Source organism: Sebastes umbrosus, chromosome 17, assembly GCF_015220745.1.
Source record: "Sebastes umbrosus isolate fSebUmb1 chromosome 17, fSebUmb1.pri, whole genome shotgun sequence".
NCBI lineage: Eukaryota > Metazoa > Chordata > Actinopteri > Perciformes > Sebastidae > Sebastes > Sebastes umbrosus.
In genome coordinates, this window is record NC_051285.1 from 5,209,106 (window position 1) to 5,485,016 (window position 275,911).

A 275,911-nucleotide genomic window follows, 5' to 3' on the forward strand; every position below is an offset into this window, starting at 1 on the left:
ATTAAATTTTCCTAAATTTGTCTAATTATAATTATTATTATTTAGAATTATTCTAACTATAATTATTACCTTTAATCAGTGTCATACAGAAATATAAATGAATTACTGATATAATTATCCTTATCAAAATATAAATTCAGTTGAATAAATGTGTCTATCTATCTATCTATCTATCTATCTATCTATCTATCTTAACGTCACAGCTCTTAAAAAGGTGTAGTGGAGTAAAGAGCACAATACTTCCCTCTGAAATGTGTTTATGCTAAAATAGCATAAAAGGAAATATTTATTTATTAATTATTATATAAATCAAATACCTCAAAATTGTACTATAATACAGAACTTTTGCAGTTTAATGCAGTTTTCATTCCATCACTCATTCTCATCAGCACCAGAAGCAAGTTTGTCTGCGCCGTGCTGACGTCATTGAGCTTTCTTTCTTTTTTTGACCAATCAGAGAGCACGGAGGGCGGGGCTAGACAGCACGAGGTTAGATTGACTTAGTCAGAAGGTGAAGTTGATAAAACGTGGTTGGTAGTCTGGTGTGATTCCGACAAACATGAACTTGGAGAGTTTTCCCACACTTGTCATGACTGAAGAAGAAAAAGAAAACGTATGTACACTTATGTATTATTTGTACTGTATCAGAATAGAGCTTGTTCTTGCGTTACGGTTGTTTGTAGTTTCGGGAAGTCGAATGAATGAGTGTAGAACACAGCGCACCAGACTGCGTTGAAAAAAGCGACAATTTAATATTGCTTTGGTTGTTGCCAGTCGTTCATACCTATTTAGACAAAATTAAACCTATAGTATGAATTAAGAAGGGCTATATTAAAATTCGGCATATATCAAATCTTGTAAGTATCATAGTTGAACATTTCCAAAACATGCTTACCTGTCCACTAATAGCACCAAATCAAGTCTGTAAATCAGCACACCAAACTGCGTTGAAAAAAGAGACAGTTTAATATTGATGTGCTTTTTACCAGTCATTCATACCTATTTAGACATAATTAAACACATATTACGAATTATTAGGGTCTACTTTCTAATTCGGCATTTGTTTAAGCTTGCAAGTATGGCTATTATAGTTGAACATTTCCTAAAACGTGCTCACCTGTCCACTAATAGCACCAACGCCTCTAATGTAAACCCAGGCTGTAAATCAGATAATGTTAAATACAGTGCTGTGTAGACTATGCCGAATTGTCCAGCCTAGAAATAAAGCAAAACAGGTTGTCCAGTTTGGACACTATTTTGTCCTATTTATTGTGGAGCATGAGTTTAGTGATAATCATATGATGAGCCCTAATCAGTCACATGAGGTGCATTACATTCCTGTGGAGATTTGGCACCATGTGAGTCTGATGAAGACAGTGAGCCTTAAAGACACTAATTCCCCCCTAAAGGTTTTTTAATATATTTTTTTTTTTTCTTAATTTCTAGGTTTAGCTCTCAGAGTCATGGAGGGGCATGCAGAGGAGAGACTGTGTGGGAAATGGAGGGTTACCTGTGGTTTGTACAGTTACAACTTGAGGGATGTCTTCACATGGTGAGTACTGATGCAGCTGACTAGTAAAACTGACATTTTCACAAAAGACATTTTGACATGTCACAGAAGGAAAAGCACAGGTGTAATAAAAAATAATGATTGCTGCAGTCAGTTACAGGGTCCTGGTATTGTGCATGCTGGCTCACCACCATGCTGCCATGGCTTAACTTATAATAAATAAACAGATTTATTGTTAATGTTATTAGTAACACTTGTGCTTTCCGTACTGTGATAAAGTAATGTCTGCTGAGAAAACAGCACAGAGTCAAGTGACCTACACACACCATGTATTCATTATGCTGCACTTATGTTCATTACTTTGGTATTTTACATTCACTACATTTCCAAACTGTTTTGCTCAGCCCGTAATTATCTTTTAAAAGTATAAACAATGTGAATAATGTAAAAGGAAAAAAGGTACCACTTTATAATATCCATAATTTATAATTGGTAAATTAATTGTTGGTTATTTTACTGTTAACAAACAATGACATGATAATTAATAATGCCTAATAATTATTAGTAATGCTATAATTTGTTATTTTATCATTAGTTTGTGTATATATGTATATTGTATATTATATCATAGCTGATAAGATAACTCCACACAATTTGAGATGTTTTACACAAAGGCAGATGAAGATTGTCAGCCTGTCTGGTTGGGTAATTGAGAGTTGTTAACAAAATAATATCTACATATATCCTTATATCTCGCCTTAAAGACAAATGTAAAGGTTTGAAGAATGTTGATGTCAAATATAGTCAATAACTGCAATTTAAAAAAAAAAAGTGGTGCACTTGGTATAACAGCATTCGAAAAAGTTGAGAATCTAATAAACTATTTCTGTCGCAGCAATATTTTGTTCAGATAAGTTGGAAAAGTATGTTAAATATGGATAAATTAAACTATAATATAATGTTAACAGACATATATAATGTGCAAAACCTCTTATTTTTCTCAGAATCCCAAGAGATGGGAGTGATAAAAAGAGATATCCAAACTTCCCTCTGTAAAAACCTTTGGCTCTAATATGTCAACAAAATGAAACAAGAAATTTGAACCTGGCTTTATCCAATGTTCACATTTATGTTCTGGAAATGTATGCAAAATTAGCCCATATTTAATAAGATAATGCCTCATTTGCATATTTCATCATAACATTTCAGTAAACTTGTAATACAAAAAAGAATTGTCTTAATGTCAGTAATCAACTGGGGAAGTTTCATGGTGATATCATTAGTTACATTTTTTTTACCCTATCCACCTGTAGTGTCTCCCCTTAACACTTTGAGTGCCCTCTAGTGGTTTAACTTGTCCCCTTGTAGAAGTGTACTCCCGGATGTGTCGGTACACCGTGACATCATTGTTGGGTGTGATTACAGGTGAGAGAGTTTTGTCACCAGGCTCCCTCCTCCCTTACCTCACCGTCACGAGTCCAACAGGTGGGGCTGTTGTGTTGCATTATTATACATACACAGGTGTTGACCCATGATGCTCTCCCCGACCCTCCAGGCGTCTTCTGAAGACCATCCTCATGGGGCAGCTCTTGTCCCTGCTGATCTGTGGGACGGCGGTGAGCTGTCAGTACCTTGCCAACGCCGGGGTGGAGACGCCGATGCTGCAGAGCTTCCTCAACTACGCCCTGCTGCTGCTCGTCTACACGACCATCCTCATCACCCGCAAAGGTCAGCACTTGATTCAAAAGCTCAGTTTCTGAATACAGGCTGTGTGTATTTCTCTGTGGATTAAGTGTTTCAATTCTTTCGCAGTATTTATATAGAACTTAAACCTGCTTTATAATATAAAAGCCATGAAAATGTCACTTCTTACAATATGGGACCTTTAATTAAACTCTGTGTTTCTACAGGTGACAGGAACATCCTCCAGATTTTAAAAACTAAGTGGTGGAAGTATTTGGTGATGGGTCTGGCAGATGTGGAGGCAAACTATGCAGTTGTGAAGGCCTACCAGTTCACCACCCTGACCAGTATACAGGTAAGAGGAAACCATCATGATTCACCAGTTCATTCTTTGATTTTTGGGTTGCTGGAAAAAATTAAATAAATAATGCCTGACAATGATACTGATATATTTGACTTCAGGACATCTCTGACTACATACATGCTGAAAATCAAACATTTTTACTGTATTCATTTAGATATTTTCCAAAGTAAAAGTCCCTAGAAGTGAATGATTCAACTTTTTCCCATGGTCTAGTGTTAAAAAAGTTAACAAAAACATCCCAGCCCTAGTCCATATACAGTTATTTACTCTGTTGTTACTGTGTGTTCCAGCTGCTGGACTGCTTCGTGATCCCGGTGCTGATGGTTCTGTCCTGGTTCTTCCTGAAGACCCGCTACAGGCTGGTCCACTTTGTAGCCGTGACGGTGTGTTTGTTGGGGGTGGGGGCCATGGTGGGAGCCGACATCCTGGCCGGAAGAGACCAGGGATCCAGTAAGTGACTCTTTATTTCATTGTTTATATATGTATATAAAGTTCTGAAACTTAATGTGAAGCGTAAACACAGTTTGTTGAGTGGTATCTAATTAATGAAAATATAAAAAAGGTGAGTTATTGTGTGAACTTTGTAGCACAAAATGACCATAATGTCCGTGGAGGTTGATGGGAATGTTGATCAATACCTGATTATTCTGTTAGAAGACTTTAAAACTAAACGTCAGGATGTTTCCAATCCACCATCACGGCTCAAATACCACTTATTTATTGTCGTCCACTTAAAAGGTAAAAAGTAAACGTAAAACTGTCTCATCTCCAGTATAACTGCCCCTCTTTTCTGTCTCTCTGTGTGCAGCCAGGGACGTGGTGCTGGGAGACGGACTGGTCCTGCTCAGTGCCGTCCTCTACGCCGTGTCCAACGTGTGCCAGGAGTACACGGTGAAGAACCTGAGCCGGGTCGAGTTCCTGGGCATGATGGGCCTCTTCGGGACCGTCATCAGCGGCTTACAGCTGTGGGTTACTGTTTAAATCCCTCATATATTCTCATTTATGACTTATTACATTACATGAGTGTAAAACATGGAGTTAACAATGCTGCATCAGCTACATTTATGGATGTGATTTTGAGCTCCTAATGCTGATTTGAGCTTTGGCAGCTATTTTAGATTTAGTCTTTGTCTTAAGACGAAAATACTTTTTAGTTTTGTCACATTTTTGTCATTTTTATCCTTAATAGTGCTAACTTTGCACTGCTTGTTATCACAGAGCTGTACTGGAAACTCGAGCGGTAGCGGCGATAAAATGGGACGTTCACATTTGTAAGTTAACTTTCTCGTCTTGTTAAATTAGAGTGTAATGATGACTGTATCTTACTAAAGTGTGTTTGTTGTGTTTTGCAGCCGTGTGGTTTGCAGTCTACGTCCTGTGTATGTACACTCTGTACAGCTTCATGCCCGTAGTGGTGAAGATGACCAGCGCCACGGCGGTCAACCTCTCGCTGCTCACCGCCGACCTCTTCAGCCTCTTCTGTGGCCTCTTCCTCTTCCACTACACAGTGAGTGGGATCAGAAAATGATGCTGTCAGGATATTAATTTCACATTTAATGGGATTGATGAGCCTGTTGTTGCTCTGAAACCTGTTTAAAAACCTTGTTTTAATGTTGTGAGCCTTTGAGGAAATATGCATTCTTATGTCATTCCTGGAGAAGTTTATGCAGCTCTGTTTTCGTCTCACAGCAGCAGGACGTTTCCTTGACTTTCTAATAAAATAAACAATAAAAAATGTCACTAACGTGTGTATCTGGTGTCTCATCCTCAGTTTTCAACGCTGTACATCATCTCGTTTGTCGTCATCACCGTGGGTTTCATCATGTTCAACGCCGTTCCCACGTACTCGGCTTTACCGGAGTCCGGCTCCAATGAGGACGACGACCCCGGCGACGTGATCGCAGAGCGCACAGCCGAGAGCTCCTCGGACCGTTTACTGTCTGCAGGCAGAGACGCCGAGACGCCGGTTGCTGTGGCTGCGCTCTGACTCAAGATTGAAGAAGGTAGCTGGATAGACTGCAACACTCAGAGGTGTGTTTTTACTCCGTTACAGGTCACTTTGAAGAGGACTCTCGTTTTAACTTTGACATTGTTACACAAGAACACGTTTTCCTGGCACTTTGCATTTTGAAGGAAAATGCAGTTGTTACTGTTTCTGACATCTCGTTGATTGGCACATTTTTCATTCCTATTAATGTTACGTCATTTTTTTAAAGAAGATATTTCTTTATTAACAGTGATCAAATATGTTACTGCACGTCGACAATGCACTGCTATTTATTGTGCCAAAACTGAGATTAATATATTTGATATTTTACAAAATACATCATCCACCACGCTCATTGTTTTGATTTTGAACACAATCACTAAGTTGTATTATTGTTACGCTATGGTGCTGTTACATTGGGTGATCTATCTACCAGATAAACTGTAAGTCACATGGCTTTCTTTGCCGTGTGTAACGCAGGTTAACGTGCAGCAGGAGTTTCACTTTTTTACTATTAAATTAATTTTTATATTGTCTTGAGTCTGCATCATTTTTTCAATTTACATTTTTAATGTGTCTGTTTGGTTGTTCTACGTCAGTAAGTGAAAGGTAGAGCGGTCCCGAATACCACTTTTTGGGCTTCGAAGCTTCGGTGAGAAATATTCGAAGTAATAACTAATAATAATTCATGTTGAATATGAATAATGTTGTGGGATTATTACTTATTTCATGGGCTATTTTGGGATTTATACTTTATTTTTACATATATATATATATAAAAAACAAACAAAAACAAAGCATTTGAATACTGATTTGGAGGTCAGTTACCACGGCAACGGTTGAAGCATTTGGGTCAGCCCTAGTGACAAGTAAAATGTGTTTAATTTTTATTATGTTTTCTGGTTGTCCATTCGTTCGTCCAATCCATTCTTGTCAACGCGATATCTCAGGATCGCCTTGAGGGAATTTCTTCAAATTTGGCACAAAAGTCCACTTGGCATTGAAAGTATTTTTATCTACAAAAGGGGCCCTGCAGAAAAGGTCTGGGAACCACTGAATTGGTCAATCAACTGAAAATGATTCCGTAATTATATTTGATACTCTGAAATTCACTGGTTCTGGTAACTCAAATGTGAGTATTTGTTGGTTTTCTTATTTTTCTGTGATATTAAACTTAATATTTTTTGGTTTCTGGAACCTGTGATAGACATTTATTACTATTTTCTGCCATTTTATGGACGAAACGATCAATATTAAAATAATTGTTAGCTGTGGCCAAATGCACCAAAGAGTTTTTTTATGATAAGATGGAAACACAGTTGGAAAAAACTCTTTCATACTCTTTTATATCTTCATTAATGACCCTTGTTATTGGTTATACATAATTTTAATGACAATAGTTAATCCAAATTTCTACGTAGACATGTAGAAATTACATTACTGATATTATAATATTTTTTAGATTGATCTATTATTATACCAATGTATTATATATATATTTATAATATATATATTTTATATATATATTATAGATATTTATTATATATAACATATAATATATATATCTATATTATAGATATATATATTATATATAACATATAAATAAATATATATATTATATATATATATATATGAATATATATATATATAAATATATATATGTTATATATTATATATATAACATATATATATATGTTATATATTATATATATAACATATATATATGAATATACATATATGTTATATATAAAATATATTATATATAACATAAATATACATATGTTATATATAAAATGTATTATACATGACATATATATATATATTTATATATAATTTTGTAGATGACACATTCAATTTGTTTAGCTCAATCCTTAGAGGATGATTTTTTACCACTGAAATAATAATAATATAAAATAATAAAGTCTGTATTTGTATTTTTGCATTTGTGGTGGGAGTAGCTTGCTTCTGTATGTTTTATTTGATGTATTTTCTGTTTATTTGTGTTGAGGACCTTCTTGAAAACAAGATGACTCATCTAATAAACATCTATATATTTATATATTTATTATCCTTATACAGGGTATAATAATAACCACACACCATGATGTGAAGAAACACATGCAGTATTAAACTGCTAGGTGGTTTAGACCCTGCTGTTGCTGTGCTGCTGCTGCTGCTGTAGCTTTTAGAGCCTCACCTCCTCCTCCTCCTCCTCCTCATCCATCCAGTCACTGACTGTCATCATGGAGGAGACGCAGACTGGAGCCCAGTGAAGAGCACAAAACCACCACCAGCATCCACATCTCTAGATTCACCTCTTTTATTCTTATTATTTCAGCTCGGTAAGATCAACATATTATGTGCATATAGATATATATATATATATATATTATTGCATGTATTTGTATGCTTGCATTGCGGTGCATGAGGCGCATGTCTGTTGCTATACAGGATTATGTGCTCAGTGTTTGTGCGCTGGGTCGCTAATCAGCTGCTTTTTGCAGGATTATGACTCTCTAGAAGGGTTGAATAGATAGAAGAGGTTCTGATGTGTGTTTCTGGTTCATTATAGCCGAACAGAACCGCTGCGTGTTAAAGCATTGATGGTTCAGCACCTTGGACAGCTCCGGAGCTGCTGCGGCCTCATCATCCACATTAAACCTCCTCTCTTCTCTCTTCACAGGTAGATCCATCAATAGAAAACAACACTGAACACACCTGAGCCAAGATGAAGCATTTCCTGAGGTAAAGAGACTCCATTAATGCAAAAAAATGCATTTTATTTTTGTTAAAAATGTGAAGGAATTCTTTCTTCCTCATGTTTATCTATGATCTTGTTTATACCAATTATACTGCAAATATTTATTCATGATTAATTGCAAAAATGTACCTTAAAGGGAGATTTGTTAAGTATTTAATACTCTTATCAACATGGGAGTGGGCAAATATGCTGCTTTATGCAAATGCATGAATATATTTATTATTGGAGATCAATTAACAACACAAAAAAATGACACATATTGTCCAGAAACCCTCACAGGTACTGCATTTAGCATAAAAAATCTGCTCAAATCATAACAAATACAAAATTTATTATTATTTTATTATTTTATTATTTATTATTTATTATTATTATTTATTATTATTATTATTAATAATTATAATAATAATAATAATAATAATAATAATAATAATAATAATATAATTTCAGTGGTAAAAAATCCTCCTCTAAGGATCTATCTAAAATTAAATTTGAGTCTGTTGAAATGCCTCAAGTGTCATCTACAAAATTGTATATATTATATATTATATACAATATATAATATATATCCCTCTCTCTACCGCTTGTATAGAATAGCATTTATTTTTTTATACCTGATATATTATTACTGCTATAATATATAATATATATTATATGTTATATATATGTTATATATTATATATTATATATATATAATATATTAATATTTTAATCGATTATGACTTGCCCCAAACTGAAGACACCTGAGCCAAGATGAAGCATTTCCTGAGGTAAAGAGACTCCATTAATGCAAATGATGCATTTTATTTTTGTTAAAACGTGAAGGAATGCATCCTTCCTCATGTTTATCATGTGTTAAAACCAACTATACTGTAGACTGTGTATTCCCAGTTCTCCCATTCAAGCCCAATTGATTATGATATTGTGTGGCCAGTATAAGTGTCTGTGCTGTAAAACTGGTTTGAGTGGGTCGTTGATGGAGGAGGCCTCTTAATTATGGAGTAAACCAAGTGGTGTCTCTATTAATAGATCTGTTGCTTTCTGTGTATTTCTGATTATGATTAATCGATTAGTCGTCAATAGGGCTGTTAATCGATTCAAATATTTAATCATGATTAATTGCAAATGAAACGCACATTTTTCATCAGTTCAAAATGTACCTTTAAAGGGAGATTTGTCAAGAATTTAATACTCTTATCAACATGGGAGTGGGTAAATATGCTGCTTTATGTAAATGTATGTATATATTTATTATTGTAAATCAATTAACAACACAAAACAATGACAAATATTGTCCAGAAACCCTCACAGGTACTGCATTTAGCATAAAACAATATGCTCAAATCACAACATGGCAAACTGCAGCCCAACAGGCAACAACAGCTGTCAGTGTGTCAGTGTGCTGACTTGACTATGACTTGCCCCAAACTGCATGTGATTATCATAAAGTGGGCATGTCTGTAAAGGGGAGACTCGTGGGTACCCATAGAACCCATTTACATTCACATATCTTGAGGTCAGAGGTCAAGGGACCCCTTTGAAAATGGCAATGACAGTTTTTCCTCACCAAAATTTAGCATTTGGAGCGTTATTTAACCTCCTTCGCGACAAACTAGTATGACATGGTTGGTACCAACGGATTCATCAGGTTTTCTAGTTTCATATGATGCCAGCTACAACCTAAAAATTGTAATTTGTGTTAATGTGTTACGATATAATTAACACGTATATTTGACTTCAGGACATCTCTGACTACATAAATGCTGAAAAATCAAGTATTTTCACTGTATTAATTTAGATATTTTCCAAAGTAAAGGTCCCTAGAAGTGAATGATTCAACGTTTTCCCCATGGTCTAGTGTTAAAAAAGTTAACAAAAATACATATCATATCATATCGAATCAGTACCCAAGTATCGTGATAGTATCTAATTCGGAGATGTGTGTATTGTCCCAGCCCTAATATTTAGATCATTAGCCTGTGCAGCACTTAACGCCAACTGCTGCTCGCATGAGATCGGGATTTGAATTCCTCCCTGACTCGTAGAGACGACAAATTGTTTGGAATTAAGTCCTCTAAATGTATATAAGATATAGAGCTCATATCACTCTGACAAGACTTTCAATTATCCTGAGCAACGTTGGCTCAGTTGTGGGAGTATTTGTGTTTAACGACGGGATGGCCTCATTAATCTTAAGTGTGTCCCAGTGAGCTCTGATAAACCTTTACACACTCGGGGGGGACTGTATCAGGCAGCTACCGGAAATACACAAGTCACACAAGTGGGCACTTGAGTACTCGCAAATACTGTAAAGTGTGGGGGTACTAGTCTGGGACGGACCTCCAGTGTCTTCTGTGGGTCTGGAGGAGCTCAGGAACGGTCAGATTGGAGTTTAAGACTACAAATTAAAACAGGAAGCCTGCGTTACAAATGTGGCGTTTCAAAGATGTGGACTAAAAGTCGGGGTATTTCCACCTCTGCTGCTGAGATGTTTTTGTGTATTTAATTAGTCTTTTGCAGCACTGAAGCCTCTATAAATCCTTCTCAATACTCCGATCAGCCAGAAACCATTAAAAGTTGGACCGTGAATCACTCTTACATCAGTAAACTATTACCACAATCATTTACACACATTAGTATAATTACTGTAAACAAACTGCGAAAGCCATCAGTAAAGCACAGTTGGCAGCCGCTCAGCCGTTCATTAACGGGAATTGGAGCTAAATATCTTTGAGGCCAAAAGGAGTAAAACGTTTTTATTATCTTAAACAACGAGATTAATGGGGAAATGTTGGTCTGAATTGGAAGCACTGGTGCGAGAAAACATCCATTTATTTATATTGCTGCCATTTGTCAACGGTGACTAAACAATAAAATAAAGGATTTTACAATATGTTGATGTCTGAAAATGAGTAACTCTGTGTTGACTAAACACCGAGAGTTTGATTTCCATTGATAAATATATACATACATTTGCATAAAGCAAGCATTGCTCACTCCCATGTTGATAAGAGTATTAAATACAAATCTCCCTTTGAACAGATAAAAATGTGCGTTTGATTTGCGATTAATCACGATTAACTATGGACAATCATGTGATTAATCTCCATTAAAGGGACTGTTTGTAACTTCTTACACGTATAAATCAATCTGGGTCGGTGTCACATGCGCGTTTACGTGTGGCTACGCTGTTCAGACTCAGACTCCAACACAAACTACACGGAAGCACCAAAACCGTAAAGTTCTATCTAGTGAAGCTCGACTTGCTAAACAGTGTTGGCCGCGGTCGGAGGGCGAGGGGGAGACCGTAGCTTTGGCCCCAGGGCCGGAGTCTCTGCTCCTCTGCTCCTCTGCCTGCTTACCTTCACTCACACATCGCGCTCTTTCACTCTACTCACACGTGCATGTGTGCACATTACACACTCCACACTGCAGAAGAGTTAGTTTAGCTCTGAGAATATCTAGTGATGTTCAGTGGACATTTGTGCAGAAATAACTGCTGCAGCTCTTCCAGACCAACAGAGGTTTCCCGTGTCTTGTGAAGTGACGGGGCACCGCTTAGAGAAACATTATCGTCTCCGACCAAAACTCTGGTGTCTCCCCTGTTCCCTCTGGCCGCGGTCGGGAGGCTGAGGCAGGAAAAGCCAACACTAGTATCAGCAGGGATTCATGGAGAGACCTTCGTCTGGTCAGCTAACATTACTGCCAAGCAGCTGAAATATAGAGTGATGTTGTGGTTTTAGCTGACGTGTGTCTCCTCACTGTTTTGAGCGATGCTCGTTCATGTCTATGTAGAGCGAGCACAAGCGCGAGCCTGACGCTGACTTTCGTTGACTTAACGGCCACAGGTGTTGCTGTTAACAAGCATTTCTGATTCTTACAAACAGTCCCTTTAAATATTTTAACCGATTGACGGCTCTTATTATTTTTCATAGGTGTAGCTACGAGCGGTGTATGAGAACAGCCTGCACCATTAACTGTTGCGCAAAACATGCATGTTTAAAATAGTCATTTTGTCCCACTGAGCTCTGATAAACTGTTTTGACCGACTCTGAGCACTGAGGAAGTTACCCGAAATACATCACACAAGTAGGCACATGACTACTCGCAAATACTGCAAGTGTGGGTGTTTGGACCGACTCGTTGTGTTTAGAATCGGTGGATTGTCCCTCTAAAATGAGGTTCCTTTGTGTCAGTCCTCTCTCTCCTCCGTCAGCCGTTGTTGGAGCTCACTTCTTCCTTGAAGGTGAAGAGAGTGACAGAGCGTCTATATGAGCTGTTTAACATGCCGGTCTCATCCACGGCTCCAGCAGGAGGAATTAATCCTCCAGGACTGTATATTTACCTTCTTTTTATGTCGACATGGCAGATGATGTGATGCTGTGATCCGTCGGCATCAGGAGGATTTATTTCTGCCTGAATAGGTTGTAAACGCTGTTCCACAAAAACCAAACAAAGAGGGGGAGTGAGGCTCTGCTAGTGTGCCTCACAGAGGGAGCTTTCTAGGTTTATTTTTCTCTGATTCATTGCCAATTTTAGCCCTGATAGTAGATGGGAAAAACCTGGCTTTCACATTAAAATCACAAGACATGCTTCCTTTTTTCTTTCCTAATGTTCAGCGCAGAGTGAAGCAGGCGAAGGCCGGAAATCATTTAGTCTCTTAATGGGTCGCTGTGCATTTCCCGAGACACACACCTCCATTTTCATTCTAAGAGTCACCTGTAAAAATAGAACACTTTGATCTGCTGCAAGTCTAACCTGGTAGACAAGAAGTACAACAGCGTTTTATGACTCTGTTTGCTTTATTTCTTCCTCCCTGCTCCTCTTTATTGTCTTTATTCTGCAAAATGATGGGATTTTTTTACTATGAATCCACAATATACTGAGCTACAGACCCTGTAAAATACTCTTCTTTGCAAGAAATTACAATTAGAGCAAATTTGAGAAGAAATGTATTAGGGCTGCGACTAGCTATTAGGTCTGTAAGACATCAAAAAATAGTGAAAAATGCTCGTCACAACATCCTGGAGCGCAAACTAACATCATTAAATGTGTTGTTTTTTCCGACAAACAGTCCAAAACCCCAAAAATATTCAATTTACTCTCATAGAAGACCAAAAAAAGCAAGCAAATGCTGTCATTTGAGAACTTAAATGTTTGAAAAATTACTTAATCGATTATCAAAATAGCTGACAATTGATTTTCTTGTCATCAAATAATTGACTAATCTTTGCAGCTCTAAAACATGTTGTGTTAAATCAAGAATAAGAGCAATAATATGCTATTTTCATGGTATTATGGGTTAAAACTTTTACAATTTAATAATAATAACTTCATATACAGTTGCACTTTTCAAAAACAAGTTACACAGTGTTTCACAAAAGACATAAAACCAAAATATGCTAAGATAAGGAGCAATTTAACTGATTAAATTAATAGAAATGTGTAAATGCAATAAAAGCATAAATACCTTTAACAATAACAAAAAACAATTTAGAAAATTAAATAAAAAAAAAGGTATTATGTAGTATATAGCACATCATTTATACAGCTGGGGAAAAAACCTGTGACTCAGTGCTGGATACTAAAGCACATATTTAACATCTCACCCGTCCCGTCTTCTCCTCTCCAGAGCGGTGACCCAGTTCTTCGTCTTCCTCTACTGTAAATGTCTGTGGCGAGGCCTCAAGTTCGTCGCCAGGAAGTTTACGGGGCGCTGCGAGCTGCAGCGAATCGTCTACAACAACAAGCACGGAGCCCGCAGGACCCTCAAGATAGGTAGACCCACACACTGCCTGACATCTCTTTTAAATTCATGTTTATTATTTAGTTAATTTATGTATAAAACCAGTTCAAACCAAATCATTTTAAAGTCCGGTGCGTAACATTTAGGGGGATCTATTAGCAGAAATAAAGTATGCTTTCTTTAGTGTATAATCACCTGAAACTGAGAATCGTTGTGTTTTCGTTAGCTTAGAATGAACCGTTTATATCTACATAGAGAGTGAGTCCTCTTCACAGAGTCCGCCATGTTTCTACAGTAGCCCAGAACAAACAAACCAAACACTGACTCTAGAGAGAGACATTCACGTTTTTGCATCGTAGTTCTCCTACACGCTTGGCACATTGGAGAAGTTTAAGTTGGTTGCAATCTGTAACCTCACCACTCTCCTACACACTACACCTTTAAAACAGCTTTGCACTGATTGACAGTGCCATTTTCATCTGGAAAATGTATTACGTTTTTTTTTTCACGTCACTTTAAATGTATTTATTATTTTATTTACTCATTTATTTATTTTTATTTTTTAGTATTATTCTTATTTGTATTTCTATTTTTTATTTTTGTCTTTATTTTTACTTTTACTTTTATTTGTATTTATTTATTTATTTATTTTTAATTTGTGATTCATTTGATCAAAGTATAAAGTAAAATATTCCCTTGGATAATGGTTGTCTTGATGATTTATATAATTTAAGTTGAACCTGGATGTTTTTTCTTTGCTTGCTTGCTTGTTTGTTTCTTTCCTGTAAGCTCTTGGTTTTGTTGTGATGTATAATTAAAGGTGTTAGATAAAGTATTTGTAATTTTCTTCTGTAAATCCTCTGGCTGCCAATAAAAAACAAAAAACAAATTCAAAATTTAAACCCACTACATAAATGTTCATATCTGCCTTGAACCATATTCAAAATATACTGTATTTTTTAAGCTACTATAATTATAATAACGTTATGTAAATGTATGCAGTTGTCTTACTCTTTGTAACTGTTTCTTTCCAGAATCATCTCTGAAGTACTCCAAAAATGAGGTACGGCTCTCTAAATCTGTGAAAATGCAGCATGAATATGGTGTTGAAGCTTCAGTCTCTTTAAATCTATTCCCACCTTCTTCAATTTGGTCTTTTCTGCTTGTATCCCGTGTAGCTTCTCCAGTCTGCCCTCAGCGTCCATCCTGATAAAGTGGAGAAAACCATTGAAGACATCATGGCGCTGAAGAAAATCAACCCTGACACCAACCCACAGTGAGACATTAACATTAACACGTCTGTTACTTCATCAGGGTGCTGTGGTGAATTAGTGTCAACACTTTGAATCCTCAGACTAGCTGTGAAAGTGAATTAATAACACTGAGCAAGGCGCTGACCCCCCTCCCTCTCCCCTGTGTGTGTGTCCCCCAGGCTGGGCATCTCTCTCCAGGCCAGCCTGCTGCAGATTGTGGGCTACAGGAGCCTGGTGACGGAGGTGGAGAAGCTGCGCCGTGAGCCTTATGACTGTGAAAACCCCGAGCACGAGGAGATGCTGATGAAGGTACACAGCTCTCTGTGGCTACTGGAAGTGTAAAAATAATCATCTTTCTTTGTGTTGAACCTCCTGTGGTGACTTTTATCTACCTCTGACTATAGAGGAGTACCTCATACAAACCCACTTCAAAACACTCAAACTATCCCTTTAAGTCAGTATTTAAATATGCACATACTCAGAAAGCTCCTCTATATAAGGTATAATGTTAGAATAAACATCATTGTAACATGAACCACCATTCATCGTTCACTAATGTCATTTCTTGTCAAGAGAGGAAATGATTTACCTCTACTAAGCTGTATTGTGTGTGTTGCAGCTGTGGAAGGAGCTGCGTCCTGACACCCCGCTCACCGGACGCATCTCTAAACAGTGGTGTGAAATCGGTTTCCAAGGCAGCGATCCCAAGACTGATTTCAGAGGCATGGGCCTGCTGGGCTTGCAGAACCTGCTGTGAGCTCACTCTGATCATAATCCAAAGACTACGTTACACTTTAATGGGACAGAAGACATTTGCATTTGGACTTTTACATACACAAGTCCTTAAATTATTCATACAAAACTCATCTACATATGCACACATATGAAGTGTCTCATTAATTCCCTCTTTGTGAATCTTCTCTCGTCTCTCGCTGCAGATATTTTGCAGAACATGATAAAGCCACCGCTCTGCAGATGCTCCACGACTCCCTGCAACCAAAGCACAAGTAGGGCTGCCATCCTTTTTCCTCAACTTTTACCCAAAGCATGTTAAAAATTAAAGGAATACACCGAGTGTTTTGGTAGAAAGTCTCTCTGGTTGACTGTAGTGTTCTCAGGAGATCAGCGACTAAAAGGTAATGCTGTAGATATCCAGAACTGAAGCAGATTTAAAGCTACTTAAGAAACTTGAGGCTGGTAAAATGTACTTTGTAACATCACTTAATGCAGCTTTAATGTCTTTCTACCTGACACGTGGTGCATCTCTTCAACGTTAAACTGCACTCAGTCATCCATAACGTTCTGCTTGATTCTATTCATTCTTACAGCTTGATGTCACTCACTGCGTCTTCTTTTATCGACTGCTGCTGCTTCTATTGTTTGTCATCTCAGTGAGTCGTCTCATTTCACAAATGAAGATTCTTCTTCTTTCTCTTCTCCACCTCCACCTTCACCTCAACCTCTGTGCCCATGCCTCCTTTTCTGACTCTCACATGCACTGTTGTAGGAGCACACACAAAAAGCCAAGGTACTTGATTTCACTTTCATTCTGTATTCACTGCACTCATAGCTTTTTTCTCTTTTGGGTTTCATGCATTTAAAGCTGCACCGATGCACGATTTACGTATATGTTGTTTGTACTTGGTCATCTCATCAACACCACAGGCCCATGCAGATTTCATATTTAACACAGTCTCTGGATAGTATGATATATTGATGGGTGTGCCGCCACGTTTAAATTAATAAAAGAAAAAAATAGTAATAATAGTTTTAGTAAATGCAAAAGACATTAACTTTTAGAACACATACCTGTTATATGTGTGTATATTATTTTGAAACTGATTAAATAAGTTAAAGAGTAACTTTCTATTAGTCATTTAGACACAAAAACATGAGAAAATAGGGTTTAAAGTTTCAAGTCATTGTTCTAAATGAACTGAAACTCATTTCAGAGTTGACATATTTTAACTTGACCTCAAGATTAAAACCTCTGGGACTCAACTTTCACTCAATATTTGAGGACACTTCTCAACTGTAACTCTATAATGTTGACCTTATGTTATACAGACCATCACAGAATATTATTAACCCATGTAAAGAAATCAAGTGACATGTATGAGTTTACACTAAATGCATCGGTTTAAGAAGCAAGCTCATAAAATGTCACTTCATTGTAAGGTTTCTCAGAAGGTTTTTGGTGCGTTCATTGTTGTTTCACATGTAGACAGTAAGACTCAAGTGTTGTGTGTCCTCCACAGTGAGATAAACAAGCCTGAATGGGAACAGAAGAACCTGGACAAAGCGATTGGGTAAGTGTCTGCTGCACATGTGCTTTGTGATGGGATGCAGCAGTATGTGTGTGTGGAGGAGGCAGAACTGGGCTACCGCTGCTGGAGCCGTGTGAGTTTTGGCCTCAATACAGAGCAGTTTTAGCAGCGGAGGGGCTCAGTGGGAGTGTGTGTATATACAGGAAGTGTTTTACTGCTGTGTGTCCTCCTGCCTCCAGTCTGCTTCAGCTCTGATAAGCACCGAGGGCTGACTCTAAAAACACACATTTACACAAAATCCTCCTACAAGCCCCACAAAGTCTTGTGAGGACGCTCCAGCAGAGCAGCAAGCTGTAAAGTCATCTAAAGGGTCCAAACGGTCCACCACAAGTTTTCATCCACCTAAACTACCGTCTCTATTTGTATCCCCTCCCTCCAGATACTCGTTTGCCATCGTGGGCATCAACATCACAGACCTGGCCTACTCTCTGCTGGTGAGTGGAGCTCTGAAGACCCACCTGTACAACGTGGCCCCGGAGATGCCCAGCCTGGTGCACTTCCAGCAGACCTTCTGTGAGTTCACTTCTCCTGCAACATCAGATATTAAAGGAACAGTGTGTAGCATTTAGAGGCATCTATTTGCAGAAATGGAATATAATATTCATGTTTTCATTAGTGTATAATCACCTGAAACTAAGAATCGTTGACTGTATCCAAAACTTCATACTATACTAGTATGGGAACGTTTTTAGAAGTTCTTGGGAAAATAGCATTTTGACGCTAAAACATAACATTTGACCAAAATTTGAATGTTCGAATTTGAATACATCAAAGGCTACAGAATGATATAAAAACCTAAAAAAATAAAATAATGGACCCGCCCTTTAAAGGATAATTTGTTTCCTCCTCTTCCTGTCAGGCTACCTGATGCAGGAGTTCCACCAATTCTGGGTCAAGGAGGATCCCAGCGACATCATGGAGTTCAACCGGGTCCGCTCCAAGTTCCACCGGAGGATCCTGCGACAGCTGAAGAACCCGGACATGGCTCTGCTCCCCCACTTCCCCGCCTCCGACCTGGTCATCCTCTAAACACACACACACCCTTGACCTGTGACCCCCCACCCTCTCTGAACCCTTCATACCCCCCACAGAGGTCTCCCCTGGATGTCCGGTAGGCCAACTAAAAAAAAAAATCTGACAACCCTTTACCCTCACACAGCTGGACACATCTGGGGAGACTCTCTTCCTCCTCCGCTCAGTCGTCCCAGCTAACGTCATGTCGCGTCACTGCCAAAAGCTCACTCACACACACACATGTACACGCATACACACACACACACACACTGCCTCTGCGCCCTCACTGCAGCGTTACACCACCAGCATCAGAGACGACCATAGCGATTGTAGCTGTGCATGAGGAGGCTGCACCACACCGCTCATCAGTATCTCTTACTGTTTATTGATTCATGACGATTGTATCACAGCCGTTACACCTCAGTTCTTCTTCTTCATAACAAACCAAATTTACTTTCTCAGCCAAAAAAAAAATCCCTTTTTTAGATTGCGACGTTGTGCTCATGAGTTCAGAATATTTTGGCAATTAGCTAGTCGGGCTTTCAGACACGAAAACCAATATTTTGTAATGAAGAGCTATAGATATATAAGATTAAATGAAGCATAAAAGAAATGATGCTGGCGCTGATTCAATCAAAAGCTGTTAAACAATGTAGGGCCAGTTCATCTCTTAGCTTTGTCTGTATTAGCTAATCGATATATATATATATATATAGATTGTACTGTAATTTTTATGTCAACGTGACATTAACACCTAAGACGTCTCCTTGCCAAAATATCGAATGTGGAGAACTTAAAATCACAGCAGTAGTTTGTTTCTTGTGAGCTCAAATGCACGTTTTGTAAACCTGCAAAATGATGTTCAGAAATATTTTAAACAGGCAGCACAGCTCCTAGTTTGCATATAAGAGCTCCTACTTTATTTCCTCACACATATTTCAAAACAAAAATGCAACAAAACGACTTGGTTAGGTTTAGTACGAAAAAACATCATAGTCAGGCTTAAAATCACTATGTATTTTTACGTTATTAACCTCCTCCCTAACCAGACTTCTGCAGACTATCATCATGATTTGTGACACGTCAAAAACAAACAAAATCCGCAACAAAATGCGTTCCCTCGAAACCTGATTCACAAAGCAATTTCATTGTACAGGAATCAAATTTTTAGGAGACAGGGCTAAATTACATTCAGAAAAATAATAAAAAATATTTCATGAACATCAGTTTTTTCCAGGTTTGCAAAAAGTGTTTGCCTTTGCTTTGAGATTCTGTTATGAATGTTTTTCACACGCTCACATTCACGATTGTTTGATTTTTTTATTCATTGAATGTAACACTGTGTCCACTGTTGTATCAGCCAAAGCAATAATTTACATTCATTTCACTGCACGTTTTATTTTAAATGTGTATTGATTTGCACCATGCGTGCCTAAAGTGTTTGTTTTATCTTCTAACTCAGAGCTGGAATGCTAATCAATCCATCGCTGCTGCATGTAGCGTCTAATAGAGGTCAATTATCACCACGTCAATTTGAAGACACTAGTTTAAGATAATTAGTGGCAGTCGCTGCGCTGCATTTTATAACGTCCGAATTTTGGGGGAAATCTGCTGAATTGCTTTATAGAATTAAAAACATGTTTGTCCTTTTCAGTGAAGCCAAAGACACGGAGGACTGACAGGAAGTAGTAGGGAACATGAATGTGCTCTCACCTCTTCTCCACCATCATCTCTTTTTCTTACAGTAAAGTATTGACTTGGCAAAGATTTATTAATGTTCATAAAGTGCTCCACATAGAAGCTTTAACAAGCATCTGCAACAACCAGAGAAATAAGACATTAACTGTAGAGTTGCTCCGTAGAGAATGAATTAGGTGATTCATACTGATACAGCAGAGAGCTGATGGTGAAAATGTGAAAATGCTAAAGATGGAGGCGTTGACCGGCCAGTCAACGCAGGAAAAGAAATAACTGTTTTAGTAACACTGTGTTCTTAGATGTCACTGTCAGCTCCCTGCTGTGGACATTATTTAATTTCTTTATTTTACCCAAAAAGCCCCGCTAACATTAGAAATCTCTTTTTCAGGAGTGTCCTGACCAACCTCAGAAAAGAAAGTTGCTGTGTATAACAGACCGTTGCTATGGGCGCAGTTCTGATGTCAAATTATTGATTTCTTCAGTAAGTAGCCGTGTAATAAGCGGGATAATGTACAGCTAGCAGGTCATTGTTGTGAAATAAACCCCTTCAGGGCGATGCTGGACCCCGACGCGAACTGCATCGCCCTGAGGGGGTTCATTTCACATCAAAGACCAGATTCATGACCTGCTTTAATCTTCTTTTCAACGTTTACTTGTTGACTCCATCCTTCTGGTTATCACTACAGTTAATGTTTTGACCGCTTGCTCCACAAGGAGCAAAGTTATAACCACCTGCTCCTGCGGGATCCCAATCCTAATGGCGTCCTCTAAAGCAGAGCGCTGCAGTTGCATATCGACGCAACTTACAGCTCGTATTAAAACGCTGTGTTTCTTAGAGTGTCTGTATTAATAAAACGATATGCCGTAGTATCGTTATACTGTGCAACACTATTTCGTGAGAAAAAAAAGCAAGGATTAGAGGAAAGACTGAAATAAGAAACATAATTTGGTGCTGCAGAAATGTGTTTTTTTTTCTACTTTCAGATCTCGTTAATCATCTCGTGACCATTTAGATTTGCCTTGCGACTTCTTTTGGGTTTCACGACCCTCAGTTTGGAACCACTGCAGTAAAATGACACCCCATCAGCATCAGTTTGATTGTTATCTCAGCTCTGAGTCTTACTTCATCTGACACGTGTACTTCCTCACGGCCATATTTGCAACCACTGTATTTAACATTCATGAGCATTTGCATCACGTGTGTGACAGCTCCGACTAATGTACGACATCACTTTACTGCCATGCTTGCACTGTTGATTGTGTTTTAATAGTACTGAGTATCTTCGTCCCATTGAAGTGAACGTCGATGCTTCTTTCTGTCGGTATTATGCAGCTCTTTACTTCAGTGAATGTGCTTTCATCTCCTGCTTGTTTTGCTTTGCTATGGTCAGCTTTGCACTAATTGTAAAAAATAATAAAAATGCAGTTTCCTTTATGATAATAAACTTTGTGGTATTAGGAGTATACGATACTGTAGATGAAGTTAGGTACACACTGCTGTATATTCTGCTTTAAAACTGCCTATAAAAGACCACAATCTGCATGATGGTATTTTCATTGCCGCTGATACGGCGTTCTGTATTCTTAAGTAAAGAACTAATAGATATTGTAATTGTGTGCTTCATTTGTCTGTGCTGTACTTTTTGAGACCACAATAAAGACTAAATGTCAGTTAAAATTACGGTTAGCTGTTTATCTTTGTGATCGTTTACACCTTTACTTTAGTAGAAATAGTCCAAAAATACTCCATTACAAGTAGAAGTTCTGCACTGCTCTCATACATTTCACAACATTAATGTTGCCATCTTTTTTTGTCCGACTTTTTTTGTCCGACATTTTTTAGATCTTTTTTTTCTGACATTTTTTCTGACATTTTTCAGACTTTTTTTTCAGACTTTTTTTTCAGACTTTTTTTTCAGACTTTTTTTCAAAAATTTTTTCAGACTTTTTTTTCGGACATTTTTTCAGACTTTTTTTTCAGATATTTTTTTTCTGACTTTTTTTTCTGACTTTTTTTCAGACTTTTTTTTCAGACTTTTTTTTTTCAGATATTTTTTTCTGACTTTTTTTCTGACTTTTTTTTCTGACTTTTTTTTCTGACTTTTTTTCAGACTTTTTTTTCAGATATTTTTTTCAGACTTTTTTTTCAGACTTTTTTTCAGACTTTTTTTTTGGAATTTTTTTTCGGACATTTTTTCAGACTTTTTTTTCAGACTTTTTTTTCAGATATTTTTTTTCAAATCTTTTTTTTCAAATCTTTTTTTTCAGACTTTTTTTCAGACTTTTTTTTCAGACTTTTTTTCTGACTTTTTTTCTGACTTTTTTTTCAGACTTTTTTTTCAGATTTATTTTCAGACTTTTGTTCGGACATTTTTTCAGACTTTTTTTTCAGACTTTTTTTCAGACTTTTTTTTTCAGATATTTTTTTCAGACTTTTTTTTCAGACTTTTTTTTCTGACTTTTTTTCTGACTTTTTTTCAGATATTTTTTTCAGAAAGCAGCTAAAATCAATATTTTTTATGTTAAGAAGGATCACTCTACTATGTGTACCACTACTAAACGAACCCACAGTGAAATGTAACCCACTTCTGCAGTTCCCTTTGCAGTGTCTTTAACTCATTATTTTGTTTTTCCGGCCTGCAATATGTCAAATTATGACTTTATGGATGAACAGCAGAGGGCAGTAAGCTCACACATCACATGAGACAGACTGACAGTTGATATGAACTGAGACAGGTTGCAAAAAAACATGTATAATGCTGTATATTAGGTTTAAAATGTTGATATTTGACAGGAGAAATGTATCCAAAATGAGATCATGGGTGTTTGTTTCATAACTGGATGACGTATGGAAGTTGTATTCGTGTTCGTTTTACACACCAGCACACGGGGATGGGGTTAAATGTGATGCTTTAAGTGATCCCTGTTAAGGCACTTGACGCATTGCAGCAGCAAAATGATTATAGATAAGAATAAAGCACAAGAACAGACAAGAGACGAGCCACTGTTCCCTTTTAAAGCTGGTTAAAATCATCTTATTCCACTCTGTCTGAAGATGCTTGTGCATAATATCTGATTTGCATTACAAAAGTAATAGTTCAATTATATTCACCCAGCAAAAAAAAGATGAAAAAGCCATTAAAAACAAAACAAAAGAATAATATTAATAGGGATTGTAACCTTGAGGAAACATCAGCGGACTCCTCGGCGTCTCTTATCGTTCTGTAATTGATGACAAGAAGAAAACAAACAGTCCTGAACACGTGTTTGTTGCTCTGTGTTTGCAGAGAAGATTAATAGACGTTATGATGTACAGTGTGTGTTACATTATCTCCTGAAACAAACAAGACATGGTGCGGGGAAGATTGTTGAGACTGTACTGTGTTGCGTCTCTTTGTGGTCGTTTTGTGTTTCTTTGTGGTCGTTTTATGTCTCTTTGTGGTCATTTTATGTCTGTTTGTGGTCGTATTGTATCTCTTTGTGGTCATTTTGCATCTCTTTGTGGTAGATTTGTGTCTCTTTGTGGTCGTTTTGTATCTCTTTGTGGTAATTTTACGTGTCTTTGTGGCCATTTTGTGTCTCTTTGTGGTCATTTTGTGTTTCTGTGGTCGTTTTGTGTCTATTTGTGGTCATTTTGTGTCTCTTTGTGCTCGTTGTATGTCTCTTTGTGATAAGAACACCTTCTGGGTTGCCAGGTTGTAGAAATTCCCATTTCTTAGCTTTTCATTTCAGCTCTTTAGCTCATCTGTAAGACAGCTCCAATGGACCGTTTCAGCACTTCTGGAAAAGTGCTGCAGAACATCTGGACCAGAATCTATTATTAACAACTCATTAACATTTACATCTGCAGACTTGATGGGTTATCATAAACCCCTTTATTAATAATGAATGATTGACATTTATAATTACAGATGACTTTACTAACTGTCGTTGCTGTCATATTAGAAAAGTGAGAAAACTGCAACCCTTGATCACTTTATTAATATTTGTAACAGTGGTTGATGGTTTATTTGACAAATTACCCTTTATTAATGACTTACTGACATTAAAGATGACACACTTGATGGTTTATAGTGACAAACTTTGTGGTCATTTTGTGTCTCTTTGCGGTAGTTTTATGTCTTTGTTGTCGTTTTGTCGCTGTAGTCATTTTATGTCTGTTTGTGGTCGTTTCATGTCTCTTTGTGGTCGTTTTGTGTCTCTTTGTGGTTGTTTTGTGTGTCTTTGTGGTCGTTTTATGTGTATTTGTGGTCGTTTTGCATCTCTTTGTGATCGTTTATGAACGTTTCACACTGGAGTTATGAGCACAACCTGTTTCTCTCATACACTGAGAATCTTTTTTAATCAGAACAGATGATTACACATCAAATTTAAATTTTTTTCCCCACAAGCTCAAGCTCCAATTCTGAATTAAAAGTGACATTGTAACTGCATCCTCAGGACAAACTTGGCTCTAAGAAAAGCAGAATCAGCAGTATGTTTCTGCTGTGGAGTATAATGAACGTTTCAGCCTTGTCAATAAAGCTTTAGACTCTTAAAAACTCACAAATACACTAACACTCTTGTCAGAGGGATGTTTTGCCTAATTCGGGAGTGTGTGCAGTTTGTTTCCTAACATCAGAGAGCGAGTGGAGGCTACAGTGTGTAATGATAAAGCGAGTGGAGATACATGCACACATCACATCAAAGCGGTGGATTAGTGCGGATCAGCTGCAGACAAACTCGGTGGTAATGAGAGCTAAAGTCAAAAACTGCAGGGCAACTGTTAGAGCTCCACACATTAGCGTCAGCGTTGGCAATCCTCACTTGAGTCAGCACTTCTTCTTAAGCTTTACGCCTGCAGGAACGACATGTGACCGATTCAGACAACAAGAACGTGTTAGCAAGAGAAACATCTAGTGACATTATAGAGCAATAACTTTATTTATATATCTCTCAAAGTGATGCTCTTAAAGGCTCTTGTCAGGGCCCTGAGGGTGTGTTTGGACAAATTACACCTTTACTAAGTACATTTACTCAAGTACTGTGCTTAAGTCCAATTTTGAGGTACTTGAGTATTTCCATTTCATGTTACTTTAAACTGCTACTAGATTTCAAATGTTTAGCGTCTCTTAGCTTTGGAGCTTTGTAGCCGTTTTACGCTTCTTTGTGGTCATTTTGCGTCTTTTTGTGGTCATATTGTGTCTCTTTGTGGTTGTTTTGTGACTCTTTGGGATAATTGTGCGTCTCTTTGTGGTCATATTGTGTTTCTTTGTGGTCACATTGTGTTTCTTTGTGGTTGTTTTGCATCTAATTTTGTGTCTCTCTGTAGACATGTTGTGTCTCTTTGTAGTTATTTTGCGTCTCTAGTCATTTTGCATCTCTTTTTAGTAATTTCATGTCTCTTTGTAGTTGTTTTGCATCTCTTAGTAGTCGTTTTGCATATCTTTGTAGTCATTTTGCATCTCTTTGTGGTCATTGTATGTTTCTTTGTGGTCACTTTGTGTCTCTTTGTAGTCATTGTGTGTTTCTTTGTGGTCATTTTGTGTCTCTTTGTGGTCATTGTATGTTTCTTTGTGGTCACTTTGTGTCTCTTTGTGGTCATTGTATGTTTCTTTGTGGTCACTTTGTGTCTCTTTGTGGTCATCTTTTGTCTCTTTGTGAGTGTTTTGTGTCTCTTTGTAGTCATTGTATGTTTCTTTGTGGTCATTTTGTATCTCTTTGTAATTGTTTTGTGTCTCTGGTTGTTTTGTGTCTCTTTGTAGTCATTGTGTGTTTCTTTGTGGTCATTTTGAGTCTCTTTGTGGTCGGTACGTGCCTCTTTCAGTGACATTCTGTAGCTGAGGGCCCCTGATCTTTGTATTTTGACACTTTTTATTCACCACAGCCAACGAAAAGCTTGAGACAAAAGCCGCATTTCACCCTCAAAAATCCATTAACAGAGTCACCGCTTTGGACAGATATTCAATATGGAATTTCACCACGGGGAGACTATCAGACTGCCACTGCAGTTAAACAGTACCTTAAAACGTCCATGTGAAGGTGCTAGTGGGCAACATGACTTCATTCCTTCACCTTCAGACGACTGCAGCAGCCTGCTGTATAACATGCAGCACATCCACATAATGCAAAGTGTCAGAAAATATGGGTCTGCTGTCCAACACTTTTACACACTGTTTGTCTTGACACTGCTATTCTCTATCAGTATTTAACTCGACACGTGCACACACATAAGAATGGTAATGTGATTGTTTTTAACGGCCTCCTCAGAATGCAGAGAAGTGCTTTGTTTTCCATGAAGTGTCTTGTTTTCCCAAGAAAATCGATTCTCTTGTTTTCCAAGGCAGCCAATTTAATGCCACGTAGCAGGAAAATGCCGCCACGGATTTCATATTTGCAGCTCTAATTATGTTAAATTCACCAACGCTGCCTTATTGATTAAGCACAGGCGGCTGCAGCCGTTCCAAGCACTCTAGGGCTCTCATGCAGATATAATGTTATACGGCAGCACCAGGCAGCAAATTCATGAATCAAGCTGTTTGTATCAGCAGCACAGCGGGCTGATTTATACATCAATATACAAGTCCAAATGGGTTGATCTGTGAGTCGGGGGCCCTGCCATGATTTTATAAATACAGCAGATAGTATACATGACTGATGTTCGGTACTCTGAGGCATGCACATGTTTTCTACTTTGTCCACAGAGTTGATCTGGACAATAAACTGAATATCTGCAAATGTAATCCTCACTTTTAAAGTCATTTTCAATGAATAGATAGTCTGAATCCCATGCATTTAAACTAAGGACAGCCTCAACAATCGGTGACGTCATCTACACAGAAATTCAGTCGACTTGTGCTGAAACAATTAATTGTGAATCAAGCAAAGCTACTCTAGTGGATTAAAATATAGAGCTGGAAATGAAGCATAATAGATCCCCTTTAAATCAATTAGTCGGTTGACAGACCATTTTGATAATTGAATAATCATTTAAGTCTGTTGTTTATGCTTTTATGTGTGAAACTTTTAGGCTGCCTTCTTGCCCAGATCTTCAGTCTCAATGGGAATTTCCAAGAAAAATAAAAGATAAACAAAAAATAAAACAAAAAAGAGTAATTTATCAACGAAAAATACAGTACGTGTTGGTTCAACCTTCTCAGGTGAGAGTATTTTCTGCTCTTCTGTCTTTTATATGAAAAAAAATAGGGCTTTCAAAGTTAACGCGACAATAACGCATTCACAATCATCTGTATCTTCTGTATGTAAAGTTCCTGTCATTTCAGACATGCCCTTCCTCTCCTGCCCACCAGACGTCCTCAGTGAGTTCACACCTGTTGCCGGTCCACCAACTCTGCACCTGCCTGCACACCTGCACCTCATTACTCCATTAGCTCTAGTGTGAACCTGCCCTTTACTTCTCTAGCAGAGAGTTCTACTAAATCTGTCTGGTGAGTCTGCTTCTCTTGTCTCTTTGTGGTCGTTTTGCGTCTCTTTGTAATTGTTTTGTGTCTCTTTGTAATGGTTTTGTGTCTCACTGTGGGCTTTTTTTGTCTCTTTGTGGTCGTTTTGTCTCTTTGTAATTGTTTTGTGTCTCTTTGTGGTCGTTTTGTGTCTCTTTGAAGTCACCTCACTCCTGCTCACCTTACTCCCCAATTACCCCCAGTCAGTATACCAGCACCTGTTCCCCGGTTGGTTGCCTGATTGTCGCTGTTGCTTCGTGCCACCTGAACCCTGGAACATGGACCCTAATCCAAGGACCTGGACCTATACAGGTATCTGTACCTCTTATCTATTCCTGTCCACCTGTGAATTCTCAATTACTTCTGTTCCGACTTGCTGTCCATGTCAGGAAGCTTCTGTATCTTCACTTTTGTCAATATAGACCATTTCACAGTTGCAAACGTAAACACTCCAAATATATCCCAGTTTATTTCCTGTTGCAAAATATGTGAACGACATCAGCTGACAGGAAGTAAACATGGACTCAAGCTGTTGCCTAGCAATGCAAATTCAGTTGAAATGGTCTATCCACCTTATTCCAAGAGCCCCCATGATGCCTTTGCGTGAATTATGGGCACATCTTCTGGCTCGTCGTGTCACTGAACCAGAACTTTTCCATGGTAACGGTAGGCTAATCCTCTCTCCTAGAGCGACTGCATTAAAAACTACTAATACTGTACCTCTGCCTTCTACTATGGAGGGATGGGAGGACGACCTGAAGAAGTGGCTTCAGATAATGTACACTAGCATATTTAGTTAAATGACTCTCGTTAAATATGCTCTCATATTTTCAAATTAAAAGAAGTATACTAATAGCACACTTGAATAAACTTGTTTTTGGTAAGGGCAATAATCCCTTATGATGCTGTATGATTCAATGTGGAGCTGCTTTGAAGATTCAGCACTATATGTTGCTCTCTGTGTGTGTGTTTGTTGTTGTTGCTGATACATTCAGAACAACTTCATAACATCAGTGCTAACATATTGTACATACAACAGCAGCACCTGCAGTGTTGCTATTGATCTGCCCTTAAGGCAGATGTGCTCCCGCTCCTGCTGCTCCAGTGAATATCAGGTGTGGTGGTTTGGCAGGAAAAAGGATCCGTGTTCACAGTGTTCCAGCGTTTCTGCCATAAAAATTCTCTTTGATCCTCGTTGTGTTGCTGTTCTTCTCCCCCTCCCCGTTCACAAACACACACTCCTATCCTCCGCTCTGCATCTCTTAGTCCCGTCAGCTCTTCCTCACCTCCTCAACTTCCCCTCTTTTCTCATTCTGTCACCATCTTATACCTTTTTTTTTTTTTTTACCCACCTCTCCTTCCTCTCCTTCTCTGTCTCTGATTAAACTTGCTGGTGCATTAATAAAGTGCACCTCCCCTCCTCCCCTACACATTCCCGCCCTCCTCCAGTGGGATTAGGCAGAGCACTAATTCCATCTCCAGTCCTGGAAGCTTTGAAGTCGACTGCCATGCAGGGAAACCGCCAGCTTCTTCAATTTGCCATTTGCATAATCCCACCACTGCACTCATACATGCTCATCAGAGTGGAGGATGAGCTAATATGCTGGATGGAGCTGCATATTGGCATTATAATAATCCAGTAGCATCGCTTTCTTCATCAGCATAGCCATCAGGGATCAATGGATCGCTGTCGTTATCGCCGTCATCACTGTTACGACCCCACTTCCTCATCGCTCTTGCTTCATTTTACCCGTCCTTATCATAATTAGCAATTAGCATGTGCAAATGCTAATTTTTGCTCATTGGCGGCGGCTGATTGTATTTGCGTAGCATTATCTGCCCGAGCAGCACGGCGTGGGTAATTCCCACGTCTGCGGCGAAGCGCCGCAGCGATCCAAGAGGAGTGTCTGTGTGCTCTCAAACATCACAGCAGAACTAATGTGTGAAAACAGAGCGGCTGTAAATGTATGAATAATCATTTTAGGAGCCTTCGCTGTGAGGAAGATGAGGGGAAAAAACAAGTTTCCATAAAAAGGGATTGGCTCTGTGTTTTCCTAATCCATGAGTCAGCAACCTATGGTCAGCAACCATGACGGGAATTCAGAGGCAGTAAGCATATCCTATTAGTTTTTCAAACTGCGTATGGTTAATGAAGTGTTGGCTTGTTGTGATTTGAAATACCATGTTTCATCAAACAGCGTCACAATAGTCCTGTATGAACTAGCACAGAGGTCGACAACCTGTTTTCCTCTGAGAGCTAGTTTGACAAAATGAAAGCGACCAAGTTGTACATCGCTGATAGCCTCTGTCTTACTTTTATGGTCCTTTAACAACATTTCAGCCGCCGCAGTCGTCACCTCGTTTACAGTCCCGCCATAGGCGAAGGGCTTTTTGTGTTTCGTTGGGATGTGCGCCACTAAACAAAGCCTACGTTGGCGTTCTTTGTCAGTTTGGTAAACCAGCCCGTTTGCACAAAAAGGTGTATAAATGCCACAATAATGCGCAAAGCGTTTAGCGTGCAATAACTACGCCTTTCTTGATTTTTGCGTGTCTTTTGTACGCCATGTGTCCTGTACACCACCTCTCATCTATATTAGTACTGCCAACTTAATGTTTGTGGTCTTTTAGGCTCAAACGACCATCAACACCATCTTTGCCCACAGATGGAGAGTCACGTGATTTGCGGTGAGCTTTGCTCCCCTGATATTAACACATAATAGGTTTTTTACAAGCAGGAAGTACTGCAGGCAACTCCATCATGTTTAGCTTCAGGAACAGGACTCCCATTTGTTCTGACTGCCCTCCCTTAACGCGCTCGGCACTGAGAGTTAAAGAGCAGCCTGGACGCAATCAAAAGCTAATTTCTTCTGACTCAACTCCCTCTGAGTCTACACACTGAACACTTAACTCTTTCCCTGCGTTACCAATAAAGTGAAATTTGCTTTGGGAGTCCTGGACACGATGTCAAGAAGCTGACAGCTGCTCTGTGTGAGTTATTGCTTTGAGCGCTCTAGTGCAGGTCGGTTTTACACCAAAACACTACAGAAATGCGCATAATAAGAATACCATGCAGAAGAGGAACCTCTTGTTTATGTATTTAGTCACTATTATCCCTCTCAGATGGGTGATTGACTTGCAATTTTGTTGTCTTGTGTGCAAAACACATATTTTGTCCTGAGGATATTTATTTCCGTCCTTTCTGTGAGTGATTAGACACCTTTAGCCCAAAACACTTCAGTGACAACAGCAAAGAATATTGCAGTAATTTAAAAGATGAATATAAAAGGCACTCTGTTAAAAAAAAGAAAAAGAGGACAAAGGACCAGCATGTTATTGATTTTAATTCAATTTTTTTTCTTTGCTTTTAATAACTCACAGCAGGTCAAGTCCTGCATTACATTATGACTGAAGCAGCCAATCAAATTATGTTTAAGTAGGCCCTCAGGGGGCATTTTTAACTCAATTATTACTCTTTCTGTTGAGGCTATTTCTGGTGTTTTCTCACATATATAGGCTACACTTTCCTCTTGCAGGATTTCAGCTCCAAAATGGTCTTCTGTTCATTTCAAATTTCTGCGAAAGACATGTCTTAAAACTGGATCTGTTTTTCTTGTGCAACGTTTCGATCTAACAGAGATCATCAATTCGCCATCACAAAGAAGAGCAAACAATATAGACACAAAACACATTCATCACTCAGGTGATTGTGACCATGGATGTATTAAGAGAACGGGATATAGCGTTGGAGGCGGGGCCCCGTTCATTAAACCTGCTCAGTGGCGCATGAAGCCAAAATGGCTCGACTTCCGACTGGAAAAGTACCTGGATCTTCCAGCGATCTTCTGCATCCATTGGGCCCATGGAGCAGGCGCAGTAGCGTTCGCTCGGTCACATGGCTCGGTCACGCGGTCGCAGTCGTCACGGCTTTCTAACTCCGCCTCCCAGCCCTTGCTCCAGCCTCGGTCTTGGCCTCATTCACATGAACGGAGGAAGGGAAGTTGAGTTACAGACGTCTCTTTCCCAATGTAAGTCTATGGGAAAAAGTATTTTTGGGCCAAATGGCATCACGTGTCGGACACGGATGTTGTAGTACCGCCGTTTGGCCACTACAAAAATTGTGATCAATGACCGCCGCTCTTCCTGGGGGCTTGCTCGGAGGTGATTTGTGTTCGCCTCCAGTCTTTCCTTTGTTTTGCCTCCAGCTAACACCATGATGTAATCATGACGTCGGCTGTAAGAGGCTCTATATCTCCCACATACACACACACGCCACCATGAACTGCTTTCATTTCAGTTATTGAAGTTCTACCATTAACTGCCTATCCTTGGCTCCGTGCTCGATTAAAGCTTGTTCTCCGTCTCCTGAATGCTAATGTGTCCCGACCAGCCAGCTGCTCCCTGTTTTATTTAAAGCCCTTTTGTCAAGGTCCAAATTAAAAATCCAGTGCATCAATTATATTTTCCAGTGTGGAAAAGAGTCTTTGAAAGCTGCCTCGGGAGGGTCTGAAAAGATTTAGATTTTGACATTTTTATAGTTAGCTTCATTGTCCCTCAGCCCCAAATCTCATTATTGGGATGTCCCTCACTTTCAGGCCTTATACTGTATCCCTCTGACAAGACGTCGTATACTTTCTACCAAAGGATTTGATCATCTTTAAACCAAAAATGAATCTTCTGATTTCATGTTGAACCTGCAACGTTGCATTGAGATATGTCTCAAAACCACCTAATGTTTACCACCTTCACCAATCCAATAGTTGTTGAGATATTTCAGTCTCAAACAGACAGACATTGTCATCACTTGAGCCATGCTGCAGCTAAAACCATTTGGCTTATCAGACCACCTCTTTCTGCAACCCCTCATCCAGCACATCTTTAACCTTTGCCCTCCACCATCACGTCCTCCGCTTGGAGTCAGATGCTGCTCGGCCACCTGACGGTTTAGACATCATCATAATGTCTGCGGTCACTGCTGCGGCTTCTACTAACCCTCACCTGCCAGGCATTGTTGACTCAGCTGACTCAGCTGTTGCTTTGATGAAAGCAGTGCTTCGCTGGTTGTTGGGATTATAGTATTTTTTTATGTGACGCCTCAGCAGTAAAGCCTCCTGTACTGTACCTGGTTGTGGCTCTTCTGATATAGCGCCCTTTTCTTCCTGCAGCTTTCAGGCAAGGTTTTCTTTTCTTAAGGGCATGAAGGCTACTCCACCGTACCAAAAGACAAGGCTTTTACACTAAAACATAGTGACCCAAGGGTTATCTGTGGGTACACAATGCCCCTCCTCCATGCTGAGTATGAGCCTCCTAAATATATGCACCCAAAATCTTATCAGATCTCTCATTAATAATTTCCACAGCCGCCTCATTAAGGTGGATTTATGCTTGTGTGTCCTGGTGTACAGATACCTCCAGCACAGATTTTGCAGCTTGTGATTGCATCACCAACATTCAATGCCAATAATGCACTGAAATGAGTCGCTGTAGAGCGCGTCCTCCACTCATCACAAGGTCGGCGTTTGGGCAATACACTGAACGGCTCCAGGCCAGCACCTTGCATGAGAGAGGCTGTGTAAATGACGTCCGGTTACCAACGCAGATGCCATTTATGTAGCGAAGGGGACGGCCGTATTGCCACACGGGTAAATTGTTGGCAGTTGTAGGTAAAAACTTTGGCAGACAGGGAAAACGCACACTGTAAACAATTGCTGTTAATTTACAGCAGAATTTCAACAGTATTAACCTGTTATTGCTAAAAACAGTGCTTTACTGTTAATACAAAAGAAAATCTGTTAAATTATGCTCATAGGCCGTTTTTTAACTGAACTATAATGTATTCTTAAAAAACAGCACTTTACTGCTGATCAACTGTCTAAAGTATCATGAATAACAGTTTGATGCAGTATTTTTTGAATTCTGGGAAGAGCAATTTCACCTGATCTGCACATGTGAGGCTGGATCCGTTCTTTTCTTCATCCATTCCCATCTTACTGATTATTTGGTAAGTAGTAATTTTATTTAATTAATAAATCTGTGCAAAGGTTATCAGTGATGTTTCCAGTTAGTTTGCATTACTGAATATGTGCATGTCATGATAGAGGGATTCAACAGCTAGCTAGAATTTCACAGATGATTGCATATTAATCGGACAACACAAGGAGCTCATTTTAATATCTATGTATTCAAGTTAATATCTAAGTTAATGTGCTGACACATGTATTTTGCCAGTGAATTCATGCATAACGACGGTGTATACATTTTACAGTCTATGGAAGTCCCTTCAACATTTAAAGTAACATTAAGACTTCAGTGCACGTTGGTTATTGGGTGGTAATTCAGCAGAGCAGATACAAAATTGAAGGCAAGGTTATTTACTAGCTAACTAGTGTTTTTGAATGATATCTGAAAACCACATGTTCTATAGATCAGATGGTCAGAATATTCATAATTGATCAAAAAACGGTTTCTCAACCAGTAATGCACACCACTCAACACAATTCATTTAAAACATTGACTAAAAATCCATGAAGTTGACTGAGGAAATTTCTTTCTAAGTTTCAGGTGAAACAGCAGGAAGCTATTGGCGCTGGATGGTCAGCCTTGAGGGCCACTTCATATGTGAGGGGATCCAGCCCACCTTCTTGATGGGGCTTGCTGCATTATTTTCCACCTTCTACACCTGCACGCTCAAATTAATCTCAAGGTTAGATACTTTCAGTAAAACCTGTATTTTTATTGTGGCATTAATCTAAGTGATTCACACAACTTGATTTTTACACAGTACCTGAAGAAACACTATCATTTTTCAGGTGCACCGTAGGAATAAACCCTGAGAGAGGCACCAAGGATGGACAGGGCAAAGTCTTCTCAAAGAAAACTGGCAAATTCACGAGCTACAAGACAAGACAACAACCGTATATCCACATGTATCCACTCTGCTGATGGGACTCATGGACTTGAGTGGGACTTCATTTAAAATGGTGAGTTTACATTACATACATGATAAGAGGAAATGAGGGGTACACACGCTGATTTTGTATGTGAGAAGTTATAATGAAAGTTGTGTTGGAACTCATATATCTCTCTCTCACACAGTCAGCGGGCTACCAAGGCTGGATTGAGAGAACTGGTGTCTTTGAGTGGGCCATAAGTCATTCACTAACTCACTCCCCGACCATCGCCCAATACTTGGACTTCCACACTAATCCATGTGCCTTGTTAGAGCCTGAATATTCATACTTGGACATGATGTCACATGTCTGGTGGTGTTGGTGCTCATTATGATGTAAGGCAAAATATTACTTGAGAGTTTTGTTTTAACTCTATGATATAGCTCAACTGTCTGTAACTGTTCCACAAAGTAAGGTTAGTAAGATTGACAGATGTCTTCAGAAATGCTATTTCTTCTGAAATTTGGTTTGTTATCTGTGTCAGGTTTTTGTTGGCGCTGTGTTGAACTTCATATGAAAATAAAAAGTAAAGTGCAATAAGATAAGCTGTAGATTTTCTTTTCTCACACATTGTACATGATTGTAAAAGCAGTGAATTAGCTCTGTTCTTCACTCACATGTTTTTATGGTTTGCATTCTGTGCTTGTAGCCATATAGACAGACATTTTGGGCATCATAGCCTTAATTATAGCCTTTTTCTTAACAAGTGCCTTTAATTGTATTTAGTGTGACTATTCCTTTGTCTGTAACCTGCTAAGTCTATTCATATAGGCAAAAAATAATGTTTATTAAAATGTATGTAAAAAATACAACCTAAATAGTGCATTAAAACAAATCAGTAAGATAATGTAAAAGAAAGGGGAAAAACAGCTATATAATGTATCTTTAAACAGTAAATTAACTATAAAATACTGTGAAATTAATCAAAAAACCTGTATATACTGTATTTTTCATTAACAGTACAAAGCTGTAAATTTCAGCGACAGTATAATAATGTTAATTTTACAGTAGAATAATGGCAACCCTGCTTCCAGCTCTTTACTGTTATTTTACTGGGAAATTCTTAACAGTGCACAATAGAAGGACGTCAGGTTAGCAAGTGGATAGAGCTACACCTTTGAAAGTCACTCGCAACAGCTAAAGGAACGCTATTGGCCGTAGAACCTTGTTCGTTTTGATTGAAGTTCAGAGTTACTGTACAACCCCGTTTCCTACAAAATTACGCTCCCATACAACTACACTGTATTCTCTGTAATGTTTAAAGGGAAACATATTTTCTCCTGGATTACGGTCGCAGTTTTAAACAGTGTTAACATTGTAAACTTAAACAAAACAAAAAATGCAACACTACTTGGATGAGAGACAAAAAACAACACAATACTAAAAAGTTAATTTCATCTATATCTAATCTATAGCTTGAAAACAACTGTAACCCAAACCGAGTTGTATTGATTGCCTGTAACGATGTTACTGAAAGGAAGGTGGGGTTTTTGCAGAAATCAGAGTTAATAAAAAGCTAATAAAAATGTAGAATTGCATCATCATGAACTGAATTAAAGGTAACATGGTGTTAGAAAAAGACGGACAGATCTTTCAGTTTATTTAGAGCTATATAAGTGCTGCCATGTGTTGCCCTTTTCTCCCATATGCTGCTTGCTGTCAGGATCTATGCGGCTCCTATATACCGTCTGTAGGGCTTTACAGGAGAGCAGGAGAGAAGCAAAGTGCCAGCTGGTCTGAAAGTTGGAGGAGAATTCGTGCACATGTGGTGTTTTCATTTTCTCTTAACCTTTCCCGACAGATTTCTCTGGGTTGATGTTTTGTCATGCAGTCAGGGTCACACAGGTGAGCTTGTCCTTCCAGCAAAGCCACTTTTCTAAAAAAATTACCTCCTTTTGAAATGGGTTTCCTTTATAAGGGAAAATATACAGCTGCTGCTTTTTTTTTATCTGCAGCTTCTGTCGACGACGTTTTCTCTGTTCCTGCACCCCCGGACCCCGTTACTGTAGAGCCTGATTGTTTCTGAAGAGAAAGAATAAATTGCATTGTGCAACTACAGTAGCTGAAAGGCTCAAGAGGGAAACATTCATGTAACCTCGTAGAAACAAAACAGACATCTTTTGATACGCAAGTGCGCATAATTTCATCAAAATATAAATGAGCCTTATGCACAAAGTCTTTGAGGTTTTGATATCATCGTCTGTCCCCAGTCATTTCATTTTAAAGGAGATGCTGACAGTGATTAATATGGTTGCAGAAAAGACGGGTGAACGGCAACACTTTCCTGGCATCAGTTTCACACCTTTCATCTGATTAAGCGCCCAGCTCTCCCTGCTGGTGCTGGCTGTCTTGTTGACAAGCTCTGTTGGAGGGCACAACGCAGAGAAACACCAGCACTGCTGATATTTCTGGACTAGAGATGCCAGCAGCCGGTATCTGATGCTTATATAGTCAATATCCTTCAAGTTCACTAAAGAATACAAGGAAAGTTTTCAGCATTAATGTTCTTCATGAAGTTGGAAGTCCTGTCGTCCTTCAAAATGTCTCATTAAGTTTAATAATAAACCTATTCTGGGATGTCAGGAAATACACATTTTAGCGTTTTTGCATGTCATCTGTATGCCACGTAAACGTCCGCATTTAGGTTCAGGCAACAAAACCACTTGGTTAGGGTAAGGGAAAACGTCATGGTGGGGTTTAAAATAAGTAAACTAAGTAAAACACGTACGGAAACAACAACAGAAAACACGTCACAAGCTTCTCAAACACGGGTCTTCTGATTAAAAGTCTGGTGTTTATTGGGCCCATCCACCTCACCACTCGCCCACTATATGTGGTCTTTCTCACTTTTTATACTACGACACTAACTCTTACCCTAGCATTTATACGTGGATGTGTTTACATTGCAGTCAGTACAGGATACATGGCGTACAAAAGACACGCGAAAATCAAGAAAGGTGTACAAGAGGAGAGGTGTTGGTGCCTTTTGCATGTCTGTGCTTCATTGTCTCATAATCTACCCATGCCTACATCTACGACTTGAATAAACTGTGTGATATTACAACCCAGTCGCACAGCAGTTCATGAAATAGTCACGAAATGGTATGTATTGATTCGTGCACATAGACACAAATTTCTATTTTTTTTTCGTGATGGTCAACACGAAATCAAATCGTATGTAATCCATGTAATTGTGAACCAGGGAGTATAGAGAGCAGCAAGCTGCGTAGGGAGGTGGTTGGTGGTGGATGGGTTAAAAAACACAGGACTTTCACCCAGGAGACAGGTGTTTGTGTCAAAGTTGAATTATTTGCCACGTAACTTCCGTACTTAATTTACAGCAGTTCCTGAGCTATTACAACCCAAACCACCATCTTATCCTAAAGCTGTTGCCTAAGCCTAATCAAGACGATCTTTTCCTAAACCTAATTAGTTTTATTTTGAAAAGACCGGAGCGGAGAGTGACATGTACATCACGTTTTGTTGAAAGTGGTGCTGGGCGTCACGAAAAAAAAGGGAAATTCATGTCTATGTACAATCAAATAGATTCAATTTCACGAACTTCCATGAGATTGTGTTGGATATTATTTTCCCGTTACCAACCAAGCTCACGAGCCTCTGATTGTTAGCAAGCGAGCTAACTTGGAGAACTCTTGTTTTTACATCCTCCACAACTCTATTAAATGAAATGATGTAGAACAAAATGCTAGGTGGGAGTAAACAGCACAGTATAAAGAGAATGACGGCGGCTCTGAGAACATAGTTTTGCAGGAGACAGGGATGTCTGTCTGTGTGTTGCGTGATGGTGTGTGTTGTGTGTATGTCAGTGCGTCTGCTGACAGCAGTGCAGCGTGTGGACAGGTTGCAGGCCCTGGCACATCTCCTCCTGCTGCCCTCCTGGATGATGTTTTCTCAGAGATGTGAGAGCTGTCAGAGCTTCACTGCTTGCTGTACCGGAGGCATACATCATCTACGAGCAGCCTCTCTGCTCCCACCCAATCATTCTTTACCTTTTGGTCTGTTAACGTCTGTGCTCTCCTTTTCCCTCTGAAACTGCTTCGTAATGATCCCCCATGGGGGACTACTTCCAGAGAGGAAACAGTTAAGGTTAGGGTAGGTCATCAGGCAGTGAGTCTTGCAAGAGGTTTTGCAGATCTCAGATCAGATTTTGCAATTTTGCGGTTTGCCTTGTAGACACGACCGTGAGAAGTGTTGCGTACCACACTCAACGTTTTGACCGTTTTGAGTGCAACATCTGTGTACTTAGAGTGCAGCTGGATTTTGCCATACTGCTCAGTGTCAGCCCACTTATGTATTCAAATTGCAAATTGAGAAAATCGTCTCTTCCTGGTTCCTCTTCCTTAAGAGATTAGAGGCTTTTCTAAATTAAAGAAGAATCAAATTTGGGGGAAACCACTGAATCTCCCCAACCCGGGAATAAAAACAAAACAAAACCCTACTCATCAACCTATAGAGAATAATGCAGCGGCAGTTTACAATTATGTGTGTGCAGTCCATAATTTAACTCCTCCCCACATCTGTGTCTGACTATACCATAATATAAGAGTTTGTTCTAGCACGTTTGGAAGCAAGACCTAGTGTACTACAAACTCCCATCTTTCCTGTGTACACAGGGGACTGATGTGTACTTTTGTTTCATGCTGCACCAAAGACTTCATCTGCCATCACAACCTCCGTTGATTTGCTGCCAATCGCTGTCTAGTTAGCCCCCGCTCTGAACTCTGTCAGGAGATGTCACCGAGTTTGCCTTTGGAGTCTCCTTTTCATGCAGAAGCTGAGGCTTTTCAAAGGCCCTCTGAAGAGATAAGCGTAGCCTGCCAACCTGACTCTGGAATACAAATGCCCTTTTTAGCATAGGGAGGTGAAAAGGGAAAGATAACAGAGGAAAATGTGTCAGAGAGGAGGGAGCGTGCACGGGTGTAGACCTTATGGCGAGGCTGGGTAAGGAAGGACGGATAGAGGAAAAGACAAATATGAGGAGAGAGGAAGGTTGCTGTGATAGATGGGTTTGCCGGAATACGGTATTGATTTAGGCATTTTCGTTAGATAGAAAATTCCAGCCGGTATTATCTGCAAAGTGGAAATGTAAAGAAGGTTCTTTCATGATCAAAATTGTACATTTTCTTTGGTTACAGTGCGATTGGTAGCTGTTTGCAGGCACAATCATAAATTACATTACATTTTTTCCGCTCTGTAAATCTCACTTTCTGGTTTCTTTATAGTGTTAGAAGGACGACCTTTAAAATAAAAGTTTGTACTAACCAGGGGGAACCAAAACGCCACACTGACGACTTTACTTATCAAGTATTGATACGTATCCGTCTATTCCTGCGTACTTTTCTTTACCTATCCCTAATTGTAAGGTGTTTCTGTTGCCGTTAAAAGCTGCATAGTTTATTTATATCATCTGTTGTTCTGATGTTTGTTTGAGTAAATCATTTTGACGTTACTAGGCAATATTTTCTTATATTTTAAGCATTCTATACCGTCATGGTTTGTTGGATCAATCCACCCTTCATAAGTGTTCTTTCTTGCTTTTTATACTACGTCTCTAACTCTTACCGTAGCATTTATACGGGGATGTTTTTACATTGCAGCTAGTACAGGATACATGGTGTACAACAGACACGCAGAAATCAAGAAAGGCGTCCTTATTGCACGCTAAGCACCTTGTGCATTATCGTGGCATTTATACGCCATGGGTGACCAGGTGTCCCACTTTCCGAAAGACTGCACAGCATTTTTATCCCTTGTCCCACGTCCCACATATTGAGACGATGTCCCACATTTTCATTGGCTCTAGTTTTCAAAAGTCAAACCACTGCAGGACAGACGCTTTTTTAAAATCTGGCTTTGATCCAATGGCTGTGAAGAAAGCAAACTGAGAACACGTGGGTCAAGTGCAGGTTAACATGTCACCGTCTTTGCTACGCCCAACGGAGAATAATTATGAGTCACTTCACTTCATTTATAAGCCGGTGGAAGGAGATTCTCAGAGGATTTTGTGAAATTTGCCAGTTATTTTTCAGTTTCACTCGGGGGGGAATACGACATGAAGCGACACAGTTCACGTGAGTCTCACAAGAAACGTGCGGATCAAAAGGAGATGTGCCGATCTATGGATGCATTTGGGCAAAGCGTAGAGATGTTACAAGATACGGGCATAATAGAAATGTTTATTATTTAAGTTAGATAGACATTACATCAAAATTTGTAGACTACCTCTCAGCCTTGGTAACAAACAGACCCACAGACCGTCGGACCATCATTGCCATTCATAGAGCCATGCCGCTAGCTCAGGTAAAAAAATGAAAGAGAAGAAGAAAGTGAGAGAGAAACAGCATAAGGGGCAAAAATGACAAAAGAGGAGTACAGAGTCATCAGCCTGAGGGCAAAAGCATCAGTTAGCTCTTCAGAAGTTCAACTCCATACAGCACAGAGCTTTTCTCTGAGTCCCTCTCTCACATGTTCACTCACCAATCCTGTAATGCATATCAAATCGCCGGGTGAATAATGAAGCCAATCTCACATAAATTAGAGAGACACGCTGAATTCCCCCCCGGTCCAATCACCATGAATATTAAAGCAAACTCACAAGGTTACAGGGAGAAATGGTGGACGGGGGGAACAAGCAGAGGATGGATGAAGAAATATGAAGAATGAAGAGAGATAAAAAGGAGAGCTCCCGGCGAGAAGGGAAGGCAGTCGTTCTAAATTTATATCAGCGATGACCATGTAATCATTTTGCTCACATCTGAAAACAAGGTTAGACAATGAGGTAATTAAATCGGCAGTGCTGCATGGCATGTCACTGATGGATGTGCAAGGTTATTCTTTAAAGCTATACGTCCTGTAATAAGATAAATGCACTGTTGTGTAAGCTGCTTAAAGGAAAACATACTCTGAGGATTGCATGGACACACAGTCTGCGCTGATGGAATGTGTAGTATAAATAGCCTACCTGTGCCATATAATGAAAATACTCCACTACAAGTAAAAGTCCTGCATTCAAAAGCAATTTTTAGGTTGTAGCGTGCTCAGTTTTAAAGCTAGAGTGAAGATACTGGTATCATATGAAACTAGAAAACATAAGGAATCCATTGGTACCAACCATGTCATACTACAGTAGCTTGTCGTGAAGGAGGTTAAATAACACTCCAAACCTGCACTCATTTTTGGCATTTGTTGGGCATTTTTCAGACATTTTTCGGACATTATTCTGACATTTTGTGGATATTTTCGGAATTTTTTTGGAAATGTTTTGCACATTTTTTTCTGAGATAATTTTTCTAATATTTTTCAGATTTTTTGGGGATATTTTTGACATTTTTCTGAATTTTTCCAATAATAAATATAGACATATATTTGCATAAAGCAGCATATTTGCCCACTCCCATGTTGATATGAGTATTAAATACTTGACAAATCTTCCTTTTTAGGTACATTTTGAACAGATATAAAAATGTGATTAATTTACGATCAATCGCGATTAAATATTTTAATCGATTCACAGCCCAAATTTACAAACTGTTGTTACGTTTCGTCAGTTTTTGTCTCTGCAGGAACAACTGAGACAGTCTTACAGACTGAATATTAAGTGGAAGCACTGAAAAGGACGGATTTAGTTGCAATTCCTGCCAAAATGCCGCCTTCAACTGCAGTTGAACGTAACAGAATTACATGTTGCACACACGAGTAAACAAAGGCAGGTGGGATTTGCTGTGATGTATAAGGGCAGAGGAAATGGACACTGTTTCAGTGGTTATTTTTAATCACATTTTTCTATACACTGTGATGAGCTGGCTGAAACATCATTTCATCAATGAGCAGCTAAAGATTATTTTCAGAATCACACAAAGGGGTCAAAACCCTCCTGATGCTACCAGAAAAAAAAGCCAAAGTGAAATTTCTTGCATGTTATCTGATGGCATTAGTCCGTCTTGTTATTGTACTGTGAGAATCATACTTCTCTTTCCCAGAATGCACCAGGGGGGAGACGTGAACAAGTGGAAGTGGACTGGCACTAAATGACTGAAAGATCAAGGGGATTTCTGGAGCAGCCGAGGGAAGCGTACAGCAGATTACTGATCGGAATAAGACATTCACGTTTTCAAATAGATATTTCTCCCCGCTTGAGTGAAGTTTCCAATTTTAGCCGTCGGTTCAGTTCAGAGGACGTTATCTGAAGTGTGTAAATACGATTGGAAGGGATGGAAGTGGAGCTTTGTCAGTGTGTGTGTGTGGTTGTCTTTGACCTGAGCAGCAGTCAGCAACCCTAAAACTCTGCATTCAGAAATACCGTTTAGACATGGATTATAGGGTCATATCCATGGCAACAATCTGGATTCAGCCATTATGTCATATATATATACCAGTTTTCTCCACCAGGTCGTCTATAGACCTTTTTCACAGCAGACATTTTGTTCGTACTATTATGAGAAATAAAGTTGGCTGCTGATCTGTAACTGACATCAGACTTCATTCGTACAGTTACACATTATTCACTACAATAATAATCTGCTCTCCTCTAACATTATTTATGAATATGAATCGTCTCAAGAAACCCAACTCCTCCTCAGCTCAGCAGCACCACTTCATTATTAAACTCTAAATGTTTGAGGAGATTTACACCGAATTATTCCTGTGAATAAATAGCCGAGGTCTCCGTCAGTGATCCGTGCTCGCTGCAACAACACAACTGTGTTTCCCCCGCTTAGAATCAAATCAATCATTAAAAAAAAAAAATAGCGTTGCACAATTTTCAGGTCATTGTTTTCATAATTACAGGTTTTAATTTAATATAATGTGAAATCTCTAGCTGCGTGGCCCCTCGCTACAATGGAGTAATCCATCCACCCACCAGCTCATTCACGGCTCTGACAGAAAGCGGTGGTTTCCCGGCCCACCAGCCTGTGGAGAATCGATCGGCTCCGGCTGGGGAGAGAAAAGAAGATCACGCTGACGGATTTGCAACAGGCAACATACTCGCACTTACACACACACAAACACACACAGGAAAACAGTCATGTTATTATGGCATAGAGTCAGAAATATAGATGCGTCTTTTGGTGCAAAACAGCCCCTCTGATCTTTGGAGTTGAGGCCATTTGAGCAGATAACTGACGAGTAAAACCTCCAGTCAGCCCAACCTGATCTCATTGGAAGGCGTATAAATAGTACGCCATTTTAAGGACATTCTACATCATGAAAACACATTTTAAGCGTGTCATTTGAAGCCACGTTGTTACCATGAAACGGTCACGGTTATGTTTAAGCAAAAAGAACAGCTGCAGTTAGGTTTATGCAACAAAACCACTTAGTTAAGGTTAGAGAAAAACATCATGGTGGGCTTAAAATAAGTAAACTAAGTAAAATATGTACGGAAACAACATAAGTACGGAAAAAACGTCACCAACCTCACTAACGTCACTAACGTCACTAACGTAACTGTAACTAACGTAACTGTAACTAACGTAAACTAACTGTAACTAACGTAACTGCAACTAACGTAAACTAACTGTAACTGTAACTAACGTAACCGTAACTAACGTAACCATAACTAATGTAACTATAACTAAGGTAACTGTAACTAACTTAAATATAATTAACGTAACTAACGTAACTGTAACTAACGTAAACTAACTGTAACTAACGTAGCTGTAACTAACGTAAACTAACTGTAACTGTAACTAACATAACTATAACTAACGTAACTACAACTAACGTAACTGTAATTAACTTAAATATAACTAACGTAACTAATGTAACGTAACTAACGTAGCGTAACTAACGTAACTAACGTAAAGTAACTGTAACTAAGGCATCTAACGCAATGTAACTAACGCAACGTAACTGTAACTAACGTAACTAACGTAACTAACGTAACTATAACTAACGTAACTAACATAACTATAACTAACGTAACTAACGTAACTAACGTAACTGTAACTAACATAACTGTAACTAACGTAACTGTAACTACCATAATCAATGTTATTCACTTCACCTCTCGTAATTGTTATGGCTGATCGGTGTATATATGAACTACATACAAAAGACTCTGCTACAAAGTAACTGGTGACTACAGAAAGTAAATAAGGAGTGAAAGGAACAATATGTCACTAGCTGTGTCAATGTTAGCCGTGCCAAGTTTGGAAATATCTGAAAGGGTTGATGAGGTAAAATTACTGTTTTTGTAAATGGAGTCTGGTGGCTTTGAAGAGAGTGATTCAACGTCTGAATGTTAGGCTTGTTTGTCTCATTACTGCTACTTCTCTGTTTCCATTTGCTCTGGACATGTGGTCTTCTATATTTAAAAGCAGTGGAGTGGAGGACTGTGAATTTCTCGGCAAACCTCCAGCTACAAACAGCCATCTATCCCGCGTGTCAGTCACCGTGTGCTTTCACTCAATTTGCACAACCTTGTCTGGTAATATTTCCTCTGAGCTGCAGGCCCTGCACAGCGCTGCCTCTCCCCAGAGCAACCATAACAACTCCAGATTCCACCTAAAGTTATATTTCATGCTAATGAATTAATGCACCCTTTCCCCATTTTCAGCCTGAAAATGTGCCTCCGCTGCCACGCCGAAATGAAAAAAATCAAATTAGTCTTGTCATTTGCAGCTGATTTGTTCGGGTCCCCGCTCACTCTCCCTTCTTTTCCCTCGGCATGGCTGATGAGACAGCACAGCTGTGTTCCTGTTAGTGATTCCGATAACACCAAATTAAATGCCGTCTGAGAGAGTTGGGCCATTAATATGGAATCACAAACGTCAAGCTGACTCAGATCAATATATTAAACACTGTATAAATTCACCAGCCACCCTCATCTCGCTGCCACATTACGAATGAAGAGCCTCGACCGACTTTAAACAGGAAATTCAGTTGTGATGCTCAGAGAAACGTCACTGCTGCTGTTATAGACCCTTGAATAACAAAATTACTGCTATTATTGAAGTGTATTATGTGGGAGCAGGAGCATGCTGGTGATCTGAAAACAACAGGAAGTTGTTACTGATCAACACAATCAGTAGCTGCAAGCAGGTTGTGACACAAAACAGCCGGAGACAATTACTATAAAATCCTTATTGTCCAGTCGACACAGTTTTCCTTCTCTGAGTCAGAACTCCCCTCACGAAAAAGTAGCATACTTCAAGTTCATTTTTATGAAGTCAAATTAAGTAGTTCAAGGATATTTCCCAAGTATACTTTATGTAGTAAGTATACTAATATCAGTATACCATATAGTTACGTTAGTTATAGTTACGTTAGTTATAGTTGCGTTAGTTACATTTACATTAGTTACGTTAGTTACAATTACGTTAGTTATAGTTACGTTAGATACGTTAGTTATAGTTATGTTAGTTGCGTTAGTTATAGTTATTTTAGTTATGTTAGTTACAGTTACGTTAATTATAGTTACGTTAATTACGTTAGTTATAGTTATGTTAGTTGCGTTAGTTATAGTTATTTTAGTTACATTAGTTATAGTTACGTTAGTTACAGTTACGTTAGTTATAGTTACGTTAGATACGTTAGTTATAGTTATGTTAGTTGCGTTAGTTATAGTTATTTTAGTTACGTTAGTTACAGTTACGTTAATTATAGTTACGTTAGTTATAGTTATGTTAGTTGCGTTAGTTATAGTTATTTTAGTTACATTAGTTATAGTTACGTTAGTTACAGTTACGTTAGTTATAGTTACGTTAGATACGTTAGTTATAGTTATGCTAGTTGCGTTAGTTATAGTTATTTTAGTTACGTTAGTTACAGTTACGTTAATTATAGTTACGTTAGTTACGTTAGTTATAGTTATGTTAGTTGCGTTAGTTATAGTTATTTTAGTTACATTAGTTATAGTTACGTTAGTTACAGTTACGTTAGTTACGTGATTATCTCGTTACAATGACACCTGGCAGTGGGTGGGATATATTAGACAGCAAGTGAAGATTTTGAACTTTGAACTTTGTGTTGGAAGCAGAGAAAATTGTCAACGTAAGGATGCATCTCCTTGGAGCATTGAACATTTTGTAGCATCTCCAGAACTGCAGCTCTTGTGGGCTGTTCCCGGTCTGCAGCGCTCAGGACCTACCAAAAGTGGTCCAAGGAAGGAAAACCGGTGAACCGGCGACAGGGTCAGACCGGAGGCTCATTGATGCACGTGGGGAGCGAAGGCTGGCCCGTGTTGTCCGATCCAATAGAAGAGCTACTGGAGCTCAAATTGCTGAAAAAGTTAATGCTGGTTCTGATAGAAAGGTGTCAGAACACACAGTGCATTGCAGTTTGGTGCGTATGGGGCTGCGTAGCTGCAGACTGGTCAGGGTGCCCATGCTGACCTAATGTTATGGCTGATCGGTGTATATACCACAGTTCAAATGCACCATATGTTCACTAGCTAATTCACTACTTTTTCTGTCTGTTGCTTGGTGCTGAGTAGGCAGCGTACAGTGAGTTTATCAGAGCTTCTTTTTTTGCTGGAAACAGCTGCCTGCTGCTGGAAGTGACTCTAGTGAGTAAAGTGAGAGTAAAATCAAAACAGTAAAGCCATAAAAAAACAGAACAATCAGCTGAAAGACACTAAAAAAGCTGTGGGAGGTTTTGTCACTACAGTGGCCCCGTTCGTTTCATTCATACAAATATCCATCATGTTGTATTTTGAACGTGGTTGCCGGGACGGCCGTTTTGTTTACATTTGGTGCCTTCAGTGGATTTTGATCACTGATAACTTTTCACCAAAGTTAGTTTTCTGCAGGATATTCACAGATACCAACGATCAATCATGGACAAAAATCTTGACACAATAATAACGCGTAAGTTGAAATTTAACATTTAATATTTAACGCATGGTTCTGTCTCTGTGTATGGAGCAGATGTCTGTAGAGATGAATAATAATTGCACTGCTGCTGCTGCACCTGTTTTCAACATCTATTAATGTGATTAATGCCTTTTATTCATGGCTCGATGGAAGCATTAGACTTATCTTGTCCTTTAGTAAAAAAAAAAGAAGTAATATTGAAATGCTTATGCTTTTATTATTTGTCATATTTGCCGCCTAATTCTTCATTCTTTTATTTTTCTTTCCTGTTTTACTCTCAGACTTTATTTTTGTCTTGAATTTATCTCCTGGAAGCCAGTGTTTTTGTACTTAAGGGGACATATCATGCTCATTTCCAGGTTCATACTTTTGTGTTTCTACTAGAACATGTTTACATGCTTTAGGCCCTGCTGTTGCACTGCTGAGTGCGTTTTTTTTTTTACTCTATTGGTGTCTTCAAATGGGGTCCTGTTTATGAGAAGAGAAAATGTTGATATTCCCAACGGCCTCATCTTTTTCCTCTGTCATTATACCTTTGCATGTTTTGCATTATGTTACTCACTTGCTAAATTGTTGGCCTCTGTGGCTTCTAGATTGGTTAATATTGCCGTTGCTTAGCAGCAGTGTTCTCATGACTCAAACACTTAACGCCAAGCATATCGTGTACACGACTTCCCATGTTGTAAACACAAGTTCCCGAGTTTCATTTGAAGGCACCAGTAAACTGTAGCCTACTATTATCTATTAGATAGAGTACAGTTCATGGTTTGTGTTAAGGTAATGTTAGTACTCATTCAGTGGTTGCCTAGCAAAGGCCTAAATCTTAAAAAAACCCATTATTTTTCTGATACTGTCTGTCTGAAACGCTCCGTTTTAGCACCTGTCTCTTTAAGAAGCCCAGTCTGCTCTGATTGGCTTGTGAGAAAAATATGGTGCACCTTTGCAAAGGTAGTTCTCAAGCTGTGGTCGGTATATTCTAACGATGCTGCATGTGACATAGGAAGGGGAGACAAATCTGAATGACTTGTTGAATCACATGTTTTCTGATCTAGACAGCCCACAAATAACTGACAGGGTTGTCTTATTTCCCAGTTCCAGATACCCAAATGTACTGTATGTGCACAAGTACTGAAAAAGTGCATGATATGTCCCCCTTAAAAAGTGCATTGATATTATTATACGAGCAATATCTTACTGTGTTTGTGCTATCATTTTGCAGTTCCTGCATCAACAAAAAAATACGTGCTGTATAAGATGCCAGCAGACTGGGATACTCTGCCGGTGTATTCTGGTGTTGATGCTACCATACGACGTGACAGCTTCGCAGTTTACACAAAGAATAGAGGAGGCAGAAGCCTCGTCTACGAGGGCTACGTTCGGCCGCCTACTCCTGAGGAGCTGTCCATGTCGACGGTGCTGCGACCACCGAGGCAGGAGAGGTTCACGAAGAAGTATAAAACACTGCTGCAGAAGATCAGAGCCGATGAGGCCGAGGCTGAAGCTCAGGAACATATCACCTTAGAGTATGAAAGGGGCAGCGTGGCAGGTTTTGCAGCAAGCAGTGACCCAAGGGAAGGTGTTGTTGTCAGGGCAGAGCCGAGGACCACGCCAGGCGTTGAGGAGACAGCTGATGGATCAGAACAGCAGATAGAAACGGAGAAACGTAACAAAGCAGAAAATCCAAATGTGTCTCTGCAGAGGACGCAGTCCAACACCGATTACTCACTTCCAATGGACATCATCGACAGAAGAGAGAGTTTACACCCAGCACCACCTGGAGGAGGGACAGGAGAGGTTTTATCTTTTACATCTTGGGACACAGAGTACAAAGAGCTCTTGAACTTGTTGTATCCTGATCCAGATCCTTCCCAGAACAGTTCGGCTCCACCAGTCACGGCTGAGGATGGAGGGTCCTCCCCTAAAATCTACTCGGACCTGTGAAGGCTGAGAATCTTAACATATACTGTGAATAAATATTTTGAGCAGTGATTAAATTGTGCTTTTCTGATGTACTTTGGATGTTCAAACTAGGGCTGTCAATCCATTAAAATATTGAATCGCGATTAATCACACATTTTATGTGTTCAAAATGTACCTTAAAGGGAGATTTGTCAAGTATTTAATACTCTTATCAACATGGGAGTGGGCAAATATGCTGCTTTATGCAAATGTATGTATATATTTATTATTGGAAATCCATTTGCAACACAAAACAATGACAAATATTGTCCAGAAACCCTCACAGGTACTGCTTTCAAATCATAACATGGCAAACTGCAGCCCAACAGGCAACAACAGCTGTCAGTGTGTCAGTGTGCTGACTTGACTATGACTTGCCCCAAACTGCATGTGATTATCATAAAGTGGGCATGTCTGTAAAGGGGAGACTCATGGGTACCCATAGAACCCATTTTCATTCACATATCTTGAGGTCAGAGGTCAAGGGACCCCTTTGAAAATGACCATGACAGTTTTTCCACACCAAAATTTAGTTTGAAGCGGCAACAAGATGTCGAAAAATGTTGAACTCAAAGCTTGACTGACGTTGATCAGCCAAGTTAACGTCAACCACAATCTTTACCTAACCCTAACAAAGTAGTTTTGTTTCCTTAACCTAAACTTCCTGTGAAAGCACAGAAAAAGACACAGCTGACGCGTCCTAAACTGATGCCAGAGGGGAATCTAGAGCATCATAGTTTGAAGCATAGGGCCACTGACCAAGTGGCGGTATTTGACGAGTTGTGAGTGGGAATGTGTTGGTGTTATCAGATGTGAAGACTGTGAAGGTGAGAACTAAGTGGTTGGTTTGGCAGATGCACATCGGGTTAGATTTCCCAGCTATATTAAAGTGCAGGACACAGCTGCTTCCTTAAGCTTAAGCATCTGCTTCCAGTAGAAAAGCTCATCCAAAGCGTGTCCCACATGAGTTAATTATCAGTTTTCATGGCATGACTTAAGATTAAAGGTCAGGTCATAAGTGCCAAAACAACATATTGTCTCTGAGATTTCTGCCTCCACACCAGCGCAATTTATACAGTAGTGTTCACTGCATTGAAAATGTACATTACAAAAACACACCTTTCCACAAATAGTGTTTTATCTACACATACAGTCCACATAGTTTTGGATTAAACCTCATAAACTCTTACAAAATGCTGCTGCGTCACAACAACACGAACACGGAGCAGAATTGTTTTGCTTCCCTGCCTCCTGCACTATTTTTTCGGTGCCTCTTAATGGGTATCGATTTCCTCCATACAGGTCTGATTGATTTTGGTCGTCCTTACTGAATCAGGAGGCCAGAGATTAAAGTCCTGACCCTCTCACACAACAAGAACACACACGACTGATTCACTTGGGATGCCAAACCACGACTGTAATCAGTCTGTAAAGGTCACACAGTGAGTCCCAAGGACTAATAATACCTGTGGGGGCGAAGATCTCGCTGCTGTGGTTCTCTCTCTCTCCAATCACTAATGATGAGTTTGTTGCAACTCATCAGTTTCTCGTCCTTTCTCTCCCTGCAAACTAAAGACGTTGTGTTTCCATTTTGTCTTGGCAATTAGTGAATGCTGACGTAGTGTAAAACGCTTTGAGTGATCGGACGACTAGAAAGGCGCAATATAAGTCCATTTACACTGTTTTTTCCACAGACCTCTTGTCATTGTGTCCCATATATTGTTTTAGCCATGTAGGCTATGTACGTACAGTATGTTTTTAGCCATGCTAGCAGCATCAGCTCTAGGGATGCCAATAGCTGTGTTTCCATTTAATTGTCAAGTGAATTTTAAGCAAACTCTTGCAAAAAAGAAATGTCAATTAGGCGCGTTTACATCAACTGGTTTGGAACAAATAAACTCAGCTACAGTGTAGTTTGGTCCAAAGTTGGCGCTGTAGGCTACACTTGGCTGTAATCCACTAGTAAACAGAGTAGAAGGAGAAGTAGAGGTTGCAAACCAGAGACAAAACAAAAGTCGGCTTGTCCATCAAATCATTTACGAGAGAAAAATGGAGAGAGGTCTTGAGGAATTTGTTTAAATTGGGCAAGCTTTAATTGTTCTTTTATGTCAGATAGTATTGGCCATGTTTCAACAACTATTGGATGGATTTCCATGAACTTCTGTTAAGACATTCATGCTCCCCAGAGGATGAATCGTAATAGCTCTGCTGACTTTTCCTCTATAGCGCTGCCATGAGGCTGCTGTTGTTTTCTGTCTCTGTGTTTCTTCTTCAGGCTGAATCAGACGGTAAAGAACTTGTCTGTGTCCCGCCCCAAGGTCAAAGATAATAACTTAGTAAGTGGATAACTGGATTACAGGCATTCATGTTTGCTTGGTCATTCATCCCCCCAACACACACACACACACACACACACACACACACAGGCACACACACATATGTGAAGTGTGATATACACAAACTTCGTTATTGCCAGAAATTATCTTTTGCACAATCTTTTTCTGAGCACTTTATTCCTACAAAGTCAAGCTGCAGTTTATGTGATTCATTCCTCTCTAATAGCCTAACTCCAATATTAATAAGTTTCCTCAGCCATGTCGTAATCCCTGCACAAAAAAAACATTATCAAGGAATTACATATGCTGCAAACAAACCTTTTTTTTTTTTTAAATAAATAAATAAATGACTTTATAATCCATCAGAGGAATACAAATGTCATTTCACAAGACAGACAGAAGACGAGGCGAGAACAGACCTCTGACTTATTTCCCCAGCTGTCAAGTCTCAGACACTAAATCCATCTCTATGCTAGCCAGAGCTCTTATGCAAAGTCTTAGCAGTAGATTGGTATGAATGGCTGCATACTGTTTAGATGCCCTGCAGAGTTTCGCTGATGAAGTGCTCTGACATTGCAGTCACAGTGCTGTATCACCACTCGTGTGTTTATGTGGTGCATGTTGAAGGTGCCTTACTGTGGAATTTAAATACTGCAAAAAAGAAGGTTTTAGGGAGATGATTAAAATGATAGGAAAGCAGAAAGTAGACCAAGAGTGTGCAGTCATGCTAGCACCTCTGTGAGGCTGCACGGTGGAGTGCCTGTTCTCACTTCCAACTTGTCAAGGAGACACCCTTTAGTAACACTAGGTGATGAATATCAATGTACTAGTAGTATACTTGTAAGTGTACTACTTCAATACTTCTTGGGACCAAGTTGGCAAACTTTTTAGTTCATAAAAGTATACTTTTAAGTGTACTTTTAGTGTAAGAACAGTAAACTTTGAGTGCACAACTACATCTAAGTTGTATTTTGTAAAGCATGCTATACTATGAAGTGAACTATACTACAAGTGAACTTACATTTAGTTCACTAGTGTAGCCCACATTTTAGTTTATGAAAGCACACTCGTTTAATAGTTTTTACTGCAAGTGTACTTGTAAGTTTTCTTTCACTTAGTACTTAGCAAATGATTTACGTATTACATAAAGAGACTTTTGCTATTTGACTTGATATTATGTGATGAAAATTTGTTTTTCTCGCATGCCTCCACGGTGAATGGAGAATGGAAAAACGTAGAAAATTCTTGATGAAATGAAGTTAATTCATATCAAAACATACATTTACAAACTACTCTATCACAAAATAAGCATAAGCAAAATATACTTTTCTATATACTTGTCAGTATAAGCCAAGTATACTTAAGTATATCTCTGATAAGTACATAAAAAGTAAACTGAAAGCACACTCTTTTATTTAAAGTTTAGAAGAAGTAAACTAATGGCACGCTTGAATAAACTTATTTTTGGTAAGGGCAGTCGCGTGAGTCACGTTAGTCACCAGTCAGTGAAGTTAACGTCAACCACGACCATTTCTTAACACTAAGTCAGTGTGTTGCCTAAACCTAACTTCCTGTGAAAAACGAAGTTTATTTTGAAAGGACACTATGCATGTAATGAGCGTATATTGACACGCCGTCACCGGTCCGTCCAATAGTAATGCTAGAGGTCTCTGATGCTGTCGGTCTCTGATCCTGAGGGGCTCTGACCAAGCGGCGGTATTTGACGATTTGGGCGTGAGAATGTGTTACAATGACAATGCTAATATGCTGATGTTTAGCAGGTATAATGTTTACTATGGTAACCACCTTAAAAAAACAAACCAAAAAAACGGGGAACTTCCTTATATAGTCACGAAAATTTACTATTTTTGCACACCGACGTAGTGGTCAAGTTCCCCCTTAGCACCAGGTGAGAAAAGGTCCTGTTGCCGACCATGCTGCTGACACTAAGCAATGTTGTCCATGCTGTACCAAAAAACTGTTGACCTTAAAGTGAAGTGAACCCCACCTCCTCCAGGCCACATCAACTCCATCCTCCCTCCATGGTTCCCCACCTGGATCCCCACCCTCCATCTACCACCTCCCTTTGCCTGCACAGAGCCTCCCCTGCATTATTCACCACCAACTCTGTCACATCGGACAGACGCTGTGTGTGTGTTGTCATGTCACACTGCAAAGATAGAAGGAAAAACCCCAAACTGTTCATGCTCAGAAGGGCTACCCTCATCAAACCAGCAGCTGTCTCACTGACGGTGCACGTCTCTTTCCACTAGCTGCACATGTTTTGGTCAGGACAGCCCTGCTGACATCTAAGCCCGCTCTGCGAGAGGCTTGTCATCCTCGACAGCTCCGCTCACAGAAATGTCGCCGGAGGACATTAGCGCCTCTGCGCCCCTCCATTTTTTTTAATCGGTGAGACGACGACTCATTCACTGTTGAATGTGTTTAGTGATGTTTGATGTTATTTTTTATAGCCTTGGTTGGCAATTCCCACCACACTTTCCAGAGCGCCTTGAGGCTGTGATGCATTATGGATATTGTGACGCATGCACACGCTCTCTCATCTTAATCACCTTTGTGCAACTGTTTAGCACCATTACAATATGTAACTATCATTATGGCTTCATCTCCCCTATGATTTATTGAGTGTTATTTATGCGTCATGTGTATTCTGACGCATGGTTAACCCACTTTGCTGATCTGATTGGAGGTGCTACATACATAAACCATCATATCTCCTCTCAGTCCCAACGGGGGGGGAACGAGCTCTCAGCATGAACGCTGGCGTGTTTTATACCCGTATCATGACTGTCGCTCCACTAACCCACTCAGGGGGTTGTGACTCCGTTGTTCCTTCTCTTTAGAGGGTTGCTGTTTAATATTTATATGCAGTAGGCAATTTGAGGGGGGATGAGGGGGAGATGCCAACCCCCTAGTTAGCAAAATGACCAAAATGCATGACCCTTGTTAAACTGCCATCCCAGGGGCAGAGGGGTCGTTTAGTTGAATATGTTAGTCGGCTTGACTCATTAATCCTTCATCTGACTGAGGTTTGTGCAAGTTAAAATGTATGGCCCCGACCATGGCTCTGAAATATCAGTGAGTTAGAACCATGGCTCTGTCCAAACTAAAAAAATAAAATAAAAATAAATAATAATAATAATAATATTATTAATAATAATAATAATAATAATAATAATAATAATAATAATAATAATAAATAAAAAAATAAAAACTTCACAACTTTAAAAATATAGATTTTTTTATTTAAATTTGTATATTATAATTTTTACAATTGTATTTATTTATTAAACATGAATACAAATGTAAGTAGACAATTTGTGAGTACCCTACCTTTATGTGAATTCTATGGACTTCTGGTTCGTAGCACCGTAAAGAATTTAAAGATATATATAATATAAATATAACAAATATCTCGTCTTCTACACAAGTTGTAGCAGCCTGAGGTCTGTATTTGACCTGTAAGGACCTTAAAACGTTTACTTTTTTACTTACCTGTATATGTGCATAAATGATAGACACCAGCGCAATAAATAACAATATGAATGAAAACGTCCCTGAATTATATCCTTCTGTATGAATTATCATGGATGTCCCAAAATGAGTGTGTAAAACATTAATGCCTTTGGTCTCCCAGCTACTTTAACATTTAAATTTGTCAGACAGCTATGCTGTATTACGTCTCTGCGATTCTCTCGTAGTGAGTGGATACTTAATACGGTGGAAAAGCCTCTTTCCTCTTGGGAGATGTCACTCTCATCGGTACCTTTTTTATTAAGCTGTAGAAATGGTTGTAGCAGCTTTGTCTGCGTTCTCAGTCGGACTGAATTTGCAGGTATTAGTCTGAAAAAAAGGTCAAGTGTAAAGTGACTAATAGGATGAACTGGCGTTGGTACATAAGCGAGGGTAAGAGGTTGGTTGTAAATTGGGATGAAGTCAAACTAGTTCCTGGAGAGAGCAGGAAAGTAGGTAAATAAAAGTATTGCATATGAGAAATCTGTGTATATTACCCATCCGTTACAATTTATTGGCCAAAACCATCTCATTGTAGAGCTGCGTTTTCATTCGTATGGACTAATGAAGGGTTGGCAGTGCTAAAGCAATCAGCTGAAATATGTCATTTTTATGAAAAGGGAATTATTCTAATGCGTATTATGGGTGAGTCACCACTCCGAGGCCACATTTGCAAATGCTATCTCCCCACTGTTAATTAAGATAGGTGAACTGAAGAGCCTGGGAACTGGATTTCTCTCTGAATTAAACATACAAATGTGAATTGGCCGGTAGTAAAGCGACATTTTATTGTTCTTTAAACAGCGCTTTATATTGCAGAGGGAGGAGAGAGGAGTTTAGTACCCAGGGCCCCAACATGGGGAGGACCCTCCAAAAGCCTGAAACTAAAACTAGTAGTGGAAAAGTACAGCTGAAGCTGATGAAAATGTCATAAGTTTTGCCGGTATTTGGTCATAAACCAAAGTATTGGACACATTAAGGCCTGATGATGGTGCTATGAAGAGTTAAGGAATCACCAAAGTTATTAGAGTTCATCATGAGGGGAACATGACTGTCTGGACCAAATTTGGTGGCATTTTGGCAGTCGTCATCTTAGTTTTTGGCCGTCGCTATCTTGGTTTTCGGTTGTCGGCATCTTGGTTTTTGGCCGTCGCCATCTTCGTTCTTTGCAACCACAAGTGACACGAGCGGGTGGAGCAAAGTACAACCGAACACTGAATAAGACATTTTTAGGCGACCAAAATGTTAATATTAACTTTGATGAACTGAAAACACACTGTGAAAGGGTTAAAGTTGTTAGACCAAAGCACGGACAACGCCGTGTTAGCGACCTGTCAATCACAAGGTAGCCCCGCCCTTATGGTCTATTTGACTCTAAATAGGACCATAATTTACTAAATGAACATCATGCTGTATTGAAGAAGACTTGAAACTAGCGATTGAGACTATAAACTCATGTTTACAATGTTTACTGAGATAATAAATCCAGTGAGAAGTAGGCTCATTTTCTCATAGACTTCTATACAATCAGACTTCTTTTAGCAACCAGAGGAGTCGCCCCCTGCTGGCTGTTAGAAAGAATGCAAGATCAAGGCACTTCAGCATTGGCTTCACTTTTCAGACCTGGAGGTAGCCCACTGATGTTGACATACTGTACTATTACAAGGCCCAGAGTCAATAAGAGGAATTAAGAGGCAGCAGAGTTTAAAATCACCTGACGTGGCTGTGATGATGCTGACAGAGTCGCTGATGAGTGACAGGAACGATGACATCAGCTGCCACTCCGCTGTCTGTTGATGGCGTGCAGCTACAACATGGACACGAATGAATGAGAGCGCTGTCCTTGCACCAACTACAGAACACTTCACCCAATCACAGAGTCCCACTGGGGGGAGGAGAGCGCCTGCAGTACTTAGACTACACAAAGAAGCCAAACACTGAGGCACACTTAATGTATGCATGCTGCATGTACAGGCATGAATACAAAGTGTAATATGTTCATTAAAATGCATGTTTTGCTAATGCAGAGAGAGAGGTGGTGTGAATTTGCAGTCAGTGTTTCACATGCAGTCAAAGCAAAGATTTGACAGATTTTAGGGGGTTAAAAAGGTGACACCAGATGTACAACCACCATTCTTCACAATCTTTGTTCAGAGCTCAGGTCAGCTAAAGGACATCCGTCATTCTGCCAACCGGCATCACATGTCAAGGCCGAGGCTTTCAGTGTCACTTCATGCTTCAAAAATCAATTCCGCTGTGTAAAATAATGCACTAAAATAGCCTCAAACACTGGCAACAGCCAGGTATTTCAGGATTTTGGATTATAAAAAGACGGGACAGTCTAGTGCCTTTTTGATGCTACCACTGGAGGGCACCAAAGTTGTACATTTTCTAATTCTACAAACAGTGTCTTTAATTCATTAAAAATTAATAAAACCTCTAATTCCAACCACGAATGAGACAAATAATATATCAAACAAAAATTAGAGCAGGCAGATCTAAGAAAGGTTGTGATGGGGCAACTTGATCACACAGGAAAGCGTATAAATAGCACGACATTACACTGAGTTTCCGCATGTCATGAGGACTCATTTTAGGCTTTTGCTGTGTCATTTGTACACCACGCAAAAGAACTATGGTAACGTTCGCAGTTAAGGCAATAAAACCACTTAGTTAGGTTTAGGAAAAACATCATGGTTGGGCTTATGATAAGTACAGAAACCATACTTGCCAACCCTCACGATTTTCCCGGGAGACTCCTTAAACTGTTTCTGGCGCTGTACAGCGTGTCTAAGCTCTACTGTTTCCAGCTGGACGGCAATACAGCTAAGAACCGAGGTACTAACACCGAGAACGGCCGGTGTTAGCACCACCAAAATGTCCCGAAACTGCATTTCAAACGGTGCATGTTTCAATCTGCAACATATCTATCCGTCCTCCGGTGTGCTGTGGCCGGCGCGCGGCGGTGCGGCTCCTGCAGCAGACAGATGGCCGCCTCGCCAGGAGGAGACGGTAAAGAAGAGAGCTAGTAAGAGAGAGTCGGTATGCGTTAATTCTTGTCTCATTAGTGGTCTGATAAACAGTAAATTCATCTAAACTGTGTTGAAAAACGATGCCATCTGGTTGCCATGGTAATGAATAACGCCTGACTATTAACCATACCCCCATTATCTGTTTGAGAAAGAACGTTAACCAAAAAAACAGGAAGTAAAACTGGCTGGAGGGGGGCTTTAGAGAAAGTGTGTCTGTGCCGAACACTTAGTGTCTGATACGATAGATGGGAAAGAGAGGGATGACCGGTTGTGTCGATATATCGATATGCATTCCGTATACGTTCTCAGACAGCCTTTCTGCTCTGTGTATTCCCGGTGAACAAACAGGAGGGATGTTCAGCATGCTAACACCTGCTGCGTTGCTCTTTTGCCTCCTGCCAGTGAGAAGAATAGCTGTGACAAGGTGACTGGCTCCGGAGAGACAAACTCAGATGAAACCTCTTGAGCCCCGCTCGACAGGCTCGTCCAGATGACAAAGGACCAAATGGCAGGCTTTTCATGAAAAAGCCACAAACCGTCAGCATTGTCACCTTTTGTCATTTATTTATGTCTTTTTCAGAGATTTATTCAGCATAAGGTCAAAGATTTTCAGATTATAGCAGCAGGCCTGAAGTGAACTCTGAGGAGAGATGCAGACGTACTTCAACACTGAGTCAGTTTATCCAACTCTCATATCGTCATCCACTTAGGAAAATATTTAATTTCAAACAAATTTGTTTTGCGGCGTGGAAAGATTGTAATTAACAGGTTCCACCTTGAACAACCTGCAAAAGAGAGTCAGGCAGCAACATTTAATTGCAGTTTTAAAAGCCTCGAAAACAGCTTTAACACCATCCTGGGACTCTAAAGGTCCGTATTGCTGAGCAGAATAATGAAATACTTTAAGACTCTGGTGTTAAAGCCTACAGGGCAGTAAAGGAGACATCTCCTTCCTAACTCCAAGTGAGGTTGAAATGTAGCTCTGATCCTGATGGGCTGGGATGCCAATCTCTCAGAACCAGGACATTTCTGTGACACCACGTCTCTTATAGCGTTAATTACTGGAAGAAATGTAGTAAATGAAAACTCATTGGATGGTGGGAAATCTTCTCATCAACTTATATGGGAAGAATGACACCAGACAGGTGCAAAGTGATAATGACGCCAAATTCACACCAGAATAGTGACGAAGTGCGGCCTGCGGTGAGCTGCCATGCAAAGTCTATGGCAAAGTGCAGCTGAACTGACGCTACAGGTCCGGCGAGGACACTAGGGGATGCGCTTGGTCCAAGTTTCGTGAGCCAGACGCGTTGTGCTGGATGGGCTCAGCGAGCAGGAGTTGGGAGAGGTGCGATCAGTAAACAGAGTCCTGTTACACCGTGACATATTGACCTTTGTTACAACAAATGTATTACCGTCTGAAACACATGAACACGCCTGGTGGCAGCAGAAAAATCGGATTATTGTGGGGAGCCTCATTTTGCTGCTGCCTCGTGTGAATTTGGTGTAAAATGTCTCTTCCAATATATTCAATACAAACCATGGAAAATCAGCAGTGATTTTTAAAAGGATCTGATTCTATGTCCAGTATGCATCCACAGTTCTCTGAGGTTCTCTGTGATGTGCAAAATGCTTCCAGTAACAGGAAGTGAAGAGAAACACGCTGCAACTGAGCTGCTGATCAAGAACAGAATCTGTCAAAGAAAGAGAGAAAAAAAAATCAATACTCATTTAAACTACAGTAAAACACAAACTGGAATCTGTCCAATCAGCCATATCAGTCTGACACCACTGCTGCACGGCTCCTTTGAAAATCATCTCAACATGCAGCACGGACCGATTTCCCAGCAGCCACTTCTTCGGCTCTCCCTCTCATGTTCCTCTTCCTCACAGTCACATCACACGGCGGTCAGCCTCACTTTGACAAGCGCATCCTGACATGCACCGCTGCAACGGCGACGCACCGTGCATAATGATTGTTGGCATGTATCGATGATGCTAACTTGTGTGAGCACCACGACGATTGTCTGATCTTCTTCTCTGACTCCAGTGTCTCGTGGGAATGCAGCAGACGAGGAAAAGCTGTGTGAGCACAATGACTTTAACAGGCCTCCCAGCATTCACACAAACAGCCTTCAGAGTCATTACAAACGCACTGACTCAAATTAAATTGCAGGAATATGTGCAGCAGATCCTGATCTCTTGGTTTTATCATTCGCTGCTTGCAGCGTCCCTCCTTCCTCTCACCTCTGTCTCTCAAAGTTATTCCAGCAGTGTGCTCCTCTCCCTCTGCTCTGCTCAGATAACAAGCAGCTACACTCATCTGCTGACTCCTCTTCACCCAAAGCAACGCTTATCGTCCTTAAACACACCACTCCTGTGAAACTAATTATTGCGCTGGCTTTCTGCCGCTTTGTCGCCGGACCAGTAACGTAAAGAAGAGAGTGAGGATTTTCACCCAAGCCGGTCTCTTCTTGTCCTTTTGACTTCTCTCTCTCTGTGAATCCCACTTCAGATGTTTCGATGTTAATCTGAACCCCGTGCATGTTTTCTCTCCTTCTAACAGTAAATATTAACACCGACAGTGAAGTGTTTAACTCAGGCAACACTGCCAAACATCTCTAGTAGTAACAGCAATTGCATCCAAACTTCCCTCCCACACATTACAAGTGAGATATTTACACGTTTGGTTTGCACTTGACCATATGTTTGAAAATAGAAATTGGTGTTTCTTTTCACAGGATACATTTTATTTTGTACTGCCCCTATTGAACTTTGCTGTGAGTACTTTATATACCACGTGGCCTCTCAGCCCGTTCTCATTTTCAGAGCGTAAATTACAGACTCTTTGTCACGGCCATCGGCGTTGTAGCATTACTGGGAGTAATTCATAAAAAAGATGCAGAAAGAGAAACAGGACTCTTCTGTCGTTGAGTGGAAGAATCCTTTTGAGTTGAGTGGCCTCACGTCGTCTTCATCTTGGCCAAAAAGTTGCACTCGAACACACCACAAAGACTACAGCCGACGGCCAGTTAGCACGTACGTTCTGCGCCTGTGTGAGATGAAATAACTCTCCACGCCAGCAGACAGCGGTAGTCTGAAGTCATCATTCAAAAAGGGAAACAGGAAGACCGAGGACTGAGGATATACAAGCTGTTGTTATGATACGTACATGAAACAAAGCGGCGTTTGCCGACCATTTTCCCACCCCTCTCACTCACCGCTTAGCTTCATTCCAGATGTCGCTGTGAAAACATCTGTTTGTTGGATCGATCAGATGAGATGAAGATGAAAAATGAGAAGAGCCTTCTGTGTGTGTCCTCTTGACTTTACTCGTTGGCTTGCTTTACTCACGTCCGTTTCTCTTCTCGTGCACTGAAGCTGAACCACCAATCACCGTCGAGCTCTGCCGGCTCTGCCCATGTTGGAAAAACTTCCAACACGGGCAGATAAGAGCTGACGGTGCGGGACACAGCACAAAAACTCGGCCGACAGACGCTCACCGACGGCCCCAAACTGTCCGGCGGCCGACCGTCGGCTTGCAGTGTCAGGACCATTACAGGGTCTCTGGAAAGGAGCTGAAAGACCAAGACGTTCTCATCCCAACTCATCACACACCGCCGCTTTGTCACGCCCCTTGGCGTCACGCCCCTTTTTGGCGTCATTAGGATTAGGCAACAAAACCACTATAGTTAGGTTTAGGAAAGAACAACATGGTTGGGCTTAAAACTTCTAACATTGTGAACACGGGACACGAACGAACAGCTGACTGTAACATGACGCACGGGACATGAACAGCAGTCTCCTGGATGAAAGCCTTGGACCCATCCACCCACCTGGTGCATCTCTTTAAACTACGTCACCACACTCCTGGCACACTTACTCGGAGCGTTTACTGTTGCTTTGGATTACATTGTAGTTAATGGAACGCCTGGTGTGTTTCATAAAAGGTACCTTGTACGGCGGTAACGAACGCCGACGGCCCAAACAAAGCTTTTGTATTTGACGCCCTGGGAATGAGAACGGGCTGGAAAGACAGATGGACAAAAAGTTCTTCCATCCTGTTTGTCTTTTCAGTAAAGCCTGAAACACCAGGGAGGGATAAATGTTAATTTAGCCGTAATAACACCACTAATGTCAGCACATCTGCAGCAAACTGATTTGATTGCGATACATTGCCTCCACATTCTACACGACATCTTAATTCAAGACAAAAACACAGATGATAGATTGTGTGCATCTCCACCACACGAGCTGTCGTACATACATTGATTGATAGATTAACGCTGCCTGCTGGTCACAGAAGCTGGACTGTGCATACATCAGTATTTCGCAGAGATAGGTTGGGCTTCTGGCTTGCTGCGCCAAGAAGGGCTGATTGAAATCTGATGGATAATTTATGTTGTGGAGGTGAGCCTGTAATTTCCAGGGGAGCAGTAGTCTATGTGCTTGGCTGGCCACCATGAATGATTAATACATAAACATTATTCATAACTTTCCCTCATAAATTTAGCTGGTCATTAAATCTGCCAGCCTCCACACAGGTGGAGAGAGAGAGGATGAGAGTGTGAGCAGACTGGAGAAATCTCAGGAATGTGATTCTTATCGTCCCTCGTTCAGTTCAGCCTTACAAACTTTCTGTTGTTTTTTGGAACAGCAGCGTAATGTGGTGGTTAAACAGGCTGTTAACATTTTCAGTCCAGCGGTTTGAACTAATTAGCAGCTAATTAGGCTGCGTATGCATCGTCCCTCTGAGAGATGTTTCTCCAGAAAGCTACTGATCACCAGTAGGTGACAGAAAGAACTGTAGATTGATTGACTTCTTCGCTAATGAGTGCTGGAAATACACTCAGACAAAGAGAAATGTCTTAATACACCAGCAAGGACTAGATACCTTTTAAATAAATGTGATCCTGCATTTACCAGCTGTTATCTGAGGAGTTATTGTGGTGGTTTGGTGAAGCCAGGTGCATAGAAGACATCTACATCCACAGGTCTGTTGGTTTGTCATTAGCTTAGCTGCAGTTAAAGAGGACATATACTGAAAAACTGACCTTTTGTGTATCTGAGGCCTGCACTACGAAGCAGGATCTGGAGTTCAGGGTGATGCAAGAGTGTTTTTTCCTCCTGTCAACCCTCAGAGGACTGTTTCATAAAGGTGTCTCTTATTGTGAAAAGCCTGTCTTGAATGAGCTGAACTGAACCAGGATCGGGCGTCAGTCCACCAGTGAGTGATAGCAAAATTATACTCAGACAAAAGAGGAATTTGACTCTAAATGGGACCATAATTTACTAAATGAACATCATGCTGTATTGAAGAAGACTTGAAACTAGCGATTGAGACCATAAACTCATGTTTAAAATGTTTACTGAGGTAATAAATCAAGTGAGAAGTAGGCTCATTTTTTATAAACCTCTATATTCTCTCTGTCACCAGAGTCTCCGCCCCCTGCTGGCCGGTTGAAAGAATGCACCTCAGCATTGGCTCCTCCAGGTGAACCCTCTGATCTCTGGACTGACAGGTAAGGCTGCTACATGGTTAATTATTATGGCATACTGCTGTATAAATGTGCTGGTATTTGGTTGCAGTTTAATGTTGGCCTTTTGGCTTCTATAAGCTATGTGAGAATCTTTTTATTTTTTTTATTTGGAAGCCTTCTGTGTGTCTAAAGCAGGGGTCAGCAACCTGCAGCTCTTTAGCCCCTCTCTAGTGGCTCCCTGTGGATTTATAAAAATGGAAATGAATAACTGTTTTTTTGTTTACTTTTTTCATTTTTATTTATCGTTGTTGTAGGTCTATGGTACGACGGAGTATTAGGGCCACATTGAGGAAAAAAAAATCAATCTGAGCTTTCAAGAATAAAGTCATAATATCACGAGTATAAAGTCATAATATTACAAGAATGAAGTCATAATATTACAAGAATGAAGTCATAATATTACAAGAATGAAGTCATAATATTACAAGAATGAAGTCATAGGTTTACAAGAAAAAAAGTAATAATATTATGAAAATAAAGTCAGAAGTTTAAGAGAAAAAAAGTTGTATTATTATGAGAATAAAGTCATAATATGAAGTAGTAATTTTACGTGTTATTTTCTTTTTTTTCTCGTTAAGTTAAGACTTAATTCTTGTAATATTACGACTTTTTTTTCTCGTTAAGTTATGACTTTATTCTCGTAATATAAGGACTTTTTCTCTTTAAGTTATGACTTTAATCCCATAATATTACGAATTTTTTTCTCCTAAAGTTATGACTTTATTCTCGTAATATTACGACTTTTTTTCACGTAATATTATGACTTTATTCTTGAAATCTCATAATTGTGTTAAAGGCTTGGTCCTTGTCTCAGTTTCAAGGCCTTGCAGACGTCTGGTTGTAGCACTGGACTCTGTGATTCAGTATATATATATATATATATATATATATATAAATCCTGTATAGACCTGGACCAGGACTCAGCTCACAGTTCAGTATATCATGACCTTTTATAGACTCTGTTCATCAAGACACTTTTAATTATTGGAAATATATATATCTGTCAGTTATGACTTTTACTAATCAATCACTGTAGGCCCGGGAGTGGAAACCTATTGCAGGATTAAATTGCACTCACTTTTATGGTGCAGTTATGTTATTTATTTGAAGTGGTAGCAAATTAGGGTTCATCAGGTTCTACATGATAACCAGCCGAAACACAGACAGCGCAGTTAAATTTAGATTCCTTAACCAATTTGCAGATTTGTTGATCATGATTGCACGTGTGGTGGTTAGTTTTTAAGGTTAGTGAAAGATTGTTGTTGGTCTGCCCCCTCCTCGACTAATAGTGTCATTGTGGTCTCTCTTGAAAAAGATTTTCAAAAGGTGCTCGCTCACCCCTGAAACAAAGAGTTGACTTTTTGGTCTTTTCTGTCTTTTTGACACTTTATTCTCCGTTTGAAGATTTCCCATCAGTTCCCACATCGATGACAGCAGACTTTAATTGAGGCAGACATGAATTTAGAGGGTCTCAGTTGGAGCATATGGGACTCTCTTCACTGTCGCAGCCCTGCTCTGTGATTCAGGCTGTTAGAGTTAAAGTCCTGCCTCGATCAGCTTTAACTACAGTACATGTGAATCGATCAGTTTGTCTCTGAAAAGCTGTTTGTTTTTCCCCAAAACCTGCGTCTTTCAACCACAAGGTGTTCCCCTGCTGCCACCAACCTTAAATAACCATGATGCATTTCTTCTGATTTGTTGGTGAAAGCCACGACAGATTGTTTCAATGTCAACTTGCTTATTTGCATTGTATGAAATCACCCTCAAATACACACACATGGTGAGACGCCAACAGGCCCTTTTTCATTGGCTGATCATTAATGCAGGAGCTTGTGTTTCCCCTGGCTTGGAATCAATAAAGGTTTAGACACATGCAGCGCTTAAGTTGGATAGTCTATAAATAGCCCAGCTTGGGGTTTAGCCCACGACTGGGTGGGATGATGGATGGCAGAGGGGTGACGGCGTTTTTTCGATAGTGGAAGTGATATAAAAGCTTCAAAAGACCAACTCTCCAGGGCGTCTGGGAAAGGTTAGGGCGTTTTGACCAGAAGGTGCATTATCTCACCTTCAGCGGCTGCCAAAGTGCTCCTCTTCTTCCTCTTTTTATTTGCTGGACCTGACTTCAGATCAGCTTCAGAGCCAACACATCATTACCCGGGAAAAGAAAAGTTCCTCCTTTCGGCACAAAACAGCAAAATGAGCCTCCTGCCACTCATTTGAAGTTGTCAAAGTTTCCCCTAAACAACATTGATTGACTTTTAACTGACTTTGCGCCGGGCTTGTTATCAGCGTGGATGTGCTGACTCCGGCTCACATCCCTCATGTAGCATCTCAACCCGGGCCTCGCCGCTTCCGCATTAGCACTTTAAAGCACATCTGTTGGCTGCCAGGGCAATTACTGCCACAGATACGATGATTTCACATGAAGATTTTTTCCCAATCGTAGACGGAAAATGAGGCTGGAATTTAAAAATGAAGGAACTAATGATGGAGCTGGAAAGATGTTTAGGAATGGAGGGAAAAAACTCAAGATTTCAGAGGAGGAATATATCAGGCGTTATGAATCTTACGTGCTGCTCTCCTCAACGTTGTACTTGTTTTTGTGCTGACCCACATTTCCTGTTGGTTTGCCTCGGAGGACTTGGCTTTGTTTTCAGGGTTGCATCTCTCCGTCTGGCCATTTCAAACAAAAAAGGCATTTTCTAAACAAAGCCATATGCTGCGCTGCAGTCCTCTCTCTCTCCATCACTCAGAAACACACTCTGACTTTTGCAGCTTTCACACTGAAGAGCCACGTTTCAAATGGTAATTTTGACCGAATTTGTCAGTTTTTGAGACAGTTTGTGCATTTTGTATCAACTATTTAATGAAATATACAACGCAAATAATCAAAATGACTATAAAAGAGTCAAAGATCCAGCCGGAATTGATGACTGGCTTAAAGGATAATTATTTAGAGTATAGGAGAATAGTTGTTCGCAATTAATTGCAAATTATGACATTTTTTTTCTGTTCAAAATGTACCTTTTAAAGGGAGATTTGTCAAGTATTTAATACTCTTATCAACATGGGAGTGGGCAAATATGCTGCTTTATGCAAATGTATGTATATATTTATTATTGGAAATTAATTAACAACACAAAACAATGACTAATATTGTCCAGAAACCCTCACAGGTACTGCATTTAGCGTAAAGAATACGCTCAAATCATAACATGGCAAACTGCAGCCCAACAGGCAACAACAGCTGTCAGTGTGTCAGTGTGCTGACTTGACTATGACTTGCCCCAAAACTGCATGTGATTATCATAAAGTGGGCATGTCTGTAAAGGGGAGACTCGTGGGTACCCATAGAACCCATTTTCATTCACATATCTGGAGGTCAGAGGTCAAGGGACCCCTTTGGAAATGGCCATGACAGTTTTTCCTTGTCAAAATTTAGTGTTAAGTTTGGAGCGTTATGTAACCTCCTTCATGACAAGATAGTATGACATGTTTGGTACCAATAGATTCTTTAGGTTTTCTAGTTTCATGTGATGCCACTTCACTCTAGCTTTAAAACTGAGCCCGCCTACAACCTGTGAAACTTTGATTGCGTTACTGCGTTAAAGAAATTAGTGGCGTTAAACAAATGTGCGTGACCAGGAGCGATTTTGTTTAAAAGAACAAACGTAGGAAGATAAGTGCATCTCCAGTCTGATCTGGAGCGCACAGCTGATAGGTAACCTACGTGGTTTGTTTACATGACGTAACAGAAGTGCATATAACGGATGCAGTATGGACACAGTGAAGGTGATTTCTGGGCCTCGGTGTGCCGCACCGGTTGCACCATCGTTATTTACGCACTGCACGTGTTCTGCGAGGTAAAATTACAGCTCTTTTCAATGGAGTGTGGTGGCTGGAGAGCATAGATAACGGCTTCAGTTCCCTGCCAGAAAGGGCTGTCTGACGGCGAGTAAAGCGGTGAAAATATTCTAAATATAGCGTACACTTAAACTGATATTGATTTTTTTTTTTAGGTGTCTAAAATACAAAGTCCCTGAGTGTGGACAGTGGGATTGGGCCAAGCAGTACCGTCTGGAGTGCTGAGATCACAAATGGGTCCGGCTCCGATCTTGTCCTTTTTGTTCCTGCATCCATTGTTGTTACTCAGCTGTCGAGTGTTTCTTGCTGCTGGCTGACTGCTGACACAGTTTAAGTGGTTTCTCCGCTCTTATCGCGACATAATCGGCGGCGTATAGCAGCAGTTTTGGAGTGCACCCAGGTATCACAATGACGGCCCGCCCTCTGCTCAGTGCACAGTCAGTGCTATCTCACCGTCTCTGAGCCTTGTTGTGTGGGAGATTTACATGAATGAATACAGATTTATATTTCACTTCCACTAAAAACACACAGATGCTTTTATAAACAGTCTGTCTTAAATGCTTTAATTGGTTTTTGGGGAAAATCTGCAGAAAATCATCTCAGGAAGAATCTAATTGGCTTAAGTCATTCAGCGACCTGGACAGACGTTTAAGCCCAGATCGTAAATTAGAAACCGTTCTCACATCCCAGAACACATTAATATTAAACTTCCTCCGGTCATTAAGAAACCCATAAGCTGTAAGTCCAAGCTCTGTTTTGCATCTGGAGCAATGAAAATTAAAACCAAACAATTACACAGAATTATTGTTCATTGCATATGCTGATAGAGAAATTAGACTTTTTAATTGGCACTATTCATGCGCTTCAGTTTGGATCCTCATTCAAATGAATTCAAAGTTTCTGTTCAGTAATTCCACTGCTGTTATTGTTCAACTGTTTTCCCCATTTATTAATATGTTTTGAGAAGTACCAAACTTCAGGAAAACTTTTATATATAATGAAATCTCCTTTTTTTAGATGGAGTGAGTTAGCCCCGAAGTTAGTGACAACTTTGGCTCCGGTTCTAACGTGGACCAGATACTTTTAGTGACAAGTTGCCCCTCCTCATCTACCGTCAAGTACCATATAGAGAGCTGAAGTCCCGCCCCTTCCGGTGGACCACCATGGGACCTTATTTAGGAAAGAATATGAACGGTAGTCACCGGAGAGAGACAAATAATTCTTTGATCCTGTTTGAATCACGTCATGAATCACACATATGATGTTTGTCAGTTTTAGTAAAGAAAGTCTCAGTTTATTGTAAAACTGTTGAAGTATCAGACTGTGAAAATACGTAATTAGAAAGACGACACGTAGTCACGTAGTGACGTCTCTCTCTCTCTAAAGCTACGATGCCTGTGTGTTTCCTGCTGGGATGAACTCACACCAGCAACGAGTCTGACTCGTTCTTTCTCTTCCCGGCTGATAAAAAGACCAGGACTCGCTGGATAAAACACATCAGGACAGATAACGTTTCGTCTCTGCGTGGAACATCGCTAAGTTACCTAGCTAGTGTTGGTGACGTTTATTGTGCGAGACGAGAGATGTAGTTCACTGAGCGGTTTCACATAAAAAAACTAAATGATACAACCACAAACTGAGACTTTCTTGACTTGAAAAATTATCTTTTAAACTGACAAACATCATATGTGTGATTCATGGCTCAATTTAAACAGGATCAAAAATATTCATCCCTCTCCGTTGACTACCGTTCCTATTTTTTCCGAAATAAGGTCCCATGAGGTCCACCGGAAGCGGCAGGACTTCGGCTCTTTATCCCTCTGTTGCTCCGGCCGTGAGCTTTGCAGCACCCCTCACCCAGACCTCACCGCTTCCAGGGGCCGTGGTGCTCGCTTCGCCCTCTCTCCCTGCAGGGAGGGACGGGGCTCCCGGCACGATTTTCAACCTAGGCGGACTGTCCTCAGTGGGAGGGGTCTGCAGTGACGTCGACAAACCAACTGACTCGTTTTGAAACACGGACCCTGTCTTGTTTAGCTAGTTTTGACTTTCTTGCTGTGTCATGTCATATCTATACAACTAATGTGTTTATGATTAGTTTGTTTACAAGAGCACAAAGTTCTTCATAGATTTAAGTCGACTGATGAGTCACTGATGATGATTCAAGTCATTAACTTTCAGGGGGCAGCCCTACTGGCACATTTCTGCACCCAAGTGGCCAAAAATGAATTGATTCAGCTTTAAGTAGGACTTAACTTTGTTATTATTTAACATACTGGAAGGTTAAAACACACAGATGTTGATAGGAGAACTAACATTACACAATAGCTTTTAAAAGAAGATGGGACGAGGTTTGTTGATAGCTCGGTTTGCTTGTCAACAGCAAAGTAAAAAAAAAACAAAAGCGCTCTGCGTAACAGATGCACGTAACAGATCTGGGTGTCATTGAGAACTTGGCAGCGAGGCCGGCTTTGCATCGTAATTTCAAACAAGCCTCCCGAGTCTTCAGAGCACCGGAGGAGACAGCTGCCAATTCAGACTGCCTCGCCTCTCCGCTGTGATGGATGAGCCTGCCTCCTTCTCTCATCTTGCTCGTGTAATTGAGGCTTCAGCTGTTGTCACGCCACGCGGTCGTGGTCATAACGGAGAAGGTAAAGAACACTGCCCTGCACTCAAAGTGAAAACGGAAAGTTTGGCTGGATCTATTTTTTGGTCATGATATCTTGTTGAAAAATGTGTTCAGTCAACATGATTGAGCCACCTCCAGCAGACGGGTGAAGTAGTTTATAGGCATACTGCAGTTTTTAGACCTCTTCCCTTGGCGTCCTTCCAGGAAGTAAGTGAAAAATCACCCTTGGCGTGTGGTTATGGTGGAGTTTTCACAGGTAATCAAATTTGTTTGATTTAGTTTAGTGTCAGAGGGCAGAACAGAATTATGTAAATGAATCCAACCAAGAAGTCTGATGACTTTGCTATCAGCGCGGCTTGAAGGATGGCAATGTCAGTGTATCAGTCGGTTGGTCCACCGCTTTGGTCCAGACTCAGATATCTCAGGAACTATTAAATACATTGCCATGAAATTTTGTAAAGACATTCATTGATCCCAGAGGATGAATCCTACTGACTCTGGTGATTCGCTGACTTTAACTCTACCGCCACCAGCCAACCCAATCTCCCTCCCAACTTGTTAAATACCGCCGCTTGGTCAGTGCCCCTCAGTGTCCGATAACAACGCACCCTTTAGTGACTGTATGCGACGCACCGGGCTTTCAACTAACTCCAATGTAAACCCATCTGCGTCATTATTAGACGCTTAGAACAACAGATGTAGTATATTGTGAAAAGCCGCTCTGGGTGGGTGGAAGGGGAGGATGGATAGGTCAAACAAACACTGGATCTTGTTACGTAACTTACGCATTACGCCAGTAACATAACAAGCGCAGTTATTTTACGTAAGAAACGTACTTATTTCATCCCCTACCACAAATTTTTCCTAAGCCTAACCAAGTAGTTTTGTTGCGTAAAAAAACCTAAAACCTAAGTAAACTTACGATGTGTTTTGAAAAGAGATTTTATGCATGTAACTAGCAGAAACTGTATGTGTCCTGTGAACACGGAATTTTATTTTGAAAAGACACTATCCATGTAATGAGCAGAAACTGATACGCTGTCCCTGACGAGTCCAAAACAGACGCTACTGTAGAGGGGTACCTAGAGCGTCATAGTTTGAAGCGTAGGGCCACTGACCAAGCTGCCATATTTGACGAGTTGGGAGTGAGAACGTGTTGCACCTGCAGGTTTGGGATTTTATTTTGACGATTTATTCGATGGATTCAGTGGCGTGAGGTAGTTGCGATGAGCCCCAGTGCACAAACTTTTGAGGACTTTTGAAAACCCTGATGTTGCCTTGCACATAAAAGAATGAGCCCAGTCACTGCCACACAGCGAGGCATATAGCTGATTACGTAAACTCTGGTATCGGATCAGTACTCGGTATCGGCTGATGCCCAAAGTGCAGGTATTGCTATCGGTATCGGCACTAAAAAAAGTCAGATCTGTGCATCCCTAAAAATAGATAATAGAGAGGGAATTATGACCTGTTTAACTTCCTTAGAAAAAACGGTATGCAAATGGTAATAAAGGAGTGGATGTTGAAGTACATGGGATTTATTGTTTGACTTTAACTACTACTGACATCCCTAATTTGTTAGTGCCCAAAGGAACTATGAAAAGCAAAGATGACTATAAAAGGGATTCACTCGCCAAGTGAAGTGAACCATCTCCTCCCTGACTAATGATCCCTCCTCTCCTTGTGTCATATCTTTGGAGGCATCGTCCTCTCTAGTGTCATCAGAGCACACATGCTGTGCAGCACTTGTGGCCTTTCAAAGGTTTCAAAATGGATCTTTTAATGATAACGCCTCCGTCGAGCCAATCCGTTTAATGTTCTCTGAACAGTGCAGCGCCAGTATGGATCATCCCAAAATGAATCAACCATTTATAAGTGGTGTCGGTCGAGTCGTAGCTCGACCTTCATCCACTGAAAATATCTAAGAGGCTTTTGCCAAGAGGCCAGATGAGCTTCATAAACACAGCTGATGGGTGATAATGTTCTCAGATATTCTGCCCTCTATATCTGTCCATCTGCCTGCTAATGCAATCAGCTCGAGCTCCGATATCCGTGTTTGCTGTATATCATTAAGCTGAGTGATTCAAATGAAGTTTGAAGGCTCAAAGTATGTCTGCCTGGGTCGAACACATCTCGCCTGATAGCTGAATGCTTAATATTTAATATATAACACGGCCTAGCGATCTGTGAACACAAACTGTAATATACATGAGCAAACACGCAGCGAGTGAGCGATGGTAGCTGCTCCGTGAAGCGGAGGACGTTTGGTCGGATAAGGAGCTGAGCGTGAGGACCACTTGACACCAGCAGACTCCATATATCTGTCGCTTGGCTTCCCTTCAGGGTTCGGGTGGAGATGACTGGGAGAGTCTGTGTGGTGGAGATGAAGTGTTCATGTTGTGACAGTGGAGCATTGAGAAACCAGTCATGCTTCAGCCTGTTTCTCTGTATTAATGGCTAGTTTTGGTTTTTATAGCTGCAGAATCAGAGCACTCGTATGTATGTATGTATGACAGTAGAGCCAACCGTCTGTCAACTGGAGGCTTTATTCATAGAAGCTACTATTCTAAGAAAGATATTTCAATTCTAAACCTCTCCCTGTTTATGCATCAAAAGAGCTGCTTAAATATCCATCCTGTTTACTCATGATAGCATTTCCTTTTGGAGATTTTACTTTTATATATTTAGGCAAACTCGCTTGGGTGTGACCAACAGTAATTTCATTACCACAGGCACTGGTGTATTTACGTAGAATTTAATCATTTCAAAAAACTAATTAATCTGCTGTTGAAATGAGTTACCTGATTTGCTAAAGACACGTGATTTGTGATTTAAAAACAAGCTTATTATGCGTTACATTTGTCCTTTAACATAGTAGTTCCCAAACCCAGAGGGGAAAAAGGTGGAAATAAATTAAATGTACCAGATGAACAGATGACGGCGTATTAGGGCCATTGTAGGTAAAAAAAATATAATAATTACGGAGCCTCAGGAAGGGGATTATATTTCGAGGAAAAACTCAGAATGTTCGAAATTAAAGTCATAAATGAACGAGAAAAAAACTTGAATATCCTCTGAGATTAAAGTGGCAAATTTACGGAAAAAAATTGGATATTCTCTGAGAATTAAAGTGGCAAATTTATGAGAAACAAATCGGATATTCTCTGAGATTAAAGTGGCTAATTTACGAGAAAAAAATCTACATCCTCTGAGATTAAAGTCGAAGAATTTACAAGAAAAAAACTCAGATATTCTCTGAGATTAAAGTGGTAAATTTACGAAAAATAAATCTAATATTCTCTGAGATTAAAGTGGCAAATTCACAAAAAAATTCTGATATTCTGTGATTAAAGGCAAATTTACGAGAAACAAAATGGAAAAATTGAGGGAGGCGAAGGTCCTGAAAGATACATATACACATTTTCTTTTATGTTCTTAATGTGTTCTTTTATTAACATTAGTACTAATATTAAAGAAGTTACAGTAAGGTAGGGAAGAACAACTTTTGTCTTTAACTACACAAAGGCGCGTGTCTTTTATTTCAGCACAGCTAACACTAAAATCCAACTGTTGAGAAGACGTTACTCTGAACACACTGCGTTACCATAGTTACACACTGACGCTTTTAACTGTCACTGTGTCAGTGTGAAGGGAAAACAACACAGAAAAGGCACATAACATAACTGCTTGTGTTTTAACCACATGGTGAATTATGTCCTTGGAGTTGCTGAGAGAGGTACGATGGCTGTAATACTCCATCGTACTGACAGGGAAGAAAATAAAAACACAGGTGATGCTCATTGGGTTAGTAGTGTGACTTCTGATTGCATTTTTTTAAAGGATAATATACTTTATTGCTAACAAGTCCTGGTGAATCATCTTTACCACCCTCTTATAAGCGCTGCTCTGCCCACTCAGACAGGACTGTTCAAACCGTCCAGACAGGCCTCTCCAAAAAGAGAGATGTGAGAGATGTGGAGTGAATATGTAGCTCCTCATATATTCATTTATTTATGACACCTGCATATGCTGCCAAAGATGAATACAGTCACACAGAATTTGCATTAGTTGTAATTAAAAACATCACCATTGTGCATTGGTGTGTATTAACCGTTGTTTCAGAGGACAGTGATTCACATAAACGCATCTGCAGTTCATTTTTTTTTGGCTGTAATTGTTTTTTTTGAACAGCATTAATACATAGACTGCAGTCAATTAATCCACCCTGCATAATAATACCATTAATATGATGGAAGTCTGTGGCAATTAAAATGCACTGCTTCAGGCGTCATTTTTTTCATTTGATTTTTTTATGTAGCCCAAAATCACAAATTTGCCTCAAAGGGCTTTATGATCTGTACAGTGTAGAATAATATCCTCACACAGAAAACCTTTAATGGGAACAAAGGAGCAACAGATAAAGAATCCCTCTTTCAGGATGGACAGACATGGATGTCGTATGTACAGCGTAGACATGAATCAGTATGTGCCCCCCACAAAATGTGATTGTTTCAGGTGAATCACCTAAATCTGCAGTTTCCCCTCGGCTTTACGGAGCTTTATAGCGAGCACCAGCTCTGTAACCGTGTTTCCATCAATGGATTTGAAGAAAAGCTTTAGAAAAGCTGTATGGAATCGGCAAAATTAGATAAAACTTGTGCAAAAAAAGTTTTTACGCTCGCTTGAGGTGGTTTTTGCTACCTTGATGTGCTAAATGGATTATGGAAACACCTTTGCTGAATGAATTCAGACATAGCGAACATTTAACTCACATAACTGATCAGCTGTTTCTGCTGTCGGCGTCTTCCCAGATACATTTTTTATATTGTCTTTGTCTCCGGACGTCATGAAACATGACCAATACTCACAAGACCTCTCTCCTTTTTTCTCTCGTAGATGGTTTGATGGCCAAGATGACTTGTTTTGTTTCTGGTTTGCAACCTCTACTTCTTCTTTTCCTCCGTTTACTGGTGGATTACAGCCATGCGTAGCCTATAGCGCCAACTACTGACCAAACTACACTGTAGCTGAGTTTATTCGCTCCAAACTAGTTGTTTTCTTTTTGCAACTTTTGCTTAAAATTGGCTTGACAATTGAATGGAAACAGGACTATTGAGGGAATCATAGCTCTCATAGTGTCGTTTTCAGCCACTGCAGGCAGCAATTCAAGACATAACATGATGTGAAGAGACATCTTTGACTGATGGACATGATTTCAGTGTGATATATTATAAAATTTGTACATGCATTTACATAAATTGTATGGTTATTTTCATATTCCAGTCATTACAGATACTTTAGAGAAGCGTGTGTCGTGTTAATATGATTCCTCCTCAAGCTTTGTACATGAGCAGGTCTCAAACTTCTCCTGAGTCAGCAAGATAATCTGGCATATGTTTAAAGATATATTTCCAAAACGTTATTGATGTGACATTGTTTACATCTCTTTATACCGACTCGAATCAAATATGCAATCTGTGTGAAGACGGTCGATTAAGCCCAGTTCAGCCTTCAGTCTGTCTGCTGTTAAATAGTGGATCTAATTGTGTGTACACACGCACATTATCTCTCCTGTCACAGTACGCACAAAATCAAACAGCTTTAAGGCAGGTGCACGTCGGAGGACACCCAAACAGCTCAAGCGGTTCAGCTTCACAGAGACAAATGCGATGAATTCAGCCACACGGACATCGTGTCGTAGGAAGCAGAGAGCTCGGGCCACATGCCACACTCCATACAGGCTCTATTCAACCGCTGTTGTCGCCGAGGATCAAAGCGTTCACCATGGCGCTCCCTTCCAGTGAAATTTCAGTGCTGTGCAACTCTCAGCTCAGCTGAGGGATTAGGCCAGCCTTGAATTTAAAGGGGTGGGGGTGAATTTTAGCCTACAGGGGGTGGCATGTTTCTATTTATGGCTCGAGCTGCATAAACTCAAGCTTGGTGTCTTGCAGGCATTCACTGGAGTCTTGGCCCTGATTTGAAAGAAATACTGCGGCACAATTATGGTTCGTTTATTCAGCATTATGAAGGAAAAAAAGGATATTTTTTTCACGGATACTGATATGACTTTTACATACTAAGCATTTTTTTTTTTCCCTAGTTAGATTGCTAAAACTATTTTTAGGTGTATGAGAGCGTATCTTGGTTGCATTGATAGTAAGAGTTTTCTTCTCCATGCGTATCCAAGCGTAACCTTTTATAATTAATAGGAACCATGCTGTTTTTGTCGTCTTGTGTGAAACGCAGGTGTCACTAGATCATCGGGGGCCCGCGGCCTGGTGTCACATCCTCCAATCATACCAGAGCTGAGCGCATGTCGACCAATTACACACCAGCTGTGTGAGAGGCGGGCGTGGGTGGGGGGGCAGTAGAAGAGGATGCACATGACGGAGAGACAGAAATCTGAACAGAGCCGTTTTGACAGGAATGGCATGTTTCCTATTTTCTATTAATAGTTGAATATTTGTCGTTGAGTGAATAATCTCCTTTTCAGCTGGTTGCTGCTTTCCACTCTGTCAGCTTCAACACTGTGATATAAAAAGACATATTCACTCTTTCCCTCAAAACTTTGTTCATGTCAAAGAGCCACTGAAGCTATTCACTACTGAAGCAGACTTTGAACTTCTCCCACTACCACTAATGTTAATAATATTCATGCATACTTGTATGAAACCTGATCACAACGTCTTATTTCAGTCCGGTCAGGTGAAGGGCTTCCTGTAGATATCCAGCATAGAACTGCTCTGTTATCTACCTCATATCAGAGGTGGCCATGTTGATACATGTCAACGTATCCTCATTCAACAGTTCATACGATATCTTATTTTTGTGCGTTCTCTTGTCCAGCAACACGTGTCAGTTTCTGCTCGCTACATGGATACAGTCTTTTCAAAATAAACTTCCGTCTTCACAGGAACCTACTGTGGAGTAGTTCATGGTTTGCGTTCAAACAACTACGGGAGTGGCGTTACTTAAGTACGGTAGTTACAAACTACAGATCATGTTGGAATAGAATCACACCAGCCGCGACGGCAGATCGGACCAGGGGTGTAAAGTGTGGGACGCCTTCCGCACTTCCTACCCTCCTACTTCTGGCGCTGTTACTTAAGTCGGACCACACGTATCTTTGAACTCTACCTTCATTTTGATCTTTAACTACACACCTGTAAAGTTTTGTGACTGCATCTTGTACGGTTGTGATGCTAATAGAGTTGCAGCGAATAATCGATTGGTTGTCAACTATTGAATTAATCGCAAACTATTTTGATCGATAAATCGGTTTGTCATTTTTTAAGAAAAAAAGTGTAAAAGATTCTCAGATTCCAGCTTCTTAAATGTGAAAATGTTCTGGTTTCTTTCCTCCTCTATGACAGTAAACTGAATATCTTTGAGTTGTTGGACAAACCAAGACATTTGAGGACGTCATCCTTAAAATCTGGTACACACTTTCATAATCTCCTAACTTTTCATGTAGTGCCATCAACGGGTCAACATTTAAACTTGTTCAATACTTTGGTTTATGACCAAACACCAATACCAAATATAGATATTGTTGTTAAGCAGCCATTATCACCATGGAAAGAAATATCTCTGGGAAAACTTCCATTCCTACAGTCCTGTAGCAAGTCCTATTTAAAAATTCATGCAGTTGCCTCTCCTCCACTCAATAAATAAGCTCTTAATAAAATGCTAATTAATATTTAATTGTGTCTTTGTGCATTATTAAAACCATAATGGGCCAGTTAAGCATTCCTCATTGATTGTTTGCTAATTAACCGTGTTGATTTAGACTTGGAGATATGTCTTTATTCGTTCACTTTATGTACTTCTCCTGGCTGAGACGTGGCTCCGAGAGCAGCAGAGACCAACAATACAGAAGAAAGAGAGAAACGTACACTGGTGCAAAAATAATTTGAAAAGGATTGATAATGTCCATTTCATTCCATGCCAGTTTTTAATACTTTCATCTTTTAAACTCATATTTATCCCCTCTCTGATGCAACACTAAATAAGCATAATTACTCTGGATATAAAGCAATTAATTAGGCTAATTAATTTCCAATCCGACTGTGATGTAAGGGTTAATCAGCCCACGCAGTCCCGTTTGTCTACAGATGAAGAGCAGACGTATAGCTGTGATGATTTGGCTGTCCTCTCTCTCACAGCAGTGTAAAAGTCCAGTGAAGGAGCTTTTAAAAAGGCTTATGCTCAACAGTGGTTCAAATGATATGAACGAGATGCTTCCATTGGGCTGTGTTGCCAGGCTTCTTCCACCGAGCCGTGGCGTCTCATTTTGGCCTGCTCGTGATGCGTTTAGGGCTTCTCTCAGAACTTAGAGGAGCCCCGTATTTTACCAGATTATGCTGAAATCTCAAGCCTTTAAAAAGGTTCAAACGTTGACACTGCCTCTGATAGGTGGGTGTCTGAGTTCAATCATTTTGAACCGTGTAGCTGTTGAGTGGTGGATTCTTCCAGACTGTCTGATGTGATTAGGACTCTCCCTGACTCCTTTTGTGAGAGCGTTAGCTCTGATCTGCATGTGTCAGCTCTGCTGCCCATCACAGGGCAGGTTTTTTTTACTGTATCTAGATGACCTGCTGTGCAGCGGTCTGCACTCAATCAGTCTTGTGTCACAGCGTTGGTGGAGCTGGGTGGCTTGTTTTGCAGGCTGTACTGTTGCACAGCTTCGTGTTATGTTGTGTCACAGCAGGGGGTGCAGTTATCAGCATTCACCCCCCGTAAAGCCTGTATGCTGCTAATAGTAACTCCCATCTACAGTATGGCTCCTATCACATCCAAAGCTGTGTGATTTGCCTTTAAATGGCATCTCCCCATGTTTCCCCCATCGTTTCACATTATGTGCATATTATGTTCTTTTGTACATTTAGTCTGTTAAACCCAGTGAGACACAATACATACTAGTGCTGGGACGATACATCTATCTCCCAATTCAATACTATCACGATACGTTGGTGCCGATTCGATATGTGTTGCGATTTTTAAGTATTGTGATTCGATATTATGATTTATTGCGATTTATGTTAACTTTTTTTAACACTAGAACATGGGAAAAAGTTGAATCATACACTTCTGGGGACTTTTACTTTGGAAAATATCTAAATTAATATAGTAAAAATGTTTGATTTTCAGCATGTATGTAGTCAGAGATGGTCTGAAGTCAAATATATCAGGAACATTGTCAGGAATTATTTATTAAATTTTTTTTCCAGCAACCCAAAAATCAAAGAATTTCCCTCACAAATTAGTGATATTTTCATTTTAATGTATAAGGGACATGTAATGTTGTATACTTCTGGTGAATATAATCCAATCAATCGTATTTCCATATATGTATTTTGTATATACAGTTCCCTTTGTTAACACCTTATTTTGAAAACCGGACGTAGTCACATGTGTATACTTCCTCTAACTTCTCCAAGTGCTCCGTTCTCTTTATACTTCCATGGTCAGCTCCATCGGGGCCGTTTCAATGCATTTAACATAAATATCAGTATATGGGTGCTCTACTGTTGTAGCGTTGGCTGATTTGACCACGGAGATGAAAGCGCCGGCCGGCTTGACTCGCACCGCAAGGTTGAAAGGATTAATAAAGTTTGTCGTCTTGGTTCAAACTATACAGAGCCTCTGTGTTGTTGTTTTGTAAATATAGATGCAGCTCAACCTGTTCTGCACAACTTGATTGTTTGATGCCTGAAAAAAGTGTCAATATATAAATAATAAAATAATAATGAAAAGTACACCCTTAATATTCCCGTTCTGTGTGAAAATATTCATGATGTGCGAATTAAACGCCCCCAGTTTAGAGACTGAAGTTGTTTGTTTGAGACCATTTTTTTGATTGCGTTAACTTTGAATGCATTCATTGTGAGTGAAGACTTACTTCCGCAGGTGAGAAGTAGCATTAATTGTGTCATATAGTACAAATCTTCACTGTGCAGATGCACAAAGATGGGTGTCTGAGCCTGTAGCACCCAGTTATTAGCTCAACCAATACGATATTTACTGCTGTTGTTTGTGACCATTACTGTTTACGGCTTAATCACAGAGCTGTCTCAGCTGTAGACGGGGAGATGGTGGGGCTAAATGTGAGACCTGTGATTTAGAAAAGCTGCTCTTACATAGACCTTTAATTCGATAATTACATTGCTTGAAAATCGCCTGTCGGCTGCTGATATTAGTACACACACTGCTGCAGTAAATAAATCATTTAAAATGTTCACTTTATAGGTGTCAAATGGGCCGTTTGCTGGACATCCCTTAACACAGCCCTCGGGGAGCACCAAAATAACCCGCCGACCCCCCACTCAGGCGAGGACTAGAAACCCAAAGGTGCTCTGGGAACACGACCACAAGCTGCAGTCTAACAGCACATATTTCCCTCTTGTATTCTGAAAAGTGCCATTCGTCAAAATTAATCAGCAAGACAAACACAAATAGTTAAAACTGCATTTGAATAATTAAATAAAAACATTATTTTCGTCTCCATTTGGAATCCGGTGGCGGTGTGCGGCTGTTTGTGCAGCTCAGCTCTGTGTAATGGGACTAACAACTCCGATAAACCTAAACTGGAAATGTAATGAGAAACAATTCATCATGCAATACAACCGGCCTGTCGTACACTGTAATCTATTGACCGCAGCGGCGTCGTATCTCATTCTTTTAGGAAACATATTGCCTTCCTTGTAAGAATAATGATACCTGCTTCTGTGTTTATGCAGAACTGGCAGATATGCTTCATATTATTTTACTGTGAAATAGATGTATTCAGTGATGTAGTGGAGAGTAAGCTCTGTTTAAGGTGGTAAAGATATGTATGGTGTCACAGTGTAACCTACATTATAGTGCAGCAATCCTTCAACATGATTGGGAGCTTTGCTCATTTACATCACTGTAGTGTAGTATAGCATCCACTACAACAAACACCATCTTTATTAAGTTCTAATGTTTTTGTTGAGGTTGTTAGAAAATGTGTTATTTCAACACATTACGATCAAGTCTTATTCGTGGTGTTGACTGTCAACTTACGGATGTTTCTGTTATTATATCCACTCCTGTTTCAGGGCTCCAGACTAACGTTTTATATCGGTTTGCAACAGCACAAAATTTAGGTGCATGCAAAATTTCACTACAGCTTTTGGCGCCGCAATAATACATTTTAAGGGTTACACATTGGTAATTTATTAACACATTTATGTAAATGATTGTTAACAGGAAAAAAAGGTGCACATAAATGTCTTTTGGGTCAGATGAAGTCGGGATGTGATGGTGACAACACCGGTGTATTTGATGACTTTAGACTCGACTTTAACACCAGTGACTCGTGACTTCACTTGGACTTGAGCCTTTTGACTTGAAAATACTTGATACCTTCCCGCCAAGCACAAAAATGAAAAAGTATTTTATTTAAAAAGCGTGTACACGATAGACAATTAACTGCCTGGTACCAGAGGTAACTCCAACAGTGTCGGAGATGTTGGGTTTATTTACTTTTTGAGAAATCCTTTATTGATTGGTTTGAGAAGATTGGGGGAAAACAACTGAACTGTACAAACTGAATTTCTAAAGGGGTGATTTTGTTGAACTCTGGACTCTTTATTTTTGGTGAATATTATTGGGACATTATTATCTCACACTCAACTCCCCAGATCCACTTTGTTTGAAACAATCCGACAGCATCCAATCAAGTTGCAGGAGAAAACCATGAAGAACTAGACTGGCACTCGGAGAGCACAGACCTCCGCCAAGCTGCCCGAGTACGATTGCCCCCCTTCTCCGTTCAGCTTGCGCCATCATCCAAATGTATTTTTGTTTATGTTGAGATCAGCTATACGCAGCGGAGCAGCGTAAAACACTTCATTCAAACTGGACAGAAACAAATAAAACTCACCTAAAGTGTTGTCGTTACTCTTTGCCGAATCTACAGGTGTCCCCCCCTCCCTCCAGCCCACGCTCTCTCTCTGTCCCTCTCTCTGCTGGCAGAAGGAAAGTTGCAGGGTGACACGTCATGAACGCGTCATCAGTTACACTGCGCATGTCTTAAAGCCTGTTGTGGTAATGCACAGGCTAAGCGGAGTTATTAAAAAAATAGTTCATGAAGCCGGATCATGATCCAGATCGCCACCAAAATCTAATGGATTGTTCATTGTGCCACACACCACCCCTCCAAAAAATGTCATTCAAATCCATGTCAGACTTTTGGAGTAATCGTCCAAACGGACAAACAAACCAACAAACCAACAAACAAACCAACGCCGGTGAAAACATAACCTCCTTCCTAGGCCTTCGACCTTGGAAGAGCCAGTTGGCTCCAGTTACTCTGCTGTTAAAATGACATCACATTTGGTGAAGATGCCATTATGACTTGTTTAGGACTTGAAACTCAAAGTTTAGGACTTGGGACTTGAGTGCAAAGACTTGAGACGTACTTGTGACGTGCAAAGCAATGACTTGGCCCCACCTCTGTCTGTTGGAGTTGTACGATTTTTGTGCGACACCCTCAGAGTAGGAATAAACTGGAACTGTCTTTTAAAACGGTCCTGTTGTACAAATCAGATACGAAAGTATAGTCTTGGCCATCCACCCTGATCGACACATCTCATAACCTTAGTTGCTCTCCCTTCAGCTCACATCACGGCTGTTGCCAGTTTCTGTCCTCTTCAGGTCCTCCATGTTGTCCTGGAGTCTCCCGTGATTTAGCTGCGTGACTGTAGAGCTGAGAAATTAGAAAAGAGCCGAGCAGAAAGAGCGGGGGAGAGAGGCCTCTGATGAAAACCCGGTGACAGCAGCTTTAATCACAAGAGCGCAGGCATTTGTTCTGTCAGCAGAAAAGAAAAGCGTCACAGGGGAAAGTGTGTGTTCAGAAACGGGGCTGATATGAGTGTTTCCTGCCTCGGTGGACGCCGGCATGTATTAAGGTGAGAAAAACACTGCAATGAATGGCAGCACCTGGAGATATGTGAGGCTTTGTCTCATCATTGTCTCAGTGGATGAACCCACACAGGGGGAGTCCTGCCTCTCCTCTTCACCTCCTCTCCTCATCCTCCCATCCTTCTCCTCCCTGCTTGTAGTGATTTTGGCACAATTGTTGGCTATCATTCACACCCGGTGGAAGATACTGATGGATGCAGGTCGACCTCTTGGGCTCCCTGGCGCTCTCAAACACAGAGAGAGGAAGACGAGTGGGGCCTTGTCCTCTGTCGTAATATATATCTCTGCAGGCCTTTAAATCACGGAGGCTGGCTTTGATTCAGCTGTAAAGATTAAGTTATGTTGGAGGTCAGAGTCATATATATCTGTTTGCTGATGGGTGTTGGCTTTAAAGAGTTATTGGGTATAAAAAAGTTATGGAACAAGAGTTACGCTGGCGTTTCACAAGGCAAAGGAGAAACAGCTGAAGTGTTTGTATTTACTGTTGTCGTATTTTGTCAGAAATATAGATTCATTTTTTAAATAATGAGACTCAAAATACACTAATTTGAATGTACTTTTGATATTAAATCAATCAGTTTTGCAAAGGCTCCTCACTAAGATTAGAGCTGAGGTCTAATGTAGATATAGTTGAAACGATATTTGCATTAAAACAGGGTTCTGTTCATGTTCATCCAGCTGCCAGACTCCCTTTAGAAAACCTCTGATTTTACCGCAGCAGGGTCTGACAGTCTGCCCCGCTCAGTCCTGGTTTTGGTTCTCTCATGCTGATCCCTTCCCTCCAGCGGGACCAGCAATACGGCCTGGTGGCTTATGTTGGTAATTGTGATTTTCATGCTGGTTTATAGTTTTAACCACAAGTGCAGTACAGCTTTATTTTCCTACATGTGCACACAAGCGGGTGGGGATCGATCCTGCTTTTGATTTCGCTGGTCGAGATTGGAAGGTAATTTCGGTCGACCTCCGATTTAGAATCGAAATCGTGACACCCCTAACGCAGGCGCAGAACGTACGTGGTAGTTGGCCGTTGGCTGTAGTCTTTGCTGTGTGTTCGAGTGCAACTTTTTGGCCAAGACACGGTCAACGTGAGGCGACACAACAGCCTTTATCGCCGCTAGTTGTCTGATGTTGGTCGTTCATATTCATCGTCTGGAATCCAGGAATATCTGTACTAAGTTTTGAGGTAATCCATCCAGTAGCTGTTGAGATATTTCGATCCAGACCAAAGAAGGAGACCGACCAGACTTTTTCATCTCTATAGCTACTCTGCTGGCGTGCTCAGATTTAAAGATGATGAGCATCATCAACAGATGTAACCTTGGGGTGTAAGTTCAGCACAGAGGCAGTTGTGTTGCATATGACTCTGGGGACGTGGGGGAAAGGTGGCAGCATACTAATAGGTCAACCTATTTACAAAAGTCCCTAGTTTTTATAGGTCAAAGTCTTAACCGCACATAATGAGTCATGCTCTGTGAGTCACACAGCAACAACAGCTGATAATGGTGGCTTTCTTTGTTCCCAGCCCACCTCAGCCACTCGCACAGTTCAGAAAAGGAGCTTAGAGAGGAGTTCATAGCTGTGGATTATTCTCACTAATGGTTAAGACCTTCTGCAGTGGCGGCAACCAAGCGCATTGCGGGGACTCCATATTTTATATTCATGAGATGAGCAAAAAAAAAAAAAGAAGGCAAGAAGGAACGAGCAGAAACGACTCAAGCCCCCGATTCATGCTTCAAGGAGCCTCCAGTAGAAAGGGAAGTGTATCAGCATAGGGTGGGGGTGCAGATCAATGAACCAGTAGATCAGTGAAGAGCTGTCAAATCCTATGTATCTGAAGGCAGAGCTCGGGGGCTTTGGTGACAGGAGGTTTCTTGGGTATGTCCCTAAACAAAAGCTGCGTTCGTGTTTTGGAAATAGAGGCTTAATTGCTTGTCCTGAAACTCATTTTAATGACTTAAATGTTTCTGTAGACGTTGGTCGCCTCGGGTTGTTTACATCTACCACACATCGAGGTTAAGAGGGGAACATCTAGATCGGGCTGGAACGATTATTTGGAGTAATTTGAGGAATAAAAACTCAAATATTCTGCCTCAAAATGTTGTTTAATAATGGGACTGTCATACAGCAGGCGAGATCACATAAACAGTGGGAACATAGCGGGGGAAAAGGGGGAGAGAGCGAGCGCCAAGAATCCCAGAAACTATCTAAGCTTTGGAAGAACTTCAAGTTGAAAGCACTCATGATGCTGTGCTAGTTGTATTTATTTCCACCGAGTAGTTCTACTACTTTTCAAGGAACTAAAAAAGGTTCCTTCAGCTCACTGTTGTCTGCGTTTCCACCGTGGCTACCTTGTGATTGACAGATCGCTACCACGGCGTTGTCCGGTCTGGGAGTTGTCTGTGTTTTTGTCTTAGAACTTTAATCCTTTCACAGTGTGTTTTCAGTTCATCAAAGTTAATTATATCAGTTTTGGTCTTATGTCTTATTCAGGGTTCGGTTGTACTTAGCTCCACTCTCTTGTGTCACTTCTGGTTGCAAAAAAAACCAAGATCGTGACGGCCAAAATGTCAAAGTCGAGGCTTCAAAACCATAGTTCACAAACCAGTAAGTGACGTCACGGTGGCTAAGTGCACTTCTTATATACAGTTTACATCGACGCTTTGGCTTTTGTGTGTATTCAAACAAACAAGTGTCAATATAACACGCCATCACCAACGCATCCCTTTGCCTTTTATGTTTTTTTACTCTTTTTTTTTGGCATAAATACGGTCTAAATAAATAAAAAGCCTCCGGTAGCCGAGTATGTGCTGCTTGATGAGAGAACCGGCTGCAGCGCCGTGGGAAACAAAATGAATTTCACCGCAGCAAATGTCATGTGTGTGAGATCAGTAAGGAGGCCAACCTGGTGGAGAGCTAACTGTGTGTTTGTGTAATGGTTGGCGGCAAGAAAAGGGTATTTATCATAAAACACCAGGACTGTTTCCTACTTACAACACAGAGCAATTCAGCCCGGAGCAGCTCACCAAGATTACAAATAACACACAGCAGCACGCAGGCATTCAGCTTCACTCATTCACATACACACATGTGCACTTGAACAAATATATATATATATATAAATATATATATGTATATACACCATCCCGGGGGAATGAAAGGTGGAGTGCTGTTGCAATGGATTCCACTTGGCCTTCACAAGAAGAGACGGCTGGTGGCTGTAGGAGCTAAAGAAACATACAGATGTGGCTAATACAGCTGCAGTGCAGCTATGATGTATATTCTCTTCTGTGCATGAATTGATTTTGGTTCTTGCTGTGTGGCCTGCAGGCGGTAAACAGATTCAGTCTGCCTGTGGATACACTAGATCAATGTTTTTTATTAGGATTACTATATTACTCACCTTCCTCCAGCAAGTTAACCCATCTTCAGTGACACCACTAATGCCGACCTTACACCAAACGACTTCCACTGTGGAATAAAATCACAAGAGTTTTTGCTAGAGTTATGGCGCGCTCCCGTGATCTCGATCGTCTTGTGTAAAGTGGTCATAAAACTCAGTCCAAGCTGTTTTAAGTCTTGACGTTCCGATAAAATCAAACAGGTTTAATCTTACTTGCCAATATTAAGACCTCAAAAATAGGGAGAATTTCAAACCAAAGCGGGGGGTCTGGTCGTCCTCCCTCAGAAAAATCTGAGTTTCAGAGGCCTACTTTTAATTTGACTCAATAACTCAATAAGTTGCCCCTCTGAAATGAACTTGTGTGAATCTCTGGTATAAACTAATATTCATCAGTTTTCATTCATTCATTCATTTTTTGCCCTGCTTGAGTATTTCTTTCTCTTAGGACTCTCCATTTCTCTCTCCGTCTCTCACTGACTGAAGGTCCTTTCAGTCACAACGTGACAACGGCCTCATTGTGTTCTCAAACCCGTTATTTCCAATGGTTTGCGCCATGCCACGATGGCTTTGCTGTGATGTGAAGCGAGCGCAGCTCTCCTCCACCGGGTAAAGACATTTGGTGTAGCTGTATTGTCGTCCGGGAGGAAACAGTAGAGTTATAAACGCTGTACAGAGCCAGAAACAGATTAAGATAACAAAAAGGACAAAAAGATGTGGAAATATTGCCATAAATCAGAAGAAATGCGGGAGAAGTGTGACCCCGGGAGGAAACCGGGAGAGGGCAATGCAAAACGAGAGTCTCCCGGGAAAATCGGGAGGTTGGCAAGTATGAGTTTAATATCATCATAAACAACAGTTATTCTTCTTGTAAATTCCCACCAGGAGCAGGATGTGACATCATCTCTAAAGGAATCTAGTTGTAGTCTTGTAAATAGTGACCCTGAAAGATCCCCAGTCTTCGCAAAATATTATAGTCTGTGACTTAAGACACATTGTCTTTAGATGTGAGCGGGTGTCAGACTTCAGTCTTTTAAACGTTTTCTAGTGTTTGGTAGGCATCAGTATAAGCCAAGGAGTTAATGGTACCTGAGGAGGTGCATGTTAAATCGTTTCAGCAGAGTAAAGAGAACCATCTCCATTAATACTGTTTAATGTACACCTCTGAAGGTATTCTCCCGTGTAAACCACTTGTTTAGACAATTTAAATCAGAGTGCTTATTCATCTTTTCCGAGAGCATAATGATGCTTTTTTCCCTGCTTACTTGAAGGCAGATAGTCCCTTTGCAACGCACTGCTTGACAAGCAGAACGCACCTGAACTGCAGCTGCCGTGTTAAAGTTCGACTGCAGCACTTTGGAGGAATTCCCAAATCAAATAAAGGTGGTGGCGATAAGCTCCGTGCTGATTTGCAGTCTTGTAACTAAGCTAGTCGAGGGAGGAAGTGTCTCGTCTTGTATTATTAATGCCAAAGGAAAGCCACGTCAGTTTGACTGAGTCCAACACTTTGCTCAAAACTAAATCAGACAAAATAATCTTAATTCAAGTTCCACTTACTGGCTTTTTTTCCAGCGCTTTCAGCCAGAACTAAGATTTACTAGACTTTATATTTGCAGATGAATACTGTGAGATGTGATTGAAAGCTCCAGCAAAAGGCTAGTCCAACTGCTATTCCCAAAGTCAAGAACATAGACTGTACATAAGTGGACGTAGTCAGTGAAAGATTAGAGAAAAAAATACATTTAATTAAATTTTATGAATGTCCATAAATTAAATAAAAATAATAGATTAAAATAAGTAAATTAAAATAAGTAAATTAAAAGAAAAATAAATACATAAATAAATATAACGTAAATATTTAAATATAATAAATAAAAAACCTGATGTCAAATATCTTTAAATTAGAAAATTATCTCATAATCAATCAGCAACATGCGATGAATGACACCCCCTTCCCCAGAGTGATAATAATAATAATAATAATAATAATAAGGCAACAATTTAAAAAAATTATAATGAAATGATATAAATCTAAATAAATAAAATAATAAATACATTAAAATAAATAAATTAAAATAACATAAAAGATGGAAAAATAAAAGATAATTAAAAAACCTGATGTCAAATATCTTTAAATTACAAAATTATCTCATAATCGAATCGGCAGAATGCCATGACATGTGCTGATCTAAGGGAATGAAGCCTTTTAATCTTAACAGTCTTATGATCTTCAATCTAGTACCACTCTCAGAAAAAAACATTACATTTATCATTCCTGACTTGTGAGGCTCTAAAGCCGAACAGTATATATGTTGTCAGTTCTGTCCAACACTTATCATTATATGGGTTATATAGTGTAACATTGCAGCTCCATGCACCGTTCATGGGAATCAGACTATTAGTCTTGTTTTCATCCAGAGACTTTTTATTGCAAAATATGAAAATAAAAATAAATGCTTGATGCCCACATTACAAGATAATAAATGGTACTAAAGAAAAGAAAGGTGCCTCTCTGTGTAAAACCATGCGGGTTGTGTTTTCTGGGGTTGTAATATCCGTGTACAGATTCCCTTAAGGGCAGCTTTATTCATTAGCCTTTATTGTCAACATATTCAAATTGCATTGTGGGAATTCTTAAATGGAATAAACAAAGCACCCATACACAAAAAAACTGTTTTCGGGTGTTGTTGTGAATCTTTGCAAAAGAATAATGCTGCACTCACATGATGGAAATAACTGCCTAAGTGAGTAAATGCTTGGAGAGGACAAACCTTGAAAGTGAATCCACGTTTAAAGTATTTTGAAGCCGTCCTGGTGACAGATGTCGTGTCAGGGTGTCCTCGGTGAGCAGCGAGGGGCTCGGCGGGTTGCATGTGGATGTATATTATGAGCGGCTGTCTACGATGTTCTGTAGGTTTATGGAGGATGAAGGACGTTTGCTGCGGTCGCATCCTTCCTTTATCCCACAGTGGATACGACAGCACAGTGATTTACTGACGATTTGCTCATTTTAATCCCAGGTTTTATGCTCTTTTGAACCATTTTCATTGTGGAATAACAAGTAGTGATCACTTATACATGCACATCCGTGTAGTACTGTACTGTTTTATTTAACCTCTTTTACCCGACGGACCTGGTACCATGTTCGGCTGAGCTATGTGTTAAAACACCTTTAAAACTCTGAATTGTTTCTAAAAGACGAGGCTTTAACGCTACTAAAACAACACTCCAAGTGTATTTTATCCAAACAATGTTTGTTTGGCAATGATTTCAATATTTTAGTTACAAAATCACACTCGAGAAATTTTATTTTTACTTTATAATATTGAATTTTGAAGGTACATACTTGACTTTGGATTATTTTTCGTTATCTTATTTACATTGTTATTGATCTTATTTGTTATTATCTAAGTTTTACTTGATTATATTTCATTATTATAATAAAACTACTCTATTTGGAGTCAAAATTATCCTATTTAGTTATTTTTTATTGATTTTATACTGTGCACAATGGTAGAATGTGATGATGCACAGGGTAAATGGCATGGCCAAAGGCTCCATTGTGTTCACATAGCCTCCTGTAGTGGATATCAGTAGTATTTTAGAGCCAGATTCCCTTTCAAGAGGTAGAAAACCCATTTGGCACACTTTGGGTATCCAAGTGGCCAAATGGAGAGTCCGCCTGGTCCTATCCTCACTAAAACCTTTGTAAAATCTATGTGCTTTGTGTTATTTATATCTGCTTTGGCACAGTTGTAGTCAAGGAGTTGCTGAATGAATTCATTGGCATTTCTGTGCATGGCATCATTGCTATAATGTTGTTATCCACTGTCTGATCTAGAAAACACTTTAGGCGAGGATAAAAAATGTAAATATTTCCTTTGGTTCATCACAATTTACTCAGGCATAGTAACAGTCACAATGTTACTGACATTGGGGATAAATCCTCTGAGGTCTTACCTATCCATAGAGACCTAGATCATGCATATAGACCTGGTAGTTGTGGAGCTATTCTTGATTTATTTTGGGTATGTCTGTCTAGGCGAACCACACCTTCCAGCACCCTAGGGCTTAAGAGGTTAAATAACAAAACAGTTATCATCTCTATTTTTTCGCAGGAGGTGCAATATTTGTTAAAGGCAAAATATGTGTCCAAATAACATCTTAAATTAAATGTTGTGATGCTGCAGAGATGTCCTGACTTACACATCATATTGTACACACTTACGAAAACATCTTTGTTTGGTGCAGATCCCCACAAAAATTCACACTATAATGAGTATAATAATGAAAATGAGCATAATGATGTAAAAATGATCATTCCCTCGTTCAGCCCTAGAATGAACTGAGCTGCTCCACAGTCTTTCCACATAAATACCCCCGGGTGACTGCAGATTAAGTACCCTCTGGGGTACGAGTACAAACCAAAAATCCAGCAATCGATAGTGTATTAGAGCTGTGATGACAAACCACCATGCCTGGAAGAGAAAGCCGAGGCAGTCTGGGGTAAAATATATTTTAAAAATCTGAGCACATAAAAAGGGTTTATTTGGGAGCCACCACAGGCTCTTAGTTAATGTCCACTAAAGGGAAAAACCTGGATACACAAATGAAATGTCTTGCCCTGAGGGCTTCCCCAAGTAGTCACAGAATTATTTTTGTGATGAAAACCATTCAGGTGATTTTATGTGAGATGAATACGCTGTTCCTGCCTGCAGGTATGACCCCAGAATTGAGGATAATTGAGGATAAATGTGACTCGTCTATGAACACCGTGTTCCCGGCTTGTAACCTGAACGCTCAGGCCAACAGTATTTCTTGTAATATTTACCAACTGAAGGTTGATCTGCCTCTTCCAGAGATGTGGGAAATGTGTATTTTGGTAGTGGTGGGGAACACTGAATCAGATTGATTCACCTCTGAATCACAATTTCTTTTTTTTACTATTTTGAAATAGATTTTTTAATGCCAGAATCGATATATTTGCTTCATTTGAGTCTATGTGGAGGTAGAAGGAAGTTTTTATTGTTGTAATCTGAGTAACGTGACGTCATATTCGTGTTGTTTCTGTCACCAAAACAAACCACGGCGAGCCGAAACAAGAGAGTAGAAAACAGCGGAGGGTCTGCATGGATACGACCTGCACCCTCACATGTTAAATCCAGCGTGGTAAACACTACACATACAGTAAAGGATGGAAACACTTTGCAGGAAAAGCAGAACTAGACATCTTGGCTAAAGCTGCATGGTAATATTTTCCAAAGTGAAAGTCCCTAGAAGTGTATGATTCAACTTTTTCCCATGGTTTAGCGTTAAAAAAGTTAACAAAAATTGCAATAAATCTTAATATCGAATCGCAATACATATAAAATCGGCACCCGGTATCGTGATAGTATCGAATCAGGAGACAGGTGTACCGTCCCAGCCCTAGTGTTTTGGAGGACTTGTTGCACACCTGTGATATAGATGTTGATTTGTAAATGTGGGATGAAACGAGGAGACTCTGACCGGAGGTGACCGACCGTCTGCCGGCTCTGACATGGAAGTAGAAATGGTGAAGCATCCTGTGAGTCAGACCTTTGCCTCAGTGAGCTTTTCTCAGGGGTTGCTGCAGGGCTTCCTATCCTCTCTGTCTTTTCTTGTCTCTTTCTATTTCCTTCATTTTCGCTCCTCCCTCCCTCCCTCCGTCGTGCCTCTCTCTGATGCTGCTTATTGTCTTGGTCTAGCTCAGTCAAATCACCCTCCATCCTTAACTCTTTTCCCCCCATTTACCGGCTGGCTGTGGAAATCAATAACGCGCCTTCTCCAGACCTCAGCCATTTAATTTGACATTTGATCCAGTCGTGGGTTATTTATGTGGAGGAGATACAAATGAATTCCTTCTCCCTCACCTCCACCTCCACCTCCACCCCTCTATTCAGCTCTTTGTCTCCCCCTTTTACTCCGGAGAGGGAGTGTGCTTATGTAAGCCTCCTTGATACACCATGTAATGCCCACAGGACCCCATTTACAGCGATTGGTGACGCTACAGAGTCGTCGCCTGTGGTCGAGATCCCCATTCCAGTTTGCATGACTAATATCTTGCATGACTAGTCACATGCGTCCCGCTCTATATACAAAGTAAGGCAATTGGCAATTTAGATGAGGCCTCACGCAGCTCTGGTGTCTCCGTTAGTTAGAATTAAGTCGCCACCATTTTGTAATCTGGATGACTCGCCCGGGGTTACGACGGTGTCAGATTGTGCGTGCTCGTGGGCTGTGATATTTAATATAGCAGAGGGACAAGGTGAATTATATTAGATCAGACCTTTTTGTTTCTTTCTTCCCAACATGACGTAACAATGACATGATCCGAGCAAGAACTCTGGGGCACAAATTAGATTATGTGCCGTTAAACATAAATTGGATTATATGACAAATGTGTACGTGGTGTTTTCACATGAAAACATTCAGGTTAGAGGAAGGTTGGGGTTAAGGGGTTTTCATGCACTATTTTGCTTCCATAACATGTCTTCTTTCAGACTAGTGGAAAGAAAACATCCAAAATACACATTTAGGTGTTTATTTTACTACTTTGTCCGTTTGCATCTGTAGATTTCTCCTAAAGTCACCAAAAGTTATCATTTTTTATCTGTTCAAAATGCACCTTAAAGGGAGATTTGTCAAGTATTTAATACTCTTATCACCATGGGAGTGGGCAAATATGCTGCTTTATGCAAATATATATATATTTATTATTGGAAATCAATTAACAACACAAAACAATAATAGATATTGTCCAGAAACCCTCACAGGTACTGCATTTAGCATAAAAAATATGCTCAAATCATAACGCGGCAAACTGCAACCCAACAGGCAACAACAGCTGTCAGTGTGTCAGTGTGCTGACTTGACTATGACTTGCCCCAAACTGCATGTGATTATCATAAAGTGGGCATGTCTGTAAAGGGGAGACTCGTGGGTACCCAGAGAACCCATTTTCATTCGCAATATCTTGAGGTCAGAGGTCAAGGGACCCCTTTGAAAATGGTTGGTAACAATGGATTCATTAGGTTTTTTAGAGTCATATGATACCAGTATCTTCACTCTAGCATTAAAACTGAGCCCGCTACAACCTAAAAATCGCAAGTTGTGTTAATGCGTTAAAGAAATTAGTGGCGTTAAAACAAATTTGCACGTTAACTTTGACAGCCCTAAATTAACCCTAAATAAAGTTGTTGTTAGCATGACTCCTTGGAGGGAATCTGAGATGTTTGATAAATATGACGTCTGTTTCCTGATACCTGGAGATACCTCTGACAAATAATACACCTCTAAAACTCTTCATTGAGTAATGTGGTGGATCCATAATGTAACGACAGAGATTAAGTAGTCAGAAATGATTGAAAATCTTCTAATTAGAATATAAACTAAAGGACTTTTTAAATGTTTTTCAGTCACAGTGGAATGATTAAGCAGAAAAGGTCAGTAAAATATCGCTACACACAAACAACAAATATATGTGATTCAAAACTCTCAACTCGATGGGAAAACACTGTGGCAGTGTGTTTGTGTCAGCCTAATGAGCAGATGCCAGAAGAAGAACTTCATAATCAGTCAAATTTTTTTTATTATTTATCCCAAGATACAAATCTAAAGTAAATTTGGTCAAAGCAATCAAAGGAGTGGATTAGATGCATTTTAATGACAGTTCCTCAAATTGAAGTTCATGCAGTGATTTATCACTACTGCTGCTGTACACAGTTGGCTACAAACAATGGTTTGTTTTGTATGGACGACATAACATGCCAAAATAAATAATAAATTAATAAATGACTTGATAAATAAATAAATATTTCATTAAATGTAGCAAAAAAATATGAAATATAAATGTAGCTATTAATTAATTGATAAAATGTGACATAATTTATATTTATTTTTTAAATGTGCTTCTTTATTTATTTATCTTTGTATTAATTCCCCTTATTTATTTACTCCTCTGTTTAATTTCCCCTTTTATTTATTTATTTATTTATTTATGTATTTATTTTGTATTAATTTTTAAATGTATTTATTAATTTTTGCATTTATTTTTTATTTATGCATTTATTTTTGCATTTATATTTTATTTCTTCATTTATTTTGCACTTTTTTTTAATCTATTTTATATTTACTTTTAAATGTACGTATTTATGTATTTATGCATTTATTTATTTATCCACTATTTTCCCTTTGTATTTTACCCCTTATTTGTTTCCCCAAACTTATTTATTTCTGTTCTTTTCTTTTCACATTTCTTTATGCATTTCTGCTTCATTATGCAAATTAGGGGGCTGTCAATAAATGCATGGATACATAAATAAATACGTTGATTTAAAAATAAATATAAAAATTACATGCAAAAATAAATAATAATAAAACAAATAAAAATTATTTATTTGTTTATCTATCGTTTTGTTTATTTATCCATTTATTTTTTTATTTGGCAGGTTCCGTCCTCCATAGACTTTAAGGAGTGTACATGTCCACTTCTCATACACAGTCTATGCTCTGATCACAGTTTAAAGTTAACATGTTGATTATATCCTCTTGTCACTGTACTGAAGATGTTGTACTACACATGGTTCAACTGAACGCTTTAATACAAAGTGAAGTTACATTCAGACTTGGTATATGGTTTTGTTGAAAAGATACTTCACAATGGAGAAGAGAGACTTTTTTTTACTCTACAAACCTTTTCTTTTGCTGTCTTTGCCGTTTTTCCACTCGGCAGTCCTGGAAATTGTTAAAAGCATTTTTTTTTTATACTTCTCAATCCAGCTCAGAAAGACTGGATGTCAAGAGCTGGAAATTGAATTCTCAAGTTCACTGAAAGGAGGGGGGATGAATCCTGTTGAGCAAACACACACACCTAGGGACATGCACACACATGCACAGGTAGAGAACGACAGTGTGTGTGTGTGTGTGGGATTCCCCAACAGCGGTTGAACAACAGTCTCCATCACCAACGGTGTGAGCAGGAAAAACCTACTGCAGGCTTCCCATCTGTTCAACTCCAGAGTTATGGCAGAGATCCATCTCACACACACACACACACACACACACACACACACACACACGCCTCATTCATAAAGTCGGTCAAATTCAGACCCTGGTCCACTGGGAGCTGAGTGTTCAGGAGAGGAGCTCCTCCTGAAGTCTACTTTTAACATACTGAACCACTTACAGCTTCAGCGAACAGATAAAGCGACGTGTCACTTGTTTGAACAAACACTCGCCATGGTTCTATTTAGGCGAAGTTTCGCGCAACTCCAACCTATTTTCACTGGTCAAAATCCACGCTGACAGTAACTGACAATTGTATATTGACAACTGTCATTTGTATGCTGCTTTTTGCTTGTCATTTGTACGCCACTCTTGTGGGTCATTTTTACACTGCGCACTTTAGGCCTACAACAATGATTAATGAAAGTTAAAATGTTAAGAAATAACCATTATTCATTTCTATATCATTTTTTGTCAAAGCCACCGGGAGCCACTGGAGAGGGGCTAAAGAGCCGCAGGTTGCAGACCCCTGGGATAAGGGGGGTAAAATAAGTTAATAAACTAAGTAAATAAACTAAGTTAATAAACTAAGTAAAACGCGTACGGAAACAACGTAACACAACTACAGAGAACAAATCACAAACGTAACTTACAAAACATAACACCGGTGTTGAACACGGGTCTCCTGGTTAAAAGTCTGATGTTTGTCTTTGTCTTTAATAGATGTGATGTAAACACATGCTGTAAGGTACAGTTCTGATAAAAAGAGATCCTCCACAGTGTCGTGCTGTTGCTCAAGTACACATGAAACACTAATTTTACTGTACATGTCACATTACTGCCGTCCATTATCCAAAGCAAGCCAGCAAAACGTCTTTCAGTCCTTTCGGAGCAGTATGAAAATCTACTTGTAGAGACTTGAATCACATCTGGAACAGGTTCAGATCATAATGCCTTTTTTAAAGTTATATTATTAAGGCTTTTAAATCAGTGCAGACCTTCAAAATCTGCACTGACAACCACATTACCACTTCACCAGAAAGATCCATTTGAAACCAAAAAAAAGAAAAGCAGACAAGTTTCAAACCTTAAAGGAAATTGTTGCAAGGCCTTCATCTCTGTGAGTTTCCTTTTTTCATCAACATGGATATAAGTTGTTCTTGATCACTACGTCCTCGGTTTCAGTACCTTTTCTTCTTGCAAGCACTCGAAAACATTTTGACTGCCTAATTTGCACTTGAAAGATTTCTTGTTTCAGGGGAGCACTAGAGAATCCCAACATTTAATACAATGCGTTGTTGCCTTGAGGCGTTTCCATTCATTATACATAATGTCAATAGCGTCTACAGCCTCTGTGCCTTTTGGCTGCATTTGAATATAACCTGAGGCAGAGCCGGACCTTGTAAACCTTCAGGGCTCAGCCCAAAACTTTTTTTTTTTTCCCATTTACAGCAGCTTTATGTTGAGATAATAGAATGCCTAAAAACTGGACATTATTTGGGAAAAACATGATCGTAATATCCTACTTTGTATCTAATTGATCTCGAACTGTCGTCGTCATTCTGAAACCATAACACAACACAAATGTTGAGGATGACTAATTTTCACTCCTGCCACCTAAAAAGGGGAAAAAATTGTTACTATTTTAAAGTTACATAACATACTGTATGTAGTTAGGGTAGGAATTTGGCGTAAACAGCATCACTAATCTTGAAACATATTTTTGTTGTACTAAGTTGTAGGGATGTCACGATACTTTGGTACCAAGTCGATGCCAAAATTCTGGAAACATGACGGTACTCGTCAGGGCTTGAGACTAACAGCATCCTGTGAATTTCAACGGGGTAGGGTCATCCCAAATCGAATACTCTACGTCGCACTTACCGGAAATGACGATTGCAACATTTCACCGCGGCTCGCTACTCGCCGGAATATCTTCTTCTTCTTCGGGGTTTTACGGCAGCTGGCATCCTTTGTGTTGCATTGCTGCTTTCTTCAGGTTTTACCCGTCCACTACCCGCCAAAATATCTGCCTGCTTTGTTGATCAAGAATACACAGAAAATGAAAGCAAAGTGGAAATTACGTTTCCAACGTCGTCGCCTACGCCTACGATGTGTCCTCCTGTTGGCTGAAAATGCACCGGTATGTTTACGTATTGTTTTATTCTGTTATCTACGTAGCCCATAGACATCTATAAGGTTCATTGTTCAGCACCGCAAAAGCTCCCGCATCATCTGCTGCCATTTTCACACGTTTGAATAGTGGTCGTGGTCCCGCCCCTTCTGCTGCGTAGCCAAGATGGCGACAATTGAGTGTGAAAAGTGTCCACATTCAACGATTTGACCGTTTTGAGTACAACATCCGGGTAATTCGAGTGCACTGCATTTTGCCATACTACACAGTTTGAATGCACTTGTGCACTCAAAATAGTAAGTGTAAGAACGGAAGTACGCGGATTGGAACACACTGCTAGTTAACGTTAGCTGTTAGCTCCGTGCAGGAATATGTTGCTTTAATTTACACTATGATATGCTCAGGCTCTATTCAGTAAAAGTGAGTATTGGGTGAAGGTAAATTCTAACGTTATCATGATGTGTTCAAACGTAATCTTGTAAAATGTAGTTTTGGGTGAGATACTTGAATAAATCCAGTTGTTTGAAGGAGATGTTTTCACAGCAATATAAAATAGATAATAGAGAGGGAATAATGATCAGTTTAACTTCCTAACAAAATTACATCTGTCATCAAGCTCACCACTAGATGCCGCCAGATCGTACACACCGGACCTTTAAAACATCCATCTAGCCTCTCAAACCCAGAGATGCTCACATGCCATTTTTTGCTATAGTCTCAAGTCACTGTGTTCGATTTAAGTGCGACTTGAATCAAAGTCCCTGTCTCTTGTGCTTTTTGTTCATCATCCTTAAGTGCTAAAGTACCAAAGTAAATGTACGTACAGTGTGACGCAAATACCAAGAACTACAATTAGGCAGCGAGTGATCTGCCTAACAGTCCGTGGAGGACGATTGCTTTCTGCAGATTTGTTGCACAGCGAGAGACTTTCTCCTTCATAGCAACAACACTTACAGAAAAGCTCGACAAACAGTGTGTGGTGATCATTTTAGTATTTTCATTTGCCTATATGCTGGAGACTTACATTAATAATGGCTTGGTGATAACGTATTGACAGACTGATGAGTGTATTCACTGGAATCAAATCAGTTTCTCCAAACGTAAGCAGCATTTTCTCAATAAATAAAATGAATCTTTATTGATCTCTGTGGGGAAATCAGACCTTTGCAGCTGAAAAAATATAATAAGATACAGACAAAAACAGCATAGGAGTTTATTCTTGACTTTGGGAACTGTATATGCAAAACATAGTCTCAGCTCAAAGGTCCGCTTTCAGATGCCTCGCATGGCCTTCATCGGTGAAAGGAACTAGCTGGAGGACGTCGGTCGCTGGCAGGAATGTAATTTTTTGGTAAATGAGTTTGATGGGAACATTGTCTATAAGTGCAACCTGCTTTAGAAAGTCAACCCACAGAGAGCAGAGTTTCCTGCTCTTTGTGAATCACGGGTTGAATTATTAAACATCAATATGGTTTTCTGTGGCAAGGTTTCTTTTAATTAGATTGGGAGTTCGAGCTTTCATTGCTGTTATTAGAGGTGGCAGCTTGTCTTTTAGAGTCACAGGATGAATGTCTAAAACTTTTTTCTCTCAAGGAGGAATGTGTGCTGATCCTCCTTTGAGCAGAAGTTGTGTTTTTCGTATCTCCAGCGAGATGGTTAAATGATGCCACACAGCCTTTCTCATGTCCACAAAAGCAAAATCAACTTCCTGCGCTGCTTCCAACAGTGTCTCACACATAATGGCTCATTTTCAAGCAGGTCTACCTGAGGCAACTATCAAAATCAGCCAAACTGCAGCTTCACTATCTCCCGCGGTTCCTACTTTAACTGCATCGCCTCAAGGAGACCAGCCTACACTTCCTTAATGTCTCATAACTCTGCTTTTCACTTCTCCTTAGAGCACGCTCACAGAAAGATACTTTATCTTAATTAAATTTGTGAAGCGATGCTGCTGACTGAAATAATGCGATAGTTGCTCAAAGTGACAAAGTTTTAGTTTACCCAGGCGGCAACCTCTGGGTCTGAGAAGTGAAGTCAATGCTGAAGTGCCTTAAACTTGCTTTCTTTCTAATAGCCAGCAGGGGGCGACTCCTCTGGTTGCTAAAAGAAGTCTGATTGTATAAAAGTCTATGAGAAAAAGGAGCCTACTTCTCTCTTGATTTATTACCTCAGTAAACATTGTAAACATGAGTTTATGGTCTCAATTGCTAGTTTCAAGTCTTCTTCAATACAGCATGATGTTCATTTAGTGAATTATGGTCCCATTTAGAGTCAAATAGACCATAAAGCAGGGGATGCTGTAGGGCATGGCTACATTGTGATTGACAGGTCGCTACCACGGCGTTGTCTGGTGGTCTGTGTTTTCATCTTATACCTTTAACCCTTTCCCAGTGTGTTTTCAGTTCATTAAAGTTAATTGTAACATTTTGGTCACTTAAAGCTGAAGGAGGCAAGATTGGAGCAAATATGATTAAAAAAAAGTTATTTTTATAAAACGGTCGCTATATCGTGACAGTAGTACATGAAACAGATAACCTGAAAAACGCATGTGCATCTGTGTCCTCCGGTGCTCCTAACAGCATCTGCAAGATTTCACAGACCGGAGGAGACCCGTGTCTTGTGAAGTGACGGGGCTCCGCAGCGAGAAACGTTATCGTCTCCGACCGGGTGTCGGTGTCTCCCTGCGGGCGCAGTCGGAGACAATAACATTTCTCTTTCTGCTTCAGCCTCAGCACCGACCCGAGGCTAAAGCCAACACTAGGATTCATGGAGAGACCTTCGTTTGGTCAGCTAACATTACTGCCAAGCAAGTGAAATATAGAGTGATATTGTGGTTTTAGCTGACGTGAGCGATGCTCGTTCATGTCTATGTAGAGCGAGCACAAGCGCGAGCCCGACGCTGACTTTCATTGACTTAGTGGCCACAGGTGTCGCTGTTAACAAGCATTTCTGATTCTTACAAACAGTCCCTTTAAGAGGGTGCATGTCTTTGCTAAAGAAATATAGTATTGACTGAGTTCATCTTTTCATGTTAACTATTGAATAAAAATCGATACTGTGAATCACAAAACATAATATTGCTATATTCGATTTGTTTTCTCGATATTTTCTTACACCCATTGTGCATTTTAAACAGCACCTTTAAAAGGCTGTGAGCATGAAGAGGACAGTTTAGAGTTAACAATGTTGTCCTGCTATAAAGAGCTGTGTGTAATAACGTGTCAGCCATCAGTCCTCTGCAGACATCCGCTGTGTATTTTTTGCATCAGCAGCTTCTGGAAGTTTTTGGAGAGATGATGAGCTGCAGGGACTTTTGCACTGATTGACTGACTGCCTGTCCTCCTGTCTCCATCCTGTCTCCTGCACAGGTCGCTCTGGTAAAAAGGCGCATGTGTGTTGTTGCTGTGATCTGTGATGTGAGTTGATCCTCATCCAGACTCTCTGGCCGCCTCTGGCTGATGCTCCCCCCTCCTCTCCTCCTCCTCCTCCTCCATCATCTCTCTCTACCACCTCATCCTGGTGGTGGTGTGTTTGTGTTGTGCGCAAAATCTCCAGCGCCGGACGGACGGAGACGCAGTTCTGTCGGTACTAACGCTTGGCACTGCGGGAGGATATATACATCCAAGAAACAAGAACAAGCCAAGCAGACATGGAGATTTAAACGCCTCTTTTTATTTTATCTTTTTTTTATATATATATATATATATATATATATATATATAACCCTGTGATGTTGCTGCTCCTGGGGTGTTTATTAATTAAAACCTGCTCGATGTCTCTCATCAGTTTATAACCGAAACAAAATGAGGATTTCTTCTCTTCGCTGCTGGTTTCTGTTGATATTCTCTGGCTTCTTCTTCTTTTGGGGACTGGCGATGGGTGCTTTCCCGAGCAGCGTGCAGATCGGTGAGTGTGTGACACCAAAAAAATAAATGATGATGCATGTGAATGGACGTCCTGTCCTGCTATTTAACAAAGTGGTTGCTGCAGTTTTCCTCTCTAAAACATCCCAGACATGGGTGCTTTCCATGTGCATGACAGATTCCTCCCCTATGCATGTTTAACACACCTAATGCACTGTGTATCTGCAGGCTGGAGAGTGTGTAATATCCCAATGCACTCACCACTGCAGCAGATCAGAGCAGCAAAGTGTGTGTGCGTGTGTGTGTGTGTGTGTATTCCCTATGCAGACTGCCTGTGTGCATTGACTGCTGTTAACATTCTGCAATAAACCTCTGCTCCTGCACGCTCCCAAAGGCCTGCCACTGTTATTATTACTAAACATCTGCATGTAAACATCTGCATGTTTGCATTTATCAACTTAACAGATGTGGGAGGAGATTAATTTGAAAAGGCACCTTTAAAGGTCATATATCGTGCTAATTTTCATGTTCATACTTGTATTTTGTGTTTCTACTAGAACATGTTTACATGCTTTAATGTTCAAGAACCCTTTATTTTCCCTCATATACTGTAGACCTGAATATACCTGTATTTACCGTCTGTCTGAAACGCTCCGTTTTAGTGCATTTTGATGGAATTGCCACAGAATTGCATTAACGTTGCGAGTTAACAGTTTGGGTCCATGTGTACTTCCTGTCAGCTGATGACATTCACATACACTGCAACCAGGAATAAACTGGGACACATTTATAAGGTTTTATGTTTAAAATTGTGTGTGTGTGTGTGTGTGTGTGTGTGTGTGTGTGTGCATTCCCTATGCAGGCTGCCTGTGTGCATTGACTGCTGTTAACACTCTGCAATAAACCTCTTGCTCCTGTATTCTCCCATAGGCCTGCCACTGTTATTATTACTAAACATCTGCATGTTTGCATTTAACAACTTAACAGATGTGGGAGGAGATAAGAGGTGGTGATGGATTCATGGGGGTTTCATTCCACCAGCAGCAGCAGGCAGATTGACTCGGTTGATTTAAAGGCATTGGGTATGAAAGGAAGGGCAAACTGTGACCTCCAGTTCATCACAAAAAAAAAAAATCAATTATCAGAGAAGCAGTTTTTTCTTCTCTATATATGAAGGTGTTAAAAACTGACTTTTTTTTTGGTGGCTTCACCCTCCACTGGCTGCTCGTAGCGGAGTCGAGGCACATCGTGAGCACTGAGGCTGATGAAAAATGACAAGCTGCTCAAATGATTCTCCTTGTCCTTTTATATCAACGTGATACTCGAATCCCCACCCCACCCCACCCCCGGCCCCTCCAGGGGAGGTCAGAGGTCACGGTCTGTTACAGAACAGCACCCCTGGAACCGAGGACACTTGAGCCGGGTGGGGGTTATTTAAACCTGTGAGGAACTGCTGTGCCATCATGCTGAAACTAATGTTTGCTGCTGATTTAAGCACAACTACATGCTGTGTGTGTGGATTTTCTGCTCACATTGTTTTCAGACACATTTTTTTTTTATATTATAAGCACTTCTCGTTATCGTTTGGCCAACCAATGATAGCAGATGTTGCTGATGTAATACCAGTGTCGTCATATTGCCCCTCTCAGCCCTGTAATTGACCTCTGGGAGTGTAAAAATCCACTATGTGCCACTATGTGTTTCCTCGCACACCAGACTTCATTAACCCTTTACCCAGTTTTGAGCAGCCACCACAGAGAGGGGCACACATCTCTCCAATCCTTCTGTAGGAGCCAAAGTGTGTATTGAGCCTGTGTCATTTATTATTATTATTATTATTTGTTTAGGCCATTCTTTTGGTTCGTATCATTTCTGGTAATGGGCACATGGGGTGTGGTTTTCACTTTATTTACCTGTGCACTTGGACAGGAGGGATTTAGAGAACGAGGGAGAGTTAGGCTCGGACATCGTCTGTTGACCGTTACACATCATGTCACTTTAGTTTTTCCAATTAGCCTCCATCATTGTTTGTGATTCTTTTCATTTAATAAACATCATAACACGCATCGGGACTAAGTATGGATTTGTTTTAGATCCTACTTTAGCCTCTCAGCTTTTATGATTGATAGTAGTTGCCACTCCCTCGTCAGCTTCAAATAATTGTGAACACTTCTTAGCAGCTCCCTGTCCACATGCCTGCAACACAGAAACAAGTGCACAAATACAGTCATGCTTCACAACATTCAGACACCATGTGATACGTGTTGCTGTAGTGTCTTTTTTTTGGAGTGTCATGGTAGGGCTGCAGCCTGTCCCAGCATGCATTTCTCATAGAGGGCAGAGGGGGGGTGGGGACATCCGTGACAGGAAGTCAGTCCGTCGTATCCAGAAAAATATACTCTTAGAATAATGATTACATTGATATTCCAAGCAACACTAAAAGGTCCTTCAGAGATCTAGGATTTACAGATTCTGTTTTAAGGATCCTGAAGCTCTCATCACTACTGAAGAAGATCTTAATGTCGTTTGAGTAGCGTGGCTGTTTGTGTGCATGGAAACGACTCTCTAGAGTAAATTTACTGGTGTTGCTAAATTCTGAGACCTAATGAGACCAGTCACAATTACTTGCCAACCCTCTTGATTTATCCAGGAGACTCCGTTTTTCATTGTCCTCTCCCAGTCTCCTCCCTGGGTCACAATTCTCCCGTATTTCTCCCGATTTATGGCAAGTTTTCACACTTAACCCAGGAATATATACAGGGATATCTGGAAAGATAATCTTTAGAACCATCAAAAAATCGGTGCTTTGCTGACGATTGTCAGGAGGGAGGAATCTCTTGTAGTGTGTGCCCAGAGTTACGTACAGAAGTAACGACGGTTACTTAACAAATATAGTTATTTTAACCCAAACCACAACCTTTTCCTAAGCTAACCAAGTAGTTTTGTTGTGCAAGTAAACCCCAAAAACTCAGTAAACCTACTTTGGAAGTTTATTTTGAAAATAGACTATATGCATGTAAGAGTGGAAACTGACACGCTGTCCCTGACACGTCCAAAACTGACCCTAGAGGGGTAGCTAGAGCGTCATAGTTTGAAGCGTAGGCAAAGAACAAGACCATATATTGCCTATAGTGTTTGTTCCATTGCAACATCAGCGCCCAGCAGCAGCGCTACGCTTCCGCTATTTTGGACTGAAAGCGACTACCGGACACCAGTAAAACATCCGCCGTACAAAAATAAAACAAAATTATTTCTATTCTGTTATCTCATTCTACCAAAATTTGCCTGTGTTGAACAATAAAATATCATAAATATAATGAGCGTTTTCACTCCAGAATGGCAGCAGCGGCTGTTGTCATAAAAACACTGAAGTTTCATCTCTTTGCTTCCATGCTCTTTGGCGTTGAGCCACGATTTGACGAGTTGGCAGTGAGAATGTGTTGATATAAAATATGTAAAGGGCATTCCTACTGATCGGTTGCCAAGATGATCAAATTGTTCACACCATTTTTTTTTTTATTCACACCTTCTGTGAGCAATGTGTGAGTCAATGAGACATGAAGCCATCTCAGTGGAAATTATATGAAATTCAGAGCAGCGCTGGTGCTTTTTCCTAACCATTACTAGAGTTATGCAAAAAGATGGAGGGGATTTACATGAGTGGGCATCATAAAGGAGTAAAATATTCTAAAGTTTACCTTTTAAAGAGGTCAGCCATAAAAAGAACACGCTGGCATTTTGCTTTAAATGACATTTCTACGACTCATCCCGAGAAATATAGCCTTAAGTTAGGTTTCTAAATGTGAAGCAAACTGCTTCAAACCTAAAACACCGCTGACATTTGCACAACCATGAACAGCAAGATCTCCGTAGATGAAGAAGGCCTTAATGTAAAAAAAAAAAGAAAAGAAGAAGAAAGAAACCAAGAGTCTTATCTCTGATGCCAAACTGATTCTTGACACTGGAGCTGCTCATGCGTAACAAAACTGAATGAAAATCTGTGTTGATCCATGAAGGATATTCTGTGAATAATATATCACTTTTTCTGCTTGCATTGATATGAAACAGAGGTGATTTACATGCCAATCGGACTGTATCTTAGAAAGAGTTGCTGTAGTGTAGGATTAACACTGAATTGTCAGCGATAGTGATTTACCAAAACCAATACTGGCCTTTTATTACATTTCATCTATTGTCCAGTCAGCTGTGTCCACCTCTAATATGAGTGAGGTTCCTCTCTGACCACAGCTAGCAGCTAAAACAGTCTGAGAAACACTAATACACATTTGGTAAAAGCTTTTAAACCCCATGTTGAGGTTGTGCTCACTAATGTTTGTTTAAATGTGTAATACAAGGACCTTGTTTTCCTGTAACCATGATCAATGTGGTCGTTCCCTAACCTTAACCAATCAGTTCTCTTTTTAACCATAAAGGTGAAGGTTTCTTGACCTTAAATCATGGCTTTCAATCTATTGATATATTAAATCGCAATTAATCGCATGATTGTCCATAGTTAACGGTGATTAATCACAATTTTGTTTAATCAAAATGTACCTTAAAGGGAGATTTGGCAAGTATTTAATACTCTTATCAACATGGGAGTGGGCAAATATGCTGCTTTATGCAAATGTATGTATATATTTATAATTGGAAATCCATTAACAAAACAAAACAATGACAAATATTGTCCAGAAACCCTCACAGGTACTGCATTTATCATAAAAAATATGCTCAAATCATAACATGACAAACTGCAGCCCAACAGGCAACAACAGCTGTCAGTGTGTCAGTGTGCTGACTTGACTATGACTTGACCCAAACTGCATGTGATTATCATAAAGTGGGCATGTCTGTAAAGGGGAGACTCGTGGGTACCCAGAGAACCAATTTACATTCACATAAGTTTGCAGCGTTGTTTGACTTCCTTCGCGACAAGCTAGTATGACATGGTTGGTACCAATGGATTCATTGGTTTTCTAGTTTCATTTGATGCCAGTATCTTCACTCTAGCTTTAAAGCTGAGCCCTTCACTAACGCAAGTTGCGTTAATGCGTTAATGAAATTATTGGCCTTAAAATGAGTTTGCATTAACGTATTATTATCATGTTAACTTTGACAGCCCTAATACAAATCTGATTGTTTCATTCTCTGAAACTGACATCTTCTAGTGTACAGTGAAGATGGGTCAATACTAACTAAACAATAACTATTAAACCCACATGGGCAGTTAAAAAGGAGACTCAATCTGATCAAATAAGGGTGTGTGGCGCTTAAAACCTCATTTGCATTCAAACTAGTGAATATCTGCAGATAACGGTGAGATTGTTTTTGTAGTTTCTTGCCGTCATTTCACTTGTTTCATGTCAGAAATAGTTGAACTGTGTCTTCTCTCCGTTCTGTTCAGGCGGCCTGTTCATCAGAAACACTGATCAGGAGTACACCGCCTTTCGTTTGGCAATCTTCCTGCACAACACCAGCCCGAACGCCTCGGAAGCCCCGTTCAACCTGGTGCCTCACGTGGACAACATCGAGACGGCCAACAGCTTCGCCGTCACCAACGCCTGTAAGTCGCTCTCATTGTTTCGTGTTGTGTTCGTGCTCTGTGGGGATTTGATCGGGGAAAATGAGGCTTCCTGTGTGTGAGGAGACAGCAAACTCAAGCAGTTTAGATAACTAGTTAGTTAGTTTTGGCTTGTTTGCTGTTAAACTGAAGTCTGGTTTATCTGTGGACACATTTTGATCCCAAAAACCAAGTTATATACCGAACCGTGAACATTGTGTACCGTTCCACCCTATAATATAATGGGTGTCATCCCAAGTGGAAATGTTCTAACTGACACATATTTAGATTGGGTGTTTCCATCCTTCCAATAAAACCGCTTGGTGTGTGTTTGAGTTTGATGCCGCATGAGTGTACATAATATGTGTGCGTGTGATGATGTGGCAGTACAGCTGTGTGTCTATGAGTGTCTGCTAGTTCACATCTGATCTGAGCAAAAGCTGCACACACACTGAAGAGGAGGACAGCAGCTGTAAACACACACACAGCCGCCATGGTTAGATCTCCTAACAGTACTAGGCAGTGATTTTTTTAGTGATGATCCCTGGGGAAACGTCCTCTTTCTGTGCTTCTTTCTATATGAGCGTGAGTGAGTGTGTGTGTGTGTGCGTGTGTGTGTGTGCAGGGAGTGGTGGGGGTTCCCACAGAGACCATAAAACACTGCAGCCTGATGTCTTCTACTATCTGCGGTGCGATCTGGTGTTAGAAAAATCAATGGCTAAATTAAGCAGAGAATGAAGTGCTGTTATGTTTGCTTGGTAATCGAGGGGGTGTAGTGTGTGTGTGTGTGCGTGTGTGTGATGACCAGAGACAGATGTTCTCATTGTGTGATCAGACTAGGAGAGCAAGTAGTTTGAAAACCCTTGACGTATATACTCCTACTTTTTAATTTAATGTCACCTTTTAGAGCAGGGGTCTCCAACCTTTTTTCCTCCGAGAGCCAATTTGACAAAATGAAAGTGACTGAGAGCGGCTCGTAGCTGTACATTGCCAATAGCAGACATCATTTCTGTCTCACTTTTATGGTCCTTTAATAACATTTCAGCCACAGCAGTCATCACCTCTATTACAATCCTGAAGGGCTTCTATTGTTTAGTTGGGATGTGCTCCACTAAACGAAGCCTCTGTTACTGCGTCGGTTTTCTTCATCAAATTCGATTTAACGCCTCTAATTTTTTTAACGCATTAACGCAATCGATCTTTCAGAGTCTCAGTTTTAAAGCTTGAGTGAAGATACTGGTATCATATGAAACTAAAACAACCTAAGGAATCCATTGGTACCGACCATATCATACTAGCTTGTCACGAAGAACGCTAAATAACGCTCCAAACTCACGCTATATTTTGGGGAGGAAATACTGTCATGGCCATTTTCAAAGGGGTCCTTTGACCTCTGACCTCCAGATATGTGAATGTAAATGGGTTCTATGGGTACGCACGAGTCTCGCCTTTACAGATATGCCCACTTTATGATAATCACATGCAGTTTGGGGGCAAGTCATAGTCAAGTCAGCAAACTGACACACTGACAGCTGTTGTTGCAGCAGTTCCTGTTTTCATTGCACTCATTAATATACGGACAACTATCACTGGATTACTATGATACTGAAGAAAACATAAAAACGTGAGGATTCTCAGTCAAGTTGTGCTTTAAGGAGTTAAAAGGAGCACCTTTTTATCTTTGATTTCTAAACAGATTTATGGATGTCTGGCTGGAAATAATGATATCCTCAGAAAGTGTAAGTCACGCTAAAACTAAAAACACGTGCATCATGTGTGTGTGTTCACATTTGACTGAGTTATGACAATTTTGTTGCACCTGTCCGTTTCAGCTCATGCAGTATATCTTTACCTCTGCACCATTGCAGCAAACAAAAAGTCTAGTTTTCTTCTGCAACATTAAATCGGCTTTTCTCTGGTGGGATTATGGGGAACCTTGAAACCGCGCTGACGTAAGCATGCAGTTCTTTTATAACTAAATGTATCTGTAAGGTTGTTTTTGCCTATTAATGACCTCTAAGATGAAATTACAGTACATGAAGCTGTATTGATCTCTGAGGGGAAATGAGCAGAAGATAATAATGCAGGGAGGAAATAGAAAAGTGGGTTATGAGCACAATATTAGAATATATGTTGAGCAATTAAAACAATTGCAGGGTGATATATATACTGTATATATGCACACATAAGTGTATTTAAAGTGGACTGTGGGAAACAGCATGAATATTAATGTGGCCTCATATTAAAAATACTTAAATATACCGTGTGTTTGATTATTTAAAAGAAACCTATACTTAATAATCTAGATCTAATGTGCTTGAGTATCTTTTTAAAATATTCTTAATACTTTGCAAAAGAGACCAGCATCTGAAACATCTTTATATCAATAATCCTTTTTTATATTTGCTTGTATTTTACTTGCAAGGTTACACCGTCCTCGCAGCATTTTGTGTTCACACGGTCAATACGGACGCTGAAGACAGGAAACGGCGGTTAGAGGAGCTCTCAATGACTGACGCAATGAGAGCAGAGCAGCGGTTGTTCTGCAGCAGAGGCGTGAGTGGGTGTAAACGGTATATTTTCCAGGAACAGAAGAAAACTATGGGATTTTTCACCTCTGGTCTAATGGCTGCACAGTCACAGGAAGCGAGTCTGCAGCGCATTGATTGGCTGAGCCAAATCAGAGCAGAATTACATGAGCCAATCAATGGCTCTGATAGCTCAGGGCCAGCGGGGAATCTGAGATCGAACCACATCGCTTGCTTTCCCCCGCCCTCCACCTCCACCGTTTTACATTTCCCAGTGTCTTTATTCCTTCTTGGCGCCGGTTTCGCTCCATTATCAGAAGCCCTGAGATAATGGTTATGAATAGGCAGCGCTGCCGTGTGACGTTTAAGGGCATCACGTACATTTGGGAAGGGGAGATGAGAGACGGAGCTCATTTGTGAAGAGAGATTAGGCCATTCAGCGGCTCGCCGTTGTGCTGTCAGGACGGCTGATGGGGACAATTGCTGGGAGGACGGGGACAAATGTTGTTGTATGTTCCCCATTGTCATTGATAATCATGGAGTAGACCAGACACTGATAAATCCTGTTTGATTAACTCTATAGGCTCCATATTACTCACTGCGGGTTTACTGGTGATGTAAAGCTACTAATAACATTTTTCTATATCTCATAACTTAAATTAGTATTTCACACAGCAGTATAATTTATCAGTATCAAGTTAATTGTGACACTTTGGTATAATTACCATTAACAAATGAGACAATGGTCAGGACATTTAATATCTCCCAAAGGCTGAAAGTGTATTTGTGGTGTTCCTTATTAAAATCCAAACATTCACATTTTGATCAAATGTTTTAGCGTCAAGATATTATTTTCCCTTCAAGCCCTTCTAAAAACTCTTCCCCCACGTGACATGACGTAGATTTCAACATGATGACGCTGCTACATGTACAGTATATATACATCCTTATAGTCAGTGTATTTACGATACATACAGTAACTTAGCAGACAGGAGTACCGGCACGGAAGCGAAGCAATGTACTGCTGTTGACGCCACGTTAGGCTGTGACCATGTGACTGAGCCATGTGACCGAGCGGATGCTACTGCGCCTGCTCCATGGGCCCAATGGATGCGGCAGATCGCCGGAAGATCCGGGTACTATTCCAGTCGGAAGTTGAGCCATTTTGTCTTCATGCGCTACGGAGCAACTTTCATAGGAATGAACGGGGCCCCGCCTCCAACGCTGTATCCAGTTCTCTTTATAAATCCATGGGGTAGTCCTGCTGCACTAAAATGATTAACTTCTCCTCCATATATTTACCGTACACTGATATTTACGGAAGAAAGAAAAATCTGGCGCCGCGCATACCGGCTGTGACCGCTCCGTCCTCCTCGCGGCGATTACCTCATTAACGTTATCGTTCTCTTATAGCATTGGGTTTAAATCTGAAATATTGCCGAATAGGCGCGTTTGCTTTTCGCTTTGACACCAAATCCTCCACCATCTCTTGGTCTGTCAACTCTCTCTCGTACTGTGTGTGAAATGTGACTCCTGCTACTCTGAGCTGTCAGTTTGTAGCGTCCGTCATCTGGCTATCTATTGACTTTGTATTGATAACACGCCACTGATATGCCAAAATGAACTAAATGGGTTTTATTTCTGTAAAAAAAAGCAAAATGACAGTGGGGGTGGTCGGTACGTAATGTTATCGATGTGTGCCCAACCACCGTGTAGTACCGGTAACACCGAATACCGCGACAAGCCTAATAAGCGCTTGGAAACGCTTGCGCGCCACGACAACGTTGCTTTCGCTTCTTAGCTCGGCCCCTAATGCATCGTTGGTTTTGGTCTTCTAATGGGATTTGATGAGAATAAGAAAAGTATAGAATAACAACAGCCTTATCCTTTAAAGCAAGAAGACTATATGAGCACTAAAATTCAAGTGTGCACCAGAGGACTCCAGATTTAATAAGATGCATATAGTTAAAGGTAAATGTGTGTATCTGCTACCTGTTTCTTAATTTAAAGGTAGTTCTGGTGAGGAGGGGGGTGTAATTGGTCTCTGAGCCTCCATTTGGTTTCATGTCATTGAATTTATTTGTCTGCACACAATGTCTCAGACACGATGATCAGATTTTGTGATAACGGGAAAAGCTGCAACTCACTGCTGCATTTTATTTTGGAAAGAGGTCAAAACAGTGACACAGTTGTTACTGACTGGCCTGGAGCTACATCAGCTGTGTTTAATGTTGCCTTATGTCACCTACACATGCTGCATGATGAGGCATGAGGCATGCACACTGCAGATTTGATCTGTCTGTGCTGTTTCTGTTGGTATTTAGACAGAGAATCCCTCGTCTCTCACATGTGTGGAAGAGCTGGAAGTAAGATGCCAAAACAACAGACTGCCTGTTTTATTATGAAACAGTGAGGCAGCGTGCCGATCATTTCATGGATCTCTGCCTGGCTGTCAAGGTGCCATTGCTGGTAATGTGCTCCAGTTTGGGACAGTCGGAGTCGGAGTGACTGTCGGAGTCCTTGAACCTGAATGTCGCCTCAACCATTTGTCTCTTTGGACGTGAGGATGTCTCCTCTGGGAGTTAACACTGAAAGTCAGTGAGAACATCCAAAGGTGTTTCTGACAGTAAACAAACGAGTCATCAGCATCAGCAGTGAAATATCTTTGAGAAAAAAAGTAAAAAACAGACAGAGAATCGCTGCACTGAGACGTGGTACTCGTGTTATACTTAAGAAGTTGGGATATCCCGTCTATTTTCAGTACAAGGCGGCTGATACACTTGAGAATAATACCTCACCTCAACGATACTTTGCAGGATAATTCTCTAAGCTGACATTTTCCACGTTGAAGTGGAATGAAAATGAGGAGCATATGTGAAGGAAATAATTGAAAGGAGAAATCTTGTTTCTTGGTAACAGATTGAGACTGCAGTGAAACTCCACCCGCTGGATTTGACTTAAAGGTGCAATGTGTTGGACCTGGACACATGGTCCAAACAAGTAGGGGTCAGCATTTCACCTCTACTACTGGGTCCGTACAATCTAAATTTACAGCCAACTGCGAACTAACAGCAGGGCAAGAATACCCGTACTTGCCAACCTTGAGACCTCAAAAATAGGGAGGATTTCGAAACCAAAGTCTCCCCCAGAAGTTTTTGAGTTTGTTTCCTGCATTCTGGTGACTTTTAAAGACTGAAATAGCAAAATAATAAGTAGCTACACTGCAACTAAACCTTAAATACTTTTAATTCTCAGGAAAGAATACAGAATAATTCACCCCTTTAGCGTGAACTTGCATGAATCTCTGTATTTTATCGTTTTTTGCCCCTGCTAGAGTATTTCTTTCTCTTTGTTCTCTCCATTTCTCTCTCCGTCTCTCACTCACTGAAGGTCCTTTCAGAACTTCGTGACAAGGCACCACTGACAACTTTTCGCTGCGTTGAGCAAAGACCAACTTTGGGTGTGCAAATGTCTTGTTTTGTCAGTCCAAAATCAAAAAGATATTCACTTCAATATGATATAAAACAGAAAAAAACAGGAAATCTCCATATTTGAGAGGCTGAAAACAGCATTTAAACATTACTTTACATTACTTTAACGATTAATCCATTCATCAAAATAGTTGCCAATCAGTCGTTTATTATTCGACTAATGGTTGCAGGTTTAAATCTGATCAGGAGATTTTACAGTGGTGTTGCCACCGAGTATTCGAGCCAAGGATCTACGGGTTACTTTTAAAATTACTTTATAGGGTATGTTGTTGACAAAAAACATGTGTACTCCATCCATACGTTTGGTAAACACAATGTGAGGATGATTTGATAGAAGAGTTGAGGAGGAAAGGTGAGAAAATCTTCATGTTGCAAACAGCAGAAAGATTTGAGTTAAAAATAATATATTAAATAATTTAACCTCTAATGAAAATGATTTTTTACAGAGTCTGGGTGAAAAAAACCCTATAAATTAAATGAAAATTTGGACACTCTAACCTCCATCATGTATAAAATTAAATAAAATATGTTTGGGAGCAGCTGCAGAGTCCTCAGCAGCATTTCATCTGCAGCTGAACCTCCTCGTCGTGGTTACCTCTTAACCACGCAGCCACACAAAGGTTTTCTAAGAGGCGTGTGGGGGTAGAAGGGGTTAATTTGACCTCCTACATACTGCCCCTGCCTTCGCCTTCATTGAAACAGTGACATCTTAATCTGCATTGAGTCATTTATATTCAGCATGGCGCTCTGACTCACTCCAGATCCAGAGAGCGAGCAGCCGGTGCTCCTATATGCACTCATGCAGCATCGGAGAGCGTCGCTGCACTTCCTCTGCTGCTGCTGCTGCTGCTCGCACGTCAACACATGCCTTCCTCGTCTGTCCTCCAGTATTTAAAAAAAAAAAAAGCTCTCCCATTTGTGTTTTATGTGTGTCTGCAGGCTGTGTAGCATCTATCCAGGTCTATTATCTCGGCCTCCATGGGCTCCATTCAGAGGGACTCTGTGCTCTGGGGTGCTGCCCTTTAAATGGCGGCCGGTGCCCCTCATTTGTCTGAGGATCCTTCAGATGCACGGGTGAAGATACGCAGGCCTTTCGGCGATGTATACCTGTGTGTGTGTGTGTGTGATGGCTTGTGTTAGGGGAAAGAAAGGGTGGAGAGGAAGAGGGGGAGGGGGCTGCTAATGAGAGATTAATGTGGCGAAGCAGGGAGGAAGAGGGAGGATGGAGTAGTGAGGAGATGTGGGATTTTTACAAGCAGGGGATTCATTAGCCCGGTAGGTAAAAGGTAAGATGTAAGCATGATGATGTAAGTAACCCGACTCACTGAGCTACTTTGTACAATAGTAAAAGACAGAAAACAGAGCGATGATGAGGTGCAGAAGTCTAGTTATCTCTCAGAACACTTGAACTACAATATGCTGAAAGGTTATTATGGAATCTTTGCCCAATGATGCCAAACATACTGAAGCTTTAATTGATAAAAGTATTGAAATTGTGTTATAAATAAAAAAAAATCTGACATGTTTTTTCCTAAAATGTTATTAAATAACCACAAAACATTGATCAAAAAGATTACTAAATATAGAAACATGAATAGTTCTGCACGTAACGAGCGAACAACGTGATGATGCGAAAGACGAAAGCTGAATACCTTTCTGCTGCAGAAAAAAATGATGCTCTAAAGTTTTCAATCTGAACAGGATCATCATGCAAATAACGATCTCCCGTGGCCGCCTGCGGGAAGTCCGCTTCTAAGTGGTTAATGGGATTTGATGGGAATAAGAAAAATAAAGAGGAACAAAAGATTTATCCTTTAAAGGAAGAAGACTCTATGCAACACAATCTGAATTCATGAGCACTGAAATCCAACTGTGCACCAGAGGACTTCAGATTTAATAAGATGCATATAGTGAACGGTAAATGTGTTTATCTACCACCTGTATTTTATTTAACTTTCAGCCGTATTAGCATTTCTCATCTGTTCCCCAGAAATGTGTGACGGTACAATTTGATGAAAAGTGCCCCCTGTATCACCGCAAGGGCAAAACGCAAGGGCGTCCAACGGAAGAGTTGACTTTGCAGTCAGGAGGAACAACACCGTCCTGTTCCCTTTGCATAACAGTCTGCAACCCTGCTAGCCTGCCAAAGTACACCGAGGTTAATCTATTTATTTTAAGTTTTAATTGACGCACAACACAAGCTTTGTGTGATGGTATTCAGATGTCAGGTTTCTACTAGTAGAAGTAAAGAAGTGCAGAATATCAGAACTGATTTGATCATTTTGGCGTGTTCTTTTCAATAAAAAAGAAATGTAATGAAGTAAAAAGTACCTAATTTCCCTCCGAAGTGTAGTGGAGTAGAAGTAAATTTCTATTTAAATACAGTAGTTAAAGTATATATGTACATTCCACCACTACCAACACCACTTAGTTCAGTGTTTTGCACCAAAATAATAAACTTGTCAGAAAGGAAAAGATGCTCAAACGGCATTTAGTTAAATATATATAGTTAAAAAGGTGCATTTTATTTCTTATGAATTAAACTTTTTCTTTGTAGGAAGACAGGATGTGTTATTCCTTCCATCTCTTGCTTTAATTTGAAGTTCCCCTGACAGTTATTGAGCCGTCGTGTGGGAGGAAATCTTGGTCCTATTGTCAGATATTTGTAAAAATAAACATCAGAAACTCAACCAGAAGATGAATATTGAGATATGGAGGGGTTTTATACAACGTTATTGTAAACAGAATGGTTTTCAATCTGCCACGACACAAACAGAAAGTAATTTAGCACCACGTGTTGAGGTTGTATTGTTAATCTCCTCGTCTATATGATGTCATGCCGGACGCAACGCAGAGAATACGTTTAATGTCCTCCGTCATTTAGAGAGAATCAGTGAACATTTCGAGCCATCGGGGGTGAGAAGCAGATGCAGCCTCATCACCTTCTGACTCAATTAGAAAATCTATTTCTGGATATGAGGATGTTCGGATGGATTCGCTCCAAACTAGGACAGGAAGTCATGCCAGTTGCTTTCTGTTAATCATTTAGAGATTTCTCTTCCAACTTTTAGCATCTTTGAGCTCCCGTTTGATTTTTTAAGGCGTCACTTTGGATACAGAGAGAAATAAAGAAGCCGCAGAATTGGATTAGCGAGTGCATAATTAGCCGTAAATGAAGCCAGGGTGGCCTTGAATCACTTCACTCTGTGACACACCTACGCTTCATCAGTTATTTTTTGTCAGACTGTCCAATGGGGAATTTATTTATGTATTTTGCTTCATGGTTATAAAAGAGTTGAACCAGACTTTGTTGAAGTGTAGTTTGTGCTGTAATCTACAGTAAGACTTGCTTCATGGGTTGTTGGGCATTCTTGTGGTCACACCCTCACCTTCGCCTGAAGAAGACCATTTGTGGTCGAAACATCATCACATCCATGTAGAATAAAAGTAGCATCAGGAACGAGACAGCAGTCCTGTTGATGATTGCCTGGGCGCTCTTATATACGACATATTGATCTCATGTGAAGGCGTATAAATAGCACAACATTTTAAGGACAATCTGCGTGTCATGATAACGCATTTTAAACTTTGACAGTAATGTAACTTCTGTACTTAAAGCTGAAGTAGGTGAGATTGGAGCAAATTTGATTAAAGAAAGTTATTTTTATAAAACGGTCGCTATATCCTGACAGTAGTACATGAGACAGGTAACCTGACAAAAATCACGTGCCTTTGTGTCCTCCGGTGCTCCTAACGGCATCTGCAAGATTTCCCAGACTGGAGGAAAACAAGCAGTAAGAGCTGATCTGAGGTCTGCTGTCCATCTGCCGTCTATGAGAGCCGGCTGTCAATCACTCGCAAACTCCAACCAAACGTTCAAACTAGGCAGCGCTGATGAAATATGAATCAATATTCTGTTACGTTAATGCCTATTTCTCTCCTCAAATGTTTTCAGAATCATCTTGTAGTGCACGGTTTAGCTGTAAAATGAGAAAGTTTGTGACGCCGCCGCCATTGTGAAATCTGGTGAAGGAACGCCAAGTTCTGATCACATGACCGGAGCACAGCCAATAGGAACGCTCTCTCAATGAAATGACCTGTGATTGGTCAAAGTTTAGATTTTTAAAGCCTAAAAACAGAGCCATGAGGAGGAGCAGAAGTCTAGTTATCTCTCAGAACACTTTAATTACAATATGCTGAAATGATGCCAAAAACATACTGCCTACTGACACTTTAAGTAACACTCACCATGAAAAGCATTGCAAATAGAGAAAACACAAGCAAACAGAAATGCTGTAGGACGTGCAAACACAAAACGATACAAGTGTCCAGGGGACACTAAAAACTGATGAACACGCTGGTAATTAGTGAAACACTAGCACTACTTGTAGCAGCAATATCAGTCATGCAATCACAATGTAAAAACAGAAAAACATTGTTAGCTCTGTGCATGTTTGATCCATTGTTAATATCAAAATATTGAGCATTAGTAGTTGTTTTGGCCTTTTTGTTGATTAACTAGAGCTGCATTGAAACGATCAATGGAGTCTAATTTGATTACTTTCATTGTCCTCCTTAATTAGGTTCATTCTGAAATGAAGAATTTTTAATTCTTTACAGTACAAATGATGGCTAATAACAGGGTGAATGTGTAAATGCTGAGTTACAAGCTATGATGGGAGTGTGTGACAGCTGACGATGGAGATGCAAACATGGAAACATGATGACTTACTGCAGCTGTTTGTCAAAGCTGTTCAAAGCTTTGGAGAGAAAAGACGTCTTTCTAACTCAAGAAACCAAAAATTAAACCCACACGGACACCATCATCAAAAGTCCTTAAACACTTAGGCTGTACAGTATTCCAATGTATTTAGTAGTATGCTAGGATTTAGCCTTTAAACCAGCTCTTAAAGCACTGGAAAAAAAAAATAACTCGTACCACTATTGCAATATTATCGAAAAATACAACTTAAATTTTTTTGTTTGTGTTGTGTTTGTTTACCTTATAAGATACTGCAGGTGTGAATAATTTATTCTAACAGCTCATAGTGAAGTGAGACAAACAGGATCATCAACGACGGGAGACAGGAAATATAAAACATTGATAAAATGATAAACAAAATTTACTCTAAATTGCTTTTTCAGTTACAGAAACTAAACAGTGGACTGATCTGGTCATGGTCAGTGATCATGTTATCTCAGCAGGTATCTCTCTGCCCCGTCAGAGGCAGCTCTTTCCCTCTCCACTTCCCTCGCCAGTCTGCTGCTGTGTCGCCAGTCTGCTGCTGTGTCGCCGCTCTGTGAGCGTCAGTGCCCGGCTGGTGAGCGAGCTACGCCCGCGGGTGATTGTTGAGCTTTTCAACTCCAAAAAGGCAGATAAGAACAAGTTCCTGTTAATTCATAATTGGCATTTGTGTTGTGATATTTAAACGAACTATCCGTCAACAAGGAAATAAAAGCCTCTTGTCTACGAGACCGGTTTGTGGAGCTTCTAAACTCTGAAAAACGGTGGAGCAAATGATCGATTCGCCATCTAATACTGTAAAACTGTCAATATTCAAAATCTACACACTTGATTTCTCGCCTCAAATTTTTCAGAAGTGAATTTAGTGATGAAATGGCTACGAAAAATGTAAAAAACAAGCAGTTGTTGTTGTTGTACCGTAGCCTGTACCGTTCCAGCACTTTGCATTAAGGGATACAGTTGGTGAGGTAGACTGATCCGACCCATACTGGAGATTTTTTCTAAATCAGTATGATATCCAGGTATTTTTTGGCATACTGTAGATTTAGCTTTTGTTCAGGTACTAATACATACTACATTTTGGCCTAATCAGTATGTACTACTAGTATAGTATGCGGTTTAGAATACAGCCTTAGTGTTAGATTTTGATCCGACTCTGATTGAACATTTAATGTAATAGTCTGATTATGAAGCTTAAACAATGTTTATTGGTCATAACCTGGCATCTCTAAACCACATTATTGGAGTATTACATTTAAAAATGATCAAGAGAAACAGATTTGGCCCGCTTCCATATTTTGTCTTTCCTAGTGAGGAAGGGTTAAAGGTCAAGAGGTCACAGCTGTCGGCCAGGGAAAGCCAGGTCACGACTCATTCCCTCCTGAGGCCGTCCAGCGGGAGTTTGACCGTTTGACCCCCAACTAATGAACAAAGTCCTCGAAGGGTTTCTCCATTAAAGCACGTAATCAGCTCACACTGTAAATCTAATGACCATTAAACCAGAACTGAGCTAATAGTTTGGACACACCTACTTGTTTAACTAACGGATATCAGTTTGTCTGTTGAGGTTCCTCATATTCTCATCACATCTCATCTGTCTGTTTGTCCATCAGAGCTGCTTGTGTAAATTTGAAAGTAATTTAGGCTCATAATGGTGAATTACCTCGTTAACAGCAAGTGAAAAACGTATTACCGTCATCTCATTATCTGCTATGATTAACTTTTTTTTAGAGCCTCCAGTGTAGGAAAGGAAAGTTGTAGACATTTTGGTCAATATTGAGAATAATAACCTCTTTTATATTACAGATACTATTTTACAGACAAAGCCTAAAGGATAATACCATATTCAATTCCCTTTCAGTTGGTTGCATAAAAGGTTGCATTATTTGATTTTTCTTTCTTTCTGTGTGTCTTTATATTTAATGGAACAAGCCGAAAAACACAACATCTTGTCAGCTTATACATTTTTTATTAGCAAAGCAAATAATTGCTTCACACATCCAGCACTTACAAAGCAAGATAATCATTCATTTGGAGTCGTGTTCACCTGATGAATGTAAGTCTGATATTCACCCTCTCTTTTTGTTCTTTTTTGGTCTCCACCAATTGTTGAGAGACAATATCCTCTTTAGCTGCTAAATGCTCAACTAACCAGTTTTTTTTCTGTTTGCATACGCACCACCAATAGGAACGCTGGAGTGATCTCCAGGTGGGAGATCAGCGAGCTCGGTCATTCCTATGAGAGTTGCTCAGTGGCGCGTGAAGCCTAAATGGCTCGACTTCCGTCTGGAAAAGTATCTGGATCTTGGTGGAGTAGCGTCCGCTCGGTCACATGATTTGGTCACGGGGTCCTTTCGTCACGCCGTCGTCACGGCTTGCGCTCCAGCCTCGGTCTGAGTCTCACTCACATGAACGGAGGAAGGGAAGTAACTCTGAATTCAGCTATTAGTGCGTTTTACAACTTTAAAAACTTAATTTTTGAAATAAGGGCTATTTAAGTGTTCGTACTGGGAAATTGATTCACCTCAAAAAAATGATCCGCTGAGTTACGGACGTCTCTTTCCCAATGTAAGTCTATGGGGAAAAGTATTTTTGGGCCCAGTGCATCACGTGACGGACACGGATGTTGCAGTACTGCCGTTTGGGCACTACGAAAGTCGACCGGCGCTCTTCCTGTTTGTTTGTTTTTGAAATTGTGGTTGCTGGTGCTGCATTGGCTCATGTGTTCGACCAATCAATGTACACTTACGTCAATCACGGTTCCTCTTGGGCTGGGAGAGTACCTACTCTGAAATAGCAGCAAAACCCTTGAGTGCTTTGAATTGGTGCGTTTTCCATCTTGTGGATTCAACTTTTCATCTGTAGAGAATGAATATAGACATATTTCTGCTTTCAAAAGTTGCATAGTCTCACTTTAGATGTAAGAAATAACCTCTTCAGAATAAGATGAAGATGAGAATGCAGAGATGTAGACAGGTAACAAAATGCTCTTTTCACAACATAATCTTTAGAGATGCTATATGTATTTTTCTTGATTTCAGCGTCCTTTCAGTCCTTTTATCAGGATGATTTTTACGATTGAACATGATCTCCTCTGTGTTGTCCTTTCTACTTGATCTACATACCAAAGGAATCTCTTGAAATCTGCGTTGATGCAGCTACTTCCTGTCATTTAACAAAATGTGCTAGCTGCCTCATGCGTGCAGAACGTATGAGTATGTGTGTGAGCTGTAACAGCATCCTCCAGTGTGCGAGAACAACTCCCCTGGCCAGAGTGTGTTCCTGTTAAAAACCCATCTGTGAATTCACACGAGTCATTCGCTGTGATCCGAGAGCAGACCTGCTGCTATCTCCCTCCCACTCCCCTCTCTCCGTCTCCGTCACTCTCTTAAAATACTCTGGGCGTCTCTGTCTCGCAAAGCAATTCACTTCAATCCGTTAGGCTTTCATTAGCGCTAATGTTGCATGAACAATGTTGATATTAGCAGCTGACTGATGCGGTTGTTTGAAGGTCGAGGTGGACTGCAAAAGTTTTCCATTGAGGATTTTGTTATGTGCACTTTTTACATTTTTGTGTGAAAAAAATAAGTGTTTAAAATGTAACTGTGTTAAGCTCGGGGTAGAAAAAAACTATAACACAACATTCTGCGTGTCATGAGAACGCATTTTAGCCTTTTTGTCATTTGTACGCCTCTTTTCGTGTGGCTCATTTTTACGCCATGCAACAAAACTATGATAACGGACGCAGTTATGTACTTGTGCCACTGGGTTAGCCATTGTGCCACTGGGTTAGCCTTTGTGCCACTGGGTTAGCCTTTGTGCCGCGGGGTTAACCTTTATGCTACACATTTCCCTATAGCACTACCGTTTAAAACAACCAGCTATTCAGAAACACGTCTGTGACCGCGGTGCAACACATTTTAACCAGCCATGTTATATCAGCCAGCATTGATTCAGTGAAACAGTGGGACAACCAGCTTACACTCCACTGCACTCTGCACTGTCTGATGCCCACGTTAAAGTCTCTATAGGCAGACATACAGTCAGTGATGACACACACACACACACACACACACACACACACACACACAGACCTCTCACCCGATGCTACTACAGCTCCATCCCGATGATGAGACTATTATTAGAGCGGATCATTACTAGTTATCAGTTCTCTGCCAGCCATTCACCCTCTGTGCATCAGTGTGTGTGTGTGTGTGTGTGTGTGTGTGTGTGTGCATCACGGTGTGTGCTTGACAAAGCTGTTGTTGGATGGTCTCACCATTTTAACCCACTCTCCCAGTGAAGAGCCCCTGATTGCAACATGATTGGCCAATTATTGCGCTTTTATCCTGCCAGATCCACCCCCTCATTGGTCGGTGGACAGAGGGAGGGAGTGGATGAGCTGATGAGAACAAGTTGGGCATTTTTACTGCCGTGTGTGGTGGCTTAATAACTCCATAGGAAATCACTGAAATGATTGGGTTGATGGCTGTGATTGAGGTCAGGATGCTCGCCGTACAAGAAAGGAAACAGAAGCTGCTGTTTGAAATAAACAAAGACATCTTTGTGGTAAAATATCAATCCTAAAAATCTAACATATAACTCTTCTAACCATGTTCATTACACAATGAAGTGTCTCTAACCTTCCACCGCTAATCAGAAAAAGAATTGTCTGGGATTGTGAAGACAAACTACTTATCAATCCACTCCTTTACTTCAGCAGCCAACAGTCAATACATAACAGACCAGGCTGGTATCAGAAACTGTTTGTACTTATACTTGCTTATATATGCGTTAACACAAATTTGTTTTAATGCCACTAATTTCTTTAATGCATTAACAGTCAATCTTTCGGAGGTTGTAGTGGACTCAGTTTTAAAGCTAGAGTAAAGATGCTGGTATCATATGAAACTACGAAAACCTAAAGAATCCATTGGTACCAACCATGGCATACTAGTTTGTCGAGAAGGAGGTTAAATAACGCTCCAAACTTACGCTAAATTTTGGCGAGGAAAAACTTGCATGGCCATTTTCAAAGGGGTCCCTTGACCTCTGACCTCAAGATATGTGAATGAAAATGGGTTATTTAGGGTACCCACGAAGTCTCCCCTATATGCAGTTTGGGGCAAGTCATAGTCAAGTCAGCACGTTGACACACTGGCAGCTGTTGGGCTGCAGTTTAACATGTTATGATTTGAGCATATTTTTTATGCTAAATGCAGTACCTGTGAGGGTTTCTGGACAATATTTGTCATTGTTTTGTGTTGTTAATTGATTTCCAATAATAAATATATACATTCATTTGCATAAAGCAGCATATTTGTCCACTCCCATGTTGATAAGAGTATTAAATACTTGACAAATCTCCATTTAAGGTACATTTTGAACAGATAAAAAATTTGCAATTAATGTGTGATTAATCACGATCAACTACGAACAATCGTGATTAAATATTTTAAGCGATTGACAGCCCTAGTTACATTACTTTATTAAATTTTTTACAGGGTAACTACTAATCGTTAACCTATTGCATTTCAAAGGTAACCTTCCCAACACTGTTCTTCAATGTAAACTGATCGGCAGTGGTTGTAGCAGGAGTAGCAGTACAAGTGTTTTATCCAGCAGTAACGTTGCTTTTGGTTATAGATACTGTGTAAAGATAAAATAAAAGTCATACGATACTGATTATGTTTTCAGCGAGGCCCTTATTCATGCTGTTTTCTGTCTCTGTACACACAGATGCACATTCACACAGCTGACGTAAGGGCTTATTTCCTGAGACAGCTTGCAGTGGATTTGGAGAGCAAGCAGGGAAGCGGCTTGTTTATTCGATGCCCTTGACATTTCCCGGCTCCTCACTTTAGCTCAGTCAGAGAATCAAAACGCATTATTATTGAACCGCGGTCCTACAGCACACCACTACATCCAAAACCCCCCCCCCCAATCCACGTGCCATGCCGCACCCTGGCGGTGATAATGAATTGTCCTTGAATCCTGACTGGGGATCTTAAACCCCCTCCTCTCCTCTTGCTGTAAATCCGCTGACTTGCCCGATCCTGTGGGAATTCAGACTGCATGATGATGCACATTAATGGCTCAGGGAGAAAATACTTTTTCCCTCCGACGCCGCATGACTGGGACTGAGGAGATGAAGAGAAACAAAACAAAGGAGGAGATGGAGGTGAAGGACGGAGGGAGGAGAAGGAGTGGGTGGGAGAAACGAAACGCATGTTTGACTTTGATTCATCATATTATCAGCTTTAACGGTTGCAGATAGAAAGAGACAATGAGGAAACAAATATTCTCGACATGCCGGGTTAACATGCAGGAATACCTGGTTCCTACTGTACTGCTGCTGTGTTATATCGCCGGGAGCAGCTGTTTGGAAAATTCATACTTTGTTGTCAGCTGTCAGGAACTCATTTTGTTATGCAACGCTAAGATGTAAAATTTTCAAGAAGAAAGTGCCAAAAGATGCCACTGCAGTGCAGACAGGTGGATTTAGATTTTTAATGAGAGCTTTCACAGAAGATCAAGTCTTTCTGCAGGAGCCGGTGCAGGTACTAAATAATGAAAATATACTACACTTCTTCTGCTGTGCGCTAGGTGTTAGCTTGTTTACTGATTTAACTTAAAACTAGAGCTGAAACAATTAATCGAATATTAATTGTGATCACGATTTTGGCTTCCCACAATTAAATGAACATGATCGACTGCGATGTTGGCGTTAAACGGTGTGCTCTGTTTTGGCTTCACTTTTGGGGAGCCGTCATGCCCATAGACTGTACATAAGAAGTAGACGTAGTCACCGTGACATCACCGTGACATCATCGTGACGTCACCCATTGGTTTGTGAACTGCCGTTTTAAAGCGTCAAGTTCAGCATTTTGACCGCCGCTCTCTTGGTTTTTGACCGTCCCCATTTTTGCTTTTGACCACCGCTCTCTTGGTTTTTGGACATCTCCATCTTTGCTTTTGACCGCCGCTCTCTTGGTTTTAGGCGGAATGAATAATGAAGCTCTTGTATATGTACTCACAGTGTTGTGTAACGTCACTTTTAGATACCAAACCTGGTGTTATCTTTCAAATCACATAATAACTAAAGAATACAACCTGCAGTAACTGTTCGGTCTCTCTCATCTTCTTGCTCCCGCCCGTCATCACTTTTCATTTCTCCCTGAGCTCCTTTGCCCCATTTTTTTTATCTGCACACACACACTCAGCCATCATTCATACCACTGCATGGATCCAGCCCTCCTCCCAGTGTTATTTCCTGTCTCCGTGGGGAGCAGAGGGTGGGTTAATGAGGCAGACAGGCCAGATGATGCTCCTCCTGGTGAAGAACATCCAAAGTTCCTTAAACCTGCATTATGCAACATCCCTGTCTCACAGAAAAAAAGCATGAGACAAAAACAGTTTGAAAAAAGCCTGTCTGTGCCTTTTTCAGCTTATAATACTTGTTTAGGAATGTCCTCCCCGTATACATCTAAGCAAACTTAAAGGGAAATTTGGTTATTTTTCAACCCGGAGGCTATTGTCATATTTATGTTCACTATAATGACACTTCTATGTGTTTTCAAAACATTAAATTTAGCGGAAATCATCTCAAACATTGAGTCTTAGGGCGCTTTCACAAGCCAACATTTAGTCCGTTATAATCAAACTCTGGTGCAGTTCGTTTAGGCAGTTGTGAACGCAGTAATCGTACTCTGGTGCGGACCAAAACAACCAGTCCGAGACCGCTTGTGAGAAACGGTAAGGGTGATGTTTCCATGGTTACCAAATTTCATGACAAATCTTTGCATAGCTGTTGAGACATTTCACTCAAACTTATATTATGTCAAGCTCATCGGGCAGTAGAGGAGGGGAAAACCAAATTAATTGGGATTCATCCTCAGGGGTATAAGAGTGTTTGTACAAAACTTTACAGTTAATCCACTCAATGATCGTTGAGATATTTCAGTCTGACTAACTGGCGTTGCAGCCACGGAGCCAGTGTTCCTCCCGGGATACTGCCCTCCACATTTGTCATAGTTCATAACTATCTTGTGTGTGAGCCGGAGTATGTTTGTGTTTGATATGTCAGTCTTGCAAACTAAACCCTGATGATGTGCATCCTTGTTAGATGGTTCAGATAGAGGTTGGTGTCTGTTGTGGCGACTGATGGGACTGAAAGATAATAGGCACAGAAACAGAGAGGGAGTATAAGATGGAAGCGTGCTCGGGGGATAGTGGAGATATGGAGGAGAGGTTTTCTGATGTGGTTTGACACCAGCCTAATATAAAATGTAAACACACACACACACACACATACAGGGCTTCTCATTAACGTGGATAGGTAGCACTGGGGGAATAGTGTTGTGTTGCTACTGCACAAAACTAGAGAGCTGCATGTTGGACCAAATCCAGACGGGTGTCGTCTTTCTCACAGTTTCTGTTTATTACAAGACCTTAAGAAGAATGAAGAAACTTTAATTATCTCTGCGGGGAAATCGGTTGTTAAAGCAGCAAAAGAAAAACAAGACACAGCATGTATAAAAAAATCTGAGACAATGAAAGCAAATGCTTTTAACCTCATAAACCCCATCTCCTCGCTGGCAGGATGGGTTACGGGTTCAGGCCTTTACATACCGGGGGCGTGACGAGTAGAAAATAAGTTGTAGTTTTGTTGCGTAAACCTAAAGAAGTTGTAGTTTTGTTGCCTAAACCTAAAGAAGTTGTAGTTTTGTTGCTTAAACCTAAAGAAGTTGTAGTTTTTTACCTAAACCTAAAGAAGTTGTATAGTTGTGTTGCCTAAACCTAAAGGAGGAGTTGTATAGTTTTGTTGCCTAAACCTAAAGGGGTTGTACAGTTTTGTTGCCTAAACCTAAAGAAGTTGTATAGTTTTCTTACCTAAACCTAAAGAAGTTGTATAGTTTTGTTGCCAAAACCTAAAGAAGTTGTATAGTTTTGTTGCCAAAACCTAAAGAAGTTGTAGTTTTTTTGCCTAAAGCGTTTTTGTTTGTGTTCAAAATGTGACATGTCATGTTCAACGTGTTGCTTTTAAATTTCACTTTCAGTTTTACAACGTAGTAGGGGTAGTAGGCTCCTAATGACCCACATCTATGGTGGTTGTAGCGACTGATAACGCCTATTTAAAGGCCTGATAACAGTAGAATCGGGTGCTAAATTGATCTGTTTCAGTAAAACCCTGATCCCTTTCCAATCCCATGTTTGCTGTTGTTACCCCAGGTACACCAACTGTTGAACCACATTGCAAGTTGGTGAACAGCAGAGCTGAACAAATAAGTAAACAGCAGCCAGCAGTTTTTAATTAAAGATACCAACACTGACAGCGAGCTCACCTGCTGACTCTCACAACAGACTCTTTGTCTGGATTTTGGTCACAGTTTGCAGGTGCATCACACCTCTATAGGGCTGCTGTTAAACTCCACCTGTGATTTGTTCACACTGGAGATGAAGAAATGTTTTCCAAACCCTTCCGGCCACAACAGATCCACATAGTCAGTCTGCTGTAAACTGTATCCTTTCAATTTGGATTCAGTCTTCAGACATTAGATGTGCTTTCAAAAACACTCGAGGGTCACAAAAAATAACAAATCTTTATTTTCTTTATTGAGAAAGACCCATTATCATCTCCTCTGTGTTCATTATTATCCCTGAGCTGTAGCTCTGCAGGGAAAGCACGCTGGGAGGTTTTCTACAAACTACACAAGGCTTTGATCTGGATTTTAGAATCCTTTTGTAAAATCAAAATGCAGCCGATAACATTAAGTAAGAAGTCAAGAAGAAAACATCAAGTCAAAACAGTTTTATTGTAATGTCTTGACTTTAATCTTAAGCAATATAAGGAGACAGACGGACCAAAACAAACTCATTTTTTATATATTAAATGTCTTTACATTTTTAAGATGATTTTTATTTTGAATTGTCCATTAATGCAATTGAATGCATGTCAAAATTATCATAGAAAATGTATGAAAGCAGACATATTGAACAAATGAGAAAGCTATGGAGCTCTTGTTCAGGCATAATTAATGGTTTACTCACAAATTGTGAAATTACAGCCAGTTAAATCATAGTGACACAATAATACAGTGTAGAAACCCGAGGTTAATAGCAGGCCTTCAGATATATTGGTGTCAGAGACACTAAATACTGTAGGTTAGTTCGGCTGTGATGTGCTCTCCTGCTTGCCTTTATTTCCATTTGTAGTTTAATTCTTAGATTAGACAGCATTGAGCCTATGGAGGATGGAGCCTGCCAAAATAAAAAAAGAAAAGAATAAATGAATAAATGACTCAATAAATAAATAAATATATCATTAAATGTAGCAAAAATTATATTTAAAATAGATGTAGCCATTAATTTACACATATTTAAAAATAATTATAAAATTAATAAAAAATAAATGCAAAAATAAAAAAATAAATGACTCAATAAATAAATAAATATGTTATTAAATGTAGCAACAATTATATTAAAATATATTTAGCCATTAGTTTACACACATTTAAAAATAAATATAAAATACATACAAAATAAATGCAAAAATAAATGAATGACTCAATAAATAAATATTTCATTAAATGTAGCAAAATAAATAAAAAATAAATGCAAAACTAAACAAATAAATGTCACAAACCAATTGTTTTGACAGCCACAAGTAATTCTCTGCACTCAAGTCCTAAGTCAAGTCCGGTAATTTTCGGCCTGCGCATTTTGCATACTGCAATTTGTTTTTTGTTGGCCGCTGCATAGTTTTGTATGCAAAAGAAATGATCTTTTACATTATTTGTTCTAACTGGCGCTCAGTAACGTAACGTTAGCTCTTCATGGTTTTCTCCTGCAACTTGATTAGATCTGGGGAATTAATTAAGTGTCAACTTGCTGGGAATGAATAGCGTTAACTTAAGTTGATTCGGGAAATGAATTGACTCGTGGCACTCTTTTTAAATAACACACTTTTTAATCTTTGGTCAAGTCTTTTTAGATATTGTCAAGTCGAGTCTAAAGTCATCAAATTTGTGGCTCGAATCCACATCTCTACTAGACACAAAGTACAGCTGAGACTGATGGGAATCTGATTAGTTTAGCTTTGGCGAAGTCCTAGAATCACCAGAATCATTAGGATTCATCCTCTGGGAACCATGAATGTCTATACAAAATTTCATTGCAATAAATCCAATAGTTTTTGAGATAATTCAGTCCGCATCAGAGGACATTGACGACATTTTCGGCATGAAATTGCTTTTTAAACTGTAATGAATATCAGCATAGATATGAGCTACTGGCAGACTTTTGTTTTTCATAACACCTCATGAGTCTTAACTTAACGTTGCAGTGAAAACAAGCTCTTCAGCCCACCAGTTTCAACGCTGTGTGAGCTTCTTCTGTTCCGCTGTGTGGCAAAAGGAGCAAGGGAGTAGCACTGGGGAAGATGAGAGGATAAATCCTGAGACCAAATGGTGTTGATAACGCTTGTTACCAGCCGTAATGAGGTCAGAGTCGCCGCTGTCTGCCTCAGATGGAGATTTATACAGAAACAAAGAGGTCCAGCTGTCTCCCACAGCACATACCAATAAAGATAGATCTACTTGAGTAGCTTGGAGCATGAAGGGGTGACCGGCATGATGGAGAATGCCGTTGGTCTGATACAGAGGTGAGACAAACAAGCTGGGGCATTTCACATTGCAGAGGCTTAAATTGGGTACAATGAACCGTATTCACATTGTTTTTGATGATTGGCCATCCCACACCAAACTGTGCTTTCACATTGTGAACAATTTAGATAATGTGTCGCTCTTTTCTGACCAACAGTGGGTGGTCGGAGATGCTTGATTGCATCCATGTTGGAGTCTGTAGCTACACATCTTTAACACAGTTTTGACTGTTTTGGTCATTTCTTTCATAACAGCGTATTGAGTGTGGACTTCAGTCAGACTTGAGTTATGAAAAATACTCATTTAACTGTATCAGTAGTCGGGTTAAAAAAGGTCAAAAGCCAAAATGTTGAATATCAAGATGGAATCACCAAAACCAAAAAGGTTCTTTTTCAGTAAGGTGTTCAACAAAAGTCTTGATAATGAGCCTGTTTTCCTACAAATGTCCAGCAACACGTGTCCATTTCTGCAAGTTACATGCATACAATCTTTTCAAGGAAATCTCTTCACAGGAAACAACTTAGTTAGGTTTAGGCAACAAAACTGCTCAGTTAGGTCAGAGACAGTTCAGAAAGGAGACGGTACACTGAGAGTCAGTTTCCTGTTTCTGTGTCACGTGGGTTTCTTTAGGAGACTACAGCAGGTCCTGAGTCTATTAACTCCAATGGGAGAAGTGAACGCAGATTATGACCGATTCTTTCTCCCCATAGTCACCAAAGTAAATATTGGACCCATTTGTCAAAAGCCACATATCTTCAGAACATTCTGATAATAAAATTACATTTTTCATTCGGACAAATTAGGAGAAAATTAACTTTGTTGGAGACCTTTCTCTGTCTCAGCAACACACTCTTGAGATCTGGCAACTGATGTTTTTTGTAATGCTAAATATGGCTGTTAGCTGTGTAAATATCTAATGTTAGCAAAATATAAATACATTATGCCAATATAACCCAATCTGCTTTCATTCATCCACACAACGTTCACAGCACTTCCAAACGAGGCAATGACCACACCCGCTTAGGACTGTATTCCATTTCAAACCATTGGCAAAGCTTAAAATACGTCATCCTTGTTATAGAGCATCTCTGGTTGGGTTTAGGAAAAGATTGTGGTATGGGTTAAAATAACTACAGAAGCGGCGTTACTTGACTTCTGGTTTCACACGGGACACTAACAGCAGTCTCCTGGGTGAAAGTCCAGATTTTTTAGACCCACCCATCCAACCCGACCTCCTCCCTACGTGGCGTTTGTTATTCTTTATACTTCCTGGTTCATGGTTCAATTCAATGCATTAATTTTCGTAGGTATACCTCTGAAAGATGTATGAGACCTGCCTGAAGGGCGACATGTCTTGTGTTAAAGTGGACATTTTTGTCCTGATGGTGATGGTGACGCCACAAACATCTAACGTACTGACTATACAGAGTAGCTGCTAGCTAATAACACAGTGTATGTGTTTGTCTGACAGCTCAGACTGATTTAAAACTTAGCAGGAACTCCAGTTAATTATGCATTTTTATTCTCTTTTCTCTGCTTTTTCTTCTCTTGTTTCTGTGCATTCATTAGTTGGAACATTTTCTAAGTCATGCAGATGAATCTCTGCCTTAATTTGCACCACCTTGACCTGTCCATATTATTTACATCTGGACACTACAGTAGGTGGGTCATATTGGATAGTCGTTAACTGGTTACCCTTTGGTTACTGGGCATCAGTTCAGGGTCATCAAGTGCAGAATCTTGTCCCAGGTGAAATACTACAGGAGGACTTTACGAGTCTCACCCCAATCATGTGATGTATGAGTTTCTGTGTCTGGGCCAGCAGGGAGCTTCTTGGAAGTGGAAAGCAATTAAACACACCGGCTGAAGGGCTTCACCGTACCGAGCGTTACTGAAGTGTAACCGCAGCAGAAGGAGCACAGAGAGAGAGAGAGAGAGAGAGAGAGAGACCAAAGGACCAGAGTTTACCCACCACCATGTCATCTCTTCTCCACGGCGAGAAAGAGACTGCATTAGCTGCAGAACAAATAGCGAGCAGAGAAAGGAATGACTGCTGGGAACGGACACATTTACTGAGAGGAGAGAGAGAGAGCTGGGGAAAGACAAAGAAGAGAAAACACCGGGGATAACAGATGGAAGTGTAGAGCTACAGTGTCTGGTTTGGACCTGAGCCGAATGTTCCCACGAGGATAGGAGGTGACGGTTTACCAGATACCTCTTTCACAGGTACAAAGTAAAGGGATCTGTGAGATGGTCCAGTTGGAAGTAGTAAAGTTATCCAAACTTTATCTCACCCGATGGGATCCTCGACTCTGCTGGGTCTCTGCAGTACTACTGTGTAGAGCTAAAACTGATCCTGCAGCGGATCAATGCAACTTCTACAACATTGAAAACATCCTGATCCTCGAAATATTTGAATCTAGACCAGTTAAAACCCACAGATGATGTTGTATTAACACTAAGAAAAGCAATGATGTAACGGTGTCACCGCCCGTCATCTTCAAGGTGAGAGCTCAGCCTTTGATTGTGCAATTTGGATTCAGGAAACAATCCGTGTTGTATCATGAGGCGTGTAAATCCAACATGGGGTCTGGATTATTCATGGTCTGAGTTTTAATAATACATCGTGTTTAAACTTTACATCTATATTTCACAACAATAACAGTGGGAGTGAGATGATGATGAGAAACCCTCGGGAAGGAAAAGTCTTCCCTCGTTCAACAATTACCCTTAAATACCTGGTATCGTGTGAGATTGGGTGTCCACGCTCCTCTGAGCACCCAGATGGTGTTTGCCAGTGACGCCGTTTTTAGCTTCAACCTTCAATCCTTCATCACATACTGTAAAAACCCTCCACACACACACACACACACACACACACACACACACTCCGTTGGGTCTTTCAGTGCTCCCTGTTGGCGCCGCCCAACACCGCGGCGTCGTGTTCAGGCATGACTCTCTCCTCATTAACCCTCCCATCTGGTTGCAAGTTTGTGGCCGTGTTTAAATGGAGGCATGCTTTCCAACCGCCGTCACTCAATCACCACTCTCTCTCTCTCTCTCTCTCTCTCTCTCTTTCTCTCTTTCTCTCTCTCTCTCTCTCACTCTCTCTCTCTCTCTCATGTGGTTTGTTGTCTCGGTGTCTCTGTGGTTTCCCTTTAACCTCTCGGCTTTGTTCATCTCAACGGGTCAGACTGATAATTGAAGCTGATTGTTGATGTTTCATTCAAAATCAGACGGTTCAATCTTCCATCTCTGAAATGATAGATGCACAATCATGAGTTATCATTAGCATCAATAAAACGAAATGCATTACCAGTTTTTTCTGTCTTGTATGAGTTAAAGCTCTTTAACTTTTAGCCACGCTGGCAGTGTGACTCTAGGAATGTCAGTAGAGGTGCAGTGATTAATCGATTAGTTATCAACTATTAAATTGATCGCAACTATTTTTGATAAGGTTTGAGTATTTTTTTTAGAAAAAAAAGTCGAAATTGTCTGATTCCAGCTTCTTAAATGTGACTATTTTCTGGTTTCTTTCCTCCTCTATGACAGTAAACTGAATATCTTTGAGTTGTGGACAAAACAAGACATTTGAGGACGTCATCTTGGGCTTTGGGAAACACACCGAACCACATTTTTCACCATTTTCTGACGTTTTATAGATCAAACAACTAATCGATTAATCGAAAAAATAATCAGCAGATTAATCAACGTATCGTTATTTGCAGCCCTAAATGCGACATCCTTCTAAATTTGTTTTATATTATTTTTAATTTGACCTGACGAATTAAGCAATTTGGGAATCTGGGAATTTCCTATCGGCATTTTTTACAATTTTCTGTCATTTTATGGGCGTTTTTTTTTCATTTTCTCGATTAATCGATTAGTTGTTTGGTCTATAAAATGTAACATTACCTACTAAACATCATCATGCAAACATTTTCATTGTGCTTTTTTTTTTATAATGACCACTTTCCTTCAGGTTTGTGTGTATTTTTAGTCCATTCGTTGCAGGTGAAGCAGCTTTTTATATTTCCTGCTTCCACCCATCTTTCTCATAATGTCTCTGCGTTTAAGCTCTCTGTCTCTTCCATTAGTTTTAATGTGGGTATATATACTGTATGTGTGTGTGTGTGTACGCTGGTAAGCCTGAAGGTCATTGTTGGTTGACGTCTTTTTCATCCACTCTGTGACCTTCTGTGTTCATCACCCACGGGTGAAAGCATCTCATTACTAAATTAATCACTTTTTGCACACATTCACTTCACTCTTTTTTTTAATAAATGTATGTGCATGTTCATGGAAGTGGTATTGTTGTATAGAGATTTATAATATAAACAGATATTTCTCCTATTTAGATATATTGGGCTTCTAAAACGCCGGAGTAGTGTGAACGCTGGGTGTAAACGTAGCAAAAGTTATGCGTTTTAAAACATATTATAGCCTTAATCTTATGGGCCCATTTTCCTGCAGAGGGACTGAGTGGTAATCAAACATTTAATACCAGTTTTCACAGTTTGTTTGACATAAACTGATATAAAAATAGCAAATGGGAAACGATAGGATTGCAGCACTCCGCTATCAGACCGTTATTGTCGTCATTGAGACGACGACCTTGTTACCGGAATGTATCGGCGCTCTCGTCTTATTGCTTATAGCTTGTTATTGTGGCTGTAATGTAAATCCATAAGCACCCTCCGCAGATTTATATACCTGAAATATACACAATTTACATAAAGCCGTTGCAGCGTTTTCTCCTCTTTTTTTTCTCTGGTGTTGATAAAAGGCAGCAGAGAGATGGGAGCTCCTCCTGGCGTTTCCCGACGATCAGAGTTGACGCTTACTTTAAGATCTAAATTACTCTCCTCCTCCTCCTCCTCCTCCTCTTCTTCCTCCCTCCCGTCTCTTTGCTGGGTAACTCTGAAAATATATAATGTGCTTTTTGATATTTTCTGCTTGTCTGAGCTGCTTTCAGCGCTTTCTAAAAATAGGACAAATATCTCTACAGTGGTTAGTGCAAGGTAGCGGCAGGACAGAACATGTGAGCTGTGTGACAGCGCTGATGGGACTGGACCACGTTCACATCACAGGAGATGAAACACTTTGTTTTTCTCTGAATAACAGTGTTTTCAGGGATGCACAATTTGGACTTTTTTCTACCGATAACCGATAATTACCTGTTTATCATGGCCAATACCAATAAAATTACAGATAATTTCACATTTTTTTATTTTAAAAATAAGTTTATAACCTATAGGTTATGCACACCTGAAGGTAAAGGCTAAGATGTAGTGAGTAAAGATGGATGATTTCATATTCTGTAGCTCTGACCAACTCTAACTGACATAACTACTGTTAACACAACAAAAACAAAAACCTGCTCTGACTCTTCAAATGTTAAATTATTTTTTTTCTAGTCAAGTAAAAACTTGCTATTCTTCTTCTTCTTCTTCTTTTTCTTCTTCTTCTTCTTCTTCTTCTTCTTCTTCTTCTTCTTCTTCTTCTTCTTCTTCTTCTTATAAAATGCAGAATTTAACTGCACAACAACAACGCCTGTAATTCGTTATCCATGTTGAGAGTAGGGCTGTGTATTCGCAAGAATTTGGGAATACGATACGTATCCTGATACAGGAGTAATGATTCAATATATTGTGATACTGTAAGCAAGGAGATATACTGCAATTTTTAAAATCTAATTTTAGGAAAACTGTCAAATGCAGCATTTTTAAAATATAGGCAAAAATAACACATTTGTACTGCATGCAAAAAACTACATGGTTTGTGCCCCAAACTGCATGTGATTATCATAAAATGGGCATGTCTGTAAAGGGGAGACTTGTGGGCAACCCATAGAACCCATTTTCATTCACTGATCTTGAGGTCAGAGGTCAAGGGACCCCTTTGAAAATGGCCACGCCAGTTATTCCTCGCCAAAATTTTGCGTAAGTTTGGAGCGTTATTTAGCCTCTTTTGCGACAAGCTAGAATGACATGGTTGGTACTGATGGATTCTTTAGGTTTTGGCGTTTCATATGATACCAGTATCTTCACTCTAGCTTTAAAACTGAGCCACAAGTTACATTATTAAAGAAATTAGTGGCGTTAAAAACAAATTTGTGTTATTATCGCATTCACTTTGACAGCCCTAATAAAAATCCATTCATCACAACAATCCTACTCTTTTCTTGCTATCTGAGATGAAAGCATCTTTAATTCTTAAAAAAAAAAAGAAGGAGCTTCCTGTGAGGATTAACACGACTAATACCGTCATGAATGGAAGTGTGACGTTAGTGAAATATAGAGAGGAAGGTTGATCCGTGGAAGGGGAGGAGGGAGCTGAACAGTGCTCTGTCTGGACTCTGCTGTGTTGTGGCTACTGAGATATCACTGTCTGTACTGGCCTCTCGTTATGTCCTCTCTGTGCCCTGAACCTCTTCATGCTCTCGTCCCTCCTCTTCCTGACTCATCGCTGTGATTTACCTCCCCTCACCCCCCCACAAACACAAACACACGCCATGAATATTCATCTGTTTGTTTGCCTAAATCCTATTCTCTCATTGTTTACTCCGCTGCTCTTAAGACAGAGCTTGAGTAAGGCCCAGTGTGTGTGTTGTGTGTGTGTGTGTCTGTGTGTGTGTGTGTGTGTGTGTGTGTGTTCCCAGCATGCACCTCTGAGGATGAGCGGATCTGACAGCATCAGCCGAAAAAGAACTGTTGTCCTCAGACCAAGAATCTCCCAGCTCTGTTAGTGTGTATATGTGTGCATGCATGTTGGCGTGTGCGTTAGTCTGTCTGTGTTAATGTGTGTGTGTTTGTGCGTCAGTGTGTGTGTAAGTGTGGGAGGATATGCTGTCTCAAAAATCAGTGAAGCAGAGTGTTTCTTCAACCAGTGCGCTTCCTCTTCCTGAATGCCCTTTTCCCCCATGATGTCTCAGTGTGCGTCCGCTTGTGTGTGCACATCTATGACCTAAAACAGATCCTATTAGAGATAATATTAGCTAGTCGGGGGGCCCTGCGGCGCAGCTCCGAGCTGGGGCCCCCTGGGCTGACAGCAGACCAGCAGCCACCTGACTGAGCTGAGCAGGTGGAGGCCTCGTGGTGCAGCTCTCCCCCCAGGCCCAGGCTGTGCTTTCTGACCACGCAGTGAGTCATAAACTATTAGCTAGCATGCTAACAGAGCCCCAGTCTTTAATATGACATTAGTTCACATTATATATGGCAACATTAGAGTGCTGCAGGAATGAGTCCTAAAACCTGGAAATGAGTTAACATTTTATCACTTCCTGTTCCCTCATCTGGAAGTCAATGGGTTTTTAGTTAGATGCCTGAAATAAGGTCTGTGGTTAACACAAGCTGAAGAGATTTTAACATTTTGTTCTACGATATAAAATACGTCAATAAATATCAGAAACGTTTGTTTGCCACAGAGCTTATTTTCTGCAATAATCCAAAACCCAATGGAACAATCCCTTTGGCTTTTTGCGGAGGGAACCAGGGTGATGCTAACTTCCTAGTTGGCCTACAAAAATACATCATCCCTGCACCACTATACTGTAGCTCACTAGAGCCTCGGATCACAGTTTGTCGTCTCAAAGGACTTTGCAAGTTTGCAAAGAAAACAGGATGGTAGTTCTCATAATTGCTGCTATAAAATGGCACTGTGCGATACCGGTGATTGTTAGCAATGCTCGTTCATTGGTTACACCTACAAACGTTGGTTAACTATACGTGGCATGTTAGCAAAAGTGCAGGCACTCCTGGTCCAGCAGGCAAAGGATTTTGAGGAAGTTTCTTGGCAGTGTAGCAAAGATAAATGTGTTTGGACCTACTGAGCACAAAAGGGAATACTTGATAGTACAACTATCTCTGGATTACTCCGATGTGAAGTGAAGAAAACAATGTGATTCTGGAGCTATAAGAAGCTTTTTCTCTCTATGATTTCTATGTGAATTTATAGACATTTATTAGGGATAGATGGAGATAATGATACCCGCGGGAAGTGTAAGTCACTCTGAATCTAAAAATATGTGTAACATGTCTGTGTGTTGGGACTTGACTGAGTTACGACAGAGTTATGACTCAGAGAGGAAGTACACATTTGGATGCAAATTGCTCCTCGCAGTTTGAAAACCTCTGGACTAGATGTGACATAAAGAGCAATTTAGTCTTGGTTATTTCTGTAACTGCTGACATTTCATGGAGTGTAGAAAAGATGCCGTTATGTTTTAATACCAACAAGTACTTCAACTATTTTCTCTCTTTGCTTTGTGCAAAACAGTGCATTTCTTTTTTTTCATTTCACTGGTTAACAATATTTATTTAAAAAATGACTAAACATAAGTAGGTACCTGTAGCGACGTCAGGAAACAAACTAAAAGCCGCTGAGAGGCTGAGGTCGGTCCCGGTTTGCTTGTCCAACACACTAACAAAGTAGAGATCTGAAAATACGTTGAACAAAATCTTATTTAATGACAATGATCAATTTATTATAACGTGCACAAAGTCAGGATAATCAACAGCGATCGAACAAAAAATACGGCGACCCTTTCTCCTCCCTCTGGCACTCCAGTAAACAGCTGATTATATTAACTATGAATGCCACCCACATCCATGAGACCCAAATCTCTCAATTCATCACGATCATATAGTAGTGCACCCCATTCATAGTTCTGAGAGAATAAGGAATTATTTCCCCTTGTATTAATGATGCTTGTATGTGCAGTAGAGTGTACAGCAGCTGTCGGGTGACACTGGTGATGTCTGTATTGGAAGAACCACGACTACATTGGCCAAGTCACCTGTGGAGAAGAGAAACGTCGAGCAGCTGCTGTAAATCAGGCCGCACAGATATGAAGCAGCAGCAGCGGCAGCAGAGGTGATCGTCAGGGGGGTCGTACTGCAGCTTATTGGTTTTCTCACTGCATGTGTGTGGATGTGTGCGTCTGAATGTGAGGGTTGGACCCATTTAGGGCCGATAAAGCATCACGGTTAAAAGCGTGAGAACATTGGGTCTGTACTCGTAGAGGCCGGGGAGGAAAAAGGAGGTCTTCAGGTGACGCCGTAAATAAGGAACACTTCTCCTATAGTTTTATTCTTTACTGTTGTTATATGAGAAAGGGAAAGAAGAACTAATGAAATATATAAATTGGGAAGGAAAAACTTCACTGCTTAAAACAATAAGATGGCCTTTAGTGATGGATGAACCCTCCAATGGGCAGAATAGCTGTTGAAATGGCAATACCCCTAAAAATAAATGACCTTTCCTCAATGATCCCAACACAAATAAGAAGAGAATTCCTCTTCATAGACAAAACTGATAGAATGGCTGCTCTCCCAAAAAACATAACACATAAAGTAATATGTACATATGATAATAGATAGTAACTGTAAATTCAAAAACAAAGCAGGAGAAAAAATGGAAATGAAATAAATAAATACATACAGACAAATAATAAATAGTAATAATAATAATAAAAGAAATATCAATAACACCTAAGTTATAATAAACAAGAATTCCTCTTTATGCAAATTTGATAAAAATGGCAACTTTCCCAACAACAAGGGAGGAAGAAAAATGGAAATAATAATAAAATACATAAATACATAATAAGAATAAAAATAACAATAATACAATTAAATAAAATTAAAGAAAATTATAAAATAATTTAAATAGATGAAATAAATAAAATAAATACAAATATAAGAAATAAAAAATACAATAAATAAAAATGAAATAATAATAATAATAATAAGAAATATAAATAAGACCCAAATTATAATAAATGAAAATTTATAAAATGGCCATTTTCCCCAAAAAACATAACATATAATAATATATACATATGATAACAGATAGTAAGTTTAGATTGAAAAACTAAATATTCCAAAACAAGGGAAGAGGAAAAATAAAATAATAACATTACAATAAATACATACATACATAAAAATAGTAATAATGATAATAAAATTAAAATAAATAAATAAATGAGAAATTTAAAATAAAAATACAATAAATAAAAATAATAATAAATAATAATAAATAAATAAATTTGTATGATTAATTCACACACCAGATTCCCAGCACCTACTTATATCTGTGTGGTCCACGTTAATTCACCCGCACAGGAAAGATATAGACTGCATACTCTGTGTTTAAGGCACGTTTACAAAAGAATAAATTAAACTGAATATTGCTGCTTGAATAAAGGGACAAAAAAAAAAAAACAGGTCACAACCTTTACATTTGAAAATATCTCTAAAGAACACCCTCTAATGTGCAATCAATGCACATCTTGGCGCACACAGTGATGTTAATTCACTTTAATGGAGTTCATTTGGTGCTTTAGCTGAACCTTGTGATATGTATTTAATATGAATGTTCCTGAGCTGAGATAATAATGTGTGTGTGAGTGTCTCTGAGGGACACCAGCTCACGGCGCAGCAGTTCATAATAGTCTGTTTTTCACACTTTGTCAATATTTGGCAGCCATCTGTCTATCAAATTCTCCTCTGCTGAAATGTGGTTTCCTTAAAAACAAAATCTGTCTGACATCTCCTCAACTCCATCAACTGTGGTCCTCCGTCCAGAATAAGGATGGTTCCTTAAAGCGGCTGTAATCGATATTTTCATGACAATGGGGGAAAAAAAATGTGAAGGTTGCTCGTAGAGATGAACCTACAGAGAATTATCATCTGAATCTGCAGCTCTCCAGAGCTTTATAGTGGGCTTGTTGTTTAGCTGTCCGACCGTTAACTTAACTGTTCCTTAACAGTGCGCCACGGGGTGAAGGTGGCTAGCGGCTCCGACTGTGAGCTTTGCAGCACCACTCGCCGCTTCCCGGGCCGTGGTGCTCGCTTCGCCCTCTCTCCCTGCAGGAAGGGACGGGGCTCCCGGCGTGACTGTCAACCGGGGCGGACTGTCCTCAGTGCGAGGGGTCTGTGGCGATGTTGGCAAACCACCCGACCCTCATTGAAACACGGACCCCGTCTTGTTTACCAAGCTTTGTGTGACTTTTTTGCTGTGTCATCACCATTCATATCTACACAACCAATGTGTTTATGATTAGTTTGTTTACAAGAGCACAATGTTCTTCATTGATCTAGCCGCTAAGTCAACTGAGGGGTCAGTGATGATGATTCGAGTCATCGACTTTCAGGAGCTAGCCCTAGAGAAATGCTCTATTCTCGTCCTAAAGAGGTCCTAAACTGAAACTAGAGTACTTCCTTGCTTTATGAATGAAGCGGTAGACGAGTTGAAGCAGCAGTGCTGTGTGTATTTCACAAATCAGCGACGGTCATCCTTGCAAACTCCACCCCGAATGTTCCTGTGCTTTCAGAAAGTACTACCCCCTCGGGCCATTAATTTAGACCCTGGACCTTGCAGTCGAAACAGGAAAGGAGTTCCTCAAAAGGTTCATAGTTCTGGGAGAAAGTTCCTGCAGTCAAAAAGGTCTTTAGAGACGAGCTGGTGAAAATAGCTAGCCAGCAAGTTAGCTGAACTTACGTAGAAGAGAAAATGAAAGTGGATGGTAAAATGATCACCCAAACTCGTCGGATTGACTTCATTACATTAGCAACAGTGGGACTGACCTCGTCCTTTTTATGTGCTGTATATGAAATAAGCAGCTGTGGAACGGACTCCACACGAGAAGTGGTGCTGATAATACCGTTATTGATTTTCCTTCACGTTTACAAGAACATGATATACAAGTCCATCCGCTAATACTGAGTCCAGGCCAGGGCACTGACTGCTGGGCTGCCACAAGCCAGTCGCTGGCTCCAAACGCCGTCCAGTGCTCCGGACCACTTTGTAGTTTTTTTTAGTTTGCTCCACTGTGAGCACTGTGATCCTTTATGTCGCTATACTTTCAGCTTTTAACCCTCTGAGACCCACAATAGACCTGTTTTTGTCTTTCTATATGGGAGTACAGGGGGTCTTTAGGAGGAGATAGCAGGTCATCAGTAGATGTCACATAGAAGTGGTGTACATCATCTGAAAGCTGAGAACCTGAAGATTAATTTGAGATGCAGCTCAGCACTGTGTGTCAAATTCTTCTGGTCATAAATCAGAAATAAACAAACAAAATAAATTGTGAATTGTGTATAAGGGTTTAGAACATTATGATAGAAGTATGTGATGGACACCCCCATGCTCTATTATGCCTCATAAGTTGTTAGGGTTAAAATTTAACCATTTTTTTCCATTCGATAATTGATAAAAATGACCAATAATCCCTCCAAATTACCACATTAAGACACAAATACCTTGAGGAACACCAGAGAAAAAGACATGCTGTGATTTGGTTTCAAAAACTTTTGACATTTGGAGATTTCTGCAAGAATTGCATTTCTTGTCGATTGGGTGGCGAGCACTTCTGTTGTGTAAACTACTCAGAAACCCCCTTATTGTCAATCTAGATAGGAAAGCCATCCATCCTCTGAATGCTCTAGGTCTCTAGTTTGTGGCTGTAAAGTTTCACGAGGCTGTGATTACCCTAGAGGTCACCACAGGTCATTTTATACAGTGATCTCAGGGGCTTCATCTTATCCCTGGACTGTTTTGTTGCCTTTCTGACACACGTTGTGTTTGTTGCTCGCAGCCGTCCTTGTTGTGATGAAACATCTGCTTGACCAATCTCGATCAGCAGCGCCGCCGGCCGCCCCTGAAAGTACCAGGAGCTTTAGTATTTAGGATTTAGTTTCACCCACTGAGCAGCGCTGGCGTTTCGTTCCAGGAAGTTGTCATAGTGGGAGAAGTAAAGGTGTTACTAATAACATTAACGATGGCTCTGTTCTGTTAAAGGAAGTCGTGACAGCGTGACGGCGAGCCGGCGAGCACAAAACCGTGAAACTGAAGCAACCAAATGGAATTCAGCCGTCATTAATTGTGTTATTTACACCTGTGTGCTTTATGTCACAAAAAGGCTTTATGTTATGGGGCTATAATGTCATTTAGTGTCCATTTCATCCTCCACAACCTCACTTCCACCGTCACTTCTTCCTCTACGAGAGCAGAAATCTTAGCAGGAAGCCCGGCCAGCTTGATTGGCTGTTATCCATTATTTCCCAATAACTTTTCCCCTCTCCCTCTCTTCCTCTCTTCCTCTCTCTCCCCCCCTGGTTAGCTCATGTTTTATGGATGCTAAGTGGTAAAGGATTTACGAGGCGTTTAGCTCACTCATCCCTTGGTGGTTGCACTTAAAATATTGCATAGTTTGGAGCGTTTTGTGCCCCTTGCTGATCTCTCTGAGGATCTCTGCTCCATTATGAGCTGTTATATTTGTTGTTTTTTGGACTTGGAGATCTAATATGTGTTTTCCCCGCTCCTTCCATAGAAGTATAGCTGGTATATATAGAGGGCCATTAGCGGAGCTGGTGGCTGCTGTATATGGCTGACTTACGGTCATAGCTGTATTTGACCCATCTGTCATATGCTGTTTTTCCCCACAGGGGCAGCAGTATATGAAGCACTTAATGTAATTGTGTAGCTCCAGTTCACTTTCTGATTGTGAGATTTCATGCGTGTCACCAACATTTTGCCGATATCTTTGGCCGGTAGCTTCTGATATGATTGATATGATGCAGTTTGTTTGATTACATTTATTTACTGCAGGGTTTGTAATGAGGCTTTCTGAATAGATTTTAGAGGTTTGAGATTTTATAGAGGTTCTAGTGGGCTCAGGTTTAAAGCTAGAGTGATACTGGTATCATATGACACTAGAAAACCTAAACAATTCATTGGTATTAATCGGTCCTACTAGCTTGTAGTGAAGGACGTTAAATAACGCTCTGAACTTATGCTAAATTTTGGCGAGGAAAAACTGTCATGTTCATTTTCAAAGGGGTCGCTTGACCTCTGACCTCCAGGTATGTGAATGAAAATGAGTTCTATGGGTACCCATGAGTCTCCCCTTTACAGTCATGCCCACTTTATGATAATCACATGCAGTTTGGGGCAAGTCATAGTCAAGTCAGCACACTGACACACTGACAGCTGTTGTTGCCTGTTGGGCTGCAGTTTGCCATGTTATGATTTGCACATATTTTTTTATGCTAAATGCAGTACCTGTGAGGGTTTCTGGACAATATTTGTCATTGTTTTGTGTTGTTAATTGATTTCCAATAATAGATATATACATACATTTGCATAAAGCAGCATATTTGCCCACTCCCATGTTGATAAGAGTATTAAATACTTGACAAATCTCCCTTTAAGGTGCATTTTAAACAGATACAAAATGTGATTAATATGCGATTAATCGCGATTAACTATGGACTATCATGCAATTAATCTCAATTAAATGTTTTAATCGATTGACAGCCCTAATTGTAACAATTTATTCGCCTGAAAATGTCTTATTCAGAGTTCGGTTGTACTTAGCTCCACCCTCTTGTGTCACATCTGGTTGTAAAAAACCAAGAAGGCGACGGCCAAGATGCCAAATTCGAAGCTTCAAAACGACAGTCCACAAACCAACGGGTGACGTCACGGTGACTACATCCACTTCTTATATACAGTCCGTGGTTTTATCTGAATATAGGAGGTTGTTTCCGCAGGATAATGAGAATATTTGAAGTTGTTTGATGAGATTTGGTGAAAGAAGTGTTTTAAGGCTCTTACCATACTGTAGTTGTGACACCGTGGGTTTTAACCAGCTTCCTCCTTGTACGTGTGCACAAGGCTACCTCTAGTTCTCTTAGGATTCAACCTCAGGCTGCTTGATTTTATGACCAAGTGGAGGGAAATGGTGGAGGAGGAGGAGGAGGAGGAGGAGTGTAAATGATGTGCAGAGCTTCATCTTCCCTCACGCCCTGCACCACCACCACCAACACTCTTTAACCCAGGGCATGGTGGGAGACAAAGTCAAGCAGACAGAATATAGCGCTGCTGCACACAGCGCATGTGTGTGTTCATGTGTACATGTATGTGCATGTGTGTGTGTAGTGAGACGTGGTCTGTCAGTGGCACTCATGCATTATGTGGAAATGTGCTGCGATGATGTCCAGTGGGACTCTCTCTCTCTCTCTCTCTCTCTCTCTCTCTCTCTCTCTGTGCTTTGTGTGTTTGGTGCCAAAGGAAAAGTCATGTGCACAAATGCGTACATGCATGCAACATGCACTTGAATGCACACGAGCACGTGGCACAAAGGCCTTATTCAATCTGACACACACACACACACACACACACACACACACACACACACACAGACACACACAGGAAATGAAGGAGGCAGTACAGACACTATGTGTACGTCTCACACAGAGTTGTACTTTGTCATTTTCAGAGACGCGTCGGTGTTACCTGCTGGTGTAACACAACACTGATTCAGTCTGCAGCCGTTGAATGAAAGATGCTCCAGTTTCTCTTCTGTGTTTGTCTGCAAACGAGGTTGTTTTCTGTCCCACTGGTTTGTTTGTTTTTTTGTTTGTTTGTAAGTAGGATATTTGAGGGAAAGTCACGCAATAGACCAGGAAATAAGATCACATTTTGTTGCAGATATTGGATTTTTTTAAATAGGATTTCTTAACATTGCAAAGCATTATTGATTATTGTTGGTATTTTCTTTATTAAAGGTTCTCTATACGATATCCAGAGCATTAATGTAGCATCAAACAACTATTGTCTATGTAAAGATATAGAGGAGTAATGTCTACCTGAGCAGAGAATGAAGTCTCTCTCCCTCTGTGTGTGTTGTAATAAGAGCTTCTCCGTGCTTTGTTAGTCAGGCCTGCTGCCTGTGCATGCTTTTAGTGCATGTTCTTGCATGTGAGCGTGCCCGACTGGCTATAACTCATGGCTGCCACTCTGCACTGCAGGCTGTTCTCATACAACGTTCGTAGCGATACCTACGGAAAGTAATGCACTGTAATTCATATATATCCCACAAAATGAATTTCCCAATCTCGCATTTAGCACCTTTAAATCATGTATAAGTGACCTTTTTGACAGGTGGATTTTCACATTCTGAATTGCTCCTTGTTGTAGGAGTCATGTACAGTCGTTAACTCAGTGTTAACCCTGGACACCACCAGTTTAAAGGTTTAATTGCCATGATTTAAGCGTTAAGAGGCTGTATAACTGTTATGGGTCAGACAGCTACAGTGATGATGACTCTGTTGTCCAGCCGACACAGTGGGAACCCGTTCAACCCGAGTAATTAATCCTTTAAATAAAGGGAATATGAGCTTCATTGAAGCCGTTATATTGTGTCTGACAGTGTCAATAGAGGTGTTGAATTGAGCGATGGCTTGCCGCTGTGTTCAAAATGGCTGCCTGCCCGGCGTGAGCGACGTTTACGGTCGGTAAAATACTGATGGTTTCTTTTCATCTGGGCCGCTCAGACAAGAGGTCCGTATGGATTTTTACCTCGTTGAAACTATTACGGACACAAAGGGGCTTCATCCTCGCCCCTTTCCATCCTTTTTTCATAAAAGACCTCCGCTCATGGTGCTCGCCTCTTTCTGTGAGTCGATGAAGATGTCTTACAACTATTTGACACACTTCAAGAGCGGCTGATGATACAAAATACCGTCATAAACGGCCTTATTACAGTAATTCCAGTCACCGGATATCACTGGAAAAGTTTCCTACACACAATGTATTTGTGTTGGAAAATATTCTTTTGTGAAAATCTAAAACATTTCATCCTCATTGTTTTTTTAAGAAACTATTGCTGGGATTACTCATAACTTTAAACTGATTATGATGCAGTGTCTAAATTGTTTTTCCACCATCACAAATAAAGCAGCCGGTTAGACTGTTATCAGCTTATTAAATGGGTGTTATCAGTGGTTATCAGCCTCATAAATGTGGGTCACAAGGGGCCTGCTACACCCACTAGTTGGTTTTTATCATCTATTCACATGCTAGATCACCGAAAGAAGGAATAAAAGAACACAACAGCGACCTCTAGTGACCGCAGTAATTATGACCCGAGCAAAAACGGAAGTGAGGCGCTGAGGTCAGGGGCGAGACTGGGGTTTGCATCTTGTGTGAAACCAACAACGTGCAGTATCACTTTCACTTTTCAAACATAGTTATTTTAAAGCCAAAACACCATGTTTTCCCTTGTTTTTCGTATCCTAAACATAAAGAAGTTGTTTTGTTTGTGTTCAAAACGTAACATTTCATTCGGTTTGACAACGTGTTAGAACGTTTTGCTTTTAGCTTTCACGTTTACAACGCAGTAGGTGTAGCAGGCCTCTACTGACCCACATCTATGAGGCTTATAACGACTGATAACGCACATTTAATGAGCTGATAACAGTCCAATCGGAAGCACCAAATAAGAGAATCTGTGCAGCATCCATCCAAAAGAATGCATTAAACACATTCATACTGTAGTATGAATGATGAATCAGGCAAATATGTGATAAATATGGTACACACTTTATAGTTAATCTTTAAATGTATTATATTATTATTTGAATTATTATTAGTATTTAAACGTATATATCTTTGTAGTTTTAAAGTTTTAACTTTTTAAAAGTCTGTGAAATAAACCCCGCATGTAGACGTAATCACTGATTGATTTTTAGGAATTTTATCTTTTTTTTTTGCCATTTTTAAAACCACCTTTAGTGACAGCTTTTCCGTGCATGTGGCTGTTTTGTTAATAGTACTAGCATGTTGATGCACTGTCCACTGTGTAGTACTTCAGTTCAAGTCAAATCTGATCTTGTGGACTTTATTATTGCAAAATAAATAAAATAGGTAAATATCCTGTAGGTATTGCACAGCGAGGTTTGAAACGTTGATGGATCTTGGAGAGTTACTGGAGGAGAACTCCAGGACGCCATAAATAATACAGGCTAAATAGACGCATATATTCATCAGCCACTATTCCACTTTCCCCTGAACTGTAATTGATTAAAACAGATTTGAATATCTCAAATGATTTGCAAAGAATTCGCCATAACTCAAAACTCCCCGGCAGAGAGCATTGGATGTTTTTTGCTCTAAAACAAGTGGTGAATAATGGAGGTTTGTTCTGTGCAGCTGGGATCGATGATATATTGACGGGGGCAGAGGTCGGGGGCAGCCATCGTCAAACCGCCACGCGCTGTGGGCGGGGCCTGACACCTGGGGGACCGAGGGGAAAGTGTGTCACTGGACCTTATCCAACCCGCCACGGATTTACACAGATGACGAAGCAGTTTAAGTCCTGCTCATCGATAGGACCAGATTGGTAAAGTTTATCTCACCTTATAGCTTAGCGTAGTTTAGTGTAGCTCAGAGTAGCTTAGCTCGGCTTTGTTAAGTTTCCGATGATCCCCGACACTTCACCCACATGAGGTTTATTTTACTAGAAGAGATGTCGGTTGGTTTCAGACGAGTGTTATGTAAAATGACAGCAGAGCTTCTGTTGCTCTGTTAGTGTGTCACACGCACTATGTCTGGCCCATTGATCCCAGCGAGCTGCAGTGAGTGTGTGTGTGCTCTGACCTGTTTGTGCAGTGGAGTGTGAGGCCAGCGGATGCTGTTTCAGGGTCAGCGCTGGTGTGGGACTAAATGGACCAGTCCAGGAGGCCGGGCCGGCCCACTCACTGTCAGTACTACTGCTGTCACATCACTACCAGGTCATACAGAGCAAACTCTTTGATACAGCTTGACTCTGATGGATCGCTGCTATCGGACGCTGCGGTCTGTTTGCTCTGGAGCAATCCTTCGCCATGTGTCACACACTTGTCACATCTCAGACTGACTTCAAGACGCTTCGATTTTTTCTGAAATTGAATTCCTTTTTTTGTGTTGTCATAAAAATGGGTTGTCCTGTTTTGCTGTAAACGTCATTAATAGGCAGATTGCAGGCAATACCGACCAACTTTACTGTCTTTCAGATGCTGTAGTAGGTTCAGTTTTAGAAGTAGAGTGAAGATCCAGATATCACATGAAACTAGAAAAACTAAGCATGTCATACTAGCTTTTTGGAAAGGAGGCTAAAGTTATGCTCAATTTTAGCGAGGAAAAATTGGCATAGCCATTTTCAAAGGAGTCCCTTGACCTCTGACGTCAAGATATGTGAATGAAAATGGGTTCTATGGCTACCCACGAGTCTCCCCTTTACAGACATGCACACTTTATGACAATCACATGCAGTTTGGGGACAAAAAACTGTAAAGCTGAGACTCTTGTGGATCCAATGAGTCCAACTGTATTCATGTATGATGATGTTAGTCCCCATAGTAGCCATTTCATTGTATTGAGAAAAACATTTTTAAATGTGACCTCACTGTATAAAATGACCTGTGGTGACCTCTAGGATAATCACAGCCTCATGAAACTTTACAGCCACAAACTAGAGACCTAGAGCATTCAGAGGATGGATGGCTTTCCTAGCTAGATTGACAATAAGGGGGTTTCTGTGCAGTTTACACAACAGAAAGTGCTCGCCATCCAATCGTCAAAAAATGCAATTCCTGCAGAAATCTGCTCGTAGTGACGGCGGCTGTGTCCTCGTAAAAGCCTTTAATTTTGCTTTGTTCAATTTTAAATACATCTGTGTTTATAATCTACTCCAACCAGTTATGTAAGTTACTACAAGCAACCACGGACGCATTCAGCTGAAAGTAGAGTCACTACGACTTGCCACCGCTGTAACGATGGCGGAACACACAACGTGGTTGCCGGATTCGTCTAGGATCTTTGGTTTTTCTATCCCCCATAAAGGGGAAGTATCCGTATGTGTCCGGTCTGGTCTATAGCATAAGCAGACTTTGTCATTGTTTCTTAACCTAGCTAGTTCACATCTTAATATTGGTCAATTAATTATAAGTCATCATTACAAGACGAATGACCGAATGGAAATCCAGAAGTGATCCTCATGTTTGTCATCGGGGGAAAGATGCTGAACAAAGTGACTGGTGAAGAGGCGTTGGCCGAGCTGTTAGCTGTTTATGGTTTTGATGGATTCCTCCTTCGTTGCCGAGGCAATCTATTTTAATGAAATGGATAACACTCATCATCTGCCATTTGGCACACAGCTCCGTCCTGTACCGTCCAGTCTGCCAGAGCTTCTCTGAGCAGAACCGTCTCGTTGGCTGCTCCTCCTGCATGTGTGGAGATGTGACCTTGAAGGGATCCTTTGTAATGTTCAGAGTTGGACCGATGGTGAAAAACTTAATGGAATATTGCAGCATCGGAGGCGCCAATCAGACAGCTGCTGCAGGGTTTCCAAAACGCTGATGTTTTTCATGATGCTTTTAACACGTTTTTGTGGCAAGAAGATTCGCTGAAAATACAGTTTTGAGATACTTGTATTGTCCATTTTCTGCTACTTTATACTTCTGCTGATCTACTGATTAGAGAGAGTGAGAGTGCAGCAGTTAAAATAAAATAACATCTTTTGTAGTGGTAGTATTGTTTTATGTGTTATCAGTTTCAGGAGTCCTTGGTATGAATGAGGCAGTAATTAGAGACAAACACAGCAGAGGGAGACAAAGTTTGATCAGGTTTTCATCTCAGACCGGCGGCTGTCCTCACATGTTGATGTGTTGTTATTCAGTCCGGTATTTCTGCATGTACAGTAGCATCTAGAGAGACGGTGGGGGTGGGTTGACATATTTAGGGATGTGTGTGCTTTTATGTCATCTTGTCCCTTGAGGGGACATCAGTGGGCTGTGTGGATTTACCAACCTCTGGATTGCTTTCTTGCTTGAGTGGACGCTCTCTCTACCACGAATCCTGCGAGCCTCCATCACTCGATATGGACACACACACACACACACACCCTCAGAGTAAATGTTAGTCACTGTGGTCCTCAGGGAGAAGGTGTGTCCATATGTGCAGTAACTGCAGTATTTTTTTTGTTGCTCCAGCATTCAGATCTTCTCTGTAAATTACCTGTTCTCTCTTTTGAGATGAAAAAACAAAACAGTACCCAACATACAGAGAAATGCATGTTATATATTCTCAGTTTTCATGACGGCACCCCCTATCTGTGCAATAATCAGTCAGAATGCTGTTGTTTCTTTTACATACATAGACTGCTGCATATAGCCAATCAATAAAAGTTATTTAATGACTGACTAGTGCTCAATAAATACTCTGACGTTGGGTCTTGGGTCTCCAAGAACGTTAGAAATCCACCCAGATCTTATCAAACTCTCTAGTTGGTGTGCTAATTTTAACCGATGTATTATATATTATTAACCGCCAACATTAGTGCGTCTCATGCAGCGGTGCACCAGCTGCAGTGTGTGAGCACAACAGACAACTTAGTCCCCAGTTCACCCGTCCGGGAGCGTTACTGACGCTGCGTGTAGTGTCGAGGACACATGCAGCCACTTTCCCAGTAAAAGTCTCCACCGCACATTTAGTTTAGTTTAGCAGGTTGTCATCTGTGTGTCTGCCAGGCGCAGTGTCCGACAGACCGTGTGTGTGTTTGTGCTACGTTAGCAGCTGTAAAATGGTGCGTAAATTTAATCTTCCTGACCAGTTTTACTGCCATTTCCGCATCACCTTACTGTATATTATCTTGAATAGGAAAACCAGCCACTACGAAGAGATTTGATAAATCAAATAAATGTATTTAGGCAGAGTTAACAGGCTCTGTTTTTTTCCCTCTCATCAGTAAAACAAGCAGAATGTACGCTAGCCTTTCATGTTAGATTCAATGTTATAAATCAGCCCGGTTGCACAAAAAGGCGTGTGAATGACACGATATTACTCAAGGCAAAAGTGTGCAATAAGAACCCCATTCTTGCTTTAGGCGTGTCATTTTCACGCCATGTAGTCTGTACTCACTGCAATGTAATGACGTAAAAAAGGGGAGAAAGACCGCTATTTCAGGTGGATGGGTCCAACAAACACAGGCCTTTCAACCAGGAGACTGGTGTTGTGTTTTGTAGGGTACGTTAGTGACATTTGCCACACGTTTTCTGTAGTGATGTTACATTGTTGCCGTACATATTTTACTTTGGGTACGTACTTATTTTAAGGCCAACCATGACGTTTATCTTAACCTAACTAGGTGGTTTTGTTGCCTATTCCTAAGTCAATGGCTTTGTCGCCTCCTGCTCAATACAGCGTATCTGCGAGGCAAAACGTGACACTGACACGCTATCCTCTGGTGGACAGGCGGGTCTGTTGCACACTTTGGCGTGAAATGGGGTTGTAATATTCACCGCAAACAAAGGGACATCTTTCAGGTTTCAGGTTTCAGTTTGACTTGAAAGTCGACAGGTTCATCATCTGAGATGAGGTATCACAGGTCTAGTCAGGTACAATTCTTCAGATCTATGAAGATAAATATTTATAGTAACATCTCCCCGGCCGACACTGACACTGACTTTAAATGAGTCATGACACGAGGAAGAGCAAACTTTCAGCTCTGATGTTACAACAAACTCCACCACCGTGTGTTTTTTCCTGTAGTTCCCGGCACCTCCATGTACTTTAATTGTGTGTACAACCGTCTCTCTGACTGTTTGTCTCAGTGAGGCAGGAAGCTGCTCTCTGTCTCTACAGTAGAGTTCGTCTCTCCGTATGGAAACAATGGCTTTGTCAGTAAAGCAGCTCTCTTGTTTGCTTCCCCTCCTCCCCCTCCCCCCATTTTCCTCTAACAACGGGAACATCTTGAGCTCTTCCTCCAGTTTTTACCGCTCGCTCTGATTTCTCCTCGTACCCGGAAACTGGCAGAGGATGCTCATTATCTTCCCTTTCTGTTGTTGTGTGTAAAAAGTGTGCAATTATGGCGCGCCTCTTGTAGACAGCCAAACCTTTCTATAATGAGGAGATCTCCTTAAGCGGGCGACACTGTGCATGTGTGCACAGCTTTATGGAAACATGGAGTTTTAATTCAAAGTCTGACCAATAAAACACGACAGACGCGGGTTCATTTTGTGTTGTTTTGAAGTCGTGAAGCAGCGTGAATGTGTTATGTTAACTGGGAAGACGTCCTCCTGAATATATCTACACAACAGCGAGGGGAATGATTCAACACGCCACGAGGAGATGTCGCTACTGTTGTTGGTGTTTAAATGAGATGAAAGCTTCAGAGGAAACGGATGCGTTTTGGTTTGATCTGTGTTTACTGCATTCAGCGGTTCCCTTGAAAGGATTTAAAGTGGTAATCAGTGGGATAATGGTTTGTTGTTTTGTCTCCAGTCGTGGCGCCAAGCATTCATTGCTGTGGTGATTTCTGCATGTCCCAGCCATCAGTTGTCATTCAGAACAGCGTGCCTTCTTTTGTCTTCATCATCTGCTCAGGTGCGTTTGTCCAATAAGATGGATATCATGTCGTAGTTCTTTCTATTCATTCAAAGGAAACTGGAAACTTCCTCTCTGCTGGTATTAGCTTGCTGGCGTTGCGCCGAGATTTGTATCATTTAAAAAAAAAGAAGAAGCTGTGTTTGTCTCTGGAGATGAGCCCTCATTGTGTGTGTTGTTGATTCGCTGCTACACAATGAAATTATCACGGGGGGGAAATGTGCTTAATAAAAGATAAGTGAACTGATTCACAGCCTGACAGCGTGCTCGTTGTATAAACTGTGTGGATGCTTCATTTGAGGATAATAGATGGAATAACAATTAGCTTTTTATTCAAACAGGAGAGGCCGATAAGGAAATGTAAATATATTACAAATGTATTATGTTTAAAGCTGCATTAATCTTTTATTTATGTAGATTTTGGATCAAATGACAGCTCTACAAAGACTTTTAGCCTCCTTTAGCGCATTGTTTTGGTTTCCAGTTTGTCTTCATTTGGCTGCTTTCATTTTATGTAAATCCCTTGACATGTTTTAGAGTATTTCTACTCTGTTTTATTGCTACTTTTACTAAAAGTTAATCTAAGGAACTTTCATTTTGCGTTGATTTTGGCCCCTTTGAACAAAAGCTGTCTTTAGAAAACCTCTCATTTGACTTCAGCAGGGTCTGACAGTCTGACAACTCCATCTTCTTATTTATTAATAGTTTTTTTTCCTCTCTTCCCCAGTTTGCTCCCAGTATTCCCGCGGTGTCTTCGCCATCTTCGGCCTGTACGACAAGCGCTCGGTCCACACGTTGACGTCCTTCTGCAGCGCCCTGCACATCTCCCTCATCACGCCCAGCTTCCCCACCGAGGGCGAGAGCCAGTTCACCCTGCAGCTCCGGCCGTCCATCCGGGGGGCGCTGCTGTCCCTCCTCGACCACTACGACTGGAACAAGTTCGTCTTCCTGTACGACACCGACCGGGGTGAGTGATGACGATGGACTGCTTTTGTCCTTCCTCTTGAAGTTTATATACAAGTCAGACACGTGCAGCGTCAGCGTGTTCTAACTAACAACCTTTTAAAGCACCGAGTGAACTGATTCTTCCACTCTGGTGACTTTATTGTGTTACACAGTAAAATAAACCCATCGTCCATGGATCGTTTCAAAAACTAAAAAAATAAACTCCTCTGTCGTTATGCCTTTTGCATTTCCTGCATCATGTTACCAACTTGCTAGCTTGCTAAATCGTTATCCTCTGTGGCTTCTAGACGCCAACAGAAACGTTAATATAGCCGTTGCCTAGCAGCGGTGTTTTCACGACTTGAACACCAAGCATATCGTGTACACGACTTACCATGTTGTAAACACGAGCTCACGAGTTAAATATAGGTATATTTAATTCAAAATGATTGGATTTAATTGCACTAAATGTGTCAGCAGCAGCAGGCGGGTTTGTGGTGTGTCTTTGCCCTCGTGCCCCCTACATGGCGAGCACAGAGGTGTGAATGGATGTGGCGCTAAAATAATGGCTGTTTTTAAGCCACGACATGTCTTGGGGCCACCGAGTGATCAATATTGCTGTGCAGCTGCTGTTAGAAGTGTTGTGGATGGTGTTGGACCTCTCTCTCCATCTGTCTCTGGCTCCGTTCCCCTCCTGACGACCAGGACACAGTATTTCTCTCATTCTCTCTCTGTGGATTTTTTCATTTTTTCTCCTCTTCTCTCACCACATACACACACTCTCAGAGTCAATAGGTTTGTACTTACTCACCCCCCCGTGTCACATTTCCATTACAAGACAGAATGGATACGGGCTACTGCTTGGATCACATCTCCACATCTCGCTTTCATACATTTTCCACCAGGTAGTGGTGGGGGGGTTTCATTCTGTCTCTGCTGCGGAGGAGACTGCAGTGAGTGTCTGAGCAGATTGGCTCTATAGGAGCTACAGAGTATCAGGACCGCCTCCCTTCAGAACAACTCATTCCCTGCCTTCTTTTCTCTTATCTCAGGTTGTACACGCTTCACTGGGTAAAAAGCCTCCTCTCCTCTCAACAAAACCCACTAGTATCTGATCAAGTGTTCTCAGAAAACACAACAAAGGTTCCTCTATCTGTACGACGACGCTGCCCCACAGACACGGGAGCTGACTTTTAGTTTGCTTTAAGCCTCAATCTGCCATCAAAACTAGGGGTGACACGATTTTAATTCTAAATCTGAAATCGAGCGATCATCAAAATTAAAAGCAAGATCGATGATTGCTTTTATTTTTTCCGACTCCACCCCCTCCTGTGCGTTTGAAGGAAATTACAGCTGCACTTAAGACATGTAACAGCCACCTCACTCATGGTTTGAACTATAAACCAGCACGAAAATCACAATTACGAACATAAGCTATCATATTCTGACTAGACAAATTACACTAACAAAACACTAAAACAAACACTTAAACTACTCAGTCCAGCACTCGGGACTAGGCATGCATGATGGGAAATGTAGGCCATCCCTGTTGCTACGATACTCAGGGCACTTCCTGCATGTCTGCGGCATTTTACACTGCATGAATTAGTCTAGCAGCTAGCGGACTTTAGTTAGTTAGTTAGTTTCCTTACTCATCATAGCTCCTATACTCTTACTTGGTTTAACATTAAGTCACTGTATCTTCCGACAGAACAACACATTGAATTTCAGCCTACACACATGTTTTTTCAGCTGATTGCGAGTGCCGTCTCTTTGCTCCGCGCACAGGTTGTCAAAAGCTTCGCCTCTGCCCTCAGTGACACACAGCGATCAGAGTAGAGAGAGAGAAACAAGCACGACAGTACATGACAAGAAAACCATATTTTTATAGATTACAGCCCACTTGTAATTCACTGCAGAGAGATTTATGTTTTGTTTTTGTATTGATTCTGTGCTGAGGTGGGTCACACAGATACTGGTATTGAAAAGATGCAGCTTTTTATATTGTAGACTAATTTTTGAAACACTTTCTAAATGAAAGGGAGTTCAGTTCTCTTCTTAAAGAAGAATTTGAACATGTAAATGACAAAAACAATGATCTGTTGATCTTTACGAATCAGGACTCCATAGTCGAACAACGACATGTTTAAATCGAAAATCAAATTGAATCGTTGATTTGGAGAATCGTGACACCCCTAGTCAGGATGTAAAGAGAATATCAATTATAGCAAAGATGTTTCTAAAATCTTTACCAACTCTACCTTTAAAAAGAAAACCAGTTATATATGTGGTGAATTTTCTGGAGCTCAACAGCCCTGATGTCTCTGTCCGTGGTGCTGAAATCAGTCAGCAGCCGTATTTCAACAGACTGTTGGCTGATGTTTGAGCTCAGCCGCTCTGTGGAAGTGGCTGTCATCCTAACAGTGGGAAACACTGGCTGTCGAGGACATACTGGATGCAACACAGCAGATATGAAAAACATGACTGGCTCACCGCGGGTAGCTATGGTTGGACGGAATGAGTCATTCTTCATAGATAAACTATTTTGTTGGATTTCTTTCAGAAGGACTCCGGTCGTATTTGAGGGCAATTTTACTAGTTGTTTCATGTTGTAATGAAACATTTGTAGACGTGTTTATTGATTGCAATCACCGTAAATCTCTTTTGCTGCCTGGTTTTGCATGAAAGAGAAGTTCTGTACGAGCATTTTTCAGTCAAAGTCTTCTTTCTGCGAGGAAAGCAGAAGCACCGTCCTCCAGATTATTATTTTTTTTTGTATTTCTTGTGGAGTATTTGTACTGCACACTCTATCCATGAAGTAGTAGTGTGAGTAGGAGTGTACTCAGCTTCTGAAGAGGCAGACGTGCATATTTTAAAATCCTCAAATGTCATGAGGACTTGTGTCTTTGTTAGAGGGAATGAATGTGTGCGAGTGTGTGTGCATGTCAGCAGTGACTGGCTGGCTGTATACGGACGTATTAGTGTGTCTGTGTGCGCATGCGGCTGCCTTTCAGGAGGCTTTTGGGTGCAGGCGGCAGCACTTTGGCCTGAGGATTTTGTTCACACACACAGGGCCGGGCAGCCATTCATCCAGTATCGACTATAATGTAGAATGAGCCCACGCATGGCCGAGCTCAGTCAATGAGCGCCAGTCTGACTCCCTGAATCACAGCTACCGCAGCTCCACAGCTCCACAGATACTGTAGTCAGAGCTGCTCCCTTTAGCTTCCTCTACTAGTCCCATAAATACTGTTATACGCACACTCATATAGTACATAAAGGTACATATACACACAGAATAATATACACATATATATAGTATATAATAATATACAAAAAAATTCCATGAATTTGTAGAGTAGAGGAAACAAGAGATTAGGAAACAATACAGGAGAGTAAATGAAAGGAGAGAGGAAACTATGAGGGAGAAAATGAGAGGAAAGGTAATAAGAGGAGAGTAAACAAGGAGGTAGGAAAGGAAATGAGAGGAGAGGAAACAAGGAAAGGGGAAGGGAAATGAAAGGAGAGGAAACAAGAAAAGGAGAGGAAAGGTAACAAGGAAAGGAGAGGAAAATGAGAGGAAAGGTAATGAGAGGAGAGGAAAAAAGGAGGTAGGAAAGGAAATGAGAGGAGAGGAAACAAGGAAGAGGGAAAGGAAATGAGAGGAGAGGAAACAAGAAAAGGAAAGGAGAGGTAACACGGAACAGAGAGAGCAAACTTGGGAGAAAATGAGAGGAAAGGTAATGAGAGGAGAGAAAACAAGGAGGTAGGAAAGGAAAAAAGATGGGAGGAAATGAGAGAAGAGGAAAAAGGGAAGAAGGAATGGAAATGAAAAGAGAAGAAACAAGGAAAGGTAATGAGAGGAGAGGAAACAAAGAGGTAGGAAAGGTAATGAGAGGAGAGGAAACAAGGATGTAGGAAAGGATAGAAGATGGGAGGGAATCAGAGGAGAGCAAACAAGGAGGGAGGAAAGGTAATGAGAGGAAAGGAAAGAAGAGGGGAAAGAGAAAGGAGAGGAAAACAAGGAAGTATGAAAGGAAAGGAGAGGAGAGGAAATGAGATTAGAGGAAACAAGGAAAGGAGAGGAGAGGAAACAAAGATAAAGGAAAGGAGAAGAAACAAGGAGGGAGGAAAGGAAATGAGAGGAGAGGAAACAAGGAGGTAGAAAAGAAGAGAGGAGAGGAAACAAGAGGAAAGGAAAGGACGGACTCAGTGAGGAAGGAGGAAGGATGAAGACGCTGACGATATCCGTCACACACTGAAGAGATCAACAGGGAGGAAACACACATAAACCCAGATGTGCACTTCCTGTCCTCGCCGCACGCTGCAGCTGTTTCCATCTAGCGTCCAGCTCGGCTTCAATCAGAACAACGTGCGTTGGCCCGTGGCGGTGGCGGTGTCTTTGACGCTGATGCTGATTGCGGCTGGCTGCTGCTCCACATACAGCCTCGGGGCTACACATTTATCAGCTGGTAATCAGCTGGCCCCCCTCGCACGCCGCACTCGCCTTCACTGCCACCACTGCGGCTTCCTGTCCATGCGGCACAATAGGGCATGATGGGATACCGTAGATACTGAACAAGCAGCTCACTCCAGCTGCTGATTTGTATCTGGTGAGATAACAGCGGAGAGAACAGAGTGGGTTTTAATTTAGTTTTCTATTCTAATACTATTAATTCTAGTAATTAGATTTTTGTTAGTTTTACTCAACAGTTGAACCTTTTAGTCTGATATGAAGTCATGAAAGAGCCGGGTGGGAGATGAGGAAGATGGGCATTTCCTCTGCCTCGAGCCGACGCCATCTTGGCTCTTTATGTAGTGGCTGTCATCCGAGACGACCATGGACTGTATATAAGAGGTGGACGTAGTCACCGTGACGACACCCGTTGGTTTGTGGAACGATGTTTAGAAGCCTTTAGAAGAGTTCTGCATTTTTTCGGCCGTTGCCATCTTGTTTTTTGGATGCCACCATCTTGGTTTTATCCATCACCATTTTGTCTTTTGGCCTTCGCCATCTTGGTTTTTGCCCGTCGTCATCTTGGTTTTTGCCCGTCGTCATCTTGGTTTTTGCCCGTCGTCATCTTGGTTTTTGCCCGTCGTCATCTTGGTTTTTGTCCGTCGTCATCTTGGTTTTTGCCCGTCGTCATCTTGGTTTTTGGCAGTCGACATCTTGGTTTTTGGCCGTCGTCATCTTGGTTTTTGCCCGTCGTCATCTTGGTTTTTTCCCAGTTGCCATCTTGGTTTTTGCCCGTCGTCATCTTGGTTTTTGCCCGTCGTCATCTTGGTTTTTGTCCGTTGTCATCTTGGTTTTTGCCCGTCGTCATCTTGGTTTTTGCCCGTCGTCATCTTGGTTTTTGCCCGTCGTCATCTTGGTTTTTGTCCGTCGTCATCTTGGTTTTTGCCCGTCGTCATCTTGGTTTTTGGCAGTCGACATCTTGGTTTTTGGCCGTCGTCATCTTGGTTTTTGCCCATCGTCATCTTGGTTTTTTCCCAGTTGCCATCTTGGTTTTTGCCCGTCGTCATCTTGGTTTTTGCCCGTCGTCATCTTGGTTTTTGTCCGTTGTCATCTTGGTTTTTGCCTGTCGTCATCTTGGTTTTTGCCCATCGTCATCTTGGTTTTTTCCCAGTTGCCATCTTGGTTTTTGCCCGTCGTCATCTTGGTTTTTGCCCGTTGTCATCTTGGTTTTTGCCCGTCGTCATCTTGGTTTTTGCCCGTCGTCATCTTGGTTTTTTCCCAGTTGCCATCTTGGTTTTTGCCCGTCGTCATCTTGGTTTTTGCCCGTCGTCATCTTGGTTTTTGCCCGTCGTCATCTTGGTTTTTGTCCGTTGTCATCTTGGTTTTTGCCCGTCGTCATCTTGGTTTTTGTCCGTTGTCATCTTGGTTTTTGGCAGTCGACATCTTGTTTTTCTGCCGTCACCATCTTGGTTTTTTGGCCATCGCCATCTTATTTTTTGGCTATTGCCGTCTTGGTTTTTGGCAGTCGACATCTTATATTTTTGGAGGTCACCATCTTGGTTTTTGGCCGTCCCCACCTTGGTTTTTGGCCGTCCCCACCTTGGTTTTTGGCTGTCACCATCTTATTTTTTGGCTGTCGCCATCTTGGTTTTTGGCCGCCACTGTAATAGACTTATATTCAATTATAGCAATTTAAATCAGAAATCACGTGAGTCACTAGTCAGTGAAGTTAACGTCAATCACGACCGTTTCCTAACTCTAACTAAGTGGTTGTGTTGCCTAAACCTAACTTCCTGTGAAAATGTAAATGTATTTTGAAAGGACACTATGCATGTAACGAGCGCTTATTGACACGCCGTCCTCTCTCCGTCCAAAAGCACTTTGTCTCCGATGTTGAAGGGCGCTGACCAAGCGGCGGTATTTGACGAGTTAGGAGGGAGAATGTGGTGGTTTAAGACACATTTTATCGGCTTCTCCTTTTAAAATGAATCAGCTGGAAACATTAAAAAATCAGTTGTAGCATAAAAGAAACAAAAAATGTTGGTTTGTACCAACAAATGAAATTCATGGAGACTCCTCAAAAGAAGCTATTACTCTGCAGTCTGGTGTCATGTTGTGATTAAAAGCATAATGAAGCAGTTCCACTACTTGTTCACAGTGTAGGTTTTACATTACACCATCATACTATCGCACCTCTGCCCTCAAACATATTGACTCCATGCCAAACGAGAAGGATAGCAGCACAGCAGAGTAATGACATGTTTCACACTAACAGTGAGCCAAAACAGCTGCTCATTTGTAGCTGAAGCAGCTTCAGTCAATACAGTCAATAGCAGCAAAGTAGCTGCAGCTACCGCAGGGAGTTGTTTTTATCCCTGCCTGTAGCGTCCCACCCTGCACACACAGTCTCTCCTTTTACTCTGTTTATTTGTCAACGCAAAGCTTCATTTCCAGCAATAATAGGACACGCTTTGTATCTGATTTAGCCACCAGCTACTATCCGACTGCGGTCCCTCGGCAGGTAGACACAGACGCCGCTAAGTAAAGAAATAAAGTGTGTTCACACCAGGAGAGCTGGAGACGTTGAGTGTCTTGAAAGCAGCTTTTTGGGGGTTTTGGGTTTTCCTCCTTGGAGAAAAAAACAGATGTGCATTGTAAACTGAGATTGATCAATTAACAGACGACTATCTATGTCCCCAAGAGAAGATAGAAGACTGAAATATCTCAGTAACTGACTCCGGATCGTCATGAGCCACTTGCTCTGACTAGGCTGGTTATGCATGATCTCCTCGTCATATTTCTTGGCAAAAGTGGTAAAAAAGTAAAATCCTTCTATACGCTTCAATAGGCAAGTTTGTCGAGTAGAATATAATAAAATTCTGGCCTTTAAAAAGAAAAAGGGGGGCACTGTGTTGCCGACTGTGAACCGCAACATCCACGATTCAGGTCCAACAGGAGACCTTTTATTCGCCATCTCTCTAATGTCAACTAATAATAATGGCATAAAATAAAACAGAGAACAAAGACCTCATCAAAGCACATTTGATCTCTTCTAGCTTTTGAAACCCCATTTGTCTTTTGTTGTATCTGAGAGAATGAAAAATGATTGCGTCCCATCTGGGTTTCTGGTCATGAACCAGGTCTTCCTTCAGGGGTAACTGAGGACATCCGGAGATGATACATGGCGTGTTAACGTCTCAACCAGCAGTCCCTCCTGGCATCGACATCCCTCTAATGGGGAGCAGGGATCCGGGGAGGGGATAGAGGAGGTGGAGAGGGAGCCGGATTGCCAGAGCACAGGTTAATCCACTAATTGGGAGCAAAGGGAGACGGGTTGCCAGATTGTGATGGCGACCAGGAGGGGCCGTTTAAGGGGGACATCTGTTCCTGCTGGAGAACAGCCGCCCTCACAGCTCCTCGGTTTCCTCTCTGACACTCATCTTCTTCATACACAAACCTGACAGCAAGGGTCCCCCCCCACCTCAAGAGTCTAGTGTCACATCAGACTCATGGAGTCTGGACCAAAAGCCAGGAGCTGGTTGGAAAAACTTAAGAGCTTTAGAGGAGTTTCTTTTACATTGGAAAGAGATTGTTTTGCCAAGGACGTTGTGTCAACTAAAGCCAGTTTGAGAGTCAAACCAGTAATTATAAGCAATGTGTTTTGTCTTTTCACATCATCCAATGTGCCATATTTCAGCCAGGAAGTAAATCAGCCTCAGTTGCATCAGTAAACAAATTCAGGAGGTGTTACACTGACAGATAACAAGCATTCAGGGAAGAAACAAGAGAAAATGGATCCAGATCTGCATCAAAATACGCACACAGACAACCATGCGATACATGCACTATTTTTCATTTGCGTCTTGGTTTTTGGCCGTCATCATCTTGGTTTTTGGCCTTTTTGGCCGTTGTCATCTTGGTTTTTGGCCTTTTTTGCCATCGTCATCTTGTTTTTTTTGTCATTGCCATCTTGTTTTTTTGGCCGTTGTCATCTTGGTTTTTGGCCGTCATCATCTTGGTTTTTTTGTCGTTGTCATCTTGGTTGTTTGCCGTTGTCATCTTGGTTTTTTGCCGTCACCATCTTGGTTTTTGCCCGTCGTCATCTTGATATTTTGCCCGTTATCATCTAGGTTTTTTGGCTGTCGTCATCTTGTTTTTTTGCCGTCGTCATCTTGGTTGTTTGCCGTCGTCATCTTGGTTTTTGCCCGTCGTCATCTTGATATTTTGGCCGTTATCATCTAGGTTTTTGGCCGTCATCATCTTGGTTTTTGGCCGTCGTCATCTTAGTTGTTTGCCGTCACCATCTTGGTTTTTGGCCGTCACCATCATGTTTTTTTGCAACCAGAAGGGACACGTGAGGGTGGAGCAAACTACATCCGAAAGCTGAATAAGACATTTTTAGGCCTTTAGAACAGGTCACCTCGTTACATAAAGGGAAAACCTCTTCTTGCACTGAATTGTCCAATATAATTATAATTATAAGGGATACTTGGCTGTGTTGAACCAAAGTAATCAATAAACTTTAGAACATTTGTTTCCTCACATTTTCAGTGAAACTTTCCACCACATTGATTAGAGAATTTGCATGTTGACTGTTCAAGTTTACAAAGAGACTAAACAAATGAATAGTACATAAATACAACATTATTTTACATTATGATGGAGTAAATAAATAGATACTGGTGTGTTGTGTGAAGATAAGCTGTTCCCTGTATTTTATTTGACGTGTCTTGTCCTGTGTGTTTGACTGCATCAGGATACGCCATCCTGCAGGCCATCATGGAGAAGGCGGGACAAAACAACTGGCAGGTCAGCGCCATCTGCGTGGAGAACTTCAATGACGCCAGCTACCGACGGCTGCTGGAGGATCTGGACCGGAGACAGGAGAAGAAGTTCGTCATCGACCTCGAGGCCGAGAGACTGCAGAACATGCTGGAGCAGGTGATACCACCATGACAGCAGCGTTTAGTTGTTATCTGTGTAAATCTCTTTATGTTCATACCATAAGATCAGCAAAATAACTTTAATTACTAAACTTTTTTCTCTGAAAAGGAACAACAGGATCCCAGAAACTGAATATCTACTATGAACAGAAGTTAATACTTTACTCACTGTTTCTGTCACTTTTTTTTTAGCATGTTTGTGCTAATTAGAAAGTTTTGAACATGAGAACAGTCTGTTTGCATCTCAGGTGGTGTTAGTTGGCATAAGCACACTCAGAATATGATGTGTGCCTTCCTCCTCCTCCTCCTCCTCCTCCTCCTCTTCCTCTCCTCATACCTCCATCTTTCCCCGGGACAACTGGTGTCTCTGTAATTGTTCAATTATTCAGGAAATCTCCACTCTGACATCTGTCACAGTTCTAACAATTTACTCTGCAGATGTGTGAGAGTCTCTTTTGCCGCAGACAGCAGATGACTTCCTACTCACAACATCTCACTAGTAGATGTGACGGACTGTCGTATTTGTGTGATGATACACTTGTTTTGTGCAGGCGGTGGTCCGAGTTGCTGCCAACAACATGAACATCTATTTTAGCCTGTATTCATTCCAACTGTCGTCCTCTTCATCTTTGCATCTTGCCAAGTTCTCCTGATCCAGGACCAGGATTTGAATACATAATTGAGCCTCATTAGCTGCTTATTAACAGCGCGGTCAGCACATATCAAGGCTTAGAAGCAACCAGATGTTACTTTGAATGTCTCCGAATGTGTTTCACTTACAGATGGGAGTGTAATGTGCTGGCAGCTCATTTGCAAGTTGTACAAACTGTACCGTAGTAGCTTCAAAAATAATTGGCTGAAGGTTGAAATTAAAGTCCAAGAAAGGTGACTAAATGTTACCAGTAGTGTACTGAAAAAAAAACCTTTTCAGACATGCACCTTGTAATTTATTCTATGTTTTATTTAACCTTTATTTAACCAGGAGAGTTTTTTTAGACCCCCAAAAAAAATCTGTTTAAGTGCACACTATATTTAGGATATCTTCACTGCTTTACCTTTCCGACGGGAAACTGAAGCCGTTGTATTCATCTTCGCTCTTGTCAAAACCACAAGACTCCTGTAATTTTACCTCGCAGAACACCGGAGTTGCCTGTTGTTTGTGTTATTGTGTAACTTTGGATTCACCAAAGTTACACAATAACACAAACAAACTATCCGATCGAGGCTGCGAGTCTGGTTGCTTCGGTGAGAACATAGATAACGGCTGCAGTCCCCCGTCGGAAACATAGACAGTATAGCTGTCTGACAGCGAGGTAAACTGGTGAAAATATTCTAAATATAGCGTACACTTTAACTGATATTGATTCTTTTAAGTGTGTAAAATAAGTTTTGCTGCTGCCCCCGTCCACAGCAGTACATTGCTTTGCTCCCGTGCTGGTACTCCTATCTGCTTCTCCAAATCTACTGTAGGTAATACACTGACTATGGAGAAGTACTTCATACAACCACACTTCAAAACACCCTAACTATCCCTGTAAGGAATCTGCTCCTAATTCTTTCATTTTAGATTTAAATGCATTTAACGCCAAGGGTACAGAATACACAAAATCCCTTTTTCCTACTTCCGGACGGAAAGCATAAAGAAGTCCTGAGAACGCAAACGAGTATTGTCCATCACTTTTCTGCATGATGAGGAGCAGACCAAGAATTGCCTCATATATAAATGTGTCAGCAATGTTTCATGTTGGCGTCTGAATAAACAGCAAAGTCCCATTTCCTTTAAAGTCACTGATAGGTCGGATCTGTAACATTTCCAGCATACACAAGTTGAATGCCAGCGCATTAACGTAAAGGCCGCAGCAGCTTAAGGTTAAATATGCATGTCTTGTTCTGCCTTTTAAAGAGCACTGTATTAAATGTAACACTTAATTATCATCTCTTCCCCACAAAACAAGCTTGATAAACCATAAAACACTGTGAAGAGCACATTTTAAGTTGTTGAGGAGATCAATATTAAAAGGATTTTTCCCCCTCAATATAACCACAATAATAATCAGACAATATTAGAACAAATTTATTGAGTTTTTTCCACTTTTATGCAAACATTCACACACAAAATGCATTGGAGATACTTATAAACTATAAGTATGTTCATAAGTATTCAAGACAGCCCTACTTTCAACTGACGAAATGAAAACCTTCAGATCCTTTAATACGAACAAACTGACTCATGTCCGACCTCTCAGTAGTCTGGATCGGATGTTAATCTCTCCTCCAGCTCCATGTTGTGATCCAGATCAATATAATGGATGTATGTTCATATTTTAATCTTTCATATTACAGCTGTCGGCGAGTTTCACAACCTGCTGCTCAGGTCTTGACAGCAGTGGAGCATGTTGGGGGAATTGACATCAATCAAGAGTATTTTTTTTATTAACTTATTAACTGGATGTCTTGGATGTCCGGTGGGATTTCTCAGCAGATGTCAGCTTTCAAAATCAGTTTTTATCACCAAGATGCAGCTCTGTGTTTGTACTCCTGTGTGTGTGTGTGGAGAAGAAGCATTGTCATGTCTGTGAAAGCGTGAAGTGTTTACTTCCTCAGTGAGACGCTGACATGACCGCCCGTTCATTTGTTTAGACGTCCCATCTTCTATGGATTAAACCTCGACGGTCCCACCGTGTCAAGACGCGCACACTCGCCTGTCACATGCATCGTTTAGTGTGATTAACGTATGCTATGCTGTAATCCAGTCAGGTTAACGTTGATTTCTGCTCCGCCTCCTCGCAGATCGTCAGTGTCGGGAAACATGTCAAAGGCTACCATTACATCATGGCCAACCTGGTGAGTTTCCTTTCTTCTCTTTACCGCATGTACCTTCTCATATCTGCTCACCATCACCTCCCTGTACTCTCTGTCCATTTGTACCAGCGGTGTTGATGTGCAGACTGTATCTTTAAAGGGGACATATCGTGCTCATTTTCAGGTTCATGCTTGTATTTTGGGTTTCTACTAGAACATGTTTACATGCTTTAATGTTCAAAAAACACATTACTTTCCTCATACTGTCTGTCTGAATACATCTGTATTCATGCTCTGTCTGAAACGCTCCGTTTTAGCGCATTTCAACGGAATGGCAATGGAATTGCGTTGCTAGGAAACAGCTTGGGTCCATGTTTACAGTACATCCTGTCAGCTGATGTCATTCACATACACTGCAACAGGAAATAAACTGGGAAACATTTAGTATGTTTACGTTTAAAACTGTGAAATGGTCTAAATATTGTAGATTTGTGACATCACAAATGGACAGAAATCCTAACAGCTTGTTTCAAACGCACAATTTCTGAATTACGGGCTGTGTGTATTTCTCCATGGATTGAGCGTTTTGATACTTTCACAGTATTTATATATCACTTAAACCTGCTTTATAATATAAAAGACATGGAAATCTCACTTTTTACAATATGGGACCTTTAAAGGGCTGGCTATAGACCCTTTTTGTGACAACGTCATGATGACGTCACGTTGTTAGCTGGAGGCAAAAGAAAAGAAAGTTACACATCTACAAACTATTAGCAACCTTTTCTCTCCATCTCTGAAACACTTCGCCGATATTGCACGACTCTCTTTTTGACTGACTTTACTGAAGGATAGTTAACTATAGACATCCAAAGATTTATACGCCCTCAATTTATCTTTACAGCTCTGCCGTTGGCCACCAGCCCACTGGCTACTTAGCCAACTTAGCTTGCTAATAAAGTCTCAAGGTTGGCAAGTATGTTTGAAGGAGATGTTTTCATAGCAATGTAAAATAGATTCTGTAATAGAGAGTGAATTATAACCTTTTAACTTCCTAACAAAAACCAGCATGCAAACGGTAATAAAGGAGTGGATGTTGAAGTACATGAGATTTATTATTTTACTTTTGTTTTTCACCGTGTTATCAAATTTATATCGAGAATCGTGGAATTTCACTGGTAGTGGTATCAACTACTAAATTTCTGGTATCTAAAATGAGGCTTTAGCAGGTGGAGTTAGTCACATCAAGTGTGCATCTTCTAAAGTTACTTTTAGAAGAAGTTCCTCTCTGATGTATTGTCCCTCCACTGCAGCTCAGCAGGGAAACACAAACAGACTCTAATGATGGAAGATGTTTGCTGAAGCCTCTTGTTACCTTCGGCTCAATGCGATGTTTTGTGGATTTTGTCCCTCATCTCTATTGGAAGATGAAGGGATTTCTTCAAGGCCAGTATGTAGAGCAGGAACATTTTACTGTACAGTGTCCATACGGGCATGTGGGTATTGGATTAAAACAGACTTGAATTTATAACTATGGCAACTATTGAGGTCTGACACAGACTGCCTTAATGTTCAGCTCCTTCTGACGGCCTCCAAGGAACATGATAAGTGGTATGGTGATCCTGGATCAGCGCTAATGTGCCTTTAGACCAACTGCTCTTAATTACCTCACAGTAGTTCAGTGGTAGTTCAGTGCTCGCCAGCTGTGATCAAATCATCAATACCTACCGAGTATTTTTTGATGTTGCTGGATTGTTTCTTCCTACCATCACTTGATTCAGTCCGTTCTCTCCCCTTGTCGTCCCTCAAGGGTTTTAAGGACATCAACCTGGAGCGCTTCATGCACGGCGGAGCCAACGTGACAGGCTTCCAGCTGGTCGACTTCAGCAACCCCATGGTCATCAAGCTGATGCAGCGCTGGAATAAGCTGGATCAGAGGGAGTACCCGGGCTCGGACGCCCCGCCCAAGGTATGTAAAATCAGATCAACAATGCAACATCTTATTGTGATTTGGTTCTGTAGCTGTGAGCATGCAGGACCCCTCTGGAAAGTCTTTGGTGGTGGATTCAAGCGTGCCCCAGCCGTGTGCATCACTTTTAGTGTCCCCTGGAAACAGTTTCTGTTGTGTTTTGAGCTTCTTGCAGCGCTTCTTCTAATTGTTTTGTCGTCAAATTGATGATTCATCTGCTGTGAAATTGGTGAATGTTTTCTAAATGCTGCATGTGTGTCGTCATGAAGTTGGTGAAGATGTTTCTTCGTTTGCTTGTGTCGTGTCTACTAAAAAAGTTGGTGCTCAAAAGCCAACTCTCAAATCCCATTTGTGAGCTTTCAGGTCAGTTTCAAATCTCTACAATTGGATTTTTCAGACTGTAGTGAAATGAGCTGACACCAACCTATAGGGTGATGGCATTTGTGTGAAGAATAGTGCTACATGCTATTTGTAGTCAACGGGCTCAAACATGCAAAGGCACGGCCTTTTAATTCCTCTGGGGGTGACCGGAGTTGTTACAACAGCGAAAAAATAGCAGATGCAAGCAAAGAAAGATAATACAAGAAAGGACAGATAAGATGAAAAGGGTATGGATATATAGCAGCAGCGTGTTTGCAAGGTGTGCAGGCAGCAGCATGCTGATACAGAAATGCAGTGAAAAATGTCTCTATGAAAAAACTAATAAATAACAAACTATGATAAAAACACATTCACACGGAACAAACATCGTCGTCATCGGCAGCAGCAGCAGCAACCTGCTCCGCCTCGTCCACCGCTGTCATCTGCAGAGATGTGACAGACTGACCCACTTTACATTCGTCTTCAGGCGCACAGATTGCAAATGGCACCGGGGCAAGAAGGCATCACGCCACGGTGGTCTGCAAACCTTCTCTACCCCCGCAGCAAATCTGTGTCCAACTAAGATTTCTATTTTAAAAAGCAGCTGCAGCGGAGTGGAAACGGAGTGAGCCGAGCAGTGTGTGTGTGGCTGATGGGTCGGGGTGGATCAAATTAAAAGTTTACACCACCGGGCGATATCACATGACGTTATGTGTGTATGTGTGTGTTTTTATCCCCACTCCATTTCTTGATAAATTGCTCTCTCCTCGAAATCCACTCAGACTAAATTACTCTGCTCCCCATTACGTTGGTCTACAGTCTCAGTCAGCCCGTCTTTCTTCTAATATACTGACACTACCGGTGAGTTTAGACCTTCCTCTGGCATGTTTACTCACTTTGCAAAGACAAATGTAATGACTGGTGTGTTAAAAGTTCCAGGAATCAGCAGGTAGTGAACTAATGAGACAGGCCAGTCACACTAAGGCTACATCCACACTTAATATGTTTTCGTTTTAAAACAAAAACGATCTCCATCCAGACGAGCATTTTAGGGCCGTTTCAGAATGAATCTCCGTCCATACTACGCCTGAAAATGCATATCACATGACCATCGTAATGCCGGTGTAAACAGAAAGCAGTGCTAGACGGGGGAATTAATGCAAAGGGCTCGAATTATAGCTTCCCTCCTGCTCATATAGTGGCATTATAAAATTTTGCAGCACCCCGATATATATATATATCTTTTCATAACATATGAACCTACATCTGTGCCAAATGTGTTGCACAATCATTATGAATATTTCAGCTTAGCTGCTCGTATGTGACCTTGACAGTGACCTCTGATGAACGATCTTTACGCCTGTATAATATAATACTATAAGCTTTCTTAATAAGCACTTTTTGTGTTTAATCAGGCTTCATGTGTGACATGGAAAGAATTAATCAACTCCCTCTTGCCCCCGTGTCCATGTTCGTGTCCCTAATAGCAGTGAAGATGGTCCCGGCTGTTAGTGAGTTCATCCTGCACCTCGGTTGTTGTTACTTTGGGCAGCTTGTCAAAGAGTAACAGGGGGATAGAGTGCAGCCGTCTCCGTAGAGAGCCATAATGTCACAGTGAGCAGTGGGCTAATGAATAGGATTCACCCCCAGCCGGAGGCCAAGTTAATGAACTCCTGCTAGCCGGGATAATTAATGCCAGACTGCTACCCGGCCGGACAAAACACTCGCCTTTTCCCTTTCTTTTTCCCCGGCTCACTCTCCATCTTCCTGCCGTTTCGTCATTCACTCAATTAGTTTTGTGCCGCGCCGGAGGTGAATTTTGGGGAAATGTATGGTTCGTGACAGAGAGAGTGATTCTTGTGGACGCAGATAATCAGAGGCAACACAGAGTCTTCGGGGTCAAAGATGGATTAGGGGAAATTGGGGAGGGTTTACACTGTGGGGGGATACACTCTTCCATTCTCTTTCCATTTCCAGAAAATAATGAGCGTAGTGAAGCTGCTGCCGCTCTGCAGCAGCCGAGCCGTTACGACGGACTGCCTGGCCCTGCAGAAACTCAGCGTGCTCTCAGAGGCAGACTTACGCAGATTGTTTTTAAGGAGATCTGACCAGCAAATATTGCAGAACATTTTGCCCGTCCAGCTTAAATCAGCATTTAATTGGCCTCATACCTTTTCTTAGTGTGTGTCCCCCAGCACTGTATGTACCCAAAACAGACAGAGCAGCAGGGTGGCTTCCAGGTTACAAAGACTGTAATTTAGAAATCACACGGTGCGTCCACACCAGGTTTTTAATCTCCTTTTAATAAATCTAATAGGCCAGAGGTGAGCCATAATTCCTACTGCAGTGTTTAAAGCTGTTTTTTCTCGCTAGAGAAACCTGCACATTACCCAACACACAGTAACGTCTGTATCTCTGACCTCCTCCTCTCGTCTCCCAGTACACCTCAGCGCTGACATACGACGGGGTGATGGTGATGGCCGAGGCCTTCAGGAACCTGCGCAGGCAGAAGGTAGACATTTCCAGGCGGGGGAACGCTGGCGACTGTCTCGCCAACCCCGCCGCACCGTGGAACCAAGGCATCGACATGGAGCGCACTCTCAAACAGGTGAGAGGATAAGACATCACAACTTACTTCCTTTTTCTTTTACTTGTAAAAACTTTTGTTCCTCTACTCCAAAGTACCAAAACAAACATGGAGGTGAACACATTTTTCTTCCTATGCTTCGTCAAGAAATAGTTACAGCACGTAATTCCCCCATTAAGCTGGGAATACGCTATATGGTTTTAGCCTGTTAGGCCGTTTAGTAATACATCCATGCCGAGAGACGGGGCGTCAGGTTGGCCGCTCCTCATTTGCATAAAGTTGAGGTCTAGGCTACTTTATGAAAATCAGGGGCATCCACCACAACTCGCCGCCTCTGGGAACTCCCGAAGAACTTTTAAACTAACCGTTGTTGACAGACTCAGCCACTGGATGGTTTATTTCTGGCCTCAAATGTTTTCACATTTCTGTGATATATTGTTGTAACATAACGAGCCCCGATGTTGGTTCGGTTTGAAAATCCGGCAGCAGTCAGACCGAGTGAAAGCGTTCGTCCAATCAGGTTCAGCCAGGAAGTCTAGGAGGGTGTAGCTCGTGTGTTTATTTTTACACCACTACTATCCCTTCAATGCTTGAAATAAAGCCGGGAAAATGTCCCACTGGGTTGTGATTTCCTGTTTCAAGGAAGAGTACCTTATTTATCCATCTATTCATGTATTCTAGTCTGGTCTGCTTCTTGGTATAAATGCCAAGTTAGAGTTTTTTTATCTATTTCTAACCCTGCCTCTGGTGTATCCTCACTGTAAATTGATGAGATGTATTCCAGCATTTCCTCTTTTTGTTTTTATTTAATGGTGTTATTATAGAATGTTTTATTAATTACGAGGTAATTATTCGCTGTGGGTGTAGATGAGGGAGGTTGTATTGTGTGAAGCACTCTGTGTTACATTTTATTTGTATGAAAAGTGCTATACAAATAAAGTCTGATTGATTGATTGACTGTCAATCATCTATCGAGTGACACGCCCATTAAGCGTTCAATACTGGGAAGCTGCATGACCCCTCGCGTACAAAAACTCCCCCGTGGACACGTACCATGAGGGTTTGGCCGTGTTTTTCCTTTTACTTGTATTGATTTGCTTTTTTTCACCTTGTGAAAAGCTGCTTTATTACAATCTCTTGTAGTAGAAAATGGACCTTGATGTGCTGTCGTTTTTCCTTCAACCTCTCTGTGGAGTAAATTAATATTATTTCTGTTCATATCATTGTGTGCAGGTCCGGCTGCAGGGATTAACAGGTAATGTCCAGTTTGACCACTATGGCCGCAGGGTCAACTACACTATGGACGTGTTTGAACTGAAGAATAATGGACCCAGACGGGTAAAACATCACACCACACTGCTTACATTTCTGTTATGAGTGTATATTTGTCCAATACTGTATATTTTAGCATACACAATATATCCTCTGCTGTCATGTGAGGTATGTGGGGGATGGGACGACACAGTACGTAGTGTGGCGTTTTTCTATTATCATAAGTAGGTTGTAAAAAACAAACCTCTGCTGCTGGTGTGAGAGGATGGATGTCTGTTGACGAAATTCAGGGGGAAATGGGAAAAAGAGAGAGAGAGCACTTGTGAGAGTGATGGTGAGAGGATGAAATGAAATAGAGAGCAATCAAGGTAGAAGACGAGGAGGAGGAGGAGGGGTAAGGAAGCAGAGAGGAGTTCCCATCAATCAAAAGCTGCTTTGGCGTGTCTTCCTGTGCACAGCGAGGGTCCTGTCAGGACACCGTGTGTGTGTGTGTGCATGTGTGTGTGTCACAGCGTCTCTGCTACATTTTCCATGTTCCTCAATCATCCCAATGCCCCAGCACGCCGGAGGTGTCAGCCAATCACAGCTCTCCGTTCCCTCTGGCTGCCCACCAACGGCGGCCCAACCAGCAGCCAGCTGGCTCGCCCAGCACCTCCACTCTCTCTGACTTATAGCTGCTTATGGTCGCTGTCAAAGCTCTCTGTCTGTTACAAGATCAATACATCACTTTGACACAATATTGGTTTGCAGATATTAAAAAAAAAATTCACATGCGGTGCCGACCGGCGCTGCCATGTTTGTATGTTCCTCCTCTGGATGGACAGAAGATGCTGTTATTGTGACCACAACATATCATGTCTGTCAGTTCCAGTCGGTCAGTTTGACCCTGAAGGACTTCTGGAAGCTGAACATGAAATCGCTTCTGACAAAAAGAAGCAGCACGACATCGAGCTTTAAATTGTAATCTTGCTTGACGGCGTCTCGGCTGAGGAAGGAATCTCAGCATGAGGAACAAATGTTTAAAAATCACAAAGAAAATGAACATGAAAGTAAATTTTTTGCTTTGGAAATAGCAGTTTGAAAATATAATCTTGAATCTACTTACTTGCTACGTCCAAAGCTTTCAACCACATCACATGGTCATCATCATCAGCGGATGTGAAATGAGGTTAAAAGATGTTAACAAAAAGATGTTTTAAATAGAATTTGAGTCCAGATTATTTTATCAAACCAAAAACTACTATTTTAGTATGATCAATTCGCACATCAATATAGTTTTTAAGAAGTGGCAGTGGAAAGCAAACTTTACTACTCCTTTCAACCTTGAAGCCAGATTCACTCCTTCCGTTCTTACCTTTCACAATAAAAGCCCTAGACATATAATATTCGCAGGCGAGTATTTCGCATTGTCGTGTTGTTTATTCGTCACGCCTCCAGTGTGTGAAGGCCTTAATCCGAAAGTAGTAACCGCTCATTTTGACACTTAAAAAACGTTACCTTTCATCACATCATGAAGCTTAATTATACTTGTGTTGTGAATGATGATTATAATGCAACGTGCCTTTTGCAGTATGCCGTTATACAGTATGTTAGCACGTACACATGCACAATCTAATACTTTGTTATCCCTGCAGATCGGCTACTGGAACGACGCAGACAAACTGGTGCTGATCCAGGACTCTCCGCTGCTTCCTAATGACACCTCCGGCATGGAGAACCGCACCGTCGTAGTTACTACCATCATGGTAAGAGACCGGAATGTACTCGCCAACACACACACTCACAAACACATGCATTCATATTGTTAACAAATTAGTAATGCCAGGAGACTTTATTATCCAGCACATATACACTTGTTGGAGCGTTCATCAACATTCACAACAACCTGGTATTAAAGTCTGGTGGTCAGCTGCTCTGCTATCCTTCACCTCCTTTCCCTTGTAAGGTGCCTCAGTTTTTAATAAGGAGCTTTACAAGTATTACTTCAGTACTCTGTGTATTTGTACACTGTTAACGGCTATTTTTCATGAACTTTGCATTCCTGGGTAATTGTTCTTGTTTGATGCTGTATTTTATCATTGATGCACATAAAGTAAACATCCGTGATTTGATTGGTTTAACTGTCAAATTCGTGGCCAGTAGCATCAATCGTTTTTCCAATTTACCTGAGAATAAACCGTCCATCATGTGTTCATGCTACTCTGGAGCTATCATTAACGGTAATTTAAAATCAGTAATGTCCGGGTAAATGTTAAAGTAACTTAGAACAAGCCCAGCAGTTCATGTGGTGTTTTTGAAATGGTTCTTAATGTGACTTATTTATAGTGTTTCGTGTATTTGAAATTGTGTAAAAAGTAAGAATACTCTAGCACGTTAGAAGAACGCAGCCGTCGAGGAGTCCGAACCAATGACATCGACGTTTAACCCCGCCTAAATTCGACAGTTAAACCAATCAAATCCCGGTGGGTGGGATTATATGTTCGAAGTTGAACCCCCCCCCCCTGATAGAGTTTGACTTCTTTTGGCTATGTCAAAAAAAGTATGTTTTGTTGCCATCCTTTAGAGCAAAGAATGGGAGAAATCCATCATAAAAATGGTTAGAGATACCAATTATCCACCAATAGTAGCCTCAATAAACCAGAATACAGGAGCGGCAACAAGATTTGTGGTGTGGCAAGATAAACTCCTTGAACATCACATTGATTATATATGCTAGGATTTATAGCAAAAGTATCCAACGTCGGACTGATGACAAGAATGCTCAGATTTCAATACCTTACGTACGCCTGAAGTCCCTTATGTTGTGTGCTGTGACTGACCAGAGTTCAGGGATCACACATGCTTTGTTACAACATGATAACAAGAGTCTTTCTTGCTTTTACTACGATAGAAACTTCAATAAACTCCAGAATCAACTACCGTCACTTACATTCTCTTTTATTGCACCAATAAACATCTCAAAAGGTAGTCAAACAGCTGCCGTTGCTGAGGTTTTTCTTCTCATTACACGGATAAAAGAGTTCATAAAAAGAGTTTCATACAGCTACAAAATCAATCCATGCATTTTACACATGATAGAAATGAATGGCCTTTGCATGGCATGTCAATCTCTGGCTGTAGCGGTGACTCTGACTACAGCTGAAGCAGCCAGATTTTGAGCGTACATGTGGCAGCTGAGTGGAGGAGGGAAGGAGGTGGGAATGGAGAGTCACAGCTCAGCACAATCCTCCCTCTTTTCAGCCCCTGATGAGGAACCCCATTTTAAGAAACTGAGCCCCAGTTGGACGCAAGCAGGATATGAAAAGCCCTTAATGGCAGAGTGACGGACACAGCAGCCCGAGCCAAAATGAAGCCCTAAAGACACTGGGCGAGAGGAGAGACACGGCGACTGTGTTAATGGACGCCCTGTTCAGACAAACTGAACAAGAAATGGAGCCACTCAGAGCCGTAATGGAGCCCCTCGAGAGGAAAATGAAATGCAAATGGAGGGAAAAAAGACTGTCTTTTTTTAAGGACGGTGCTCGTGAATGGACACCCATTGAGGCTCCCAAACAGCACAGTGTCTGTTTACTAGCATAAACAAGCTCCCACTACACCTGTTTGTGTGTGTTAGATTCATACGATGTCATGCCCGGTGTGTGTTTGTGTGGCAGCTTGAATCCCATCCTGATTTGAATTTGTAATTTTTCTGCAAAGATTTACGGACCCTGAACTATAAAGTGAGGCGGTACCAGAATGTGAATATGCATTATGTCTAAGAGAGTTCCTGTCTGCTCTAAATCTATCACTTTCCCCCCCGACTACCTGCTCCACCGTACAGTACATTACACACTTAGACAGATTCCTGAAAGCTTTAAAACAGCTTAGAAAGACTAATGCTCTCATAATCATCCAAGTTCATATCCATCACGCTTTTTATGCAGCATGATATTATAGTTACATCATGACGGCTGCCTTTCACCGCTTTTAATGTTTGTTTAAACTTAATGAAGTGTCCCGGTGTTATATTGCCTCTGTGTCTGAGGAACTTGTAAGGAGCAGTTATAAAAGAGCAGTTCAACATGTTGGGAAATGCTCTCGTTTGTCATTAAATGGAGGCTGGTAGCTCTCTAGTTTCAGCGTGTGATTAAGCTAGGCTAATCATAACCCAGACCTGTTCTTGGTGCTGTATGCACAGCAGTGAAATCAGCATCAATTGTTTCATGTAACTGTCGACTTGAAGGTGCTAAATTCAACATTTAGAGCGTTCATATAGCAGCAAACAACTGTCGTCTATGTAAAGATATAGAGGAGTAATGTCTACCTGAGCAGAGAATGAAGTCTCTCTCCCTCTGTGTGTTGTAATCAGAGCTTCTCCGCACTTTGTTGACATCGCCGAGCCAGCCATATATTCTTTTAGTGCGACACGCTAAAGTTCTGCACGAGACCCGAACCCAAACTCGTACCCATGCTTTTCAGACAGGTTCTGTCGAATTTGAAACCCTAACCCAAGACCCGAGGCTATATTTTTGTTATTTCCCCCTCCAAAGAAAAATTGATATGCTTGCTTTTGGAAAGGTTTTCTCACAAATACAAAATAATGAATCTAACAATGGCAACACACAGTTAAAAAGCTTTTCGATGGGAAACAGTCCAAAAGGGTGTCGACTGTAGCTACTGCTGTTTGTTAGCGCTCTGCTGGCAGCTGCTTCTGGCTTTTATTTGGATCATTATGGTTAGATTTTGACTGGTTTCAGAACCCTAAATTTGTTAGCAAATCCATTTCATTAGCCCGTTCACTTTTACTACTTATAGATCTGCAACCACCTCATGATCTTTAGTCTGGTGAAATTTAATTCATAGTGTAAATAGCCGTTATTTGTCTTAAGCTCAAAGTATAACAGACCTCTATGACGTCTCAGAGCTGCCTGGATGTTGGTGCGTCAACAGTGAAGCTCCCAGAGAGGAGGACGACGTTTGACTGTCACTTTATTGGCAGGACAAGGCTGAAAGCTTTGATGAAGTGTGTCTTTGGCTTCAAACTCGTCCATTGCACTTTAAACCTGGCACACTGTCAATCTGCCAGAGGGCAAGAAATACAGACAAGGTGCTGCTATAATTATGTTTCTGTTTGACCTTTGTTCAAGGAACTCTGAGAGAGGAGGACATGTTTGGATTTTGTGGATAGAGACCGTCATGACGATGCAGCTACATAGATGTTTTAGAAGACGTTGGGCCTCATGCAAGAACCTCTCGTCTGGGCAGATTTGTTCTTTACGTACGAATGATTTAAGAGAACTTGTTGCATTCAGCAAAAATGGTCGTACTAGTAGTCCAAGTAAAAAATGTCCTTATAACAAGAATGGCAAGACCTTAATCTGAATGAAATTGGACTTTAAATATCACCAAAATCAAATCCTGGCTTGTCAATTTAGGTTTGACAACTGCTTTTTTTGTTTAGATTTTATTGGCATGGAGTAGAATATCAATACAATTTTTGCGTGCCAATTTATACAAGTCAGAAGTTGCTAGGAAAATGCAGAGCTTTTCTTTAGCGAGACATTTTTTGGCATCTAACTTCATGTTAAAACATTTCGTCTTTGTGTCACAGCTTTGCAATGACACAGCGTTGCCAGGGGTAGGGATATTTTTTTTTCGGGTTCTACTGAATTTATTATGTTAATGTTTTGCCGCTCTGCAACAGCAGGACTTGAAAATTGCCCACAAAATTAGCAGCAGAACAGCAAGCCTTATACAGCAATTAGGAGGCATTAATTCTGCTAACAACATAGACTGTATATAAGAAGTGGACATAGTCACCTTGAGGTCACCCATTGCTTTGTGGACTGCTGTTTTGAAGCCTTGGGTTCAGCATTTTGGCCATTGCCATCTTGGTATTTGGCCGTCACCATGTTGGCATTTGCCCGTTGCCATCTTGATTTTGACAGTCGCCATCTTGGTTTTATGGCTGTCGCAATCTTGGTTTTTGGCTGTCACCATATTGGCTTTTGGACATCGCCATCTTGGCATTTGACCGTCGATATCTTGACTTTTGGCCGTCGCCATCTTGACTTTTGGCTCCGCCATCTTGTTTTTTGGCTGTCGCCATCTTGGCATTTTGCAACCAGAAGCGACACAAGAGGGTGCTATGTACAACCGAACACTGAATAAGACATTTTTAGGTGACCAAAATGTTTCAATTAACTTTGATGACCTGAAAACACACTGTGAAAGGGTTAAAGTTATCAGACGAAAACATGGACAACTCCCGGACTGGACAATGCCGTAGTAGCGACCTGTCAATCACAATACACGCCTTAAAGCATCCCCTGCTTTATGGTCTATTTGACTTTAAATGGGACCATAATTTACTAAATGAACATCATGCTGTATTGAAGAAGACTTGAAACTAGCTGATTGAGACTATAAACTCATGTTTACAATGTTTACTGAGGTAATAAATCAAGTGAGAAGTAGGCTCATTTTCTCATAGACTTCTATACAATCAGACTTCTTTTAGCAACCAGAGGAGTCGCCCCCTGCTGGCTGTTAGAAAGAATGCAAGTTGGCTTCACCTTTCAGACCCAGAGGTTGCCGTGTGGCTAATAATCACATCAGCATTCATTAGGTTGAAACAAACAATTTACAAAATATTTTTACATTGAAGAGAATTTGCTAAATCCGTCAAGAAACCGTCGTTTGATTTAATCTTACAAAAATGAGTAAGAGAGATTTTGGGTAATAATACAAAAATGGTCTTGCATGAGTATGTTTGTGGCAACATAGGTGTGTAAATTGTAACTGCCAAAAAATTGATTACATTAAAAAAGAGAAATAAGCAGCTTTTATTTGTAAAAAAAAAAAAGAGAAATGTCGTGATTTATACAGCAATGGTGTTTTTTCACCCATGCTTTAATTTTCAGTTTTGCTGCAGGTAGCAAACAGTGACTACTGCGAGTGTACAGGTTGTAAATGAGCAGCAACATTCATTAAAGCCCTATGGTGATCTAAAACCCTTGACAAGGCCGTAATGCCCCACTGCAGCAGCCGGTCGAGTGCACTTCATGTAAATAAATAAAGCACAGTGGACATTTGCAAATATTTTTCTATTTATGCTTTAAATGTGCTCCCTCTTTTCAATGTCATCCAACCACATTAAATTACAAATAAAAATGGGATTAGTGCCTCGAGTGGCTACTGATGAGTGAGACCCAGAAATGAGTCAGTTCCTGAGAAGCATTAATGTGTGTTTGCTTCATAATATTATGTTTTTGTGGTCAAGTTATTGTAAAATATGGAGCATATTTTTGCTGCTTTTTACGACTCATATTCAAACTGAATGTGCAACAGATTGTATATCTTATATGATGCACAAAACGCACAAAACCAAACTTGTGTGGCAGCATACAGTGTGTGCGTGTCTGTGTGTTGCGCCCTGATGTACGTATGGATTTGTGACATCACTGGGCCCTGTAATGCGTGTGTGCTTTTAATGGCATGTTTAATTAGTCTCATTAGGCTGTGAGTGAAGCGGTGTGGTTGGGAGTATTGACCAGCCTGTCAGCCCTGCTGGCCTTTGCTGTGAAGACCTCTGAGGCGCTGCTCTCTTCTCATGCCAGAAAACACTGACTGCATCCTTTATCTCCGCCACACAGCGCTGTCATACACCCGGCTATCATACATCACGTGGATTAGGGATGTTTTCCCCTCTCATATACATCCATAACATCTGCAGAGATAAACTTGTAAATTGAGTCTTTATAATTAAAATGATCGAGCGTATCATGCATTCTATTTTTCAGCCGTTTTTGCAGAGTTGTCAAAAAAGTAATATTGCACATGTTGGACATTAATATTGCACACAATGAATAATAATAAAAGTCCAGAGTCAAGTCACAAGTCAAGACAGCCAAACAAAGTCATTTTTGATCAATTTTGAGGTAAATAATTTGGCAGTTAATTCCACAGAAATTTCAAATAGGTTACTTGCTAATTATCACCTAATTACCATGTAATTTGCGGACCTTTTAAAATGAAACCCACTCTATTATATTTGCATTTTTCTTGTGCTAGAGCACGAGGTTGTGGAAACACAGATTTCAGATTCTGAATATCTTATTTTGACTCTAAACCTGCACCATCATTTTGTCGTACAGTAACATTTTATTGAGCCGCGGGCTCAGCCGAACATTTGCATCTTCTCCCCACTGGGGAGTCTTTGGTTCTTTACTCTGGCCCGGGGCAAAGTCAAGCCAACACGTCTCAGGGGGATAAATTACTCCCGACCTCCGCTGCCAGGGCCTTCCATGACAAAAGTGATTTGTTTGGAAATATGAGCACAGAAAGCTGGCAAGGTTTACGATTATATCACGTTCTTGGTCATCTATAAGCGACCGCTGGTCACAGACTGATGTAGCCACCTCTGATTACTGTAAATGTACAAGTGGAGTCAGGCTTTAAGTGTTAAGTCATTCAGTCTGACTACAGCTCATTTCTCACTTCCCTTCAGCTTTATGTCTGCCTTCGTTTCTGCTGAGTCATACTTTCCTCCCTTCTCTTTGAGTCTCTCTGTTTATCATGAATCCACATTAACACTTTGAGGATTTCTTTTCCTGCCTTAAACTCCCTCCGCGTGAGGCTGTCATTATGATTACACAAGAAGCCCCTTTCTGCTGTACACGAAATGATCTCCCAGCAGTCGGGATCAAGTTAGTTTAAAATCATCGTAATTTTTAGGAGACAGGGTTGCTCCTTGTGGCCTAAGAAAAATGTCAAATATATTTCCTACCTTATAAAACATTTAAAGCCTACATTGTTTACATCCGTGTTTGCTAGCTAGCTTCTTCTGCTGCATTTCTATGTTTCAAGGGGTGTTACTGCCACCATGTCTTTCAATGAAATAGCATGACATCATCAGCAAAACGCATCACCTGCATGCTTGTACAAACAAAAACATTGCTCCATTAGCACTCCTAGTGGTCACAACCTGCACAGGGTTTCCTTTAACCTCAACCCTGGTTAATGAGCTACAGCTCCTGCTTGTCATTCTGTTGTTTGTTGGTGTGTCAATGAACCATTGTGCGAGCCCTCATGTCCGTGTGTCTGTCTGTCTGACGGTTTGGTTCACTGGTTGTGTAGGAGGGTCCCTATGTGATGCTCAAGAAGAACTGGGAGATGTACGAGGGCAACGACCAGTACGAGGGATACTGCGTGGACCTGGCCTCGGAGATCGCCAAACACATCGGCATCAAGTACAAAATCTCCATCGTTCCCGACGGAAAGTACGGCGCCAGGGACCCGGAGACGAAGATCTGGAATGGCATGGTCGGGGAGCTGGTGTACGGGGTAGGAGCTTTTGTTTTGTTTTTTACTCTCTTGGTGACAGGAAGTGATTCTTCTCCTGAAAGCACTATGAGCTTTTCATCTAAGCTGACTCATCTCATTCAAACTTTAATTTGTCAGGAAGATTCATGAGGGTTTTTAGAGACAATATTTGTCTTCTTCTCGGCAGCTTGGCTTGGCTGGTTCTTAGAACTGGAAAAAGCCAGAAATGAGTCAAAATTCGTTCATTTTAAACTCTAAGTCCATAACAGCAAAGATATATTAAATAGACAACGTAATTTGTTCATCATTTCTTATCCTAACGACCTTTTGATAATCATAATAAAGCCATAGAAATATGACTATATATTTGTGCTTGTTAAAATGTAATTATGGAAACAATTTATCACACATTCTCAAATAAAAACCAGTATACAAATAAGTAAAGGCCGTTAGGAAGCAAGATATATTAAAAAGACATAGATCTCATAGTAAATTAAGCTTAATGAGCCTTTTCATATCTCCATCAGTACAACAACAAGTCATGTCATACCCACCAATCACTAATCGCTTCTACTTTTTTGCTTCTCTCAAAGAAACTCAACACGTCTTGCAAATATTTCAAATCAAAAGCTAACCAGGAACAGGAGTTATTGAGCAGCTGGAAGACTTTTATTATGAAACATCACAAAGTTTTGAGTGTGTTGAGTGTGAAAAGAAATAAAATAAACAGTGATTTGGACAATTATTACAATTTATTAACGTACCAAACATATAATTAATACGCTCTCGTCAAAGCCACCAGACTCCAGTCAGAGAACAGGAACTTTAACTCGCTGCTCATGGAAACACACTTCACTCAAACTCGACAGAAACAAAATAAAATGCATCAAAACCGTTTTTGTTTGTCTTTCCACTGTTCCAACAATCACCAATTCTGGTTTGGTCGAAATAAACCCTTAATTCACCGAGTTAGATGTGAAAAGAAACAGACGTTATATACTCTCCTCAAAGCCACCAGACTCCATTGATAGAAACAGTAATTTTACCTCGCTGATCGTTGTAAAACACATCAAAACCGTCTTAGTTACTGTAGTTTTTCCACTGGTTTGAAAGTTTGAAAGAGAGACTGAATAATATTTAAAAAATAAGTTACCATCATAACATTTTATAACATTTACTTACGCTGTTTTATGACGTTTTTTTGTGTGAAAAATGAAAGCAACAAAGTGGTGAGTATGACGTGTGTTGTTGTAGGGATGTACTTATCCTGAATTTATCCAGACAACAGGTAAACAGGAAGCGTTCAGTTTGCATCAACAGCAAATGAAAACAGGAGCAGATCATCTTACTAAAATGTGATGATATGAATGCTGGTTCTCGCCATATTTTAAAAATGTACAGTAGTTAAAACGATTCTACAGTATATAAAACATGTCTTTTTGTGTGCAGAATAAAGCGTTTACAGGAGGTTTAACTGGACAAGGAGTCTCTGTACAAACAGTATTTCTTGATCTGCAGAGTTAATCTGTGTCTAAAGCTCCTGTGTGTTGTTTACTGTGTAGATAATTAAAACCCATCCAGCAGTCTCTGGTGGTTTTAATGCCAGCAGGAATTAGTGGAGCGTTAGAGCTGAGCTTTTGGAGGGGGGTTAAAGAAGAGAAGCGGAGGTGTGGAGCTTGTTAGAGAAGCTCTGAGGTGACGTTTTGATTTGAGGGTGAGCGAGGTGTCTTTCTGCTGCTGACCTTGCAGTGGGCTCAAAGTAGATTCAAGCCTGAGGTTTCAGGTTAGGGAGGTTGTTGGGATTTCATGGCCTGAAAAGAGATCAAAGTGAGGAAAGAGAGGAGTGTTCTTGTACTTGAATGTTGTTGAAGGACAAAAACACGATAGAAAGTGAACATATGGTCACTAACACGTAATTAAATTGGATTCAAGTTCAATCCAAAATATTTTAAACAAATAAATGTTATATTTTTTTCCGTCTGTGTCACTAATGAAGTAGCCCGGTCACACGAAATGGCGTATGAATGACACGATGATTCGCAACATGCAATAAGGACACTGTTCTTGCTTTTAGCTTGTTATTTGTACCCCATGTAGTCTTTATTGACTGCAATGTAAACACATCCATATAAATATGATACACTCAGAGTTAGTGACGTAAAATAAAAAGTGAGCAGGTCAAACAAACACAGGACTTTCAACCAGGAGACCGGTGTTTTGTTTTGTAAGTTACGTTTGTGACGTGTTTTCCGTACTTCTGTTATATTGTTTCGCTGTGTATTTCACTTAGTTTACTTACTTATTGTAAGCCCAACCATGATGCTTTTCATAAACATAGCAAAGCGGTTTTGTTGCCTAAACTGAAAGGCTGGCCAACACTAGATCCAGATATTAAACTATTTAATATTTATGATTTGAAATGCAGCCAGGATGGACTTCAGAGCCAATCGTAGGATGTAAAAAACACTCTTAACATGCCTCACACCACAGGAATATCTGGAAAAATAATCTTTAGAACCATCAAAAAATCAGAGCTTCGCTGTCAGGAGGAATCAGGCCTAAAATCAGCTTGATTCTTGTGTAGTGTGTACCCGACATTGGTGAGTGGTTTGTTGCTTAAACCTTACTGCAGACGTTACTGTAGATTTGTTGCGTGGCGTATAAATTACACGCAAAAAGCCTAAAATGTGTCATCATGACACGCGGATCATCCTTGTAATGTTGTGCTATTTATACACCTTCCTATGAGATCAGGTTGGATAGAAGCAGTAGAACAATTTAACCTTTATCCAATTTTCAAATTTTCTTTCTTTCCCAGAAATCATTCTCTCCTGAGCAAGAAAAGATTTAGCAATAGCAATTTGTTTGAGATGAATTTGAGACCAGTTTTTCTAGTCCTTTTTTCTTCTTTTTTGATGAGCTAAGTGGCATTATCACAAAGTGGCATTTTCCTCGCCTGCGCCTCTTTGGTGCTGTAGTGACTCACCGTGAAGCGAGTGCGAGGAGAGGCACAGTTCAGGATATGTCAGGACTGATCAAGCACTACACTGCACTTTTGGTGTAAAGACTAACCAGGGTGGATCCTGAGCAAAGGAATAAAAAGTGCAGCTGTGTTCTCTGCTATTTTCATCTCTTTAAACAAGCGCACTGAGCAGAAATACATCCTGTCCTGAAGCTTTGCGACATGACAACCAAAATACCTTCAACTCAGAACAGGAAAACTTAATATTGTCCTTTGTTTGTTGTTTGCTACGGTCGCTAGGTAGCAAACAACGGTCTCTGCCCTCTTCTTTTAATCCTCCTTTCGGTGATCACCCATGTGAATAGATGACAAAACCTACTATTGGGTGTAGCAGGGCTCTACTGACCCACATCTATGAGGCTGATAAGTCAGAGATAACGTACAGTGTATAGGGCATTGTTGCAAAATAAACTTTTATTTCACAAAGCACGTAACATGACGCTCAAAGGGAGGTCTTCCTGTTACCAATCAACAACCTGCAGAATACAAGATTGAAATGAACACGATCGCCTGCAATATTTTAATTGTTTAAAATGTGAGTTTTGCTCAAAGAAAACTCTGCTGAATATCAAATCAAGCGCTTCCTAAACTAACAGCCACTAGCGGGTGATCAAAATGTTTTGGCTTCACTTTTGGGTATATAGATATTATCTAATCAACCAATGTGTTTATGATTAAATTGAGCTCATAAAATTGTTTATCTAGATCTTAATGTTGCTAATTTTGCTCTCAAAGTGCTTCCAGATTGAAGCATTTAACTTTAAACAAAAGGGTAGTGGGAATATTCCTGTATTTTTTCATATTACAATATACATAGTAGAAAAAATATATAGCAATGTAAGTTTTTCTCAACATCGTGTAGCCGTAATTTGTACATTAGCAGGAATGTAGCACGGCATGGAAGTGAAAACAGTCTTTATTATAATGTGAAAGTGCAATAAAAATATGTTGTCGTTAAATCAGTGAATAATCGTGATTTCAATATTGATAAAAAATAATCGTGATTATCATTTTGGCCATAATCGTGCAGCCCTACTCCTGAGGCTGCAGTGATTGTTTTTAAGAAATCATGTATATACAATATGTACAATAATTTATATAACACTTGTCAAACTTAAGCGCAAAGTGCTTTCCAGATTAAAAGATTTACAGAATAAAATAAATCTGAATCCCATGTGAGCCCCCCCCTTTATGACATATAAATATTGGGAACATGAGAGCACATAAAGCAGCACTGAGTCTTTACATAAAATGGATGTGCAAGTGCAAAATAAGAGAAATAACTAACTAAACTGACAAGACGCCGTGGGTTGTTTTTCCTCCTGTCCTCCCCAATCTTTTGAGTCACCAGCCTCCACTGCTGTGCACCAGTGTGTGTATAGCAAGTGTTGCACTGAAGAGTGTATTATTGGGGGAATAGGGGAAGCTGGCAGCTTCTTCTACGGCGTTCATGGGAACGTCTGAGGACATGGAAGCTGTCAGCACTTTGCTTAGAGACCATTCATTTCTTCCCCCGGCAGCCTCCGTGCTACCACCACAAAAGCCCTGCCTCCTTTTACCCTGCCACACCAAACACCCCGAGGCTGTCGTCTTAGTGCATTTTGCTGAGAATGAAAGAACTTAAATCTCTTTCATTTTTGGTCCCTGTTTTCTCCTTTTCCTACCTCTTTAAGTGTCAGTAATGAAACCTTGCTGATTTTAAGCCCTTTTGCTCCCAAGCCGGCCGGACAAGGTCACAAGTGTTGCTAAGTCACAAACTGTAATCTGGTTTGTGGATTCTCTGCAAGCACTTTTCCCCACAGCTGCAGACCTCAGAGATGCCCATTTCTTTTTGCCTTCCTGTGCTGTAAGCATATTTCTCTGACACATTATTTTATCCTCCCTGCAGTTCCAGCTAAGCCTCTCAGCCTCAGAGCGAGTTTCTTTCTCAATTTCTTTTCTTTCCCTCTCTCTGTCTTAACTTGATCACTCCGAGGTGTATTCAGCCGCCGTCTAAACTTTATCGCTGTGAGATTTGTTCAGTCAGGGGAGAAATTCAGATAGCTGAGGAGAAAAGAAAAGACGGTAATTGTTGTTTTGTTTTCTGATGCCTGGCTGGCTCGCTATTGGCCTCCGGCGTGTCGTATCTGTGACTAAGTGATGTTTGATTGTTGCGTGGCCCGGCTCAGAGAGATGATCCATCATTTGCGTTTGTTTCATCATTTGGATTTGCTCTCATTCAGACAGCTGATCAGATTGCTTTTTCCATCCACAGAAAGCGGAAATCGCCGTGGCCCCATTGACTATCACGTTGGTCCGGGAGGAGGTGATCGACTTCTCCAAGCCCTTCATGTCGCTGGGCATTTCCATCATGATCAAGAAACCCCAGAAGTCCAAACCGGGGGTGTTCTCCTTCCTGGACCCGTTGGCCTACGAGATCTGGATGTGCATCGTGTTCGCCTATATCGGCGTGAGCGTGGTGCTCTTCCTGGTCAGCCGCTTCAGCCCGTACGAATGGCACACCGAGGAGCCCGAAGAGGGCACCGACGGTCCGCCAAGCGACCAGCCCCCCAATGAGTTTGGTATCTTCAACTCCCTCTGGTTCTCCCTTGGCGCCTTCATGCAGCAAGGCTGTGACATCTCCCCGAGGTAAGACGACGCACTGTCATCTCAAAAAAGTACAACAGTTTCTGGATGCTACAGAGGCTGGGGACACATTACATGACTGTTAGGCCACTTATAACCGCTATGTGCCATCACGTCCGACTGGATTATATCTGGACGAGTACTTAAATCTCTCGCCTGCCAATCCAGTTAAGACCTTCATCATCATTTCAAACACGTTTGATTGACGCACGTCTCGACACCCTCCAGTGACAAGCAGTAGAAATCAGTCTGTTGTTCAGTCTTGATTTTGTTAATCATCTTTTATTGTTATTGGCACAAAGAAAACGGTTGTTTAAAAATTCAGATAAACTGTGCAACAGGAATATTCTGCTGTTATTATGAGTGTGTTTTTTTAATATGTTCCCACTCCTAACAGCTGTGTAGTGTGTCCTTAGCTTGAGTCACAACTGATGTTCACATTCAAGCTGTAGCTTCCATCATAAACCGTGGAAATAACCTAAAAAATCCTCCCATTGTGACTTTTCTTATTGATTTATTGGAGGTTAAATCCACTTGAACTACGATTATGACTTATATATGATACATTTCCACCATGATAATGTAATAGTTTAATATCTGGACATTATTTTATTTACTTGCAGTACAGTATATTACTTTAAAGGCCTTTACACAACTGTTTTGTCATGAATACTTTCACACAGAACATGAAAAAGCAACTTTTTTTCGGAACAAGGCTGATTTTTCTGAGCTTTCTCAACCAATCACGTTGTGGACATATTCAATACGTACACTATACTATGGTGTACAACAGAATGGAGGCTCCATAGTCTCAACCAAGACGGCTAAATGTATTAATCCTTTCAACCTTGACAAATATTCGCAGGCGAGTATTTCGCATATTCTTGTCGTTTATTGGTCACGCCCTCGGTGTGTAAAGGCCTTAATGCTGTGAAAACCTCATAATCTAGTAACTGTCAAATTACTTTAAGACTTTAAGATTTTGAATTATGTAATTCTGTATTGGTTGACCCTAAAGATGAAAACAAAAAAAGGAATTGTGGTTCAAAGAATAGTTCGAACTTTGGGAAATACGTTTGTTTGCTTTCTCTCTTGAGAGCGAGATGGAAAGATCGATATCCATCTGTGTGTTAAGTGCAGAGCTGTTGGCTTAGCTTAGCATAAAGACTGAAAGCAGGTCTGAACAACTAGCCTAACTCTGTACAAAGTTAACATAAATGCCTACCTAGCAACTCTAAAAAGCTCTTTAATTGACATGTATATATTGTTTGTTTCTATACACAAACAGAAAGGTTGTACATGCTGAGTTACGTGATGTAATCTTGAGGAACAACAATTTATATGTTCACCCAGTACGTCAACAAGCTCCACACAGTCGGTTGTACTTAGCTCCCCCCTCTCGTGTCACTTCTGGTTGCAAAAAAACAAGATGGCAACAGCCAAACTGCCAACCTGAGGCGTCAAAATCGTAGTCCGCAAACCAATGGATGACGTCAGTTGGCGTTTATTTAAACTTAAGTCAGGCTAGCTGTTTCCACCAGTTTCCAGTCTTTATGCTAAGCTAAGCTAAACACGTCCCATCCTTGGATGTATTAAAAGAACTGGATCCAGCGTTGGAGGCGGGGCCCCGGTCATTCCTATGAGAATCGGCGCATGAAGCCTAAATGGCTCGACTTCCGTCTGGAAAAGTACCCGGATCTTGGTGGAATAGCGTCCGAGATGATTGGCGGAGTAGCATCCGCTTGGTCACATGACTTGGTCACGGGATCCCAACATCACGCCGTCGTCACGGCTTGCGCTCCAGCCTCGGTCTGAGTCTCACTCACATGAACGGAGAAAGGGAAATAACTCTGGATTCGGCTATTAGTGCGTTTTACAACTTTAATACTTAACTTTTTAAATAAGGGCTATATAGGTGTTCGTAAAGGGGAGTTGACTCACCTAAAAAAAATGATCCGCTGAGTTACAGACGTCTCTTTCCCAATGTAAGTCTATGGGATAAAGTATTTTTGGGCCCAATGGCATCACGTGGCTGACACGGAAGTTGCAGTACCGCTGTTTGGGCACTACAAAAGTCGGGATCAACGACCGGCGCACTTCCTGGGGGCTTGGTCCCATCTCTAGCTCCTTACTTAACAAACAGATGTGATAAATAAGCATATTTTCCAAGATGCAGAACTATTCCTTTAAACTTCAACTAATTACACTAAACACTATTCTCTTAGTTTCTCTTTTATTGACTCCACATTGTGTAGATGATGTTTTCATCTGCCACAATGTACGTCATCTTACCAATTGCAGCCTACTTATATTATTTAAATAAGTTAATGCATATAACCTGCTGTATATGAGTGGTAAGTTGCATGGGAACTGTAGTTGAAAATCATAATATAAAGGTATTAAGTACTGTGCTTGTGTTGCACTACAGTGTCTGCTGCTCATGCTGTGTGTATACCTGTGCGTGGTATCACACTTGTTGGTTGTATATGTGATGTGTTTGTGAGTCAGAGAGAGAGAGAGTCTCTGCTAGTATTGATTTTCTTGTCTCTCTCTCTCTCTCTCTCTCTCTCTTCTGCAGCCATATTGTTCTTCACTGTCTGACTTGCATACACACTGTGTTGTCTGCTTGTAAGGGAATTAGTTTGTCTCTGCGTCTGTCAGCTTCAGCAGTTGTGAACGAGCGACTGCGTTGGTTGTGTAGAGCTGCTGTCTGCTCCATAGAATATGACTCATTAAGAACAAGGTGTTGTCTTCCACCGTGTCTGTGACTTCTCTTCCCTTTGTCCAAATTACGAGACTCAATCCCAGCAACCCTTATGGGCTTCAGACCAGCAGGCTGGCGTCTAGTGAGCGAGGCGTACTTTGGTGCAAGGGTGGAGAAATTGGGGCTCTTGTCTTGGCTGTGTTCCTCTCCAGCCTTTAAGGGCTGGTCGTCTTTGTTTTTCAATCAAAGATCAGGCTTCCTGTCCGTCATCACACACTGCTGACGTCCACTGTCATGGTCTAACCTGGTAAAGCCTGTAATTCTTAATAGTTTCCCATTTCCTGTAAAGCCTTTTCTTAGCTGCTTTGTCAAGCTTAAAGTTCCAGCAGATTGTTTGGGTTATTTTAAGTGACTCCCATATATAGTTATTTTTAAGTCTTTCATATAATATGTCTTTTATCTGCTTTAAAGGGATAGTTCGGGTGTTTTGAAGTGAGGTACTTATCCATAGTCAGTGTGCTAGCACAGCAGTACATTGCTTTGCTCCTGTGCTGTTTCTCCAAACTGGAGGCGTGCCGACCGCCATCTACTGTAGGTAATACACAGACTATGGATAAGTACCTCATACAACCCCACTACAAAACACCCAAACTATCCCTTTAAGCCCTTATGGTATGGATCTGTAATAGAGTTGGTAAGATTTTAGGAGATGAAAGGTGGACCAAACCAGCCTGTATCTTTCAGCCTTCCCCCACACCAGAGGAGAACACAAGATGGAGGATCCCGAGGTACATTATAGCCTCACGTAAGCAACCTTTAGAGGAGACTGTAGTGGGCCTAAGCACACTTTATTTAAGGAGTACACTTGCTTTGTTCACATGTGTGCAGACCACCCACCCACCCACCAACCACCACCACCATAACCACCCTCCGCCCGCATCATCTCCGCCTGTGTACTGCAGATAAGGACTTTAGAGCAGCACAACAATGTCGGCATCAGAATGAAAAGTCTACATTTCAAACGTCTCTGTGTCTCTGGTCGCTGCATTCCCCCCCCCCTTACCCTGTCACTGCTAATCCCACGGGCCTCTCCCAATCCATCAGCACCGAGCCCCAGAGCCCCAGAGCTCCGGAGCGCTTCCACTCCAGTTTAGCCTGACAGGGCAACATGCAAATCCCCCCTCACACGGGGGAGATTAGACGGCGCGGTGGGAGTGACAAGGGCAGAGGTGAATGGGACGAATTTTGGGGCCGAGGGCCGCAGTGCTCGCTCGTGTTGCAGTCACGAGCTGGCTGGACGGTGGAAACTCGGTCTGCATGCTGACACTTTTGGGAGGCTACAAAAGGAAGAAGAACTTCATGAGCTGTATGCATCATTTACAGTATTTGTTGCATGAAACAGTTTAGGGTAGCAGGTTTGGGTAGGTTTAGGTTTCATCCAGGACACAAATACCGCAGCTACATCTTATTAGCCAACAGCTACGGTAGAAAACGACTAGCCACTGGGCAGAAGACGCCTCCAGAGCTGGATTATCTGCTCAACATTTGACTCATTTCATGACACAGCTCCAACAGGAACGGCAGAGGTTGAAATAGTAGTGAACATCTCCCCCTCCTTCTCTCTTAATAAGGGTTAATACTCCCCTCCTGCTCCCTCAAGGCAGCCCATAATAATTAACTCAGTGATTAATATCCTGGTCTCTGATGGTAATGTCTCCGTGGTAACAGGAGGAGAAGGGAGCTTAAATGAAAACGGTGACACGATCGTCTTTTTAATTGACTACAAATCCCTGATGAATAGAAGTGAAGTTATTCTGTTGTTTTTCTCTGCAGGAAGTCAGAAACTATCAATATGAACATGAAGGTGTAACAGGTCATTCCAGTCTGTTTTCAGTCACTTCCGTCTCCTCGTTTCACATGGCGGATGTTTTTCTGCTGAGTCATAGTCGCCCCGTCTCTGGCGAGCTAATGAGGACGCTGTGATTGGCTTGATTAGTCCTGATTAGCTCCGAGCAGCTTGCATGCTGATGTGAAATCTCCTGATGGCAACAGATGAAGCGTAACTTTTAATTTGACTTGTGTGTGAATTTAGGCTGAAAAAGAAAAAATGACTTTCAAGTGGTCTATCTGCACGATTCCCATTATTCTATTAATTCAACGCCAATTAGCTTTGATATCCAGCTGACACGCCACCGCCGCTCTCCTGCGTCACTTATTGCTGATGTCAGCAGTTCTTCGTCGTCCTTCACACTCGGCCGATTTATCGCACTGTTCTTGCAAATTACGGGCACCGCTCGAGGCTCTGATTGCATCTGTATGTACAGTCGAGAGCCAATTTACTGTCTCCTGCTTTGATGTCAGGGCTAATTAAGTAGCTTTCATCAAAAACAAACATCCCCAGTTGCCATTGAAACTCTTGTTTGTGGAGCCGCGGTTCAACCTGTTTTTTAGCTTGTGACCACATTGAGTGCAGGTCTATGAGGTTGTGTGAGATAAATTGTGTTTCATTTAAATCATTTTAGAGGGAAAACAAAACACAGGAAAAGAGCAAAGATTGAAGAAAAGTCTAAAAAAATAAACATTATGTTCAATAGCAATTTATTTTACCTTTATTTAACCAGATACGTCAATGGAGGACTCCATTTCTAACTGAACGTTAGCTATGGTTGCACATTGTTTGCACCCCGTAGCAGAGCTGAAAATAAAGGCACTCGCGAGCACGCATGACGTCACATCCGTTGGATTTTCCCGGGAAAAAAACGTACACACGGTCCCTTTAATTTGCTCAAAACGTCTCCAACGTCAACAACAATATGTCTTGTCTTGTAACAGAAATACAGTTTTCAATTACAAATTATTTCCCGTTGCTTCCAGTCTGCAGTTAATGAACTCAACACTTCATAAATTTAACATTAAACGATTTTACAGTAGCTCAAAGAGCATAATCCCCCCCGTGTTCAAATTTCCCCACTGTGGGACTAATAAAGGAATATCCTATCTTATCTTATCTTATTCAGCGAGTGTTTTAATGTGAAAAATCAGCAGGAAGAGTTGAGTTTTGCTGTCTGTAGCTTAGCAGCGATGGAAAGAAATGGAAAAAGAAGAAATTGGGAACTAGAAGTGCACTCGGAGAGCGCAGACCTCCGCCAAGGCAGGTTTTCATGTACGTCACTGTGGTGGCCTGTGGTGTTAATGTTAATTAAAGAAAAATTCCCAAAGCCATATCATGAATTGTTCATTGTGCCACACCCCACCCCTCCAAAAGGTTTCATTCAAATCCATCGCGGACTTTTGGAGTTATCGTCCAAACGGACAAATGAACAAACCAACCAATCAACCAACCAACGCCGGTGAAAACATAACCTCCTTCCTAGGCTTTTTACCTTGGTGGAGGTAATAATATGTGAAAGAAATCAGTATTGTTTTGATAAAAGAGGAGCAGTGTTGAATGACTGTTATTAGTTTTACTACAGTAAAGCTAAATCCTTTGATTTGTACCTAACTTTTATTCAGAACCGTGCCTTTATTTGTTTGTGCTGGTTGTTATTTGACAGTGATACGCAGTGTGTAAATATTACATCAGGGCTGCAGCTGAGGTGAGGAGGGATCTGGAGTGACAGTTTGTCTGCCATGAATAAGTCCAATGGTGTGGTCTGGCCCCAGGTAACACATCTCCTCATTTATTAAGGCTCTCTGCTCAAGGTCAGAGCTCTCCACGTCTTCCTCTTCATCACCTCCTCCTCTTCATGTTGCTGTGTTTTCTTTCTCTTCTTTCTCTCTGTCCCACAAACTTCCCTTTAAATCCTGTAGAAAACCACACACACTCTGCACCAAATCATCTCTGACAGCAGCTTTTTATTTCACATCAAAGGAAATAAAGGAGGGAAGTGGGGAAGACCGGTCACTGTTACTTATATGAACCATATCGTATTTAATCCTGAGATGAGATTTATTTTGCATCAGTGTTTCTTTTTATCTTTGAATTTTCATTTAACCTCTTAAAAACTTGTATAATTTTGTTTAAAAACACCTAAAATAACCCAAAATGAATCAGGTCTCCTCAACCATAAAGCTTATAAGCATATAATTGGTCTCTTTTGAAAGGTAAGAAGCTAAGGAAGATGATTAAATTGTAAGTAAACTGTATTATCATGGAGAGTCTTGGTAAAAAAAAAGGAAAGTTCCTTGCTTTGTGAGGTAAATTAATAGATTCAATTGATAAATTGTTGCAGTTGAGTGTAGAAATGCCAACTTGTAGACCATGCCAGCCTCTTCAGATCTCTCCTTAAATACAAATTAATTTATCTTAATAACCAGTAGGGGAAAAGTGCTGACTAATTGCTGTATAATTGGTGAAATTATTCTCTCTTTTTTTGTACGTTTAGTATTCTTTATACCCCGAGGCGTCCTGGACTGCTGCGATGAATCCCAGTCCCTCAACAGTGGAGCCAATTTCTGTTTTGTTTCCACTTTATTTCTTTCTAATACCTCTCCCGTCTGGTTTCTTCCACTCGTGGGAAAACTGAACTCGTACATCATTACAGTCAAGTTCTCCCGCAACGTTTCTCACAACATCCAAACTGCAGTGAAACAGTTTTCGATTTATTTTTTCTTTTGCAGATTGCACAAAAACACTTGTAATGACCACACTCGAATAAAGACATATGTGTTACTAGAAATGAAAAATGATTCATCATAACCCTCAGAGCTGAAAACATAACGCTGACGTTAACGTCTGAATCAGGATCAGGGGGGATATTGGGTTTCATTGCTCCCATAAGTATGTAAAAATATGTGCACTGAACTACAATGCACTGGAAATAACAAGTAAGATATGTATTCTACAATATATAACAACAGTGTAAATTATAATAATGCTTACAGCTGTTGTACTTACAAACTTTCTGTAGATTATTATTGTTTCATTTTAGATTATTTTGTTTTGTAAGTTACGTTAGTGATGTTTTTCCACAGTTTTTAGTGATGCACATATTTTTACTTACGTTACGTGGTTATTTTAAGCCCACAATTACACAAACAAACTAACCAATCGATGCAAAGGTAGACCAGCAACTCCTGTGTTGTGCGAGCTAAAATTACAGTTTTTGTGAATGGAGTCTGGTCTGGTGAAGACAGCAATATAACGGCTTCAGTTACCCGTCATACAGGGCTGTCTGACATCGCGGTAAAGCGGTGAAAATATTTAAAATATAGCATACACTTAAACTGATATTGATATGTTTATAGGTGGCTAAAATGTGTTTTTCTGCTGCTCCCGTTCACAGTCGCTTCACCTTGCTGACAAACAGCCCTGTCCAATGGGAAGCCGTTATATCGCTCTCTTCAAAGCCACCAGACTCCATTCACAAAAACTGTAATTTTACCTAAAAGAACGGAGTATACCTACAACCCCACTTCAAAAATCAGAACTAACCCTTTCAGTTATTTCCAAACAGCTAACTTTGACTCAGCTAGTGCTAGCCGACCCAACCACGACGTTTTTAAACCTAAACCTAACTAAGTGGTTTTGTTACCGAAACCTAACTGCATGACGTTACTGTAGTTTTGTAGCATGGCGTACAAATGGTACGCGAAAAGCGGCACGCAAATGCTGCCTGTCCGTGTAATGTTGTGCTATTTATACACCTTCCTGTCCTCACTATGTGTCGGTCCTGTGATTGACTGGCGACCTGTCCAGGGTGTACCCGACCTCTCGCTCAATGTCAGCTGGGATTCGCTCTTCTCATGACCCTCAAGGATAAGCTTGTATAGCTAACAGATGGATAAAAGTCTAATGATCAACCCCTCCATATTGTTATTATAATATATATGATGTAGAATCCGTTTTGCATTGCCATCATTAATTCAAGGTGAATAGAGAAAACACAGAAAATGACCCAAACTCCCGGCATCATCCCCTCTGTTTACTGCAGGCCCATCACTGTGTCACTGTGGATCAAACACAGCACTGAGGGGATGGCACTCCTCCTCTTGTCCCATTATTACACTACCACAATCCACTGCAAAGCGAGAAAGATGTAGCCGGTGTGATAGGGAGAATGAAGGGATTTTTTAGCAGGTAGGAAACGGAACTAATGCAGCAGTATCTCATCAAGCCGTCACCCCTTTTACTCATTATTTTACAGCTCTAATTCTCTGCGCTCAAAAGCCACAAATCGTCTCGAGGGGAAAGAAAAATGGAGTGTGGGGAGAAAAAGAGAGGGAAGTCATTTGTATTCAAATCCAGAGCTAATACGTCAAGTAAATCTATTTCATGGGCGAAGCTTCCTGTGTGTGTGTGAAGGAGACATGCTCGACTGCAGCACTTTCTCTATTGGACGTCGCCTGAGCCGCTACAGGCACTTTCATCGGCACAGAGCGAGAAAACAGAGGTTTCCTCGCCAGTTCTGTGGTTAGAGTGACATATTTGTTCAAGGAAAAAGGTTCTTTAGTGATCATAGTATTAAAGTGGATTCAATTGAGAGAAAGGACGCTACCTACTGTCCTTTTTTGTAAACACATGCATATGGCAAGCCGCTTTAACATTTAATAGCTAGACAGGATATTCATTAGAGATATCTGCAACGCCATTTTGCCTCGTCATAACTCTAATTCAAGATATTCGTAATTACATTCTGACTATACGAATCAAACTACTTTTGTCATTCATGTGTATGGGGTTTTGTCATTATGAATAACCATAATTCAGTTGCAGATATCTGCAACTCAATTATGACTAGTCGTAATTCCAGTTCAAGATATCTTTAATTCCCCTCAAATAAGCCTATATACTTGAACATCCACAAATTTATATTTCAAAGTTTGTATAGCTATCTTTTCCTATGCAAAATGTTAAATAACTGTAAAACAACAACAACAACAACAACAACAACAACAACAACTGTATGCATGTTTTATTATTTTTTTGTTTGCTGGCTTTTTTGTATTTTTTATTTATTTATTTTTATTTTATTTTGTATTTATTTATTTTTATTTATTTTTTTTTTTTTATTTTTTTTGTTATTTAAAATACTTTTTTTTTTTATCTCACTACTCAATTTTGAACCATCATTCCCAGTGTAGATATGTTATTATACGTTATTTTGTCTAGGCAGTGGGCGCGTGGGAGAAAGTGAAAATGCTCTACAGTATGTTAAATATCTGTGAATAATGTTCTTTTTCTTAAACAAAAAACTCCCCTCAATTGTAGATATCTACATTGTCTTTTTTAAAATAAAACTAAAATTAAATTGTGACTAGTCAGAATGACGTTGTAGATATCTCTAACTGGAGTTATGGATAGTCAAAATGTAACCACAGATATCTTGAATTAGAGCTTTGACTATAGGTGAAATGACGTTGCAGATATCTGTAGTTATGTCAGAAGGGAGCCGGACGTGACGGGAGGCGGAAGCTATTCAAACATACGATTGCGCTGCACTGCAGCTGTATGGGTTTATAAAGTGTGTCCGGAGACAATAACGTCTAAATGCAGTTGTGGATATCTGTCATGTTAATTCCAGATAGTCAAGCTTCGCTATTAAATGTTAAAACAGGCTTATTATAACATGCATGGAGATTACAGGACATACAGGCTTCCTGTTTGTATTGGGAACACTGGAAAATGGCCAGATGTGCAATAAGACACAGTTTGAAAAACCAGCCAAGAAACCCCCTGACTGTTGCAGATGCCTCTCCCCTCCTCATCTCTCTCTCTCTCTCTCTATCTGACAAGGAGGCCTGAGGGTTTTGTATCCTCCGCTGTTTGATTTGCACCGAGGGGAGATCTTGTTTGTTCTCCTCAATGCAGCATTTATGGTTTAAGATTCTCCTCACGACCTTCTGCTGCTCCTGAGCAACGGGCTATCTGTCTCCCCCGAGCGAACAAACAAGAAAAGAGCAGCACCGCCGCCGTCGCCACGCCGGCTGGGGGACCTGCAGCTCTTTTCATCTCACCAATAAAGAGGGGGTGAGGGGAGAAGGGACAAGAGTAGCCAATCTATTCTTTATCGAAGCTGGTCAACACAAGCATGTGGGATGATTTTATGAGGCTCTAATGAGGGCTAAATACAGCTCTGGGAGGTTTGAGTGTTGTCAGAGCTCCACCGTGTGGTGGCATAGCTGCATTTTTGGTCTCTCCATGCTTCAGTCATATTTCATTACCTATAAACTGCTATTTCACTGTATTTACCAAAACTAACTGGCTGTTTTCTGTCTTTCTATCCTCTCCTCCTCCTTACCCTTATTTTACCACTCCAATAATCATTTTTTCTGGCACTACTTTCTTGCAATCCCCTCCTTTTTGTTCCTTCCTTTTCTTATTTTTTTTTATCTTGTCCATCCTGTACCCGCAATATCCGTCCACCTCCCCCTCCTCTCCAAGATCGCTATCGGGTCGAATCGTCGGAGGAGTGTGGTGGTTCTTCACCCTCATCATCATCTCGTCCTACACGGCTAACCTGGCCGCCTTCCTCACAGTGGAGAGGATGGTTTCCCCCATCGAGAGCGCCGAGGATCTGGCCAAGCAGACGGACATCGCCTACGGCACTCTGGACTCAGGCTCCACCAAAGAGTTCTTCAGGGTGAGCTGGTGCTACTGGGGTCAACGGGTCTACTCTCAGACACCCATGCAGTTCTCTTTGCAGGATCATAAGGGAGCTTAGCAGGTCTCCATGGCAACCCTGTGTCCTACAAATTACAATTATGTTGTCCTAACTCGTTTGGTTAAATACATTTAGGAGGAAACGTGCTCGCTGCCCCCTGATGATGTTCAAAGGTTTTCCAAAGTGAAGCACATTTTTGTACCACACGCAAGTTGTGCGGAGGAGGATAAGAGGATAAGATTAGATAAAACTTTATTGATCCCTGAGGGGAAATTCACACAGAAACAAGCTTAGAGATTAGAGAACAGTTACAGTTATATTAGAGTGAATAATTGAAAAATAAAATAAGAGATTATTAAAGAAATAAAACCGTCTGAAAAGTAACTCAAGCTGTCAGATAGATGTAGTACAATATTATTATTATTATTATTGAAGTACTAGTAGCACAAAATTGTACTTTAAAGTGATAGTTAGGGTGTTTTGAGGTGGGTTGTATGAGGTACTTCTCCATAGTCAGTGTATTATCTACAGTAGATTGAGTTTGGAGAAACAGACAGGAGTACCAGCATTGGAGCAAAGTAATGTCTACGGTTAGTCTGTGAATTTGTGGCTAAATTGTTACACAAATAGTCAGTGGTCATGTCTATAATGTTAAATCCAGCTGTACATGTCCACCAGGTCCGCCGAGGACACTAGGAGACGCGCTGTTCCGCTCAACTGGACGTTCAAGCGGTGACGTGGAATGCACGTGATAGGTCCCTGGTTTTCTGCTTGGAAACAACATTGTGGCCTGCTCATAAATTTTCTGTTATTCCGTCTAAACAATCCACCAAAATCTACCTCTGAAAGCATCGTAAGAGAGAAATAGGCGTTGCCGCTGCTGAATCTGGTTTCATTTTAGAACTAGATTCGCCTAGTTTGACAGCTTGGTCCAAGTTTCATGAGCCGGACGCGTCGCGCTGGACGGGCTCATTTGCATAAAGGACTGTTCCCAATGAGGAAACTCCAACACTCGGTCAACCAATCGTGTAAAACTGGTGGCGTGCTGACCGTCACCTACTGTAGGTAGTACACTGACTATGGATAAGTACCTCATACAACCCCACTTTAAAACACCCAAACTATCCCCTTAAACGCTTCAAACTAGTAAACCAGTCATACCAACTTTTGAACTGAGACTTTTCTCCACCTGTTGTTGTTGTATGTGGATTTGCTGTCTCCATCTTCCCTCCACCTCTCATCTACCTTTGAACCCCCAACCTCCCTCAAAACCCCACAGCGGTCAAAAATCGCCGTCTACGAGAAGATGTGGGGATACATGAAGTCGGCCGAGCCCACGGTCTTCACCAAGACCACGGCGGAGGGCGTGGCGCGCGTCCGCAAGTCCAAAGGGAAATACGCCTTCCTCTTGGAGTCCACCATGAACGAGTACACAGAACAACGCAAGCCGTGCGACACGATGAAAGTGGGGGGAAACTTGGACTCCAAAGGCTACGGAGTAGCTACACCCAAGGGTTCACAGTTAAGGTGGGTGGAATAGTGTAACAATATGTTCTACGTGTTGTTATGGTATTCCACCTTCCCTGGTGTGCCGCCTTTTGTAATTTTATCTGTCTCCACGTTTACTTTGCTCGGTGTGGGAGGGTGGGTTGTTTGTGGCTTTTTTGTCATCTGTGTTTCGTGGCATGCATGTCGGGGTCACCGTGATTATTATTTTTCTCTTCACAGATCTCCACATCAGGTAAATCTTTGTGCTTGCTTGTTTGGGCAGAAATGTTGGAATGGCATGCTGGTAAACTTACTGAAAATGTCTTATTTAGAAATAATAATAATCTGCATTTTTATATCCACCTTATTCCCGGGGGGCGTTACTGTAGAAATGATTAAGGGCGTAACTTCCGGTGAGGTAGCGGAAGTAGCAGTAAGCATACTTTCCAACCTGTGGCGAGCGCAGCTTAAACATGAGCTCAAACTGCGCTGTGTCGTGAGCATAGACTGCTCTCTTCCGCCGGGAAACGACAGTTGGTGTAGCTCTATTCGCCTTCAATTTAGCAAATCCTGCTTTATTTTGAACAGATGTTTAACTAATGTCAAATTAGCATTTTTCTAAAATGTCCTTGCGGAGCTCTGGTACTTGTTGCTCTGTTCGCGGCTGTACTAACCAGACAAAGCTAAATTTAATTTAATTTTCATCTGATGCCACTTCTTCAGGTCGTCCTCTCATCCCTCGATAGTAGAAGGCAGAGGTATGATCACATTATCCTGATTGAGCTGTAATAGGTTTTGTTCACACATGTTTTACTAGATTTTTTAATACACTAGGAGCGTACCGTTACCATGGAAAACGCCGGTTCCGGTTCAGTGACACGACTTGCCGGAAGTTGCGCCCATAATTCTAGCTAGGAAGGGCTAGGAATAAGGTGGATATAAATGTAATTAGTAGAGATATTTGCTACTTCAGCTTTCCTTCACGCTTGACTGGTTCTTTCTTTTCAACTAAAGTGACTGAAATAGTGTTTTGGGAGCCATTTGAATGCTCAGCCCTGGGTAACTCTGCCAGACTCTGTCACTGCCTCCCGCACATAGTGGAATTTACAGACCTGCCAGAGAATACAGTGTCATTACTGTGGGGAGTTGCACTTTCAATCCGCGCACTCATCGATCAAAACCCGCCGGCAAGGTCTCACTGAAGGGAATGGATAAATATACTAAAGGCAAAAACTTCACAGGTGTGTATGTGTGTGTGTGTACAGCTCTATGATTGCTTGCACTTTCATTTATTCCTGTGGAGAACATGTTTGAAAATACCAGTGAGAGCACATTTCTTTATAAAGGCTCTGAGCAACTCCGCTGTTTAAATAGATAATAGTGGAGCGTCATTGATCATGTGTTATGATAGAGTACATTAAAAACATTAAAGGGGACATATTATGCTCATTTTCAGGTTCGTACTTGTATTTTGGGTTTCTGAACATTATTGTTCTTAGGGCTGCCCTGTCTTAGTTGATTAGTTGACTAATACTGTAGGTCGTTTTGAGCTTTGCCAATGCTGAAGTGCCTTAAACCTGCATTCTTTCTAACAGCCAGCAGGAGGCGACTCCTCTGGTTGCTAAAAGAAGTCTGATTATATAGAAGTCTATGAGAAAATGAGCCTACTTCTCACTTGATTTATTACCTTGGTAAACATTAACATGAGTTTATGGTCTCAATCACTAGTTTCAAGTCTTTTTCAATACAGCATGATGTTCATTTAGTAAATTATGGTCCCATTTAGAGTCAAATAGACCATAAAGCAGGGGATGCTTTAGGGCATAGCTACCTTGTGATTGACAGGTCGCTACCACGGCGTTGTCCGGTCTGGGAGTTGTCCGTGTTTTCGTCTTACAACTTTAACCCTTTCACAGTGTGTTTTCAGTTCATAAAAGCTTATTGTAACATTTTGGTCGCCTAAAAATGTCAGCGTTCGGTTGTACTTGCCTCCACCCTCTCGTGTCACTTCTGGTTGCAAAAAAAACAAGATGGCGATGGCCAGAATGATGAACTCGAGGCTTCAAAACCGTAGTCCGTGGACAAACCAATGGGTGACGTCACTGTGACTACGTCCAATTCTTATATACAGTCTTTGTTCTCAAGCTGTGGGCGGTTTCTTTTGTGTGAGTTTTTCATGATATGTCTCCTTTAAGGTTTTTTATTCTGTGTGAATACCAACAAAGTAATTTGTTCCAAAGCAGCCAAATCCTCACAGCCAGTAAATCAAACAGTTGTTTTCTGTAAATTCCTCTGCACATGAAGCCTGAAGTAGAGCAGAGCAGCTACTGGTATGTTTTGCAGCCAAGCTGGTGCCAATTTTCAGCCACTGCTTTGACCAGGAAGAGTCCCTGACAGATCTCGGTAGTCCCCCTTCCCTCCAGGCCTCCATCTTGTTCTTTTTGGGGATTATCATCTTCTGCCAGTCACTTGTCCGGATACCAGCAAGGGAACACACCAGCACCATCGAGATCGGGCAGCATTGTTGTTCAGGGCTGTTACTTCACATGGCTCCACAAAACATCATCAGCTAAAACTGGAATATCAGCTGTGTCGCTTTGTGTTTCTGATCCATCCCCATTTCTGACTGTTTTTATTTTTCATAATGATGCAGATAAATTAAAAGGATCAGAACATACGCTGAAGCAAATCTCTCCACCATCGTCACAGCAGCCTTCAAAAGAACCCATGAAATTAAAACACGCTCTTATTTTAAACGGCTTTTCATAGACATTTTTATGCAAGTCAATCACGATTTTCCAGAACAGCTTAATGCTCGGAAATCCTGTGAGCTTGAATTGGCTGACGTACATACTCTATATACATGTGTAAAACAGGTCCAAATTATTCGGAGGTGTCTGGTTCTCAACGCGTTGGCTGGTGCAGACAATTTTGGGACCAACGGCGCCAATTGCCAACATTTTGTGCCAATATTTCATGTTTTAAATCAGACCAGAAAAAGGAGAAATTAATTACTAAATTAAACATTGTGTTTGCCATGCTTTTATCTCTGTTAGGGTAGGAAAACATGTGACACCTACATATCTGCATGCATAACATAATATATTCAGGATATTTGCACAGTAGTTCCCAACCTTTCCGTTTTATGAACCTTTAAAGCGAAGACGTGTATGTCGCAGATTACATTCAGTAGGCTGTATCGATGAGTTTCCAGCTGTTCCTTGCTCTGGTTGGTTCATTTGGATAGTTTTTGAGGCCTGAAGATATAAAACTACACAAACTTTGGTCTTCAACCAAACTTTACCAGACATTGCCATCCCAAGAGCAATGTTGCTAGTGGAGGTTAAAAAAAAAAGCAGAAACATGTTTTGTCTATAGGCCGTTTTACAGCTGACATCATGATTATGTTACAGTGTTAGCTGGAGGCAAAACAAAGGAAAGACTGGAGGCTAACACAAATCACCTCAGAGTAGTAGACTAAAGTTAAAATGTCATATTGCTGTGTGCCAGAATTGATATCTCATACATTTGAGATGACAAACTGTGATTCGAGGCTCTAGCGAGCTACAATATCGGCGATACATACACGTAATCAGCCTCATTTTAGTCGTGGACAATATTAACTGACATCAGATTTTTAATATAAAAAATAAGTATTGGCCCTATATATCAGGCTGACACTAGTGTAAGCTTATTAACTTAAATAAGATTAATATTATATCATTTTTTTTACATAAAACAGCACATTAAAGGGGAGAGATTTGTGTTCAGTGTGTGTTTTGGTCCTGGGATGTAACCGTTTAGAGCATTAACGCACTTTTCCACCCTTGTCCCTCTCTTACTGCTACTCCCCCCTTTCCCCTTCCCCACCCCTCTCTTCCTTCCCCTCCCAAATTGGACAGCATACTCACCCCCTCTCACCAAATATGTTTTATCGTTTTCAAGAAGTGCAGTTAACCTGGCCGTGTTAAAACTCAATGAGCAAGGCCTGTTGGACAAATTGAAAAACAAGTGGTGGTACGACAAAGGAGAGTGTGGCAGCGGAGGCGGTGGCGAGAAGGTTAGCCGCTATGTCGCTATGCCCATGTGACCTTGATGTGGGTAAACGAGAAATGTGTTTTGTTGGCAACAGGAGCATCTGCCGGGTCGACCCCCCACCGTGACTTCCTAGTGAGTAGGAAGATTTTAATCTTGAGAGGAGAGCGAGTACTGTCGGAGCAAAAATATTCGCTGTATGTAGCGATAGATTGGAAAAGTAAAACTGTTGCTTAAAATTAGGGCTGTCAAAGTTTACGTGATAATTACGCGTTAACACAAATTCATTTTAACACCATTAATTTATTTAATGCACCAACGGTACTTTTTAGCTTCTTTTAGCTATAGTGAAGATACTGGCATCAAAATCGATCCTTACGTTTTTACGTTACGATTTTATGTTATGTTATATTACGTTACATTGTTGCATTACATTGTTGCATTACATTGTTGCGTTACAGTGTTGCGTTGCATTGATGCATTACATTGTTGCGTTACATTATTGCATTACATTGTTGCGTTACATTGCAATGTTGCGTTCTTATGTTACATTGTTGTTAAGTTATGTTGCTGTTCCATTTTTACGTTATGTTGTTACGTTACGTTGTTACATAACATTGTTACGTTACGTTGTTACATTACGTTGTTACGTTACGTTGTTACGTTGTTACGTTGTTACGTTGTTACGTTGTTACGTTGTTACGTTACGTTGTTGTTACTTCGTTAAGTTACATTGTTGTTACATTACGCTGTTACGTTACGTCATTATGTTACGTTGTTACTAGGGCTGTCAGAACGTTGTTACGTAATAATGTAACTTAATTTACGATTAATCCCGATTAACTATGGACAATCATGCGATTATTTAAATATTGTAATCGATTGACAGCCCTACTTAAAAAAAGTCTTAGAATATTACAGTAGTCCCATATTGGGTGTTTAAGCGTACATACCAAGAAGAAAGTACATTTTCTGAGCCAATAGTTTTGGGTTGACAGTACTAGCCTCTGTGCTTGTTGTAACAAAAGGTCCCGGCAGTATGCTCCCGTTCCAGAAAAGCGATGCAGCCGGGGCCCCCACGTATAAATATATGTCTGTTAGCTCAGCCCCTTCCCTTTAATATCTCCCAATAAACCCGACCCTGCAAATCTCGACCAATGAGCAAAGAGACATGTAGCACAAGTGGGGCCCCTTCCCGGCTTCGTCACTTTGTGAAGAGTACTGGCCTGCTCTTGTTGGGCTTCTTCTGATTGAATAACATAAAATAACATGTCCTATGATGTTATTTATGTTATTTTCCCCACCCCATCCTTTCCCCCGTCCCCCCCGTGATTTGAAGAACGCCTGTAAACCTTGCCGTATTGAAACTGAGTGAAGCAGGAGTCTTAGACAAACTGAAAAACAAATGGTGGTACGATAAAGGGGAGTGTGGACCCAAGGACTCGGGAAGTAAGGTCAGTCTCCACCAGCCGGGGAGCGTCTATGCACACTTTTATAACGCTGGCAGTACTGTTCTGTTATTACAGCAGGCTGGCTGATGTGACGCACATAATGCTCTGAGATGTGACAGACATGCAGGTAGAGACTTAAGGCGTAGCCCGAAGGGATACAGCATGACAGAAACAAGGCATGGTGCAGCGCTAACAGTTTTACAGCAGCTAAGCTACGTGTTGCCACTGCAGATGAAGAATCACACTCACATTGGTTGTCACCTCAGATGGTCCCAGGGCATGTTGAGACGTTACTGTATGTCATACTAGATGCCTCAGCTGTAGTAGCACACACACTAGACATGTTGATGATGCACTGGAGCATGGAGAGATTTTAAATAAAGCAGCATGCACTTTCCACATCTATCATGTCCTCTTAATCAGATACGTAAGTGCAGGACACTCACTGCAAATGAAACTAAGCATGACGGGCAGTGTTTTTGTGTTAAGCTAAGACGTTGAATGCCCCTTTAAGGACGTAGGTGATCTATCGTAGAGAGATAAATGACAGGGAGGAGCAAAGAGTCATAGCTCAAAGAGATCAGCTGCATACATTTGAATAAAAGGGTTTAAAAGGTGAATGTCACAGCTGACAGACAAGGCAGGCTGTTGCAATACTGTATGGAGGGAAATTAAAGGGCTAGTTCATCCAAATTGCAAAAACAGATTTCCTCATTTACCTCAAGCCATGCAGATAATTTTAATTGCGTTTTTGAATATCAACAGCAACATCTCTTTTCGGGGAACATTGTCACTTTAGATAATCCCCAGAACGTGCTGTCAGCAGTTTTCATAGGGACTATCTCTACAGTAGAAAGTCGTTTAAGGACACTTTACACTGTGTGAGTTTGGGTTGTCTGAGGCCAAAGATTGTGGGAGAAACGTGGTAAAATCTTGAATCAATAATTCAAAACGGGGGCCCTAGATCGCACCCTGACACAGCCCATTTCTAGCTTTTGGTGACCAAAGACTCATCTTTCCCGTCACAAGATTATGCGAGAATCGCGGGATCACATATCACACGAAAATCCATCTTGTCAGGCTTGAAGTAATGCATTTGAGTCCGGCCAGCCATTACATGGACCACGGACTGGCAACTTAGGTCTGTGTGAGGATTCCTAGAGAGGCGACTGTCCGTTATAAACAACAGTGGCAGCTCCTGAAGAGGTTAGCATCGCTGCAAATAGCATCAGTTATATCAGAACTGGAGAGTATTACTTCATTGAAAGAAGAGCAAAGAACGGCACTGAAGCCTTTTCTCGATGGAAAAGATGTTTTCGCTTTTCTCCCGACTGGTTTCGGCAAGAGTTTGATTGACAGATGGTTCATCCAATCACCTGCCAAGTATTTTTGGCTGGTCCGTAGAGACACGCGGAATGTACTTAAAATATTGTGCTATTTATACGCCTTCCCATGAGAAGTGAGGAAATGTGCTTTTTTTTGTTATTTAGGTGAACTGATCCTTTAAGACAGAGCTAACTGATTTCTCTATAATGCTTTCTAAAATATTGTAGGCAGGATTAGGAGATTACTTTTGCTAGCATGGCTACATACGGCTGTGCAACAGTAGACTGAGAGGACAGAGGCAGAGTAGTGTGTGAGTGTGAGTGCATAGTGTTTTGAAATTGAAGTGTTTCCACATTGTCTTGTGTATAAATGTTGAGTGTTTGTGTGCACTTTTTGCCGCTTCTGCTAAAGCTATCGCTGACGTCTGTGTTTGTTCCTCTCCCCGCCGCCGGCTACAGGACAAGTCGTCCCAGGCCCTCAGTCTGAGCAACGTGGCGGGGGTCTTCTACATCCTCGTCGGGGGCCTGGGCCTGGCCATGCTGGTGGCCCTCATCGAATTCTGCTACAAGTCGCGCAACGAGGCCAAGAGAATGAAGGTGGAGGACCAGTCCCAATCCCAGTCCCAACACCCCCATTACCACCATCCCCACGAGCACTGCAGCCCCCACCATAGCCCCGAGCCTAGCCAGAGTCCGAGGCACAGCCCCAGCATCCCCAACTTAGCCGAGTATAGCGAGGTTTTCAATGCGTATGGCAGCGATGGGGAAGCTGATAAGATGTAGTTGGGGTTTCCGTAGAAGGTCTACCTAAAGCCTTTGCTCCCCCCCTCACTAGCTCCCTGCACAGAGACTGTAAGTGAAACCTGTGATCGTATCCCCGTGCTAGCTTTGCCATGCTGAGTGACTGTCGTGACCAGTGGCAAAAATGCTTCCCACTTCTCTGTCCTATCTGCTCACCATGTGGTCATGTGACGTCCTGGTCTGCGTTCGAGCTTTTTCTTCTCAATGTGACAGGAAGCGATGAGTCATCCTCAGACATGACGTCGCCTCTACTGCTTCGCAGCTTGTGTGGCTGCAGACGTTGGCCCTCATTTATCAAGCGAGCATACCGTGTGACCCATTTTCCTGGCAAAAATCAAGAAACGTATTACTCATTCTGAACTCGTGGGAAGATAATAATCATATCTGGTGCTCATAAGAATTCAATAATGTTGAAAATACACGATAAATGCCATGATTGATCACCCTTATCAAAATCTGCTAAATGTTTTTGAGTTAACGATAAGAAAATGTGAGAATGAAAAGTTTATACGAATTAAGTAACATTAGGTAGTTAATTGGCATATAAATGATAGGAACAGTCTTAGAATACATTTCTAAATTCATTACAAGTTAACACACGGCATTTAAATTTGAAAGTGTTACTGTTCAGACCTGCTTTTCCACTGCACTCTTGTTAACAGGTAGGAAAGGCATGTTAAATGAGGACCAATGTCTTACTTGTACACACACGTCTACACTTGTGAGGACATTTCATCAAACTGCACTACATTCGTTCATCTAGTGTCTGAACCTCTGAAGCTCCCGGCCCAGTCGCCAGGAAAAAATGTTGGCATTGGACGTTTCTGCAAACCAGGGATACGTTGAATGTTTTTCAACGTATCATTTTTGCATTCGGTCAGAGTGAACGTTCAGTGCCATTTTCACTGTACAAACATAGTAGTTTTAAACCCAAACATGTAGTTATTTCCTAAACCTAACTTTAGTGGTTTTGCTATGTTGTTAAGCTACGTTTACGCGACATTGTTACGCGACGTTGTTGCGCGACGTTGTTGCGCGACGTTGTTGCGCGACGTTATTGCGCGACGTTATTATGTTACGGTTTTACGTTATGTTTTTATTTTATGTTGATTCGTGACAATGTTTTGTTACGTTGTTGTTTTGTTACGTCGTTTTGTTACATTGTTGTTTTGTTACGTTGTTTTGTTATGTCATTTAGTTACGTTGTTGTTTCATTACGTTGCGTTGTTGTGTTATGTTGTTGTTTCATTATGCTGCTGTTACGTTGTTGCGTACGTTGTTGCGTACGTTGTTGCGATACGTTGTTGCGATACGTTGTTGCGGTACGTTGTTGCGTTACGTTGTTGCGTTACATTGTTGCGTTACATTGTTGCGTTACATTGTTAAGTTACATTGTTAAATTGCGTTGATAGGTTACGTTGTTATCTTCATTGATATGTACTTACATTATTATTTGAACACAAACCATGATCTATTTTCAAACCTTAACCAAGTAGTTTTGTTGCCTTAACTTAACCAATCATTTCACAACGTTAACCACGTGGCATTGCGCGTATCTGCAAACGTGATACGAGGCTGATATGAAACGTATTTTTGGTTCAGAAACATTGACATTCAACATATCCGTGGTTTGCAGAAATGTCCAATGCCGACTTTTTTTCTGCCAACTGGGTTCAAACTCCAGGTCCTTGTTTTTCTCATAGCAAACCATCAAAAGTCCTTCTTTTGAGGCCAAAAACATGTGCACACACTTGAACCTGAGTGCTGTAACAGAGGGATATTACTGTCTCAACTCTGTCAGTTACAATAGGCCATCAATGTACAGCCGCAGAACAAATTTAATGAGAAACTAGCCCTGAGCACACAGGAAGCCCTATATAATAAACCCACTTTAAACACTGTACATTGTAAGGCTTAAGTAAGTGAAGTATCCCTCAAGCCGAGCTGACTTTATTGAGCTGTTTTCTCCGGATATTTCCCCCAGGTCCTCGACCATTAGACTTTCAGATATCTTTTTTCACACTCGGTGTATATCTGTCCAACGTGGTTATGTGTCCCCCATCAGCACTTCAGCTCAAACTCTTCATTAGCTTGACTGTTGCTTAGTCAGCTTCCCTGTCCTACTGCCTGCAACTATCACTCACTGTGTAACAATTCTGTCGCTAATGGATTTACATGTAGTATGGGGCTGGCTTGATACTGTACTGAATGGCTATGAAAGGTGTTTTGCTACACTACTGTATATACATTTAACTGTACCGTTTTGTGAAGCTGTTCTACCTGTTGTTTTTACAGCTAATGTTGAAGCAGATTGGAGTTTTCTCAAGTTTCTTTGAGATAGAAGTAATGTTGATGATTGGCTAATGGTGTAAAAATAACAACCCTGTGTCCTGAAAAATTACGTTCCCATACAACGAAACTGCATTATGAATTATGTTTCAAAGGAAACATATTTTGGCACGGATTACGTTTGTTTTTGACGTTGTTACATTGTTACGTTACGTTGTTGCGTTATATTACGTTGTTGTTACATTGTTGTTATGTTGTTACGTTACCTTGTAACGTTTTGTTTTCTTGTTTCATTTCGTCGCTGCTTCGTTTCGTTGTTGTTTTGTTACGTAGTTGTTATGTTACGTTGTTGTTACATTACGTTGTTGTGCCATTTTGTTGTTGTTGTTTTGTTATGTTACTTTGTTACGTTATGTGTAACGTTGCATTGTTAAGTTACGTTGATAAGTTACGTTGTTTGGTGACGTTGTTAGGTTAGGTTACGTTGTTACGTAACGTTACATTGTTAAGGTACGTTGTTAGGTTGTGTCATTGTTCTGGCAAGTTTGTTCATTGGGGTCTGTTGTGGTGCTTGTTTGGGATGTTTAAGACTTGATCATTTTGGATCAAAACATGGATAACATATGGATAAAATTAATGGGTATGGCTTTGTCTCTTTCAGAAAAACATTAAGCTTTATAAGATATCTTGATTGAGGATAATCTCTGAACACTAATCTCTAAAAACTCCAATCTGCAAATGCACACATTTTTCTGATATCAACCTGCTTCATTACAAAATCTTTTTATTTTTCTCCTCAGCTAACTTTTACAGAAGCCATGAGGAACAAGGCCCGTCTGTCCATCACAGGCAGCGTCGGGGAGAACGGGCGGGTGCTGACGCCCGACTGTCCCAAGGCCGTCCACACCGGGCCTCCCCTCCGCCAGAGCTCCGGCCTCGCCCTGGTCTCCTCCGAGCTCCCGTGAAAACCAAAAACCTCTCAAGTGCCTTATTCCAATAACAAGAAACAAACAATAATCGCACCGCCCACGAAACAACCAGAAACTTAACCACGAAGAAACAGGATTCACACACCCAACGGGTCACCTCCAGCGGGCGAGACGGGCGCTAACAACAAATCCCGCTGTTAGAGGTTACGACTTGTTGTGTGGCTCGATGATTTCTCTCAGAAATCTGTGGAAACCAGAGGCAGAACAATCTCGATTTTTCTTTTTACGGAGGCGTACGTTTGAATCAAAAGGGAATCCACTGGAGCCATTCAACCTTTCCAGTGACGTGAAGAGGAGCAGGGGGGGAAGAAATAATATCATGATATATGATAAAGATGAAGACCAGAAAACTGTAAACTTGAAACAAAACTGTGCATTTTTTGGATTGCTGTGAATTGGCAAAAAAAAAAACTGAACCACAATCAAGATTGTTTTCAAACTGAACAGATATGAGCAGCGTCTAAGAGACAACAATCTCACTGGATATCAACAAGGACACTGGGAACACTGGGAGAGCTGTAGCCCGGTGCCATGACGATACGACGGAAAAATATTTGTATTCATAATAACAAAATAATTGATATTGAATATATGAGCAAACGTAGGAAACTGTGAAAATAAGTAAATATGTATATTCCATGAAAAACAAAATGAAGAATTTAGCTGTACATAGGGACGACTGCTTGCTTTTTAAACAGATGTACATAAACAGATACTGTAGTGGACAGTTCTTTTTTTTGTAAATCATCTTTAAAGATTTTATTCATCGCAATAATGAAAAAGATGATGCCACTTGAAGGAGGAGACGTGTGTTAAAAATCTGTTACGTGTTGAAACTGTATTATATAGGAACTCTAAATGTGAATGGGGTATCAACTGCCCAGATATTCTGATACCTGTCGCGTACAAATTCATTAATATATTCAACGATGAATGTTAAGTAGCTCCACCCCCAATCCTTAAGCCACACCCCTCACTGTGCAGACGTAGACCCAGAGAGTTGCTCATGAGTAGAGCTTTATAAAATCAAGTTTCAGTCAGAGTATAACTATTTTTTTCATTATCTTTTGATCTATTTTTTGTACCGAGAAATTAAAAATAGTGTTTTGGTTTTAAATGTGGACAGTCCAGTACTATCTGGGTAGATATTTTAGACCATTACGTGTGTGGAGACATGAGTTGAAACCATGATGCGAAATTGAAAAATGCCATTTCTCTCTATATGTTATTTGTCTGTTTCCCAGAGCTGATGAAGCCACTGTTTGTATGTTGAACAATGATTATAGAGCCCTTCCTTATTGAAACACTGTGGATCCTCCGGGGAGGCTGCACACACCGTAGCAGAAATGTATTTGCTCCGCTGACTGAAGTGTCCTCATCTCTTTATTTTGGACAATCTGCAATAGGACGCAAGAAGCCACATCTTCAGCAACGCCAGCCGACGATGCCGTTGGTTCTATTTTCGTTCATTCTCATCCGTTCCGTTCCCGTTGCTGTGGCAGGATGGGGAAGTTTGGCAGCGGGAAAAACCAGCTGAAATATTTCAGGTCATGCCTTTTTTTTTGTCCTGCCATCCGTCTTTAGAGCTGAAGTGTAATATGGCGTCTTATTTTGGTTCAATTGTACATCTTTATTTTGATCTTTTTTAAGTAAAAACAAATTTCAAATTGCAATGTACTGTCATTATTTGACGAGATAGGCGAGAAGTGTTTATGTCCTGCAAGCAAAATATGTTGAGTGTCATGAAACTTTGCATGTATATGTATGGTCCTCATAATGAATCCTACATTTTTTGGTGACCACTTGAACCATTACTTCCCTCCAAGAGACACCAAAAGCCTCAGATTTGCTGTGTCGGAATTGGTTTATAACAATTTGAATGACTAACTTTGTTTGGAAATATGTATCACTAAAGCACAATATCAACTGACATTATAAGGTTCTTAGAGGAATAGCTCATTTTTGGAAATGCCCTTACTCCTCCAGGAAGTCACTACTCACGGCCAAAATGTAGTCAGGCATCTAACCTCCCTGTGAAAGCATTATTGTCACTTTAACCGTCAGACAGAGCCGGACTAGCTGTTTCTAGTTTTAATGCTAAGATAAACAGATAAGAGTTGTAGCTATCTTCTCGTGTGTCTGTATGTATATTCTCATTAAGGTGGAGGGTATAATTACAGCAGCCTATATAGATATAGCCAGCCATATAGGCTTGAGGTGGTTTGAGGCATAGGCCATATAGACCTAGGGCGCCACCTTCTGGGGGGCGCTGGTTGACCTCAATAAATAAATTAAAATATATAAATATATATTTTTTTTAAATGCCGGTGAGGTTCCTCATTTTCTGTACTGACATAACAAATGAACAAATAAATAAAAAGATAAGCTAACAAATGTACAATGTCAGGGACCAATTGTTTATTTATATTATAATAAATACAGTTATATATATGAATATGTTTTATAAAAAAAACACCTTATTAAACACTGTTTAATATCAGAATCAGAAATACAGTTGTTCCATTTTAGAATAAAAATACATATAAACATAAAAAAAGTTATTAGAAAAATAGAAATTAGAATAGAGATGAAATGTAAATATGTGTGCATTATCAAAAATAAATGCAAATATATAATTAACTATTAAATAAATCACATAAATTTTAGTATAGGGGACTTCAGGTTACAGCAAATTATTATTTTTTTTTAATGAATGCATTTTATAATTATTTTTTTTTAATGTGTACTAGCCTGTGGTTTAATAAAAAAAAAAAAAAGAAAAAAAAAAATTGTGTCCCACTATCGCGTCAGGTGCGTCAGCTGCGTCAGGTGCGTCCTACGTCATCATTAGGCACCTGAGTGACTGACAGCAGCAAAAGTTTGTCGCCAGCTCAGGTAGGATGTGTTTACTGATTTATTTTAGTGATAAAACCATTAAAACGTTTGTTTGTGAAGCGCCAAAACACAGTTAGTCAAGAAGAGTCAGTGAGTTGACTCATTAACGTGAGTTAATGTTAAACAAGGCTTCACAGTGTCAGCTCAGGTGTTGCTAATTGGCTGCTAATTAGCAACACTGGAGCTACTGGTTAACTTCTCATTTAAGAGGATATTTCTTATCATGTCTTGCTTTAACTGACAGGTTCATATTTATTCAAGTCTGTCTTAAAACAACTCACATTATGTATATGTTGAGTATTCCTGTTTACTGAACTGTGGTGGAGGGATAGTACATGTCTTATGATCTGTTTGTATTGCTATCGACATTGACAGGAGGAATGATTACAGCAACCAAGAAATGGTTTTATACTATGAAATGTTAATGACATACTATAATATGATATTTTTATGGCATACTATTCTATGACTTTTTGTTAATGACATTTTGTTAATGACATACTATATTATGACATTTTTTTATGGCATATTATACTATGACTTTTTGTTAATGACATTTTGTTAATGACATACTATATTATGACATTTTTTTATGGCATATTATACTATGACTTTTTGTTAATGACATGCTTTACTATGATAAAGTGAATGGCATACTATTCTATGACTTTTTCTTAATGACATACTATATTATGACATTTCTTTATGGCATACTGTACTATGACATTTTAATAATGACATACTATACTATGATATTTTTTATGGCATACTATAAAATGCCATTTTTTATGACATTTTTAATGACATACTATATTATGACAGCCTCAAAAATGTGAGCTTTTCCCTCATACCATGACATTTTTCGACATACTACACTAGTACCTTTTTTTTTTTTACTTTTTTCAACACTATAATATGACCTTTTTCATGAAAATTTGACATACTATACTACGATATTTTTCAACATACTACAATATGACGTTTTTGTGACATTATTTTACATACTATACTACGATATCTTTCGACATACTATTCTATGACTTTTTTACACTTTTTTCGACACACTATGACTTTTTTCATGAATTTTTTCAAAATACAATACTATATCTTTCGACTTACTATACTCTGACTTTTTGCGACACACTACACTATGACTATTTTCGACATACTATACTATGATTTTTTCAACATACTATAATATTACTTTTTTCATGAAATTTTTTGACTTACTATACTCTGACTTTATGCGACATACTACACTATGACTTTTTTCATGAAATTTTTCGCCATACTATACTATGACTTTTTTCAACATACTATACTATGACTTTTTCAATATACTATAATATGACTTTTTTCATGAAATATTTCGACATACTATACTATGACGTTTTTTTATGAAATTTTTCGACATACTGTACTATGACTTTTTACATGAAATTTTTTGACTTACTATACTCTGACTTTTTGCGACACACTATAATGTGACTGTTTTCATGACCTTTTTTGACATACTATACTATGACGTTTTTTTTCATTAATTTATCAACATACTATACTATGACTTTTTTTCCGCATGAAATTTTTCGACATACTATACTATGACGTTTTTTTATGAAATTTTTCGACATACTATACTATGACTTTTTTTTCATTAATTTATCAACATACTATACTATGACGTTTTTTTTCATTAATTTATCAACATACTATACTATGACGTTTTTTTATGAAATTTTTCGACATACTATACTATGACGTTTTTTATGAAATTTTTCGACATACTATACTATGACGTTTTTTTATGAAATTTTTCGACATACTATACTATGACGTTTTTTTATGAAATTTTTCGACATACTATACTATGACGTTTTTTTATGAAATTTTTCGACATACTATACTATGACGTTTTTTTATGAAATTTTTCGACATACTATACTATGACTTTTTTTTCATTAATTTATCAACATACTATACTATGACTTTTTTTTCATTAATTTATCAACATACTATACTATGACGTTTTTTTATGAAATTTTTCGACATACTATACTATGACTTTTTTTTCATTAATTTATCAACATACTATACTATGACGTTTTTTTATGAAATTTTTCGACATACTATACTATGACTTTTTTTTCATTAATTTATCAACATACTATACTATGACTTTTTTTTCATTAATTTATCAACATACTATACTATGACGTTTTTTTCATTAATTTATCAACATACTATACTATGACGTTTTTTTTCATTAATTTATCAACATACTATACTATGACGTTTTTTTTCATTAATTTATCAACATACTATACTATGACTTTTTTTCCGCATGAAATTTTTCGACATACTATACTATGACGTTTTTTTATGAAATTTTTCGACATACTATACTAAGACTTTTTTTTCATTAATTTATCAACATACTATACTATGACGTTTTTTTTATGAAATTTTTCGACATACTATACTATGACTTTTTTTTCATTAATTTATCAACATACTATACTATGACGTTTTTTTCATTAATTTATCAACATACTATACTATGACTTTTTTTTCATTAATTTATCAACATACTATACTATGACGTTTTTTTCATTAATTTATCAACATACTATACTATGACGTTTTTTTCATTAATTTATCAACATACTATACTATGACGTTTTTTTTTCATTAATTTATCAACATACTATACTATGACTTTTTTTCCGCATGAAATTTTTCGACATACTATACTATGACGTTTTTTTATGAAATTTTTCGACATACTATACTATGACGTTTTTTTATGAAATTTTTCGACATACTATACTATGACTTTTTTTTCATTAATTTATCAACATACTATACTATGACGTTTTTTTATGAAATTTTTCGACATACTATACTATGACGTTTTTTTATGAAATTTTTCGACATACTATACTATGACTTTTTTTTCATTAATTTATCAACATACTATACTATGACGTTTTTTTCATTAATTTATCAACATACTATACTATGACGTTTTTTTCATTAATTTATCAACATACTATACTATGACGTTTTTTTTCATTAATTTATCAACATACTATACTATGACTTTTTTTCCGCATGAAATTTTTCGACATACTATACTATGACGTTTTTTTATGAAATTTTTCGACATACTATACTATGACGTTTTTTTATGAAATTTTTCGACATACTATACTATGACTTTTTTTTCATTAATTTATCAACATACTATACTATGACTTTTTTTTCATTAATTTATCAACATACTATACAATGACTTTTTTTCCGCATGAAATTTTTCGACATACTATACTATGACGTTTTTTTATGAAATTTTTCGACATACTATACTATGACGTTTTTTTATGAAATTTTTCGACATACTATACTATGACTTTTTTTTCATTAATTTATCAACATACTATACTATGACGTTTTTTTTCATTAATTTATCAACATACTATACTATGACGTTTTTTTATGAAATTTTTCGACATACTATACTATGACTTTTTTTTCATTAATTTATCAACATACTATACTATGACGTTTTTTTATGAAATTTTTCGACATACTATACTATGACGTTTTTTTATGAAATTTTTCGACATACTATACTATGACTTTTTTTTCATTAATTTATCAACATACTATACTATGACTTTTTTTTCATTAATTTATCAACATACTATACTATGACGTTTTTTTTCATTAATTTATCAACATACTATACTATGACTTTTTTTCCGCATGAAATTTTTCGACATACTATACTATGACGTTTTTTTATGAAATTTTTCGACATACTATACTATGACGTTTTTTTATGAAATTTTTCGACATACTATACTATGACTTTTTTTTCATTAATTTATCAACATACTATACTATGACTTTTTTTTATGAAATTTTTCGACATACTATACTATGACGTTTTTTTATGAAATTTTTCGACATACTATACTATGACGTTTTTTTATGAAATTTTTCGACATACTATACTATGACGTTTTTTTATGAAATTTTTCGACATACTATACTATGACGTTTTTTTATGAAATTTTTCGACATACTATACTATGACTTTTTTTTATGAAATTTTTCGACATACTATACTATGACGTTTTTTTATGAAATTTTTCGACATACTATACTATGACGTTTTTTTTTCATTAATTTATCAACATACTATACTATGACTTTTTTTCCGCATGAAATGTTTCGACATACTATACTATGACGTTTTTTTATGAAATTTTTCGACATACTATACTATGACGTTTTTTTATGAAATTTTTCGACATACTATACTATGACGTTTTTTTATGAAATTTTTCGACATACTATACTATGACTTTTTTTTCATTAATTTATCAACATACTATACTATGACGTTTTTTTATGAAATTTTTCGACATACTATACTATGACTTTTTTTTCATTAATTTATCAACATACTATACTATGACTTTTTTTTCATTAATTTATCAACATACTATACTATGACGTTTTTTTCATTAATTTATCAACATACTATACTATGACGTTTTTTTCATTAATTTATCAACATACTATACTATGACGTTTTTTTTCATTAATTTATCAACATACTATACTATGACTTTTTTTCCGCATGAAATTTTTCGACATACTATACTATGACGTTTTTTTATGAAATTTTTCGACATACTATACTATGACTTTTTTTTCATTAATTTATCAACATACTATACTATGACGTTTTTTTATGAAATTTTTCGACATACTATACTATGACTTTTTTTTCATTAATTTATCAACATACTATACTATGACGTTTTTTTTCATTAATTTATCAACATACTATACTATGACTTTTTTTTCATTAATTTATCAACATACTATACTATGACGTTTTTTTCATTAATTTATCAACATACTATACTATGACGTTTTTTTTCATTAATTTATCAACATACTATACTATGACGTTTTTTTTCATTAATTTATCAACGTACTATACTATGACTTTTTTTCCGCATGAAATTTTTCGACATACTATACTATGACGTTTTTTTATGAAATTTTTCGACATACTATACTATGACGTTTTTTTATGAAATTTTTCGACATACTATACTATGACTTTTTTTTCATTAATTTATCAACATACTATACTATGACTTTTTTTTTCATTAATTTATCAACATACTATACTATGACGTTTTTTTCATTAATTTATCAACATACTATACTATGACGTTTTTTTCATTAATTTATCAACATACTATACTATGACGTTTTTTTTCATTAATTTATCAACATACTATACTATGACTTTTTTTCCGCATGAAATTTTTCGACATACTATACTATGACGTTTTTTTATGAAATTTTTCGACATACTATACTATGACGTTTTTTTTATGAAATTTTTCGACATACTATACTATGACTTTTTTTTCATTAATTTATCAACATACTATACTATGACGTTTTTTTATGAAATTTTTCGACATACTATACTATGACGTTTTTTTATGAAATTTTTCGACATACTATACTATGACTTTTTTTTCATTAATTTATCAACATACTATACTATGACGTTTTTTTCATTAATTTATCAACATACTATACTATGACGTTTTTTTCATTAATTTATCAACATACTATACTACGACGTTTTTTTTCATTAATTTATCAACATACTATACTATGACTTTTTTTCCGCATGAAATTTTTCGACATACTATACTATGACGTTTTTTTATGAAATTTTTCGACATACTATACTATGACGTTTTTTTATGAAATTTTTCGACATACTATACTATGACTTTTGTTTCATTAATTTATCAACATACTATACTATGACTTTTTTTTCATTAATTTATCAACATACTATACAATGACTTTTTTTCCGCATGAAATTTTTCGACATACTATACTATGACGTTTTTTTATGAAATTTTTCGACATACTATACTATGACGTTTTTTTATGAAATTTTTCGACATACTATACTATGACTTTTTTTTCATTAATTTATCAACATACTATACTATGACGTTTTTTTTCATTAATTTATCAACATACTATACTATGACGTTTTTTTATGAAATTTTTCGACATACTATACTATGACTTTTTTTCATTAATTTATCAACATACTATACTATGACGTTTTTTTATGAAATTTTTCGACATACTATACTATGACGTTTTTTTATGAAATTTTTCGACATACTATACTATGACTTTTTTTTCATTAATTTATCAACATACTATACTATGACGTTTTTTTATGAAATTTTTCGACATACTATACTATGACTTTTTTTTCATTAATTTATCAACATACTATACTATGACGTTTTTTTCATTAATTTATCAACATACTATACTATGACTTTTTTTTCATTAATTTATCAACATACTATACTATGACGTTTTTTTCATTAATTTATCAACATACTATACTATGACGTTTTTTTCATTAATTTATCAACATACTATACTATGACGTTTTTTTTTCATTAATTTATCAACGTACTATACTATGACTTTTTTTCCGCATGAAATTTTTCGACATACTATACTATGACGTTTTTTTTATGAAATTTTTCGACATACTATACTATGACGTTTTTTTATGAAATTTTTCGACATACTATACTATGACTTTTTTTTCATTAATTTATCAACATACTATACTATGACGTTTTTTTCATTAATTTATCAACATACTATACTATGACGTTTTTTTCATTAATTTATCAACATACTATACTATGACGTTTTTTTCATTAATTTATCAACATACTATACTATGACGTTTTTTTTCATTAATTTATCAACATACTATACTATGACTTTTTTTCCGCATGAAATTTTTCGACATACTATACTATGACTTTTTTTTCATTAATTTATCAACATACTATACTATGACGTTTTTTTATGAAATTTTTCGACATACTATACTATGACGTTTTTTTTCATTAATTTATCAACATACTATACTATGACTTTTTTTCCGCATGAAATTTTTCGACATACTATACTATGACGTTTTTTTATGAAATTTTTCGACATACTATACTATGACTTTTTTTTCATTAATTTATCAACATACTATACTATGACGTTTTTTTATGAAATTTTTCGACATACTATACTATGACTTTTTTTTCATTAATTTATCAACATACTATACTATGACGTTTTTTTATGAAATTTTTCGACATACTATACTATGACGTTTTTTTATGAAATTTTTCGACATACTATACTATGACTTTTTTTTCATTAATTTATCAACATACTATACTATGACGTTTTTTTCATTAATTTATCAACATACTATACTATGACGTTTTTTTCATTAATTTATCAACATACTATGACGTTTTTTTTCATTAATTTATCAACATACTATACTATGACTTTTTTTCCGCATGAAATTTTTCGACATACTATACTATGACGTTTTTTTATGAAATTTTTCGACATACTATACTATGACGTTTTTTTATGAAATTTTTCGACATACTATACTATGACTTTTTTTTCATTAATTTATCAACATACTATACTATGACGTTTTTTTATGAAATTTTTCGACATACTATATTATAACTTTTTTTTCATTAATTTATCAACATACTATACTATGACGTTTTTTTATGAAATTTTTCGACATACTATACTATGACTTTTTTTTCATTAATTTATCAACATACTATACTATGACGTTTTTTTATGAAATTTTTCGACATACTATACTATGACTTTTTTTTCATTAATTTATCAACATACTATACTATGACGTTTTTTTATGAAATTGTTCGACATACTATACTATGACTTTTTTTTCATTAATTTATCAACATACTATACTATGACTTTTTTTTCATTAATTTATCAACATACTATACAATGACTTTTTTTCCGCATGAAATTTTTCGACATACTATACTATGACGTTTTTTTATGAAATTTTTCGACATACTATACTATGACGTTTTTTTATGAAATTTTTCGACATACTATACTATGACTTTTTTTTCATTAATTTATCAACATACTATACTATGACGTTTTTTTTCATTAATTTATCAACATACTATACTATGACGTTTTTTTATGAAATTTTTCGACATACTATACTATGACTTTTTTTTCATTAATTTATCAACATACTATACTATGACGTTTTTTTATGAAATTTTTCGACATACTATACTATGACGTTTTTTTATGAAATTTTTCGACATACTATACTATGACGTTTTTTTATGAAATTTTTCGACATACTATACTATGACTTTTTTTTCATTAATTTATCAACATACTATACTATGACGTTTTTTTATGAAATTTTTCGACATACTATACTATGACGTTTTTTTATGAAATTTTTCGACATACTATACTATGACTTTTTTTTCATTAATTTATCAACATACTATACTATGACTTTTTTTTCATTAATTTATCAACATACTATACTATGACTTTTTTTCCACATGAAATTTTTCGACATACTATACTATGACTTTTTTTTCATTAATTTATCAACATACTATACTATGACGTTTTTTTTCATTAATTTATCAACATACTATACTATGACGTTTTTTTATGAAATTTTTCGACATACTATACTATGACTTTTTTTTCATTAATTTATCAACATACTATACTATGACGTTTTTTTTATGAAATTTTTCGACATACTATACTATGACGTTTTTTTATGAAATTTTTCGACATACTATACTATGACTTTTTTTTCATTAATTTATCAACATACTATACTATGACTTTTTTTTCATTAATTTATCAACATACTATACTATGACGTTTTTTTTCATTAATTTATCAACATACTATACTATGACTTTTTTTCCGCATGAAATTTTTCGACATACTATACTATGACGTTTTTTTATGAAATTTTTCGACATACTATACTATGACGTTTTTTTATGAAATTTTTCGACATACTATACTATGACTTTTTTTTCATTAATTTATCAACATACTATACTATGACTTTTTTTTATGAAATTTTTCGACATACTATACTATGACGTTTTTTTATGAAATTTTTCGACATACTATACTATGACGTTTTTTTATGAAATTTTTCGACATACTATACTATGACGTTTTTTTATGAAATTTTTCGACATACTATACTATGACTTTTTTTTCATTAATTTATCAACATACTATACTATGACGTTTTTTTATGAAATTTTTCGACATACTATACTATGACGTTTTTTTATGAAATTTTTCGACATACTATACTATGACTTTTTTTTCATTAATTTATCAACATACTATACTATGACTTTTTTTCCGCATGAAATTTTTCGACATACTATACTATGACGTTTTTTTATGAAATTTTTCGACATACTATACTATGACGTTTTTTTCATTAATTTATCAACATACTATACTATGACTTTTTTTTCATTAATTTATCAACATACTATACTATGACGTTTTTTTATGAAATTTTTCGACATACTATACTATGACTTTTTTTTCATTAATTTATCAACATACTATACTATGACTTTTTTTTCATTAATTTATCAACATACTATACTATGACGTTTTTTTCATTAATTTATCAACATACTATACTATGACGTTTTTTTCATTAATTTATCAACATACTATACTATGACGTTTTTTTTTCATTAATTTATCAACATACTATACTATGACTTTTTTTCCGCATGAAATTTTTCGACATACTATACTATGACGTTTTTTTATGAAATTTTTCGACATACTATACTATGACTTTTTTTTCATTAATTTATCAACATACTATACTATGACGTTTTTTTATGAAATTTTTCGACATACTATACTATGACTTTTTTTTCATTAATTTATCAACATACTATACTATGACGTTTTTTTCATTAATTTATCAACATACTATACTATGACTTTTTTTTCATTAATTTATCAACATACTATACTATGACGTTTTTTTTCATTAATTTATCAACATACTATACTATGACTTTTTTTCCGCATGAAATTTTTCGACATACTATACTATGACGTTTTTTTATGAAATTTTTCGACATACTATACTATGACTTTTTTTTCATTAATTTATCAACATACTATACTATGACTTTTTTTTCATTAATTTATCAACATACTATACTATGACTTTTTTTTCATTAATTTATCAACATACTATACTATGACTTTTTTTCCGCATGAAATTTTTCGACATACTATACTATGACGTTTTTTTATGAAATTTTTCGACATACTATACTATGACGTTTTTTTATGAAATTTTTCGACATACTATACTATGACGTTTTTTTATGAAATTCTTCGACATACTATACTATGACTTTTTTTTCATTAATTTATCAACATACTATACTATGACGTTTTTTTATGAAATTTTTCGACATACTATACTATGACTTTTTTTTCATTAATTTATCAACATACTATACTATGACTTTTTTTCCGCATGAAATTTTTCGACATACTATACTATGACTTTTTTTTCATTAATTTATCAACATACTATACTATGACGTTTTTTTTCATTAATTTATCAACATACTATACTATGACTTTTTTTCCGCATGAAATTTTTCGACATACTATACTATGACGTTTTTTTATGAAATTTTTCGACATACTATACTATGACGTTTTTTTATGAAATTTTTCGACATACTATACTATGACTTTTTTTTCATTAATTTATCAACATACTATACTATGACGTTTTTTTATGAAATTTTTCGACATACTATACTATGACGTTTTTTTATGAAATTTTTCGACATACTATACTATGACTTTTTTTTCATTAATTTATCAACATACTATACTATGACGTTTTTTTATGAAATTTTTCGACATACTATACTATGACGTTTTTTTCATTAATTTATCAACATACTATACTATGACTTTTTTTCCGCATGAAATTTTTCGACATACTATACTATGACGTTTTTTTATGAAATTTTTCGACATACTATACTATGACTTTTTTTTCATTAATTTATCAACATACTATACTATGACGTTTTTTTATGAAATTTTTCGACATACTATACTATGACTTTTTTTTCATTAATTTATCAACATACTATACTATGACGTTTTTTTCATTAATTTATCAACATACTATACTATGACTTTTTTTCCGCATGAAATTTTTCGACATACTATATTATAACTTTTTTTTCATTAATTTATCAACATACTATACTATGACGTTTTTTTATGAAATTTTTCGACATACTATACTATGACTTTTTTTTCATTAATTTATCAACATACTATACTATGACTTTTTTCATGACCTTTTTCATGACCTTTTTCGACATACTATAGTATGATTTCTTTACTTTTTTTTCGACACTATACTATGACTTTTTTACACTTTTTTTGACATACTGTACTATGACTTTTTTCATGAAATTTTTTTTGAAGTACCTCATACAACCCCACTTCAAAACACCCAAACTATCCCTTTAAAATAGGCTTGTTGCGGTGGTCGATGTTACCGGTGTTACACGGTGGTCGGGCATACGCCTATTACATTACGTACCCACCGCCACAGTCATTTTTACAGAAACAAAACCCATTTAGTTTGGCGTATCAGCGGCATGTTATCGATAGATAGTCGGACGACGGATGCAACAAACTGACAGTGAATGCATCACTGTCAGTTTGTAGCGTCCGGTTCAAGGGAACCATAACATTAATGAGGTAATCGCCGTGAGGAGGACGGAGCGGTCACAGCTACTGGAGAGGCCAGACACACAACCACCCGACGTTAAAGATCAAAATAAGCACTCTATACATATTGTCTGTCATCTTTTCTTGTAAAATGTCTGATGTAATTGGTAACACTTAACCGGTGGGTCAATTTCTTCCCAGTCACATCCCTACTTTAAAACACACTAACCAGAAATGACAACATCTCACACATGTTAATTTAACATTTTTCAATTTGAAGTTTAATGTTAATTCCATGCTGTGTTTCAGTAAGAATACAGATGGTACTTGTGGCTCCGGTGAGAATATCCAGTAGTACAAATCAGATTCACGTTACACATACCGAACAGAAGGAAGAGAGGAAATGAGAAAAGTAGGAAAGAGACAGAGTTGAGACGAGGAAACCTGAAAGAGTCAGGAGAGTAAAGATACAGCAGGCCTCTAGTTCCCAAACTTTTTTTTTTTTTTTTTATGGTGCCAAATGCAAAACTGCATTACGTTACAATCAAGAGTGTTGAGCAATCCCCTCCCACGCACACACACATTTAGCCTGCTAAAAAGCCATTACCTAACTATCTGCCATTAGCAAAAGCGCTACAGCCTCGCAGCACAATACTTGGTCCAAGAGTGGACAAGAATAGAGGTCAGAGTGATGCTCGGAGAAGGGGGGACATTCTGCTGTTTGTCATAAAAAAAAAAAAAAAAACTATTGATGAGTTGAAGGTTTGGTAACCACAAAGTAAAGAGGGCACTTAGTTCTTCCTAAAAGCTTTCACACATCCCTTTTAAATCTCCCATCGCCGCCTTATTTCCTCAATTTGCACACTGAAATGTTTCAAAACGGACCGACTGAAAGAAGCATGGACATTATATTGTTCATAAACACACGTACAGGAACAAAAACAGCAAAGTATTGTCTTTAAATAAACCCTTGCATATGTGTGTAACAAATACAGGCAAGCGTACTTGGCAACAGATGAAGTAAAGCAAAATAAAAAAAGAGGAGACGAACCTTAAAGGGTACAGGCTTGCAAAATGAGTCATCAGAAATAAGGTATACCTCCTGGGAAGTTGAAATGGAGACCCGAGCGTGCCATGACATGCATATGAGGAGAAAGGGTGAGACAGACGGGTAGAAATGGGAGGGAAAGGAAGAGAAAGAGTGTGGGCTGCAGTATAAACCCAGTTGGAAACTGTGGCTGGGGACAGGAGCGAGTGCTGGGAGGAGAGAAACAAGGGAGGAGGAAGAGGAGGAGGAAGAGGGGATTGTGTTGTTCAGTCTCTCAGGGGGGTCTCTTCCTCCGCATCTTGCAGTGCTGCTTCTTTGTTCTGTTCTTCACCTGAGAGAACGACACAAACATGAAACAATGTTATCTCTGCTCACTCAATTAGACATTTTCAAAAGACGGATAAATGTGAAGCTCAGCCCTGCTGGGTGTGAAGTCGACCAGGAGAGAGGCTAGTTCCAGGTTTCAGATGAGTACGTTGCTCATAGAAATAGAATAGGAATAGAACGGAAGTTTCCATTCAAATCAACACGATGGTCAGAGCGGAGGATATTTTTATGTGTACCATCACAGGCTAACTTCTATATCAACAACACCAACTCTGTCTCCTAAAAGATTAAACATTATGTCCATTCCTACACAGCTCTCCAACCATGTATATGTAGCTACGACGTTCAGAAAACCTAAACTAAAACTTGCAAACACTCTGAAAACTGACTAAAACTAAATATATAAAAACTAAAACTAACTCTTGAAAAACTGAAACTAAACGAAAACTAGCAAATAGACTCTGAAAAACTAAAACTAAATGTATAAAAACTAAAACTAACCCTTTCTGAAAAACTGAAACTAGCAAACAGACTCTGAAAACTAACTAAAACTAAATATATAAAAACTAAAATTACCCTCTTTCTGAAAAAACAGAAAACTACAATAAAACCAGCAAACACACTCTGAAAACTAAACAAAGAATGACAACTAAGCCTTTCTGAAAAACTAAACTTAAACTTGCAAACACTCTGAAAACTAACCAAAACTAAATATATAAAAACTAAAACTAAAATAAAATTAAATCGAAAAGTCAAAACTAAAATGAAATAAAAACAAATTTAAAATTCAAAGCTATTATAACCTTGGTGCTGACGGAGTTACCATTCCAGACATTAATAAGCCGATAATTTTGTCCTCTCTCAAACACAAGATGTATATTTTGTTTTAGCACAAAGCCACCCTACGCAGTTCCTTTATTCTAGAGAGTATAGGAATGTATTGAGGTAAAGATCGGAGTTGTTATCTGATGATTTATGGTAATTTTAAAGAGTTAAAACTAAAAATTCTGCTCAGTTAACATCACTGTAAGACACTCTTTCTATTAGAAAGGATTGGGATTAGCGGATCAGTCAGTCAATCATGCAACAAACAACCCCAACATTTAGAAGTTGTGTCAACATGCAGTCCAGTGAGCAACAGTTAGTCCACAGTGCCTTCACAACAAGCCATGGTCAGAGACGTACTGAGGGGGTAAAATGCCTTGTGAACCTGTACAACTGGTTGCTTAGAAAGGTTACCATAGAGACAGCACAGCCATCCGTGTAATGAAGAATTAAGAGGCACAAATAACAAAAGGCTTGAGAATCCATCATGATTAAAATAGAAACCGTAACAGTGCTCATTAGCGCCGCAGCTAACTGGGATGTGAGAAAGCCACAGGAGATGGAGCGGCAGCCTCGCATGCTGTTACTGCAGTTTATCTGTTATATCACACTTCAATAAGCTGCGTTCACAGGTTTCCAAACTCTGCCGAGCACCGATAGGATCTGCTGTACCGCCCCGGTGGGCTGCGTTCAGTGATTCTGACGTGCACGGTGAAGGAGAAGGGTGTCCGCAAGTCAGTCTACATTTAAAAGGCTGGAATTACTTTATTTTTTGGTGGAAAAATGAACTGATGTGTCTGCTCACATTTCCCAATTAAGTGTGAATCATTTACCTTTTTTTTTTATTGAGAGCTGAAGTGAAACCTGAACTTCCGAGCACTGTTGCTGGAGTAAGAATGACTCATTCAAAAATCATACTTACATGGGGCGTTCTAGTGGCCTAGGGGTTAACAGTTAATACCTCAAAAACACCTCTAAAAACATACTGACATTTAACAACACAAAACAACTAAAACTAAAAATCCAGCCCTGGAACATTACTTCAATAAAACAACAGTATGTCGGGAGGGTCACTACATTTGTGCAGACAATGATTGTAAACGATGCAATATCATTATATAATATTTCTGTAGTTAACGGCCTTGAATTAACAAAGCCACGACCGTCGCTTGTCAACAGCATGGAGGACTGAGACCAGCGAAGTGGCAAACTATAGGACTGAAGTGGGAGAGATTAACAGTGTAGCAGGGCTGTCATTAAAAAATAAAACATGGCTCACTCACTATTTTCCATCGACACAAAGAATTAGGGACGTCACGAGAACTGATAGTTCTGTAACTTCGGAAAATGTGACGGTACTAGTTTTTCTACAGTACCACAGGTACCGTAGATGGATTAACAAATACTGCGCCACCTTTGATTAGAAAAATGCAGAAGGATATATTGCGATTTCGATACAATTTTGATTAATTGTACAGCCCTACTAGAAAGCAATAATGCTCATCTCCCAATAGCATATTTTTATTCATATCTGCCAAAAACGATCAGCGGCCAATCAATCGGGGCATTCCTAGTTTTAAGACAGGTTTGAAAAATTGTGAACTAAATGCTAAAAGCAAGTACTGTAGTAGATACTAATTTATCTTTGAATATGTAAAATGTTTCCCTTTAAAAAACGTGACACATAAAACCTTAATGAGATATGACTGCTCTCTATTGGACAGTATTTTTTAAACACAATCTTGTTTGTTTTAGACTTTTGCTGACTTGCGGACACCCTGAAGACACTAAAACAAACAGCACTCTCGTGCAGAAAAAAGTGGCAAACACGTGAAGATTGAAGAGAATAGATTATAAATAATTGCAGCTCTGTAATCCTTCAGAGCAAGAGAGGCTATCATCTCCTCTCACTACAAAACATTAAACAAAGTTGGACTTTGTGATGTGAGGAGGTTAGTGAGGGATGTCAGGGGGGTGAGACAGGAGAGAGGTGTAAAAACGCCAAAGACAGACAGGAGGAATGACTTACAAAATACACTTCTATAATGGAAGAGTGAAGGAAGAGGGCTGTCCTTAAGAATCTACAGAAGAACGAGGGAGAGATGAGAAGTTAGAGCAGTGAGTGAGTACTGAGGGCGAAACCACTGAGATATGAGGGGAAAGGTTAGAGAAAAAGATGCTTTTAGATGGTGTCAGCACTTAAAGACGAGTATCTCAGAAGCTGCAATCAAAGACGATCACAGGCAATTTGAAGAAAACAAATCAGCTTTAAAAAATACAAGAAAACATCTGTCAAAAAGCCAGTAATGATGGTGATAGTAGGGACGCACTCATCAGTCAGTATCACCACAGAGATAATACTAGTAGATGTTTATTCAAGGTCTCGCTCACCATCTCCCTGCACGTCTGAGGTCCATAGTGTCAAGTTGTCACGTAGCAACTGCATGATAAGTGTTGAGTCCTTATAGCTGTCCTCGCTCAGCGTATCCAGTTCTGCAATGGCATTGTCAAACGCGTCCTTCGCCAACCTGTCAGCAGAGAGGACGCAAAACAACAGAGTTAAACACAGATGGAAACTGGGACTGGTTTCAAGGTTTTTTAAATGCCGTTATATTTATATAATGATAACAGTTAAACAGACAACATAAAAAGATCACACTTACTTGCAAGCACGATCTGGCGAGTTGAGGATTTCATAATAGAAAACTGAAAAGTTAAGGGCCAATCCCAGACGAATGGGGTGCGTTGGAGGGAGTTCGATCATGGCGATGTCGCTAGCAGCTTTGTAGGCGACCAAACTGTTCTCTGCCGCCTCCTTCCTGTCGTTGCCTGTGGCGAACTCTGCCAGGTACCTGTGGTAATCTCCCTTCCTGAGCAGAGGGAACAACACAAATAAACACATGCATTAACAAACCGGCAGCGCTGAATCAAATGTCCGGTACATGAACTGGGGCACCCCTACAATAAAACACACCTGTGATGCTGAACAAGCCTTTTTAATATTTAAATGCTATTTATATTTATAATTCTTGGTTTGCAACTTTAACAAATATTCAAATGAAACACAAATATCTTCTTCTGACATTATCGTGTCACAGCGTATTTCATTAAATTATTATATTATATATATATATATGGTCTTTGCATTATTGTCTCTCATGCTGGTGTTTTAACTTTAATAACAACTGTGGCAAAAAAGGACATTTTTAAGGAAGTTGTATAATACAGGTTGGATAGATCCTTACAAAGCAAGTATTTTTCAACTGTAGCAGTACTGTATATATCAAGATAACAACTTAATGAGACATCACCTCAGTATCTACAGCCCAGCGCATACTGAGCCAAGTGAATAAAGAACCCTACTTTGGTTACTTAGTAGACGTACAGTCAAAAGACTACTGCAGCCTTAAAGTCCACATCTAATGAAAAATACATTTTTCCAGTTTTAATACTGTGTCCAGGGAATGAAATTAGCACCTGCCAAATACAGGGTAAACATTTCAGGTGGAAGAAAATATCATGTATTGCAATACATCGAAAACCAATTCTCAAAAACCTTGTATTGATTTCTAATTAATAGTTTATATACAAAGATTAACTCAGTCAATACTTTATTTTATTTGCAAATATATATGCGCTCTGTGATAAATGCAAATCCTACTGTTCTGATTGTATAAAAAAAGTAATGTTATGAAGATACATACATTTTGTAGTAGAAAACCTTAGACTCTCCCGTGGTTGCAGCTAAGATGAGGTGCTTGTCCAGTACATCCAGAATGTCGTTGCAGATTGATTTCAGCTCGTTCTCAACCTGCAGACCAAAACACACACACAAAAACACTGCCGTCAACGGTCTGTGTGGTCAAACAACACATTACAGGTGCTGGATCAAAGTTTCCTTTCAATAGTCAGTTGTGATTCAAAGCTGATTTGGTTCAACTCAACTCAGATTCAAATGTCAAATAAACTGTAAATTAATTGATGTTTATGAGTTGTGACTGGCAGTAACTCATTTAAAAATACCAATTATTTCCAAAATGTACCACACCAACAGCTTAAAGTGTGCAGAGACACACAGGGCAACTTTGTGGAAGCATTTGTCACAGAAAAGCCGACAGTGTGACTCAGTTCCAGGGTCAATGTCAGACATCTAAATATGACATGTTTAACTATATGGCAGCATGTCTTTGTGAATAACACAGCTCTTTGGATATAGTTTTGGACGTAGTGTTGACTCCAGCTTGTGTCACCTTTTTTTTTTACTTCAGGCACATACATACAGTACATTCAAGCACATTTAGTTTTAACAGCTTTTGACCTATTAAATCGGAAAATATCCGCACTAACATGCTTATATACACGGCCTTAATTACAGATCACTTCCTGAGCAGATTTCACAATCAGCAGATGGATTTATTAGTAGTTAATCTTTTGAAATCATGCTAAAATCACATATCTGCTATCATAAAATCCTGTGATTGGTTCGTTTGCTTTCACACCTCAAACAAACTGCACCAGATTCCGACCAACCGAATCTCGGTTCGGTGGTTTGGTCCGCACCACGGTTCGATTGACAGCTTTCAAACCAGCCCAAACGAACCGCACTAACCTGGCAAACGGACCGGAGTTCATTTTAACCGAACCAAATGGGTTCGGTGTGAAAGCAACGTAATGCTGAAAGTCTCTTATCAGACAAATCTTGAAAAAATAACCTACACATACAGATTCTGAGCTATGATGCCAATGTTTGGTGTAAGTAAAGTGACAAAAACAACTTTCACTCATTGGAGTGTGGGTGAAATCCATTATTATACATAAAGTCATGGACATGTTTCCTACACCTTTTCAACAGTAAAATTCAAGCACTCTTCAAGCATTTTCAAGATGCATTTTCAAGCTTTCCCAGTACCTTACAGCTGTGGTAAGTTACGTATTTATATACAGTACAAACTGTATATACAGTATACTGATTATTTAATTTCTGCATTACATTAAATCAGATGTTTTAGGGCTACAAATGACCAAAAAGACTGTGCTATGTTTCGTGACAGTGGAAATCAAACATTTTTACCGTATTAATTTAGATATTTTCCAAAGTAAAAGTCCACAGAAGTGTATGATTGAACTTTTTCCCCTGGTCTAGTGTTAAAAAAGGTTAACAAAAATCACAATAATCTTGACTTTGAATCACAATACATATTGAATCGGCCCCCAAGTATGGTGATAATATTGAATTAGGAGATAGATGAATCGTCCCAGCCCTAGCGGAGTCATCTTTATTTTGTGTGAAAAGCAAAAGCAATACTTTATTTCTTTATCTAAAAAGCAACCTATTCAGTCAGATGGTGATTATAACACTGTGGTGTTTTCAAGGATTCCCAGCATCCATAGGAACCCTGCATATAAATAATCCCCCCTCCCTTCACTAAATGATGCATTACACTCAGTGGTGCCGCCAGTGACTGGGAGTTGCTCTGCAGCAGAAATGTAGAAAAAGAGATTTACAGCTGATTCATGGTTGCTGCTGCCTCATTAGTTCACTCAGACAAGTGTTGGGCTGTGAAACCTCAACGTTCGCTCTCATGGTGGAGAGGTCAGTGGAGGAGAGCTTTAAGAGTCCTGCCAGAAAGGGTAAAGCATCTCTGGCGAGCTGCCGGCTAGATATGGAAATTAGATTATCTGAGAGAGCATCAGCTACACTTATCTCCATGAAACAACACAGTAAGTAGCAACCTGAAGTTCTACTTAGAGTGGCGATATTGCTTTAACTTATCTTTATGAAGTAAATGTTGATTGCACAATGTAATGGCTGTAGAATAATGACACCATCTGCTTTTAGATTGGCGCCCTGTAAGCCTCGCTTCCACTAGTTGTGCCTATACTACTGAATGTAATCATAAGTATAGGCACAATAAATCACAGTAAAAGCCCTACACACTGCAGCACAGCTTACCAGAGAGTCCAATTCAGGACTTTGAGAACATTAAAAGCCAGAGATATTTGCTCTATGAACTAGTGGAAGAGAATCTGTGACTGCAACGGGGTTAACAGTGACTACTTTTGCTCCAGTTTCTCATCTAACTGAAACCAAGTCGATGTGTTAAAGTACGATTCACAGAAGACTTAATTAGGGCTGGGACGATCCACCTATCGCTCGATTTGATAGTTACGATACGATAGACCATGGGAAAAAGTTGAATCATGCACTTCTAGGGACTTTTACTTTGGAAAATATCTAAATTAATACAGTAAAAATGTTTGATTTTCAGCATGTATGTAGTCAGAGATGACCTGATGTCAAATATATCAGTCATTGTTAGGAATTATGGAGGAATGTGTTTTTATAGCACCTCAAGCATTCGGATATGTAGCTATTTCAAGGTAAAAATGTGGGACTTTTACTTGGGAATATCTCTTAATTAATACAGTAAGAATGTTTGATTTTCAGCATGTAGGTAGTCAGAGATGTCCTGAAGTCAAATATATCAGTTATTGTCAGGAATTATTTATTTCCAGCAACCCAAAAATCAAAGAATAAAGACATTTCCCTCACAAATTAGTGTCATTTTCTTCAATCGGTGAAAGTAAGCAGTTGATAAGTGTGAGTTTATAACTGACCGTTTTCCTGTATTCCTTGATCATCTTTAGTTTGTCTTCTCCGCCTTTGTTTTCTTCTTTCTGTTCCAGGCTGCTGATTATCCTCCAGGAAGCTCTTCTGGCTCCGATCACGTTCTTATATGCTACCGACAGCAGGTTCCTCTCCTCCACCGTCAGCTCCACGTCCATACTGGCCACGGTCTTCATCGACTCCACCATTTCTGAAACACACAGGAAAGCAAAATGGCATCAGGCTCCTCAAGTCTCCCAGCACAAAAAGTTATGAACAACTTGAACACTGTGTGAAAACAGATATTGGTGATGTTGCAAAGCACCAGAGTACGGTGGCAAATGTGTCTCGTAAAAGTCATTCTGAAGGTTGAACTCATATTGAACTCTCAAATTCAGTCACAGAAAAACACAAGACTAAGTGAGAGTTGTCTTTTTCTACATTTTGTTTGGTTTTGACAGTTAAGAGGTATTCTCTGGACAGTATTGTTTATAGTCAGCTATCAATTATTTTAGTAATCGAGTATTCTACCGATTATTCCATTGATTTATCGGATGAGAAACACTTTTGCTTTATGAAAGAGTAGGGATGCACCGATACAGACATCGATATCGGGCCGTTACTGACTCAACTGTTGGATCGGGTATCGGTGACAATGGGGCCTATCTATAAAATCAAATTCTATGTTTATATACTATACACATTATATACTGGAAATTGAATTCCTGTTTAAGTTTTGACAAATTTGTTGCTGCATTAAAACGGGTTGTTAAGGTTATAGCAGGTTCAATGTTAATTTTGAAGATGTTTTACCAAGTTGCTGGTGTATGTACTTACTTATTATTTATTATATGTTTACTCTTTTATTATATTATATTACATTATCTACGTTCATCTTGGGCTTTGGGAAAAACGGATCCGACATTTTTCACCATTTTCTGACATTTTATAGACCAAACAACTAATCCAGGAATCGAGAAAATAATCGACAATGAAAATAACCGTTAGTTGCAGCCCTACATCACAGCTATATTGTATTGCGGTACACTTTTCAACACTCATGGTGAGAAGTTGACTGAGCATTCCTATGGCAGTGTTAAACGCTGTTGTGACCTATCATTGAAGCCCTGCAGAGGGTATCAGGCTGTGCTGTTATAAATCTACTAAGCCCTCTGACAGGTGACACCATTCTCTACCTCTGACCTAATGTACCTTAAACCACCTTTAAATCCTACCCTCGCCCACGCAAAGAGCACATACTCGACGGCTTCACATGGCTTTATATCAAAACTCTATCTGCCAAGGTTGAAATATATTGGTTGGTTCTATTTGATAAGCGTTGGTTATAATTTAATAATAATAAAATTTGTTTTGATCTTTAGTAGGGCTGTAGAGCAGTTTATTATGAGCGGCTCCCTGTTTATTTCTTGAACATTTTTTCTGGAGATGTTCCAATAGCATTTCTTCCTTCCCGATACAGAGTACTGAATTGTTAGACCTCAAGGATACACACAATTGATCGATTGCGTTAAAGAAATTAGTGGTGTTAAAACAAATTTGCGTTAACGTTGACAGCCCCAATTTCAACACAGCATGATAACCTTAGAATTTACTTTCGCCCAATACTCATTTACTGAATAGAGCCTGAACGCAAAATAATGTAATGGTACCTCCCGTGTTGAAATCATCATGACGAGAACTAGTTAACATTAGCTGTTAGCAGCAGGTAAGCGGCACAGAGCTAACAGCTAATGTTAACTATCTCTCGTCATGACGATTTCAACACTGATGCATTAGCCTCTAGCCCTGACGATATCTTCGGTACCTGTGGTACTATAGAAAAACAAATACCGTCACATTTTCAGAATTTTTGCATCAACTTGGTACCGAAGTATCTTTTCTCGTGACATCCCCAGTACATAAATCGATTTTCTTAATTGAAAATGAGCACATCCTCCTCCCATTAACCAAGAGTTTAAACCACAGTGCAGAGCCTTGAAAGGTTTCTGTCATCCTCAGTATTTTATTAATGGAGTGCCTGGGACACTGCCCACGTATAACCTCCTCTAATGCAGAAGATTCACCACCTATGATGGGAGACGGGGAACGGAGCCAGGACAATGAACCGGAGGGCTGAGAGCTGGATCAAATGTGATGTCTTTCTTTAACATCCTCAAGGTGATTCAGTAGGGTGTGGTGTGGAAAAATGAATGCAGAATCCACAATGAAAACAATTTGACACTCGGCTCTGAAGGAGCTACTAATTAGTACAACAAGCCGTTTCTCTGGGGATCAACAAAAAACAGACAACATGGGGCCTCTTCAACCGAATGAAAAGCAGCTCAAGGACGTACAGAGGGAACATAAACATCTAAATAAATTAAACTGGTTCAGCTATTGTCGGTAATATATTCTATATCATTTCAGGATAAACCTGAGTATATGAAACAATATTATTACACATTCGGTGGGGTGATATCTCATTTTCTAACACATAAGTAGCATCATGTGTCTAATGAAATTAAAAAAATTTAATTATTATCTTCAATATAAAACAAATCTGTGTCTCAAGCTGCAGATGAGTCACACCTTCCCATGCTACCCTGAAGGTAAGAGAGTGGTGTGTGCCAATCATTTGGCTTTTAGCTTCCCAGACAGGGTGTTATCTGTTGAGGCCAATAGCAGGGCGCTACGCAGTGTGTTGGAGAAACCTGAGACACGATGGTTTCCAGCCAGGAGGAGCACCATGCTGCCCAAACACACTCAATGACCTCTCTAGGCTTTTTAAAAAGCATTTATCAGCATTACAAGCTCTAGACAGATCTATTGAACTGATCACAGACACTAGCTGAAACAAACTGGGCTTCATTAACCCCTCTTTCGACACCAGCTCTTAGGGATGAAACTAAAACATTGAAGAAGTCAACCTGCAAAACTGTAAATTGTGCAGTCTATCAAAAAAAAGCAGTCTTCTTATACATAATTATTTAATTGCTGCAAAAAGCTAAGACGGCATTTGCATTATTTTAAAGATTGCATTTGTCCTAGGGCTGCATGATTATAGCCAAAAGGATAATCACGCTTATTTTTTATCAATATTCAGATCACAATTATTCATCACGATTATTCATTGATTTTAGCGACAACATTTTTATTGCCCTTTTCACATTTAAATAATGCTGTGCTACGTTCCTGCTAATGTACGATGTTGGAAAAAACTGACATTGCAATATTTTTTTCCCGCAATATGAAAAAAATACAGGAATATTCACACTACTCTTTTGTTAGCTACATTTTAAAGTTAAATGCTTCAATCTGGTGCACTTTGAGAGCAACTTTAAGATCCAGATAAACAATTGTATGCTCTCAATTTAATCATAAACACATTGGTTGCATAGATAATATCTATACCAAAAAGTGAAGCCAAAACATCTGGATCACCGGCTGGTGGCTGGATGTTAGTTTAGGAGTTTTCTATAAGCAGACCGAACATTTTAAACGTGAATATCGCAGACGATAATGTTCATTTAATTGTGGGAAGCCAAAATTACAATTAATATTCGATTGATTGTGCAGCCCTAAAACAACTAATGGAGAAAATAATCAACAGATAAATCGACAATGAAAATAATCGCTAGTTGCAGCCCTTGAAGCGAATACTGCAGTGTCATTGCTAATTGGAAAAAACAGTATCCATTAGTCTTTATACCATTTGCTCTTTATCAATGAGACCTCAAAAGCATCTCAGCTCGTCTGGATAGCTGACATTTAATTTTTTTTGGTGCAAAATGAAAATGCACATACACTCGTGGATGGCAATGTGCCTTTTGATAACTGAGTTACTCTCCAGCTGCATCACTGTCGTTCCAACAGTCAGTCTCTCTCTCGCTCTAAAAATAGCACCCAGTGGCTTGTTTTTATTTATACGGTCATTAACCCATAAAATGCATTCTAGTTTTTTTTTGTTTCTCATTGCAAACACATGGGTCTTTAAAGACATTTAAAAATAGACCAGATGAAACCAGAGCAAAGAAAAGAGTCGTGCCTGACACATCTGGTGGAAACAGCAGCTGCAGCACAGCTAAGACACAATGCAGACACATCCAGTTGACATCAGTTCATTCAATAACAATGACTTAACTAATAATTGGCCAGCTACTTTAAAGGATTTTGAAAATGCAACTGCATCATTCCCTCTACTATCGCAATATCAGTCAAAAATAATCACAATTCGATTTTTTTGTTTTTCAAAATTGTGCAGCCCTAGAGAGAAGTCTGAGATGGACAGGTTAACACACTGTTGACTATTCACACAAGAAATCTTTTCTATAAACTGCCAGTGTCGCTTTACATCAAAATGAACGGGGACAGGCTGTAACATAAATAGAAAACAGTCACTGTGGATAAGACTCATATGTTGGACTGACTCTCCAGGCAGAGTAGAGCCCTCTCCAAAGCTGACAAGTGTAATGTTTTCAGATAATAAGGGCAGGCAGGCTACCTACCTACCTACACTATCCAGGTAGTTTACCAACTGTCAGAAAAGAAATGATTTGACAATCAATAATTAGAGTTGTTCCAATACATACATACCAGTATTGGAAATACGTCCGATACTGCCCAAAATATGGTATTGCGTATCGGCAAGTACGCCAGTCTATGCACGAGGGATGGGGGGGGGGGTTGTAATAAATTGTAATATTGGATTGCAATACTTAAAAATCGTAATACATATCAAATTGGCACCCAAGTATCACGACAGTATTGAAATGAGAAATAGCTGCATCATCCCAGCCCTATCATATAATGGCTCCTCTATCACTAGAGATGCACTGATCCAACTTTTTCAGTCCTGATACGGATACAGATACCTGGGCTTTGTGTATCGGCCGATACTGAGTACCGATCCAATACCAGTGTTTAATTAATAAGCTGTATGCCTCACTGTGTGGAAGAGACTGGGACCATTCTTTTATGTGTAAGGCAACATCAGGCTTGACTTAAACATTACTTTCTTAACTTTGTAAAACAAAATGTAACAAATAAATACATTTTTTAATTTTATTTATACAAATCTAATTTTTATTTATTAATAAAATAATAAATCGTGCATCAGCAACTTGGTAACAAATCTTCAAAATGATCAGAATTTTTATTTATTATTAAAATTATAAATCGTACACCGGTAACTTGGTAAAAAAATCCTTTAAAATTAACAGAATTTGTATTTATTATTTAAATAATAAATTGTACACCAGCAATTTGGTAAAACAATCTTCAAAATTAACAAGAATTACAATTCAAGTGTTAACCTTCTTAATGCAGCAAAAGAAATGGTTAAAACTTAACAGGAATTACAATTTCAGTATATAATGTATATTGTATATGAACATAGAATAGAATTGAATAGATCGGATCCATCGTCACCGATACCCGATCCAGCTATTTGAGTCAGTATCGGCCCGATAACCAATCCGATATCGGTATATCCATACTAAAATTATTATTTTAATGCTGCAGTGGCTGAGTCACTCAACCTGCTATGGCAGTGTACTGTCCGTAGAAAAGATAATTCAACCAACAAACTATGGAGCGAAAGACATGTGCACCAGACTTGTATTGACTGAATAGCTACACCAACTACACTGTAAATTTACTAATAAACAGCTCAATTAACGTTGCTTAAAAGTTGGCTCAAGGCAAATTTATAGCCAAATCTGTTGTTCGGCCACCAATCACACAGTAACAATACTCTCTGCCCCGCCTACTCCTGTACACCATTGGTGCCACCCATCAATCAATTAACCCCACCATGCAGTCCCATGATACTGGCCTCATTAAAAGTATAGTTAGAAACCAATTTCATAGTTTTTAAGCTTTATCAAAAGTGTGCCGAATTGTTCCTGTTGCAACACAAAATCAGTTAAACGAGTTGTTGAAGAGTAATGTCACTCTTGAATTCGGCGTGCACCCAACAAGATCTTAATATAGTTGTCAATCTGCTATAAATTAACTGATTTGTCAGGCTGGAAGTGTCTTTTCTTACACTTTGTGTTGGCGGATTGTTAGCATTTAACTGTGGTACAATTTCCGGCTACGTTTTTTCGATTAAAACTGCTGTTTTGTTTGACTAAAACCTGTTGTTCGGCCACCAATCACAAAGTAACACTCTTTGCCCCGCCTACTCCTGTACACCATTGGTGCCACCCATCAATCAATTAACTACTCCTGTATACTGTTTTTCTGAATGGACTTTGGTGCCACCCATCAATCAATTAACTACTCCTGTATACTGTTTTTCTGAATGGACTTTGGTGCCACCCATCAATCAATCAATTAACCACTCCTGTATACTGTTTTTCTGAATGGACTTTGGTGCCACCCATCAATCAATCAATTAACCCCACCATGCAGTGGCACCATACTGGCCTCATTAAAAGTACAGTTGGCAACCAATTTCATAGTTTTTAAGCTTTATTAAAGTGTGCCGAATTGTTCCTGCTGTAACACAGATTCAGTTAAACGAGTTGTTGAAGAGTAATGTCACTCTTAAATTCGGCAAGATCTTAATGAAGTTGTAGTTGTCAATCAGCTATAAATTAACTGATTTGTCAGGCTATAAGTGTATTTTCTTACACTTTGAGTCTATTTTCTTATACTTTGAGTGGGCCGATTGTTAGCATTAACTATTGTGCAATGTTCTTGTATGTTTTTTTTATTAAAGCTGTCTATGTTTGATGAAATGTGGACGTTTTGCTTTAAATCTCAGTTTTTCTTAATGGAGTCTGGTGTGACGCGTGTCGGTGCTGCTGAAGAAAGGCTAGTTAGCAATGTAGCTTAATGTTAGCTTCACTTAGCTCACCAAGCTAATGCTAACCGTTTAAACCAGCAGGCCACGTGACACATACAAAAAAAAAAATTCGCCTAGCAACAGAATGCCCGTTGAAACGTTAACGGTTACATTTTAGAACGTTTAAACTGATTCAGTTTGGCTGTTGGAGAAATCTCCGCCATTTTGTGTCTCACCCCCAACAAGATCCATGTGAAGCTGCTTGTTACCTGCATCTCCTCAGCCTCTCTCCTGCAGCAGGGAGAGACTGAGGAGACGGTAATACTGCGGGTGTCTTACCGTCATATCTCTCCGCTTGTTCGGCGAGTTTCGCCTGGTAAACTAAGTTCTCTCTGTCCGCCATGGCGCTCCGGGTTTGCTCGTGTGGCGTCCCAGTGGAAAGGGGAAGGATTAACGGCTGGTTGTGGATCAGCAACAGCAAACCGTCGCTCCGCTGAACTCCAACTGAAGAGCCACCGGTAGTAACTAACTGGCGTAAAGATGGCGGCGCTGCTCCATCCGGGATACCCACGCATGCAGCAGGAGGCTCATCATCATCAACCGCCCACGCCCACCGAATACACCACTCTACCAGGTTACTGTGATAAACTACATTAAAACAAGGAGAAATCAAGTTTTAAGCGATTTCTGAATAGATTTGAACAATTTAATGACTTTATTTTTATTGAATTGGAGCATATCTTAAATTCGGCATACATAAAAAGCACAAATAAGCATTTGTTTTATCATTTTATTCACTTTAACTAACTAAATAACTGACTATTCTTCTATTAGGGCCACATTGAGGAAAAAAAAAATCTGAGATTTTCGAGAATAAAGTCATAACAATACAAAAAAAGGTGTAATATTACGATAATAAAGTTGTAATTTTACAAGAATAAAGTTGTAATATTACGAGAATAAAGTCGTATTTTACGAGAAAAAAAATTGTCATATAACGAGAATAAAGTTGTAATATTACAATAAAGTCGTAATTTTACAAGAAAAAAAGTCGTAATATTACGAGAATAAATCGTAATATTACAAGAAAAAAGTCATAATTTTACGCGAAAAAAAGTCGTAATATTACAAGAATAAATTCGTAATTTTACGAGAAAAAAAGTCGTAATATTACGAGAATAAAGTCGGAATTTTACAAGAAAAAGTCGTAAAATTACGAGAATAGTCATAAATTTACGAGAAAAAAAGTCGTAATATTACAAGAATTAAGTTGTAATTTTACGAGAAAGAAAAGTTGTAATATGAGAATAAAGTCGTAATATTACGAGAATAAAGTCGTAATTTTATAAGAAAAAAGTCGTAATGTTACGAGAATAAAGTCAATTGAGGGTGAAATGGTTGGAGGCTGTGGAGATAAGGTGCACGTTGTAGGATCATCAGTGGTATCTTCTGAAAAACATTTTCTTTTTAAGTATTCATTGGTCTTCAACTAACTTCCATGACAGCAGAGTTACAATAACATAACTATGTCTATAAAATGAGAATGTTTTCTCTAAAAGGCAACAATCATTGAGAGTTCAGTTCCATGCATCTTAATGCAATACCCGATGAGCACTTTGCATAAAGGCATTACAACAAATAGAAAAAAAAGGATTACAAAAACCTTTTAAAAAATAAGTGGTAACACTACACAGTGGACAGACCAGTCTGTGAAACACAATTATTTCTTCTTCTCGTTCAAATAAAGGATATGACTACAGGGAAATGTGGCATAAACAACCCCCATTTTTTTTTAAAATATCCAATTGTTGTAAAAATGAATTGATAAAAATGGAAGTGATGAAAATGCATGTGAATTGATAAATGGAGCCGTAAAAAAATGGGTGTAATGAAAAATTATCAAGTGATTCGATTAATTTAAAGCTGATTTGACTAAAACAGTTGTGATGTGATGAAGGAAAGAGCCATGTTTCAGCAATGTTTTCAGGTGATTATACACTATTGAAAACATACTTATGAATACTATATTCCATTTCTACTAATAGATTCCCCGAAATGTTACACACTGTTCCTTTAACAAAGAAAAGTGGAATATGGGGACTTATTGCAATTGTTTATTAATCCATACAGGGCTGTAAATGACCCACAGGTTAGGCTCAAAATTTGTAATAAACATGTCACGGTAATAAAAAAATATGGCGTTTTTAATGCAGTGTACAACAAAAATAATTTCCTTAAATTTGAGTCTCAAAAACAAGAAATGGAGGGGAAGTTCTTACATATATGGGTAAATACTGCTCTCTCCTTACATCCATTTTATAGAGCTCGTAATAGAAATTGTGCGCAGGTTCACAGGCCTCGTTTCAACTCCCACAGTCGGCTAAAACTGAACACAGACACACCTTCAAATGTTTGCAAATCAACACTTGTATTTTCTCCATCGGTCTGAAAACATGGCATCAAAAAGAACACAAAAATAGCACCAAATATCAGTTGATTTAAAAAAAAAGGTTTTCCAACAATATACAGCTGGGGCAACTTATGGCACATGGAGCACACTAAATTAAATTTGATTGCATATATATTATAGATAAAAGTCGATGTTTAGACTGCAAAAGTCACTCGCACTTTGTGAAATAGTCTTATAACCTAAATAGTCTTATGTTTCATTTCTGCTTTACTACGTCACACTCTTAAAGAAAACCATGCATTTTGTTCCGATGTTACCTGCTGGTGTGGAGAGTTATTTCATCTCACGCAGGCGCAGAACGTCGACGGCTCTTGTTGGCCAAGACAAAGGCGACGTGAGGCGACTCAAAGGTCGGCCTTCGTCGCCGCTAGTTCTTTGATATCGGGTTGGTGTGTCTGGGCCTTAACTAGCTTTTTTTGAGGGCGTGCCGAACTAGCCTCTAGGCAGGTATTATGCAAATGTGTTACTTGGTGACATCACCATGTTACGGAAGAAAAGGTGGGACTTCAATCACGGTGTTTCAGGCAGTTCAGGAGTTTCTGCGGGGGAGAGAAACTCCCTTCGGCATGGACCTTTTACATGCACAAACTCAATAACACACTAAAGGAAAGGAGAGAAACACAAAAGCATAACAGGTCCTCTTTAACATATTAAAAACAATACCGACTGACTGATCGAGCCAAGTAGATTCCTGCTCAAAACTCATCTTTTCCAACACAAAACATGAGGTAGAGAGGATGTAACTGCAGATCCTCCCTGATGACTGACAAAAAAACAACTTTTATGTGCAGCTGAGGTTCGTCACTCCTACTGTAGTTAACCATTGTATACAAGAAGCATCCATTGCATTTGTGCGTCATGGGAAAGTTGACACATACGAATATAAGGTACAACCCAATCTTAGTTTGCTATAAAACACAAGTAATAAGACCACAGGATGATTTTTTTTCTTTAAAAAACACAGTGTTATTGTCAGTCTCATTGCCATTTACCACATTTTACAACCATTTGCAAGCCACCTAGTTAGCATTCACCAGGTTACCCAGAGTAACAACAGGGATAATGTGAAGGAGGACATCCCAAGATACATCAGACCGGCACATACGGGTACTTCGCAAAAAGTCAAGGTGACACAAAACCAAAGATCCCATAGACTTCTATGCAATTTGACGTGTGTTAAGGTTGTAATTTTGACAAGTTTGTATGCATTCATCTCTTGTTAAACAAACAATAGTTTTATACACATGTCTAATAATTATTTTGCGTCCTTGCCTGAATCTGAGCGTTTGCGATACCTTAATAAATGAAGGTTGAACAGCGCCATGTCCCTTCAGTCTTCGCCCGGATATTACTTAACCAGATTTCAATACGTATTTGATTGAATCCCGATATATCAAGTGTCTATCTACAGTCTGATGCTGCTATAACGTTAATGTATGACTGTATTACTGCAGCAGTCTCCCGCTCAAGCTGACGTTAGCTTGCCATGCCGGTCACTGTCACCAGCTTCATTTAGCCATTTAACACACTGACAGTTAATATTCACGCATCGTATGAACCACAAATCTCAGTGTGAAAGCCTTGGTTAACCTGCTAAACAACAGCTTTTCATAATTTTCTCTCCTGTGACAGCAAGTTTCTTTCCCCCAAAAGGGAGCCATTACCGGTTTGTTTAAAGTAGAAGTTTGGAGACATGTTTCAACTTCTTCTGTTTACTCTGTTAGCGTCTATGAGGGATTGTTTTCCCACAAAAGGGGCGTGGTCATGAGAGCCTACTCTGGATCACATATTGCCGGTCTGATGTTTTGGTGATTGCTCTGCCTGCTTTTGAGGAAAAGGTCTAATCTGAAACAGGATTTTGTAAAATAACATTTAGCTAAGGAGAGCAGTAATACACCATTGCATGATTTATTTTCATATTGACATAATTCTCAGTGTTTAAAAAAGCTTTATGTGTAACTATAGTATGTGTAAAAAAAAAACTGATGAGAAACAATAAACCAAGAAATGACATGAAGTGATCTGTTTTACCGGTTATACATAAAAAAAAAAAAAAAAAAATGCAATACAATTTAGTGTTTTAAGGTGGATTTTATCTTAAAAAGCATCTCTGAATAACAAAGTCATAAAAACCCTGCTGGAAGACGAAAATAAAATCCCTCTCATCTTCTAAAACAGCCTCCTCTTCCTCCTTGAAAGGATGCTCATTTTGTTTTTTCACACCGCTGCATTTGAAGTCTGAATAGTGTTTTTAAAAAGAGGAACATAAAATAATAATAGGTGTACAGTCTCTGGTAACAAAAAGTTAAAGAAAATATAAGAAAGAATGTTTACAGTATTTAGCATGGAAAATGTGTGTATATATATATATAGTCAATTCTATCATAATATTTTCCACTTTTGGTACAAAAAAAGAGGACTTGGGTTTGTAGTGTTGGGATGTAAGAAGTCGTCTCCTCCACATCAGGAAAAGTTTTTGTTCGTTTCACTCCGAGGTTCACAGTCTACAAAAACTCACTGATTCATGATTCTGTGAGAGACGCCGAGTGTTTTGTCTCTCGTGTGCAATCGATGTATTTCCCTTCTGTATGAATCAAATGCAGCGGGTAACACAGGAAGGGAAAGAGTGGTCGACTCTGCTGTGAGTGTGACGTCAATACTGGGCTGGAGGTGTGTAAACTACGGTTCGACTGATATCGGTTCCTGGCGCCTAATACTGACCCGTTTGGATTGAAACTTTTGCCAATTTAAACCAAAGGGGAACACCACCTAAATTAAGAACTCCAATATGTTATCTCCATGGTCGAGGAAAGTTCAATCAATATGTGTGAACATGAGCTTCTCTCTCTCAAAGCCAGAAACCAGAGAAGTAGGACTGTGTATTGGCAAGAATCTGGTGATAAGATACGTATCATGATACTGGGGTAACGACTCAATATAGTGTAAGCAAGGCGATATATTGCGTTTTTTTTTTTTAGGAAAACTGTCCAAGTATGAAGAATAAACCATAAAAACATCATTTTAGAATAGGCAAATAAGCCACATTTATACTGCATGCAAAAAACAGCATGGGATTATCATAAAGTGGGCGAAATTTTGGCGAGGAAAAACCGTCGTGGTCATTTTCAAAGGGGTCCCTTGACCTCTGACCTCAAGATATGTGAATGAAAATGGGTTCTATGGGTACCCACGAGTCTCCCCTTTACAGACATGCCCACTTTATGATAATCACATGCAGTTTGGGGTAAGTCATAGTCAAGTCAGCACACTGACACACTGACAGCTGTTGTTGCCTGTTGGGCTGCAGTTTGCCATGTTATGATTTGAGCATATTTTTTATGCTAAATGCAGTACCTGTGAGGGTTTCTGGACAATATTTGTCATTGTTTTGTGTTATTAATTGATTTCCAATAATAAATATATACATACATTTGCATAAAGCAGCATATTTGCCCACTCCCGTGTTAATAACAGTATTAAATACTTGACAAATCTCCCTTTAAGGTACATTTTGAACAGATAAAAAAAGGGCGATTAAATACTGTAATCGACTGACAGCCCTAGTTTTTGGATTTGGGAGAGAGTTGTTCTTGTTTACTAATATTTTTGGACTGTCTTAGACCATAGGAATAATATGTATGAATTTTGAAAACTGGCGTAGTTCCCCTTTAATTCCTTTTCCACTGAATATCTCTTATTTAGCTTTTAATTTTGCCGTTTCCATACAGCTTTTCTGAAGCGATACTTCAAAATGCAAATAAAAACATGTGCATAGAAACATGGCTAGTGTCTTATTTCTACAATAAACATAAGCATATAAAAAGTAAATAAAACTGCTCTGGAGTTATTGTCCTATTCTTTTCTCTCGACTCAGCTGCTTTCAGTTGTGGTGCTAAACTAGGCTAAGGTGAAACTGATAATCAATAATCCCATGTAATTCTGGTTAAGACAACAAACACATGTTTCTTTAACATGTAACATTCATACAGCAATCAATAAATGCTGCTATCTATCTGAATGCAAGACATATTTAATTGCAGGTTTGGGAAGTAGTCAAAGAGGAAGCCGACAATGTTGACTTTAAGTTAATATAGGCGAACCGATATCAGTGTGACCTTAGTGTAAACTCTTCAAAATGACAGTAGGCAAGATCATCCAACACGTGTTGTGTTGCGACAGGGTCCGGTGGAGCTCATAGGTTCATAAACTTGTGTGCTTGTATAAATCTTTTCTTATTTCCGAGCATGAAAAAACGACCAAAAGAGAAGGGATGTGCTGGACGCCGTGGAGGTGATGGGAGTGTGTTTCTCAGCTCTCGTCGTCGGGTTGTTGTTGTTCCAACAGTCGAACGTGAGTGAAGGGGAAGTGGCCTCGTTTGCCCTTACACTCACCCTCCCATTGGCCGTTCACGTTGATCTTGGTCACTTTTACCGTGTCGCCCACCTGTGATATGACAGAAAATAGATAAATACAGGGGTACAATACACACGGAGACACTTTCTCTCTGTGTTAACTGGCAGCATCGGTTCATGCAAGTCAAACACATCAATACGAGGTCAATGTGCGACAGCCGACAGAAAGAACAGTATTGACATAAAATTGACTGACCCATCTTCATCTTTACAACTGCAGCAAACCCACAGACATCCTAGTTTCATTGATATACAAAAACACCAGTGTGACACCAGTTGTTTGATTACTTATTTCTTGTAGAACTGATTCATACTAAAGTGTCAATGGAAAATCTTTAATATAAATTCATGTTTGATTAAATTTTCAGTTCTACATGTTCATTTTTTTCACTTAATCATCAGCTGCTTTCGCCCAACTAGTGCAGTGCCCGTTCGGCTGAATGCTTGACTATTGGTTTTGCTGCTTGAAGCTTTCTCGAGAACCGTGTATCCGAACAACTCAACGCAGCACTTCCTTGGTTAAAAGAAATGTTAATAATTAACTCAAGTGCTGAGCGGCTCAGAGGAGCGGCTCGTCACTTTAAGGAGAAAAGCTGGTCCACCTTAACAGCCCACCTTAAGAGGCAAGGGCCGAAGTTGCAGGACACAGGAAGTTGGCTCCGGTCTCTGGCTCGCTTGAGCGGAGCGAAAGAGTTTGTAGTTTCGTAGCATTTATTCACCGACAAATAAACTGTTCACACACTGCTACACCTAAGTTCACAGCTATAACGCCAACAACAACCTCACACTCACCGCCAACATACACACGGTCTGTTGGAAACTCGCTAAAGTTACACAGACTACGTGTGCGGCAGCGAGCACGAAGCCTCCGACAATGCTAGAGCTGCTAACGTGGCACAAATACACACACTGTTGGACACTCGCTAAAGTTATGCCGGGCAGACAGAGTGTTGTTACGTCGGGCAGACACACATCTGACAACCTGCTAAACTAAACTAGATGTGCAGTGGAGACTTTTACTGGGAAAGTGGCTGCATGTCCGCGACACGACACGCGGCATCGTAGCTGCTAAGTTAACGCTCCGGGACGGGTGCACTGGGGACTCCCGTCAACGAATATCTGTTGTGCTCCTACAGCTGGTACACCGCTGCATGCAAGGCATAAATCTTGTCGGTTAATAATCGGTTAACGAGGGTCGGCTATCGGTTAAGAACATTTTCCAAATTGAGCATCCCTAGTCCTCAGCAATACACCCTCCAAGTGTGAAGTTGATCGGATGAGCGGTTGTAGAGAAACTCAAGGGACAGTCATACATGCGTACAGGCAGACACTGCTTCCATTTTTGGTAGATAATCAGACTGAATTGCAATTTCCTACTTTTTTCTTTTCTTAGATGTTCAAAAGAAGTAAATTAGAGCCAGGAGATGGAACTCACAGGATGTTGTAATTCCAGGTTATAAACTCGTTTGCAGACAACACACTTTAAATACTGTAGGATTTAATTTAAAATTAACACTGTAAATTACGGAATAATTGTTAGTCCTTGTCTACAGTGAGAGCGCCATGCACAGCTCTGGGAATCTGGACTTCTCTCAACAAATAGTCAACACTTCAGCAGGCTGCACGAATATACTGCGACCTATTTTAACAAGCGCCAGCAGAGGTTCGTAAACAGTGCAAAGTCTTCCGGTCTGCTCTATGTCACGCACAACGTCTGTGTTTCAGATAAACAGCAGAGGAATTTAAGAGCTGGCTGTGTTGAAAGTTGGTACCATGTGTGTAGATTGATTACATTCATTTCAGTTGTAAAATTATCTTATTGAATTCAGCTTTAGCTTCTGAATCTACTGCCTGAGTTTACTACAGATCCACTGGAAGTCTCACTGTGATGGAGATAAGCTGGGAGAAGGAAGGTTTGAGAGAAAACCCACAGACACAACGACCACCACCACCAAAATAAACCAAGTATCACAGGTCGCCGTAGCTCATAAACGGTGGGACGGCAGCAGGAATGTTTTCAAACACGCCGGAGGTGAACGACGGACGAGAACAACACGGATGTGTGGCGAGACATCGACGTCCGCGGTGAGAAAGAAAAAGGCGGTAGATGACGGGACAGTAAGAGACAACGTAGTGTAACATTATATAACATGAAAAAGCTGCTGAATGAGAGATACATCCACCATAATGTTACACGGAAACACACTGTGTAAGCCGACTAGCTCACGGTACCGCCAGCTGTGAGCGCATCTGTTTTTAAAGCGTCTTTGCACATGTTCAGTTTGTAACGTTAACTTTTTTAATTTTCCAAATAAACCTGCAAAAAGATCCATCTGTTTCTGTTATAAAGTAACAAACCCAGTCCTAGTTCATTACATTATCGAGCAATTGGCAAACTAAATGAAATATAAACTAAAGAGGAAGTATACACGTGTGATTACGTCCGGTTTTCAAAATAAGGTGTGTAACAAAGGGTATATACAAAATACATATATTGAAATAAGATTGATTGGATTATATTAACCAGAAGTATAAAACACTACATGTCCCTTATAAATTAAAAATAAAATGCCGCTAATTTGTGAGGGAAATGTTGTTGCTCGAAAGGATTTAATAAACAATGCCTAAGAATGACTGATATATTTTACTACGGGACATCTCTGACTACATACATGCTGAAAATCAAACATTTTTACTGTATTCATTTAGATATTTTCCAAAGGAAAAAGTCTCTAGAAGTGTATGGTTCAACTTTTTCCCATGGTCCAGTGTTAAAAAAGTTAACAAATCGCAATAAATTGTGATATCAAATCTCAATACATATCGAATCAGCACCCAAGTATCGTGATGGTATCGAATCGGGAGATAGGTGTATCGTCCCAGCCCGAGTGACAACACTAACCGTGAGTTTAGATCACCGTGGGATGGCCTCAGATGATGTCAAACAGTCTTCATTAACCTCCACTATTGTTTGCGTTTTGTTTACTAATCTGAGCAATCCTTGTTTATTTATCTAAACTAAAACCAACGTGGCTTGTCTCACTGACTGGGCTCCAGTATTAATGAATATACAATGTAACACTCACATTAACCCAATGGACCATGAAGAGATGCGTACATAAAGAGATGCCATTGTAAAGGATCTGTGTCCGGCTTTCTCTATAGCGCCATCTCCACTGCGAGTGTCTTCATGTGTGCCGTCAGCTCGCGTTTGTAAAGAAACTTTGTGTGTATGCTCGCATGCATGAGTAAACCATTAACAACAAGGACAATCTAGCCTCAGCTGAGACCCACAGACAGAAAACAGAGAGGAGAAAAAGACAGTGAATAGAAAGAGAAAATGAATGGTGGGTGCTACCTCCAGAGCGAGCGCCGTCTTGTCGTAGGCGTTGGGCACCCTCTTCTGAATGGCTCGCGCATAGACGGGCCCGTTCTGTAGGTTAGGGAGCTGGGCGTTGACTACAGGTTGAGCGTACTGGCCTGGGTCCCCCGGAGGAGCTCCTGTCCCGTCTGTGCTGCCCACTACCCCTCCAACTTGCCCCCCCTGTCCACTCCCAGCAACAGGGGGACCCGGGCCGGCAGCCGTGGGCGAGGCGGGCCGGTACTTCTCCACGTAGGGAACGGGGATCATCCCGGCTCGGCCCTCCTGGTTGGCGGCGTTCCACCACTGCTCCTCAGGCTTCTCCAGCACCCGCAGGATGTCACCCTTGCGGAAGGGGAGGTCCTCCTCGTCGTTGCCGGGGAAGTCAAATACCGCCCGTACAAACTCTGCCTCGTCGGTTGGCTGCGGGGCGCCAGCAGAAGCGCTGACGAATCCCGTGTGCTTGGCCTTGTTTACGGGCTCTATGAGCGTGGTGGTGTCCAGGTAGTGGATCTTATAAAACTCCAGCAGGGTCGGCAGCGCCTCAAATTCCTGATCCCCAATCCGAAACCGAGGAGGAGCCAAACCTGGCGAAGGAAAGAATCAGAATCAGTTTTTATACAAGGAATTTGACCCCGGTGTTTATGCATCTTTCTAAGCGTGCTTAAAAATGTCTATATACAAGTCAAGTGTTCTTTAAGTGTAAACAATACAAATAGTGCCAAGAAATAAATACTGAATGAATATACATGGACTGGATGATTATGTACATATGTCTATAAACTGTATGCATAGTGAGTAGGAAAGGTGACTATGTTAAAATAAAACATAATAGAAACAAACAATCAAATAAATACCGATGTCCTTGGGCACACAGCACGCAACAGGATTAATTATTCACTGAAAAGTCTAAGCAGCGCCGCTGTGTCTGGGGAGACTATTAGATCAAGAGGATGATCAGGCTCCAGAATAAAGTCTTAAATGGATCTAATGTAATGTTATATCGCCATACGGAAATTCAAATGAGAAACCCTTTATAAATAAAATAACCTGAATGTCTGCTTTGGGGGTAATTTAGTGGTTTAAGTGCATGACAATCAAGTTAATTCATCACATTAATGCAATAAAAAGCTCTTGTAAATCCAATACTGCCATGAAGCAATCTTCTTGATTTGCAATATTATATATCCACAATGTGACCTAATTAGAGCTGCAATGATTAGTCGACTAATTAATTAGTCGATCGACAGAAAAATAATCGTTATTAACTATTTTCTAAGTCATTTTTTTCCGCAAAAATGACAGAAAAATGCTGTTTTCAGCTTCTCAAATAAGGAGATTACGTAAAAGAAGGAAGGTCCAAGGCACTCTTCTAGCAAAAAGTTAAAAAGTAGGGATGCACCGATGCCACTTTTTTTCAGACAAAGTACAAGTACTTACATTTGAGTACTCGCCGATACCGAGTACCGATACGAGTACCGATACAAGTACTTCTCTGGGCCAAAACACCCTAATTAACAGCAAGCTGGAGGGTGTGAGCGACACATGGCAGGTTGGGGAGTCACGCATACAAGGCGGTGCGCCGCGACCGGCTCTAGGTCGGCTTGGAAAGGCTCGGTGCGATGGCGCTTCCGGGGGCCGTGGCCAAAGCGTCACCGGGGCGGACTGTCCTTAGTGCGCCCCAGCCGCGTCGTGCCCCCACTCGACGCGTCTTGAAACACGGACCAAGGAGTCTAACGCGCGTGCGATTCAGAGGGTACAAGCAAAACCCCGTGGCGCAATGAAAGTGAGGGCCGGCGCCCGCCGCCTGAGGTGGGATCCCAGCCCCGCGGGGTCGGGATCCCACCATCGGCCCATTTCGCCCGCACCGTCGGGGAGTTGGAGCGCATGCGATAGGACCCGAAAGATGGTGACGAGAGGTTAACATCACGCTGCCGTAAGGTGGTATCGGTGCCGTTGTATCGGAGCCGTTTCGGAATACGAGTACGAGTACATGAGCACAGTATCGGACCCGATACCCGATACTGGTATCGGTGCATCCCGATTAAAAAGCCTTAAATGAGATGGCTATTGCATTGTGAAATATTACAGACAGTGCTGGTGCATTATGACATGGGTTACAACTAGGGCTGCACAATTAATCGAATATTAATCACAATTTTGGCTTCCCACAATTAAATGAACATGATTGACTGCACAATTGATGTTTAAAATGCATGCTCCGCTCACAGAAAAGTCTTATTTTGATGCAAAGATATGTTACTTAGCAGGAATGTAGAACAGAGTGAAAGTGAAAGCAGTGCTCTATTGATTAAATTTTGGATTAAAAAAAACTGGGCACTGTTCCTACCCACAATGCCCCACACAACTGATACTATGGGGAAATAAAAAATGCTAAGGAAGCCCAGAAAGGACAAGAGTTAAGCACCAGCCATAAAGAGGTACAAGCACAACAGCAGACCTGCAAGCAGGGCTATGTATGTGCAACAGGGCAGGATCACAGACATTCCTGAAGTGCCAATCTGACCAGTCATCCTCCAGTTGTGACAGCCCAGTCTGCCCAGTCCCATTCAAACCAGTAGCAGCAGCAGCAGCAGCCCAGCCCACCTCACCAGCGCTCGGCTACACGAGGACAAAACACCGCCTCAATCCGAGCAGTGTAAACCACATGTAAAAGTTTTCATTTTTGTTCAAAACAGTGGATATTATTATACCACATATAGATTAGATTAACAAGATAATGTTAAATGGGTGAATTCATAATGGGAGTCTGGCGTGGCTTGACAGAGTGGGGCTAAATCAAAGCAATTCACTATTAAAATTAAAACAGTGGATATTATTATATCAAATATATATGCCGAAGTTGAGAGTATAGTCTGAAAACACAGAAAATACTTAAATATGTGTGATAAAGGGCGTAAAATATCTTCAGATTGACAAGATAATATTAAATTAGGAGAATTCATAATGGGAGTCTGGCATGGCTTGACAGAGTGGGGCTAAATCAAAGCAATTCACTATTCAAATTTAAATATTATTACATCACATATATGCCGAATTTAAGAGTATAGTCTGAAAACACAGAATATACTTAAATATGTGTGATAAAGAGAGTAAAATATCTTCAAATTAACAAGATAATGTTAAATTGGGAGAATTTATAATGGGAGTCCTGACAGTGGGGCTAAATCAAAGCAATTCACTATTCAAATTAAAACAGTGGATATTATTATATCACATATATGCCGAATTTAAGAGTATAGTCTGAAAACACAGAATATACTTAAATATGTTTGATAAAAGGAGTAAAATATCTTCAGATTGACAAGATAATGTTAAATTATGAGAATTAATAATGGGAGTCTGGCGTGTGGCTTGACAGAGTGGGGCTAAATCAAAGCAATTCACTATTAAAATTAAAATATTATTATATCACATATATGCCGAATTTAAGAGTATAGTCTGAAAACAAAGAAAACACTTAAATATGTGTGATAAAAGGAGTAAAATATCTTCAAATTAACAAGATAATGTTAAATTGGGAGAATTTATAATGGGAGTCCTGACAGTGGGGCTAAATCAAAGCAATTCACTATTAAAATTAAAACAGTGGATATTATGATATCACATATAAGCCGAATTTAAGAGTATAGTCTGAAAACACAGAAAACACTTAAATATGTGAGATAAAAGGAGTAAAATATCTTCAGATTGACAAGATAATGTTAAATTAGGAGAATTAATAATTGGAGTCTGGCGTGGGGCTAAATCAAAGCAATTCACTATTAAAATTAAAATATTATTATATCACATATATGCCGAATTTAAGAGTATAGTCTGAAAACAAAGAAAACACTTAAATATGTGTGATAAAAGGAGTAAAATACCTTCAAATAAACAAAATAATGTTAAATTGGGTGAATTCATAATTGGAGTCTGGAGTTACTTCACTATTAAAATTAAAACAGTGTATATTATTTTATCACATATATGCCGAATTTAAGAGTATAGTCTGAAAACACAGAATATACTTAAATATGTTTGATAAAAGGGTGAAATATCTTTAGATTAACAAAACAATCTTAAATTGGGAGATTTCATAATGGGAGTCTGGTGTGGCTTGGACAGAGTGTGGCTAAATCAAAGCAATTCACTATTAAAACACACATTTTTTAGTATCAAATGAACATATATGGAAAGATTAACTACACAGCTTAATAATTAAACATTTACCTGATCCAGATTGCCGGTTGTTAGTGATGCTGTTGATGATATAATGGGACACTTTGGAGTTCTCTGAGACGGACAGCACGTAGTCACCCGGGCTGGTTATCGAGTCTCTCACCAGGAAAACACCGTGTCTCTGACCCTGGAGGAGGGAGACAGCGTCCTGGCGGCTTAGCCGACCCCAGTACCAGCTAGAGCGGTCTTCGGCGTCAAAATTACCCGCCATGGAGGCTCTGAAACCCGGTCAGGAGGCTGGAGGCCCTTCACCCTTCGCCTCTCCCTCTTATCCAAAACTCATACAAAAAACTTTAGTTCACTAACCTCCTGGAAAACACACTAAAAACACTACAAAACCACACTTTTTTACAACTTTTACGACTTATATCAAACAATTAAAGTTGGCGGAACTTCTATTGCACAAAAAAAACCCAATATGAATTGTTTAAAAAGGTTAAAATGACTAATTTAAAACTTAATGTGCAACAAGAAAAAAGAAGTCCCCCGACTGGAAAATGGCGGATCTGAGGGGAAAAGTTGACCTCATCTACCGGAAGAGGGAAAAGTTGACCTCATATACCGGAAGTGATGCCTGGTGAATGGGAATGGTGCGTTCATGCTCCCCTGGAAAACACAGTTAGAAATGATTCAATGATTCTTCTATATCCTCCTGGAAACAGAGTTAAAAAAGTTACTTTTTTTTGTGATTTCCTTCCTATTTAGGGTTAAAACGAAAATCTTAACAATTCAAGCTTGTTAAACTTTTTAGAGTAATAGGGCCACATTGAGGAAAAAACATAAATCTGAGATTTTTGAGAATAAAGTCATAATATTATGAGAATAAAGTCGTTATATTATGAGAATAAAGTCGTAATATTATGAGAATAAAGTCATAATATTATGAGAATAAAGTCGTAATATTATGAGAATAAAGTCGTTATATTATGAGAATAAAGTCGAAATATTATGAGAAAAAGTCATAATATGAGAATAAAGTCGTAATATTATGAGAATAAAGTCATAATATTACAAGAATAAATTCATAATATTACAAGAATAAAGTCATAATATTATGAGAATAAAGTCATAATATTATGAGAATAAAGTCGTTATATTATGAGAATAAAGTCATTATATTATGAGAATAAAGTCGTAATATTATGAGAATAAAGTCGTTATATTATGAGAATAAAGTCGTTATATTATGAGAATAAAGTCATAATATTATGAGAATAAAGTCGTTATATTATGAGAATAAAGTTCTAATATTATGAGAATAAAGTCGTAATATTATGAAAATAAAGTCCTAAAATTATGAGAATAAAGTCGTAATATTATAAAGTAGTAATTTTATGTGTTATTTTCTTTTTTCTTGTAAACTTCTCGTAATATTATGACATTATTCTCATATTACGACGTTTTTTCTCATAAACTTCTGACTTTTTGCTCGTAATATTACGACTTTATTATCATAATATTACGACTTTTTCTCTCATGAAGTTATGACTTTATTCTCGTAATATTACAACTTTTTTTCTCATAATATTACGACTTTATTCTGGAAATCTCAGATGTTTTTTTCCCCTCAATGTGGCCCTAATACTCCGTAGTACACAATAATACATTTGCACTTTGGCCCTCACTGCATTAGACTTATATACTATATACTTAGACTATAAACTGTGTTACCTTCATCACAATGCTCAAATGTTTTGCGGCTCCAGACAGTTTATTATTATTATTTTTTTGCATAAAATGGTACTTTTGATAGTAAAGGTTGCTTTGTTTTACAGTAAACCAATGTCAAACACAAACCAAAAAAAATCAGTTTAAATTAAAGTTTTCAAACAAAACAAATTCACACCTTGAAGTTTTTTTTTTTTCCCTCAATATTTCATCTCTTTCTTGGACTGAATTATTGTTATCAACATTATTGACATTATTAAGAACACACATGGGGAGTATGGACAGTAATTATGAAGATTTAAGTAAAATAAATAATTAAAAATGGAATTTTATGTTAGTGGCCTTCTGTACTACATTTATTCTACCAGTAGATGGCATCAAACACTCTGTTATAAAGTATTTTTTCATTAATACTGAGTTGTTTAATAGTGTAAAAAGTACACTTACAATCCACCTCTTAACCTTATTTGTCTTTGCTCTGCACATTCACCACAATGATGTAAAAACTTCACACTAAAAATTAAAAAATATTATAAAATTGCTTTATTTCACCACGTTGCAAGACTCAGACAAGACTCCAATTCATTATTACTGGAGCATCTCTGCGCTGGTTCATAACTCTTGTAGCCAAACACTGATTGATCAACAGCAGCTATTACAAACTATTATTAATCTTCCCTTCTTTGATTTGAGAACTACATAAAAACCAACCTCCCTCTTGTAAACGCAGCTACATCAGAGCCACACACACACATCACCATACATGTCATAAGAATTTAAGAATCCGTGTCAGTCCTCTATAAACTCTAAAGGAAACTGGTGAATGCACACATACAGTATAAAACTGAAAACATTTGTCAAACACTAAAGTCTGTGATTCAAACAACAATGGTTTCCTATTAGAGGCCCGTTTTGGGCTCATTCAAAGTGTTCTGTGGTTAATAACATCTCTTTAGCTTTATAATCTACTCTGATACAGAGTTACTCAAACTTCTTCAGGTGGCTGTAGAGCGACTGGACGTACGTAAACACACACATGGGGTCTGGCTTGTCACCCATCTCCATCATGTCCTCCACCTCGATCAGACGGAGGCAGTCGGCCTGCTCCCTGAAACGTAGAAGCATAGTCCCGGGTGTGAAGATGAATAAACAGATTTATCTGTATAAAACTGAAAGACAACAGAAATGCTGACATGAAGTTATCATTCAAAGTGCAGAACTCTTTCTGTTTGGGTTTGAGAAGTCTTTCGGTTCATATATGGGCTGTCAAAGTTAACACAACAATAACAACAAGTTAGTTTTAACGCCACTATTTTCTTTAACACATTAACACAACTAGCGATTTTGAGGTTGTAGCGGGCTCAGTTTTAAAGCTAGAGTGAAGATACTGGTATCATATGAAACTAGAAAAACCTTAAGAATCCATTGGTACCAAACATGTCATGCTATAGCTTGTCAAGAAGGAAAATAAATAATGCTCCAAACAGACATTTTTCGTTCATTATTCTGACATTTTTGGGGATATTTTTCAGATATTTTTCTAACATTTTCCTGACTTTTTTTCGGTCTTTTTCTGGATATTTTTGTAATTTTTCAGAATTTTTTTTGACTTTTTTAAAAAATATTTTTCGAACATTTTTCAGAATTTTTGGGATATTTTTCTGACCTTTTTTTTAACTATTTTTCTGACATTTTTTTCAGACATTTTTTCAGACATTTTTTCAGACATTTTTCGGATATTCTTTAAAGAGTTAAGATACTTGTATCATATGAAACTAGAAAAACCCAAAGAATCCATTCATACCAACCATGTCGTACTATAGCTTGTCAAGAAGGAAGATAAATAATGCTCCAAAACAGACATTTTTCAAAAATTATTCTAACATTTTTGGGATATTTTTTGGAATTTCTTTCGGACATTTTTCCCGAAATTTTTCTGACATTTTCCTGACTTTTTTTCGGTCTTTTTTTGTATATTTTTTGTAATTTTTCGGTCATTTTTTTGACTTTTTTATTTTTAATTTTCAAATATTTGTCGACATTTTTCAGAATGTTTTTGATATTTTTCTGATATTTTTCTGACTTTCTTTCGGTCTTTTTCTGGATATTTTTTGTCATTTTTCAGATATTCGTTAAAGCGTGAAAGAGTGAAGATACTGGTATCATATGACACTACAAAACCCTAAGAAATTTTTCAGACATTATTCTGATATTTTTGGGGATATTTTTCTTACATTTATCTGACATTTTTTCTGACACTTTTCTGAAATTTTTCTGACTTTTTTTCTGACATTTTTTGGATATTCTTTAAAGCGTGAAAGAGTGAAGATACTGGTATCATATGAAGCTAGAAAAACTAAGGAATCCATTGGTACCAACCATGTCATGCTAGCTTGTCAGGAAGGAGGTTAAATAACGCTCCAAACTTACACTCAATTTTGGCGAGAAAAAACTGTCATGGCCATTTTCAAAGGGGTCCCGTGACCTCTGACCTCTAGATATGAAATGGGTTGCTTTCTTGGGAGAGAGTTAGATGAGAGATTTGATATCACTCATATATCTGTGCTTAGCTTAGCACAAAAACTGGGAACAGGTGGGAACAGCTAGCCCGGCTCTGTGCGAACGTAATAAAATCCTCCTACTAGCTCCTCTAAAGCTCACTACTTAACACGTTATATTTATCTACATATAGACTGTATTAAAAGACGTCTGAGGGATCGCCTAACCGAGCATAAATATGCTATTAGAATTAAGAATTGCCCCATCATGGCTAGACACTTCAGTGAGTGTCAAGCCCTAGCACCTTTTGAACTTATTTTAAAACATCACCGAGGTTAGAATACCTCTAATTTTAGTGCTTCAGTGTAATCAGACTACGCTCACTCACTCACAGCCTCACTCAGTCAGTGTTATCCAGCTTACTCTGCGGTGGTGAAGGCCAGCTGCAGGTTGTGTTTGCGCTTAGTCGCGTCCAGCGTGTTGTAATCAAAGTCCAGAGGGAAGAAGGAGTGAACCAGAGCACAGAAAGCCATCCCGTCACTCCAGCTGGACGAGAAGTTCTGGATATCGATGTTCTGAGAGAGAGATGGTGACGCGTTAAACACATTAAATCCTTCATGTCTCTTATTTTCATGCAGTTATTGAGCTGCACTTATTTTGTATTTCTCGATAAAATAGCAGTCCAGTGTGAGATAAGAGAGAAGCGTCTTAAAGCTAATATATATATCTATATTATTACAGTATATATACATAGCAACGGTCTGTTATACATAGCAACGGTCTGTTACACATAGCAACAGTCTGTTACACATAGCAACAGTCTGTATTACATAGCAACGGTCTGTTATACATAGCAACGGATAGCAACGGTCTGTTATACATAGCAACGGTCTGTTATACATAGCAACGGTCTGTTACACATAGCAACGGTCTGTTACACATAGCAACAGTCTGTATTACATAGCAACAGTCTGTATTACATAGCAACGGTCTGTTATACATAGCAACGGATAGCAACGGTCTGTTATACATAGCAACGGTCTGTTACACATAGCATCGGTCTGTTATACATACATAGCAAAGGTCTGTTACACATCGTAACGGTCTGTTACACATAGCAACTGTCTGTTACACATAGCAACGGTCTGTTTTACACTGTGTTAACGATCTGTTATAAAGAAATAACAGAATTAGAATCAAGTATTCAACAAAGCCGTGTAATAAAGAATATTAATTGGTGAATATGCGTACAGTATAATATCATTGATTGAAGAGCACATGATACCTGATAGCCAATGGTTTTTGAGCGGCACCACTCCAGCAGAATCTGTTTTATGCCGCTGGCGCTGGACGCCCCAAAACTCTGAGCGCGCTTCAGTTTAGGTTTGGAGTCTTTTGGTCTGCTCAGAAGAAATACAACTATGACGACACGGCATTGATAGATATGGATTAAGAGGAAATGGAGAGTATTTTAAATACACTTACTTTACAGGCTCAGAGTTCATCCTCTCAAAGAGAGCCCGCTTGGCCTGAGCCCCGTTGGAGCGTGAAAGCGTTTGTGATTTCATCAAATCCTCTTTAAACTCAACGCCCCCGACCTTGTTCGCTTTCCTGTGGAGAAACAGTGGATACATTTACATTTGGACTGTCAATAGGCTGTAAATGTACAAAACACCACATCCATCTAAAAGCAATCAACAGTGAGTTTTGCTTCACGTTACAAAACACGACTCACGGTCATGACTTACTTGTCCAAACTAGGTGAGAAACCAGATTTTATGATTGATTTGGAGGGAAGCAATTTTTCTGCAGAGACAGAAAGTCAGAGTGAACAAGAGAGATGGCATGACATATATTAAAAAGACACAAAAACAAACAAAAAAATAAATAAAACAACAACAACAAATGCGTACTGTTATAAACAGGACCAATGAGGGTTTCCTATGTTTTACCTGCAGGCTGAGGAAAGCTCACACTTCTCTTCAGACTGGGACTGGGAGTCTTGAGAATCGGCACTGAATAGATGAGGTGAGACAAAAACAACAAAATGTAGGAAAACAGAAAAGAAAGAAATCTTTATTTTAGAGACAGATCCCCGGTTGAACTCACCTCTCTTAAAGGGGTAGTCTCCAGGTTTTAATGTAGAGTCCTGTGATGCTGAAAGACTTGAGGACGAAGCTGTTACAGCAGAAGTCTCAGAGCTGCTTTTGGTCACCGCTGTCTGAGAATGACGGACCAAACCCTGAGATACAGAGACCGACTGCTCCTGGGATACCTGGGATACCTGGGAAACCTGGGATACCTTGGAAACCTGGGATACCTGGGATACCTGGGAAACCTGGGATACCTGGGACATCAGCTCCTTTGTTCCAGCCATACCTGCACAAGTGAAGATGGAATAGAAGAATCAGGAATAAATGGAGTGAAAATACAAACATGAAAGTAAAAATGTTGTAACTAAAGTAAAAACGATCACAAAGAGACACAAAATGACCACAAAGAGACACAAAACGACCACAAAGAGACAGAACGACTACAAAGAGACACAAAACGACCACAAAGAGACACAAAACAACCACAAAGAGACACAAAATGACCACAAAGAGGCACAAAACGACTACAAAGAGACACACAACGACTACAAAGAGACAAAGTGACCATTAACAGACACAAAACGACCCAAAAGAGACACAAAACAACCACAAAGAGCCACAAAACAATCACAAAGAGACTCAAAATGACCATAAAGAGGCACAAACGACTACAAAGATACACAGAACGACTACAAAGAGACAAAGTGACCATTAACAGACACAAAACGACCACAAAGAGACACAACAAGACCACTAAGTGACACAAAAAAAGACTACAAAGAGACACGAATGACCACAAAGAACTCAAAACAACTACAATGAGACACAAAATGACCACAAAGACCAAAAAAAAGACACAAAATGACCACAAAGAAACCCCAAACAACCACAAAGAGATACAGAACGACTACAAAGTGACCATTAACAGACACAAAACGACCACAAAGAAACACAAAACCACAGAGAGACGTGTAACGACTACACTTGAGTAAACGTACAACATTCTACCACTACTACATACTACCACAGGGGTTGCTATGGTGTTCTAAGTCGTTAAAAAATCCAAATCCCATAATTGCATCTCCATAGTCTGTAGTGTTATTATGAAAATGAGCCACTAACTGGCCTCTTATATTCACCTGTTGGAGCCTCCGCTGTAGGAAGACCGGCTGCTTTAGGCACCGATGCTGGAGACTGGGCAGGTTTGGTGGCGACCAGACCTTCTGGACTGGGTTTGGTTGTCATGGCAGTGACAGGGAGATGGGGCCGGGGTTCATTAGCGTCTGAAAAACAGAGAATCTGAATAGTTGAGATTTTGAGTAATGAGTTTGGTTACACTGACAGAACAGATTCAGACAGAGACAGATATAGGCTTCTCTCTCACCACATTTAGCAGCAGACTCTACTGGTTTTACTAGATTTTCTCTTGTTGCTCTGGCTGCTGAGGCAGCAGACAGAGGGATGGTTGGAGCTTCGGAGCTGGGCCTCATCACTGCAGTGAGGGGCTGATGGGGTTTGGTCAGAAGACCTGGTTCTTCATGGTCTGGAAGGAAAGAAGATCCACTGAATACATTCATTAAAACAGACCAAAAAGATCAGGTATGAACGCACCCTTAAACTCGTTCCGATAAAGTCGCCAAAAACTTGTAAAACATGCAGAGTAATCAACTGACCAGGCATGTTGGTGGTTTCCATGGTCAACTGAAGAGAGTTAGTTATGGAAGAAGACTCTGTGCTTGACTTCGTGATGGTGCTGAGAGTCAGGTGGCGGCTTTCTGAGGAGACAAACATAACCGAAGGTGAAGTCAGCTCGTCAGGTTACCTGTGTGGAACTCACTCAGATTATCAGCCTACCTGGGTTCCCGTTCTCTTGTGCTGTCGTGGCAACATTCTTCTCTCCTTTTGCATCAGCGCCCTGTTCAGTAAAGACAAGAAACATACAATTCTATTAGTTATCTTTTCAGGAATAAACTGTTACATCCACAAACTGGTAGAGGGCCCTCTATCTATCCATAGCCTGATGTGATAAAGCACCAGCATTATCCACTTATGAAGACTTATGAACACTTACTGTATGTCAATAACGCGTTAACCCAAATTTGTTTTAACACCACTAATTTCTTTAACGCATTAACACAACTTGTAATTTTTAAGTTTGTAATGGACTCAGTTTTAAAGCTACTAGCTTGTCGAGGAGGAGGATTAGAATATTGCTCCAAACTGGCCATTTTTCTAACATTTTTCATACTTTGTTTCTTTTTTAGATTTTTTTTACTTTTTTTCTGATATATTTTCTGATATTTTTTAGACTTTTTCCAGACTTGTTTTCTGATATTTGTTTTTAGATTTTTCGGATTTTTTTGCAGACTTTTTTCGGATATCTTTTAGAAATTTTTCGGACTTTTTTTTCAGACATTTTTGATATTTTTCTGACATTTTTCTGACATTGTTCAGACTTTTTTTCTGACATTTTTTCTGATATTTTTCAAACTTTTTTTCAGACATTTTTCTGATATTTTTCAGACATTTTTTGGACATTTTTCAGACTTTTTTTCTGACATTTTGTTGGTTTTTTTTGGACTTTTTTCTGATATTTTTTAGACTTTTTTCAGACTTTTTTTCAGACTTTTTTTCTGACATTTTTCTGATATTTTTCAGAATTATTTGACATTTCTCAGATTTTTTTCTGACATTTATTTTTTTTATTTTTTCAGAATTAATTTCTGATATTTTTCTGATATTTTTTAGACTTTTTTTCAGATATTTTTTTAGAAATCTTTTTCACTTTTTTTTCAGACTTTTTTCGGATATTTTTCAGACTTTTTTATGAAATTTTTTTGATATTTTTGAAACATTTTTCCTACATTGTTTGGACTTTTTTCCAGACATTTTTCTGACATTTTTTGACATTTCAGACACTTTACATGCTTTTATCGGACATTCTTTAAAGCTAGAGCTAAAAATCTTGACCAGAAAAAACTTACCATCAAAACTAGGGCTGTCAGTCGATTAAAATATTTAATCGCAATTAATCATAAAATAATCCCACATCTATCTGTTCAAAATGTACCGTAAAAGGGAGATTTGTCAAGTATTTAATACTCTTATCAACATGGGAGTGGGCTTTATTATTGGAAATCAATTAACAACACAAAACAATGATAAATATTGTTCAGAAATCCTCACAGGTACTGCATTTCACCTTTAAGAAGCTGAAATCAGAGAATTTTGACCCTTTTTTCCTAGGAAATGAGTCAAACCGTTTAATCAATTATCAAAATAGTTGGTGATTTATTAATCAATTAATCGTTGTAGCTGTAATTTCCTTTGCCAGCCGTGACCTCAGGAAGGTAAATAAGTTGTGTAAGACATGCCGCTAACTGTGTCTGTGTCTATTTATACATTTGTCTCAGCAACATCACTCACACTGATTGTTCTTTTGTCTGTCAGACTGCTGTGGAGCTAAAATTAATTTCAGGCCTTTATCCTCAGTGGTAAATCTGTGTGTGAGTGGGTGTGTGTGTGTGTGTGCTCACTTCTCTGAAAGTGTGATCTTCAGCTGTTAACAGCTGAAAGCTTCTCCTTTAATGACAGCTGTGTGGCCAACAAACCCATGTTCCCACCGAGAAGCTATTTTAGATTTTGCAATCAGTCTCTTTGCAAGAGTTTCCGCTGCACTCTTCTTACATCCCAATATAGCCCCAAATGGATGCTTTGGAAATCGGGGAGTTAAAGCCGGAGCAGTTTGAGTATATCAGCTTGGCCTGTGTTTGCCCCTTCTCTAACCCCCCCACCCCCACTGCCTTTTGCTTTCCAGAGACACTCAGTGGTCTGGCAGCCAAGCAATAGAGCCATATCAGCCCGCCCGTCAACTGGTCGTCAAGAGGGGGATTAGCACCACGGTGATCTGGGGGCTCCACAATAGCTCCTGTAGGATATCACAGTCCGACAGTCTGACCCCGTAAATCCTTTCAACCTCTGCTGGCCTGAGCTCCACATCACTTCTTAGAAACATGCAAACATTCTTTGGCTGGATACTGACGTACACACACCATTGACTGATAATCCTGACTGTTAAAGCCACAATGAAATGAAACTAGGACTGTCAATCGATTCAGATATTTAATCGTGATTAATCGCATGATTTAATGACAATTAATTGCAAATTAATCCCGTTTTTTATCTGTTAAAAATGTATCTTAAAGGGAGATTTGTAAAGTATTTAATACTCTTATCAACATGGGAGTGGGCAAATATGCTGCTTTATGTAAATGTATGTATATATTAATTACCGGAAATCAATTAACAACACAAAACAATGACAGATATTGTCCAGAAACCCTCACAGGTACTGTCTCTCCTCGAAGGCATTCATGGCGAGACTGGAGAAGATCCAGTCCTGCCTACTTTTTCGCTCGCGCTTGTCAGATTGTCGGCTTTGGAAAGTAACAAAAGTTGTTGGACACAACAATTGCAAACTGAAGCGATGTGGTTCTTCAACAAAACCCGCCCCCCACTATTTTTCAATACCACGATTTTGCACTCCACTATATTTCTGAGTTTTTTTCTTGTAAGTTTATGACTTAAAAATCTCGCAAATTTGTGATATTTTTCTTGTAAATTTGACACTTTAATCTCAGAGAACATGCACGTTTTTTTCCATGCAAATTTGTGATTTTATATTTTTGACTTTAGGCCCTGTCTGCACATATACAGATATTTTTAAAAACGTATATCCTCCACGTTTTGGCCTCTCGTCCACATGCAAACAGAGCTTTGAAAAAATGGATATTTTGGAAAACGCCTTCTAAAGTGCAGATTTGTAAAACGGAGCTTTTGGGAAACGATGACGTCCTCTCCTCATTTCCCTCATGCCTGTTGTTGCTTTGTGTAATGAGCATGCGCCAGAAACAATAACAAAGATCGCAGACTTTTTTACGTTTTGCTAGCGCTGCTCGGACTAATTACTACTATACATTTGAAAAACGTTACAGTCACAGGAGGCCAAAGCGAGGAAAGGGAGATAGAAGGGTGGTAACAAAATTCCTTGACCATTAACTTGTGATCTCACTGGTGGTGACATGTAAATATTACTGGAGCGTATTTGCGTTTGAGTGTGGACGGAGATATTTTGTAAAACAAAGGTCGTGAGGACAGATTTATTGTTTTAAACGTAGAGGAAAATATATTTTGAAAAACATCTGTATACATGTAGATAGAGCTTAAATCTCGGACGTTTATTTCTTGGAATATTACCCCCCTCTCTCGGCTCCGTAATTATAATTATTTTACCTACAATGGCCCTAATACGTCGTCGTACAAATTTGAACCGATAGAGCAGAGTATTGAGTGATGAATCAGAGGGCTATCTTGGTACTGGGGGGTTGAAGTGTGGTACGTCACGACGGGTCGGAGAGGACCAGGTGATTTCAGCGGAGAGGAATGCTCGCAGGGTGTTCGTTTTCGACAGGACAGCTGGTTCTTCCTCTCAGGGTGTCGGCGGGGGGTATTATTGACCGGGACGTAGACGCAATTCAACTTTCCGTCAGGAGATTTGAGACCTGGATTGGCTGGGAAGCAAAATTCCTGAGCGATAGGGGACGGGGATTTATTTTGTACCTGACTTCAGAGTGTGCATACGTCATAAGAACAGAATATGTGTAACTGCAAGCACTGGTAGAAGCACGACGTGTAATATACTGGTCCCTGACTGTGGATCTGAATTCACTTTCAACATTAACTAAGCCAATATGGGCTCCAAAGAGCTGCAGCTCAGTCCCAAATCCCAGACCCCAAAATACATGTGCCCTTTGGAGGACCTGCTGTTATATAAAAGCGGGTCATGAGCGTTAAAGTTGGGGGTGGGGGGTGTACATGTTAGTGTGTAAGCATGTGTGTGGTGGTGGGGTTGGGCCAATGTAAGGATAGCACCCTGTAATGGTAATGGTTATATTTGAATATTCAAGGTTTATAATGCTTATAATGGTTTATAATGCTAATTAATTGAAAATAATGATATGATATAATGATATATATTAGTGGCGTTAACACAAATTCGTTTTAACACCACTAATTTCTTTAATGCATTAACGCAACTGGCGATTTTTAAGGTTGTAACAGGCTTTTGGACATTTTTCGAACATTTTTCTGATATTTTTCTGACTTTTTTCAGACATTGTTTGGATATTTTTCTGACATTCTTTAAAGCTAGAATGAAGATACAGGCATCATATGAAACTAGAAAAACCTAAAGAATTCATTAAAAATAATCATGTCATACTAGCTTGTCACAAAGGAGGCTAAATAACGCTCCAAAGTTACACTAAATTTTGTCAAGGAAAAACTGTCATGGCTATTTTCAAAGGGGTCCCTTGACCTCTGACCTCCAGATATGTGAATGTAAATGGGTTCTATGGGTACCCACGAGTCTCCCCTTTACAGACATGCCCACTTTATGATAATCACATGCAGTTTGGGGCAAGTCATAGTCAAGTCAGCACACTGACACACTGACAGCTGTTGTTGCCTGTTGGGCTGCAGTTTGCCATGTTGTGATGTTTCTGGAAAATATTTGTCATTGTTTTGTGTTGTCAATTGATTTCCAATAATAAATATATACATACATTTGCATGAAGCAGCATATTTGTCCACTCCCATGTTGATAAGAGTATTAAATACTTGACAAATCTCCCTTTAAGGTACATTTTAAACAGATAAAAAATGTGCGATTAGATATTTTAATCAATTGACAGCCCTACTGTAATATTCTTTATTCTGTAAACTGTAAAAGTACTCACATTACTTTCAGCATGTCTTTTTGCTCTCCATGGAGGAGGAGCTGGGGTGTTGCAGGGAGCAGCAGCAGCAGCAGCAGCAGCAGCAGCAGCATGGCTCGATCCTCCAGTTGATCCTGATGTTTCACAGTACGTGGATGTAGACTGGCTGCTCTCTGAGTAAACCAGACCTCTCTGCTCTCCTTCTGCATGTCCATTCTCTACACTTTCCTTCACCTTCACTTCAGCAGCACTCCTCTCCAGCTTTACCCCGGCGAGACCCTCCACCAGGCGGCCGAGGGCCTCCAGCTTGGCCCTGAGCTGCAGGTTCTCCTCCTGCAGCCTGGTCACGGCCTCGGCCAGGGGTCCGTTGGAGATGCTCAGCACCTCGATCTTCTGCTCTATGCGCTGCTTGAAAGCACTTACGTCCACGTGCATCTCCCTCACGGCTGAATGCAACGTGGACCTAAACTCAACAAGAGCCTCACTCACCATTGCCTCCTGAGCACCATGTGCGACTTCATCCATGGTAGTGACCCTAACCACCCGAGATTCAAGTCTTTTGAGTACTGGGGTGGTCGGTACGGAGCTCAGGAGTCTTTCTTTAGTTCGTTCTCTGATTCCTTAAAATGAAATGGTCTGATGGGTGTTCCATGCCAATGTTTCAGCCAAGATGCAAAAGGGTTTTTTAAAGGATGACTTGTTGCAGCACGACCCCTCGGCGGCGACTCATTAAAGTCCCATCAAGCTCCATGGAGGACTTCTCTCAATGTGTGTATTCTCTTACTCCCTCCTCTCATCTGGTCAAAGCAAGAGCAGTTGTTATTTATAAGCAGTGGAAAACTCACGCACAATGTCATCTTGGGAATAGAGATTACGTACAGCTCAGGGAGATCGGGTTCTCGGTGCATGCAGGAGCTGAGGAATGATCGAACTAACCTTTCAGAGGGATCCAGTTGAAGTGGTGTTGGTGCGTCTACTAACTGTGTGTTTCCTAGATACTTACCCCTGCTGCCCCCAGTGTTGTCAAAGCTATCTATATGACTCCTACGCTGGGGAGCAACAGGTTTGTGTCTGTATTTTGGGACAAAAAGTGGGTGGGGAAAGGTCAGATGGGGAGGAGGGGCCGGGATTATTCAGATGTTTTTGTCTCTTTGCTGCTGGTTAAACTGTGGTGCTAAACAGCGTGGCTGCAGATTCCTGGAGGTCCATTTCAACACATATTATGGACACTTCATTTTACAAGTCCGCAAATTGCATGGTAATTAGGTGATAATTAGCAAGTAACCTATTTGAAATTTCTTTGGAATTACTGCCAAATTACCCCAATATTTACCTCAAAATGTATCGAAAATTACTATATTATACACTATTTAATAATTATATGCTAAAATAGAATATAATGGTTAAAATTGGGCCCTTAGGCTTGAGAAGCGGCTGCTCTTCATCGGAGGTGGAAAACCAAAACTAATAGAAATGGGAAATAGCGGAATATAATTATTAAATAATGTTTATAATAAATATAAAATAATAATAATAATAATAATAATAAAAGTCCAGAGTCAAGTCCCAAGTCAAGACAGACGAACAAAGTAATTTTTTATAAATTTTGAGGTAAATATTGGGGTAATTTGGCAGTAATTGAAAAGAAATTTCAAATAGGTTGCTAATTATCACTGAAATTTGCGGATTATATATATTTTATTTATATATAAATATAAAATATATATCTATAAATATATATTTTATAGATATATATTATATAAATATATTTTATTTATATATGTATATATATTTATATACATATATAAATATTTTTTATAAATTTTATATATATATATATATAAAAATATTTATATATATATATAAATATATATACATATATACATATATAAATAAAACATATTTATAATATATATATACAAAATGTGTATTTATGTATATATATATTTTATATTATATATAAATAAAATATATAAATATATATATTTTATATATATATATAAATAAAATATATTTATATAATATATATAATATATATATATATATATTAATATATATATATATATATATATATATAAATATATATATATAATATATATAATATATATTATATTATATATATTTTATATATATATATATATATATATAAAACCTTCAGGATCATAAACTGCCTCTTTTAACTTTTTAAAGATTTGTGTAAAACAGCTTGCACAGACGTTGCTGTATTGACTGATATAAATAAAGTTAAAAAAATAAAGTTATGGTAATTATTTCTATTTGAAAGTTACATTTGAAGAAATATGGTGCTCTAAAAGTGATTAAAAAAACTCTACTACTATCAATTAAATGTCAGATAAACAAATCAGAGAAGCAGGATGATCTTCACTACACACCACCGTCCACGTCTGTCAGCTTGAGCCGGCAGTGCCTCTGGGTGGCCACGACTCCACATTACAGCTCAAAGAAGCACCACGACCAGGCATAGACACTGTACACACTATAACAAAAAAGAGGAAGTGAGAAGAAAATGTAGATTATTTTTATTTAAAGCAGACACAGATGATGACAGTGGTTTCTTTCTCTATAAGTTTCTTGCTGCAAATTATTCTCAAATTCCTTTGTGATGGATTTCATTTCTAGTCTTATCATTTGCTATAAAAATATAGATTATAGCTTCTTTAAAATAAAATGAAACGCATGCTACTGATTGGGGCAAAACAAAACAAATTAACCCCTCCTCCACAAATCAATACAAAAACTCAATTCTTGATGGTGTGCAAATGCAGATTACAAGACAAGGCAAACAAAACAGAGACTTGTTCAAAACAGTCTATCAAATCAAATTTATTGAATCTTAAAGGGGTGCTCTGAATTCACAAGTTGCAGCTACAGTACATAACTCCTCTCACATCAATAGTTTTAAGCTATTTCGTAAAACAGTCCAGTCCTCTTTTCAGATTTCAGAAATTTCCTTCAAATAAGTTCACGCTAAAGAACAAAAAAAAAAAAAGACAGATGCATCAAATCTGATATATATATGTATGAAAAATTAGAATGCTATCAAAAATAATGTGGGGCAGGAAGTGTTAAAGGTTGTGAAGGTGCTGCGTTTAAGTCACACTCTGTGAGTGATATTACGGACAGCAGGTCAAATCTCCAAAACATACACATCCAGACAGATGAAAGGTCTAAAAACAACATAAAACACAGCAAACAAATTCACAATATGTCTATGCTTTAAAGGGGATCAACCTCAAATAGAAAAAAAAAACATTATGGGATTTGCTTGAAAATATCGATTAAATGTTATAAATCAAATGCTATAAAATATTAATATATAGGCCTTAAATTTAATCAGAATTAAAGGACAAGTTTTATTCTCATTCTAGCAGTAAATGCAGAGCAAACAGTTTCAACCAGTTAAAAAAATGAATGATTTTTTAAAACAAACAATGAGACTTTTCTTGATGATTGCAGTGAAAATGACTCCTTGGATGATGATGATAATAAACACGATAAATACAGCCACAACCTGTAAACACCGCCTGCCGACTTTCACACTGACTTACGTGGGTTATCACAAGTAGATTTTACACAAGGCACCACTGGAGACCAAAATCTGGTTCGCCGTCTCCACAGATCAAAATCAGTCCCAGCAACACAAGTTGGGTTTTCGCTTAAAATCAAAGCTCATCCGAAAATCTGTACGATAAAACGTCTATTTTTTGTGCAGTTCACCACCAGCCTAATGCCGCATTCACATCATATCAGAAGAAATCAAACAACTAAATATTGTTGCTACGTGTTTAAAGACACCACTTTAGATGATATAGCCAGGTTTTCTGCTGCAAACTCCGCAAACAACACATGTTCCACTTGTAGTTACTAACGCCGGGATCAAACTACACCATATTTATGCCTTTATGAGATGGTCAAGACTACACTCAATCACAGCTTGGCGATGGGAAAGGAGGCACCATTGACTGACTTCAATGTTCCACCTGACGGCACCAAAACAAAATCCTTCATATCAAAGTCACTTCTTTGTGCATGGACATGCATGGTCATAAACGGTGTCAACCTAGGTGAGAGATGGCCTAAAATAAATATATTTGTCAGTATATTGTGAGGCGTCCCAGATGCTATGACACACTACACGGGCGGTAAAGAACGATCGGCTCATTTTTGTTCCCGAGGCTTAGAGTGCTCCGGGGTTGACGTATTTTTGTACGCCAACCCGGAAGTTAGCATCGCCCTGGGTTCCCTCAACAAAAACCCAATGTCATTTTTCCATTGTGTTTGGGATTATTGCAGAAAATAAGATTTGTGGCGAACAATTGTTTATGACATGCTTTGTTCAGCAAGATAAATCTTCACAAATGAACTCTCTGAAAGTTAACAAGAGTCCAATTACTGCGCTAAAGTGTTAGCATCAAGGCAATAACTTAAAAGTGTGAGATGACTCGATATATAAAGTGCCAAGTATTGCTCAACATAGCATAGGCCTATGCTAAAGTAATAGCTCAGCATGCAGCCTGCTATCACTTAACAGTGTGTGATGGCTTGGATTCAACTAGCACTCAACATACATTAAGGGATAGCGTGGTGTTTGCCATCACTCAAAAGATTACATGTGGTCTGCAAACACTAGTTCAATGTGCTAAAGTGTTGGCGTGATATGTACTTTCACTCAAAATAATGTTAGCAAGAGACTTAAGTGTAAAGTAAAAAGCTAAGTTAGGCGATAAACGAACAACAACACCACGATCGCATGAGTAAACACAACGAGGTTGTAAAAGCAGACGAGTCGGCGTGATGGCGTTTAGTAGTCGTATTTAGCCACTTGTTAGCAACCACATTTTTAAATACACATAAAGGCTTCAAAATTCATGAGTGGGGTGTTTATTGACGTATTTTATATCATAAAACAAAACATGAACATCTCTGTGTTAACCACAGATGTTATTTCAGGCATCTAACTAACTTCCTGTAGCACTCTATTGTGTAGTCTGATCCCAGCGTAAGACCATGCAAAAGCTACTCTCCATCCATTAACTGGTATCTACATCCAACATGACATGAACGTGGCATTAGACCACAACTTTAAACCCGTTCTAGCTTTTAAAAACCTTTATTCAGCCTCGTCTGTGGGGATGCCTAATAGCCACCTCCAGTTCAAATCCTGCACGGCCCAGGAAAGATAGACCAACCCTGAATCCATGTGTGTGAATACAAAGCAGCAAAATTATGCAAAAAGTGTAATGGGGTTCCCAACTTAAATGTCTCCTAAACATTACGTTCCCATACGACTAAATTGCATTCTCAATTACGTTTGGAAGGAAACGTATTTTGTCGCTGGATTATGTTTGTCTTTTACGTATCACAAATGACTTAGTAAGTCGACGTAATATTACAAGCAGGTGACGTAGTATATTGAGCAACCGTGAATGAAAATACATTAAATAAAAACATTGAATAATAACAAGTACTTTCCCCAAAAGGCCGGTGTTCGCGTCCTGTGTGAAACGTAGTCATTTCTTACGTTTTTGTTTTGTTTTTAAGTAATTTTACTAAGCCTAACTCAGTAGTTTTGTTGCCTAAACTTGTTAACTAGGTAGTTTTGTTGCTTGTTTTTGTTTTCTTTCCATTTACAACATTAATCACATGTTTAAAAGTGCGACCGTAATCTGGGAGAAAAATGCCCACATAACGTATTTTGGTTTTTGCAGTTTAGGTGTATGGGAACGTCATTTTGTGGGAGACACGGTTGCTTGAATGACGGGAACATGGACACCAAAACCAGCCACGGTTTTGTGAATATTGTGCTATTTACAGCACCTCAAAATTGAAAATACATGTCATTTACCTTCAGATGATATAACCCTCACTCAAAATAAAGTTAGCAAGAGGCTGAATATTGCACTAAAGTGTAGTGTAAGTGTAAGATAAAGTGTTTGCATGGACTCTACTACATTGACACTAAAGCGTTAGCATGCAGTGAACTCTCAAGGCTTGTGATAAAGTTTGCGTGATATGGCTCGACAATGTCAGATAGTGTTAGCGTGAACTCTACAATCGTTCAACATTAAAAACGATGCTAAAGTGTTAGCATGCAGTGAACTCTCACTCAAAATAGTGTTTGCAAAGAAGTTGAATATTGCTCCGCATAGTGTAGGCCTATGCTAAATAGCGTTAGCATGGTGTGGCAAATGTTCGTTTTGGTGTCCATGTTTTTCATTCCCCATGTGTTTTTTTTTACTGTGTAATGTGAAACGTTTCAGTATGGTCATTATGTAGGACTAACATGTCACTTCCCCATACAGTTGACTTAAATATACTGGTAAGTCTCCACTAAACCAACAAGTTGGTGACTCTCTGGGACCCAAAGAAAGGTGGTGAGTCTGGAGGGTAGTTGTGTTTTTTAAAGTGAGAAGTGGTTCACTTTGCTATTAAGACAAATCATCTACAGCATGTTCTAAAACACTGAGAAGCAAATGGTTCTCTCTCTTCATATCACTACAGTTACTTTGATTAACTGACAGTCTTTGGTTTACCAACCCTAAGAAGTTGACGTCATGTCAGAAAGCATAAATACAAGAAATAAAAATCTACACGGAAAAACAAAAACGCTTCATTTAGAAAAGAATCAGCATACCATTCTAGATGTGATCATCTTGTCTCACAGTTTCATCATCTTAAAATAAACTTCTATTACACACACATGTTAACAACTTCATCAAACTTCATCAAACCCTGAGCAAAGAGGATGCACTTAAGACTTTCGATAATAAGAATCTAACAAGTGAAGATATGTGTACTCCGTGCATGCCTTGAACCTTTCATAACTCTTGACTTGAGGGATTCACAGATTTAGGATCAGATGCTGTTTATTTATGAGGCGGCGATCCAGATTCCTAGCGATGGAAATAATGTGGCTCGTCTTCCCTTCGCTATGAAAGTTACAAGATTTATGTCGTCAGGTCAGTGTGATCAGATCAGACCAATTAATCGTTGTTTTTAAAGTTGTTATTATTAAAAATCAGATATCAGCAAGTCAATATAGGTGTTATTTTGCAAGTTTAGAAATTACATTTGAATTTTGGACACTTACAAATATATAATTTAGCTTTCTTAATTACCAGAGGGACACAATGAGAAG

General features: G+C 39.5%; 7 protein-coding genes and 1 long non-coding RNA gene across 17 annotated transcripts; 4 read left to right on the forward strand and 4 right to left on the reverse strand.

Moving 5' to 3' along the window:
- The first annotated feature begins 456 nt into the window (after nt 1–456).
- Nucleotides 457–6,080, forward strand: LOC119475554 (solute carrier family 35 member F2-like). The gene is made up of 9 exons (XM_037748365.1): nt 457–613; nt 1,447–1,552; nt 3,066–3,238; nt 3,421–3,548; nt 3,848–4,007; nt 4,366–4,522; nt 4,776–4,828; nt 4,910–5,064; nt 5,329–6,080. The coding sequence occupies exons 2-9, from the start codon at nt 1,464–1,466 to the stop codon at nt 5,542–5,544; spliced, it is 1,131 nt and encodes a 376-aa protein (XP_037604293.1). The 5' UTR covers nt 457–613; nt 1,447–1,463; the 3' UTR covers nt 5,545–6,080.
- Nucleotides 6,081–6,451: 371 nt separating this feature from the next.
- elmod1 (ELMO/CED-12 domain containing 1) lies at nt 6,452–20,742 on the forward strand. Of its 6 annotated transcripts, none has more exons than XM_037748366.1 (13): nt 6,453–6,676; nt 7,773–7,886; nt 8,228–8,289; nt 13,938–14,083; nt 15,086–15,114; nt 15,230–15,327; nt 15,484–15,613; nt 15,924–16,057; nt 16,243–16,311; nt 16,633–16,695; nt 17,563–17,613; nt 18,011–18,144; nt 18,491–20,742. In XM_037748366.1, the coding sequence occupies exons 3-13, from the start codon at nt 8,273–8,275 to the stop codon at nt 18,658–18,660; spliced, it is 1,041 nt and encodes a 346-aa protein (XP_037604294.1). In that variant the 5' UTR covers nt 6,453–6,676; nt 7,773–7,886; nt 8,228–8,272; the 3' UTR covers nt 18,661–20,742. The 6 variants fall into 6 exon arrangements, with proteins under 6 accessions (XP_037604297.1, XP_037604294.1, XP_037604299.1 ...); XM_037748367.1 differs by having other exon boundaries at nt 6,567–6,585; XM_037748369.1 differs by lacking the exon at nt 7,773–7,886 and having other exon boundaries at nt 6,452–6,676.
- A 6,689-nt stretch (nt 20,743–27,431) lies between these two features.
- gria4b (glutamate receptor, ionotropic, AMPA 4b) lies at nt 27,432–212,658 on the forward strand. The gene is made up of 19 exons (XM_037748409.1): nt 27,432–27,770; nt 27,945–28,094; nt 63,864–63,948; nt 101,746–101,865; nt 107,227–107,385; nt 153,744–153,983; nt 163,174–163,358; nt 166,151–166,204; nt 167,973–168,131; nt 170,932–171,099; nt 172,312–172,416; nt 173,985–174,095; nt 181,468–181,674; nt 186,930–187,303; nt 198,388–198,586; nt 199,887–200,134; nt 204,041–204,155; nt 207,366–207,503; nt 210,797–212,658. The coding sequence occupies exons 4-19, from the start codon at nt 101,763–101,765 to the stop codon at nt 210,959–210,961; spliced, it is 2,730 nt and encodes a 909-aa protein (XP_037604337.1). The 5' UTR covers nt 27,432–27,770; nt 27,945–28,094; nt 63,864–63,948; nt 101,746–101,762; the 3' UTR covers nt 210,962–212,658.
- Nucleotides 43,517–47,286, reverse strand: LOC119475576. Its single transcript, XR_005203827.1, has 2 exons — nt 47,157–47,286; nt 43,517–43,684 (listed from the first exon to the last, which is right to left on the reverse strand). It is a non-coding gene; the product is annotated as an uncharacterized LOC119475576 (long non-coding RNA).
- On the forward strand, nt 47,421–49,554 carry LOC119475575. Its single transcript, XM_037748410.1, has 2 exons — nt 47,421–47,559; nt 48,785–49,554. Exons 1-2 carry the CDS (start codon nt 47,529–47,531, stop codon nt 49,504–49,506), a joined length of 753 nt encoding a protein of 250 aa, XP_037604338.1. The 5' UTR covers nt 47,421–47,528; the 3' UTR covers nt 49,507–49,554.
- Nucleotides 212,659–225,888: 13,230 nt separating the features above from the next.
- On the reverse strand, nt 225,889–241,803 carry LOC119475624 (14-3-3 protein epsilon). Of its 2 annotated transcripts, XM_037748488.1 has the most exons (7): nt 241,571–241,803; nt 234,453–234,652; nt 231,539–231,645; nt 230,498–230,704; nt 230,226–230,362; nt 229,864–229,915; nt 226,874–227,013 (listed from the first exon to the last, which is right to left on the reverse strand). In XM_037748488.1, the coding sequence occupies exons 1-6, from the start codon at nt 241,632–241,634 to the stop codon at nt 229,908–229,910; spliced, it is 723 nt and encodes a 240-aa protein (XP_037604416.1). In that variant the 5' UTR covers nt 241,635–241,803; the 3' UTR covers nt 226,874–227,013; nt 229,864–229,907. The 2 variants fall into 2 exon arrangements, with proteins under 2 accessions (XP_037604415.1, XP_037604416.1); XM_037748487.1 differs by lacking the exon at nt 229,864–229,915 and having other exon boundaries at nt 225,889–227,013.
- A 5,535-nt stretch (nt 241,804–247,338) lies between these two features.
- Nucleotides 247,339–256,289, reverse strand: LOC119476261 (adapter molecule crk-like). Its single transcript, XM_037749630.1, has 3 exons — nt 255,708–256,289; nt 251,472–252,061; nt 247,339–248,144 (listed from the first exon to the last, which is right to left on the reverse strand). The coding sequence occupies exons 1-3, from the start codon at nt 255,925–255,927 to the stop codon at nt 248,010–248,012; spliced, it is 945 nt and encodes a 314-aa protein (XP_037605558.1). The 5' UTR covers nt 255,928–256,289; the 3' UTR covers nt 247,339–248,009.
- A 1,620-nt stretch (nt 256,290–257,909) lies between these two features.
- On the reverse strand, nt 257,910–269,842 carry LOC119475907 (smoothelin-like protein 2). 4 transcript variants are annotated; one of them, XM_037749005.1, is made up of 14 exons: nt 269,689–269,842; nt 268,774–269,549; nt 263,831–263,891; nt 263,650–263,751; nt 263,361–263,519; nt 263,116–263,259; nt 262,231–262,262; nt 261,993–262,185; nt 261,836–261,898; nt 261,632–261,689; nt 261,369–261,494; nt 261,169–261,283; nt 260,307–260,458; nt 257,910–258,492 (listed from the first exon to the last, which is right to left on the reverse strand). In XM_037749005.1, exons 2-14 carry the CDS (start codon nt 269,275–269,277, stop codon nt 258,366–258,368), a joined length of 1,836 nt encoding a protein of 611 aa, XP_037604933.1. In that variant the 5' UTR covers nt 269,278–269,549; nt 269,689–269,842; the 3' UTR covers nt 257,910–258,365. The 4 variants fall into 4 exon arrangements, with proteins under 4 accessions (XP_037604933.1, XP_037604932.1, XP_037604929.1 ...); XM_037749004.1 differs by having other exon boundaries at nt 261,993–262,149; nt 262,195–262,262; XM_037749001.1 differs by having other exon boundaries at nt 261,993–262,262.
- Nucleotides 269,843–275,911: the final 6,069 nt, after the last annotated feature.

Excerpts from the sequence above, each read along its gene's own strand:
- LOC119476261 (XM_037749630.1), bottom strand. The coding sequence starts at position 255,927 with ATGGCGGGTAATTTTGACGCCGAAGACCGCTCTAGCTGGTACTGGGGT. Across the intron at positions 252,062-255,707 it reads CAACCGGCAATCTGGATCAG|GTTTGGCTCCTCCTCGGTTT; the intron begins GTAAATGTTTAA and ends TTCCTTCGCCAG. Across the intron at positions 248,145-251,471 it reads AGACGGCGCTCGCTCTGGAG|GTGGGCGACACGGTAAAAGT; the intron begins GTAGCACCCACC and ends GTCATATCACAG.
- LOC119475575 (XM_037748410.1), top strand. The coding sequence starts at position 47,529 with ATGGACAAAAATCTTGACACAATAATAACGC. Across the intron at positions 47,560-48,784 it reads TCTTGACACAATAATAACGC|TTCCTGCATCAACAAAAAAA; the intron begins GTAAGTTGAAAT and ends ATCATTTTGCAG.
- elmod1 (XM_037748369.1), top strand. Across the intron at positions 16,312-16,632 it reads TCCCTGCAACCAAAGCACAA|CTTGATGTCACTCACTGCGT; the intron begins GTAGGGCTGCCA and ends TCATTCTTACAG. Across the intron at positions 18,145-18,490 it reads GCACTTCCAGCAGACCTTCT|GCTACCTGATGCAGGAGTTC; the intron begins GTGAGTTCACTT and ends TCTTCCTGTCAG.
- gria4b (XM_037748409.1), top strand. The coding sequence starts at position 101,763 with ATGAGGATTTCTTCTCTTCGCTGCTGGTTTCTGTTGATATTCTCTGGC. Across the intron at positions 101,866-107,226 it reads CCCGAGCAGCGTGCAGATCG|GCGGCCTGTTCATCAGAAAC; the intron begins GTGAGTGTGTGA and ends CGTTCTGTTCAG. Across the intron at positions 187,304-198,387 it reads GGCTGTGACATCTCCCCGAG|ATCGCTATCGGGTCGAATCG; the intron begins GTAAGACGACGC and ends CTCCTCTCCAAG.
- LOC119475907 (XM_037749001.1), bottom strand. The coding sequence starts at position 269,277 with ATGGATGAAGTCGCACATGGTGCTCAGGAGGCAATGGTGAGTGAGGCT. Across the intron at positions 263,520-263,649 it reads GGAAACCACCAACATGCCTG|ACCATGAAGAACCAGGTCTT; the intron begins GTCAGTTGATTA and ends CTTTCCTTCCAG. Across the intron at positions 261,284-261,368 it reads ATGAACTCTGAGCCTGTAAA|ACCAAAAGACTCCAAACCTA; the intron begins GTAAGTGTATTT and ends TCTTCTGAGCAG.
- LOC119475624 (XM_037748487.1), bottom strand. The coding sequence starts at position 241,634 with ATGGCGGACAGAGAGAACTTAGTTTACCAGGCGAAACTCGCCGAACAA. Across the intron at positions 230,363-230,497 it reads TCGCCAGATCGTGCTTGCAA|GTTGGCGAAGGACGCGTTTG; the intron begins GTAAGTGTGATC and ends CTCTGCTGACAG. Across the intron at positions 227,014-230,225 it reads CTCAGACGTGCAGGGAGATG|GTGAAGAACAGAACAAAGAA; the intron begins GTGAGCGAGACC and ends TCGTTCTCTCAG.
- LOC119475554 (XM_037748365.1), top strand. The coding sequence starts at position 1,464 with ATGGAGGGGCATGCAGAGGAGAGACTGTGTGGGAAATGGAGGGTTACC. Across the intron at positions 1,553-3,065 it reads TTGAGGGATGTCTTCACATG|GCGTCTTCTGAAGACCATCC; the intron begins GTGAGTACTGAT and ends CCGACCCTCCAG. Across the intron at positions 3,239-3,420 it reads CATCCTCATCACCCGCAAAG|GTGACAGGAACATCCTCCAG; the intron begins GTCAGCACTTGA and ends GTGTTTCTACAG.